This window comes from Neltuma alba, unplaced genomic scaffold (genome assembly GCF_004799145.2).
Source record: "Neltuma alba isolate B1F8T4 unplaced genomic scaffold, ASM479914v2 tig00011972_pilon, whole genome shotgun sequence".
NCBI lineage: Eukaryota > Viridiplantae > Streptophyta > Magnoliopsida > Fabales > Fabaceae > Neltuma > Neltuma alba.
Window position 1 is genome coordinate 187,680 of NW_021636547.1, and position 278,652 is coordinate 466,331.

At 35.6% G+C, this 278,652-nt stretch overlaps 37 protein-coding genes, 2 long non-coding RNA genes, 2 other non-coding genes and 6 pseudogenes across 61 annotated transcripts in view; 26 read left to right on the plus strand and 21 right to left on the minus strand.

The window, feature by feature from the left end:
• Positions 1-2,543, plus strand: part of LOC114720315 (uncharacterized) — a 3,855-nt gene extending 1,312 nt beyond the window's left edge. Inside the window, exons 2-4 of one of the 2 annotated variants that reach the window (XM_028905958.1) lie at positions 73-1,135; positions 1,211-2,179; positions 2,272-2,543. In XM_028905958.1, coding sequence (XP_028761791.1) covers positions 104-1,135; positions 1,211-2,179; positions 2,272-2,301 — 2,031 coding nt within the window. In that variant the 5' untranslated portion in view covers positions 73-103 and the 3' untranslated portion in view covers positions 2,302-2,543. The remainder of the gene's footprint in view (positions 1-72; positions 1,136-1,210; positions 2,180-2,271) is intronic. The other variant, XM_028905959.1, reaches the window with a different exon arrangement.
• Positions 2,544-5,780: 3,237 nt separating this feature from the next.
• Positions 5,781-6,289, plus strand: LOC114720317 (uncharacterized). Its single transcript, XR_003737965.1, has 2 exons — positions 5,781-5,907; positions 6,010-6,289. It is a non-coding gene; the product is annotated as an uncharacterized LOC114720317 (long non-coding RNA).
• Positions 6,290-11,837: 5,548 nt separating this feature from the next.
• On the plus strand, positions 11,838-12,167 carry LOC114720274 (glycine-rich cell wall structural protein-like). Its single transcript, XM_028905918.1, has one exon. The coding sequence runs from the start codon at positions 11,838-11,840 to the stop codon at positions 12,165-12,167; it is 330 nt and encodes a 109-aa protein (XP_028761751.1).
• A 2,955-nt stretch (positions 12,168-15,122) lies between these two features.
• On the minus strand, positions 15,123-18,776 carry LOC114720249 (uncharacterized). Of its 3 annotated transcripts, none has more exons than XM_028905884.1 (8): positions 18,675-18,776; positions 18,479-18,551; positions 17,551-17,902; positions 17,339-17,415; positions 17,056-17,092; positions 16,789-16,951; positions 16,268-16,610; positions 15,123-15,575 (listed from the first exon to the last, which is right to left on the minus strand). In XM_028905884.1, the coding sequence occupies exons 3-8, from the start codon at positions 17,858-17,860 to the stop codon at positions 15,339-15,341; spliced, it is 1,167 nt and encodes a 388-aa protein (XP_028761717.1). In that variant the 5' UTR covers positions 17,861-17,902; positions 18,479-18,551; positions 18,675-18,776; the 3' UTR covers positions 15,123-15,338. The 3 variants fall into 3 exon arrangements, with proteins under 3 accessions (XP_028761717.1, XP_028761716.1, XP_028761718.1); XM_028905883.1 differs by having other exon boundaries at positions 18,640-18,705; XM_028905885.1 differs by lacking the exon at positions 18,479-18,551.
• A 5,504-nt stretch (positions 18,777-24,280) lies between these two features.
• LOC114720307 (plant cysteine oxidase 4) lies at positions 24,281-29,870 on the minus strand. Of its 5 annotated transcripts, none has more exons than XM_028905948.1 (6): positions 29,746-29,870; positions 28,855-29,159; positions 26,488-26,633; positions 26,041-26,188; positions 24,729-24,932; positions 24,281-24,637 (listed from the first exon to the last, which is right to left on the minus strand). In XM_028905948.1, exons 2-6 carry the CDS (start codon positions 28,955-28,957, stop codon positions 24,519-24,521), a joined length of 720 nt encoding a protein of 239 aa, XP_028761781.1. In that variant the 5' UTR covers positions 28,958-29,159; positions 29,746-29,870; the 3' UTR covers positions 24,281-24,518. The 5 variants fall into 5 exon arrangements, with proteins under 5 accessions (XP_028761781.1, XP_028761782.1, XP_028761780.1 ...); XM_028905949.1 differs by having other exon boundaries at positions 28,855-29,162; XM_028905947.1 differs by having other exon boundaries at positions 29,703-29,870.
• A 3,084-nt stretch (positions 29,871-32,954) lies between these two features.
• Positions 32,955-35,475, plus strand: LOC114720309 (multiprotein-bridging factor 1b-like). 2 transcript variants are annotated; one of them, XM_028905953.1, is made up of 4 exons: positions 32,955-33,159; positions 34,375-34,458; positions 34,862-34,944; positions 35,044-35,475. In XM_028905953.1, exons 1-4 carry the CDS (start codon positions 33,018-33,020, stop codon positions 35,161-35,163), a joined length of 429 nt encoding a protein of 142 aa, XP_028761786.1. In that variant the 5' UTR covers positions 32,955-33,017; the 3' UTR covers positions 35,164-35,475. The 2 variants fall into 2 exon arrangements, with proteins under 2 accessions (XP_028761786.1, XP_028761787.1); XM_028905954.1 differs by having other exon boundaries at positions 35,059-35,475.
• A 7,055-nt stretch (positions 35,476-42,530) lies between these two features.
• Positions 42,531-45,825, plus strand: LOC114720308 (multiprotein-bridging factor 1b-like). Of its 2 annotated transcripts, XM_028905952.1 has the most exons (5): positions 42,531-42,713; positions 42,775-42,929; positions 44,657-44,740; positions 45,449-45,531; positions 45,598-45,825. In XM_028905952.1, exons 2-5 carry the CDS (start codon positions 42,779-42,781, stop codon positions 45,715-45,717), a joined length of 438 nt encoding a protein of 145 aa, XP_028761785.1. In that variant the 5' UTR covers positions 42,531-42,713; positions 42,775-42,778; the 3' UTR covers positions 45,718-45,825. The 2 variants fall into 2 exon arrangements, with proteins under 2 accessions (XP_028761785.1, XP_028761784.1); XM_028905951.1 differs by lacking the exon at positions 42,531-42,713 and having other exon boundaries at positions 42,761-42,929.
• A 643-nt stretch (positions 45,826-46,468) lies between these two features.
• LOC114720306 (phospholipase A1-IIdelta-like) lies at positions 46,469-48,045 on the minus strand. The gene has a single exon (XM_028905945.1). The coding sequence runs from the start codon at positions 47,845-47,847 to the stop codon at positions 46,606-46,608; it is 1,242 nt and encodes a 413-aa protein (XP_028761778.1). The 5' UTR covers positions 47,848-48,045; the 3' UTR covers positions 46,469-46,605.
• Positions 48,046-49,455: 1,410 nt separating this feature from the next.
• Positions 49,456-52,720, plus strand: LOC114720275 (probable serine/threonine-protein kinase PBL7). The gene is made up of 8 exons (XM_028905919.1): positions 49,456-49,609; positions 49,692-49,700; positions 49,896-50,134; positions 50,386-50,521; positions 50,700-50,958; positions 51,097-51,229; positions 51,384-51,660; positions 52,602-52,720. Exons 1-8 carry the CDS (start codon positions 49,456-49,458, stop codon positions 52,718-52,720), a joined length of 1,326 nt encoding a protein of 441 aa, XP_028761752.1.
• A 3,426-nt stretch (positions 52,721-56,146) lies between these two features.
• On the plus strand, positions 56,147-61,032 carry LOC114720312 (shaggy-related protein kinase zeta-like; annotated as a pseudogene).
• A 1,139-nt stretch (positions 61,033-62,171) lies between these two features.
• On the minus strand, positions 62,172-66,970 carry LOC114720311 (aspartate aminotransferase, mitochondrial). Its single transcript, XM_028905955.1, has 10 exons — positions 66,645-66,970; positions 65,765-65,850; positions 64,676-64,882; positions 64,415-64,520; positions 64,186-64,290; positions 63,915-64,087; positions 63,674-63,833; positions 62,848-62,943; positions 62,656-62,750; positions 62,172-62,573 (listed from the first exon to the last, which is right to left on the minus strand). The coding sequence occupies exons 1-10, from the start codon at positions 66,816-66,818 to the stop codon at positions 62,501-62,503; spliced, it is 1,275 nt and encodes a 424-aa protein (XP_028761788.1). The 5' UTR covers positions 66,819-66,970; the 3' UTR covers positions 62,172-62,500.
• Positions 66,971-70,435: 3,465 nt separating this feature from the next.
• On the minus strand, positions 70,436-71,731 carry LOC114720276 (E3 ubiquitin-protein ligase RNF133-like). The gene is made up of 4 exons (XM_028905920.1): positions 71,460-71,731; positions 71,278-71,357; positions 70,841-70,972; positions 70,436-70,760 (listed from the first exon to the last, which is right to left on the minus strand). Exons 1-4 carry the CDS (start codon positions 71,589-71,591, stop codon positions 70,436-70,438), a joined length of 669 nt encoding a protein of 222 aa, XP_028761753.1. The 5' UTR covers positions 71,592-71,731.
• A 1,298-nt stretch (positions 71,732-73,029) lies between these two features.
• LOC114720257 (TMV resistance protein N) lies at positions 73,030-75,716 on the plus strand. Of its 2 annotated transcripts, none has more exons than XM_028905897.1 (4): positions 73,030-73,616; positions 73,741-74,821; positions 74,947-75,225; positions 75,416-75,716. In XM_028905897.1, the coding sequence occupies exons 1-4, from the start codon at positions 73,123-73,125 to the stop codon at positions 75,707-75,709; spliced, it is 2,148 nt and encodes a 715-aa protein (XP_028761730.1). In that variant the 5' UTR covers positions 73,030-73,122; the 3' UTR covers positions 75,710-75,716. The 2 variants fall into 2 exon arrangements, with proteins under 2 accessions (XP_028761730.1, XP_028761732.1); XM_028905899.1 differs by having other exon boundaries at positions 75,360-75,441.
• A 1,240-nt stretch (positions 75,717-76,956) lies between these two features.
• LOC114720277 (uncharacterized) lies at positions 76,957-79,251 on the minus strand. Its single transcript, XM_028905921.1, has 2 exons — positions 78,744-79,251; positions 76,957-77,670 (listed from the first exon to the last, which is right to left on the minus strand). Exons 1-2 carry the CDS (start codon positions 78,996-78,998, stop codon positions 76,957-76,959), a joined length of 969 nt encoding a protein of 322 aa, XP_028761754.1. The 5' UTR covers positions 78,999-79,251.
• Positions 79,252-80,464: 1,213 nt separating this feature from the next.
• LOC114720326 (UDP-glycosyltransferase 79B30-like) lies at positions 80,465-82,078 on the minus strand. The gene has a single exon (XM_028905969.1). The coding sequence runs from the start codon at positions 82,004-82,006 to the stop codon at positions 80,627-80,629; it is 1,380 nt and encodes a 459-aa protein (XP_028761802.1). The 5' UTR covers positions 82,007-82,078; the 3' UTR covers positions 80,465-80,626.
• A 3,683-nt stretch (positions 82,079-85,761) lies between these two features.
• On the minus strand, positions 85,762-86,788 carry LOC114720279 (anthocyanidin 3-O-glucoside 2''-O-glucosyltransferase-like; annotated as a pseudogene).
• Positions 86,789-93,380: 6,592 nt separating this feature from the next.
• On the plus strand, positions 93,381-94,432 carry LOC114720332 (vascular-related unknown protein 1-like). Of its 2 annotated transcripts, none has more exons than XM_028905975.1 (3): positions 93,381-93,722; positions 93,848-93,910; positions 94,182-94,432. In XM_028905975.1, exons 1-3 carry the CDS (start codon positions 93,423-93,425, stop codon positions 94,317-94,319), a joined length of 501 nt encoding a protein of 166 aa, XP_028761808.1. In that variant the 5' UTR covers positions 93,381-93,422; the 3' UTR covers positions 94,320-94,432. The 2 variants fall into 2 exon arrangements, with proteins under 2 accessions (XP_028761808.1, XP_028761809.1); XM_028905976.1 differs by having other exon boundaries at positions 94,190-94,326.
• A 3,610-nt stretch (positions 94,433-98,042) lies between these two features.
• On the minus strand, positions 98,043-98,113 carry TRNAG-CCC (transfer RNA glycine (anticodon CCC)). Its single transcript has one exon. It is a non-coding gene; the product is annotated as a tRNA-Gly (tRNA).
• Positions 98,114-98,488: 375 nt separating this feature from the next.
• On the minus strand, positions 98,489-99,718 carry LOC114720280 (short-chain dehydrogenase RED1-like; annotated as a pseudogene).
• On the minus strand, positions 99,582-100,616 carry LOC114720331 (early nodulin-like protein 3). The gene is made up of 2 exons (XM_028905974.1): positions 100,327-100,616; positions 99,582-100,235 (listed from the first exon to the last, which is right to left on the minus strand). The coding sequence occupies exons 1-2, from the start codon at positions 100,520-100,522 to the stop codon at positions 99,799-99,801; spliced, it is 633 nt and encodes a 210-aa protein (XP_028761807.1). The 5' UTR covers positions 100,523-100,616; the 3' UTR covers positions 99,582-99,798.
• Positions 100,617-102,091: 1,475 nt separating this feature from the next.
• On the plus strand, positions 102,092-108,594 carry LOC114720327 (GTPase-activating protein GYP7). 2 transcript variants are annotated; one of them, XM_028905970.1, is made up of 12 exons: positions 102,092-102,300; positions 102,436-102,737; positions 103,334-103,429; positions 104,040-104,143; positions 104,439-104,701; positions 105,194-105,316; positions 106,043-106,131; positions 106,635-106,740; positions 107,293-107,390; positions 107,538-107,801; positions 107,930-108,013; positions 108,240-108,594. In XM_028905970.1, exons 2-12 carry the CDS (start codon positions 102,645-102,647, stop codon positions 108,258-108,260), a joined length of 1,341 nt encoding a protein of 446 aa, XP_028761803.1. In that variant the 5' UTR covers positions 102,092-102,300; positions 102,436-102,644; the 3' UTR covers positions 108,261-108,594. The 2 variants fall into 2 exon arrangements, with proteins under 2 accessions (XP_028761803.1, XP_028761804.1); XM_028905971.1 differs by lacking the exon at positions 102,092-102,300 and having other exon boundaries at positions 102,418-102,737.
• Positions 108,595-108,805: 211 nt separating this feature from the next.
• Positions 108,806-112,121, minus strand: LOC114720329 (DDRGK domain-containing protein 1). Its single transcript, XM_028905973.1, has 9 exons — positions 111,952-112,121; positions 111,726-111,834; positions 111,026-111,132; positions 110,436-110,537; positions 110,182-110,340; positions 109,956-110,012; positions 109,605-109,641; positions 109,188-109,411; positions 108,806-109,035 (listed from the first exon to the last, which is right to left on the minus strand). Exons 1-8 carry the CDS (start codon positions 112,069-112,071, stop codon positions 109,206-109,208), a joined length of 897 nt encoding a protein of 298 aa, XP_028761806.1. The 5' UTR covers positions 112,072-112,121; the 3' UTR covers positions 108,806-109,035; positions 109,188-109,205.
• An 859-nt stretch (positions 112,122-112,980) lies between these two features.
• Positions 112,981-115,236, minus strand: LOC114720328 (thiamine thiazole synthase, chloroplastic). The gene is made up of 3 exons (XM_028905972.1): positions 114,779-115,236; positions 113,478-113,966; positions 112,981-113,306 (listed from the first exon to the last, which is right to left on the minus strand). Exons 1-3 carry the CDS (start codon positions 115,187-115,189, stop codon positions 113,148-113,150), a joined length of 1,059 nt encoding a protein of 352 aa, XP_028761805.1. The 5' UTR covers positions 115,190-115,236; the 3' UTR covers positions 112,981-113,147.
• Positions 115,237-120,755: 5,519 nt separating this feature from the next.
• LOC114720321 (2S albumin-like) lies at positions 120,756-121,728 on the plus strand. Its single transcript, XM_028905963.1, has one exon. It carries the CDS (start codon positions 120,957-120,959, stop codon positions 121,407-121,409), a length of 453 nt encoding a protein of 150 aa, XP_028761796.1. The 5' UTR covers positions 120,756-120,956; the 3' UTR covers positions 121,410-121,728.
• Positions 121,698-123,257, minus strand: LOC114720318 (polyubiquitin). Its single transcript, XM_028905962.1, has 2 exons — positions 123,154-123,257; positions 121,698-122,950 (listed from the first exon to the last, which is right to left on the minus strand). The coding sequence occupies exon 2, from the start codon at positions 122,948-122,950 to the stop codon at positions 122,033-122,035; it is 918 nt and encodes a 305-aa protein (XP_028761795.1). The 5' UTR covers positions 123,154-123,257; the 3' UTR covers positions 121,698-122,032.
• Positions 123,258-124,114: 857 nt separating this feature from the next.
• On the plus strand, positions 124,115-127,176 carry LOC114720268 (trafficking protein particle complex subunit 3-like). The gene is made up of 5 exons (XM_028905911.1): positions 124,115-124,256; positions 124,716-124,813; positions 125,151-125,250; positions 126,130-126,312; positions 126,797-127,176. The coding sequence occupies exons 1-5, from the start codon at positions 124,200-124,202 to the stop codon at positions 126,917-126,919; spliced, it is 561 nt and encodes a 186-aa protein (XP_028761744.1). The 5' UTR covers positions 124,115-124,199; the 3' UTR covers positions 126,920-127,176.
• Positions 127,177-132,274: 5,098 nt separating this feature from the next.
• LOC114720265 (gibberellin 2-beta-dioxygenase 8-like) lies at positions 132,275-135,747 on the plus strand. The gene is made up of 3 exons (XM_028905909.1): positions 132,275-132,721; positions 133,665-133,986; positions 135,216-135,747. The coding sequence occupies exons 1-3, from the start codon at positions 132,279-132,281 to the stop codon at positions 135,450-135,452; spliced, it is 1,002 nt and encodes a 333-aa protein (XP_028761742.1). The 5' UTR covers positions 132,275-132,278; the 3' UTR covers positions 135,453-135,747.
• A 2,963-nt stretch (positions 135,748-138,710) lies between these two features.
• LOC114720266 (protein NDR1-like) lies at positions 138,711-139,917 on the plus strand. Its single transcript, XM_028905910.1, has one exon. It carries the CDS (start codon positions 139,058-139,060, stop codon positions 139,709-139,711), a length of 654 nt encoding a protein of 217 aa, XP_028761743.1. The 5' UTR covers positions 138,711-139,057; the 3' UTR covers positions 139,712-139,917.
• Positions 139,918-141,512: 1,595 nt separating this feature from the next.
• On the minus strand, positions 141,513-147,016 carry LOC114720281 (putative multidrug resistance protein; annotated as a pseudogene).
• A 1,518-nt stretch (positions 147,017-148,534) lies between these two features.
• On the plus strand, positions 148,535-158,320 carry LOC114720264 (pentatricopeptide repeat-containing protein At4g04790, mitochondrial). Of its 3 annotated transcripts, none has more exons than XM_028905907.1 (15): positions 148,535-148,568; positions 149,860-149,907; positions 150,206-150,835; positions 151,308-151,487; positions 152,007-152,071; positions 152,848-152,955; positions 153,985-154,098; positions 154,948-155,043; positions 155,288-155,386; positions 155,539-155,658; positions 156,230-156,334; positions 156,752-156,916; positions 157,007-157,134; positions 157,223-157,298; positions 157,702-158,320. In XM_028905907.1, the coding sequence occupies exons 1-15, from the start codon at positions 148,541-148,543 to the stop codon at positions 157,807-157,809; spliced, it is 2,070 nt and encodes a 689-aa protein (XP_028761740.1). In that variant the 5' UTR covers positions 148,535-148,540; the 3' UTR covers positions 157,810-158,320. The 3 variants fall into 3 exon arrangements, with proteins under 3 accessions (XP_028761740.1, XP_028761739.1, XP_028761741.1); XM_028905906.1 differs by lacking the exon at positions 148,535-148,568 and adding an exon at positions 149,321-149,650; XM_028905908.1 differs by lacking the exon at positions 148,535-148,568 and adding an exon at positions 149,634-149,650 and having other exon boundaries at positions 150,192-150,835.
• A 3,854-nt stretch (positions 158,321-162,174) lies between these two features.
• Positions 162,175-168,992, plus strand: LOC114720305 (autophagy-related protein 18f). The gene is given in 9 exon segments (XM_028905943.1): positions 162,175-163,110; positions 164,523-164,987; positions 165,065-165,434; positions 165,437-165,495; positions 166,038-166,265; positions 166,410-167,237; positions 167,333-167,499; positions 168,194-168,526; positions 168,699-168,992. Coding segments are annotated over 8 exon segments (2,628 nt in total). The 5' UTR covers positions 162,175-162,912; the 3' UTR covers positions 168,507-168,526; positions 168,699-168,992.
• Positions 168,993-171,226: 2,234 nt separating this feature from the next.
• On the plus strand, positions 171,227-174,908 carry LOC114720301 (probable galacturonosyltransferase 12). Its single transcript, XM_028905940.1, has 6 exons — positions 171,227-171,617; positions 172,509-172,564; positions 172,654-172,809; positions 173,270-173,860; positions 173,974-174,276; positions 174,425-174,908. The coding sequence occupies exons 1-6, from the start codon at positions 171,407-171,409 to the stop codon at positions 174,707-174,709; spliced, it is 1,602 nt and encodes a 533-aa protein (XP_028761773.1). The 5' UTR covers positions 171,227-171,406; the 3' UTR covers positions 174,710-174,908.
• Positions 174,909-175,312: 404 nt separating this feature from the next.
• On the minus strand, positions 175,313-178,167 carry LOC114720302 (transcription factor ILR3). Its single transcript, XM_028905941.1, has 5 exons — positions 177,875-178,167; positions 176,866-176,928; positions 176,220-176,297; positions 175,957-176,119; positions 175,313-175,850 (listed from the first exon to the last, which is right to left on the minus strand). The coding sequence occupies exons 1-5, from the start codon at positions 178,012-178,014 to the stop codon at positions 175,584-175,586; spliced, it is 711 nt and encodes a 236-aa protein (XP_028761774.1). The 5' UTR covers positions 178,015-178,167; the 3' UTR covers positions 175,313-175,583.
• Positions 178,168-180,734: 2,567 nt separating this feature from the next.
• LOC114720300 (kinesin-like protein KIN-14N) lies at positions 180,735-185,357 on the minus strand. 3 transcript variants are annotated; one of them, XM_028905938.1, is made up of 17 exons: positions 185,147-185,357; positions 184,769-185,020; positions 184,538-184,682; positions 184,319-184,428; positions 184,104-184,223; positions 183,810-183,992; positions 183,487-183,696; positions 183,313-183,387; positions 183,031-183,153; positions 182,816-182,954; positions 182,614-182,723; positions 182,286-182,447; positions 181,967-182,187; positions 181,755-181,836; positions 181,571-181,675; positions 181,375-181,479; positions 180,735-181,129 (listed from the first exon to the last, which is right to left on the minus strand). In XM_028905938.1, exons 1-17 carry the CDS (start codon positions 185,213-185,215, stop codon positions 180,950-180,952), a joined length of 2,391 nt encoding a protein of 796 aa, XP_028761771.1. In that variant the 5' UTR covers positions 185,216-185,357; the 3' UTR covers positions 180,735-180,949. The 3 variants fall into 3 exon arrangements, with proteins under 3 accessions (XP_028761771.1, XP_028761769.1, XP_028761772.1); XM_028905936.1 differs by having other exon boundaries at positions 183,031-183,177; positions 185,147-185,355; XM_028905939.1 differs by having other exon boundaries at positions 183,031-183,177; positions 184,769-185,025; positions 185,147-185,210.
• A 2,848-nt stretch (positions 185,358-188,205) lies between these two features.
• TRNAA-AGC (transfer RNA alanine (anticodon AGC)) lies at positions 188,206-188,278 on the plus strand. The gene has a single exon. It is a non-coding gene; the product is annotated as a tRNA-Ala (tRNA).
• Positions 188,279-189,990: 1,712 nt separating this feature from the next.
• Positions 189,991-191,496, minus strand: LOC114720303 (21.7 kDa class VI heat shock protein). The gene is made up of 2 exons (XM_028905942.1): positions 191,117-191,496; positions 189,991-190,721 (listed from the first exon to the last, which is right to left on the minus strand). Exons 1-2 carry the CDS (start codon positions 191,421-191,423, stop codon positions 190,441-190,443), a joined length of 588 nt encoding a protein of 195 aa, XP_028761775.1. The 5' UTR covers positions 191,424-191,496; the 3' UTR covers positions 189,991-190,440.
• Positions 191,497-191,624: 128 nt separating this feature from the next.
• Positions 191,625-193,265, plus strand: LOC114720304 (uncharacterized). The gene is made up of 2 exons (XR_003737964.1): positions 191,625-191,928; positions 192,291-193,265. It is a non-coding gene; the product is annotated as an uncharacterized LOC114720304 (long non-coding RNA).
• A 4,109-nt stretch (positions 193,266-197,374) lies between these two features.
• On the plus strand, positions 197,375-203,330 carry LOC114720299 (formin-like protein 5). Of its 2 annotated transcripts, none has more exons than XM_028905934.1 (6): positions 197,375-198,097; positions 198,924-199,647; positions 199,724-200,573; positions 200,663-200,865; positions 201,413-201,648; positions 202,291-203,330. In XM_028905934.1, exons 1-6 carry the CDS (start codon positions 197,933-197,935, stop codon positions 203,143-203,145), a joined length of 3,033 nt encoding a protein of 1,010 aa, XP_028761767.1. In that variant the 5' UTR covers positions 197,375-197,932; the 3' UTR covers positions 203,146-203,330. The 2 variants fall into 2 exon arrangements, with proteins under 2 accessions (XP_028761767.1, XP_028761768.1); XM_028905935.1 differs by lacking the exon at positions 197,375-198,097 and having other exon boundaries at positions 199,397-199,479; positions 199,571-199,647.
• Positions 203,331-203,954: 624 nt separating this feature from the next.
• On the minus strand, positions 203,955-204,980 carry LOC114720255 (histone H2A.6). The gene is made up of 2 exons (XM_028905892.1): positions 204,692-204,980; positions 203,955-204,445 (listed from the first exon to the last, which is right to left on the minus strand). Exons 1-2 carry the CDS (start codon positions 204,878-204,880, stop codon positions 204,227-204,229), a joined length of 408 nt encoding a protein of 135 aa, XP_028761725.1. The 5' UTR covers positions 204,881-204,980; the 3' UTR covers positions 203,955-204,226.
• Positions 204,981-208,395: 3,415 nt separating this feature from the next.
• LOC114720259 (uncharacterized) lies at positions 208,396-210,862 on the plus strand. Its single transcript, XM_028905900.1, has 2 exons — positions 208,396-209,567; positions 209,998-210,862. The coding sequence occupies exons 1-2, from the start codon at positions 208,871-208,873 to the stop codon at positions 210,627-210,629; spliced, it is 1,329 nt and encodes a 442-aa protein (XP_028761733.1). The 5' UTR covers positions 208,396-208,870; the 3' UTR covers positions 210,630-210,862.
• Positions 210,863-218,623: 7,761 nt separating this feature from the next.
• Positions 218,624-221,040, minus strand: LOC114720334 (50S ribosomal protein L24, chloroplastic-like). Its single transcript, XM_028905980.1, has 4 exons — positions 220,888-221,040; positions 219,896-219,934; positions 219,442-219,672; positions 218,624-219,127 (listed from the first exon to the last, which is right to left on the minus strand). The coding sequence occupies exons 1-4, from the start codon at positions 220,993-220,995 to the stop codon at positions 218,927-218,929; spliced, it is 579 nt and encodes a 192-aa protein (XP_028761813.1). The 5' UTR covers positions 220,996-221,040; the 3' UTR covers positions 218,624-218,926.
• Positions 221,041-221,987: 947 nt separating this feature from the next.
• Positions 221,988-225,401, minus strand: LOC114720333 (calcium/calmodulin-regulated receptor-like kinase 1). 4 transcript variants are annotated; one of them, XR_003737967.1, is made up of 10 exons: positions 224,869-225,139; positions 224,735-224,777; positions 223,917-224,301; positions 223,604-223,757; positions 223,355-223,481; positions 223,161-223,246; positions 223,000-223,071; positions 222,718-222,918; positions 222,252-222,620; positions 221,988-222,134 (listed from the first exon to the last, which is right to left on the minus strand). XR_003737967.1 is itself a non-coding variant. In XM_028905977.1 (9 exons), exons 3-9 carry the CDS (start codon positions 224,228-224,230, stop codon positions 222,315-222,317), a joined length of 1,260 nt encoding a protein of 419 aa, XP_028761810.1. In that variant the 5' UTR covers positions 224,231-224,301; positions 224,735-224,777; positions 224,869-225,139; the 3' UTR covers positions 222,173-222,314. The 4 variants fall into 4 exon arrangements, 3 of the variants coding, with proteins under 3 accessions (XP_028761810.1, XP_028761811.1, XP_028761812.1); XM_028905977.1 differs by lacking the exon at positions 221,988-222,134 and having other exon boundaries at positions 222,173-222,620; XM_028905978.1 differs by lacking the exons at positions 221,988-222,134; positions 224,735-224,777; positions 224,869-225,139 and adding an exon at positions 225,170-225,401 and having other exon boundaries at positions 222,173-222,620.
• Positions 225,402-241,374: 15,973 nt separating this feature from the next.
• LOC114720335 (scarecrow-like protein 21) lies at positions 241,375-243,509 on the plus strand. The gene has a single exon (XM_028905981.1). The coding sequence runs from the start codon at positions 241,490-241,492 to the stop codon at positions 243,242-243,244; it is 1,755 nt and encodes a 584-aa protein (XP_028761814.1). The 5' UTR covers positions 241,375-241,489; the 3' UTR covers positions 243,245-243,509.
• Positions 243,510-246,939: 3,430 nt separating this feature from the next.
• LOC114720282 ((-)-germacrene D synthase-like) lies at positions 246,940-250,893 on the plus strand (annotated as a pseudogene).
• A 3,385-nt stretch (positions 250,894-254,278) lies between these two features.
• Positions 254,279-256,540, plus strand: LOC114720283 ((-)-germacrene D synthase-like). Its single transcript, XM_028905923.1, has 7 exons — positions 254,279-254,341; positions 254,427-254,700; positions 254,788-255,160; positions 255,253-255,471; positions 255,595-255,733; positions 255,868-256,116; positions 256,229-256,540. Exons 1-7 carry the CDS (start codon positions 254,279-254,281, stop codon positions 256,538-256,540), a joined length of 1,629 nt encoding a protein of 542 aa, XP_028761756.1.
• Positions 256,541-268,902: 12,362 nt separating this feature from the next.
• Positions 268,903-271,873, plus strand: LOC114720284 ((-)-germacrene D synthase-like). The gene is made up of 7 exons (XM_028905924.1): positions 268,903-269,007; positions 269,326-269,593; positions 269,682-270,054; positions 270,149-270,367; positions 270,487-270,625; positions 271,019-271,267; positions 271,372-271,873. The coding sequence occupies exons 1-7, from the start codon at positions 268,903-268,905 to the stop codon at positions 271,669-271,671; spliced, it is 1,653 nt and encodes a 550-aa protein (XP_028761757.1). The 3' UTR covers positions 271,672-271,873.
• A 2,433-nt stretch (positions 271,874-274,306) lies between these two features.
• LOC114720285 (probable terpene synthase 2) overlaps positions 274,307-278,652 on the plus strand; it is a 5,466-nt pseudogene continuing 1,120 nt past the window's right edge.

The window sequence follows — 278,652 nt, forward strand, 5'->3', positions numbered from 1 at the left end:
ATTCTATAGATCTTAGTAAAAAACGCGCAATTAGTGTTGTTTCAACTTGGTTTTTATTTTGGTGTTCTACAGAAACAAATTACATGATACTGCAAAATATCTAATGGAAGAAAAGCAGTTAGATTTTAATCAGCCACTTTTATCTGTGAGGCGATTCTCGTCTACAGTTGCCTCTGAAAAGGACAATAAAAGGAAAACTGAAAATTCATCAGCCAGACTACCTCCTCTTCCTACTTACAGGTCAGAGTTGAAATCAGGTCCGATTAGGAATCCTGGAACAGTTCCTTTTGTATGGGAGCAAACTCCTGGAAGACCCAAGGATGAAAAAAAATTACAGACACAGGTTGGTGGACCATCTTCTATTCCTATCACTCCCAATCTTCCACCTGGGAGGGTTTTGAAAGTCAAACAGAAAGATTCTGATAAAGCTTCAAGACGCACATCAGTAACTCAACCTAGAAAAGGAAGCTCCGTGTCCAATTCTTCAAGTGTTAATTCTATTAACAAGGACGTATCCACTTCTCAAAGTGTTACATCTGATGTGAAAAAATGTGAGAGCCCCAAAAAGCCAATCCAAGAAAAGGCTGATTCTGTTTCCGATGATGGAGATGAGGCCTATCAAGACGCACTTGATACGCTGTCTAGAACTGAATCATTCTTCATGAATTGTAGTATTAGTGGCTTGAGTGGATTGGACGAGCAAGAGGCTCATCTATCTCGGAGTATCTCACAGGATCAATTTGCCCGTGCCTTCATGATTGATCGGTTCTTACCTGCAGCACAGGCAGTGGCTTCTGAAACTCCTCAGTACGCCTCCAAGAAGCTACCTGTTGCACGAGAACAACCAAGACAGGTAAGGAAGGTAATGGCCAGAGAAAGACGCCATCCAGTGAGTCAGCAGAGGCCAAATAATTTGCCACCTTATGCCCAAGAATTATGTAGGGAAGAAAGCGAAGATGAAGATGACCTTTACAGTGAATTTGGGGACAACACAGGCAAAATTTGTGGCCTATTTCCTCGGTTCTGCCTGTTGAATCCAATACCTGGTTTGAGAATGCAGGATAGGATGCTAAATTCACCAGTTCCAGGGATGCATGCTAGATTAAGCGCTCCTTATAGTGAAACTGGAAAAATGGTATTAATTTGTCTCTACTTACTCTTCTTTCATTTTTTCTCATTTCATATCAGGTGATCCACTTTTCTTGTCCAGCAGAATGCAAGAACTGCTTACTGTGAGAAAAAGTCATCAGATTCCAAGATTGGCTTTACAGAAGAGAAATATTCAACAGGCATTCCTCGGAAATCTAAATATGGCATTGATCAACATCGAAGGGGCTGCAGCGCATTACCACTCTCTGAGGGCACCCAATGTGATACTGGCTGCACAAGCCCAGTTGTTGAGAAAACCCTGTATGTGGACTCTGTACAAAAGGTCAAACCTTATTCAGGTTTAAATGCTTCTGAAATGAAGGTTCAGACCAATCACCAAAGGGACGATTTTGAGATTTCCAGAAAAGATAGTAAGCTATTGACTGTTGCGGATGAGAAGGCTACATCACCAGCTAAAGGTTTAGAGTCTCTTGATTCATTTCTCCTCCCATGTTCTGATAAATCTATTAATGAGATGCACGTGGAAAAGACAAAACTTTCCAATAAGTTAGGCAACCAAGGAAGAGACTTATCTCAGAATTCAAGTCCAAAGGTGGGGGAATGTGAGAAGATAGACTCGGCAAGAGATCAAGAAAGTTTCCATGGCCGAATTCAGACTTCCTTTATATCAAGTAGAAAATATAAATTGGCTGGTGATGTGGAAGCAGAGTCAGAGAGACGAGAAGCTACCAAACCTGTTGACCAAGGTCTGAGTCAAGATTTTCGTACATTGGCTAGCCCAAAAGTGGTTGGCGATTGTGAGACTGACTTAAAAAGCCAAAGACTGATGAAACTAAGCAATCAAAGAAACTCAGATATACAGAATTCTCAGCTTCCTCTTGCCCTTCCCTTACCCAAAGCTCCTTCCGAGTCTTGGCTTAACCGTACCTTACCTATCATTTCCTCGAGGAACATATCATTGCGGTCTTCTCCTGTTGCTCACATTCATGGACGAGGACAAAGTCCCAAGTGGGAAACAATTGTGAAATCATCTGATCTACATCATGATGGGCACTTGCGATTTTCTGAGGTAATTAATTCAATTACTTGGGTATCACTTTAGTTGTAACTACTAACTACTGTTGAGGGAAATTCATGCTTATCTTCATTTACTTTTTCCAGGAATTGCTGGCTCCCGTTCCTGAAGCTTGAGCTTGTATGAAGAGAAGGCCGCAGATTATTTTATTTGCTTGCTGAAATGGGCAATTTCTTTGACTGTTTAAAGGTTTTTATGTAATTCTTTTGATCTTTTTGTTCTACACCACGGGTCTTCCTTTTGCTGCTACATAGTATACAGAGGTGATGTATATAAGTGAAACTGTAAATCACAACCTTATTTCATACTGTTAATGTAATAAGATGTTTCAAGTAATATTTTCTTTCTAATTTATCAAGCTGAAGGTGTTTTACCCATTTCAAATTTAAAGAATATAATCAAGGAAAGAAATTGCAAGCTTTTCTTGAGTTTCAGTCTTTAATGCTTGTCAAGTGGCCAGAATTGATAGGTGGGAAATAATGTGGTTTATTCCGAAGTCTGCACAGGCCCACTTTAGTTGCCCTCACCTTTAGGACGAAAAAGATTCATTTGGGCCTAAGCACATAAGTTAGAATGAAAAAGCACGATAAATATAACAACAACAAATTGTTTACCAAAAAGCAGACAAGAAAAAAATAACAATTTCTTTGGGCCAAACGGGGGCCATGTGAAAATTCTTGATGAAGAAAGCTTGCGTAAGAATTTCTCACATCCCCTTCGGCCCAAGAGAAAATGCTTTGCAAATGAAGAAAGCCCCTTACTTCAATTTAGAAATATAAATACAGAATCTATTATGTATTTTAAATTGTAATTGTATTATTAATTCGTATTTTTTTATTATTAATTAAAAATGAAACTACATTCAGTTTTAGCTTTCAATTGATTTTTCTGTTTGAAATGTTTTTAATATGTCCTCTAAAAATCTGCGATTTTATTACGCTCTTAAAAAAAAAAATGTAGAAACGCAAATATCAATCCCATTATGTCTGTGCGTCAGATGCGACTGACATTTCGCACCTGCTGATGCGAATCTGCAACGACCAACCATCTAAAGACATTGACTCAGGCAAAATAATAATAATAATAATAATAATACTAATAATAATAATAATAATATAATAGTGGTGGCAAAGGCGTTGACCTGGTCTGTGACAATCAATGGATATGTTTTGGCCAAAATCTGGAAAAAAAAATTAAAAAAAGTAGCGGAGCTGCTTATGACGTTAACCCCAGTAACCAGCTCCTGCAGATCTTACAGATACATACATATTTTTTTGCCAATCCACAGATAGATAAATAGAAATCAATAGTGGTATAAATTATCAACTTAACAAAAAATATATAGATTTTGCTTCATACCTGTGTGTGTATCACTTTCAAGTGTCATCTCCCTCTCAAGACTGATTATTTGGAGGCTTTCAGAAATCAGAAATTCTTACTTACACGCAAACGATCTGATATAATATTCCCCGCCTCACAAACATTACTAATTCATCTCACCTGAAGTAAACTACTATTATATGTTTTTGAACTATTAAGTTATACCAGTATGCCACCAGTCGGTCAACTCCCCCCGCGCGAAACGCAGCCGGGTTCATAAGAAGATTCAAAAATTTCTGCTATTCGTATCACGAGCCATTAGAAATATATTAGCTCCATTTTTAATATAAGAATTAAATAATTAATTTAAAAGATTAAAAAAAATTAGTTAGCCAGTTAGTGGTGACAAATGTGTGATTTTTTCTAAATTACTTTATTTGATAATTTACATTACAACTAGTTCTGGGTAGGAACTCTTACATCCAATAGGAATATTTTTTTTAAAAAAAATTATAAATTTATGAGACAAAATAAATTAAGATATTATATTTAACATGAAACCCCACTCTCCCATAACATAATATTTAAATGATAGTGGGTTGACAGTACGGGGACAATCACTGTTTTTTTTTTTTTTTAAAATTAATATTCTTCATGCAACTTCTTCGAAATTTAAGAATTGCGTGAAGATTCATCAAACCTAAATCCACACACGACCACACTCCGCATGCCGTGGCCAGTGGGTGTCTTCGTACGTGTGTGCGCGCGCATACAGACCCACACACAGAGACCCCACACATACTGCAAGTTTTGCAGATAACCTGTGGTAGTAACGTTAAGTTACAAGTGAGGTTATGTGGAAGCAGGAAAGGGAAGGATGGCCAGAGAACTCGTTGACGGTGGAAATGAACATGGACTGAGTTTTATGACTGGCTGGAGGTGATAATAGTAACCCCCCAAGGTCTAAAAAAGAAGGGACGGTGGTGATGATGGCGGCGGCGGCAGCAATGGTGATGGAGGAGCATGTGGCGGAGGTTGTGGCGGTGGTGATTGATGTTAGAGGAAACTGTCAATTTGCTTGCGCTGATAGATTGTCCTTTTGTTAATTGTTATGTGTGTGTTGTGTGTATGATTTGCTACTGTCATTTTACCGATTTTTTTTTTTTGGACCTTGATGTCATTTTACCAATCAAGTTAAATAAGATGGAGCTTTTTATTGATTCCGTTGTACTCATATAGTACTAATATTGTTCCTCCGATCGATGACTTGGCAATCTTCATTCTTCGGGTTGCTCGACCCCTTGGTTGGGCATTCACAGCGAATCAGGTGTTCACTTGAGGAATAACCTTCCTAAGCCCAAGGTCCATGCCAAGGTCAAGGCCCAGCTATAGTAAAAGACATATTTCCACAGAGTATTTCCCAAAAGGACTACTTTTGTTTCAGTTTGATCTGTTTCAGCTATTGGTCTTTATTTCAACATTTTTTTTTTTAAGGATCTTTGATAGTTGAGTATATGTTTCAGCCATATATTTCTTATTTCAATTCGATCGTTAATTTCTATTGATTGATTTAATGCCCTTTTATGTTTCCTAGACGCTGTTACATACATACATGTGTGTGTATATATATTATAGAACTATCAATTATGCAATATCCTATTCCTAGGCCCCAAATGAGACTGAACATTAATCCCCTCAAACACATTTTGAGGGTATTTGAGTAAAAACAAAATCATGATTTTAAAAATACTTTTACGATATGCAAAATAAATATATAAAAAAATTTATCTTGATTTATGAAAAAATATTTTTCAAAAGTAATTTTTGGGTTGGCAAACACGCCGGGTCATTTTGGTCTCCAAAAAGAGGCACAGACTATAAATTTCTTTTTTTTTCTGCACATCCGTACGGGGCTCTGCTGATAATGTTAATGGTATCTGTCAAAGGTAATAGCTTGAATCAGTTATGAATATGATATAGAGGATAACATCAAAATAAACTAACATCGACGAAGAAAAAGAAAACTTCAGATAAAATCAAAACACAATCAATAAACTTATTAACTCTATTGCCTTTTTTTCAACAAGAAGTTCCAAAACGAGTAATTATGACGGAGAGACCTATCATTTTTTTTCCAAGTGCTAGAAATCTCTGAGCCACTCACTGCAAAACACGTTTAATTCGCTGATCAGTAAGTGTCCCTCTGTCCTTTTCAGCATTTATGCTCCCCGAAATTGAGAGGAGGAGTGAGTTTACGTGGTCTTTTCTTTAAAAGCTCAATCCACACACACTTATTCAGCGCACAGTCTCTGAGAAAGCAGTGGAGAGAAAGAGATGGCCAGAGATATCTTTGTCTTTGGTGGAAGAAATGAAGATCAAATCATCAGCAGCATCTGGTTCAGGTGCCTTAATGCTATTACTGATGATTGTTATATCCGTCTCACTAATATCAATGATCATATTTAATTTTCTTGTGCCGATTACCACCCCCCCCCGGGAAGAAGATGGGGTGCAGGTCATCATGGTGGCGGTGGAGGAGGATGTGGAGGAGGCGGTGGAGCATGTGGTGGTGGAGGTCGAACCTAGTTAATAATTTGCTCTTACGTTTATACTTACATAGGTTAATCTTCTGTCTTAGATTTTGTTTCCTTTGATTTGTTGTATTGCTTTGTGCTGGTGACTACTAACTAGTTAGTTAATTCTGACTCATGGATGATTATTTCTCATGTGTATATATCTTTATTATTAGCCTGATTCTTAATATAAGAGCTGATTTAAATTTTATTTTGATTCTAAATATAAAATCTCAATCCACTTTGTTTCTTATATTTATTCATTTTCTTTTCAAAATAGTTCTTATAATAATAGTAGTTCTGGTTAATACATTTGATTAATAAGGATATTTTGGGAAACACAACACTTATTTATTACAAATCACTAACTTAATTGATTTTCTTAATCTACTCAAATTAGTTAACTAGCTCTTATATTAAAGATAGTATAGTAGGTATTGTTTTCTAATATCGTAAACATTAACATTCTGAGCCCACAGTGAAAACTAAATCTTACCTATCAGGGATTAAGATGAACGAATCGCCTGGCCCATCTGATCATATGCTTACCGTCTTTTGTTTGCTCATTTAATTTTCCCACTAAACAAGCAAGGCAAAACTTCCTAATTAACTTTCCACCCTCTGTACGGGTTTGATTTGTCAATAGTCCCGACAGTAAATTTAAAAATCAGGTTTACCACGAAACATTGAGAAGTTTGCCCGGTTAAGGTCAAGAGTGAATAGACAACACAAAAAATCAATGCAAGACTTTTCTTTATTTTTTTTTTCAATTTAATCGGCAGCCAATAAAATTCGAAGACGTAAGATGTGCTTGTGGCCTTCGGGTAATTTTCGCCACCCCTAATTAAACTGTTGAAGCAGACATTTATGCTTTTAAAAGTCTTTGACTTTGATTATTTTCTTTTGTTGAGAAACAAATATATCCTTCATGCAGCTTCTTCAAAACTCTTAAAAATTGCGTGAAGAGTCATCAAACCCAAATTCCACACAGAGACACCCCGTGGCATGCATGCGTGTGGCTGTGTCAGTGTATTATATATATAAAGAAAGACACAGAGGCAGGCATTGCGAATTGCAGATGTATTATGGCAAGTTAAAAATACAAGTGGGATTCTGTGGAAGCAGTGAAGAAATGGCGAGAGAGCTCGTTGGATTTGTTGGTGGAAATGGACACGAAATTATGAGCAGCATTACGAATGGTTCTGTTTCTGGAACCTTAATGCTATTAATGATGGTTGTACTGTCCATCTCACTTGTCTCAATGGTCATATTTGCTTGTGGCGATAGCTCCCCTCGGCCTCGAAGAAGATCAGGATGGGTTGGAGGCGGTTATGGTGGCGGCGGCGGCGGCAGCGGATGTGGCGGCGGCGGAGGCGGATGTGGCGGAGGCGGCGGAGGATGTGGCGGCGGCGGAGGTGGTGGTGGATGTGGTGGCGGAGGAGGAGGATGTTGAGGGAAATTGTTAATCCGCTGTGCGTATTTTCCTTTTCCTTTATTCGGTTTTCATTACGATACCTGCTGTAATATTTCATGTTGTTACCTAGTTAAATAAATGACATGTTGTTACCTAGTTAAAAAAATAACATAGCGGAGGTGGAGACCGGAGGTTGTGGCGGTGTTGACAGAGGCAGATCAGGCGGTTGTGGAGGGAGCATCAAGGATGTGCATGGCGGCTGACGGGCAGTATGAGAGTGCTTCGATCTCTTACCTTGTTCATGTTATGAAATATATTGCTGTTTGTTACGTGGGTTGGGTATGTAATACTCCTCCGGTCCTTATTATAAGACCCAATTTGACTTTTTATTTGGTCCTAATTATAAGACTCAATCCATTTTGTCTCTTATATTTATGCATTTTTTTCCAAGATAATCCTTTTAATAATGATAGTTTTAGCCAATATACTTAATTAGCAAGAATATTTTAGGAATGACAACACTTATTTATTATAAATAACCAACTTAACTTACTTCTTTAATCTCCTCAAATAAGTCAATTGGGTCTTATAATTAGGACCGGAGGAGTATATTGCTATATATGTATGCGTTATGTGTGAGAGTGCTTTATTGCCATATTTAATTTATATTTTATTTGTAATATATTGCTCTCACGCATAAAACAATTATAAGTTAAATATTAAAGGAGGAGGAGGGTGTTAAAGGACATTGCTAATAAAGGCAAATAAAGTCGATTTTTATGTTAGCCAACTGTAATTCAAAATATAAGTCTAATTTTACTATGTAATATGTATGCATATATATATATATGTATATATGTATATGTGGGCTTTAGTATTTAGATTAGCGGATCTGCTTGAGCTTGGCCCAATTTAATATGAGAATAAGAAAACAAAAAAGCTTTTAGAGGCAATTTTATTACCACGAAAGGAGAGCTGCCCTTGGATTTTCGTTGAGAAGTCATGCAACTTAAAGATCAGAAGAGAAAATTCCAAATAAATATGCAAATCGCAAGACCCTTTAGCTACTGGCCAATCACAACTCGCAAGATCAGTTTGAATACTCTCTCGTCACAAAATAAGTATCCTTCTGCAACTTCTCTTTCTTCTATCTTCTTCTTCTTGCTTTTCTTGGACTGACCTGCAACCTGTTCTAAAAATTTAAAACGACATTGCCTGAAGAATCATCAAACCTAATCACATACCACACAGTGCACACGCGTCTCTTTCTACATACATACATACATACATACATACATACATATATATATATGCGCGTGTGTGTGCATGCACGTACACACAGTCGCGTATCGTAGATAAAGTGGGAGTACGGTTCTGTAGAAGCCGCGGAGGGAATGAAAGATTGGCAGAGGTGTGGTAGGTGGTGGAAATGAAGATGCAATGAGCGTTAATTGTGAACGGTTCAGCCGGTTCTGAAGCTTTAATGCTATTAGCGATGCTTGTTTTATATGTCCATCGTCTCACTTATCTCAATGGTCCTATTTTCTTGTGGCGATGACAACTCCGGGTCTCGAAGAACCTCGACATGGATTGGGGGTGGTTATGTTGGAGGTGGCGGAGGTGGATGTGGCGGCGGTGGCGGAGGAGGAGGATGTTAAAGGAGATTGTTAATATATTTGCTGTGCGTGCCGAGACCTTTGCTGTTGCCTAGCGTATTTTCCTTTCCTTTCTTCGGTTTTCATGCGATCTGCGCTGTAATTTTTCACGTTGTTAATTAATTACCGAGATGAATAACACGGTGGAGATGGAGCTGGAGGCCGGTGGTAGTGACGGTGTTGATGGAGGCAGATCAGGTGGTGGTGGAGGGAGCATCAAGGATGTGCATGACGGTGACGGCCGGTGGAGGTATCTTTTTCGAAGTTATATATTAATCAGCATTGAATGAGGACCCCGAGAGCATTGGGAGTGCTGTTATATATTAAAAGCAAAAAGCAGAAATGTAATCTTCTGTAAGCAAAGAGTGAATATAACAATTTAAATAATATTTTTTTAAAAATTACCTCTATTGATACTCCTTCAATCATAATCAAATAGGAGAGAAAGGAGGATATTAATGACTATAATTATGATATTTTAAAAAAAATATGTTATATTTATTATAAAACATCATATTTTTTATAATTAACTAACTTTTCTAATATAATCAAATTAAGTAAATAAGTCTTATTACGATACATAAGACTGGTTTTGAGAGTTAATGATTTTGATAATTTAGAAACATTAACTCGAACGACTAGTTCAATAGCCTGAGTATCAATATTACTTTGGAATGGCCGGATTTTTCTTTTGTTCCATAATCCAGAGAATGGATTTATTTGCACACAACTTATCACTTGGTTGTGATATAATTAATTATTCTGGATATACGGAACGATCTATAATTGATTAAATATATAATTATTTGAAATACTAACTTATTCAGTAATTGATAATTCTTAGAAGAATTAGTTTCGCTTTCTGCAATTATTGATTATAGGACTATTGATTGATCTTTAATTTTTATTGATTGATTTAGTGCCCTTTTATGTTTCCCAGACGCTGTTCGACTTCGTATATCATGATATTATCAACGAGAGTCCTATTCGATCGGCCAAAGTCAAGTTATATGTTTATACTGATCAAAATCAAGTTTTGTGTGTGTGTGTACGTATTATAGGACTATATCCTATTCCTATGCCCCAAATGAGACTAAACATTAATCCCCTAAAGCACGTTTTGGTCATTTTGGTCTCTGAAGAGGTTGCGGACTATAAATTTCATTTTTTTTTAAGTATATCCGTGCAGGACTGTGCTAATAATGTTAATGGTGGCCGTCAAAGGTATAATAGATTGAATCAGTAATGATACAGAGGATAAAATCAAAATAGAATAAAACTGACGGAAAAAAGAACAAAACTTCAGATAGAATGAAAACACAATTAATAAACCTATAACTTCATTGCATGAAGTTCCAAAATGAGTAATTCTGACTGGAAAACCTATCTTTTTTTTTTTTTTGCGAAGTGCTAGAAATCTCTTGGCCACTCTTTGCAAAACACGTTTCATTCGCTGAGAAAATATCCCCTATTGTCCTTTTCAGCATTAGTCTTATCTTTAAAACCTGAATCCGCGCGCGCACACACACTCGCATACATTTTTCAGCGCACAGCCTCTCTGTGAAAGCAGTGAAGAGAAAGAGATGGCCAGAGATATCTTTGCCTTTGGTGGTGGAAATGAAGATCAAAGGATGAGCAGCATCATGAATGGCTCTGGTTCATGTGCTGCCTAAATGCTATTACTGATGATTGTTATGTCCGTCTCTGTCATATCAATGATCATATTTTCTTGTGCCGATTACCCCCCCAAGCCTCGAAGAAGATGGGGTGTAGGTCGTCATGGTGGCGGTGGCGGATGTGGTGGCGGAGGGGGATGTGGAGGAGGCGGTGGAGAATGTGGTGGTGGAGGTTGAACCTAGTTAATAATTTGCTCTTACATAAATACTTACCTCGCTTAATCTCCTGTCTTAGATGATTATGTTTCCTTTTGATTTGTTGTATTGCTTTGTGTTAGTAACTGGTTAATTCTCATTCATGCATATTTTCTGATATCGTAAGCATTCTGAGCCCATTGTGAAAACTGATGCTTATCTATCAAGGATTAAGATGAACGAATCGCCTGGCCCATCTGATCATGTGCTTATCGATCGTCTTTTGTTTGCTCATTTAATTTTCTCACTAAACAAACAAATCTGGCGAAACTTCCTAATTTTAATTCTCACGTTCTGTACGGCTTTGATTTGTCAATAATTCCGACAGCAAATTTAGAACTCAGGTTTACCACGAAACAATAGTTGAAAAATTGCACAGTTAAAGTCAAGAGTGAAAATTCCAGAGATGATTAAAAAAATCAATGCAAGACTTTTCTTTTGTTTTTTTAATTTGTTCAATCGGTAGCCAATAAAATCAAAAGACGTATATAAGAAGTGTTTGTGGCGTTCGGATAATGTTCGCCATCCCTAAACTGTTCAAATAGACATTTATACTTTTACAAGTCTTTTGACTTAGACTATTTTCTTTTGTTTCGAAACAAATATATCCTTCATGCAACTTCTTCAGAATTTTTAAAAATTGCGTGAAGAGCCATCAAACCTGAATTCCACACACAGACACGCCGGGGCATGCGTGCGTGCGGCTGTGTTAGTGTATTATATGTAGAGAAACACACAGACCCACGCATTGCGATTTGCAGATATATTATAGAAAGTTAAAAAAAAAAAAAAGTGGGATTCTGTGGAAGCAGTAAAGAAATGGCGAGAGAGCTCGTTGGATTTGGGGGTGGAAATGGACATGAAATTATGAGCAGTATTATGAATGGTTCTGTTTCTGGAACCTTAATGCTATTAATGATGTTTGTATTGTCCATCTCGCTTGTCTCAATGGTCATATTTGGTTGCGGCGATAGCTCCCCGGGGCCTCGAAGAAGATCCGGATGGAGTGGAGGTGGTTATTACGGTGGTGGATATGGCGGCGGCGGTGGAGGCGGAGGTGGATGTGGAGGAGGCGGTGGCGGAGGAGGTGGATGTGGCGGTGGCGGAGGTGGCGGTGGATGTGGCGGTGGTGGTGGAGGAGGATCTTGAAGGAAATTGTCAATTTGCCGTGCGTGCTGAGACGTTTAATTTGCTGTTGGTACCCAGCGTCCGTCTTTTCCTTCTCCTTCGTACGATATCTGTTGTAATATTTCATGTTGTTACCAGTTAAATAACACAGCGGTGGAGGTGGATGCCGGGGGTTGTAGCGGTGTTGATAGAGGCAGATCAGGCGCTGGTGGAGGGAGCATCAAGGGTGTGCGTGGCGGTGACGGCCGGTGGAGGTACCGAATTCGAAGTTAAAGGGAATTGCTATTGATTTGCCATATTTGTTGGTATCCATCTTAATTAGTTTAATTTTCTGAATATTATGTTTTTCTGTCATATGTAATAAATTGCCATTTTCTTTCTGTGTGAGAATGCTTCGCTTACCACTTACCTTGCTAAATTGGCAACTTGCGTAATTGAGGTGTGAGCAATAATGTTGTTATATTGATTGAATTAGTGATAGTTTAATGGGCTTCTTGTTTAAAATTTTTTAAAAAAATATTTTAATTAATTTACATGACAGAGATTTTTCTTAAATTTATTAAGTAATTTTTATTAGTTTGTTAAAAAAAACTGAAAATAATTTTTCTTTCAAAATCCCTTATTATTCAGACTCGGCCGAAGCTGAATGAGCTTGGCCCAATGTTTTTCGAAATCATTCGGGCCAACTTGAAAAACCCAATTTAATTGGAAAAAAAAAAGGTCTGATGCTACTTTAAGCTTGATCCTAAAAAATTTCAGATTTATTCCAACGCGCGAGTCCTTTCGTCTCGCTGGAATTTCTGGCGCATTGATCGTTCAGTTTTTTTATTTCTTGCAAATTATTCACTCATAACATTAGCCTTATCATTGTTTTGGTTGGGAAATATTCACTTTTGGATAATTAAATTAAATTAAAGTTAAATTCAACAACAAATTGACTTCGTTAAGAGCCCTTGTATAATATACATACTCATTATAGGAACCAATTGAGAAGTTTATGTTGGTACTATGTCTAAGACTTACTTCACCGTATATGTTTATAAATTTTTCTCAAATTAGTTATATCGATATTCCCTTAACAATAATCAAGTAGGAAAAAGAGGAAAAAGATTGAGAAAGATACTTAAGATATTTAGAAAAAATATACTATTCCGGTCCTAAATATAAGACTCTTTTTGTAATATAATTTACACTACAAAAGGGGTCCTATAGACTGGAAGAGTATTATATTAACTAATTTAATTAACATAATTAATATACTCAAATTAATTAATTAAGTCTTATATTAAAAATCAGAGTAGTAGCATATGTACACACGCACGTACAGAGAGTCTCGCATGTCGTAGGTAAAGTTGGAGTAAGTTAAAAATAAAAGTACGGTTCTGTAGAAGCAGCGAAGTGTATGAAAGATGGGGAGAGGTCGGGTGGGTGGTGGAAATGAAGATGCGATGAGCGTTGTGAATGGTTCTGCAGGTTCTGAAGCTTTAATGCTATTAGCGATTATTGTTATGTCCCTCTCACTTATCTCAATGGTCATATTTTCTTGTGGCGGTGACAACTCCGGGTCTCGAAGAACCTCCACATGGGTTGGGGGTGGTTATGTTGGCGGTGGAGGAGCTGGATGTGGCGGTGGCGGAGGTGGTTGTGGCAGAGGAGGTGGATGTTAAAGGAGTTTGTTAACATATTTGCTGCGCGTGCCGAGGCCTTTGCTGTTGCCTAGCATATTTTCCTTTCCTTTATTCGGTTTTCATGCGATCTGATGCGCTGTAAATTTTCATGTTGTTAATTAATTACCTAGATAAATAACACGGTGGAGGTGGAGGTGGAGGCCGGTGGTAGCTAGTGACGGTGTTGAAAGAGGCAGATCAGGCGGTGGTGGAGGGAGCATCAAGGATGTGCGTGGCGGTGAGGGCCGGTGGAGCCATCGTTTTCCAAGTTAAAAGGAAATGCTGTTAATTTGCCATACGCCTATACCTATTGATGGTACCCCTGCTAGTTTAATTTTCTGAATTTTATGTTTCTGTGTCATACTATGTAATATATCGCTGCATGTTGTGTGAGAGTGCCTCACGTTGTTGTTACCTTGCTGAATCAGCATTGGATTGGGGGGCACATTTCATCCTTATTATTATGATCAGCATGGGGTGCTCATCTTAATTTGGATCATCTAGATTAATTTTAAATGGATTATATTAAATTTAATTTTTTATATTCTTTAATTAGTGTTTTATTTTAATAGATATAAAATTTAAAAATAAAGATAATCTCATAATTAAGACTTCTTTAAAAATAAATTCATCATTAAAAAGGTTACATATTAAAAATTTTTAATTTGAACCATTCATATCGAATTTTTAATAGTCTAAATTTTATTACAATAACGACTTATGATACTCATCGCTATGATGTCACTGAACGAGGACTCCCAAAGAATATTGGGATTGTTAGATATTAATAAATTTAAATAATGTATTTTGTAAATAATACTAAATCCTCTACACAAGACTGGTTTTGAGGATCGGAGTTAATGATTTTGATAGGCTCGGATGACCAGTTCAAAAGCCTGAGTATTAATATTATTTTGGTAAACGTACCTGTTAGAGATTGTCAGCTAAAGAGTAAACTAAAAGATTTTTTTACCCCCCACTTTCAGAGGATGGCCAGAATTCTTTTTGTTCCACAATCCACAGGATGGATTTGGTTGCACACAACTTATAAGTTGGTCGTGATGTAATTAATTATTATAAGTATACAGAACAATATATAATTATTAAATTCTAACTTGTTCGGTAATTCTTAGAAGAATTAGTTTCACTTTATGCAATGATGATTGTAATAATTACTTGTGCCACAGATAAAAAAAATTGTGTTCGTTTTCCTTAATGCATAAGAACATCAAAAGCCACAAATAATGACTATAAGATCAGATTTAATTTATTTGAAGTTGAAATAAAATGTCCTCACAACTATGGGCTCCTATTAATTAAGGCAAGTACTCAAATGATCTCACTCCTATGCTTCATTAGACATGGTCAGATCCTAAGTACACGCCTCATCAAATATATCAAACCCTCCATTCAAAATTAATTTTGCAATTAATTAAACACAAGCTCTCTAGCTCAACATTCATGGGTATATATGGGATTTCACATCACTGTCCATTACTACTATGTGTTATTTTTCATGTCGTCGTCACAACAACGAAAGAGAAAGCTTCGTATTAACTTGATCGTTTCCTGGACCGGAGACGCTCATTTCTCTAACGTTTCCAAAATCATGTTTTAAACTTAAATCTAGGAAACCTGTAGTAGTTGTAGGTGCCTCTTTCTTCTCCTTCAACTTTTCTGATATTTGGGCTTTCACCTTAGCTGCACGCGATAGCTCCTCTTCATTTATACATCGGATGATTCCATCTTTTACATCATGAACCTACATTATTCCACATGCAAATGAATATTATTGTCTCAATTATCTCAATTCAGAAACCTGTACGTATATATACACTTAGCTTCACGCAGCTAAATGCAATTCATATAGCTTTTGACCAGCTGTGTGTGTGTGTGTAGGCTCACTGAAGCTGATGAAGAAAATTTTTTTAAAAGAAATGTGCTCATCCGGTCCTAACTATAAAACTTATTTTATAATATAAATTACAATATAAAATGAGTTGTATATTAAGATCATCATAGGAGTATAATATTATAATAAGGCATGCTATTTCATCCGTACACTGCCTAGGGTTGGGCAGCATACACACAAACATACAGAGTACAGGGGTAAGGGTGAATTCAAATACAGCTTGGACTAAGAGTACACACATATCTGTTAGATCCATGTATATAAGTATATGGTCATGTAGTTAAAAAAAAAATGAAATTAATTGTAAGTAAATATTTTGTTAAAAGGAAATGTACTATTATATGTGCCATTGTTCTAATTGAGGCAGGGAAAACTATATCTCCTTTGATTTTAATTTTGTTATCTTCCCATATCACTTCACTGTCAGATTCCTCCGCCTCACTTTCAATTTTGCCAACCAGCCCTCAAAGAAATTCAATCTGCATGCGTTATATCAGGCTGGGAAAATTACATCAAGGAGATCGATCAGTATAACTACGTACCTTAGCATCAAATTGCGCATGAGTTGACAAAAAGACTGGAGCACCAGAACTACGTTGGTATTGATCATGGACAGAACTAGGTTTAGTTCTCCATAGAGGAGCATTATTAGGTTCCATTGTATTATTATACTTATCGGCCCTTGAAATCCTTGGTCTGTCACTAAATTGTGGTCCGACTCCAAGTATTTCACGATGAGGCCATCTCTTTTCTTCGATAAATTCTCTACTTCTTGTTATTGCATCTCTTACATCAAATAGGTGTGATTTCCCTGTCGTGTTAATATTGCTCCACTCTGAACTTGATCTTGTCCACTGGTTATTCACGATCCCACATGGCTGAAACCTGCCATGAGTTTTACAGTAAATGTAACTAATCTGAACCAAGCCGTGCTCTCCATCAAACGTACATCTCCAGTAATGGAGAAAAATGTATATTATAACTTTTAAGATTTTATCACACAGAATCCAATATAATTAGATAAGTTCCTCCTCCCAATGAGTTTTAATTAAATTTCTCAAACCTTGAACACTCTGGGGCTTTGAAGTCATACGGATGTTTCATCAACACGGATGTCGGTTGATAGTTTCTGTTATCTATCCCAAAGTGGCCTTGGGCTTTATTATATCTTTCGTACATCTCCATTATGTGTGCTCTTCCTTGCGTTCCCCTATTTTGGGATAAGACTGAGATAATATAAAATTCATGAAATAACCATGTTAGCCTTGAAGCTTGAAATAAATTTATTTAGATGCACTTTGTGTTTGTGTAAAATACTCGGAAATTATACCTTGGCCAGACTCATCGAGCTTTTTACTTCGATACATCTGAAATTTAGTAACAAAATCTCATCATTAATGAGAAGAAAAATCTGAAAAAAAAAATTACATAATTGAAAGAGGAACGCCTTTCGTTCTATTCAACACGTGTTCTAGAAATAAAACTAGATATATGTTTTCTCGTGTATTAATTGTATGAAATTTTAGGTTTATAACTTACGAATCGTGTAGCTCGTTAAGTTTCATTATATATATGTATTCACACACCAATGCAGCAAAATCTAGTTAATGTACCTGCAAATGACTTTTTACATGTGCAATGCTAAGTCCTTTCACATTCATCAGCTGAAGAACCAACTTGGGAGTTGCTCCTAATTAAAAACCAAGGAGAATGATTGATTAGAACACACACAAAAAAGGAAAATCAACTGGTTTGATATAAACCTTTTCTATAACTTCAAAATTGAACAACTAATTTAAAGTGTGAATATGAATAGTAGGCTTACTTTCTTGTCCACCAAGCCTCTCAACAGCGAGCACAAAAGCGAGATGGAGATCAGGAGTCCAACGAAGCCTTGGCATTTTGGACCTCACATATTGCCTCACACTCGTTGTTCGTTCTCTCACTTGATCTGTGCTTGAGTTATTACTGCTCAAATTCCCTTCTGGAGAAGATCTACCATCAATACTTGTCTCTCCATCGTCACCCGCAGCTTCTTCGTTCAAGTCCAAGAATGAACGTTTCTTAGGCCTGGCTTCCAATTCAGTACCTTCGCTCTTGTCCTCGTCAGATATGTAGTATATATTCTCCGCCATTTTCAGTGACTAGAAACTGTTCTTCTAATGACTCCTCTTTTCCTGTTACAGATGGTTCAATGAAGGTCAGAAAAGTATGAGTTTGTTACCAATAATATGGCAGCTATTTTTCTCCCTTTTGGCGAGAAGATGACAACTATATTCTGGGAATACTGCTAAGAATTTGTCTTACGTGTATGTGCAAAAATCGATGCATTAATGCTGTAATGATTTGGAAAACACAGTGAATTTTTTTTTTTGTTTTTCGTGTAAACGGTCCTTGATATTTTAATAAACTTTCTTCCAACACATTGATACCAATTAAGTACGTTTTACCAAATCCTAGGTCTCGGGAAATTCATACTCGTCTAATTTAATTGAACTAGAAGGAGGATGCATCACCTATGGGGATTCCGATCCATAGTACAAGTACATGAGAACATAGAAATTTTTAAGAGCTATGAAGTAGTGGGGCTGTTGAGAATTAGATACCAGGATGGAAGATGGATTAAGGCGAAAACATCATATCAGAATTAATTTGGAAATCTTAACCTGGGAGGACAAATAAAGAGAAAAAGGTTTATTCCAAACAGAAGTGCGTTGATGGTGAATTCAAGTGGAAGAGAGATGCGAACAGACCATTAATTAGTTGTTGACGAACGAAGCTTGACGGCTTACTAACACTGCTAAAGTGATCAGACTAAAGATGATTCTGCAGAAAGCATTAAGTTTCTTCAAACAAAGATCTACAGTCTAAACCAAGCAAAATATTCTGATTAACCAGGTTTGAGGCTGATTACTACGGGAAGAAGAAGGATGAACCAAATATATATACCAAGCTGCAGAAAGAGGCGCCTGTGGTTGAATCCTTCTGTCTTCTTCTTCGTGGATTCACATGAAGCCAGTCACCATTAATGGAAGAAGCCCTACATGCACAGAAAGAGTTATACAGAGAGGAAGGGAGAAGGAGGGAGGGAGCGGGAGAGATCAGAGAGAGGTAGATTTAGTACTGTGTTAAGGCTCCTTTCTGTATATAGAGAAGTTCTAGATGGGCGCATCATACATATTAACAAGTGGACTTTTGGTTGGAATGTTATGCAAAATTGAGCTTCAAATTAATACCCCTATTAATTGGTCATCGCTCATCAAATATTCTCGCAGTCTAATAACAAATACAAAATATTATAAAATATTGCATGTAGGAAGACGACGGTCGGACAAACAATATTCCTTCTTTTTGTTTAAGTTATCAAAATTTTCTTCGTACAAATCATTAACTTGAGATAACAAGGTAGCTATTAATTAGAGTGGTAATCTTAATTTTTGATGTAATGCATATGACCTCTATTTTGGACTCTTGAAAATCATGTGACTTAGCTTGTTTAGCATTTCTCTCTCTTTCCAATGGTTCTTTGACAGATTGTCCATGTATCTCCCTTCTTCACACTCTCTTTCTGAGTTGCTTCTTTTGCCTGGCTACCTCTCCTTGATAATAATCGATTATAGTTTACCTCTGTTTCTGATATACCCTCTCATTTGTTTTCCTTGTTAATTAAATCTTATATTAAACTAACTCTAACTATAGTTGTAGTCATAGTTGATACTGTTTTTGCAGCCATATATACGATAATCCTATGATCTACTATATTCAATTCTTGCTAGCTAGCACTACGTTAGATTAATTTAAACGAAATAAATTTCAAAAATTAAAATTTCACTTCACTTATTTGTCCTTTACCCTCCCAGTCAATTCATCAGTTTACAGATGTCACCCATGAAACATGCAATATACGGTTATCTGATGCAGATTTTTTCCCTTCACAGGAAACAAAGAAATTCTAGCTTTTACATAATATTTGTCTTCTTCTGGTAACCTTTTCATTTATTATCTCTCTCTTTTACAATGAGAAGAGAAAATGTTCTATACATGTGCGAGTCCGTAAATTCGCGTTCTCAAATATAATAAGTTTCAAATCCCCAAGAGTTTAACAACCCCATGCATGCATGTATGTATATAACCTCGAAAAAATTAATGTCTGTATGTCTTGAAAACCATTATAGGGTAACATTGGTAATGATAGGGGTTAATAAAGGATCTAGAAAACATTTGTCCTTTGTGTTCTCTTACCAACAAAACTGACAATATTTTGTGTGTCCAAGGTTCCCAATGAACCATGCGTTTTTCTTGACCTGAATTCCGCTTTCAAATTTTGTCCTTATTATGATTTATATATCATTAACAGAAGCTGATTGAAGTTAATTGGCATACTTTCCAAAGAGAAAGATAGTTAGTAAAAGAAGCAAAAAGAAAGTAAATCTCAGAATAATGACCTTACTACCCCATCTTTTCCTTGTACATATAAAATTAAACACTGCTCGTACATAAAAATGTTAATTGTCTTCTTTATAAACTGCTGCCCTAAACTTATATATATATATATATATATATATGCAGGAAGTAATAATCCTTTGTGTGTACTCTAATTATATTAAATGAATTGTTAATATAATGCACGAAGGGAGTATATCCAACTGAATCCGTCTTGATCTTCCTCATGCAAGAGATCGATAATTTCACAGAAAAAAATTGAAGAGAGAGAGAGAGAGGGGGGGGATACTTTATCTCGGGAAGGCATCAACCCTACACTTGTTGAAAAACAAGAAAGCTAAAGAAAATTTGAACGCAGAACTAGATTGTATATGCGTGCATGTGATTCAAACTCTGACATTATATTCTCAAACACTTGAGGGGAAAAAAATAATGGTATTGGGAGATGATGAGAATAAGGTTAAAAGGGGTGAAAAGACGATGGAAACCAAAAGAAGAAGTAAAAATGGTAAATGATGAGACAGAGACTGATCTCGTATATGATATTCCCTCATATTGTCTCATTTGTGGATCGTCTTCCCTATTGTCCAAGGATTTACTTTCCCTGGGCATCTTTGAGTGAATTTGAACCATTTGTCATCAAACCATGGAGATCATACATTTATTATTATATTCAAACCCTGGCTGTGTCTGTGTCTGTGTAGGTCCCAATGATCAGAGAGAGGAATCATTTCAAGGATTAGGTTTTCAGCAAAACGACGCTCAAATTTGACTATTGGTTTGTGTGAACACACCCATTTTTCTGTGTTGTTGGAAGACTCAGTGGAGAGAGAAACTCAATGAAGACAAATATTCGAAGGATTAAACAAACCCATAGGATTGGAAAGTCTATAATAATAATAATACTATATATATATTATATATGCAGGACAGAGCCACTGAGAGAAGAAATTAATCGGTTGTCGCGTGATTTTAAAATAAGAAAAATTATATCAGAGAGAATTCTCTGCTACCTCTACGTTCTGAACTTAATTTCATGTTTGTCATCTTTTGTGCATGGGAGTTGACATGTTTTATTTTTTTAGTAACACTTGCAGAGAAGCAAAGAATCTTGCTCAGAATTACACCTTTCTAATTTATTATTTATATTTACGTGTATATTTTGTATTTTTCTGGTTGGCAAGGTCCGCACTCCAAAACTTCTTATTATATTAAATTTGTCCATTATTCACGTACGTACAGTTTCGTAGGGCCAATATACATGTAGTCTTCACGGGGGCAGAAACTAGATTAATGTGTCATAATGAGATGAATTTCTAATTTAGGCTTTATTCTATTTTTCTCATTATTCATTAATACGGAAAGAGAAATTTTAAGACGAAAAAGGATTGGTCGGTTATTATGCTTATAGAAGAATTATGATATAGAAAAATCATAGCTCAAAAAAAAATATTATGCGCTTGATTGTGAGGGTTGTTTCAAATTATTGATGGAATGTTGATTACTTGAAATTAAGATAATGATGGATTGTGAATGTTGTGAATGGGGTTCTTAAACCCTTAAACCAAGTCATAATATACAGTAATGAACTAGTCTATTCAACTTTGTAGCTAACCCTACATGTAATGTGCGCCTTTTAATTAGACCAAAGAATATATGGTCAAATTATTCCTCTCATCAATATATATATATATATATATATATATATATATTTATATATGGACTCTTTCAAAGATAAGCCGAAGCTAAAACTTAAGTTAATATCTAAGATTTTTATATATTTATAGATACTAGCTAGCTGGCCAGAAGAATTCCCATATTTGATAATGTGACTAAGCTTTCAAGCTACTTTTCTTCTTTCGCATTCCATTTACATGCATCTGTTTTTTTTTGGGGGTCAACTTTCAGGCATCAAAAGCCGAGTACAAAGTATAATTGGGGGCAGATGTTTATTTTAACCGTCATATTCACTTACATCTATTACTAATACTATAATATAAAAAGTATTACTCCCGGTCCTAATTATAAGAGTTAGTTGACTAATTTAAAGAGATTAAGAAAATAAGTTAAGTTAGTTATTTGTAATAAATATATGTTGTCTTTCCTAAGATATCCTTACTAATCAAGTGTAGTAGCTAAAATTATCATTATTAGAAGGACTATATTGAGAAAAATAGATAAATATGAGCGACAAAGTGGATTGGGATTTTATATTTAGGAACAAAATAAAAGTTAAACGAGGTCTTATATTAAGGATCGAAGGTAGTATTAAATACACACATATTGAAAGATATAAAATATAATATGTATTTAAAAAGCATAAAATTATTCGATAACAAATAGATCTTATGAAAAAGAATGAACAACATAAAAAATATATTTAAGAAAAGCATTATTATTATTATTATTATTTTATCTGTAAAACAGAAGTAAGAATATCATAAATTCAGTGTCTAAACTGCAGTAAATATAATAATGGACAGAATCTTTGGGCTGTGCAAGGTGCAAATAGGGATCTTTTCTGTTTCTTGTTCCAGTTCTGAGCAAAGTCGCACGATGTAATGCCTACCTTCGCGGCGACTCTTTCGCCAAAATCACAAAACAGTAGGCTTTGTACTGCACAACACACACACACACACACACACACAGAATAATGGCATCCCGCATGGTTGAAGCTTAGCTAGAGATCGGAAATGATCACATGCCCGTGTTTAGTGGAGAGTCCTATCTTAAATTTTGCCAGCCATTTTGGCTACTTGCTCCTCTCTCTGTTGTCTTCTGCTCAGCCCGCCTTTTGTTTATTTCTGGTCAGAATCTCAAGAAATTCCCTCAATACTCAATAGTTATTGGCAATCTGATCTTAGCTTGTCATCTCTTACTTCACTCATTGTAGCCAATGGAGGGCAACCTTTGCTGTCCATTCCAACTCACTACATATACTCGGAACATTCATTAGATCAGAAGACAATAATAAACATGTTTACTTTGTTGCCTTCTGTTTTCTGGGTGTAATTCCGAGGTCATGAGAATTTTTAGAGGTCGCTGTGAGAAAAGTCTGATCTGTAGTTGAAAAGTGAGGGCTTCTTTGTGGGGGTAAGATTTTCTCATGGGTTTTGTAAGACTGTGACAAAATTCTCACGATTTTTGGGAGCTAATGAGAAATTAACATGAATTTTCAAAAGGCAACGAGAAAAGTCTCCACTTGGAAAGTTAAGAGCTCCCTTCTTGCGAGTTGCGAGTTTGAGGTTTTCTTGAGGTTTTTGTGTGGCCGTGAGAATTCCTCACAGATTTCCAACGGCCATGAGAAAAACTCCCATTCCTATGCCCTTCTTGGCCTTTTGGCTAGTACCAAGTGTAGTAATCAGGGTTCCTATGCGGGTTTGGTGATATTTTCTCACAATTTTTGCGAGTTTATGAAAAATTCTCCCTGATTTTCAAAGACCATGTGAAAACTCCCACATAGAAAGCTCTTACGTGGGCTGAGATTTTTAAAGGTTGATTTGAAATAGTTTATAAATAATTTTTTAAGTATAATTTATAAAATACAAAATAAATATGTAAAAAAAAATTGTGTCGGTTGAAATAAAACATGCTTATAAATGTTTTCAAATACTTCCTGAAGAGACCCTAATTAAACTTTGAGCCACTTTTTCATGACTCTAAAGTTTAAACTCTAGGCTAGTTTACTTTGTCTAGGCTACTTTTATTAATTAATTTACATGAATATTATTTTATATATATACACTAAATAAAAAAAAACTCTTTCCGATAAAATCCACTTTTAAAACCCTACCTATTAGTCCTTCATAAAAAATCCTTTGTAAAATTTAATAAAAAATTTATCATCTGTTTGGATAGCTTGACTCTTAACTAAAATAATACTACGTCTGGTTCTAAATATAAAAATTAGTTTGCATTATAAATTACATCATAAACTAACTTTCATATTTAAGATTAGTGTAGTAGCTTTATTACCTTTTCTCCCAATACACCAATCATAAAATAATTTTGGAAAGTTATAGTAATTTTGTTAACATTTATCAATTTTAGTAAATTTTTTAATCTCATGAAAATAGTTCGCAAGAGTTTTTTGAATAAAGGACCAAAGGGAGTAATGTTAAGCTGTAGTTAAATAAAAATATTTATCAAGTGTGAGACATAAGTGCCAAGGTAACTTGGCGACTATTCTATATGGGCATGGTTATGTACAAACCAAATGCCTGATATAAACAAAGAATAAAAGTATTTCAATGGCTTTTGATAACTCACCCTCATAATTCCTTTCAATGTCCCCCCACAATAATAAGTCAAATTCTTGAGCGTAGGATGCGCTAAAAACGAAGTAATCTTTCACGTTCTAATAACAGGACCCCTGTACAGCCCTCTCCGGATCACAAAGTCATCCGGAGGTTGAAACTCTTCCAACCAAGTCACTTCAGAAACTGTCATTCCATCCAATTCAACGCTGCCTGCAATTCAATGAACATTGTCACTGTTATGTAGGAGACTGCAAAGTCCTCAAGATTAGCAGCAACTATTACTATGAATTAAGTACATTACCTGGAAGATCTCTCCTGGGGGATCTCCGGAAATAGGTGCAATGTCTTCCATGTTCTGAAGAATATGGAGGAGTCAATATATCAAAGATTGCGCAAGGAGTTATGGCTCTGAAGCAATGAATGTTTCCTCCACTAGTAGGATAAAGAATTGTTGTTGGGGTCGGTGCTGTCATCTCCGTATCTTTGACAAGCTTTGCAGGTTTAGCTGCCAAACAAAAACTTTGGTTTTGTAGTAATTTCTCAAAAGAGGAAGGATAGGATGTGACAATTTCAAACAGGAGAAACTATGGTTTTTTAAACAATCATTAATAGAAGAAAACATTTTACAAATAGCATTGAACAGGTAAGGAATACATAGCCTTGCTAGCCAAAAAGTTAGCATCTGCGGAGGTTTTCCTACAGGACATGTTAACCTTTTCTTGTCAGACTTTATGGATCATGCCATAATGCAGCAAAAACTATGAAACCCAGAACCTTGCAAATTGCAATAAAGTAGATCTCTATATCAACAGAAGTCAAAGTGAAATTTAGACCAGGAAAAAAAAAATCCCTCTTGTGCCTACACCATTGAGCCTTCGTCGTTGTCACATGGACCAAAGAAATGACCATAACGAAGTTACTGCTTACAGATTTGGTTTGAGCGCGGGGGCTTGACGAAAGCATCTCATCCCATAACAGAAAAAAGGGCTTGTCCATCAACTTGAATTTCGCCCTACTACTAGCCTAGACAGAATATTTGGCCCATTCATAAAACTTGGCCAAGAAGGTTTAAATGATATAGAAACATCGACCCATCTTTCATGTTTACACTATCTGGCAAAATTTAGTGATCAAGGGCTTAAAGTTGACACCACAAGACTGCGTCAAATTACCTTTTCGTAATGAGTATCACCCTAGAATAGAGAGAAACTAACTATTCCGACTAACATTTTCCTGTGAGCTTTTTGGACAGAGAAAACAAAAATTGGATGAGGCGCTCAATATAATCCATTCACTACCCTTTTCCCAAAAATACCACCAGTCAATTTCAATTTGTAGTAGAATACAATTTCATCTTACTGCATATGCTTTTGAGAGGGATCACATTACAGAAGGAAGGTCACAGATCTTCAGCATACTTCTGGACCAAGTAAGCCTTATCATTTTCTTCCACGTCAGATTTTAAAAGGGCTATTCATAAAACAATATCCTTCAAAAGTACAAAGACAAGGCAACACTTAACATTTACGGTTAGATAATTCCAAGGGCAATAACAGAGGACTACAAAGTTGGACAGAGCAACACAAGAGCATGCAAAGTCATAAAACACATACCTTCAGATGGATCACCAGAGCCAGGCAAATCAATCCAGTCATACGATTTAACATATAATGATCCATACAAGAGCTTGCTCAACACTGTCATTCCAGGATGATTATGGAGAGGAATGATAGAGGAGGGGGGCATGCAAAATATTCCTATCTGCAGAAAACAAAATTAGAATGAGAAACAACTTTAATATAAGGGTAATTCTACATAGAGTTGGACCTCTCAAGAGGTTGAACATTTGTGTGCGATTTGAACAAGACAAAATAATATTAATAACAAAGCGATTTGGTAACTACTGTTTTCACGTTACACCTTTTATAGTCTACTCAACCAATGAGAACTCAGTCTCTTGGGAGACCACCTCATCGAAGAAATACCTTCATAAAAATCGCTAACTGCAAGTCCTATTTAAGTACTAAACATGATGAGGAGTTCTAAGATTCAGTGCTTACAGAGAAGCTGTCGCATTCATGCAAATGCAAGTATTTGATCGGTGGCAATGTTTGATGGCTACCATTACGCTCAAGCACTGGAGCAGACCAATTACGAACGACTTGGGCCTCCTGTTCAAGACCAACATCCGCTGGCTTGATTTTTTCTGAAGCAATATGTCAAAAGTTAATAAAAATGAATTGTAATTAAATCATTACATAGCAAGAGCAAAATGGGCTTATGCAGCACATCAGAACATTATGAGGGAACAAATATGTATAAGCAGAGTTAAGATGATATCAATGCGTTTGTGCATCTTAGATGACATTAACAGCATAAATTAGGTTATGTCAAAAGCTGTCATCACTCAGGCTAACCCAGACCCCACCGCTCTGCTACCATGATAAGAAATTAAGCAACTAATAGTGGGGGAAAAACGTGTTACACCTTAAAATCAGGTCTAAGAATTCACAATACACACGCAAAAAGAAAAAAAAGGGAAATTGCTAGTTTTGTCCTTCACTGACCAGTGAAGACTCATTTCATGAACAAGGAAAATGGTAAAAGACAATGGAAAAGAGAGAAAAGTATCAAGAATATTGTTATTCAACACAACTGCACCTAAGTACATGATATTCCCTATTTATAGCCTAGAGGGATTGCAGCTATCACAACCGAGTTAGTTATTTTCTAACAGTGTATGTATTGCAGTAGCTATGGGCCAAGGCCCAAGTCCTTGGACTTGTTTGCATATAGTTCAGTGAGTAAGTTAACTCACCGAACTTTATATATCAGCTTGCATGTCTCAGGAGATCTTGAATAACATTGCATGATTTCATATTCACTTCTCATCTGGAATAGTAACAAGGTATCAAAGCTCACCATCGCCAGCAAGACTCCAATCCTGACATCCCTGAGACTCCATGAATGGCAGAGACTCTTTTACATGCCTGAATGTTCACCAGCTGCATCTCCTTGTAATAATTGCTTCCTCAAATTCTGATTTGCACCCACCATTAATTTTCCTTTCCTTTTAAGCAAATATTTACCCCATGGATACTGAGGACGATAGAGAGGACCATTCAGCAACTGGGCTATGAGAGATAGCACTCTGTTATCTTCTTCCCATGATAGTTGAACTTCAATTAGCTAGGTTTGCAGCACTTGCCATAATGGCTGCATGTGCAAGCTCTTATTGTGGGTGCTCACTTCTAGAAGAGCATCTGCAGATCCATCTTCATTTCCTTCACTGTATACAATTTCAAAGCAAAGATCCCATGATTTAAGCAAGTTTTTAAGGGGTCAATAGTCAGTTTCGGTGATGAATTTCTGCCCTTGAAGGTATAATCTCCACTGTTGGCTGTAAAGACAATGGCGATTAGTTCCTTCTCATATGCAGATGAATTTCTCATACTCAGGTATAGAAATTAGTTTGCAAAAGTTATAGGATGCCCCTGCTGAGAGAAAACCACCCCTAAACTCCCATCAGATAGACTTCTTTCCACTGCAAATTTTCTTTGAAATTTGGGTGAGCCAAAAATAGCACAGACTCTCATTCTTCTTCACCACATACATTGGGGCCTTACTTAATCTCCCACAATCCTTCACAAATCTTCATTTTATGATAGCCCTTACGTCCCAAAAACCCTCAGAGCTTTAATAGAATATGGAGTAGGACGTGCAACTATTGTTATCTTCTTGGGGTTAGCTTCCACATCCTCAGCAGAAACAAGATCTCCCAAATACATGATATCAAATAGGGGAAAAAGGAGAAAAGTACCAAGAGTATTGCTATTCAACAATCACCTTAATAAATGATATTCCCCACTTATAGCTCATAGGGATTGCAGCTGTCAAAACAGAGTTTAGTTGTCTTTTAAGTAACTCGTACTGGACTAATACTAGGTTCATATCAAGGCTCCCTACCTACCCTTCCTTCGCAATAAATTCCCTCATAAAAGAAAAGATGTGAAAGATTAGGGACACACAATCCCAATAATAACTCATGATAACTCTAGCAGGCAAAAGCGAAACTTTGCCTTGAGGAACAAGAATAGCAAAAGAGGAAGCCCTGATGTTCTTTGTGTATGGTACATGGGAAAACTTTGATGCAGACCAATTTAGAATCTTGTATTATTATAACACCATTTACACAAGTCGTTGGCAATCACATCTCACAAAGTAAACGTTAAAAAAAATTAAGAAATGAATCAGACAGATTCTTAGTAATCGATGATTAGTTGGTGAGCTCACTAGGGATGAGTAATCACAACAAATTAGTCATAGGAATATCAAATTTGCATGAAATTCAGGGCAGGGAAAGCTATGGAGTTAACAACAAACATCTGCCTTTAATGAAAACCCAATAAAGAAAATAAGAAATATACCTAACTTCTCACGAACATTTTCAAGGGCTTCTTCAGATACCGGCCCATCTGGAGAAAAGGATGCCTTGCACAGCCTGTAAAGTCTCTGTATATAGTATGGCATGTTGTAAAGGGACCAACTCAGGTAGTTAGACAAAAGCCCCAAATTCAACAGGCTATTAACACTTTGTAAGCAGCTTTTCGATTGCAGTGGGAACTGGATATACAAACGGACGTTAACTGCATCTCAGTCTCAGAATCAAACCAACAGTAATAAGTCTGCATGGCTTTCGTTTGATCCTTCGCAGCTAATCTCATTTAGTCACCTACTGAACCAGCAACAAGTAATAATCAAGCCAGAGATAAACAAGTTTGATTTCAAATACAGATATCACATCAGTCCTAATGTCAAATCAGTATGCAGTACGAATGCAATCATTTGGAAGGATGAAATATCGTTTGAGAACACTAAGATTCAATTGCATTTTCCCTTTTTAGTTTCTTAGCAGAGGCATTCACAAAAATAGGATCCCTTTGTTCATAAAAAATAACTAAACTCACAGCCATCAACAGGAAATTAAAAAAATAAGTGACCAAATGTACTTGCTCTAATTAGTTTCCGCTGAAAATGCAGATGCTAAGCATCAAATGTAATATCCCCAGAATAAAAGACCCGTGTTTTGAGTAGGAACAGGAAGTATCCACTGTTAAACCAAGAAAGAAATAAGAGAACATTAAGCAAAATGAAACATGAAAAGATGACCCAATAATAGAGGTGATGCCAAGGACTTGAAACAAGCATGTTAATAGACCAAAAACGCGCTTTGGATTAGAAACTGAACGGACTGAAAGTTTTCAATGAAACTCACCAAAACCGAAAAAGAAATGAAGGGCAGTTGCAGAACATCGCACCTGGATGCCCATGACTGGAAGAGAAGAAAGGTTCTTTTGCTGCTTCAGATGAAGGCGACGAGGTTGGAAGAACTGAAGGAAGGATGACTTAGCATAAAAAGTAAGCGAGTGATCGCTGTTAAAGTGAGGGCGAGGAGTTGAAATTGCCTGAGAAGGACTTTGAACACGTCATCGCACTGTCCTCTCGGGCTCAGATTTGGATTTGCGGTCGATTTAAGCTTTTTTAAGGAAAAGCTGCGCTTAACAAAAAACAAATTGGATTAAAATAATTCAATTTTATTTTAAAATGTCATAAAAAAAACAACTACAAATAAAAAGCCATTGAACACTTTTTAATTGTTCATCTCAAAATTATATACCTAATGTTTTTTTATAGATTTCTTGTTTCTTAAAAATAATACTATATTCTGCATTCGTTGTTTAAACAGTTGTTAAAAAAAAACAGAGATAAATTAATTTTAAAAGTTTTTTGCCGATAATTTTGCCAATGCAATTGCTGAGTAAATTCTAATTTTAAGCATATTTTTAAATAATGAAATGCATAATTATTAGAGAAGCCTGTAATAATTGACGTTTTCTTTATGTGTATAAAAAAAATGATTCAAGAAGGCTTTATCAATTCTACTTCTGGCAGAAAAATATTATACTTTTTTAATTTTTCAGTACACACGTACACACAGGATCAAAACTTCAGCAGTAAATTTTGACTCAAAGGAAGACTTTAATGGTAAGCAAATAAAAAAAATAATATCTGATGCATCAGTGGATCACGTGCATATATTCTTCTTCTGCCTCGTTGATCGAAAAATTGGATCCTTTGTTTTATGTTGTAGGTCAGATTTTTTTTTTTGGCCAAAAGAAGTCAGGTCAGATAAATTAATGAATCACATGTTTTTGTTCGTTCTTTTATTCGAGAAATTTATTTATTTTTTTGTTTTTTGATCGTGTCACGACTTGATTGCTAAACATGGCTTCAGCAACGACAGTCAATTAAATCGAAATGTGATGAATTTATTGTAGTTTTCAGCATTATAGTACTTTATGTCATTTAGCTGGTAAAAAAAAAAGTACTTTATGTCATTTAATAATTTGGCAAGTACTAATTTGGTTATCAAAACAAACCATGCATCGGATTTAAATTCGATCAAGTATGGATGACTTGTTCAGGAAATAAATATAAGTTGAAAGGTACTTCTTCTGTTGCTTTTAATTTTTTTTTTTTAAAAAAAACCTTTTCGATGTGAAAATATGTTAATTTAATTTCTTAAAAATATGTTAATTTAATAAAACACTTTAAATGTGTAAACTGACAATTTTTTCCACAATAATACTCTTAGAAAAGTCGCATAAAAATTATGAGAAAACACTGTTCTCATCTTTAATGAGTAATTAAATGCATTCTATTGGCTATCCATGTTTTAACTCTGGGTTCGAGTTGCATTGGAGATAAAAATAAAGTTTAAGTTAAAACGATATAGGTGCAATACAAGATTAAAACTGGCATTAAACAATAAAAATAATAAATGATTCCTTATTCATCTTTTGAGATTAGTTTTGGATTGTGCTCTGTAAGTCATTCAATTTCTCTAGGGAAACAGTCACTGACATGTGAAATGGTTTTGGTTGCTTAATTACTAGAGTTCAAATTCTCGTGCATGCAAAAAAAAAAAAACGTCTTTAAGAAAGATAATTTTAATTAAATCCCAACAATACTTGAATTTAACGTAATCATATATTCATGTGAAAAAATTTTAGTTCGTGCCATCAAAGATGGTCAAAGGTCAGCCCAAACCCTTGGTGCAAGGGGTGTTTGCTTTCAGTTGAGCTTACCTTTTGGTTAACATTTTGGGCTGCATTAGATCCTTTTGTTAATTGTAATCAGTCGTTGACACCGAAGCCCAAACTATATCATTTTATACTTGTTAATATAATTGCCCCTTTCTAAAAGCCGTAACTTTTTAAATAGTGTGTCTTAAAAAAATGGTACTCCCTCCGTTGTTTTTATTAAAACCTGAAATTTGAATAGTATTGGTCCTTTTATAAAATCTTACTTATAATTGTTTGAATATTTAATGTATTTTTACTGTTTTGCTCTTAATTAATTTTATATATTGTATTAATTAAAAAGTTTATTACATTCTCTTTTATATTTTCTCTTTCTTACCTATCCGAGGCATACACGGAAAGAAAAGTTTATTTCTTAAATATTTATCACTTTTAATTAATTTTAACTATTTTCTTAAATAACGTGATCTAGTTATTAGGTTCTTATGAAAAGAATCGAAATATTACTTCCGATCCTTAATATAAGAGTTAGTTTAACTTTTAATTTAATTTTAAATATAATATCCCAATTTATTTTGTCTTTGATATTTATCTATTTTTTTCAAGGTAGTCCCTATAACAGTTGCACGTGTTAAAAATTTCATCAAATGACATTTGTGACTAATAAACATGATTAAAGATATTTTAGAAAAGAAAATATTTATTTATTATAAATAATTAATTTAACAAATTTTTTTAATTTATTTAAATTAGTTAACTACTCCTCCGGTCCTTATTATAAGACCCCATTTGACTTTTTATTTGGTCCTAATTATAAGACCCCAATCCATTTTGTCTCTTATATTTATGCATTTTTTTCAAGATAATCCTTCAAATAATGATAGTTTTAGCCAATATACTTAATTAGCAAGGATATTTTGGGAATGACAACACTTATTTATTATAAATAACCAACTTAACTTACTTCCTTAATCTCCTCAAATAAGTCAATTGGGTCTTATAATTAGGACCGGAGGAGTAATTTTTATATTAAGTATAAGAGGAAGTACTACACAAAAGTTCATGCGGAATTTACATAGGAGTATTATCAACGGTCCGCCACATGTTTGACATCCTGGGGCGCTGGAGGTTCCGAGAAAATGAATTGACAACAACATCAAATTATGAGGACTAAAACATGATTTTTTTTTTTTTGGTATACCAGCAACCATTAATGGTTGTTTTAGAGAAGGAATTAAAAATTTTGAGACTGCGGGCCCATATTAAAAATTAACATAAATTATGGGGACAAATGTTTAGACTTCCCGAAATATTTCCGCCGCCTTTTGTAAATGTTTGCAAGGGACGGGTTTCATTGGCGTGCGCACCAAGCACAATCGACCTTTATAAGAGCCCAGACCGGGAAGGCGGGAACTATACCTGCTTCAAAGAGCCAACAAGAAAGCGTGCGCTTCAAGGTCTCACAGAGAGAACATTGAAGGAAAGCTATGTCTGGAGTTGGGCCTATTCGGCAGGATTGGGAACCGGTGATGATCCGGAAGAAAGCTCCGACCGCCGCCGCCAGGAAGGACGAGAAAGCCGTCAATGCAGCTCGCCGCGCTGGCGCCGAGGTCGAGACCGTCAAGAAATGTTAGTTTCTCTCCACTTGGGACCATATTCTTGCTACGATTACGAACGTGATTGTCGCTAAATGATTCGTTGCGATTAGAATTTTCGGCTATTTATCTTTTATATTGCTTGGTTTGCATTTCTTATATTATGGAGCTTGGTATATTGGTTTGCATTTCCGGAACCATATTACCTGGTTTGCATTTCTTATATTATGCTTATTTTAATTGGAGAAACTAATTTTAGATTTCTTGGATTGCATTTCCCGCTCGTATGAAATCATTTTATTATATGATTATTTGATGCGTAGTGATTTATTTACGTTTGCGCTTTTTTCTCTCTGGCTCTTAATATTACAAGGAGTTATTAATTGATGATATTTGTGGTGGGATTTGATCTGAACTTCTTTCCCCCGTGACTGATGCGATTAGACATAATAATTTGGTGTTCTAGGCAACAGAGTTATGTTGCAACTGTATTCTCTGAACTAATCTTCCTGATCTTCAGCAAAGTAAGGAAAAAGAAGCAGGAAATGTCCGTTTATCGTTCCATAAATTCTCAAATTACACTCAGGGCAAATCTTTTGGCGTGCTTAATAAACTCATTTTTATAGGTTGCAGTTCCTTCTCCAAATCGTCCATGTTGAAAAATATCTCGTAGGAGTAATGCTTCTCTATGTTCTAAAGTAATATTACAAAGTTGCTTGCATTAGTATAATGTCTGTGTGTGTGTGCATGCATTATCTCCTATTTCTGGTGACTGCTACGTTTGATTTATGAGTCGTAACTGATAATTTAAGGTGCTATTAATTTTTGCCTAATGGGAGTGAGGAATTCTTCCAAAGAAACACAGATGTTTCCAGTCAAAAAAAAGAACTGTGATTCAGGGATTGAAACATGAAAACAAGCTTTAAAAAGCAGAGACTTCTGCCTTTTTGTTTGAGAAGGGAGACAGAGTTGTACAGCTTGTACTTTATAACTGACTATCCTCGTCTTATTTTGTAGTGGTGTGTTTGTATATGGGGTGAGACAATGGATATTACCTAATTTTAACCGCAAACTATGGTACCTTATGATTACTTTTCTTGTAATATTTCGTTTGGGTTGAACTTTCAGCAGTGAGAACCAATTAGAGGTCACACCTAATAGTCCGGTTGTGTGTTATTCACCAGTCTTACCTTGATAAGCTCCCTTAATTGCTCAGTCAGAATGTTGAAGGTTTATTTTTTCATTGCAGATAATGCTGGCTCAAACAAGCCTGCTTCTAGTACGACTTCACTGAACACTAAGAAACTGGATGAAGACACGGAGAATCTAGCTCGTGAGTGTACACACATGATTGCATTCTTTGCATACATTAACAAATTAAATTCAGTTGTGTTCCATATTCTACTACTGAGACAACTTTCTCATATCTACGCCTGAGTAAAAGTTTGTTTTTCTGGATAGAAATTAAGAAGCTTTAGATATGGGGAAGTTAACTATCTGAATAATATCTACATAATGTTTCTGCATTATCTATGCTTGTAATAACTTCTTGAATCTGAAAACAAGGGTCGGAAATATCATTAATATTTAACATGTTGATATAATAACTAGATGATTGGGGGTACAATGTCTGATATGAATTATGTTATTTATAACTTGTAAGTAGTGTAGTTTCTGTTGATTCTCTTTAAATCTTGATGTTCATATCATTCTACGTGGTTTGACAATGAGTGTAGATGAACATGTGCCAACTGAACTCAAGAAAGCTATTATGAAAGCTCGGATGGAGAAGAAACTTAGCCAGGCACAGCTTGCTCAGGTATATTTCTCTCTCTGTCCCCCCTGCTCCCTCCTATGTATTCTGATGTCTTCTAATGTTGCTATAGGTAGTTAGTATGATAGCTATAACTGCTTGCAGATGATCAATGAGAAGCCTCAAGTGATTCAGGAGTACGAGTCGGGAAAAGCCATTCCAAACCAACAGATAATTAGCAAGCTGGAGAGGGCCCTTGATGCCAAACTGCGCCGCAAGAAATAGGGAAGAGAATGTGACGGTTTCAAGTTGAAACGTGCATGTTAATTCACATTTCATACGGACTGAACTCACAGCACTTATAACCCGCTATTCCGTATCACGTGGATTTAGTTGGAGACACCCTGCAGTTGTTAGAATTGTGAAGAGTTGTGCAATCGGTACATCAGTGCGAGGCACAACACTATGTTAAGGTTCTATTGTTCACATTCACATGTATACTTGTGAAGATGTGAGTTGTATGATGACGTTTTGTTGCTATGATGATTTTAACTAGTTGGAATAAATAGATATGAAAGAAATAAATTTTGTTGATTATGACTCCTGAATAGTTAAAGGTTTTAATTTTTCTGGAAAATTTGGAAAACGTTTCCATTAAAAATTTCATTGATAAGAAGCGTCTGAAAAGGTTTTATACGCTGCTATTCTAATTTAAGTCTTTTTCACCATCAACATTTCTCCTAAGGGGCTTTTCCCCCCATTTTCTTTAATTTTTTTCTTAAATTTGAAAAACATACATATTTCAAATTGAATTACTTCCTTGTGAGTACATCTATGTAGAATAGTAAAGGAAATGGTCGTCGACGTCAAGTAAACCAAACAAGGTGTCAAGACATCTTTTCAGGGTCCGTTTGGTAGGGCTTTTAGAGGGCTTCTAAAGACCTTATTTGCAGTGTAAGCCCGATTGGTTCGGTTACCCTGTTTGGTTGGGTTTAAAAAAAAAAGCAGCTTATGAGATTTTAGCTGATAAGCGCACTTTCTGGCCTAAACTCTCTTTTCTGGCTTATGGGATCAGCTTAAGGGCTTATTTTTTACCGTTGAGATACAACTTTTCTGTTTCTTCGGCCGATGTCCCTCATTTCTTCCTGAACTCTTCTTTTTCTTTCGCGTCAGAGAGCTATCCATTCTCCTGAACTTTTCTCTTTCTTCAGCCAATGTCCCTCGTTAATTTAAATTTATTGTATTATGTTAATTTATTTTTTTTTTATCATGTTGCATTTCATTTCTTAAATATTTTTTATGATTTCTCTAAAGTTCTTAATTCTAATTCACTCATTAAATTTTACTTCTTCATTATATTATCTCAATTCAATTTTTTTCTTCTTTCACTTTATATTTAAAATAATTTTTTTGATTTCTCTAAAATTTTAAAATTTAATTTACTTCTTCATATTAAATTATTTTAATTCCATTGTATTATGTGAAATTATTTTTTTCCATTTTTCATTATTTATTAAAACTCATGCTCATTTTGGTCATTTTACAACCAAACTTACTTTTACTTAACCATAATCCAAACAACTTTTTACCAATCTCATTTTTGCAAACAGGATTTTCTGAACTCCAATTCAAACACAATTCAACTTATCTAATTTAGTTTTTACCCAATTTTACTTATCCATAAACTGCTTTTTCAATAAGCAGTTTTTTCAATCGCTGATCCAAACGAACACTCAATTATTAGTTTGGTGACCACTAGTTATAGCGAGCCTATTTTTAAACACACCCCCAACGTCCCTCGGGCCATCCTCCCAAAAAAGTTATTAAAAAAAAAACAAAGGGGGGCCGGCGGGTTTATTCTTTTTTTTTTTTTGGTCCAAAGCCGGCGGGTTTATTCACTGGACTTGAATAGCTATCATTAGGTTTCTGGTCAAAAAAAGAATAGCTATCATTAGAAGTGAAAAGTGAGGTCAAGTAAAGATTTGACCAGATAGGCTTAAGCTTGAGCTTGTAATAAAGGCCTAAAGCCTGAACCAGCATATAGGTTTTGTTTAAATTTAGACCTGAACCTTCAAAAAGCTTGATTAAGCTTGAAGTTTTTTTATAAATCTGTTTAAAATAGGATTGAGGCACATTCAGTATCCTAACTATTTTTTCAACTACATCCAGTATCTTAAAGTTATTTGTAGTGCAATTTCACCCTTAAAATGATTAAATTGGTACAATCTCATCTAAAACTAACTCTCCATTAATTTTGACTATTAACTTGCTGAACCACCAAGAATTTGACCAAATTAATCTTAAGTGGCATATAACAAGCACGTGACATGGCAATGTTTTGAAATTTAAAAAAAAAAAATCTACTGGTGAGCAGCACAAGTGCACAACTGGAAAAGAAGAGGCAAGCAAAAAGAACAAGAAGAACAACAAGGATAAGGATCAGATTTGAGTCCATTGGAGATGACGACTAGGTCCGCTTAAGGGGGGACAAGATCACAATATTGCATGAGGAGGAAGGTCGCCAGATCAACCAGATCTAAATCCTAAGACGCAAACCTAGGATCTGAAACAATCAATAGAAGGTCGGACTCAACTAGATCTAAGTAGTGCGTGCGCCTTTGGCGATGCACAGAACGCCGTTGGACTCGGAGAATCCACTGAGCAGAAAGTTCACTTTTATATGCTTTGGTTTTGGATCTAGATAAGGAGAGAAGAAAGCTTAGGGCCAAAGGTTTGGATCAGACAAAGCTTTCATTTTTCCCCCAATCCCTCTTCTTTGATTGTGCGTGTTCTTGAAACTCACTAGCCGGTTCGAATCCGTCCATGAAAAGATTGTCATTATTATCACTATTAGCATGATAATCCATGCGCCTCTCCTTATGAAGATGACTATTTTGGACCCATTTCAGAATTAGCTAGTTGCTTCATGCCTTCTTTTCCTCCACCAAGTCACTTGCTTCAGCATCCTGTAGCTTAAATCTGTTCATTTTGAAAGATTGACAAAGGACTGAAAAATTCACTGCGATGTCCATGAGTTGTATATCTCCAAATGTTTCTGCCATAGATTTGTTTTTTATATTTTTTTTTCAACTTTGAAAAATTGCCATGTCATGTGATTGTTATATGCCACCTAAGATTCATTTGATCAAATTCTTGGTGATTCAACAAGTTAACAGTCAAAAGTAACTGAGAGTTAGTTTTGGATAAGATTGCACCAATTTAATAATTTTAAGGGTGAAATTGCACTACAAATAATTTCAGACCACTGAGTACACTTGAAAAAATAGTTAAAGATATTAGGTGCACCTTAATCCTTTAAATAGACTTCAAAAAATCAGGTTTTGAAGATGTTAAATAGGCTGAGACCTACACTTTATTAAGCTTCTACTATATGATTAAATAAAAAAATTTTACCGGAAAAAAACTTAATTCATATAATTTAATAAGTCAAAATAAAAATTGATTCAAAGGGTTATTTGAAATCTAAATTATAGAAAATGATCTCACTAGTAAGTAATAATACTCTAGAAAAAGAACACAAAAATCCAATACAATCAAATTGAAAAAAAAAAGAAAAGAATATCCGTGCAAAAATATCTAGTTGCCCACAATCATTCGATTGCAACTATGCAAGTTTGCGGGATCAAGACTGAATGGAGGTAGTCTCCACATTCATCACCATTTTCAAGAGGGAAAATTTGTGTGGCTGCGCAGAATTAATTTTGCTTGCTGATTATCATTATAAAAAAAACATTAATGTGAGGAAATATCTATAAACCAGAAAACCATAGGACAGAGTGAAGAATGAAAAATGACAGTTTGAAAGAACGGAGGAACGCGTACTGGGTTGTGAGGAAGAATGGAAAGGCAAAGGGAGATAGTGGTGACAGCTAGGATTCAATAGAAGAGGTTGAATGTTTTAGCGTGAAGAGAGTGATAAAAACTCAGGGTATTACAACAGACAACTAATTGTATCTTTAAACTACAATATAAGAATAAAAAGCATAATTACCATATATATAATATAAATATAATTATATATATTTTTAATGCGTAAAAGGATAAGCTACTAGCCTTGAAGGCTTACAGGCTAGGTTATCTAAGCCTTTAAATAGGATTTAACCTAGCCTGTTTGTTTAACAAACAGGCTAAGGCTCTGTTTGGGTGTTCCAAAACCGTGGTTTCAGAAGTACTTTTCCGCAAAACGAGGTAATCTCCTTCACATATTTACTTCGTAATCCGTAAAAACACTTCTGAAACCATGGTTTGGTTTTTATCCAAACACTCCCTAAGTCCTAATAAAAATGAGAAGGTGTTTGAATTAGTATAAAAATACTTTTTAAAAATATGTTTTTGTAAATTAAAACAAATTTTTTATATATTTATTTTATATACTGTAAAAATATTTTTAAAATCATAATTTTATTTTTACCCGACTTGTATTAAATTGTAGACTTAATAAAGACTTTACTCATTTTCACCGCTTGCTGTCATCCTATGAGGTCATTTTCTTTATGTTCTATGGACTACGAAGTACTAATATTTAGGTGGCCACCACGTAGAGCTAGAGTATTGTTGTGTCACTTTTATTTGTATTTTTCTTGTAATGATTGAAATAGTCACTTTTAAAATAAAATTTTGTTGAAAAAAATGAAACAATATCTGTTTTTTCAATTATTTTTTTAAATTAAAGTCTCTGAATGTAGTCCTTCTAAATAAGGCATGTCGTTTGGAGATGCAGTATTGTTCAGCTATTCACTGTAATCAATGTTAAATATCTGTAACAGGGCACATTTAGCCGCACAGGATTGAGTTTCGGTAACCTGGGATGGGAGGTCCAAATTTGTGTTTTATTTTTATTTTTCAAAAAAATTATTTTAATAAGTATAAAATTTAAAATAAAAATAATGTCTTAAATTTCAATTTTTTAAAATATAATTTTATTATTTAAAAATTATTAGTTAAAATTTTTAAATCTAAACAATTAAAACTAGATATGATGGTGCGAATTTTATTATATGATAAGTATAATGATATTCATTTTTAAGATCAGCGCTAAACATTTACGGAAAAGGGTCATAGAATTATCTTAAGAAATAATCCATAACGAATTAATACGCCTTTTGTTCTTCATACAACTAATAATGTGATTACCTCTAGCCCCTACATGTGGCATTTAAGTATTAACTCCCAATATGCGAGCACCAACCCCTCCGCTGTTCCAAAGATTGGCAGGAAATATATACTGATTTAATTTACATTATCTATATCACATGCAAACAAAATATATCAAATAAAATCAATAAAATCTAAATCACCTAGACGTTTTGATAAAAAAAAAATCATTTAGATCTAATTTGAACCGTCGCTGTTCTTTTGCCCATTTATATAATATCAAGCCGAACAAGTGTCATGATAAAAAAGAAGATATAGCAGTAAATATTCTCTCCAGTTCTCGCTCTTTTTCCCTCCCTCTGGTAATAAACGAGCCCTAAGGCCCAGAGATAAACTAAAACATTGGTTAAAATAATAAATATGTTAGATAAGAATACTTTCTCAAAATATTCTTATTTATGGAAAGTATGAGTAGGAAAGAAAATGAAAAAAAAAGAGAATAACATAAAATTGATCAGGAATAAAAATTAAAAAAGTATGTCAGATGTTCAGAAATTTCTAAAATATAACTTATAAAAATAAACAAATTCAGCTAAAATTTGCAACTCATGAAAAAAGGAGTATTGCGTAGAACAAGACTTTGCAAACAGTCTCTTCAGGGTCGGTTTAGATTTGCAGTAGGAAAAGTAACTTATTTTTAATTTGGCTTTTAAAAAAGTTAGATTGGGTAATGTGATTTATGTTTAGATTAGATTTTATAAAAATTAGTTTAAAAAGTTAGATTGGATAAAAAGTTATTTAGATTATGATTGAATAAAAGTAAATTGAGTTTGTAAAATTATTAAAATGGGTGTGAATTTTATTAAATGATAAAAAATAAATTTATAAAATATAATAAATTTAAAATGTTTTAATATGAAGAAGTAAAATTTAATGATTGAAATATTTTAAAACATTAGAGACATTATTGAAATTTTTTTGAAAAACTCCAAGAGCTGTTTATCTTTGCTGTTCAACATCCACGTTCAAAGTAATGATGAACAAGGAGACGTTTGGCAACCTCTTACTTCGTAAACCGTAAAAACAAAATCATGACTTAATTTCTATTCAAACATCTCAGACAGAGAAAATACTTTTTGACACCATATCAGTTTTCTCCCAACAATTTTAACCACAGTAAATAAGTTACAAGTAACTTTTTTCTACTTTAAGCAACCTGTTTCTGAATCTAACTTTTGACTCATAAGTAAGATGAGCTAAAAGCTCAACCAAACAGGTACTGAAATTTCAAATGTGCTTATGGATGAAATAATTAATACCCCGGGTTCTTAATGTATAAACTAGTTTGATTTCTAATTTGATTTCAAGTATAAGACTTTAATTCACTTTGTTTTTCATATTTATCTTTTTTTTTTCAAAGTAGTTATTATAGTAATTGTATATATTAAAGGTTCCATCAAGTAATAGTTTTAGCTAATACACATAGTTAGTGAGAATATTTTAAAAAAAACAACACTTATTTATTACAAATAACTAATTTAACTAATTTTTTTAATCTTTCTAAATTAATCAATTATATCTTATATTAAGAACAAGAGTACTAGCTTTTAGGCTTCTCGAACACTCAGCCAAATACGCTCTCATTCAGTCTTAAGGTGCAGGCATGTCGTCCTCATCTGGTGAAGCCAAAACCCGCTCTCCATCTTCCCTATGCACCATGTTTTTGCTCTTGGCGACCTATCACGACCCTGGCACCTTAATCTAAACCACTATAATTTGATCTGAATAATTTAAATCTGCCAAAAAAAATATAAAAACATTAAAAGGTTATAGTATTTTGTCTTTCAAATTTTTACTTTTTTTTTATTTTGATGTTTTAAATTTTAAATCATAGATTTTAGTCCCTTAAAAAATAAAATAGTTCAAATTGTTATTAAATTATAAAGGGCCAATATTTAAAATGAAAAAAACTTGAGAAGCCAAAATTTATTATTTGAAATTTGAAGAAATAAAATTAAAATAGGGCTAACTTAATGACAAAAAAATTATACTCCTCCGGTCTTTAATATAAGACCAATTTAACTAATTTGATTAGATTAAGGAAGTTAGATAAGTTAGTTAATTATAAGAAATATAACATGTTTTTCTTAAAACACCATAATCATCTTTCTTAATACCCCTCTTCCTCTTTTACTTGATTGTGATTGAAGGAGTATCCATAGGGGTAATTTAGAGAAAATTGATAAATATAATAAATAGATCTTATATTTAGAATCAAAACCAACTCAACAATTGGATTTTATATTAAGGACTCGAGGAGTATTAATACAATAATTAAATCTAAAATTTATTCAAGCCAAACACAAAGTCTGTTGAAACGCTTTACTCATTGTTGCTTAGTAAGGAAGGAGGAAGGGGGATTAGTGGGGAAAAAGTAGAGAGTCTATTCTAGCTTGCAGCCTAAGCACATTCGGTCTTTTTAAGGGTATTCATAGTACACCGGGAACTATACCTGCTTCAAGAGCCAACAAGAGCGTGCGCCTCAAGGTCACAGAGAGAACATTGAAAGAAAGCTATGTCTCTTCTCCGAGAAAGAGAAGAAGATACTCGTCTCCGAGAAATCAGGTCTGAACTTATGCATAAGATAGAGCTAGAGAATTCGGATCTGCCGATTTCTTGGCGGATAGTGGATCGTAGTGAGGTTAAGGGGCCGGTGATCAGTAATATGCAGTTTTCGGAGCCGGTGTACATGTTTCCTCAAGTTAAGGGGCCGGTGATCAGTAATATGCAGTTTTCGGAGCCGGTGTACATGTTTCCTCAAGTTCAGGAGCCGATGTTGATCCGGAAGAAAGCTCCGACCGCCGCCGCCAAGAAGGACGAGAAAGCCGTCAATGCAGCTCGCCGCGCTGGCGCTGAGGTCGAGACCTTCAAGAAATGTCAGTTTCTCTCCTTGTGGAACCATGTCTCTACATGATTTGTTGTTATTATAATTTAATTGGAGAAGCTAATTTTAAATTTTTTGGATTGCTTTCTGCTTGTCTGAAAAATCACCTATTTTCGGTAATTGGTGTTTGTTTTTTTTGGGAGGGAAGGTAAGTGTGCTTAGTTGGTCCCCTCTCCCTTCTGAAAGCAGTTTTCTCGGGAAAAATAATTTGTTGGACTTCGGTACTTCGGTAAGTGGTTAGTATGTTTTACATATTTATTTTGTATTTTATAAAATTATTTTTAAAAAAAACTATGGTTTGGTTTCAAGAAACATACTCTAAATTGTTCATGCAATTTTAATACTTTTTTTAATATCCCAATTCTACCCACCCATAGCGACGTCACCCGCTTCTTCACGCGCTTGTGTGCCTCCGTCTCGCCTCTCCTCTGCCGCCACCGGAGCTGTGGCTTTCGCCATCCTTAGCACCTGAAGACAGTGGTCAGGCTTTCGCCATCCTCTCCAACCTGGACTAGGGCCTGAAGGAGTCACCGGTGGTGAGGCAAAGGCTAGAGCAGGCGACGGTGAAACAAGTAGCGATGAGGGGAGGCGAGTTCATTACGGCAAGAGCTGTTTCGAGGTTGTAAAATATAACTATTGAGCATCAAGTTGCCGTTCTTCGTCCATGAAAAGGTTTAAGAATTACTATTACAACTATTATTATTATAAAATATAATTTTAGACATATATAATTATAATTATTGTGTATATTAACTATTAATTATGTGTTATAATTATATTTATTCAACTTTACTAGTTATAAAATTATATTTTTATGTATTAAATGTTATTTATAATTACATTTCATTAAACATTTTATATAATATGAAAAAAATAACTTAAATAAAATAAGAGCCAAGTTATCCATATAAAAATTTGTCCTTCCCTTACCCACGGATAAATCAAACACACAAACTGTGATTTAGTTATGTTTGCCCCTTTTTTTAAAATTTTTTTTGCTCTTATTGTTACAGGGAGTTTTTGATTAATAGATGATATTTGTGGTGTGAGTTGATCTAAACTTCATCACCCGTGATCGATGCGATTTGGACATGATAATTTGGTGTTTTAGGCAACAGAGTTATGTTGCAAGCGTATTCTCTGAACTAATATTTTTTATCTTTAGCAAAAATAAGGAAAGAGGCAGGAAATATCCGTAGTAGTAATGCTTGTCTATTTTCTAAAGTAATACTCTTCCGGTCTTTAATAAAAGACCTATTTAACTAATTTGATTAGATTAAGAAATTTAAATAAGTTAGTTAATTATAAGAAATGTGACGCGTTTTTTCTAAAATACCATAATTATCTTTCTTAATACCCTTTCTTCCTCTTCTACTTGATTATGGTTGAGGGAGTATTTATAGGGGTAGTTTAGAGAAAATTGATAAATATGATAAATGAGTCTTATATTTAGGACTAAAACCAACTCAACAATTGGGTCCCATATTAAGGACCGGAAGAGTATTACAAAGTTGCTTGCATTAATTAGTATGATGTCCCTGTGTGTGTATGCATGCATATTATCTTCTACTGCTTCCGGTTTTAATTATAAGATTTTGTTTATAATCTATAAAAGAGATCTTATAATTAGGACTGGATGTAGTATCTCATGTGAATCCTACGTCTGATTCATGAGTCATAACTGATAATTGCCGAGGATTGTTCAATTTTTCATTGCAGATAGTGCTGGCACAAACAAGCCTGCTTCTAGTACAACTTCACTGAACACGAAGAGGCTGGATGAAGATAACGAGAATCTAGCTCGTGAGTGCACTTGCATGATTTTATTCTTTGCACATTCTACTCCTGAGACAACTCTGCATGATGTATTTATTATCTATGCTTATAACTTCTTGAATTTGAAAAACAAATGTTGGCAATCATCATTTATATCTTAATACAATAATAACTAGATAGCCGGAGCACAGAATTGTAAACAGTGTGGTATCTCTTGATATACTACCTCCTGCCTTTAATATAACTATATAAGATTTAGTTCACTGATTTGGAGAGATTAAAAAATTACTAAATTATTTTAAAGTATTCATGTTTATTGTTTTTCTCCAAACTAATTTGTTTTGCTTATAAATTGATATATATTCTAATGACATGCATAAGTATTTTAGAAAAATCATGCAATATATGCTGTATATGTTAAGTAATTTAGTAATTTTTTAACCTCTCCAAATTAATCAACTAAGTCTTAGATTAGGAATCCAAGGTAGTATGTGTTAATCATTGTCACATTTACTTCCATTTCTTTTAGTAGCTTTAACATAACATCAAATGCATCATGTATTTAGTTCTCTATATATATAATTCATGCTCAGGTTCGATCTATTTACCATCACTGAATTACTTCATTGATTGATCTTTTTTTCATTTTGAGTGGCAAATATACGACTGTTATCTCTAGATTCTCTTTAAATCTTTATGTTCATATCATTCTGCGTGGTTTGACAATGAGAGTAGATGGACGTGTGCCAACTGAACTCAAGAAAGCTATTACGAAAGCTCGGATGGAGAAGAAACTTAGCCAGGCACAGCTTGCTCAGGTATATTTCTCTCTCTTTGCTCCCTCCCTTCTATGTGTTCTGAGACTCTGTGATAACTGCTTGCAGATGATCAATGAGAAACCTCGAGTGATTCAGGAGTACGAATCAGGAAAAGCCATTCCAAACCAACAGATACTTAACAAGCTGGAGAGGGCTCTTGGAGCCAAACTGCGCGGCAAGAAATAGAGAATATGACGGTTTCAAGCTGAAACATGTATATATGCAAGTATGACTGTGACCACTGAGCAGTTGGAATAAATAAATGCTAGAGAAGTAAGTTTGTTGGTTGTGACTCTAATTAGTTGCATGTTTTAATTTTTTGGGAAAATTGGTAAAAAGTTTTACGTTAAAAATTTTATCGGTGAGAATAAGAATTCGAAAATGTTTTTATTTATACGCATAAAGTATTGGTGCCGTGTAAATTTTGTACATACAGAGTATTGGTGCTCTAATTTATGAATAAAATTTTAATGGGCGAATTTTTCTCAGTTTTTCTAATTTTTTTTCTTAAATTTGGAAAAAAGCATACTTCAGTTGGATTTTTTCTGTGTCACTAATTGGAGGTGACTGTATCTATCTAGAATAGCAAAAGACATGATCATTGTTGATGTCTAGAAAACCAATCAAGGTTTCAAAATTATCTTACCCCTATATACAATGTTGAGTATCAATTTTTTTAAACCCCAATAATTTTAATCTCAAAATTGAGATGGAACATGAACCCCTAGTTCCTATACGTGGCAATTAATAATTAACTCCCAATATATGAACATGAACCCCTCCACTGTTCCAAAGTTGGGAGGAAATATATACTTATTTAATTTACATTATCTATATCAGATTTAAACAAAATATGCCAAATAAACCTAGAAAAATATAAATAATGTAGATCTAAATTTTGCACCGTCGCTGTTCATTTGCCCATTTATAATAATATCACGCGAAAGGATAAATGTCACAACAAAAGGTCAAAAAGACAAAAACACACCTGGCAATCAAAAGACAGTCCATGATATAACAGCAAATAGAACTAGGCAGACCCTACAACTACAACTCTACAGCCAGTCTGTTCATTCAATTTTCAGGTACAGGCATGTCCTCCTCATCTGGTGAAGCCAAAACCCACTCTCCATCTTCCCTACGCACCATACTTTTGTTCTTCTCCACCCACCATGACCCTGGCACCATATATTCGTCTTTCAGAAACTCACATGACTTGTTCACTAAAGCCACGCTTCTCTTCACCTTCATCTCAAACTCTCCTCCTGCTCCGTTCCACCCCGCCACCACATGCAACATCGCCTGCAAGTTATGCCAGTCACCTGGATTCTTCGAGTCCTTCAAACTCGGCGACTTTCTTGTATCGATCTTCAACTCTGTTCCTGATGTGTCTACGTACCCCAATAACCCGCCTGGATAAAGTGTTATTAAGTCAATCACGTTCCTTGTGTGTAGAACCTTTAAATTAGTCATCTTCTTCAACCTCTCATCGAATGCTTTGTTCCCAACTTGAGGAGATCCGAATACTATTGCTGTCACCGGAACGTCTTTGACTCCGTTTTCCACTAAATCAAAAGCACTCAAAATCGATAAGCTTGCCCCAAGACTATGTCCTGATATAATCACGCTTGGGTTTTCGTCTTTGTAAAGCTTGAGCAATTCATTCACCTTCTTTAAAACTTGGGTTCTAGCGCTTGTTTTAGTAAATGGAGATTTTGGGTTGTCCGATGTGTAAATTGTAAGCCAGCCACTCATCACTTTCGGCATTCCTTCATTCTCATCTTCATCATCACCATCACTGCTGCTACTGATGTCCTTTAATGTCTCTGCGCTTAACAGAACTTTTGCTGATACAGGGGCAGCACCGAACACATTGATCCACTCATAATTCCTCGTGGTCCCCCGCCACACGAGGTGGATTTCACGGCGGCCCGAGGCTGTGCTGACCTCGTCGGAGGTGACGGCGATGTAGCCGATCCAGTTGGACTCGCGGTCCCAAGACTCACGTGAGAGGGAGTGAAGGATAAAGGCTTCAGGGACGCTGACACGTGCGGTGCCGTAGAGAAAAAAGACGACCTTGTAATCGGAGGCGTTCTCGAGCATGACCTTTTGGAAGAAAGATGACTTCCCGTAGCGGCTTGAACCACAGTACTTGGAGTTTTGGTCGTTGTTGAAGGCATCGTAGGTAGCTTGTATGAAGTCGCCGGAGAGAAGGATGAGTTTTCGAAGGTCGAGGTCGAGGGGGTCGAGAAGGCCTTCCCAATTTTTGCTTCCTATGAGTTCGGACCATGTGGGTCTGGTCTGAGACGCGGCCATGATAATGGCAGTGAGTATTCTGATGCGCTGTGAGAGAGAACGAAGAGAAAGCAATGTAGAATGTGGATTCTGTTGTTGAGTGGTGGATCTGTTGAGGATTCAGAAGAGAGAGAATGGTGGATATGGAGGAGGATGAGCCACCACCAGTGATATGAAGATGAGTAATAATGGAGGATGATGAAGAAGAGGCCAAGATTATGCCATCAATGGCGTGAATTGTGATTGATCGAAGAAAAGGACATGGTTGATGAATGGAATTTTAAACGTGGGGCATAAAAGTAGGCAAAAGTTCAAAAATCACGAGAGCATAGACGATAAGGTTTTGATAACAAGTGGTATAGAGAGTTCAGCTCTATTGAGAGAGACGACGTCGAATATCTTCCCAGAGCAGTACATAAAATATCTTCTTATATGCATATTTTGTGACGATTGAATACCAAAAGTTCTCAACCTCAAATATGCACTGTGTCCATATTTCTGGGAGAGGCGAATTATCCACGAATTTTTCTTTTTTTGTTTTCGTGAATACACAATTTTATTTTGGCCAAGTTATCATTGACTTATTCATTGAAAAAAAAAAAAAAACTTAGCAAAGCAGCATGTCACTTGAAGAAATGTGCCAAATATCAGTAATGAAATTTGAATCTAATGCTTGTGAAAGACCCCACCACCCTTGTCATTTTACTTAGTCTTAAATATAAAATCTAAATCATGATTTGTATTTTAGTCTAAGCAACTCAATTCCCTCTTATTTAACATTTCACGGTTTCCCTCGTTTTTTTCAGTCTCTCAGCAGAAGAGATTATTGTAAGAGAAGTGACATATTTTTGATATAATAACAACAACTAACCAATTTAATTAATCATCTTAATAATCATGAATTAGTTAACTGGGTTTTATGTTTATGACAGAAGTGACTAACATTTATATAAGATTTTAAAATTTTTTTTTTCCCCATTTCAGCATTTGCGCGCATCAACACAATGTGTACTACATGAAACGGTTTGACGATCAACCGGCGTGCGGCAATAAATGGACAAACATAAGAATAGTTTTGCCGATTGCAACGAGATGCGCCTTCTTGTTTTGCTGTCATTGCCGCCTGTAAGACCTCGTCCAACTTGGTCTACTCCTTCTCAGCTTAACACTCCAATTACATTATTCATTTTTCACGGCTTTAAATGTTACCAAAAGAAAGAAAAAAACCCAAAGACGATGCCACTTGAAGTTGTGAACAAGTCTACGAAGACAGATTTCAAAATTTTATTATTTTTTAGAGTGCCGGCCCCTGTTTCCTCTTTTTTATCTGGGTCGAGTCTGTTGTTTGTAGAAATTCTAAACGTGTTTCCTGTTTCAATCTTGTTCTACACTAAGCCTACATGCTTAACTATTTCAGTTTGTTGAATTCTGTAAATGGTTTAACAGAAATTCAATGAACTAGTGGAAGAAACACAGTTAATGTTAGAGCAAATTGTGCTGCACTGTCTTCTCCCATTCTTTGTAGCTTCTTCACTTTCACATTCACGTTGTTTAATCATCTTGGGCTTTGGCTATAGTTTCTCACTTTTTCACCGTTCCTTCTAATATTTTCCTGTTGAAACTTGACAAATGGAGACGCAGTATGGGTATAGAAGGAAGGCGCGGATTGCACTAATAGCCATCACAGTGCTTACTTCTCTGGCTTTGCTCGCATTGCTAGTTGCCCTCATTTACTATTGCTACAGAAGGAGCAAGGCTTCCAAGCGCCACGAGAACCAATCATGTGAGCTACACTTGAATTTACCAATTATATTCTTTCTTTGTTATTGAGTCTCCTTGATGGCCAAGAAAAATTCAGAAAACAGATATTGAAGGTTTAAGCTCTCCCCTTTCTCAAAAAGGAATGAAGGACTCTATATATATATGTATGTATGTAGGAATTAGGAGCTATGTAACTAAAAGTGCCAAGTTCCACTTTTTCCTCTTGCCCTGTATTTCCTTAATATCAAATAGACATAATACCTTTTTTTTTCAGTTACCGACATATTATGCTTGCTTTTATATATTAGATGCCGGTCATAATCTGAAAAGTGACCTTGCAAATCTGCAAGTTGTTGCTGATAATGGGCTTCAAGTGTTCACTTGCAAACAGTTGCATTCTGCAACCAAAGGTTTTAGCAAATCAAATGTAATTGGCCGCGGCACATTCGGACTTGTCTACCGGGGAGTGCTCAACAATGGCAGGAATGTCGCAATTAAATTCATGGATGAGGAACGAAAGCAAGGAGAAGAAGAATTTAAAATAGAGGTTTGATCCTTCTTAGTTTTAGACCTGTTAACTTTTTCATGGACTGGGGGAAAATGGATGCATTGTTGTTTCATATGTAGTTAATCCATTTTACATGTCACTAAAACAATAAAATTGACCTCCAAAAGAAATCAGAACAATGAAAATTTTGGATTTTGATTATAGTAAATGGTCTTGCCATGAATTTCATCGGATCAATGGCCTATATTAGCAAAGTGTACTAAGAATTGGTTGGCTATACCTCGTTGTAGGTGGAATTGCTTGGTCGGCTGCGCTGTCCATATTTGGTGAAACTGCTTGGGTATTGCTCTGATAGAAATCATAAATTGCTGGTTTATGAGTTCGTGGCAAATGGGAGCCTGCAAGATCATCTTTATCCAGTCAAAAGTAAGTGGTCATTCATTGAAAATAATCCCAATGTATGAAAGATATGTGAAATGTCGATGCAGGAAGAAATGTTTGAGGTTGTTCTGTTTTTGCTTTACCTTTTCCTTTTTATTTTCTGTATCGAATTTGAGTTTGAACTTGGATTTTTGTTGAGATTTACTTTTCATCCACCTTGTAGATTCTTACGTCACACCCATGAAATTGGACTGGAACACCCGGTTAAGAATAGCGCTGGAGGCTGCTAAGGGTTTGGAATATCTACATGAACATGTGAGTCCCCCAGTTATCCACAGAGATTTTAAGAGCAGTAACATCCTCTTAGACAAACAATTCAATTCAAAGGTTTCTGACTTTGGGTTGGCCAAGATTGGATCCGATAAAGCTGGCGGACATGTTTCCACTCGAGTTTTGGGCACACACGGATATGTTGCCCCTGAGTATGTACCATAGTTCAACTTTCCCACGTAGAATTTCTGCTTATATTGTTAGTTTATCTTGAACTCAATCATATTAGATGTATTATTCAAGTATTGAAAGCAATCATGACAAGAAAAACTGAATTCATCCCTATGCAGATATGCATTAACTGGACACTTAACAATCAAATCAGACGTATACAGTTTTGGAGTTGTACTTCTCGAGCTGTTAACCGGTCGAGTACCGGTTGATATGGAGAGACCTTCGGGGGAAGGTGTTCTTGTTTCTTGGGTGAGTTTGATAGTTTTCTTTACATCTGTGAAGTTTCTTGATCGTCAAAAGTACTGAGTAAAAGTTCTATAACTATTAAGCTGTAACACTTGGCATTATTGCTGATAGCGTTTACTCAAAAGTCACAAAATTTCCTTCACTCGTTGCATTTTAGGCCATGCCCCTATTGAATGATAGAAGAAATGTTACAAAGATTGTGGATCCCACACTGGAAGGTCAGTACTCAATGAAGGAAGTTATCCAGGTAACCGCCATTGCTGCACTGTGTGTGCAACCCGAGGTAGATTATAGGCCTCTAATGGCAGACGTTGTGCAGTCATTGGCTCCATTGGTGAAGGCCCGGGGGGAGACAACCTCAAAGCTTGGTAACTACCCAAGTTTCCATGTCCATGAGTTATCCCCACCTCAGGATTCAGTCAAAGCAACTATGGGTGTGTTTGGATTAGCGATGAAGAAGTAACTTTTTTTTCAATCTGACTTTTGCAGAAGTCAGATTGAGTAAAAGTCAGATAGGGTGATGTGATTTATGTTTGGATTGGGTTTTCAAAAAAGTCAGTTTGAGAGGTTAAAACTTGTTTGGATGATAAAAGTAAAAGTAAGTTTGCATGTAAAATGACTTAAAAGGACATGAATTTTATTAAATAATATATATTCATATTAATTTGACTATTTTTTAAGAATTAAGGAAGAAAAAATTATTAAAAATAAAGAAATTTAATTTATTATTAGAAAGAAATTATATATATATGTGACCATTTTAAATGAAGTATTAAAAATTAAATAATTTAAAAAAAATTTAAGTTATATTAGAAAGAAATTGAAAAATAATAAAATACTTAATTAAATATATGTAATGGACAAATATATAAATTAGAAATCATACAAACATAGTATTTTTACACACGATACATCAAATAATTAATTAGATGCCATACATCAAATAACTAAAAAGCAACACGGACTTGCAGTCGTGAGCGAGGCTTCAGATCGTGTGTTGTATGTGTTGTGTAAAGCCGAACTCTCTTTAATATTGAGCTGAGAGAAAATAAACATGCAGCAGGTTGGTAATAAAATTTAAGGTTGGTAATAAATATGTAACCGTTTTTTTCTTCAACGCTATTGTGCTCCAGAAAAAAGCCCTTGCATTGAGCTTTTGCCAGAAGTCCATCAGAGTTTAAGAAGTCAAATTGTGTAGACGTGGATCCAAACAAACCCATGTGGAGAAGCTCAGTGGAGAAGCTCGTTTGGCCACGTTTGGAAGCCCAAACGTGATGCCAAACGAGCCCTATATAACGCTTTGAATGAAATCTAAAGTAAAGGTTCATAGATAATGAAGCTAAGTTAATCTTTTTTTTTTTTTTTGTGATTGAAGACTTCAAATTGATGAAGGGACTAGATCGGTATATTTTGATTTGTTCTGAAAAGACCTGCTCAACGTCCATGTCTTTAAGGTTTGAGGGTGATGAATGCTTCAAAGGAATCCTTCCTTAGTTCCTAGAAGGTGACTCTTTGTTGCGTTTTAGTCAATCTAACGTTTTACTGTACATGGGTTTTTTTTTTTTGGAAGGCTTGAAATATATGATTACATTTTACCAAAAACATTAATGCATCTTTGACGTACGAGAATAAAAGATGGAATTAAAAAGTGGAGTCCAGTGGTAAAGAACCCTTCCATGATAATTAGTTCGTTGCCCTACAATATGAACTGTGATGGTTCACCGAACCACTTGGCATTTATAAATTGCGGCCGACTGAGAAGTAAAATCAGGTTGAATGTACGAGATATTACAATGCCTCAAGGATTATAGGTGTAATTATATGCTACTCCCATTACACTCCTCCACTCTTTAAAATTAAAATCTATTTAACTGATTTGATTAAATTAAAAAAGTTAGGTAAATTAGTTAATTATAAGAAATATGACATGTTTTTCTTAAAACACTATAATAATCTTTTTTAATATCTTCTATTTCTTTTTTACTTGATTATGATGGAGGGAGATTCATAGGGATAATTTAAAAAAAATTGATAAATATGATAAATAAGTCTTATATTTAAAACCAAAATTAATCTAATAATTAGGTTCTATATTAAGAACTGAAAAGTAAGATATATTTAGAATTAAAAAGGTATTAAAATTCAATTAATTCGTTGATGCTGAATCCATCTATTTATTTTATTTATAATTCAACTTAGTGGGTAACATAGCGTGCCAGGTGTAATAAAGAAAAAAAGGGTACTTGGTGCTTTTATCTGCCCATCAGAATCGGCTAATAGATATGACTTCATTTCCATCAACCACAGATTAATGATGTCAAAAAGTGAAGTAAACCAGCTGTTGAGACTAAGATGAACTTGATCACTAACCCAATTAGTTGGATCCAGAGGCCACATATTCTTCCTTCTTTTAAACTTTTAAAAACTGAAAACTGGTCAAATTGATCTTCCCTTGGGTTCTCTTAAAAAGGGCCGTGGTTATGATTAACAGCGCTTTACTCTCTCTCTCTCTCTATATATATATATATCTGTGTGTGTAGATATAGATATATTATATGAAGGATCTTGACGTGTAAAGTGACAGCAATCATCTCCTCTTCTTAGATTTTCATTTTAAAAATCAGAGTCAGAGATAATAATGTTTTCTTACTACCCCTTTTTGTTGTTTTAGTTTAACGCGAAAAATTATCAGATAGAAAGGTATAAAAAAATCAAATAAAAAATAACTAGATAAAAAAAATGTTTATTTCTTTCATGAGAATTAAACATAAAATTTGAAAACACACGTAATGATAACAAATATATCTTTATAAAAATAATGATACTAAATATATAGTAAATATTACCAAAAAATAAATCCTGTGCTCTTTTTCTATTGTACAATCAAACATATGCTCACTTCCTGTACTCAGGTGAAGTCTTCCTAATTAAGGCACTTTACAAGACTCATCCAGTTCTTACGTACACTGCAGTGAAAGCACGCTAGCTTCAAACAGAGAGGTCTGTCTCGGAGATGATTGATGTAAAAAGATATATTTCTTATATAAAACTAATTTATAATTCAAATCCGACTATATAATATATCAGTCGTGAGGTAATGAATATATTGAAGGGGAAAGGAAAGAAAAAGATGTAGATACTTATATAGGTTATTGTTAAATATGTGTGAGAGCGATTTTTGGTGTGATATGGTGTGGAGAATGCATTGAATGGAGATATTATGAGAATGAGATTCCAACTTCTCTAGTCACTTCCAGGACAAGTAGCTAACTTAGATGTTTGTTCTTTTCCTTACATTTTTCTTCAGCAGGCTCTCGTTTTCAAACCATGTTCCCCACTTTCGGCTTTCACCTTTCTCTTCTTCACTCATCATGTCACCCTCTTCTCTTCTTATTGCGGGCCCTCGCCTGTATTTCCATCTTTCTACATGTCTTCATATATATATTTGCCCTCTAAATTAATCGTAACAACAAATTGTGGTTCATGTCTTCTGTGACTTTCTACCTTGTGTCCCTTTCTTCATCAAATTACATTTTACTAGAAAAATACACATACACGTACTTTGAGATCTTCTTTAATTTCCGCTCAGTTTTAATATTGCTACTGCGGCAGCCACCGTATTTAGATCCCATTTTTTACGACGGCGCACGTGACCTGACGGTCCTCTCACGTGCACGGAAATCCCAGAGACCTCGCTAGGCCTTGCCGTAATCGGGTATGCCTTAGGACTAGGAAATGAACGAATCGAAAGATCCTGTTTTAGCATCACTTGTTTAGTTCTTTGGTTAAAAATAATAAACGTGTTTTTTTTTTGTTTTCATACGCTTAAATGGTAAATCATATTCTTCATAATTTATAGATATGTAACATGCTATAAAATTTATATTAACATTAGACAGCAACGATCCTTGTGTTGTTCAGAAATTTATGTGAGTTTTTGTTTATTAGTCATGAATTGAATCAAGATATTAATTTATTGATGTTGATAGATGATTGCATACATTAATAAAAACAAGTTGATGATTGAATATTATGAAATAAATTATATAATAATCAAACAAAAGCACAAAAGTAGACGACCATTTCATTTGTTGCTCGGCTCAGGTAGTTATTTTTATTCAAGCAGGTTTGAATAAATTATTACCTTCCTTTTAAATCGAGATATTTTAATTAGTTTATTGTGTGGTCAAACTTAAATTAATCAAAGCCCCGATTATTCACAAATCACAGTTACGCCGAAGACTTACTTTCATTTTCATTTTTATATGATGATATGAGCAACACTTTTTTTTTTTAAATGTTAAAACAATTTTGAGTTTTGACTGTGTTCTTTTAATTTAAGTATGTGCTTTAAACTTAAGAATAGAATTCTTATATATTCATTATCATCCTAAATATATAATAAACACTTTTTGGATCAGGATAATGAACAAAAAGTTTAATGATTTAATAATATAAAATAGAGCCAATAATAAACACTTCAAGAACTTTGCTTAGAAGTTTTAAGTGAATGTCAGGGATGTATCTACGTATTTGTATGTTTCACTGGGGTTTTCATGTGATCCTCGTCTCTCTCTAGATTTTCCATGCAGGGTTACGGAATATCTTACCCTGTACTTAACCACACCGAATCACTCACTAATCAATGCCATCGGTACATATAAAAGTGACCACTGGACGGTTTAGATTGCGACGTGTTTTCACTCTCCTAAAGTTCCCGTGATTGTGCTTTCCTTCTATCCCCTCGATCTAATTCTAAAGACTGGCCCCAACACTCTTCGCTCGAGGAAGACTCAGAGAGAGAGAAAATAGACTCAGCAAGAGAGAGACGCGAAGAGGAGAGAGGGAGACACTAGAGGGGGAGAGGGAGAGGGAGAGGGAGAGGGGAGTTTGTGTGACTGACATTGCCTCCATCCCCTTGGGCCGCACCACCATCAACCACCGCTAGCGACAATTCCACAACCACCACCGCAGGCACAAGCTGGAAATGAACCACTGAAGGTGGCTGCTCGCCGTGGCTCCGATATGGAGACCGATAAGGTACCTACGCCCAAATAGTCTCTCATTGTACGGACACACCGTTGGCTTCCTTGTTTTTGTGCCTTACTGTGCCTCGGTGGTTGTTGGTCCTTGGATCGGCTTGATCCCGCTAACAAGCTTTGGTATGAACGGAATTTGACCGATCTACCATTTTTCATGATTTTGTGCTCGTCTTCAGGCCGGGGCCGGGGGCGAGGTCCCCGATCGTAGTGATTGTATGGTTATCTTGAAAAGATGATTATAGTTCTGCTTGATGAATTGTAAGAAGAGACGTTTTGGTTAGCATTTCTTGTGATGATCTTAATCATATTGACATTTTGGTTAGCATTTCTTGTGATGATCTTAATCTTAAAATATGAAGTGGGCGGAAAAGAAGGGAATAAAAAAAAAAGTGGAAATGTGGAGTCCAGTGTATATGTTTATGCTCTATTTTATTTAACAAGAGAGGTAGAGAGGATCTGACTTCGTAATTATAATTTAGACCATACTGAGCTGAGCCGGTGGTTAGCCCAGCCTCAGGGAGCCATATACCTGAGTTTGCAATCGCCAATTTCTCTTTCAGAAAAGTTCTAACTGCCTGTGTGGATTGTTTATTTTTTTCCAGATCATTTTTAGTCAGTTTTCAATTAATTTATGCCTTTTCCATTGTAAAACTTTTTGTCAATGCAGACTCTGTTTGAGTTCGTTCTGTTTGGTCTGTTTCGTGGTATATTTTTAGCTAGATCTTTTGTTTTCCTAGTAAAATCTTTCGATCTTGTGCTTTTTCTGCTCTTCTCTCTCTGTTGAAGTTTCTGGCTGATTTTCCATATTTTCATGTTCTAGCGTAATTTTCTTAGAACCGTTTTAGTTTGCTTCTGGGAGCAATGTCCTTAGGTTTTCTCTCTAGGGTCTCTGAATTGACATTAAAGCTTTCGTTAGGCATGTGATGCGTTCCTGGGAACTGAGGTCACCTCACTGAACATAATCCCTGTATGGAGCTAGTGAGTTCTTCGCTGTTTGTACCTTCTTCAAATTGGCCTTCTGATTAGTGTCTAAATTCATATAAAACCTTCCACCTCTTGTAGCTATATCAAATTTATTTGATCAATTTTATTTTTCCAAATCTAAATTGCATTGCTGCTTCTCGTGATTGCATCATGATTCCAAACTTTAACAGCTAATTTGTCTGTGTACATGAGTGTCTATTAATGACTTTGCTACGTTGAATGTAGGACATGTAATCTGCAGCCACTGGTGTAATGTAGGACATGTTCCTAACATAAGACACATAATCAGTAGAATATATGTTGTCAACCTGTCATATTAAGTTGATGTGTTCAAACAAAATAGTTAACCAAGAGTATGTGAAAATTTGATGACTAGATAACTTAAACATGTAATATTTGATATTTTATCAAGTAGAGTGTCGGACGACTATTCAGTTTTTATTAGGAGGTTTTCTTTGATACATCAATAGCTATTTCTTACTGTAAATTGCAGGAAATGTCAGCTACTGTTGTTGAGGGGAATGATGCAGTCACTGGCCACATAATATCCACCACCATTGGAGGCAAAAATGGGGAACCTAAACAGGTTGGATGTTCTATAACCCTCTTCGTTCTCTCTTTTTATTTTTATTGTAAAATAGATCTTGAGATGTTCATATGAAAATCTAGATGCGTGATGGTCCTTGTTTTACATTGTGATAAAATAAAACTACTCATTGGGGTTGGTGATCTTAACTTAGCGGACTGCCCTTAATATTTAATGTCCTTAGTACAAATATTACAGAGTTTGTCACCTATAAATGTCATTTTTTCTCCAGATCATTCAAAATATTAATAGCATTTTGGGTTCTGAAAGCTGTAGGTCTGTTAAATGGTGATTGTGCTGCAATAATTACTAATTCACCTTTTGATTACTCAAATTTGATGATATTATTGTTGTTGTTCTTCCTCTTAAGTCTTGCATCAGTTACATAACTGAGTTGAGATGCCTTTCTTGATTCCGCTTGCAGACCATCAGTTACATGGCAGAACGAATTGTTGGAACCGGATCATTTGGAATTGTTTTCCAGGTATGAGCAAATCCACTCTGGGGAAGCATATTTTCCTTGCCATCGCATTTATGCTTGGGTTTATCATATAAGCACCATTTATCCTAAAATACAGGCAAAGTGCTTGGAGACTGGGGAATCAGTGGCTATAAAGAAGGTCTTGCAGGACAGGCGGTACAAGAATCGTGAACTGCAGTTAATGCGATTGATGGATCATCCAAATGTGATTTCTCTTAAGCACTGTTTCTTCTCTACAACTAGCAGAGACGAACTTTTTCTGAACTTGGTTATGGAATATGTACCTGAGACAATGTATCGAGTTCTAAAACACTATAGTAGTATGAACCAGAGGATGCCCCTCATCTATGTGAAACTTTACACATACCAAGTATGAACTCTTTTCTTTAATTGTTCAGCTGGCTATCTTGCTGTTTATTATTTCTTCTCTCCAAAGCTTATATATCCATGGTTCTCAGATCTTTAGGGGACTGGCATATATCCATACTGTACCGGGAGTTTGCCATAGAGATGTGAAGCCTCAAAATCTTTTGGTAAGTTTTTCTTTTGCTTTTTTTTTTTTTTTGGGGTATGAGTTGTAATTATTTTCCTTAATTCATGGTATATGCTTCTTTGCAGGTTGATCCTCTCACACACCAAGTGAAGCTTTGTGATTTTGGGAGTGCTAAAGTTTTGGTATGTTGGACTTGAACGCTTAACTGATTTATATGAACTTCTTTATTCATCTCCATATGTCACCGTGGTGTTGATTGAACCAAGATTATACACCATGATAAGGGGTATTGTTTTCTTAAAGGGGTTTGCGAATTCTCTTGAATCAACATCAATAATGTTCTAATGATTGGCCAAGATGAAATTACAAATGCTCTTAAAATGTTTTCTGAAAGGGGGTATAGTAGTCATATGTACACCATGATAACGTGGAAGTATGAGAACAAAAAATAAGCTTTGGCTGATGAATTTTTGTTGCACTATCATGAAACCTGTCAATATACGTTGCTATTTATATCAGGTAAAGGGTGAATCAAACATTTCCTACATATGTTCACGTTACTATCGAGCTCCGGAACTAATTTTGGTGCGACAGAATACACAACTTCAATTGATATCTGGTCAGCTGGTTGCGTCCTTGCCGAACTTCTCTAGGCCAGGTTCGTATCATTACTCATGCTGAAGAAGCGCCCCTCCTAATCCCTTTTCAGTTAGTCATTTGTAGTTGCTTATGGTTTCGAATGTTTCTTCAGCCATTGTTTCCAGGAGACAATCAGGTGGACCAACTTGTGGAAATCATCAAGGTGCCTGACACTTGTCTAGTTGGTGTTAATGAGGGTTAGTTTAGTGAATAGAGAGCAGAGAGGTACTTATTTTGTTGTTTTGTAGGTTCTTGGTAGCCCAACTCGAGAAGAAATTCGTTGCATGAACCCAAATTATACAGATTTTAGATTTCCACAAATTAAAGCTCACCCTTGGCACAAGGTAAAGGAGAATATTCCCCCGTACATTATCAGCTTGATTTGCTATGCTGGCTAATGGCATATAAATAGTGAATCAGTAGATAATAAACATCATCAAACTAAATGTGAAATGAATTCATGAAATAGATGTTACAAGGTGATACAGATTGTCAATAATAAAATAATGAATTTTCATAATAAATCAGGCAGCTTTAGAATCATCGAACTCTTTCTTTTGGGTCCTTTACTCTGCTTGATGTAGCCATGTGCAATGATTCAATTTGATCCATGATTCAGGTTTTTCATAAGCGAATGCCACCTGAAGCGATTGACCTTACTTCAAGGCTTCTCCAATATTCACCTAGTTTTCGATGTACTGCGGTAAGACAACCCCTATGGCCTTTCTCCACTCATCCCCCTAACATGAAAAACAGATATCATTGTACATTCAAGTGGGAGCATATCACATCCATGTTGATTTGAGGGCCCATTTAAAATTATTTTATCTTTTCTTTTTCCATTATGCTTCTATGGGATTAGATCAACGTGGTTTATTCCTTCAATATTTCAGTTAACTTCTCTGCTGTGGATTTCCCCTCATTGAGATTCCATGGTGTATATTGATTCACTATAACTGGCGTAATTCTCACTCGTGGTTCTTAATTATTTTAGCTGCAAGCATGTGCACATCCTTTCTTTGATGAGCTTCGTGAACCTAATGCCAGACTGCCTAATGGCCCGCCCGCTGCCCCCGCTTTTCAACTTTAAACAGGAAGTATGTATCAGATTGAGTTCTTCGATTGCATATTATTATATACAAAATGCATCTTCATGAGTGCCATTTCTTCTATGTGTACTATATATATATATATATATATATATATATATATCACAAGGGAATTCAATAACAATGTTCCATACCTAAACTTATGCTAAATGCAATAATATCCATGCCAATCACACCTGAGTGGAGCTTATAAATTGCTCTCGACTCGTGCGGTTAATCATGGTAGTAGATATAACTTTTCTGTTGACGTATGAAATGTCTCTTATCGCTGAAACAGTAGCAGCCTTGACTGTAACGAAACGCTTTGACTGCAGCTGTCCGGAGCATCACCTGAACTGATCAGCAAGCTCATCCCAGAGCATGTCAGGCGGCAGAGCATTCTGGGCTTCCAGATTCCACCTGGTACATAGATGTAAAGAGAAGAGAAAATGGAGTAAACCAATCTAGTGATCAACAAGAAACAAGAACAAAGGAGGGCCTATCTTGGGTCATAAGTGGGGGGTTCTGGCGCTATTTGCAGTTTTGTCCCCATGTGAGGATGTATACATGTAGTGGCTCCGTGGCATAGCCTGGAAATTGGTGATTGTCTAATATGTCATTTTAGTTAAAAGGCATACTTATTTACTGCATCTGTACATTGTTTTTGATCAGATCCCAGAAAGCTAGGAGTATAGAATGTTGTTGATCGAATTCGCTTCTGCATAGGTAGTGGCTGCCAGAGCCTGCCAGGAAATCAGGGGGCCTCGGCCGTAAGTTTGTGTTGCTTTTTTTACATGATCATATTCATGGTGTTGTTTCTATTCATGCATGTCAATCTTGGGTTCGAAGCTAGATTTTTCTGTTCATTATTCACTTCACTTGTCCTGTATCCCTCGTGTCTTCCCTTCAGAGAATGGCGAGATTCAAGGCGGAAGATAAAAGCTCTTGATTCAATTGAGGCATGTTAACCATTAGATTGTAATCTAATGGTAAGGTAAAGATTTTTATTTATTTTTTTGGAAAATAAATTTTTGACTCTCTCTTCTAAACCATTAGATTATAATGGAAACAGATTAATTTAATTAGTGTGGTTATTTGTTAAAAATGTCATTTAATATCATTGTTATTTTTTTTGAAAATATCATTTTTAATAATCTCTGTTGAAAGTGTTCTTTATAAAAAAAAAAACCTTTAATATGTGAAACTATGGATGGTTTGAAAAAAATTGTTTTTTTTAATTAATTTTGCAACGGACGGAACCCGTTAAAAATGCGAGTTTTCTTTAAACATCATTTTAATTATTTATTGTTGAAAGTGTTGTTGATGAAAATTTTATAACGTGCAATTATGGATGGGGTTAAAAAAAAAAATAGTTTGGGATGGATAAGAATTATGCACGTCAGAGTTATCCGAGCGATGTAAGCCATGTTCTAACAAAAGTTCTCCCCACGCCTAAAATGATCATCTTTCGGATTTTGAATAGGTCGAGGAAGACGGCACTCTGCATCTTAGGCTGGAAAACTATTGATTCCCGAATAAGAAAATGCAAAAACATGAAGCATACAAGACGATAGAACTCTAATGATTAAGAAAGATGACGATATTTTATTCAGCGAAAACATAAAAAGTGACTGAAACGAAAGCAATGCTGAACTCTTGGTTCTGAACATAACGAACTTGCATAATGCTACAAATCGAAACCCTCTCCTAAACCTATCTTTCCCACAAAGAACACGGAAGGGGGAAGCAGAGAGGGCTACAAAAGAATGGAGATGTGACACCGTAAAGGCGTTAAAATACGCGAGATACAACCCTAAAGATCTTCACCATCCATGGTTAATTGAGAAATGGTGAATGGGTCAAAACCTTCATAATTTTATTAGGTCTCAATTGGGCAAAACTAACCCTCATGGTTTATATAGCCCCTAAGACAATTTTTATGTAATCCGCAACAGAAAAACCTAGGCAGATTTTGTGACCTCGTGAATAGCGTCAGCCACGTATGCAACGTTGCCCGTATTGAGACCAGCCATACTACAATAATACGTCAAATTAGCAAATTCCGCGCGAAAGTAGAAGAAAAATGGGAATAAAACTGTTTTGTTAGATGTTTTACCTTATGCGACCATTACGAGTCATATAAATATGAAATTCGCTCGTCAAACGGTCAACCTGTTCTGGTGTCAACCCAGTGTAGCAAAACATGCCAATCTGCAGAAATATCATACGACTTGTGAGAAAGCTCAAACAAGACAGAGAAGGAAACGCAGCGAATGAAGCCGTTGTCCGAGCACAGAATAAGATGAACCTGATCGGTTATGTGCCGCCAAGACAAAGGAGAACCCCGTTTTTCTAAGCACTCCTGGAGCGTGGCCCGCATTCCAATTATGCGGTCTGCCATAACCTGACAAGTTATAAAGCTAATAATGGTCAATTGCATTATATTTTCCCAAAATCCGTCCAGGAAAAGATACCAAATATACTCTGACTAAGATGCTAGTGATTTACGGTCGCGAGATAGATGCTACATGTTAATTTTAAACCATTTGCACAAAGATGGTTAAAGCTTTACAGTTCTACTGTTGGTGTGTATCAGACTAGCCATTGTTACTGGATAAAAACTAAAGCATTGCAATTGTATGTGTGCGCGTCAGAAGAGAAGATTTTGGACATTGCAAACATATGATGTCAATGGAGGAAAAATTTAAACATAGCAATCGAGTCCTTTTACTTTAAAAAAGAAAAAGGGAAGCGTATTTCTCCGAATCTTAAGACTTCTGTAAGCTATATAACAATTTCGTGGAAACTCCCGTATTTAACTCATTCTCAATATTCCAGATTCAAATCAACATGGAATCAGTGATTAAATTTCGGGGCAGGAAGTGATAGAATTCCTAACTTCTCAAAATGAAGACAGCTGGTGACCTCTTTCCGCATGTATCAATGGCACCTATTGTGGCATGGTCCAGGGCATCATTGTCTCTCTCTCTCTCTCTCTCTCTCTCTCTATATATATATATATATATCCATTTCTCACTCAAATGCAAACGAACATAGAGCAAGTTGTATTTCCTAGAAAGTTGCTTTCAGTGTGTTTGTGCGTATGTTGTTCTATTGGTGCAGTGGCACTTTACCTTAACTTCTTTGAGCCATAACTGTTTCAACTCTGGATCACCAAGGACGGTTGAAACTATGCGTGCCCCATGAACAGGTGGATTACTATACATTGGTCTGGCAAGCAGCTGCAACTGACTTTTTACAGCCACAGCTTGTTTCTCATCTTCACAAACCAAGCTGTGAAAAACATACAAATATTACATGCCAAAGGGAATGATATCAAGAGATATCACAGTCAGATCGTGAGTAGAAAATTACCTCAGGCATCCTACCCGCTGGCCATACAATCCCATATTCTTGGCGTATGACTGAGCAAGTCCTATTAAATGGCCATCATCAAGAAAAATCTTGATTGCCTTTGCATCTTTCTCTGGATAGCCACTAGCAAAACCTTGATATGCCATGTCAAAGAAGGGGAAATGGCCTTTTAACTGGAGACAAGCATAATGATGAACAACCAACAAAAATGAAACAGAAAAAAGAAATCCCTAATTGCATACAGAAAATAAAAATACCATAAATTATGTACCTTGAACTGGGAAGAGATCTCTCTCCATTGTTCCTCTGAAGGATCTACTCCGGTTGGATTGTGAGCACAAGCATGAAGCAAAAAGAATGAGCCATTTGGAGCACTCTGTGCACAGAATACCAACTTTTAAGAGCCGAGAAGAGTATGATGTACCAGAAAAGCTAACTTATAATATAAAAAAAGGTTGACCTATGCAGAATCAAGTTATAAGTAGTAAGGATGAAATAACCTTTATCTCATCCATCAACGCTGCAAAATCCAAGCCTCTAGTCTCTGGGTGATAGTAACGGAATGTCTTCATAGGCACTCCAGCATCTCTCCAAATGTTATGGTGGCTGTAATATCTCAAAATTAGAAATAGATATCCAGGAAGGGCATGGCGAAACAGATTTTTTTAAGTAAAAGAAACAGCATTTTTTTAACGGAACAACAAAATTTGAAGGGCTACAGGCACACAAAAATTGAAAAATGCGTGCCACAAAATACTCACTTGGACCACGTAGGGATTGGTAAATAGATCTGAGAGTCAGGATGAAAACGCTGTTGAAATGCCGCAAAAAGTCGGCATGCGCCTGTCCCAGACAGAGACTGCACTGCAGCTATTCTTTTATCTTTGATAAACTCAGAGTTCTCTCCATAAGCCAGCTTCAATGATTCTTCCACCATCTTTATGCTCCCACCAATAGGAAGATACTCCCTGGCCAGGGAAGAAGAGAGAAGATCAGGTTAAAAGGACATGTGGAAGTAAACAATGGCATATATTTAATGAGTGTGGATCATCTGCTGTGTAAAAGAGCCATTCTGGGCTTTTCCCAGACGCAACCCCCCTCCAAAAAAAAATTTGTCCATTTAGTTTCTTACCTTCAGAAATATTTCAAACTGAGACAGTCATAAAAATAAGCCTGACGATTTTATAAGTATTATTTAGAGATAGCAAGATACTAGTAGAGGCAACATTCCAGTCGGTCACTTTTATGCTATTAAATCAACATGATGAAGGTACCATTTTAATAAGGTTTTGCAGTTAATATTATTGAATAAAATTCCAGACACAGTAAATTTTAAAATTTCCCGCCCATTCCACACTTTGCTGTAGCTGACAAGGGAAACAATATATATACTTGTAAGGAAGGCTCATAACAGTGAGTCTAATGTCCATCTTATGTCTCATCAGCCAAGCCAACATGGAATCATCACTTGGAAAAATCTAATCTAAAGAAAGACTGCTGCAGTTTTTCAAAAACATTTACCAAAAAGCAATAGTGCATGATTCTCCAATCTCTACATCATCCCAAAAATGTAAGGGAAGGAACCAGTATCCCCCAGCAAATGGTAAATTTAAAAGAATAAATGCAACCTCACTTTTCTCATCACCAGGAAAAAGAAGTTACAATTTGGCCAATATGCTAACAACTACACTGGCAAATCACGCTCAAGCTTTTTATAAATAGATTTCAATGTACTTGAGAAACTACCTATTCTATGAACCAAACGCTAACTAAAGAATTTAACAGTTTGGAAACATCTTTTTACATGACATATGAACACCAAATATCCAATAATGGAATATTGAGCTCACATGTATTCATTTCCAGCTATCCTGCGCTCAGCTTCTCTGACACAATCAAGAACCACAGGCCTTCCATTGTCATCACGATAGGCACCCTTCATAAATACAAGAAAGCGAAAATATGGATCATAGAACGATCAAATCTATAACACATGTCGCCAAAATCAAGGATACCTATTTATTAAAATGTCAATGTATAAGTAGCTCAATCTCTATTCCAATTCTCAATGTGTCAAAAATGTGAAGATATACTTAGTCCAACTAAACTCTCAGATAAAAAACAACTCCCCTGTCTGTGTTTCCCTTTTCTCACCATGAGCTATATTTCAGAAGTTAAACGATATAAAAAATTCGAAAGAGGAAGGAAAGGCTAAAACGAAGGATGCAGATCGGGTTGACTGTTTTTCATAGTAGTTTCAAAATTTCTCTGTGATTGAATAAAATAGCAATAGTAATATTTTACAAAGAAGATAAGAATATAACAGGAAAAAGAAAACACAACTTTCGTTCCTATGAATCACGAGCGTGAAGCTAATATGTATCGTTTTTGTTTCACCTATTCCATCTTTCTCGATTAAAAATCAAGCTGGTATATATCGTTTTGATTTCAACCACTCCATCCTTCTCATAAAAAATCTCACACATCGATGCAAGGACAGAATTAAATCCACCAAACCGACTGTTGCTACCAAATGCACGGTACAGATCATTAGTTAATTAGTTGACTAAGATTGATATAACAGCTAAGAAAACAAGTCAGGTGATGAAGAGAGTGAAAAAGAAGGATTATAATAATTTTGTCCCGTTGTTCGATAGTTCGCAATATTTATAACAAGATAGGCCAGTAAATCAACCAGCAACGGAAAGAGCAAAACGTCAGAGAACTCACAACTCCAACATTGACTTTGTTTGGACTCTGATCCGCGAGGAAAGCTTCGGTAACTCCGAGAATCGGATCCTTGGGAGCAGGTTCGATGGTTCGCCACCATGAAGACATAAATCTGGCTCCGATCACAGAGCTCCGGGCAAAGATTCGGCTTGAGACGACGCTGTGAATCGGCATGATTCGCTATGTACAGAGCTAGCTGCTAAAGAAACAGGCGTCGGAGACTTCGAGGAGACTAAGATGGAACAGAAGAGAAAAACAAGTGGCGAAGTGAAGATACAGCTAAGCCGGGAAGAAGCAAATCGGGATCGGTTTTCTGCGCCAAGCAGCCTCGAAATGCGTGAACGTCTCCAAAGTCTATTTGAGTCGCTCATAGTAAAATTAATACTCCTCCGGTCCTAATTATAAGACCCAATGGACTTATTTGAAGAGATTAAGGAAGTAAGTTAAGTTGGTTATTTATAATAAATAAGTGTTGTCATTCGTAAAATATCCTTGCTAATTAAGTATATTGGTTAAAACTATCATTATTAGAAGGATTATCTTGGAAAAAAATACATAAATATAAGAGACAAAATGGATTGGGGTCTTATAATTAGGACCAAATAAAAAATCAAATGGGGTCTTATAATAAGGACCGGAGGAGTAATATATATATGTGTGTGTGTCGCCTTTTTTGCCTGGAAGAAAAAAGGTGAAATTGTAAAAAAAAGACCTTGAAATTGTAAAAATACAGATAGGGACCCTTGACAACTTTACTTTGGGTTTTGAAAACCCAAAGTAAAGTTGTCAAGGGTCCCTATCTGTGTTTTTACAATTTCAAAGTCTTTTTTTACAATTTTTCCAAAAAAAAAACTATTATCGATCTCCTGAGGCTCTGTTTGGTTGATAGTTGTTGGAGGGAGGGGAGGGGATAAAATTAGTATGTTTGGTTGGGAAAAATAGAGGAGAGGATGGGAGAGAAATTTGTTTTTTAGTACTCTCCTCCTTTTTTTTTTGCTCCTCTCCAAATTTGGAGTGTTTTGGAGGGAAAAGAAATATTATGTCTAATATTGACTAAACTACTCATGCTAACTTTTCTATATTCCAAATTTGCTCTTCTTATTAGAAGCTCTTTTCTCACTTCTCTCTTTTTAGCCACTAATGATATTTGATAATGTAATATTTCTATCATGGCAGTAATTTTTTTCGTAATATAATATGATAAATATACATTAATAGAGGATAGTGTATTATAATTATATAATATATACATATCATATATATTAATACACATGCATGTGTATTATAATTATAAAATTAATAAGATAGAATGTTAAACTTTTTATCATATTTTTTATCACATGTAATTGAGGTAATTAGTTTTTTGAAATTAATAAATTAAAAAATAATAATTTTGATATGAATATTGTAATAAAAAACTAAAGTAGTCTAAATATAAAGATAAAGATATACTACCTCCGGTCCTAATTATAAGACCCAGTTGACTTATTTGGAGAGATTAAGGAAGTAAGTTAAGTTAGTTATTTGTAATAAATAAGTGTTGTCATTCCTAAAATATCCTTGCTAATTAAGTGTATTGGCTAGAACTATCATTATTAGAAGGATTATTTTGAAAAAAATGCATAAATATGAGAGACAAAATGGATTGGGGTCTTATAATTAGGACCAAACAAAAAGTCAAACGGAGTCTTATAATAAGGACCGGAGGTAGTATTTGTTAATTTATAATTATCTCCCCTTCCCTCCTCTTATGATCCAAATAAGAAATCTTTCCTCCCTTTTCCTCCTCTTATGATCCAACCAAATAAAACCCATGACCTTCCTTTCTCTCTTCCCCCTTCTTTTAACCTCCCCTCCCCTCCACTGAACCAAACAAAGCCTTAACTTTTCATGCAGCGGAAATGCTTATGCGAGTTTACTTTGGCTTTACAGCCGGATTAATTAAACAATTTACATGGTAGTATGTCAATCTGTTTGCCATATCAAGGTCAAAAAAAAACTGGTTCCCATGTTATTGCATAATGTCAGTATGTCAATTGAAAAAGGGGTTAAGTGAAATCCCAAATCCTAATATTCTTTATTATTCTCCTAGATTTTTTAACTGGCCCCTCAAAAAGACACCGCTTAATTGTTTAGTATTATTTGCTCAGTAAACTAATTAAAATTGATTCAATATATTGAGATAAGACTGTTATACTTTAACATTATTCTCCTGGATTGAGACTTGGGCAGTTAATGTACTGTAAGTAACGAACATTCACCCGTGGGTTTCCTTTCACAAAAAATTAAACGTGGATGGTATTTCTGTCCACCTATAAACTTTTCGTGTCTTTTTTACACAGCCACACACGTAAGAAGGCTTCGTGTTTGCGTTTTTCCAAATTGCAATGAGAAGACAGTGACATGTTCTTTCATAACATAAAAGGGATAAGAGGGTAGCCTAATAAAAACAGTCACGTTTGGACGCTGGTGAATTTCATGGAATAAAGGCGGCAGATAAGGCGGTCCTCCCAAACCGAAAAAGAAATGAAGGATGGTAAGGGCACGTGGAATAAAGACGGCGGAACGGAATAAAATTAGTGGCTGAAAAGTTGATGGGAAAGAAAACCAAAAGTCCAAAACAACGGGTCCGTGCTCCAGTCTAGTTTGTAGCTTCCCCACTTGGAGCTAGCGCTTTATGTTGGGCCTTAGCCCCATTTGAAAATTTTTGGAGAAGAAAATGAAATATGTTTTTTGGAGGGGCCGGGGGGGGGGGGGCGGGAGACACTCGCGAGAGGTCTTATTGGTGAAAATAACCTGGTAAATTTTTATACAAATAAAGTATTAATATTTATAAATTTTAAACAAATTATATTACATTTGTTATAATTAATCATTTTATATTACAATTGTTATAATTAATCAATTTATTTAATTTTTTAAACCTACACAAATTAATTAAGTAGCTCTTATATGAGAAAAATGAAGAGAATAATTGACATGTTCTCAAACCCACAATAAGCACAAATTTCTGAATCTGAGTGTCCATTACGATGGCGACCCCATCTGCTTATTGAGAATAAAAATAGTCTGCTGATGAAGGAGTGAAGAGGCAGAAAAGTTATATAAACCAATCGGGTTATTTGCCATTGAAGCATCCCAATCTTCACAAACCAATTATCATTATTGATAAATTTTTAGTAATGGCATCCATAGGCAGAAAACAAGTTCTATCTCTTGTTCATTCTCACTTTTTTGGACTTCTCATCGTGTAATGCCGCAAACTACAAGAAGCTGAATTATCAGAAAAAGTTAAGAGCAGTGGTTGAAGAAGCACAGCGAAAAATGTATGAGAATGCTGCAGAAAAGGAGAATCGTTTCAAGATATTTAAGGACAATGTGGAGTTCACTGAATCATTTAATGCTGCTGAGAATAAAACATACTAGCTCGGCATCAATCACTTGGCTGACCAAACAAATAAAGAAGTTAAGGCTTCTCGCAATGGAATCAACAAGAAATCCCACGAGCTGAAGACAACATCGTCAACAATATCATCATTTTAAGTACGAAAATGTCACTGATATTCCCACTTCCGTGGACTTGAGACAAAAAGGAGCTGTTACTTCAATCAAGGATCAAGGTCACTGTGGTGAGTTACTTTATCCGATATTGCTTTTAGTTTGGAAACTATCGCCCTCGCAAAGACTAGGCTACAAAAAAGGCAAAGAACTTGTACAAATCTGACAGTAATTACTTACGACTGAGTCTCAAATATTATCTAGTTTGTGTTATAACTCTCATTTTACTGAGCTCAACCGCCCATTTCGAGAGCTTGTTCCATGGCTCCAAAAATTGACAGAAGCTCGGCTGCAATTAGGTGGTCATTGGGTCCCAGCATGGCAATATCGTCGTTGAAGGATGAAGCGTGCTCATTCATCTCCTCACAAATCACAAATCTACAAACAGGGCACTGGCCTTTGCTTCTTAGCCATGGAACAATACAATCCTCATGAAACACATGTTTGCATGGTGTGAGCATCACTTCCTCACGAGGTTCAAAATCTTCCAAGCAAATAGCACACCTCTTGCGACGTTCTTGCTTTTCCCTATCTCTCTCTTTTAAAGCATTCGCAACACTGTCTTTATAACACAGACTCACTCTCTTCGGTAAAATCTTCGGGGGCTCGTATATTTCTTTCTTAAGCTTGCTCAAAACTGCTGAATTGGGATTTTCTGCGGTTCTTGGAGGCGACTGCTGGACAATCTCCCCGAACACGGGTTCAACCCCCTTCTCATGCCTCCATTGGATCCATTCATTTGTTGTCTGAGATGTGGTTGTGCTGGAAAACTGCAGAGAGTTCCAAAAAGAGTAAATCAGCCAGGGTATTTTCCCACATGAAAAACCAGAAGTCCACGCAGCTAAATAGTAAATCCTTGTCCTGGCAGGGAAAAATACCAAGAGTTTGGGTGATCTAAAGTGAAATGCAAAGGGAAATCCAAGCGAATGGTTGAATCCCTATTAGTTGGTTCATACAGAGAACGCTCTTTTACACGTAGAATGACCTATTCTGTTCTATACACGTGATCATGGGCATAAATATTCAGGCATTAGCATTGAAAATGAGCTTTGATAGTTTGTGAAGTTGTGATTACCTGGGTGTGCGATTGAGTCCTGAAAGTGTTCTGTCTCCCATCAACCTTGGGGTATCTTGCACGCCTAAAATCCTGTAATCCTGGTAATATAATCCAAATAATAGCTTATCATCCTCAAAACAATTTTATCTGCCCTTTACCTTTCGCTAAATATCTCAGTTGTTGGATGGAAATATACTTACAGGAGTAGATTGGGCAGAACGAGATCGGTAAAAGTGAGGCGCCTCATCGTAGCCACTATGGGTATCATGAGCTCTTGCGACAGATCGGCGAGCACCAGGTAAGGGTGTGAAATTGTGGGAATTTCTGTTCATGATTTCACGATTTCACTTGCCTCTTCATCATCGAGTTTACTTTGATACTTTCCTTATACCGGGAGATACTTGTAGCTTCTTTTCCTACTCGGATTTATGGCTGCATTTCTTTTAGCTGTCCCTGAGAATATATCCTTCATGATTTCGCCTTTTCCTCTGGTTGAAATCCTGTTTATTTTTATTCTTATCCAAAGCATGATTCTTCGCCGTGACTCTGCAATTAAGCGAATGCAATTAGGAAAGAATCAAATTCTTGAGTGGAGGTGGCTGTTTTAGCTTCAATACTTTCCAGACGCAGCGTAGACAAATATATGTGACTGGACCCCACTAAAACTATTCAAATCTCTGTAGCCACTTTAGCATTTGTGTGCATCATTATTTTTTTTTTGGTTACATGAGGGGCGGGATCGAACCCGCACATTACCAACACACGCACACGCTAGGTGCCACTCCGCCAAGAGGCGGTTGGCTGTGTGCATCATCATTCATACATCATATGCGATTAGAAGCGCGTGATCGAAAAGCCCTAAAGTGAAATTCCTTAACTTCTATCGCTGGAAACACTTAATCGCGGTTAGAAATTAATTTATTTTAGAATTGGAGTGAATTAAATTGTTGTAAAATATGACTACTGAAAATGCCTAAATATGAGTATGAAATTTCTAACCTCACTTAGTAATCAATTTATTTTAATTTTAAATGTTGGTAACTGAAAATATGATTAGTAAAAATGCCTAAGATGATTTATGTAATTGTGCGCTCAAACGTCAATTTTAAGTTTTTAACAATCAACAGTGGTAAATTTTTCTCTCCCCAAAAAATAAATCAATAGTGGTAGATGGCCAAAATAAATCAACAGTACTAATATGCTAAGATACTCATTTGTAAATTATAATTTATTTTCCATTTTTCTTCCTTATTAACCTTGGTCTAGATTGTCTAATAATAAATAAAGACTCTCAATATATGAAATTATGATTTGAGATTTTCAATTTAAAAATGGTAAATAAAAACCCGATTTCATATTATAAATATGAAATTTTTAAAAAATATCTGAAATGCTCCTGCGCCAAGTGACAAGTTGATTATGAAAAATAACAAGTTCACTTTAACAAATGACGACTACAGCAGACCAAATTACAACTTGGTTGAAGGTATGCCAGATGACAAGTTTATTTTAACGAATAACAACTTTAATAGATCAAATTACAACTTAGCCGAAAGACATTTCAGATATTTTATTAAGATTTTATATTTGTAATATGGGATTAGGTTTTTATTTGTTATTTTCTTAATTAAGGATTTCAAATTTTATTTTGCTGAGGGCTCGAAGCTACCCGCGGGCAAAAGCCTGCAGGCATATGAAAGAAAATACGCACTTGCGCAGTTTATTCAGTCAATGGTGACTTCGTTTTCGATCTTTCTCTATCTTCAATCAACGACGACTTTACCATCCAATAAGCAGCCATCGTCGTGAGCAAAGTTGAGCATCTCTGTTGTGTTTGGGAAGTGAGCTTCTTGCATTGTCGAAATGAATTATCCTAGCTTTCCGGGCAGTTCATCTTCTCGGAGGACCTGGAAATACGAAGTTTTTCTGAGTTTCAGAGGTGAGGATACTCGGAATAGTTTCGCTGGTCATCTTTTTTCTGCTCTTCAACGGAAAGGTATATTTACCTTCAAGGATGACAAAAGGCTCGAGAAAGGAGAACCCATTAAACCTGAGCTCCTCAAAGCAATTGAGCAATCCCGAATTTCTTTCGTCGTCTTTTCCCAAAACTATGCCGATTCATCATGGTGCTTGGACGAGCTGGCGAAGATATCTGAGGGAATTAGCGAACCAGGATACTTTATCGTACCAATTTTCTTCGATGTCGATCCATCTGATGTTCGAAGACAGAGTGGGAAATATAGAGAATTCTTTGATAAACATGAAAGAGACTTCTGTGATAATATAGATAAGGTTCAAAGATGGAGGATAGCGTTGACTCAAGTAGCCAGTCTTGCTGGTTATGATGTACGGGCTAAGTAAGTAATCTTCTCCTGTTCTTATTCTGATCTTATGTATAAAATATAAATCTGTAGTGTTCTATTCATTTTCCCTTGTCCTTGTTTCCTTAAGTGATGATTAGAGAGTTTTTCTCCTTTTCAGATCAGAGTCTGATGTCATTGATGAAATTGTTACTGATGCAATACGCAAATTGGGTCATAGATTCTCAAGTCTGGCTGATGATCTAGTTGGGATGCAATCTCGTGCAGAAGCATTTGAAAACCTTTTAGATTTAGAATCAGAAGATGTTCGAAAAGTAGGCATGTGGGGGATGCCTGGAGTAGGGAAGACTACTCTAGCTGCAGTTGTATACGATAGGATCTCTCACCGTTTTGATGCTTGCTGTCTTCTTCTTGATGTAAGTAAAGTTCACAAGGGTCCTGGACTTGTACGTCTGCAAAAACAACTCCTCCGTGAAACACTGCAGGAAGATATAGAGATATGGGAAGATCACAGGGGAACCAATTTAATAAGCACTAGGCTTCACCACCTTAAAACTCTTATTGTTGTTGACAATGTTGATCATGCTGATCAATTGGAGAAACTGGTTGGAAAGTCCTCATGGTTTGGGCCGGGAAGTAGGATCATCATAACAACTAGAGATTTGCACATCTTAACCAGGCATGGAGTGGATGAAGTTTATGAGGTTAAACTACTGAATGAAGATGAAGCTCTTCAACTTCTCTGTAGAAAAGCCTTCAAACAAGATGATCCCTTGAGTGACTTTAAAGCGATGACTCATAGTCTGCTACAATATGCTAAAGCCCTTCCACTGGTAATCAAAGTGTTAGGTTCCTTTATGTATGGGTTGGAAATATCAGAGTGGATTGCTCAGTTAGAAAGACTGAGAGAAAATCCTGACCAAGAGGTTATGGGAGTTCTTGAAACAAGTTTTGTTCGGCTTGAGAAGAAGGACAAGGATATATTTGTAGACATTGCTTGTTTCTTCAAGGGAGGAGACGAGAACTATGTGACAAAAATTCTAGAACATTGTGGATTCAATCCTAAAATTGGACTTAGGGTTCTCCGTGACAGATCACTTCTGAACATTGTTAATGGAACATTCTGGATGCACGATATGCTGCAAGAACTGGGATGGAAATTCGCAAGGGGAGAATTTCCTGATGAGCCAGCAAAGTGGAGTAGGCTGTGGTCATACAAAGATATTCAAACCGTAAAGACAGTAAGTTTTTCTTTTTTGGATGATTACTTTACTGAGGTTTTGTTTTCATATTCTTTCTTTCTTTAGCATACTAGCATTCCATATAATTCACGGAATCCAACGCATTGTGATGTGCTCGTGCTCAGGGAACGGAAAAAGTTGAAGCCATCGTCCTGAGCCCGGAAGATCTGCAAGAGACGCCATTGAAGGCTGAGGCTTTATCACAAATGAACCGCCTCAGATTAATCATATTCCCTGATAATGTGAAATTTTCAGGAAACCTCACTAGCCTGTCCAACGAGTTACGAGTTCTTTCATGGCATAAATTTCCTTTCAGCTCTTTGCCATCAGGTTTTGAACCAGATAAACTTGTCGAGCTGATCATGCCTGACAGCAACGTAAGACAACTATGGGAAGGCGAAAAGGTACAATATTGTTGTTTATGTTGTGTTAATAACAACCGAGAGATAGTGGACTAGGCTAACAAATGAATGATCGTTTTCTTTGTATGATATCTCTAATTTTAATGAACTACTTGAACTAAACTCCAATCTAACAGAGAATGGTCTGTTGTTGGGTAACGGTAGCTAGCTAATTGTTTTTGCTCCTTCGCAGAGATTGCCAAAGTTGAGAAACATGGATCTACGTGGCTCTAAAAGTCTGATCAAGACGCCAAATGTTAAAGGAGCAGAAAATGTTGAGAGGTTAGATCTTGAAGGATGTACTGGATTGTTGCAGGTCGATCCGTCTGTTGGAGATCTTAAAAAGATCACGTTCCTGAATTTGAGAAACTGTAATCATCTCATAAGCATCCCAAACACCTTATTTCTGTTAACTTCTCTTGAAATTCTGAACCTTTCGGGCTGCTCAAGACTTGCGAAATGGTTGAACTTCGAAGGACCTCGATAGAGCTGAACTCAGCAATCAAACACTCTCAATCTTTCAGTAAATTATCTTTGTCAGCTTTTTCCCACAAGAGTAGATGTCTTGTTACTTTGTTAGCTTGCGTTTGGCTCTGGGAGAGAAGGGGTTTGGAGCGGGGGGGGGGGGGGAGCTCTTCAACCGGAAAACGCTCACACGCGGCTTCCTCGATCATATTGGAGTTGGCGACTGGGGTGACAATGGCGGTGACCAAGTCGATGTGGCCACGCATGGTGCCTCAGAGAACAAGCCCTTCGGCCATTGCTGAGTTTCCTTCTCCCCTGAAAATTGCAATCTCTTGATGGTTTCATTTTCTGGGTGTTAGCATACAAAGCAGGATACAGCCATTGAGATTGTCTCTGGAGTACAAGGATTATGAACTAGTAATTCTGATCATCAGAAAATTAAGGGTAGAATCTGAGGAAGTGTCAGAGGGGGAAGATTGGAACGTGAAAATGGGAAAACAGGAGAATCTCTGGTTTATATAAGTATTGACAGAGATTGTTTCAGAGCCTAGATTTTGAAGCAGAACGTAATCACCAGAAAATGATGAAGAGAGCAAACTAAAGACTGAAGAGGGACAGCACATTTCAACTGAGAGGGGGAGCGAGAGTGAGCCATGTGGCATCAAAAGTGAGCCCCGTGCTGGAAGATGAGAGGTTTTTCTTGTACATGAATGTTCAACGCCGAACTAAAAACAGCCGCGCACAAGTTGGTCAACGTGAGATTTAACCGTCAACGGTTTTTGATGGGTGATTTTACCAATTATGCTCTACCAAAAATTTTCCGGATAAAACTCTCCTTTAACTCAAACATAATTAAATTTTTTTTTCTCAGTATGGTTATCTTCCTATTAAATACAGTTTTTAAGGTATTGTCGGATATTAAATATTTATCACTTATGTGGTTATGTCACGTATCAAGTTTCCTTATTATTAAAGAGAAAAAATTAATATCGCACACTAATATTTATTTTTTTCGAACAGAGAGATACCATACCATAGTCGAATTCGATTATTAAAACAAACTCAAAAAGTAAGCAGACCCATGTTTATTCCTTAACAACGAACAGATATGGTTGACAGTACATGACAAACTTATGAAAATATGAGACAAGAAGCTCAATAACTGAACACGTAGGCAAAGCAAACATATTAAACTCAATTATTGTTGCTATAGTTTTTGAAACAAAAAGTAAACCAACAATAGCTAACTATCACAAATTTAAAACTGACTTAAAGCTTAAGTGACAAGTCAAGGCCTGAAGTATAAAGATTATCGTCCTTCTCTTTCAAAGCTTTCTGTGGCAAAACCTTGATATGTTGATCACCAATTGTGCTATCGTAAGCAGCTGAAGAAGAAGAAATATGCTCGAATTGCCGAGTCAGAGGACTGATATTACCAATTTCTTCAATCCTCAAAGTTCCTGAACTGGCCCTAAGCCTTCCTGGGGTTTGATGATCACGCCTAAGTATAAAACTAGACTTCTGAGGCGACTTATGAATCATGGACTCCAATTTAACCCCAAGTGGTCTATTATTACAACTGAAAGACCCATAATTAATCTGAGGGTAATTAGCATAATAGGGGTAATTACTATAATGAGGAAAGTGTGGAGAATAGTGACGCCCTAGAACACTGAAATGATGGTCAGAGATAATCCCTACTTGTCGTTGTTTAGCGATTGCACGCTCTTGTTTGTGGGCATTTTGATGGCCTCCTAAGGCTTGTGAGGAAGAAAACTCTCTTTTGCAGAAGTTGCAGCAGAAAGTCTTCTGTGTTCTTTTATCATAATGATCAGGTTCATCGTGATGACAATGACGTTCATGATCTTTTCCTTTGTCGTTGTTGATGTCTATTTTAGATGAAGAACAACCTGCGATGTTCAATCCAAATTTGAACGTATCCAGTTTGATCTTCGGCTTATGAAGAGAGTCTTCATGAGTGATCTTCACGAAATATAAGTCAAGCAACATAGAAAAATCAGTTAATTATCAAGTAGTGGGCTTGTAAGTGTGATAAATGTAAGTTCGTAAAGCTTTGATTTTGCAATAACCAATGGATTTTATTCATTATTTTATATCAAACATAAAACAATTATTGCCTTTTCCTGAAGAGAAAATTAATATTTTTTTAATGTGAGAGAAAATTAATAATTAATTGTATTAACCTGGCTAAAAGAACATTGGAGAAAGTTTGGACTTTCTATATTTATACCTAAATTCTGTGCAGACATATATTAGTTTTATGTAATCAGAGAGAAATAGCACAGTTTGAAACCTCGACATAAAAAAGTGACTGAGAGACAAATAATAAAGGATAGGGTGTAAGCAGAGAAAATAATACAATACTTATCAGGTAACTCTTTTTTTCTTTTTCCCCAAGTGAAAAGGGAAAATATATAAATTAAAAAAAGAAACTGTACAAAGTCTACAAGAGCACTATCATCTAAGCTTCGGGATTCACAGTACTAAGGAGGTCCAGAGCGTAGATGGGGTGGCGCACAATGGTTTGGACAGAAAAAATTATATCTTCAGGGGAACTAGTTCCCTGTAAGAAAATATTTCTATTTCTATTGCTATTATCCCATAATTTCAAGGTTTCAAAAAGGAGACGCTTATGAGGCACCTCTTTAATTTATGTTTTTTTTTCCTGAATATATGATTAAAAATGATTTACCCTGATTTCGAAATAACGTTAGGATTTTATTCATTACATCTTTGAACTGTTAAACATTAAACTGTTAAAGCAACATTTAATCCCTTTGGTCATAGAGAATATATGGGTGTTTAGATGGAAACTAAACTATGATTTTAAAAATGATTTTACAGTATATGAAATTAATATATAGAGAAGTTTGTTTCGATTTACGAAAAAGTATTTTTAAAAAATATTTTTATGATTTTCCAAACAATCCCATAATCAAAACTCAAGTTTCTCTGCCGTAATCTTAAAAATAGTAGGACCAAAACAAACAAACAGACAGGAAAATCAAGTTTCTATATATAAATTCACTTATTACTTGAACCAACTTCATCTTCTGGTTTTCGATCACTTCTCTGATAGCTTTTCCTTTGGACCCTCCCGAGATGCTTGAACCTTCAGAGGGAGAAAGATCCCCACCATTTGCAGCCATGGAAAATCCGACAACACAACGCAAAAAAGAACACAATAATAAAATAAAAGAAATTAAAGAGCTTTCTGAATCTGAGAGATCGAGACTCAGATTAATCAAAAAAGAAGATAGAAGGGTGTTTATATATTCAATTAGAGACATCTATAGTTAATGCATCGTATCTTCATTAAATTGGAAAGAAATCTCGTTTTTGTTGTTATGATTCTCGTTATTACTGATCAATGATTGATCTGATAAGGAAGCTTCCTCTAATTTTATACACAAATTCCATAAATATCTATAACAAATTAATTTACTATTAATCACTGCCACGGTCAAATCTTCCATAAAGGAAGAACATTAAGGCGTGGTGTTAGTGCATCACACCTTTTATGTAGTTTGTATATGATTATTTCAACCTAGAAGTAAAATAGGAAATTAAACCATGAAATAATTACTTGTTTAAATTATTTGATATCTTCGAACTTATCCCCTTTAAGAGAAGAATTAACCCCGAAGAAAGAACTAGAGGGGATGAAATATATAATTTTGGCTTGATTTAAGGATTTATTTATTGAAATTAATTCAGTAGATATAGTTCGTGAGTTTAGTTTAGTTTAATCTCGTCGGAAAGACCTCCACCACCGTCCATCATTTATTAATTAACATGCCACCTCAAATATATTATTTCTTTGTCAAAGATATTTTATTTTTTGTATCATCCATATATCTAATGCTTTACACACACACACACTAGTATGTAATTGTCGCCTTGGCACCAAAAAAAAAGGGGGGGGTGATTGTTGCTTTGATATACACTTGTCACAATTATGACTAGATGAAGACTAAGCCAAGTATATTACTTTTACTTTTTATTATTTTATGATTAATAACCTCTTCATTTGAATAAATAGTGTGAGTATACGTATACAAGTATGTATATATGCGTACACATTGTATATTTAGAATATTTTCATATGTTTATGGTATAGAAGTTTTTTTTTTTAAAAAAATTATATTGTAATTCTAGATGCTAATATTATTATATATTGACTTTGTTTAATTACTAATCATTCATGCCAATTAAACATTAAAGACGAGCAATGGCCATTCAAGTATCAATCATAATTCTTTTAATTAGGAGGTATTTGGATAAAAACCAAATCATAGTTTTAACTTTTAAAAGTGTTTTTACGGTATACGAGGTAAATATGTAGAGGAGTTTATCTCGTTTTGCGGAAAAGTACTTCTGAAAAACACTTTTAGGTGCTTCCAAACACCCCATAATACTCTTTAATAATTCATACTCTTGTCCAATTTTGCCAATAGGTATCGATTACGTGTACTCAACTATTTTTCTGTCACTTTGTTTCTCTTTCTTCACTTTACGTACAGGCAAATAAGATAATTTTGAATTAGGAGAATCTCGTAAAAAGGAAGTTTGAAATTATCAAATCTCAAATAAGTTTTTTTTATGAAAGTGTATTTTTATCTGCAAGTCCAGTATTATCAGAACTTATTAAAATATTGTTACCAAATCAAATTTGAAATATTTTTTTAAGAATTATCCCTTCTGAATTTCTCATTAACCTTAACGAAGTCAGAATAAGAAATTTATAACTTGGATACCATTTTAGCTTAGAATCATCTCAAAAGCACATGAACAATAAGAAAGCCAAAGTGAAAGATATTCACCATGCACAACAATAAATCACCCGAAAGAGTAAAACTCAAAAGCATGAACCACACAAACTCAAGAGCCTCGGTTTTAGGTGGAACCCATAAATAAATCACCTGAGTAAATCACGTAGCTTCTCACAAAAACGGTCCATATGAGAAGACTCCGAATCGTTGCTTAGCAAGTAGCTTCTCAATTTTGCATGGTTTTCTCTGATCTCTTTCCCAGTCTCACTCTCATCATCCATCACAATCTTCACAGCCTTACACACACTTCCTCTCGAGAACAAACCATCTTCTTCCCCTCTTTCTACTTCAACCCCAACTTTCAATTCAGAGCTCATCATCCTCGAATTCATGATGTGATCTGGTAATGTTTGTGGAAGCAACACTAACTGACACTTGTTCACCAATCCCTCTGTTATAGACCCTGCCCCACAATGCGTTATGAAGCAACCTACACTTGAATGAGCTAAGATCACTTGTTGCTGAACCCATCCTCCGTAAATAATCCCTCTCTCTTTAACTCTTTCCTTGAATCCTTCTGGCATGGCTGCTTCAACGGACTCGAATCCACCTGGTGGCTTAAGTAGTGCTACCAAAAATGGTAACCCTGTCATCTCAAGACCAAGCAACAATTCTTGGAATTGGGCTGTCTGTAATATGCATTCGCTTCCAAATGCACAATAAACTACGGAATCCTCCTTGAATTGTTCGAGCCATCGAGCCCATTTTTCATCCGAACGAGACGTGGGTGGCTCTGGGACAACAGGGCCTGAAAGCAGAGCTGGCTTTCCATATTGGTTTGCAAGATAGTCCACAAAGGGTCCTTCAATTTCTGTGCTGCCTTTGAATGCTATAGCATCTGTTTGTGTCAGACCTTTATATAAACGGTCATGGAAGAAAATCCCATTTCCAAAATCCAAAGTTCTTCTCCAAGCAAAGATTTTTGCTTCATGGGGATGAAGCTTCATGGAAGATGAAGGGAATCCAGAAGGGGGTTTCATGAGATCCGCTTCGGTCAACTTACTTCCTTGAAGCAGCCTAGCTGGGGATGCATTATAACCTACAGTTGCGGGATTAATAATCAAGAATAGAACAGACTTGATGCCTAGTTTGCAAGCCAAGTTTGGAAGCCAATAAACGAAGTCAAAGAAGACAATTTGTGGCTTTAGCTGAAGGAGAAGTTCTTCAATTTGATTCTCAGTTCGATCCATGGCTGCCATGATAAGTCGAAAAAAGGGGGGAGGAACATCAGAAGTAGTTTCTGCATAATCAGGAAGACCATCACAGGGAGGCAGAGTGATGGGGTAGAAGGTTATGAGACGTGGGTAGAGATTAAATTGGTCTAACTTGGACCGCGTTTTTCTGGGGATGATGAAGGAAATTCTATGACCTCTCTTGGCTAATTTGTTGGAGAGCTGGATATATGGGATCAGGTGCCCCATAGCAAACCAAGGGAACACGGCTATGTGCAAGGGAGCTTCATCCATGGCTGTCTCTCACTAGTGAAAATTGCAGAACAGAACTCTATTTCTTTCCTGTGTGGTGACTGAAATGGATTCTTGCAGGGAAGTTAAGGGTGTGTTTGGATGACACCCCAAACCATGGTTTGGGGTGTCAATCACCCAAACACCCCCTCTAAAAATCAAAACCATGGTTTTGGAAAAAACAAAATTTTTTTGCTTTTGGAGGAAAAAGGGAGAGTGTGAGAGCCTATATGATATGTATTTGTTATTTTTTTTATAAACATATTTTTTGATAAACATATTTAATCTTATATTTTATATATATATACACATTAATTATTTATTAATTATATTATCTTATGTATTATTAATTATGTTGGTAAAAAATATTATTAACAATTTTATTCCTTCAAATTAAAATATATCATAAAATCTATTTTTTCTGTAATTATCATATTAAATTATGTCTTTTTTTTAGTAATTTGTATATATAAAAAGTGTTTCTGATAACAACTATCCAAACACTCCCACTTCTCAGAATCACTTTTTTACAAAATCTATTCTTCACAGAATCTATTCTTCAGAATCACTTTTCAAACCATGGTTTAGTTTCATCCAAACATACCCTTAGCTATGTTTGGATTACAGTTTAAACTACAAAACGCGTCTCGGAAAGTGTGCAACATGGGTTAGAGAGTTACTTGAATAAAAAAAAAAAAAGACTGTTTGGGACAGCGTCTTGTTCCATCTCACTGGAGTTTCAAAGTGACTTTTATTAAAATGCAACATTTTCTTGCTTTTGCCTTTAGGTGCGTCGTGGTGAGTGGGAACCACCAATTTTTTTTACCTTCGTGTCCCTATGTAGGCGGTCCTTGTGTCGGCCAACGCAATCTTTTTCCCCCCCTACCAACAACAGTAAGCAATACATTTATATTATTTATTATTCTTTTAATTTATATTGCTTAGGGTTTAGATTTTAATAAATATAATAATATTATATAATTAAATTTAGTTTTAAAAAAGTAAAATTGTAAAACCCAATGATAAATATTTTAATAATATTATTTAAATAGATTAAAAAAGCTAAATAAATTACTTAATTATATTATATGTAACATGATTTTTTTTAAAATACTTATATATATATCCTTAATATTTTTAAATTAAATAATTAAGCTTTATATAAATTTTTGTGCAGTGTGCATGTGCTAAAGATATTGCATAAAATATTTATATATTTTTTGTGGCTCACAATCTCACATCTTGTGAATGATCCTCCAACATCAGAATTTTAGACCCTCGCTGTTACGGGAAGGGAAGCGACTTGATCGCGCGGTTTCTGCCCTCTACTGTTCATCACTAGACGCATAGAATGAATAAAAGTTCTGCATAAAAATTCACACGCATATATGGCTTGATATAATTTTTAATTTTTTAAATTTGTCTTCGTTTTTGTTTTAATTCTTCAAGCTTTAAATTATAGGTTTTAGTTCTTTAAAAAAAATAATCTAAATTTTTATTGAATTATAGAGATTAATATTTTAAGGGACTAAAAATAAAAATAAACTTAAAGACCAAATATTATATTAAACCTATATATATTACCTGAGCCATCTTCATCCTCTGGTTTTCGATCACGGGGTCCTCTTGATATGCTTGAGCCTTCAAAGATCTTACCACCATTTGCAGCCGTGGAAAATGCCACTAGACGAATCTAAAAACAACACACTAGGAAATAACCACAAAAATAAAAATTTCTTTTGAACCTTTGAGAGTCAAACTTCATGTGCTTCTTCAGTACTCGTTACAGTGATGAGTAGTATATGTTTATTACTGGACTAAAATTTGAATCATGCAAAATTTAATTTGAATGGTTCAAATTCAAAATTTTTAGTCTGCAAGTTTTTCAGTGACAAATTTATTTTTTTAAAAAAACTGTTAGTTACAAAATTGTTTTATTTTAAATTATGTATTTGTTATAATAAAAATTATTTAAAACATAAAAAAATTAAATTAAATTAAAAACATTAAAAAATGATGAATATGGAATTTGTTGCGCCAGACTCATGAATCAAGAAGACGATGGCATGGTGTTCAACTTTTTGTAACTTCAAGGGGAGAGGTGCAGTTATGGGCAAGGAGTGTCTCCACTTTTTTTGGTCTTTTTTTTTTCATTCATTTCTCATCTCAACAATAAAATTAAAATTTTAACGATTCAGTTTTTATATTTATAAAATTATAAATAAAATATTAAATTTTAAAAAATAAAATAAAATAATTAAATTTTAGTAGGATCATTCAAAACAATACTAAAAATATTTTATAAAGTTATTTTCTAAAACATAAAATTTAAACCGTTAAACTTTTAGTCTTAATGTATCTTCATTGAATTGGAAAGAAATCTCCAATGCTGTTATGATGATTCTCCTTATTACTAATCAATGCATGTGATTGATTCCTCTAATTTAAGCATAAATCCTATTTATAATTATTTATAAATAAATAATTTGCCACCACTTATCCCCACGGTCAAATCTTTCATAAATAATTTACTTGTTTAAATAAATTAAATATTTGATCGTATGTTTGAACTTAGCGTCTTCAGTGGAAGAATTAACCTTTTGAGATAAGAACTATAGAGGGGATAAAATATATAATTGAAAAAATCACTATAATTTTTTATTGAAAAACAAATGTAATCACTAAAAAAAATATTCTTGTAATAATTATTCTCATAATTATGTCCCCTGATCCCAGCACTTAATAATTCCAAAACCTGAAAAGTTCACTTCCCCTCATGCTCTCTCTGATCTTTATTCTATACTTTCATCCAAATAAACAATTTTGCTATTACTTACTGATGATGTCTACTGACTTCTGTTTTGGAAAACCACCTTAAAAATATACTTAAATAGTCCAAGTTAGTTTTTATTTGAGCCATTACATTTATTAAATTCCTAATTAAGTTATATGACCCAGAAAAAAATTTTAAAATTCTATAATATGACTCTAATGTCCTTATAATAAGAAACCGGGAGAAATGAGAATTTTCCATCATTTTCAAATTATTGATTTAGAATTAAAACGTATTAACCGCGTAATCAAACTTTTTAATTTTCAAAGTTATATTGTGATTATTTTTTATTCAAAACTTATTGCAAGTATGTTTTAGAGAAAGAAAATTGTTAATCTAGAATTAACATGTTAATTATTAAATGTAACATATTCTTTTTTAAGGTTGTATTATGATAAAATTTTATTCAAAAGCTTTTATAAGTGTTATGAGAACATAAAACTGTTAATTTAGTGTTGAAATGTGTTAACTATATAATTGAATTTATTAATTTTCAAAATTACATTGTGATCAAGTTTTATCTAAATACTTATTGTAAATATGTTATGAAGACAAAAAAATTATTAATTTAGAATTAAAATGTGTTAACTGTGAAATAAAATATGTTGATTTAGAATTCTCTTTTAATTTATCATGAAATAGGTATAAGAGTTATTTCATAAAATTTTAAAACCTTTCTTCTGGATGTCTGACCTGATTAAAGATTTGATAAATTTAATAACCTAAATAAAAATTTTTGAGTTACTCGTGTCTTTTTTAAGGAAATTTTCTTTCTGTTTTTCTCATCTCACTTTGTTTCTCCGCCTTCACCTGTGGGGTTTGGGAATGAATAAAAGTTAAGAGTTACACATAGACAAGGGTGTGGTGCTGACAACATCGGATCGAAACAATGAACATTCTACATTTCTCATAAATCTTATTGAAGTCAGAATAAGAAATCAATGTGTGATTGATAACTGCCTGGATGCCAATTAAGCTGATCCGAAGAGTAAAACTCAAAAGCATGAACCACATAAATTCGAAAGCGTAGGTTTGCCTGTAATATGCATTCGCTTCCAAGTGCACAATAAACCAGAGAATCGTCCTTGAACTGTCCGGGCTACTTAGCCCATTTTTCTTCTAAAACTGACGAGGGTGGCACTGGTATAAGAGGGCCTGAAAGCAGAGCAGGTTTTCCATATTGGTTTCCAAGATTAGTCCACAAAGGGTCCTTCAATTTTTGTGCTTCCTTTGAATGCTATAGCATCTGATTGGGTTAAGCCGTTACATATACAATTAGAAGAGAACCCCACTTCCGAATTCCCGTCTTCTATTCCAAGCTAAGATTTTTGCTTCATGGGGATGAAGCTTCATGGAAGAAGAAGGGAATCCAGAAGGGGGTTTCAGATCATGAGATCCGCTTCAGTCACCTCACTTCCCTGAAGCATCCTATCTTGGGATGCATTATAAGCTACAGTTGCACGATTAACTACCCAGTATTGAACAGACTTGATGCCAAGTATGCGAGCCAAGTCTGGAAGCCAATACGCGAAGTCAAAGAAGACAATTTGTGGCTTTAGCTGAAGGAGGAGTTGTTCAATGTGATTCTCAGTACGATCCATGGCCGTCATGAGTGGTGGAATCAAAGAGGGAGGAATATCAGTTGTTGTTTCTGCGTGATCGGGAAGGCCATCATAGGGAGGCACAGTGATGGGGATGAAGGTAATGAGATTTGGGCAGAGATTTAGTTGATCTAATTTGGATTGTGTTTTCCTGGGGATGATGAAGGAAATTCTATGGCCTCTATTGGCTAATTTGTTGGAGAGCTGGATATATGGGGTTAGGTGCCCTATAGCAAACCAAGGGAACATAGCTATGCCTATGTGCAGCGGAGATTCATCCATGGTTGTCCCTCACTTGTGAAAATCGCATATCTGAACTCTGTTTCTCTCAAGCCTTCTGTGCTGGTTACCTTCAATTATTGATGATTGCTATCTTTGTTTCGTGACAACCGTTCAGTTTGGCTTCACTTTCTTTTTCGTGCTGTTTCGTCGATTTTTTTTTTTAGATTAATATAGTTTTTTTATCTATAAAATTTGTTTTCATTTTAATTCCTCAAGGTTTAAATTATAGTTGTTATCCCTCACAAGACAAAATGGATTAATTTTTTATTAAATTATAAAGACTAATAATTTAAATAAAAAAATTTGAATGACCAAAATTTATAATTTAAAACTTTAGAAATCAAAACTAAAACCAAAAAAACTTCATAGCCAAAAAATTATATTAATTTTTTTCTTTTTAAAAAGACAATTTTATTCAATATTCAAATAAAAAGATTACACGGCAATTACATTAATAGTTTCATTATGGATTCCATTCGTATTGTTTGCTGAAATAAGAAAAGAAAACGTTAAAAAAGAAAAAGGGGCCGACATTGGACGAATTTATTCTTTCCTCTAGTAATCATGAGCTCATTGGGTTGCTTTGATATTTTGGAATATATATTGTGAAAAAAAAAGATATTTTGGAATATATTTTCCCCCAAGTAAGCGAGGGGATGAAATGGACAAAGTTTTAAAATCAAATTGGTACTAAATATAAAAATAAGGATGTGATGTGTCGGTTATTCCCCCCCCCCCCAATCTTGCCCCCACTTAAAGTATGCATTTAATTCTTTATACAATACTTTATTATAGGAGAAAATTAAATAATTTCTCTGAAACTCAAAAATATGGAGAGCTTACCCTCTTTTAAAAAAAAAAATAGTGAGAACTTACCTTTTTATTATCGGGATGGTGGATTACTGGATTCTATTACACATCATAGGAAATTGGGAATGCAGCTCCTGAACAATTCTGGGCTTTAACAATTGTTCTCTTAAAATGGGCCTCTTGTATTTTTGACCCAAAAATCTCTCTTGTGTCTATTTTCTTAAAGGAAAAGCCACTAAATTAGAAAGCCCAAGATGCACTAATTTTCTGCATTCCGCGCTCAGCCAGCAATATCTTAAAGTATTTCTTTTTTTTGCTTTGCTTTTTTTTCCCCACTAAAAAAAAAAGATTTGCATTCTAAAATATTTTTTCAAATATTTTCAATATTTTAAGATATTTTCTGATTTATCTAATATATCAAAATATTTTTTATGTGTATCTAGTGTATTAAAATATTGTCTATTTCGTGATATTGCACCACAGAATATTTTATGGTACTATATAAATTAAAAAAGACTTTAGAATACTAGACTCTGGAATATTTTTTTAGGTAGGTCTGGTCACAAAATTTTAAAATAATGAACGCACATAAAAAATATTTTAAAGTAGTAGATAAACCAAAAAATACTTTATGATACTAGATTCTTAAATATTTTTCCAAATGTGTAACACTAGACATACATCAAAAAAATATTTTGAAAATATTTCAGGATATCATAAAATACTTTAAAATATTAAATACACGTAAAAAAATTTTCAGAGTACTAGATCAACTTTAAATAAAAATAATTATAATACATATAATTTTCTTTGCAGTGAAAAAGAAAACAAATAAAGGTATCTCACTATACTGTTCAACACTCAAAACGTCCACATTTTGAGCGCTGAGACGCCCCTTGCCTATCAGCATATCAAATTATCAATTGATATAAATATCAATACAATTGGAAAAGAATTATTGGGAAAAAAAACTATAACAAGATACATTATTCGCCAATAAAAAAGAAATAACGCAACCTATTTTTCAAATTCCGATTTCGCCATGAAAAAAGTGAAACTTTTCCTTAAATCCCCCGTTAATTTTTAATTAGATTGACAGTGAAAATCAACGTGAAAATAAAATCCGTCAAGAATGGCGTAATTTCGCAGCGGGGTAGTCCATTTAACTCCATATGCACCCACTGTTGAAACCGCCTTCACCATTTTTTTTTTCTTTGGGGAAAAAAGGGAGAGAAAGAAAAATAATTAATAATGTATATATGCATGTTGCATGGGTGAGCAGAGCCAACAAATTCCTTCAGTAATGAAAATGATCCATCGTGAGTCCAAAAAAAAAAAAAAGAAAATGATCCATCGCAGAGGAGTATGAAAAGCAGTATAGATTTTGCAGGATTTCAGCTGAGTCGCTAAGTTTTAGGCCTTTTTGGTACTTTAACGTCATCATTACTCTGAGCGAAAGAGATCTTCTCACTTCTCTGTCTCATTCAATTAATATATCACCCCCACACTTCTGCTTCTGGGCTTCGAATCACAGTAAAATTAATCTCAAAGGACAAGGACATTTTGCCTCTTCTAATTTATATTCGCAGCATTCCCAGATACCACACTGAACCATATCACTTCACTTTTTCGTGAGCCAAATTAGCCTCGTTTTCAGAGCAAAAGCCAAATCCACTCTCATATCTCAATCATGAATGGCCTTTAACATGCTTTTCCTCTTTAGCTTCACTGCTCATATTCCAGCCTCAACAGAGACAAATCAATTAGCTGCGAAGAACCAAAAAATTAATTATGTTTAAGCATGTGTGCGCGCGCGCGCGCGACGCATCGTTCGTGGACGACAATTCAAAGGGACAATTTGTCTACATCAGAAAGCGAAGACTTAGCTTTAATGGATGTGAGATCCATGTTGTAAAAATTTCTAGCTAGGGCTTTCTTGTAGACATATGGAATGCTTTGGATCATGGGTTTTCCATAAATCATATAATTTTGGTGAATTCATCAACAATTTGCAGGCCTAGATTTACCTTGGATGGCAAAGGTTAATACTTCATACCCAGAAAGTTACCAATCTTTTAAACCGCGCATTGAATGCTCTCTGTCTTTTTCTTGGAAGAGGGTGATTTTCCTGTCAAAACTCTTTTGCCATCGTGTCCCATGTGATGGTTTCAGTCTCAAATTAAAATCATTAATGTAGATGTACAGATCTGTACTACCTATAGTGTAGCTCTGCATTCCAATTGATAGCTCCAAATTGTTCAAACCCATATGTCTTACGAAAAAACAAAAGAAAAACTTCAAGACTATCTGAATTTTTCACTTCGATTAATGCTATGACAAAACCTAGACGACCATATAATACTTCTAATAGCAGGCTAGCTGGCTGGTTCTTTAGATTCACTGCAATATATATATATATATATATATATATGACTCCTCTTATCAGATCAGCAGCAAGAAATAATGGGGTGATCGGACAAAATGACCAAAGAAAACCTATTTTATATTCTTTGTGGATATATTATAAACTAAGCCTTATTTAGTCTTCCAAAGCATAGATAGGTGAACGAAATTTACCAAAGAAAAGGAAACAGTTCTTCTAGATGCATGAGAATTTAGCATAAATTGTGTTCTGCTATGAATAAAAAAGTTGAAAAGGGAAAGAAATAAACGAAGAGTTGGTGATGATCTTTTTTCATTTGTTCATTGTAGCCAAACAAACTTCACATGTTGATGTTGGCATGTTAAAAGCGATGGGTAGGGCACACGTGCATGAATGCTCCATGTGCCATTTCATTAATAATAATCCTCATGATAAGGCTAATTAAGTCTCCAAAGGGCCATTTTCCTAACTATATATGACCAAAATCTCCGGTTTAGGTTACCTCTTTGAAGAGGAAATTACAAAGCATTTGACTTAAATTTTGAAACATCTTCTTCAACCTTCACGTTAGTTGGGACCCCACTAATCAAGTAGTGGCCTCAACTTTAGGCCCCAATTCGTTGACATTAAGACTCCTCAGCCTCTAATAATTTATTTAACTTCCTCATCAGAGTATAAGAATAAACAAGTGAGGAAAGTTCTTGTCTTGAGTGGATAAAGGCCTATAACCAACTAACAATAGGTTTTTCCTGGCCAGGATTATATTATTTAAATGATAACAACAGAAAATATCAGAATTAAAAAGGCCTAGCCCATGCTCAGCTTTAATAAATGCTCTCTAGGATTTTAATTATCAGAACAAAATCTAAACGAATCTTTGTACCTGTGAATCATCAATTAAGCTTGTATATATGTACAAAGTCAATCTTAATTAATAGGCATCACTTTAACTAATTTGATTCTGGAATTTCAATATAAACTTTTGTTCTTGGATATACAATACCGAAGCCTTAACATAGAGAGTTTCAGATGTTCAGCTACAAGATGTGAGTTTCCGTCTTTACATACAGAGAAGTAGGAAGTAACTAGATTACAACTCATTGTAATTAACTGATAAAAATATCTAATTAACCTATATCAGTTTAAGTTAACTACTTGAGTCTAATACCTCCCTAAGGCTTGGACAATGGACATTATTTTATGAAATGGACTAGGATCAAGGGGGATTTATTAGTAATAACACCAGTTTGAACCTTAATTATAGAAGCTACACGGATCGAATGGGGACCCCTAAATATGCGTAAAATTCAGAAGCGTTATGAGTGATATCATATGATACGGTCCATTCCTTTATGACCCTGCTGTCCTTTGTATCTTGTTCTCTTTGAGAAACTGAGTTTACATCACAAACGTAACTTCTCATCTTTCTGAAACAGTTCCCTTTTTTTTTTTTCGGTGCATAGTTTTGCATGGTTTTCGTCTCACAGTACTTTCTTTCACGCAGGCAGAAAGCATATCTGCCATACTCATTAACGACGCTTCTTTCTATATCAGTGTTTCAGAATTAATGTTTTACACAATTCTTGAGGAATCAGTACACTCTAACTTCTGATGAAATATTAAATATTTCTCACCTCTATACCAATGAGGTTAATTATGAATGAATCAATTTTCACGCTAGTAAACAAAATTGCAGGGACCACCAGTTTGGGGACAAGTTCTTTAATATACATCACTTATAGGCCAATTCAATATATACGAATGCATTATATAGTTGATCCGTATGTACAGTTTTAACAAGTAACTCCCCAGTATTTTTCACCTTAAAATTTTGGAATCCGAGACAGAACGTGACTTTCATAAATATTTTCAGATGGATATTAATCAATCCTCATTTTTACTGCTGTAAACCATCCCAGAATTAACCAAAGCACTAAACAGTGAAAACTCGTTTTATATGTGTGCATATATATATATATATTAAAGAAAAGATTAGTATGGAAGAATTTAAACTTTGAAAGTAGGTTTTGTGGGGCAGGTCATCATGGGATAATAAGTCTCAAACCAGAGAGAAGAAAGAAGAGGGAACTTCTGCAATGACGTAGTTTGGATGGGTCAAGACAATTAAATAATCATGACGCAACGTCACCAAATACCAAACCAGTTCTTAAACAAATGGCCACCAACAACAAACGCCCAAGTCATCCGCCATTTTTATTTGAAAAAAAAAAGATTCCTACTTTATTATATATAAATATAAATATATATGATTGTTAATTCATGTCTCCCTTATATATATATATATATATATATTTATAGTGTGTCTGTGTGTCTGTGTGTTAAAATATGTCATCTTCAATGATGAATCATTGTTCATTATCTTCTACGGATGAACCAACATTATAGAAAACTCAAAAGTGCAGAGAAATAAAACGATACTCTCGTTATTAATTCCTCTTTCTCGCAGATTAAGAGTATTTTCTTTAAAAAAATCATAAAAAATTCAAAACTGTATTATTTTATCGTCATCAAATATCAAAATAATGCCACTCATTTTATTTAGAAAAAAATATTTGGGAGACCGGGCATATACTACAGAGGATATTATCATATTGGCGGAAAAAAATCAAACCGGAAAAAAACATCGCAAGTATTTTTCATACAAATAACATGGTAAAGGACAGCCACAGAAAAATGTAGATGTTGGATATCGAATCTAGCAAGCTCGTAAAACCTTCGTGCTCTGATGAGTTGATTTAGTTCTTCTAATCATTGATGATATCCTTCTTAGTTTATTGATGGAAAAGGCATCTTTCTCAATAATAAGAGTCCCCATGCCTTGAATGTACAGTCACCAGGTGTTAGAATAATTTGATTCACAAAAATGTGTTCGTTTCATAGCGAAATTGAGTAATTGAATTGAATTAAGTAAATGAATAAATTGGGAAAGCTAACCAGTACCGACATTAAAAAGAAATTAAACAATGTCGGTAGTGTAACTTTAACGTAGCCCGAATTAAAGGTGAGTATCATAATTAAGGATCCTTCTAAGACCATTTTAGGATGATATGACCTGCGTGCTTAGCCGAAAGAATATTTATGAAGTCTTCCATAAAGGGTGACTTAGTGCCTAATTCAAAGCAATAGTGGAAAGTTAAGTCCAGATTATAGAAATTTTTGGCAAATTTTTGTTTGCACATTTCCTATCTCTCTCACCACAAAGGTCAAATCCTCTCTCTTTATTTTCTGTCTCAGCTAATTTCAACGCCCCCTAACTTGTATGACCCACACACCAATAGCAAGATTCCAAATTCCATCGTCATACATTTCATTATTATCTTCCCTTTCTTATTCATTGTTCTTTTGTTTATATAATACTACTCTACTATATACTCTTTCTTTGGGTGACTTGCTTCTCCAGAACTGGCCACCAAACCCCACTAATATTGCACTTTCTTGTTTTTCTTCTTCAGCTTCTTCTTTGTTTCTGGTTTTGTGGTGGAAGCCTCAATGAATTCCGCAAGCAAAGCTCCCTGTTCGAGCGAGGTTGCTGAGGAGAGTGGTTGGACTACGTACTTTGAGGATTTCTTTGATGGCAAGAGGTCCTCTATATCTTCTGGTGTTGTTGCTTCTTCCTCTTCTCTTCTTTCTGATGCTGCTACGACAAACAAATTAGCTAATGTTCACGAATTTTCTGGGAGTCAAAATGGCGAGAGATTGAGTTTTAAAAAGAGAAAGAAGAAGGACATAGCAACTATGGTTGACGATGCTTTGGAAGATACCGCAAGTTCTCCCCTCAACAGTCCCAAGGTTAGGTTTTTTCCATCTGGTTTTTCTTTGATTTTGTGATCTTCTTTCTTCTACACCTCCAAAATATGTAGAGAATTTATTCCGTTTTCCTAAAATTTGAATTTTTATGGGTATTTTCGTTTTAGGTTTTACAGGAGAATCGGTCAGACAAACCAAAACAAATGGAGGACATACGCCTTTCTGCAGAGGTTAGAATCTGAATTGATTATATCCTTATTAGTTCCTTCTTTCTTTTTTCCTATTAATTTTTCGAAGCTGAGGAAAACATGCGCATCTTCTGAAAATTTGAGAAGAAACAAGACCAAGTTGATTTCCATTATTCTCTTATTCCTTCCCAATTATTTTCAGTGGTTTCGTTTATCCATGCATGTGCGTGTGTGTTTGTAGGCTGTGATATGTAGCAGATGAGTTTGATATATACATTTCTCGGAAGAACAAATTAATGTTTTGTTTTTGTAGGAGAAAAGGAATATCTCAGGAGAAAGAGAGGAGAGGAAAGAAATGGGATTTATGGAAAGGGAAAGTGACTGCACAGAACTGAAGAAGAGAGGCCTTTGTTTGGTTCCTTTGTCTATGGTTGTCAATTATTTTGGTTAATAATTGATTCTTAGTTTCTCATAATTTCTTCACTCATGCACCCTTTCATGAACATAACCACTCCAATCAAAGCATTTTGTACATAATCATGAATTGATAATGCAGTCACTCGTACTCATCTGCTTTAATTTCCCTCTTCTAGCATTCTAATCTAAAATATATTTAAATAATCCTTTTAACAATTTATATGTAAATTTATAATTTATTTTGTCTAGCTAGTACGTTTGATCAAAAATGGAAAGCACAATACATTGAAAACTGGGAATATGAATTCTGCAGTGCTTTGTTTTTTTTTTTTTTTTTTGGTTTAAGGAGACTCAACACCGAACGACCCGTCACAAGAAAAGTTCAATGATATGTCACCAAAAAAAAGAAAGTTCAATGATAAATATGTGGAAATGAGAATAGCAAGTTCATTTTTTCTTTTTTTATTTTGTATTGTGTAATACTACCTTCGGTCCTAATTATAAGAGCCAGTCGATTAATTTGAGGAGATTAAAGAAGTAAGTTAAGTTAGTTATTTGTCCTAAATAGGTGTTGTTTTTCCTAAAATATCATTGCTAATCAAGTGTATTGACTATAACTATCATTGTTAGAAGGGTTACTTTGGAAAAAATGTATAAATATGAGAGGCAAAGTGGATTGGGGTCTTATATTTAGGACCAAAATAAAAATCAAATAGAGTCTTATATTAAGGATCGGAAGTAATATTTAATGATTTTTCATTTCATACTTAATCATATATTTGTCATGCCTATTTAAAACGCTTGTACCCATCAAAAACCTATAATTAACCATTGATCCAAACAATCAAAAGGAATTCGTATTATATGTTGCTTTCACCAGAGAATTTAATGACTTGCCATCTTACTTGTTCTGACAAGCCAAGTGTCCCATTAATTAAGTTTTTTTTGGCCGATATCATTTAATTAATTGGTTGACACGATCAAGCAAGGTAAGCCAAGAAACGTAGTATATACAAAGGAATATTAACTTGTGCTATAAAAGAAACCACCAAAGGTTAAGGTATGCACTTAAAATCAATTATTACCTTACTACTTCTTTGTCAACGATGGCCCTAATCTTCTATATGGCTCTTCATCACGAGATCATTAAACAACTGAGTTAATGTCAAGTAATCATGTCTTTCCTTAAGACAGCTGGGAGAGTCATCTTTCCTAACATATTTTCTTCACTCGACATGATTGGATTAACAATCATCTTTTACCAAAGGGACGTTACCGCGTTTTATATATAAAACTCAAGAAATATAGTTAATAAATTTAATTTACCATTCCAAATCCAGTTTATATATTCCTTCAATCCCACCTTTCTTACATATTATAAGGATTGGAGGAGTATGTGAAATGGATTTGGAATATTGGTAAATTGAAGTTTCAACTTGGATAAATTATACTCCTCCGGTCCTTAATGTAAGGCCCATTTAACTAATTTGATTAGATTAAGGAAGTTAGGTAAATTAGTTAATTATAAGAAAAGTGACACATTTTTCCTAAAACACCACAATCATCTTTCTTAATACCCCCTCTCCCTCTTCTACTTGATTATGGTTGAGGGAGTATTTATAGGGGTAATCTAGAGAAAATTGATAAATATGAGAAATGGGTCTTATATTTAGGACCAAAACCAACTCAAGAATTGGGTCCTATATTAAGGACCGGAGGAGTATCAAAGAACTAATAAGAAATTAATGAGAAATTAAACAAGAGAAGCGCCCATCTGAGCAACTCAGGTTGAACAATTATCATCTTTTAATTAGCTAGTTATAACGAAAACAATAATTTGCTTATTATTTTATTTTATAGTTTTGTTCGTTGCGAGACAAAAGCTATAACATATCTAGTTTGCAACCCATGTGCTTATGTGAAATCTGGGGTTTTTTTTAAATCACGAGAAAATTGGAAAAGTAGGTCAACAATCATTTATTCAATGCATTACACTTCTTGAGTCTTTAATATAAGACCTATTTAACTAATTTGATTAGATTAAGAAAGTTAGGTAAGTTAGTTAATTATAAGAAATATGATATATTTTTCCTAAGATACCATAATCATCTTCCTTAATATCCTCATTCCCTTTTCTACTTGATTATGGTTGAAGGAGTATCAATAGGGATAATTTAGAAAAAATTGATAAATATAAGAAATAGACTTTATATTTAGAACCAAAATCAACTGAATAATTATGTCCTATATTAAGAACCGGAGGAGTACCAATGTACTGAGTAAAAGAGGCTAAGTAAAATTTTGAATTCAGATATTATAAATATAAAAGGTCATAATAATTAAGAGAGTTTCTTTTTATTGGAATTTAACAATATTTAAATTTGGAAAAGATCACCGTTATATTAGATATCACATAATTACTAAAAAAATATAAACAGAATTGCTTTAACTATATCATCTCATCTTGTTATTTTTCAGTGACGACGCTCCTGTATAAAGGATCTGATTTTTTACCCATTCAATATCATATCAAATGAACCTGTCTTTTTTATTACGATTTTTGTCGATTCTGAACAAGTCGTTTCTCATCACATCAATCCTATTAGAATTAGGTCAGGGATGTTAGTCTTCTGCAATCATTAGTTCACCTCAATAACACTTACAGCTCCATAATCTTGGCTTAATTAGCAAAGCTTAATATAAATCTAGCTACTCTTAAAACATTAATTAATGATTGCTACACATAAATATATATAGTACATACAGATATATATACGACAACCAGTATATATAGTTTATTGGAGTGCCTTGGCTGATCTCCAGCATGATTGAGGTTTAACAAATCGTGAACGTACAGAACATTATATTGCCATGCAAAGGAATCTAATTATGTACCATTTCTTCTTCCCCACAAATATGTCCATTCTTATAGCTGGCCCTCGTTATTATTTGTGTTCCTGATATGCATATACAACTAAATAGGCTTTCTGCAGATGACTAAGTAGGCTCTAAATATGCATATAGTTAGGTCTCAACTAACGCCCAACAACTCTCTTGAATACTAAGAAATGAAAGAGGAGAGGCTTAGTGGTTAGCAGAACATATAAAGAAATAACTGGCCGCCGAGGCATGCCAACATGGAGAAACACACGAGAGCTAGCCAGCTGGTTAGGTGACACTTTCAAAATTGAAGGTTCCAGCCAAGCAGGAGAAAGAACAGAAGAAGACAACAATAAAGGCAGTTTGGCCTTTAATGTATGTGTTGTGTGTGCATTCGTAGTTTTCAATAATGCAGATAAGAATACAGCTTCTGACTTGAGATAAAAGCATGCATGTATGGAGACAGGTTTTCAATTTCGTGGTCCTCTTCATTCATGCCATATTGGAGCTAATGAAGAGACGTCCCTATTAAAAATGTGCCACCTAACGTGATAATTCTCGAAGGAGATGACTTTATGAGCCCTAAAATGGGGTCCACACACAGACATGCATGCATAGCTGGTAGCTTCTTTCCGATATGTGTATGTGTGTGTGTGTGTAATATCACACACACACGCACACACGCGGATAACACATATAAGTGCAGCTGCAGAATGGACAAAGCTGTATCTGTCACTTGAGTGAATTTGATTGCTGTTTTTGAAGTTGCAGGTGCCCCACAATTGACGCTTGTCCGAGTCGCGCAACCTTGTAATGGAAACTTTTTACTGTTTTGAACAGAGCTGTGAGTAGCAAAAATTAAAACGATTAGAGATACTGCGCATCCGGGGAATCGAACCCCGGTCAGTACCGTGGGAGGGTACTATGATACCACTACACCAGATGCGCTTGTTGGTTTTTTCCCGTCCTCTACTTTTAATATCTTTGTCTATTCAATTTTCATTTCACGCTTTCTTTTTGGCATCGAAGACTACGCTGCTCGCCTGCTTCCCTTTTCTCACTATTTGGACCCCCCCTCTTCCTTACCTCTCAATCCAATGGCATCTAACCATGATTCTTAATTATAGTCATTTCAGATTATTCAAATTTGACATCGTTATCATTCATTACCACCTCTTAACAACAAATTCAAATTTGGTATCGTCATCATTCATTACCATCTCTTAACAACAAGCCGCTTTATTTCTAACATCATAAACATTACGAAGAACTCGGCTGCGTGTTTAGAATTTAAATTCTTCGTCGTTATATTTATTTGAGAAATCATGGAACGTTTTTGTTCAGGCCAAAACGCTTGGAGAAAAAGAGGTCTCTGGTACACAAGGGAGACCAAACAAGCGAGTCATGTGACCAAACACAATTTGCCTGGGTGGCTTGGGACTCAAGACTTTCTTGGCAACATGTCTTGCAAATACTGCCCCATCCATGGCTTTCTCACCCGGGTAAGCCCTTGCTCGTTCCGCTATCACACCTTTATACTCCTTATAAAGCTTCCATTGATAACTCCCCAGCTTCTCCAAATTGGACCTGACGGCTCCTCGCAGAACCTGAACCACATTGATCCCAAATGGCCTTAGCTCAAGACGTAAGCTATTAGACATGGCAATCGTGGCAGCCTTGCTAGCAGCCTAGCACAGCAAGAGCCTACCCACGGAGTAGACACTGTGCCTTCCATGCTCCCACTTTGACGCAAAGCCATGTGAGGGACCACATGTTTCACCAACCTTATTTGCCCCAAAATGTTGATTTCCCAGGGCTTCCTAATTGCATCTAGGGGCAGCTCTGCTAGACGGCCAGTGCTACCTATCCCGGCGTTATTAATCAGAATGTCTATCCGTCCACATTTGGACAGTACAGTGTCCACAGCCGATCTCACGCTCTCACCACAACTCACATCGAGCTCGACTATGTCTATGTTGTCCGACTTCATCAAATCCAACATGTCTTCTATCCTATGTGAGATGTCTGAGGTGAAAACTTGACAAGTCTGCTGCGCAAATTCCCTGCAGTACTAGAACGATTTTGTGGTCACTCCCCTTATGGAATATCTAATCAATAATCGCTAATGACGAGTCTCATCTTCTAATTAGTCTTGTATGGAATTGTATAACAAGGATGTAGACTAGTTTGTAATGAAAGAGCCGTCTAATTCTTTTTGATTGCTCAATTATATGGTTCGTCTTTGGGTTTAGTGGGAACGATAACGATGTCATGCTTGGCCACCGTTTGGAATTTTGTGTATTAGACTAGTTGCTTGACAACATTAAAGGAACTCCTTCTAAGCGGATGGATTGGATGGCAATGAAGAAAGAAATATTCTTTAATGGGCGAATAGGTGGAGAGAAACATGCTAGCATATCTATCCAAGCAAACAATGGTTTTATTCCATTGACAACATTTAGAATACACTTGTCCGTTTATTATTAATTGTCACTAATAAAATAAAATAAACACCGTCACAATAATTTTGGACTTGAGACGCCACAAAACCATGTTAATGAATGCCCACAAAAAGTCAAAAAATAAAAAAATAAATAAAACTCAATCACTCACATCACATACACTAACTATAATTAGAGACTGAAGAGGGTGGCGGAAGCCACGAAGGCAGCAACAGTTCCGGCGAAGGAGAGGGAGATAGGAGAAGCAGCATTATGCGAAGGAGTGTGATCACTTGCCGGAGAAGGAGTTGGGGATGAAGGGGCCGGCGGTGGAGACTGAGTCTGCTGACCAGTGGGTGCCGGTGCAGCAGCCGAAGGTGAAGGTGCAGGAGAAGTGGTTGTGGCGTTGGATCTGCTGGACCGGTCAGCCAAGACGATAACGGTGACCTTCTCGTTCTTGAGACAGTTCTCTCTTTTCCCACTAATGAAGTAGTGAGCCCCTGACTGATTAAACTTGATCACTGTGTGGCCCTCTGAGTATTTTCGAATAGGCGAGTTCGTGTTGCAATTGGCGTAGTCTTCTCTCTTCACTTGAAGCACCGAGTCTTGTCCTGATTTATAGTTGAACACTGCAAAAATTCCCCCATAAATCTTAATCAATTTATAAATACCCCTTTTTCCCGATCACAAACACAATTTCATTAATGAAAAGGTACGTACCTATGGAGTCTCCGACTTGGAATCGGCTACTTTCAGCCCATTGATTGTAGGGATTATAATTGGGATCACTTGGGACGCTCCATCCCTTTTGGCCACCCACTACGAACTCATAGGCACCAACCTTATGCACCAACATCAACACACACAAGAACCCTAAACCAGGGACTACTTTAGACTTTAAAGCCATGTTGGCCATTGAATAAGAGAATTAATCAGAGAAGCAAAAGAGCAGATCGCTGCAAAAATGCTAGTTGTATAAAGCTGAGACTGGAAGGGGTCGATGATGGTGAGACAAGCTGGAGATGAAGGGGTTTAAGTAGGTGTCTGTTGTATGAAGCTTTATCAACTGTGGCATTGAAGCTTCTGCAACTTTTTCTTATTCTGCCCTTCGCTTAGGGTTTACTTTGATTCTGGTGCCAAGCATATCTAACTTTTATCTCAGATTCCACTTGTGTTAGGGTTGTGAGTAGTGTGTGATGACTTGTTCCCGGATCGGTTGTAACTTGGAGTGTGGGTTTATGCTTTGCTTCACTGTTATAAGAATATTCATAGCTTCATCTTTGGGGCTGCATCTTACAACTCCACCTGTGTCATCTTCATCATTATCATATTATACTTTTCCCTCGTCGGCAATGAGGCGTGTTGATCCTATCTGGCAGAATATTTCAATATCAAGGGCAGAAGCCTTCCCCCCCCCCCCCCAATTATCTTCTTCCTTCCGGTGCTGTCGATCAGTCCTCTACTTTATGAGCTAAACCTTTCCAGATTTCTTTGAAAAGAAAGGAGAAAAACTGACTTTACACATGGCGATTACAGGCTTTCATTACAGGCTTCAAAACTTTTCCGTAAGTTTGCTAGTTAAATTACACAGTTGAAACAAAGCAAGGAAGCAGTGTAAATAACAGTTTTTCATCTTCTACAGCAGGCAAAAAATATAAATTAGAATACTTTTGAGTAATAAAAATATAATGACATGTATATATTTTGTGAAAACTAAAAGACATTATTTTCAAGTACTGTTCATTTATTCTCTTAAAAAAATCATGAATAATTTATTAAAAAGAATTTTTACGTTAATCTTTAAAAATTATATAAAACAAAACACAAAGATAAAATCAAATTACGGGATTTTTTTTTTGGTTGAAAAAAAGGGTCTTCCATCATGCCCATGGGACTTGATCACAAATCAGTAATCACAATCTTATGATGACGTCGGCGGTCAGAATTCAGAAGAGGACCCTAGTCATCGGCCCATCTTATTTACGCCTTCAAATATCTCATGTTAATACCGCTAGGCCCACTAACACTAAACCAATCTTGATCTGGCCCACCTAGAGCCAGCAGAAAGCGAGGCGTGGAATTATGGAATTAAATTTCTTTTTCTTCCAGATAAATTATTATTCAAAGCGCGGGATGTGCCATGTGGATCAATCCATGATTTTTCTACAAACTTATTTGAATTATTTATTCAGAGTACTGATGAAATAAATTGACTGACATATTTTTAAAAATTTAGTTAACATAAACATATCACATTGTAATATGTAAGAACCCACAGTAAATAGCACATTGACTTTATCAAGTGTAAGGTTTGACTATTTCTCAATCCGATTGGGCCGAGTCTTCAGAAAAGCTGGTCATGAACAAGCAAACCAAGTCTGACGGGTCCACACGAGGTCCCTTCCCTCTTCGGTTGGTGCCTCTCGATATTTGACCTTCCATACATGCGCTTTGTAAACGTACTTGTATATATCAAATGCCGGGAAAACTAGACGTAAAGAAGGCGTGAAAACTGAGAGATTAATGAATAAGGTTTGGATTGGAAGCTAGGAAAATTCACAACGAATGGAAATTCATGAATTGTGGAAGAAACAAAGAACGAAGGAGAGATGAAGCTTGTGTAAATTAACGCATTAAACTACTGCTGGTGAAGGGGTCGTAAGGTCGGCGATGTTCTCTCTCTCCATTGACAAGGTATTACTTATTTACTTGCCCTCCCCTCCCTTTAGCATCATGACCCCGCCACAACCAACCCCAAACACCATGAATTCTCAATAAAAAATATTACAAAAGAGGGAAAAAAATTAGCAGTTTCTTTTTTCTTTCTAGTTTTGGAGCTTGTTCTGCCATTGGATTCCTATGAATTGCTCTCCAAAGAGAATTCAGAGTTGTACAAGAGAAAGAAAAAGCAACTCTCAGGAGTTCGTCTGAGCTTTTCCAAGGGATCCAGCTCCTGCGTGCTGCTAAGGATACCTAGATTCGAAAAGCATCGATTTAGTGTCGTGGTGTTTTGTTGAGAGCTATTTCGGTGATCTGGGATGTGGAGAGATAGTGGCACTCCTGCTGATTCTTTCTACCAAGTCCGCCCCGAGTGTGCTGACGATGTCCCCAAAACTCGATTTAAGATCAAGGTTCGTTTCTTTCTCTTCCCTTTTTGATATTGCGTATCCTAGCTTGGATGAATCTTTTGTGTTCGTGTGTTTATAGTTTTTGTAAGGTACAACCGCAACGAATGTTGATCTCCTATGAAAAATGCTTTTAAATACTTGTGAATTTGAATGCACTGGACATGTCATTTAAGAATGTCGTTTTTTCCTATAATTTTGTTGATTGTTAATTGTTAATGTATCATCTTTATAAGTCATGTTGAGTGTGCGAAGCTGGTATTTTATTTCTGATTTAAGTAATTCAGCCCATCGCATATGACATCCAAATGAATGGATTATCAGTTGGTTGCTGCTTTATCGGATGAGCTTGACACCTAATGAAATAAGTAAATCCGTGGAAGGATTAATTTCACAAGGTGATTTATTGTGGATCATGATGAATATCCAATGGTTGAATTTTCTTGGTTTTTCGTCATATGAAATAACTAAATGACATGCTTTTGTTTACATGAACCTGCCCCTTAATATGAAAATAATATGTCTGCTGCCAGAAACTTTCTGGTTTATAATCTTATGTGTATAATGTTCTTCGTCTTTTTCTTCTTTTTGTAATGGTTCAGGCTGGTAGAACTCTAAGTTCAAGGAAATGGCATTCTGCATTTGATACTGAAGGGCATCTGGATATAAGCAAGACTCTGAGCCGAATCTATCGAGGGGTAATTGCATTTTACAGTTTAAATGCTGCTTCAATGAACAGTCAGTCTGTCTCATGCTTTCAGTTGAGTTAGTTATCAGAAGTGTTAGATATTTCTAGCTTGTTGGACTCAGAAAAACCCAAGGTCATATGTCTATCTTGAAATTAAAAGATGTTTGAACTTGTTAAAACTCTATGGCTGGCACCTGGCAATGATGTTAAAAATTTTGCAATTTGCTATTTGCCTAAGTGCATAGGCACTGGTATTTGTGTGTTTGTAAGTATGTGACAGTGGAGAGGTGGGTTCTGTGCATACGTGCTTGTGAATTAGTGAATCTGTCATGGTGGAAATCAAAATATCCTTTTGGACAACTCATATTTTAAAGATAAGCCTTCATATAAGACTCTGGAATTTGGTTCAAGTGTAGAAGTAAAACACATTGCTTGCTTCGGTTAAGATATAATGCAAAAGGTTTTTAACAAAACCGAAATTGGGAACTTACCATGCAGCAGAATATGCAGTGATATATGCTAGCTTTTTTCAGATTTATTATTATTTTCATTTGTTACATTTTACTATTCTTGTAAACAGAAATTTGGTGTCTGTTATTTATTTAATTTCTATAAAGCAGGGAATCCATCCATCAATCAGGGGAGAAGTTTGGGAGTTTTTACTCGGCTGCTATGATCCAAAGAGTACATTTGATGAAAGAGAGCAGATAAGACAGCGCCGAAGGTTATATGTTTTCCCATTTTGTACTCCATATGTGGCATTCAATGTTAACACTGATATCCGAAGTTACCTTTAATTGCTCAAATAATTTTGATGTCCTTATCCTTTATGATCGTAAATCCTTCTTTTGCTTTGCTCATTGCCACTGCATTCTATTTGCATCCTATAACGTTTTAAAGTTAGAAGGGATTTCACTTTCCTATAACTAAGTTCTTCCTTTAAACTAAGAGTGGAATAGAATATCTATAATATGTCACCATATGCTCGTAATGCCTTAAAACAAATAGCTGTGTTTCAGGATACAATATGCTAAATGGAAGGAAGACTGCCGCAAGTTGTTTCCACTTGTTGGAAGTGGTAAATTTATTACTGCACCTATAATCACAGAAGATGGCCAGCCAATTCAAGATCCATTGGTGTTGTTAGAAACAAATCCAGACAAGGGAGTGATTGTCCCTGCTCAAAATGGCATAAATGATTCAAGTACAGGCAATGCACATAATTTAGAAAAGGTGATGGACAAGAGAATAATCCAGTGGATGTTAACTCTTCATCAAATAGGTTTGTGCATATTTTGTTCTCATTTCTTGTCTATCATGTCACTCCTTTTTGTAAATTGTTTGATAATTTATTTTTAGCCATATATGTCTAACAGTCAAGAAGAATCAGGATCTCATTTCTTCATGCATCTCCTGAAACTACATTTATTTTCCATCTAAATGCTCTCTGATGCAGGGAATTAAACTTCTTAGAATGCTGAATCTCCTGACCTCCCCAGTTTAAATTCTATAGTGTAACCTGCTCTATATTGCATGCTCTTATAAGTATGGCCGTGTGTCATTTGATTGACAGAACTATGTCTGAAATGCATTGACAAAAACTGAACTGGAACTGTATGGCGTGACTGAGTTGGCCTTGATTTTTTTTGATCCAAGCATCGTCTTCAGACACTGTTTTCTTTTGAATTCTTTTGTCATTTAGTAAATTATATTTGTCACCAAAGTATGATTGACCTGATGCATAACCTTACTGCTGTTACAAACAATATTTCAGGTCTTGACGTGGTTCGCACTGATAGGACACTGGTTTTTTATGAGAAGCAAGAGAACTTGTCAAAATTATGGGATATTCTTGCTGTTTATGCGTGGATAGATTTGGATGTTGGTTATTGTCAAGGTAGGTGCTCACTTATGTGATCCATCTGACATAATTTACCTCTTCTGTGCATAATAGAGATTATTATAAAACTATTTATAGGCTTTCACTTTATAGTTGAAGCTTTTGAGATGAATTGGACTTTGATAGGTATCAGAAGATCAGACTGTTAGGTAGCGGTTCTGGGCTTTGTCCAGTGGGTTTTTAGAGATTATTATAAAACTATTTATAGGCTTTCACTCTATAGTTGAAGCTTTTGAGATGAATTGGACTTTGATAGGTATCAGAATCTCTATGATCAGACTGTTAGGACTTTAGTGGTCCTGGGCTTTGTCCAGTGGGGTTTTAGAGATTATTATAAAATTATTCAGCATAATTCACTTCATATCTCAAGCTTTCAAGTTGAAATGGTCCTTGGCAAGGCATGCATTCATGCTAATATTCAATACTCCAATTTTTCTTGGCTGTTATTTCACTTCGATAAAATGGGGGCAATGCCATATGATTTGTAAATCTATGTTTGTTCAGTAAACAAACAATAAAATAGAAGCTCCGGACCAAAAGGGGGAGAGAAAGTTAATAGACTTCGTATATTGATTTCCTTATGGGAAAAATAGAAAACTGTTTCCTAACGTATCTGTTAACTTCAACCTTCAAGCATTTTTTATTTTTATTTTTAAAGTAATGAAAGCAAGGACCATTTACAACTAATGTGACCTCCCACTTTGAACGTGGCATTTTGAGCAGGAATGAGTGATCTTTGCTCCCCTATGGTGATTCTTCTCAATGATGAAGCTGATGCATTTTGGTGCTTCGAGCGTCTGATGCGCAGATTGGTAAACTTCTTATGTAAATAGTTTTGCTATTTTATTATTGATTTCTTTTTGAAATTTTTCATATGAAAAAATTCCCTATAAATCTTATTCAATTAATCAATATTCAATATAAAAGCTGTAATGAGCTGCCCTGCTCACTAGTGATAAACTCTCAGGTTCATTTTTCAAACACCGTAATGCACGGGAGGCTTATCTAGTGCTGCTGTGAAATATTATTTACAATTGATCTTTTTGCAGTTAATTGTTGTATTTTCACTCTTGTATATACCGGTTTCCTGGGCATCTTTTTCACTCTTGGTTATATCACCTGGTTTGTCTGCTGTTTAAAAATCTACCTCTTTGTGAAGTTGCATGATGGGCAGGCGCACATGCCCTTTTGAAAGTACAGGTTTAGATTCTTTGATCAGTTAATACTTTTCTTCGATGCTAGAATGCTTGTATACAGTATTGTGGGTTTTTCAACTTTATCTCAACTTCTCACGATGCACTCCTTATTTTCAAAGCGAGGAAATTTCAGATGCACCAATAATTCAGTTGGGGTGGAGGCTCAACTAAGTAACTTGGCTTCAGTTACTCAAGTCATCGATCCAAAACTTCATCAACATATAGGTAATTTCTTGCTGTTGTTCTTTCATTTTTTTTTTTTTAATTGTTGAACAATGTGGATAATCTGCCAAGTAAATCTGTGGTTTTTGTCAAATTTTTCTCTTAAAGAATTAGGATGACTATTGCAAAGAACTATAAATCTTGGATAGAAGGAATTAAAAATAAACAACTGTTGTTAAAGAAAGGGTACATTAGGAAAAACAAATGAATGTAAGATATGCTCTTAAAAGAAGCCACAAGAAAACGTGCTTGAGCACAGAACCAAATATTATTGAGGGCAAATATTTCAAGTCCTGGATCACAACATGGCTGAGGGCCAGATATTCAATTTTTCAACTAATTACAAGGGACTTGACAGTTTATCTAATTCAACGGTCATAACTATAATAGTCACAGCTTTACTACAAATACAGTAATATTGTCATGTCAAAGTTGCTGGATAAATTACTCTTCTGAATTGTGTTTTATTGTATATGCTTGCCAAATTATAAATTAACGTTATGTTTTTGGGAAATCCAAGTTATCAATCTTTTGCCCTTTAATCTTGGATTGCAGAGGCTCTTGGTGGAGGCGACTATCTGTTTGCTTTTCGGATGCTTATGGTTTTGTTTCGTCGAGAATTCTCCTTTTGTGACTCCTTGTACCTTTGGGAGGTATGTTTAGCCTTTTATTTATACTGTTTCTGCATATCAAAATTATGCCTTAAAAACTACTGGGATCTCCAAGATTTATAAGGTTATCAATTTAGTTCCTCTCATACTAAATGATAATTGATAATTAAATGCTTAATATTTGAACAGATGATGTGGGCTCTGGAATACGATCCTGACTTGTTCTTGATATATGAAGAGCCTGAATCAGTTTCCAAAAAAGCTGAGAGATCAATTAAAGGAAGAACAAAGTCATTACGTCAATGTGGGAGGTTCGAGAGAGAAAACATGAAAAATGCCGCAAAGACTGCTGATGCTCCTCTTCCCATATCTGTTTTCCTTGTTGCCAGTGTGTTGAAAGATAAGAGCTCAAAACTAATGCAAGAAGCACGTGGCCTGGATGATGTAGTCAAGGTTAGTCTCATGATTGAGTTGTATTGTCGATTCCATTATACAAGTTGAGTGTCAACTATTGTATATTTCTTTCCTCTAGCGAAATTTGCTTCCCTTTTCTGCACTTTTGACTTCTTTGGCATTCTCAGATATTGAACGACATGACTGGAAAATTAGATGCCAAAAAAGCTTGCACTGGGGCAATGAAACTTCACAGAAAATATTTGAGAAAGGTACTGTTGAGTTCTCTCATTAAAGTATATGATTTTTACGGACAAATATATAGTTCCCAATCAAATCATACATTTCTTCTTCTGATTGAAGAATCTAATGGTAAAGATAAAGGGAACTGCACGTAAACACTCCCTCCATTTTGTTTCCTCTTTCTCCTTTCAATTTCCTTTTTTCTATGTGATTTCCTTTATTTATGCCCTCAACAAAATGTTGTAATTCCTGCAGTCTAATGCCAACAAGTCATGACACCGTATGCAACCCAGCAATTTTTTGTTGGTGTTGAGGTTTCCTGTCTAGCGCCTTTTCCATGAGGGACAATAATATTGCTGCTTACCTAATTTGGCTTCGAAGTTTTCTGAAGAGAAGAATGGCTCTACCTATCTTTTCTTCACCGGGACAGCTGTTGTATGTGAAATTCATTTTGTTGTTTTGTTTTGTATATTCAAAAGAACAGCATAAGAAGGCTGTATACGAGAATTTTTCTGCAGACATTTTTTCCACTGTATTTACTCTGTAAAATATTTGATATGTCAAAAGAAGAAAATGATACAAGAAATAACCATTCATGTCATTGAAGTAATTGTTCATTTGCCTCCCGTTGTTGTTGCTGATCTTATAACAGTGATTGGCGATCTCAATCTGTATTTTGCATGAAACTAATACTCACAAATTAGTTATTTGAAAATCGAAGGGAGTATAATATTTGTTTTTTAGTGGTCTTTATTAAGATAGCTTAAAAGAAACGGATTAAAATTAAGAAATTCATGATACCAGTTTCTCCGGAGAAAATATCAGGAAAAAAAGTATGAATATAAATGGACAGTTGCTCCGCATATTAGATCTGTTTATTTCAAACTTAAGAATAAAATTAGTAACTACAAGTAAATTGTTAGATACGTGTTATAAGTTATTACATATGGGCTATAATACACCCCTTGGAAGAAAGACTCGTAGAGGGGGAAAATATTACAGACGATTTCCATTTACATTATGCTTCCTATATCAAGTCATACAGCAGAACCTGTGGAAAGAGAGAAACGTGGTCAGAGTTACATGCCACCATACGAAAAAATCATGAATTAAATTGTAAGCAAAATTAGCAACTGAAGTATTGTTTAGACTTAAGACTTCAATTTTGAACACCACTTAGTTCTTGGCTGAAATCACATGTACCTTTTCCGCTCCCCAGAGTTAGTTGACAGAAATCTCCTCCACATTACTAATGTCCTCAGTGAACTGGGCTTTTGGTTCTAAATCAATGAACTGGTTGGACTTGCTAGCCAGGAGGGAAATGCTAACCCTTCCTTCCCGCTTGATATAATCAGCAACAGCTTTCATCTCTTCTTCTGATATGTAAATATATTTTCCTCTATCATCCATGACACCAGAAATCCGACCTGGTTTACAAAATCAACCCATGGTTATATATCCCGGCAGCAAGAGCAAAAGAACAATGCGTGAACAAGAATCTTAATTTTGTAGAGATGTGAATATGTGGCCAATTAGTCATGTCAACCATTCTAACATCGTTGATTTGTTGAACACAACGTCAGATGAGGCGTTGATGTAAAACTAACACAAGGCACTTACCCATAGTTTCCAGTGAGGTAATGCGGTTGATACATTCCTGCATCAGTTCAGGATTGTATCAAAAAATGAAGTCCATGTAAAAAATCAGAACAGAATAGTCGTACTAAATACCAGAAAAACTAATTCATATATTTAAGCATGAAAATGGAGTTGAACAACGAATAGATAAAATTACTTGAATGAAACACATCATGACATTACAAAAGGAGAAAAGGCACATCCACTTAATAATTATAAGTAAAATCATCTGATCCATAAAACCTGTTGCAACATCTAATGTAGGACAAAAGGAGGAAAAAGGAGGGAATAGAAAGGCTCGTTTATATAGAGGATGGTGAAGAGAGAGAGTACCTGAGTCCGTAACTTGAATTCTGCAGCAAGTTCTTCCAAGGGAACACATTTTTGCTTCTGAATGATTTACACATGACCTCAATCCATGTTAGAATGGCTAGTCATACTCTATTAAGTGGCAACAGATATCCATGCTTATTAACTATTAGAATAAGAGTTTGAACATTTACTAAGAGGAGAATTAAAAATGGAAAACAGAATCTAAAAGGAAGGGGCGAAGAAATACCTTTATATATTCTACGAAGTCTGCAAGCAAGTCTTTATTACTGTCTAAAACTTCTTCAAGGGTACCTTCATCATCAACAGAAAAATCGCCTTTCCACTTCTCAAATTCTAACGCAGCAGCTTCCTCTTCTCTAGCCTTCTGAGCTTTGGCCTCTTCTTCCTGCATGAACCATGGCCGAACTTATGCCATTAAAAAAACCGATAAGAAAATAAATTCAAAAAAAGATCATATCAAGAACAAGATCATTAACTAACCAGCAAACGCTCTTGTGCCTCACGCTCTTCATCTTTCCTCCTCCGCATCTCTGCATAACGGTCTTGTTTTGTCTGCCTTGATTCTCTTGCAGCTTCCTCAGCCTTCCAACAAAATAGATTACAATACAGATGTATAGTTAAACTTCAATAATACTGAAAACCAAGATAGGCAATAAAAACTGAGAGCAGACGATCAGTGCCAGTGGCTTAAGGAATTCAAGGGCGCCCACAAATAGATTAACTACCTCAAGAACCTCCTGTCCCCAACCCTGGTAAGAAGATGAATGTTACCTATGAGTTCATGACCGATTAAAAAAGTCTTTCTTATGTTCTTTGAAACCTACGTTAAACACTTGATTTGAGAAGTGAGTAGACACTAAACATGTGAAGCGAAAGTAGTGATAAAGTCTCAATCACATATAACACTTTTTCAATCCCAAAAAGTGTTAATTATCACCTCTGTCTTTACCATTTCAAAATATAAGCAGGTGCTAAGAATCGTCCTAATCTTAATATCTTAAAACCCAAAATAATTTATTTTCTTAAAAAAGAAGAGAAAAAAATACAAGTACCATCAAAAGGAGAAATACCTGTCGCCGTGCTTCCCTCTCTTCTCGTTTCTTCTCCTTCTTTTTTGACGCTTTAGCTTCATAATACCCACCAGCAGCAGCTTCATCATCACTTTCACCAACAGATTCTATTCACCCGTATGGTTCATATGGTAACAAATGCAACTCTCAGCTCTATCGATACATATGTTTTTGGTCATTCTTACATTGTAGAAGCCAGAAGCTTTTCATGAAATCAAACATCATAGAAGAAAGATGATAGAGGCCAGCAGAGCACATTCGCACGTTATTACAATATTATTTTCAATAATATGAACTCAATTTTGTCGTTTTTTGGGCCAACATATTTCGTTAATTTTACCTACGAGGACTTCGTAGTTAGTACCCAATCACACTTGTGAGTTGTGATCATTGCATTTCAACAAAATAACCGCAACATAGGACCAAGTGGTCCTTGCGGTACTCATCACAAGCGGTTCCTTTCCTTATTTACATGATCCCAATATTGATCTTAACGAACTAAAAAGCAAGGAAAATTCCCCCACCCCAAAAAAAAAAAAAAAAAAACCCTATCGCCATTGACCAAACGCACGCATCAAAATGCGGTCTTAACTAACTGTAAATCATCAGCTTCACAGTACTACACAATTTCACCGTTTAACACATCAATGGTTAACAAAAACGAAAGATGAGAATAAGAAAGATTAATGATATAACAGACCTTCTACCATTGCTGCAGAAGCAGATGAAGTGCCAGCTCCAGAAGCAGCTGTTCTTCGGCGCATTCGACGAGTACCAGTGGCGCGAACCACAGTGTCCCTTCGTGGAGCCTGACAAGTCAACATATTACATAAATCCAAGAATTCTTCCAGATTATTCAGCTTCATTAGAAATTTAGTCCCTAAAAAAAAGAATCGAGAACTCGATGGGAAACTTTGGTTGGTAACCTGTTGCGGTTCATCCTGCTCAGGGGAGGAACGAGAATCCTGGAGGCGTTTCCATAGGTACAGTGGAATCAATCCGACTACTAGCAGCATGGAGAGTACTACTAACAATAACCCCTCCATCGTCAGAATTGAGATCACCGGGACGAAGTAAGGAATTGAGACTTGTTTTTAATAGACAACCTAATTGAATCCAGACAAAAAAGGAAAAGCCTAAGCTAAAACGCTTCGTTACTCGTTAATTTGCCGCCTATACTCTTCCCGGGAATGGAATGTCTCCTGTTTCCCTCCACTTAGATGAAACGACACCGTTCTATGCTTATTCAGCCACTCAAGTAATGCAGCGACGCCGTTCTGCTATTATAATTTTATTTTATTTTTATAAGTGTCTTATTGTAAAATTTGTCAATTTTATTTTGTCGAAAATTTGAGCATCTAACAAATCAAAATTTCAACACTTTCAACGTATTAATATATAATATGAACTTAGGTGTGGAAATATTCATTAATCAATTATTTAAAAGTCTTATGTAATAAAAGGGAAATATGCCTGATTAAAATCGCAGCAGTATAGACTAATTAATCAACTTGATAATTTGAAATATTTTCTCAATAAACAAAATGGTTTACGATTGACCCTTGGACCTTTGTCGAGCATTAATAACCACTGGTTATTTTGGATCAGTAAATAATTTGTTGGTTCCAGATTGATGGCAATAAACCCGGTCTGATTTCTACTTTGTCTTAAAGATTAATTTATGATCCACATGGAAATTTGGAAGGAAAAAAAAAAACACAGACAGATTTACAACCCCAAAAATTGATTAAAAATATTGTTGCTTCTGTAATGTTCTTTATGATCAACGCATTCTTTTTTAACCACTGTACGGAATGGGGATAGATTAATAATCCCAGTTGAGCTAAAATAAAATCACGAGCCCTATTCACAAGTTGATTGATACTTAAAACCACACATTAATTCCTGAAATTACTCAGCTTTTAATTCAGGAAGGAAGAAAAGTAGAAGGGGGATTCAGCAAACAAACATATTGATTTTATTAGCAGAACTGTGAGCATGCATAATCACACCACCCATCCATCTGAGATCACCGCCACCATTAAAAAGCTCATATAGATCCTTAACCACTAATATGTAATTAAACTACCATTATTTCTGGGTGAATTCAACATAATTAAACTCAAGCATCTGCGATCTCAGCAGAATCTGCAGCAGCCAGCATAAGCTCTGGGTGGATAGTTCCCACATAGTAGTCCACAGCATTGGGAAGCCCCAGCGACTTCAACGCAAGGTGAGCTGCCTTCTGCCCTGATATCATCATCGCTCCAAATGTCGGACCCTGTAATATTCATCATATAATCACAATCAATCCAATCACGCACTTCAATTTCTAATTCACAATCTCCTTCAGATTAATCCTCATATATACATACTCGTCCAATCTAAATATAAGAATTTATACACACTAGTATAAAATTTATATTAGACCGAAGAGTATATACACACATACCATTCTTGGGGCACCGTCAATCTCAGCGACTTCCATGCCAGTAACGATCATGCCAGGAACAACCTCTCTCGTGAGCTTAACAATGGCGTCTTCAGCCGCATTCATGTCCAGAGCCTTCATTCCAGGGACGGTATCGATCAAGCCAATGCTCTTGAGCCTCTTGACGCCGGTGGCTCCAAAAGGGCCGTCGTGACCGCAAGAGCTGACCACCACCTTAGCCTCCATGACATTAGGGTCCATGCAGGACTGGGTGTCGTGGTTCATGGAGACGAGAGCCCAGTTAGTGACGACACCGCCCACTCTGCCGTTCTTGACGATCAAGTCCTCCGCCGCCACGGCGTTGAACAGCTTCACGTTGGGACGAGCCAGCAGCTTGCTCATGATGGTGGATGTGAACAGAGCAGCGTGCTTGATTACCACGTAGTTGTCCTGCTCATCGTACTCAACCCCAAGCTCGTCCAGGAACACATGGGCTGGCTTTCGCACCACCTGCACTCGTCCATAACTAATACATGCTTTATCTACAGAATCAAAATCTGGTTTTGTCCTCCAGTTTAACATGATATAATTGTCACACATGTATATTCCAGTTTTGGATTCTCAAGATACAATGAACAACATTTTCAGGCCAAAACAACAGGTTACATTCAATATTTTCACAAGAAACAGTATATACAATGATTGATTAGATAATTAACTTGTAGATATTAAAAACATTAATGAAAATGAGATAGTGTTTGTATATGGGGGGGGGGGGGAGGGGGAGTCGCTCAACCAGATACCATGCCCGCTCCTCGGAGGGGGCCACATCATCCAGTTAGGCACCACGTCGCTCTGTTTTGAATACAAGCAGCCACGTTGTTGCCAAAATTATCTCTTCTCTGAAATTTAATATGTTCATTGTGCTTTTTTTCCGAATTACATTCATTGTACTGGGCTTGGTTTTATTACTTAAAAAAGACTACTTCCAATTTTGGGGTGGCCCGCGCAGGGGAAGCTTCTGTCGTTCGAATAACTTGGGGAAAAAAGAGAGAAAGATTGACTTTGTACGGAATTTTTTTTTCCCAGAATAAGATAAAAGACCTAAAAAATAGGTCTAGAAAATGTGCAGGTTCTCACATATGCACATTCCTTCTCCGCTCCTTGTGTTATAGTAGTATTTCAATTTCTCTGTCTTAATAAAAGCGAAAGTTAGTGGTAATAAAATAGATTAACAGAGACCAACAAGGGAAATAACGAAACAGAGATACTTGTCGACAAAATGAAAAAAGGGGCAAATAAACATATAGCTGAAGTGTTACCATGGCAGAGAAGAGCTGGCCGCCCAGCCACGCGCCACCACCAGGGCTGACGGATTGTTCGATGATGGCGATCCGAACGGAGGGATTTTTGCTGAGCTCGTAGGCACAGGAGAGCCCGGCAGAACCGGCGCCCACTATGACGACATCGGTGTCTGCATAGCTGACCATGTCCATCATGTACCTGCGGGTCATCTCTCGAGACACGATCGACTCTTTGATCGGAGCAAAACTGAAAGAGTTCAGATCGTACGGCGGAGGTGAAGCGCCTGACATGGAGACAGAGAGGTTCTGCCAAGCACGCGGCTTGAAAGGTTGAAGGCGAACGCTACTCTGAGGAGCTAAAGGGGTGCCATGATATGAGGATTCGAAGAGAGAAGGCTTGGGAGCTACGGTGGAAGCCATGGTTGCCATGGAGAAAGCTTACTAAGAGTCTCAGAGAGTAAAAGCCACTGGGTTTTCGATGATAACAAGGGAGAAGAAGTCAGATATTTATATACAGAAGGAGGGAAAACCAGTAATGTAATGATAATAATTATAAACGTCCATATAAAGAAGGAAATGAAAGAGGGGTCACGTGAAATGGGATAGGATGCGAAGGGTCTGGAAACATGGAATCGTTTTTGAGTCAAACGTTACGTTGAACATTAACGGAGTGAAGAAATCCGTGAAGCAAAAGGATGAGAGAACGTCACAGTGGAGTTAGGCTGAGTTCATGGTGGCCGGGTCTGTGTCTTTATCCTGCTCCTACACTTCCTGTGATATTTTGCCATCTTTTTGTCGGGGCACGGATGATGTGAAATATCACGAAGCGTCGTGCTGTGATATGGATGGTATGAAATATCAATTCCAATTGTTGTTTTTTGATTATGAAGCTACGTGGCCCTCAGAAAGGTTGGTTTGTTTGGATTATATTGCAAGTAGGTGGTGTTTTTTTTTTTCTTATTTTAATTGTTTGGCTAAGTGGGGTCATTTATAAGGTTTTTTTTTTTCATTATATTAATATATTATGCTGCCATGTAGAATCCTGGTGTTTCTGATGTCTATCGCCAGAGGATTGCTGGATGCTGACAGAATAATAGTTTTCCAGTGTGCTTGCATGTGCATTTCCCAAAATTGTTAGAAGATGTACTGTTGATGATGACCTGGCATGTTCCTTGGCCCAAAAAAGGGTGATCTGGCATGTGATTCATCAAACAGTTTGATTTGATCGCACATTAGATGCTCCATCATTCTTTTTTTTTTTTGGCCTGAAGATACTCCATCCATTCAAAATATAAACAAGTAAACTACGGAACTTAAAAAATTTTAAAATATGTAACTTATTTTTTTTTCCCTAAACCATCCTTATTTATAGAGAGGGTAAGTCAGAAGTGGGGGAGAGAATGGGTAAAAAAAGGAAAGAGAATGAATGGAAAAAAAAAGATGAAATGGACATATAATTAATTAGGGATAAAATTTTAAAAAAATTAATTAAATGATCAGATAAATACAAATTAAAGCTTATTACTTTAGTCCTGAATGTAAGTCACTTGTAAGAAAAAATTTTGATCTGAAATGTAAGTCAGTTGTAATATATTTAATACTTATCTTTTTAATTTTACCCTAATTTAATTTTCATTAGAAAGAGAGGAAAAAGGGAAATATGAAAAATTGAAAATGATTTATAAATCTAGAGAGAGAAAACTTTAATAAAAGGTCAAATTAAAATTTTTTTATCAACTTAAGGCATTTTTGGATATCATGAGAATGTATTACAAGTAACTTTCTCCCCCCCGGTCCACAATAATATGACTCACTTAGTTCAAAATATAAGTTACTTGAAAAGTAATTAATATTTATTTGTCAATTTTATCCCATAATTAGTGTTTGAATATAACTCCTTCTAATTTTTCCTCTCATTCACAACCTTGTTTAATATGGACAAAGTTGGAAAAAATTTCCAATTTAAAACACATTTGATGAATTAACTAGCATTATTTTTTATATTAATGAATTGGTTAAAATGACATTGGGAGTATATTATAATATTGGAGAACAAAGAGATACCATAAATAAAACCAAACCTCTTCAAAGGATTAAATGTCTGTTTGGCATCAATTATTTTAAGTTTATAAGTAGCTTATAAGCACTATAAGCCCGATTAGCACAATGATACTGTTTGGATGGGCTTTTCTACAATCGGGTTTTTGTATGAAAAGCTACAATAAGCTATAAGCTAAAATTAACAGTTTATAACTTATAACTTATGACTTATAGCTTTTAAAACATGGAGAGAGAAAATGTTAAGAAATTTATTATCTCCTTTGGTTCTTATTATAAGCCTCAAATAACTAATTTGTAGATAATAAAAATCAGTTGAAATTAGTTGAAAGTAATAAATAAGTTAGAAATATACTTTTGTTTTTAAAATGCTTCTAGAAGTATACTTTTATTTTTTCATGTTTCATTTTATATTTAAAATATCTTTTATGATTTCTCTAAAGTTTTAAATTTTAATTCACTCATTAAATTTGACTTCTTCATATTAAATTATTTTAATTTCATTGTATCATGTGAAATCATTTTTTAAATCATGTTTTATTATTTATTAAAACTCATACCCATTTTGGTCATTTTACAACCAAACTTACTTTTACTCAACTATAATCCAAACAATCTTTTACCAATTTCACTTTTACAAACTAACTTTTCTGAACTCTAATCCAAATATAATTCAACTTATCTAATTTAACTTTTATTCAATTTTACTTTTCCAAAAGCTACTTTTTTAATAAGCTGCTTTTCTAATTGCTGATCCAAACGGATCTTAATACTTGTATTCTCAACGAGTATTACTCAAAGTTTCAGAGTGCGGCATAGGAACTTGAAATAGTGGTATTCCAGTCATAGGAACTTGAGATAGAGTGCAAGGAAGAAATTGATTTGCCTTGGAACTAGAATATGAGCTGAAGTGTAAGAATTGACTGTAATAACTCCCAAAGGGAGTTTCACGTTTAACGATGGGTAGATATTCCGGTTTTCGGGGCAAAATCACAGCGGGTTCCGAGATGAGAAACTGTCGTCCTCTACCACACCAATTTTCATGTGACAAAAGCTTCGCACGATTTGGGCTTGTCTCTAGATGATGAGATTCGGATGTGGCCCCAAGTTCAGGAAAAGGTTTGCTGGTTGCAATTCGCGGATCGCACAGGCATGGTTTATGAGAGGGGTGGATAGTTTTTCTGTCTTTTTGCTGTTGTTTATTGTTTGCTTTGGGCTTTAAGCCCCTATTCTTACCAAAACAAAAAAACTTCGCACCATTTTAAAAAAGAGAAAATTGCTAAAATGCCCTTAAAAAATAAAAAATTGTATACAAGAACCCATTCACAAAATTGTTGTCATTTACTTATTAATTGCTATCAAAACCAACATTGATATTGTAACAGATCCCCATTTGCAATTTTTCTATTTTTAAGATTTTTTTGTTGCAATTTTTCCTCTTACAAAAGTTAGATTTGTGTCGTAAAACAAATAGAAATAACTAGTTAAGATGGTAAGTGGTATCATTCTTATAATGAAGAAAAAACAAATTCAAATATCAAAAAGTGTACTTGTTGAGAAGACTTTAACCTTAATACCTACAACCCAATAGAAATTAGTCTCAAGTCCAAAATAAGTTGAGAATACTCTGAGTTATTTTTTTAAAAAAAAAACAGGTAAAAGTTGACACTCAGGTCCCAGCAGCTTAAAAACCACGAATCTTGATATGCTTCAAGCAATCAATTCCAAGAAACCAATAGTTAGAACGAGAAAATTACATTAACCTCCAGGTTGACTATCAGTTCAGTAAACGTTTTAGATCCAATCACCTCTTAAAAAAAATGTCACACTACCTTTTGAGCATGATGAGCAGATCTCAATCACATAGCTAGGAGTACATCTATAATATTTGACAAGGGCAAGCCATCCACAATCAAAAAATTCCATATTACCAAAATCTCCAAAGACAAGAAAGAAAAATGCAAAAACTAATAGTGTTCCCAAACAGCTGAGACAATATAATCCCAGAAACACAATAAAGTGATCAATATTTACCATCCCAAACAAAGTCACTGTGTCTTCAATATCAGCCAACGGAAAGAGTGGAGCAAGAAATGCATAACAACCAAGATCATGGTTCCCTGAATAAGGAATATGGATACATTCTTTTTCTGATCACCTTGAAGTTGAGCAACTTGCAAATATTTTTTTTTAAAAACAAAATCATTTGAAGAAACATTATTTGCCACAGATCCTTGTGCAATAGGGTCTTGGACAACAGGAATTCTTTCTTCAGGTCCCGTAATCCTTTGTCCCCTGATACCTCAGCATTTGCATAGCAAACGGATCTGTAAATTGTCGACAGAAATCCAGTTCAGTGTGCACATATAGGATTATTAAAATTTGATTCGATAGGCCTGATTTCCATAGAGAAGCAAATGTCGAGGCATGGCATAAAATAGAATTGATGTACTCCTCCAGTCCTAGATATAAGACCCTCATATTAGTATGTATAAGGGTTTTATATTTAGGATTAAAAGAGCATTAGAAATTTACATCACCCAGAACTTAAAAAGCAAAAAGCAGAGCCAAACACTAACTTTAGTGAGATTCAGAGGCAACTACATGGAAACAACCCCTTTAACTCCAAAAACACACAATTATAATGCGAATTATTCATTTATAATAGTTTTGTTTATTTTAACTTTTAAGGCTAAATGATTCATAGCTCCAAAATTTAGATTGCTACTTGTTGGATCTATGGCTTCTTTCGTTGGTGTTGTGGTGCTTCTAACGTTGGCTTTTGCTGAAGGATAGAAATTCAATTGGCAGATTGGAGTAATTCGAATGAGTTCAACTAACATTTATCACTTGGTCCTTTTTCTTCAATGATATTTGACCATTTTATTTAAAAAATAAATAAAAAAGAACTTTTCTTTTTGGACGAAATAAAAAAACATTTACTCCGAGGTTGGTGATTAATTCCTATTTCCTGACTTTTCTCGAGCTCTTGCCGACTGAATTTCACTCAACCATCTGAACCACCACTCGTTTTTTTTAGCATTACTTGTCTTCGGCAAAAAGATAACATGAAATTGTCACTTACACTTTAATTACAAAATCTGATAGCATTAAGATTTTTATTATTTATTTGTTAAATCACATGGTTTTGAACATAACAAATGCCTTTTGAGGGCCGAAAGAACATCTCCATCTTTGTGTGCATAGCATCTTTCCACAGGAGAAAGTTAGTTCCGCCCTTGTACACAGAAAAGAGAATAAAAGAAGACGGTCTTTTCATTCTCATCACTATGTGGGATTGATACTGACAAGGAAAATTACAATTCTGCCTAGCCCCAGTAACTCTCACGTCCATGGACACGTGGTAGAGAAAAAATTAACAGCATCTTGCATAGAAGAAGAAATTAACAATGGTTACGATTGAAAAGGAAGGAAAAGCTAAGATAAACATTGAGCAGAACCATATCACTTCGTTTATGAAGATCAAGCTGTGACACTGACAAGTGACAACACTACTCGCGGGAATATCTCCACGTAACTAATACGTGTAAGCACGAACCCAACTTGTGCAAAGCATCATTCAAATGCACCCAAACCATTATTGTTCATCACATTTGCTTTATAATGATCACATTGAGCAGAGTACTCTGCTACAATAACAAGATCATCACATGATTGAATCTACAATGTTAGACATTTATTATTAAAGTTTCTAAATAAAGCTATGCAACATTTTTCAACCCAAAGGAGCTTTGCGCTGCAAAGATACATCATATAAATTACAGCCATCCTTTGAAAAATATTTTGTGGAACGATGCAATATAAGACAACCTCTTTATTCAATACTGGTTTTCATACGGACAACAATCTCATAAAGACAAGAATATACGCGTGGATTGGGCAGTATCTGCATGCAATGAAGCGAAGTTGCTATACGTGGAAGCAGAGGCACACTCGAAAGCAAACCGATTGACACACCATCCCCACAGCTCAACCAAAACTGATACTCTCTGCTTCCACGTACCTGACATGCAATGCCCCAGACCTTGCTATAAAACGCTCCTTCCTTCCCACCACACAACCCACACCCAGCAGCACAACAACCTGCCTTGCACTACAAGAACCATCACAGTCAAAAATGGCTAAGCTCGCGATTCTCGTGGCCGCTCTCCTCTTCCTTGCCGTCACCGTCTCCGCCTACAAAACTACCGTCACGACCGTTGAGATCGACGAGGACGAGAACCCCAGCTGGAGCCATGGGCAGGGGAGGTGCGCCCAGAAGCTGCAGAGGGTTAACCTGAGGCCATGTGAACGCTATGTAAAGGAGAAATGTCGTAGGGAGGAACCGGACGTGATAGCTTTGCGTGGGATCCAGGCCCGGGGGAATGAAAGGCTTCAGGAGTGCTGCGATCAGATCAGAGAAATTAACGACAGGAGCTGCCAGTGCCAAGCGTTGAAGAGAGTCATGCGTAGGGAGGGCTCAGAACTGGAGGGAAGGGAGGCGCGTCAGTTACGACAGGAGCTTCAGAGGCTGCCGGAAAGGTGCAACATTGAGCTTCCAAGGTGTGAATTGAGCGGCAACGAAATCTAAGCTAGCTCTACCAATATTGCAGCTCGCGGACGCGTACTAGAACGTGAGCTACCGTATGTATCTAGGCTTATGTAAAAAACTGAGATCACTACTGATCTTTTAGGCAATGCTGTAGACACTACGTATGTGACTATGACATTGCCAATGTTTTGTTAATGTGCGTGTTCTACTGAGAATAAAATGCTGCTTAAGCTCTCAAGATAGCATTCCAATTCTACCATTCACACTCTAAATTTCGCTTAAAAAATGTAGAAATTTCAATCCGTTTGATGGTTACAACTCGTATAGTATCCATAAACATTGCCCCAATAACAGTAAACAAATCTGTAAAAGCCACACATACAAGCATAACCATACAAATGAAAGCACAACAGTCTTGAAACACTGGCATTAGATCAACAGTATTTAATATTCTAATGACCAACCTAACTCAGAACTGTAATATTCTACTGACCAACCTAACTCACAACTGTACTGTAAAGTACTTATTAAAGCATAACGGGAATTGAAACCAGACTACCACAACTATTATCGATTAAAGCCTGACAGGGTTCAGGGATTGGCGAGGTTCAAATATTCAGAAACCAGACCGAACCCCACAAGACTCAGGTACAAGACAAGGCTTAGAAGCCACCGCGAAGACGAAGGACAAGATGGAGAGTAGATTCCTTCTGAATATTGTAATCAGCCAAAGTTCTACCATCTTCCAATTGCTTCCCGGCAAAAATAAGCCGCTGCTGATCTGGGGGAATTCCTTCCTTGTCCTGGATCTTCGCTTTAACATTATCAATTGTATCTGAGCTTTCAACCTCCAAGGTAATAGTCTTTCCGGTCAGGGTCTTCACAAAAATTTGCATCCCACCGCGAAGTCGCAAAACCAAGTGCAGTGTGGATTCCTTTTGAATGTTATAATCGGCTAGGGTACGTCCATCTTCCAGCTGCTTCCCAGCGAAGATAAGCCTCTGCTGATCAGGAGGGATACCCTCCTTGTCCTGTATCTTCGCCTTTACATTATCTATAGTATCAGAACTTTCAACTTCCAAAGTTATGGTCTTCCCCGTCAGAGTCTTCACAAAAATTTGCATACCACCACGGAGTCGCAGAACCAAGTGCAGGGTAGATTCTTTCTGAATGTTGTAATCAGCAAGGGTGCGACCATCCTCGAGTTGTTTACCAGCGAAGATGAGTCTTTGTTGGTCAGGAGGAATCCCTTCCTTATCCTGAATCTTAGCCTTGACATTATCAATCGTATCAGAGCTCTCGACCTCGAGGGTAATGGTCTTGCCCGTTAGAGTCTTGACAAAGATCTGCATCCCTCCCCTGAGACGAAGGACAAGGTGGAGGGTCGACTCCTTCTGGATATTGTAGTCAGCTAGGGTTCGTCCATCCTCCAGCTGCTTGCCGGCAAAGATAAGCCTCTGCTGGTCGGGAGGGATACCTTCCTTGTCTTGAATCTTAGCTTTCACGTTGTCAATAGTATCCGAACTTTCCACCTCAAGGGTGATGGTCTTGCCGGTCAAGGTTTTCACAAAGATTTGCATCTGTTCAATCAGATTACACAATAGGAAGAAGAAACGAAAATTAAAGATCGACTAAAGCCCAATTGCTGAATCAATAGAAGTTATACCAGAACCAAAATTAAATTTTGGGGGAAATCTCAGCAGATCAAGAAATGAGGAATAAACAAACAAATTGAATCCAATAACTCAACAATAAGAAAGGGATAAAATTATAGTACAAGTACCTTGCCAAGAAATTTGGGAGGACTTTCGAAGAGCGGCTAGGAATTTTGCGGAGATGTATCTGTACCAATCCTACAGGCGCCAGAGGATTATATAGCTCGGTTGCACCGACTTGACGACGAAAATTATCGAAGAAGCGCTGGCGTATGACGTCCCCTCATGTGGGGTTAGCGTGGCATGCACGCCAAGATTAGCATCAACAACATCAAAGAAACCCACCCGCGGGGGGTGGGTTTCTTTGCTAATAGTAGTAGATAAATAGTAAATAATTAATTTAAAAATTTTGACCCAGAAATACTATGTTTTTAAAAAAAAAATCACCCATTGATACATACACATGAACGATCCTTCTAATTTTTGATAGAATGATAAAGTAGTATTGCACAAATCTCAATTATGTGACAGTTTGGCCGTGGCATGTGACCTATATTGAGATTTAATGCGATATTTTCATATCTTTGTCAATATCATCAATCAATACTGATGAAAAAGCCAAATATATAACAAATAAACTTATTTACAAATTTGAGGTAAAAAAAAAAACTTATTTACAACTTTATATAATATAGATTATTTATCAAATTTCATGCAATATATCATACGAGATATTACGGAGCATTTTATTTATTTGTTTGTGTACATGATTTGTAAAATTTGTCTTTCTAAAATAACAACAGCAACAACTAGTTGTTTTTTTAATGATTATTCAATGTATGTTTTTTGCAAATTTAATAATCTATATCATTTCTTTATAAACCAAATATTTAATAAATTTATTTATTTTTATATTTTGAACCAAACCTGCCCTTCGTCTAGGCATCATGATATGAGCATGGTTTCAGTTTTCCCTATTCTCTTTAATGTAATGTGAAGTTTAGCCCAAGACCAAAGCAAAAGCCCATAATGACTGTGCGTAGAGATGGACATTGATCCGAGGCCTAGAGTGGCCTTATCGCATTTCACTCTTGTCCTTGCATCAGCCTGAATGCCTGATCGTTAACTGTCAGACTCCCTGCTTTCCCTCCACCAACCTTGTCGAGTTCCGTTAATGGCGCCAGCTGCTCCTCGATCCGGTGATGCCATTTTCGCTAGCGTTGAACGCGTGGTAAACTTACAGCTTTCAGCTTTCATTCCCTCTTCTTCGCACTCCGTTTAGTCATCGAATCATCGAAAATAATACTAGTATATTCTGCAATTTGTTGAATTTTGAAGGGAAAATTGCTCAACCGAGTCAATCCGCTGCATAAATATTTCGTCTTTTTTTTTTTTCATTGCTTACACCCCCCTATATTCATGATTAATTTCTTGTTATCTTTTTTTGCACAGTTTCTTGTGTTTTTTTCCTTCTCTTTTCTTTAATGAAATTATGCAGCTTTGAGGTCCATGGTGTCACTTTCAGCTGGGTTCCCCCGAATTATAGCACTTGTCTTCATGTTGTATTTGTTTCCATCAGCAAATATTTTGTAATGTGCGGTTGCTGACACGCTGTTACGAATTTCTTTTGATAATGCGCTATATACGATGATATAATACATTTGCTTTGACGTTTGTATGGGTTGCGCAGAATGCCGAGCTATTTACTTTGACGTATGGGGCAATTGTGCGTCAGTTGCTTACTGATCTGGAAGAGGTTGACGAGGTTAACAAACAGCTGGATCAAATGTACGATCGAGAATCTCTGTTGGATTTCCTTTATAATGTATAATGATTCCTTCTTTGCCTTTTTTTTTTATATAGCAGGAAAAAAAATCCTCCTACGGATTCATAAAATTTGGTTTTTTTGGGTCCAATTTCGTTGGAGAATTTACCTCCTTGGTTCATTGTTTTGCTGTTTATTGACATTTCCTATGTCCTTTGTTATATTTTGGTAATATTCTTGTTTTCCTAAGCACATCGCATATCACTTTATATAGTTCATATAATTTGTTCTTGTATTGATTTTTTTGTCTGCGCAATTCATATTTGTTGATGTGAACCTTGTTGTTTGGTTGGTCTTCAGGGGTTATAATATTGGAGTTCGTTTGATAGATGAGTTTCTAGCTAAATCTATTGTCTCAAGATGCGTCGACTTCAAAGAGACTGCTGAAGTAATAGCAAAGGTACTTGCTGAAGCAAATGCCGCAAATACATCCCTTTTTGATATGTGTATAACATGCATGCTCAGTATGTATTTAAAAAAAAAAAGCATGCATGCTCAGTATTAATTTCTTTTCTTGTGTACTTTTGATGCTGGTGTTCCGCTTCTCTAAAATATTTATCACCTGTTGAACCAATGCTAGCTGTGGCGTCTTATGATAAAGGACAGTGATGTTGCGCAATATATGTAGCCAATCTCAGTTAGTGAAACAAGGTTTGTTGTTGCTGTCTTAGGATAAAAGAGTGCATAATAAATTGATTTTGTATATTAATTCTATCTTTACAAAACATTATAAATCAGAGTTGTGGACATAGAAATAATTTGTTTTTATTGTACTGATGTCTAACACGAAAACGCTTAAATTAGTGGAGTAAACAGCATTTACTTTACCTTTGTGAAATTCCTCAGTGACCTTGGCAAAACATTCTTTCACTGGTCTGAAGTCTGATTGAGGATGTTTCAAAATCTAATCACTTCCAACCTAATTGCTTACCAACTATTTCATCCACATCAACTCGCTTCAAGTGCTCAGTCATCTTGTAGAATCTTTTGCGCTCTGTTCAGTTTCCCCTGTTTCTTGGCATAATAGAGCCGGTTTGCACCATTAATGTTTGGTTTAAAAATGATACAGTCGGTTCATGGTGAACACATTCTGATGTCTGATCAGCATGATAACTTATGTGTGGGCTACCTATGCATTGCATCTTGGTTTGTTGATCAATATGTATTTATATTTATTAATTATTAAATTATTCATTATAATAAGAATGTATATATGTCAACAGTAAAGGTAAGAATGGCTGAATGTTTTCAAGTCAACCTTAATGATGCTTTTATTCAGGTTGGATTTAAAATGTTCCTTGGTGTTACTGCATCTGTAACCAATTGGGATGCTGATGGGACATGTTGCAATATTGTTTTAGAGGACAATCCCCTGGTAGATTTTGTTGAGCTTCCTGATACATGTCAAGGTCTGTGCTATTGCAACATCTTAAGTGGAGTCGTTAGAGGAGCCTTAGAGATGGTAAGTTTTTGTTCCCACCGCTTTCCTCTTCTTGGCATCTCTCTCTCATTTTAAAGAACCTCCGTTTCTTCTCACTTCCAGACCTGGCAAACTAGGAAAATATAGTCCTTTTTTATCGCTGCACCTTTCTGAGATTGGCATCTGAAGCATTTCATTAAATAACTCAAAGTTGAAATAAGCTTTGTAGTTATTGGCATGATATCTGGATGGGTCCAAACTTTGTAGTCTGAATCAGTTGGTATAGTCTGAACGCAATTATTTAGCTTACTGACTTTGTAGAGACACAGAAAAGGGGTCAATATATGCGCATGAATGATGTCTACTTTTTGGGCAAATTCATCCGATTGATGAAATTTATCACTGACCTATCTCTATATTAGTTGGAAAACTACCCTGGTATCTATCCTCAGGACAATGAAACAAATTAACTTTGGATGTTGATTCTCTTCTCTGTGACAATAAATCATAATTTCCCAATATTCAGGTGTCAATGAAGACTGAGGTCACATGGGCTCGTGATATGCTTCGAGGTGATGATGTGTTTGAATTACAGGTAAAACTTCTCAAGCAAGTTCCAGAAGAATATCCCTACAAGGATGATGAGTGAATATTCACATTCTCTCTTCTAATGTAACTAGCACTATGTTTAAAAAAAAAAGAAAAAGTACACAACAGTGAAGTTTTGTTGAAGAAGAGAAGTATGCACCAGTAACGTAACAGTGTGATGGGATTTTAACTTTTATATTGGGCAATATAATCATTCTGATGATTATGATTCTGGTTAGGTTCATGTTTTCTCAACTTGAGAGTATCAGCTGACTATCCAGTACAATCTATATAAAAATATTCAGTCCATGGGCAAAACTTTTCTTTTCTTCTCTTTTTTTCTGTTTTTCTGTTTTTATTTTTTTTGGGTGTCCAGTTTTACATAGAAAGCACACCAAGTATTCTCCACCAAAGAAGCTTTCAAATTGGAAGTCGTTTTCGAAAGACTTGTTAATCGATTTTGAAGTTTTCAATACTCCTAGCAGCGAAGTCTCCGCATCTACCCATTGATTTAGATTTTTAGACTCACGAAACTCAAAAATAAAAATCCATCACATAAATAAATAGTTTAATAACAATTTTCCTTCACTTAATTTTTGTATGATATATTGGCTAGCATAAAAAAAGTAAAGATAAAATGTTAAAGTTAATCAAGCCTAAGATATGGCAAGTGTAATGCCCTCTAAACTACACTGTCAATATCTTATACCGTCAAAACGCAAGTATTATGATACAAACTCAATTTGTGATTCATCTAATAGTTACCCAATCACATTGGGCGGACGTGTAAGATGTCTCTTTCAATTCTGTGTAAGATTTTCAATGCCGCCATAAAATCTGAATTGTCATGATAAAAGAAAGACAAGTCCCTTGCATCCAAAAGTAAACTAAAGAACGTAGGGGAAAATGACATGGAGGCATTAGTTTCATAACCAGATAAAAAGTTCTAAATTCAAAGATCTTCTTTCCTCAAAGTGAAACGTTTTTACTTCAAATTTTTCCCTACATCATTTTCAGACTATATACGGACAACTTCTGAATGCTTATGAAACTGCAAGAACATGATTGTTAACGAACAAACCACATGGACTAGATATATGACCTCCAAAAGTTTAAGTAACATCAGTTTCATTTTCCCAAACACCACCTCCGCTCTTTTATATAAGAGTTAGTTACTTAATTTGAGTATATTAAAAAAGTTTATTAAGTTAGTTATTTGTAATAAATAGGTGTTATTTTTCTTAAAATACTTTTACTAATCATGTGTACTAGTTAGAACTACCATTTGATGAAACTTTTAATATCTGTAGCCATTATAAGAACTATATTAAAAAAAATAGATAAAAATAAAATAAAAAATAAATTAAAATCTTATGTTTAAAACTAAATTAAAAATCAAACTAACTCTTTACATAATAAAATAGGAATAGTTTGTGTAGAAGATGGTATCATATTGAGCTTTGCCGACATGACTGCAAGGGAAGCACAGCAGCATGAGGGAGAAAGGGGGCGGTTGCATGTGATACAGGCGGAGCATGGGAAGAAGAGTGAGTGAGTCGAGGTACGTAGGCTTTGTATAGAACGAAGGGATAGGATAAGAGAGGAAGAGGGCCAATAAATGAATGAGTCTGATGGATCACCCTCACCTGACCTGGCCTGACTTGATTTGATACCATCATTCTGAATTTTGATGCGCTTTTTAAACCCCACAATCTCAAACTTCATCACTGTCCACCACCGTCTTATTCCTAATCTCTCTCTGTAGGCCATCTCCCTTTAATGCTTTGTTCCCTTTCCCTCCTTCACAGCTCCTCGCTGCCGACCCATTATTATTCCTGTCTCTTTTACTTTCTCTTTATTCCTATTAGTATTTGTGAAATTGATGAACCATGTAACCCAAGCCGAGTGGTTTATCAAGTGAAAAAAGATTACGTAAGTTGCTCATGAATATTGGACTTTAAAAGAAAAATAAGAGTATAAAATAAAAGTGACTTCGACGATCGTGTTGATGAAATAGATGTGTAATTAAAAAAAAAAAAATCGGAATGCACATGTACAATGAAGAGTCTGAGTGTTATCTATTAACCAGAGAATGGTAACTGATTTGGATATGTAATGTGTTAGTGAAAAGAATAGATCAAACAGTGCATGAAACTGCAGAATTCTCTTCGTTGTTTTTGCTTCTTCTTTTTTTTTTTTTTACACCTAGATAATTTAGATCCATCGGAAGGGACCCACACACCTACTCATTTTTGTTCTTGTGGAGTGCCGTTGAATCAAGAGGTTGTTAAGAATGCTTTTGTTAATTCTATTATTTACATGCCAGCAATATCCATTCCATGCTACGGTCATGTTTGCATCTTTTCTTGATTAGTTGTATTATACTACATAAGAGTTAATTTAACTTTTAATTTAGTTTTAAATATAATATTTCAATCCATTTTACTTCTTATATTTATTTTTTTTTTTTTCAAACTAGTCCTTATTGTAATTGTACATGTTGAATATTTCATCAAATCATACTTGATTAATAAGAGTATTTTAAGAAGAATAACAAATATTTATTAAAAATAATTAACTTAACTAATTTTTTTAATCTATTTAAATTAGTCAACAAGAACCGGAGGGAGGCAATATAATCTAAAAATACGCGTATTTAATTAGCGCCAAGAAAAAAACATTAATTTTTATGTAGTTATGTGTGTTTGTATGTATGCATTCCATGTATGATGCTGCAAAGAATTAAAATATATGGAGATACTATCGCTAACATTGTTAATATAAGAGTTAAATAACTAATTATAAATGTTAAGAAAATAAGTCAAGTTAGTTATTTATAATAAATAGATGTTATTTTTTTAAAAATATCTCTATTAATTATATGTATTAAAATTATCTATTAATGGAGTCTCTTTAAATTTAAGGGTAAAATGGATAATATTAAAGACATAATGAATTGGAATCTTATATTAAAGATCAAATTAAATTTTTAACTAGCTCTTGTATTATATTATAAAGAGAAAAAGTAGTATTATATATATATTTGAAAATAATTCAAAAAAAACTTTACCACTACTTTTTTTCTATATTGATAATTGCTGACACACGGCTTGCTTTATCTCGGTGGCAAAGAAGAGGATCCAATCAAGAGCCTCCAAAAAAGGAATCAAAACATGCCATTCTAGGGACGAAATAGCAGCCACGTCTCATACGCAGCTTGATTCTTAAACTAAGGGTAGCTTTGATATGAGGAGAGAGAGAAAAAAATTTTAATGAGGCCAGTTTAAAAAATTGAAGAAGTGTGATTACAGGCTTTTAATTGATTTTTATTATTCTTTTATCTTATATATTCTCTTTATTAAAATTTTAAAACCCAACTTCTCCAATTTTTTAAATTAAGCTCCTTAAAATTTTTTCTCCCATTCGCTCTTTTTTATTTCCCCCCTACCAAACATAAGATAAATGTACAAAATAAACTTCATTAATCCGTCACTTCAACCTGGAAAATCTCGCCCTTAATTATGGTTTGAAATTTGATTAAAAATCTGACTTGAACTTATAACTGATAAATGCAACAGCAACGACAGAGGACAACTCACTTCATTAATTAAAATTTAATTGCTTAATTAATCTGTTTCAATTAATTGATTAAATCCATTTATGTGGCGGGTTCAGCTGTGTGCTGAGAACCTGCAACTCATGTCTGTTGTTAGCTAGCCTGCTCTAATATTCCAGTTATAACTGCTTGGCTGCCGACTTCGCCCTCCTAATTAATAAAGCCTTGAAGTATTGGTTAATATTTCCTTTCATATTCAACTACTACTTTAGCTATATTGAATGTTTTCTGTTTCTTTTACTTTACTATATATAAGTGGACTACTCCAATATATATATAGCCAAATATTGTTGGCGGAGTACCCACACAGACATATAGCTTATTATTCTCGAGTAACTGATGAATTGTGCTTCTGGAAATTAAGCTGTGGCTATAAGTTTTGACATTTGGCTCTGCCTGACCGTTCCTTTGATCTGTTGTTCGTGGATTAGGAAGATATATTCTTAATTAGTAAGTGGGTTAATTAAAGTACTTGTTTTATTTCTTTTTTTCTTTTTCCAGCTTTCACACTGTTGCCAGAGGGTTTGTGTATCTGTTGCTATATAGGAGTATATCAATTCAATCTCAAGTACAGAAGAGTAAGAAAATTCCTGCTATATATATAGTATAAGTTTGTCCTTTGTTAATCAAAGATTTAAAAAATTTCAATTTTAACGTCGCTAGGCCTTTTCTTCTTTAACATTAATTTCAAGAAACATGGAGGCTGGCTAGCTAGTTGTTTAATTTCTAATTTTTAACACTGAGGCACCCTCTCCCACTTATAACTTATATATAAATATATATATATATAATAGGTTTAAGATGCATTCAGCATTCCAAATTATTTTCTCGGGATGCATTCAGCACCCTAAAATATTTTGTGATGCATTCAGCACTTTGAAATATTTTTTTAGGTGCGTTCATTACCTTGAAATATTTTTTGGTGTATTCAACATATCAAATATTTGTTTTAGATGTGTCTAATACCTAAAAATATTTTTTGGTGCATCCAGCCTTAAGACAAAAAAAAAATACTTTTGGATATTAGACACACCTAAAATATTTTGAGATACTGGATATATCACAAAATATTTTGAGGTATTGGATACATATAAAAAATATATATTCCGGAGTGTTGAATGCACGTTAATTCTAAATAATATTAACATAAGCATTTATTCTCGGTTGACTGGAATACTAGGAAGTTTATCTCTGAATCTTGAAATATGGGGATTTACACAGCTTTATATAATATAAAGACGCATGGCGAACTGATTGAAGAACTTTATCCTTCATTATTCATAACTATTTAAAGTACTAAATAGAAATGACTAGTCTATGTCGGCAATAGCAATGATTACAACTATTTTATTATTGAGTTCTTGAAAAGGTTTTCCCCAGTATTTGTGATACATATCGAACTCATTAATAATATCTTTGTGATGTGTGTGTAATATTTTAATTTTATTAATGATTTAATAACATACACATGTAAATAATTAAAAAAGCAAGGCGAACGCTAATTAACTGAAAGCACACAAAAACAAATAACTTGACCGCGAAGGCCATTTCACGCGCCATTGCCAGCCAATAGAATCACACTGATCCAGGTGGGCATAGTAAACAAAGATAAGCTTTTCTTATCTCCTTTCCTTGTAAGTTCCTCTTTCACCGTGTTATTACCTTCGTGATCCTAGTATAAATATATATTCATACAAGGTTGTGCAATGCTCCGAAAAGCATTGCCTATTATATTCATTGTTCATCAGAAAGGGCCTTTTAATCTCTTCTGCACTTTTTCTGCAGTATATTCGCTTAATAATTAATGGATCACGAGCCTCCATTCCTGAAAACCTACAGCGACCTGTTCCGAGAGAGCCAGCAGCTTATTTCTCCTCTAGTTGGTGACACAAGAAACTACGACAACAAGTTTTGTTGTGAACTACCTTTGATAGATCTCAGAAAGTTGAATGCTGAGAGGGAAATCAAAGAAGCTGCGAGAAAATGGGGATTTTTCCAGGTGGTGAATCATGGGATTCCACAAGAACTGCTCGAGAGCTTGATGCGTGAGGAAATGATCCAAATGTTTCATCGTCCTTTTGCCACAAAATGTCAGCAACACTTTTTGAATAATCTTTCTGCTTCTGCAAGTGGTGGGTACAGGTGGGGAAACCCTTCTGCTACTTCTCTCAGGCAACTTTCATGGTCTGAAGCTTACCATGTGTTTCTTCCTGATATAGCAAGCATGGACCACCACACCCATCCCAGGTATATGTATACTTTTACATATATATCTCAATGGAAGCCATGTGCAAATATGAGTTTGAATTTAAGAGAATATATATATATATATATATAGAGAGAGAGAGAGAGGAGGAAGCTAAGAGAGGAAAAGAACTGTAATTCATGTTTGATTCTAGTTATTACCTTTTGATTTCTTTTAATTTGTATACACCTCTGTGTTTTTCTGCGATCTGAATATGCTCTTTGAAAGTCTCCATATAACCTAAAAGAGATCGAATTGCAAACAGTAAATTATTCTCATTTAGGGCAAGAACAGGCGTATTATTTATTGAAACTCGCGAGGCATGCATTCATCTTGTGTAGATTGGCTCAATTTGTTTTTTGTTCACAAAATAATTCAAATTATGTTATCATATATATAAAGCTTCAAATTTTTTGTTTAAATTCACTTAAACTTTAGATCATATGAGCATCCATTAGGGCAATGAACTTCACCCTAGGCTCTACAATTTTCAGATGATATTTTTTTGCCACTAATTAGTTCATTATTTCACAAATAAACTGTGACACATTATGTAGGGAATTTATTCGGGCAAGACTTTTAATTTGGCGAATTATCTATTACGTTAAATATAAAAGAGTTACTTGTATGAAAAGTAAATTTTCAAGAAGTATATATTGTCGTTGACTGTTTCCATTAGTGAAATCATGGACCAATTAACAGTTACTAGAGGGTCGTGTGCACTAATTTTAAGGTTAGAAATTCAATATTGTGGTTAAGTTCTGAGGATTGCTTGCATTGAAGTTTAGTAAAACTTTTGTACGTACATCTAATTAATCTAATCTCTCTGAATCCGTAAATCAAGGAAGTGTGGCATGGGTTTAGCACCCTTTTAGATTTTTAGGAAATAAATTTGCATTGCATGTATATATAAATATAACAAGCCTTTAATTATGTGCAATTTAGGTCAAACCTCAAGTGTTTTGCGACAAAAGCTACCCTACTGGCCGAAAGATTGGCTGAGATTCTTGGTCAAGAAGTGAAGATCAAATCCAGCTATTTCCAGGAAAACTGTTTGCCAAACACTTGTTTTTTAAGACTGAATAGATATCCAGTGTGCCCAGTTCCTTCAAAAGTGTTTGGCCTCTTGCCTCACAGTGACTCTAGTTTCCTTACCCTTGTGTATCAAGACCAGGTGGGAGGATTGCAGTTGATGAAAGATGGAAAGTGGTGTGGAATCAAACCAAATCCACAAGCCCTCCTTGTTAATATTGGTGATTTATTCCAGGTATACTTTATGTCCTATCTCTTCACTCGTCATCATAATAATTTGATTGATATGTATTTTTACCCCAAAAAAAAAATTTTATTCTAGCATAAAGAATGAATTTCATTGGAATATTATATTGGATGGTCTTTTCAAGATAAGACAAAGTGAAAATGACATTTAAATCTAAAAAATAAGTTGGAAATAAATATCGACTTGGACAGTTAAACAGAAATGTCAATTGGAAACTGAGTTAACCATTGAAACTTCAACACAAGACTATTAATTGAATTTGCAGTTGTTTGAATTAATAAATTTGCAATTCACCTAACCCATTAAATCAATTTTTTGAGACCTATGTGTCATTTTCTCATATGTGAAAAGTTCCCTCTGGAGTAATGGATAGTCTTTTCAAGAGAGTACATGAGTTTGTTCGAAAAGTGGAATTATCACCCAATAATGCTCTATTCTCAATAGGCTTCCAATTACAAAACTCGTGGTCAAGGCACGGAGCCCACGAGACGTTCACATGCCTGTAGTAGACTTTTCCAGTGTAGATGACAAATGCGACCAGAAAACGACGATAAATAGAACGTACTGTGTATGGACTTTGGATTAGATGTCATACGAAAAACCTCAGAAAAAACAAATAACGATGTGGGTGTGTCGGACATTTTCTATATATGCTAATTGATTTAGGGTTTGGTTGAATATTCATAACTAAATTAGATTATGATTGAGTTCTAAATGTGAAATTATATACGAAACTGATATATATATATATTTTTAACTTAGTAGGAACAAAAGCATCAAGAAACATAATTAACGATAATCACCAAAAAAAGCAGAAGAATCGGATAAGTTTAATTCATTAAAATATTTTGATCTACAAGGGGCCTGCAAATAAAATAAGCAGAGATAAGACGTTGCTCTTAAAATATTGCCCCTTAATCAGAATGTGTCCCTTTTATACATCAATTCTTCGCCCTTTGTTCTTCACTTGTTTCTCCTTTTCTTGCAGCAGTCATATTCCAAATTTGATACGAAATCATATGTACATGCTGGGGTGTACGAGCTGAACACATTTTTTAGGTGTAGAAAACTTAATCCAACCCATGCTTCAAAAGTTCAAATATAGCTTACAATCTTTTATTTGTTGTCGAATCTGATATATGGTAGAAACACACAAACACACGCATATTTTAAATAGATGATATAATTAATATATGTGATATATATTGGGCATGCAGGCAGCGAGCAATGGAGTATACAAGAGCATAAAACACAAGGTTTTAGCAGCAGAGAAGGAAGAGAGGTATTCTGTGGCATATTTCTTTAGCCCCTCGTACGATACAGTGATAGAGAGCCATGGTGGGGGGAGTCCTTCAATATACAGGAAGTTCAGTTTCAGAGAGTACAAACAGCAAGCAGATAAAGATGTTAGGGAACTTGGTGATAAAGTGGGCCTCTCTAGGTTCCTTCTCTAGAAAGCATATAGAAACTTCCAACGTCTCCTTATCATCTCATCACAACTGGCAACAAGTTCGTGATCGCTACCACTCTTCATCTGTCACTTCTAAACCATATAAATCCATCGTCTTTATTCCCTCATCCACTCTTAAACCTATTTTCTGATGGGATATTCTTTCATTTTTACGTGTTCAGGGGGATCTGGGCTTCATTACAAGAGTGAGTGAGTGTGTGTGTGTGTGTGATTGAAGCCACGTCAAGAATCTATCAGGAACGTATGTAATATATCCTATTATTATTTGCTTGCTTGCCCTTTGATCGATGCATTTCGTATACTATCTTAGCTTATACGTACTATATGGAGTCTCGAACGTATATGAGCTCTCCCGTAAGAGACTTGGGATGACTTGGGATGATGTCTGTCTCTCATTAAGGAATCCTACTCACTAATTGATCAGCATATATAATGTGATCATTAAACTAATCTCTCTCTTCTCTATATATATATTGGTTACAACCTCTGTATATATTTACACCTTACTGTAGTGTTGGTTTCGAATTAACCAGTAGCACATCCATCCATTCTCATATTTACTTAGAATTATTATATTAACTTGATCAGTTTTTTCATCTGTGTGGTGTTTTTTTTTTTAATCAAATTCAGCTTATAAAGCTGCACATTAAAATAAACAAACTTGCTTCCTATCTTAAATTCATGGGATAAAATGTCAGTTCATAATTAACTTTTTAAAGTTGTTTCCCATGGATAAATATTTTTGAATTTAGAGAGTTGGTATCAGAAACTGAAATTGTCAACCACAAGATGAGGAACAAGACAGGTGCAAGGCAACTATCAGTAGTCATAGTCGTCAAGCACTCCCAAGTCAGACATGAATCCAAAACCATTTGGTAAGGAAAGGATTTATAAACCAATCATAGTCTAAATCTCAAAACTTATGTATGAACTCCAACCACGTGTTTTACTTGATTTATTGTACTACTTGTCTATCGCTATCGTTGTCATTATCTTGTATCCTCATAGTGGGATGTCTGATTTGACCACTTTGGTCACTCCTGCTTCAATTATCTTCTTATCTATATGAATTAATTTCCTTATGTATATTTCTGTCATTAATTTGACTCTTCCACTGTATAAATTCAAGCGGCTTGCTTTTGCTATTTTAGGAGTGAACTTTTTTTTATTCGAGATGTATTAATGATCTTATCTTATTTATCAACAAATGAAATGTATTCATGATATTTAAATTGATCAAGTTATTAACCTTAAATCATAAAATCTCAAACAGTCACAAAAATAATCCTCTTGAGGATTTTTTTTTAATGCATACAGTGAATAATCTGTATATGCACATCCAAATTTATTTCTTCCATGCACTGACAGAACAATAGTGTGTTTGTCTATAACTAATGGGCCCTTTTTTGACCGTCAAATGGCCATATAGTGCACTCGTGTAAGAATTTCTCTACAGAGAACAGATCCATCAGAAGACAGTACTTCGTGCAAGTCTTCGGAATGACCAAAACAATAACGCAACATCTTCTCATCATTTTTGCTAAGCAGGTGTATTATTTTGGTAGAGTAAATTCTGTTCAAGACATTGTTGATATGAGTATCTCATATTTTTGTTCAATTAGTTTTTAATACTACCTCCGGTTTTAATATAAGATTCCGTTTGACTTTTGTTTAGTCCTAATTATAAGACCCCAATTTATTTTGTCTCTCATATTTATACATTTTTTTCCAATATAGTCCTTCTAATAATGATAGTTCTAACCAATACACTTAATTAGCAAGGATATTTTAGGAATGACAACACTTATTTATTACAAATAACTAATTTAACTTACTTCCTTAATCTCCTCAAATTAGTCAACTGGGTCTTATAATTAGGACCGGAGGTAGTACTATTTCTAGTCCTAAATATAAAAGCTAGTTGACTAATTTGAGTAAATTAAAAAAATAAGTTAAGTTAATTATTTGTAATAAATAGGTATTGTCGTTCTTAAAATATCCTTACTAATCAAATTTATTAGCTAGAACTATTATTATTAGAAAGACTATCTTGGAAAAAAATGAATAAAAATGAGAGACAAAGTAGATTAGGGTCTTATATTTAAGATCAAAATAAAAGTCAAACAAGGTACTCCTCCAGTCCTTAATATAAGACCCAATTATTGAGTTGGTTTTGGTCCTAAATATAAGATCCATTTCTCATATTTATCAATTTTTTTCTAAATTACCCCTATGGATACTCCCTCAACCATAATCAAGTAGAAGAGAAAGAGGGGTATTAAGAAAGATGATTATGGTATTTTAGGAAAAATGTATCACATTTCTTATAAGTAACTAACTTACCTAACTTCCTTAATATAATCAAATTAGTTAAATAGGTCTTATATTAAGGACCGGAGGAGTATTATATTAAGGACCGGTAGTGCCTTCATCAATTTGTAAAAAAAAAAAAATCAATGGATTATGAGTCCAATTGAGGATTGGATATTCGAAAGAAAAGAAAAGAGGATTGGGTATCCATTATTGACTAGCAATGGTTGGGTTAGCCCAACACGTTGGGCCCAACATACACCATGGTAATCTGTTTCAGATTGGCATAAAAACTCTCAAATTGAACATCGGCCCACGTGACCCTTTTAAAAATAATCGTCGAACTTGCTGCCGTCTAGTTCCTTTGTTGTTTTATTTTTCTTTTCTCCAGTTTAAGGTTGCTACGCAAACTAGAAAAAATCGGGATGCACCTTTACAAGATTTATTCCCCAAAAAAAAAAAAGGCGAGCTTCTAAGAAAACCCCATCAAATGCGTGGCGCGTTCCAGCAGGACATGCCCCTTCGTCACAACGCGGATAGCTGACCACAAAACGACGTGCGAAGACCTCAACGATATCTCTCTCTCTCTCTCTCTAGTCGGGTCAACGACGACTTCACTGATCTGAAGATGCATTCCGGGAAACTTCCTTAAACCCGTTTATCGATTTACTTAATGGACCGTCGTTGACCATCGCCACTAGCATTTACTATCACTTTATTTTTTCCTTTAGATTTTCAATGATTTTCAGATTAAAAACTAGTATAAAAGAAAAATAAAAATAGTGGTACAAAAGGCCCTTTTGGAAAAGGGCACCAATAATTTTTATTTCGTGCAAAGCGGCTTCAATTATGAATGAATTTTAACCTCATCAAATTTGAATAGCTAGCCGCTAATCGATCATTCGGTGGTGACTGGGGAGGCATCAAGACGAAGAAACTTGATACTAATTCACCTTGAATTTCCTCATTCCATTGTAAAAAAAAGAAAAAGTGATAAAGGAACGACGAGTAAAGAAACTGTACGAAATTATGATTCGTTAATTCGTTGAGAGGTTATTTTTATCTGAAAAAAGAAAGAAATTCTTTGAGATCTTAGTTGTATAAAATCTAAAAACACCCCTCAAAGCTCACCAGCGGCTCCCTTTCATTACTCTCCTTCTCTGTTGCCTTACCCTTCAGTCAATCATTTGCCTCTCCTCCGCCACTTAGCTGCTTACTGAGTTACACGTCGAGTCGCAGTCGGAAAGTGCGGGTGGCGCGCCGGTCACCGGGAACACAATGGGATCCAGAGGAGGAGGACCCTGTAAGTGTTGTTTCAGCTTCATAGTCACCCTGGGTCTGACAGCCTTGTTCCTCTGGCTAAGCCTGCGAACCCACGAACCCAAATGCTACGTTGGGTTCTTCTACGTTCCTTCTCTCAACCAAACCTTGAAGAACCCTTCCAACTCCACCATCGTTTTCACGGTGGAGTTCGACAACGGAAACAAGGATAAGGGAATCAAGTACGACAACGTTAACGTCACCTTCGGGATTTTCCTGGATCGGAATAGGACGAGGACGATTGGGAATTCCACTATTGAGGGGTTCTACCAGGGGCACCAGAAGAATGCTAAGAAGCCGGGTTTCATCGAGATTCATGGCGGAGGACTTAACCGGACGGCGAAAGTGGACGGGAAATCGTATTTCCGGGTGGATTTTACGACCTCGGTGAAGTACAAGATCTTGCTATGGTACACAAAACGACACAGTTTATGGGGAAGGGCTACTGTTCCCGTCGATGATTCCGGGAAGAAAGTTGGGAAGAAAGGTATCAGACTCGGACACACGGCCACCATCATCGTCTCCGGCGCACCCCCCCTCGCCGGTTGCTATTGCACGCTGTTGACTCTGGGTCTTTTCGTCAATTTCTTATTTCTGGATTTGTTTTTCTAGCTTTACTTTTTTTAATAATTTATATTGCGAATTTGCGATTTTGTTTTTTTTATTTCTAACGCGTCACTGAGGGTAAAGATGTCGGGTGGATCTTGTGGCTGGATTTGTATGTGTCAGTGGCTTTAGATTTTTTAGAAGTGAGATTATTGTTTGGGCCACGTCATTTGTTTATGCACTTTGATTTAATTTCTCAAGATTTAATTTAACTTGCCCAGAGTGAATTTTCAATTTGGGAATGTTGAAATGCTAAGGATTATTTTAAAAGATTAGATAAAATTAATGCACATTAAAGTTAAGAAATTTACTTAAACCAAAAAAGACGAGGAGATTATATGAGCGGCACTTCTTATAAAAATAATGAATAATACACAGGGCACTTGTTATAGGAAAAATGATTAAAAAAATTAAAAATTACTAAATTTCAAATCACGTTTAGCAATAATATTTTATTTGGTATCAACAGCACTGAATTTATAAATAACAATAATTTTTTGTTAACTTTCTTATTTGGTATTTTGTGATTTTTAATTTCTTTTGTCATATTGTGTAAATAATGCAATTTATATTGATATGATGGCTAATACTAATGTTGATATTGATAAATGAATTTCATTTTTAATTAAAGAGTAAATGACAATTTTAGATCTAATTGACTGATTAAACCTTACTCTTTTCTTAATTTATTTGGTTTTGTAGAAACATCATTAATGTGAAATTTTATATATTATTTGTCCGCTATGTTCAGAACAAATGAGAAAATTCTTAAAAAAATATATTTCTTGAATTTTAAAATTTCAAATTAGTTTTGTTTATTATATTTTAACAATAAATAATAACATATTTTTATTATAATTCTTATTTAAATTAGGCCGCTTCCACAGAGACTTTGGCATTTCTTTATGCCTATGGAAGTGTTCATCCTGTAGTACAATGTTGCCGTCTCTCGTGGATAAGGAATCCTCGACTTAATCTCTGCTATAATTCTAAATGAAATTGCCACCTATCCTGTAGTACAAACGGATGGCTTATTTATTCTAGTCCTCGAGCACAATGAATTCTAACCAATAAAAAACTGATGACCCACACATTTTTCATGTCTTGAATTAGTCAATCAAACCAACCCATGTTATCTGCAGGACTGCAATGGTAACCTTGCATTTGGAGGTTCCGTCAACATCAAAATTCACCCTTTTTGATCTGAAATTTATAAATATCATCTCCATTATTTATATCTAGTTTTTTTAAAAATACATTTGGAAACTGATTATGAATTATGTGAGATTTTAAAAGGATTTGGTCTGGTGTTTGTATTTTTTTTCTTTTTAATTTATATTCTCCTGTTATGAGGACGCCTTTTGGCTGGAAGCATCTTGCTTCCTTGCAATGAAATGTATTTCCCAACATACATGGCCTTCTAGCCAAAAGCTTCAAACAGGCTATCAAATTTACTGAGTCGTTCTGGAAATAAGACCTCATGATTTGTGATGTAAGATTAGATTACAGAGAGCCATTAGAAATTGCTTTTCCATTTTCATCATGTAATCAATACTAGACCTATCTATACATCAAATGTACTACTACTTCACGCACCACAATCATCAAAGAAGCAACCTTTTTCACAATACAAAACTACTACTTTGACGCTTCTCTGAATTCTTATTTGGGTACAAAGCAAGCACCTAAATTTGGGAAATATATGTTGTTATTCCTAATGATGGTTACCATATTACAATCTTTTCTCAACTTTCAAAAGGAAAAATGAAAGAGGTCTATCTTATCTTACGGCTTCTTTGATTTACCTTCAAAAAGATCTGCCATTTTGAAGTTTAACCAGAGAATAGTAGGCTCCCTCTCGTCCTAGAGAAATTAGTTCATTATGTGAACCTTGTTCCACAACTTTCCCATCCTTAATCACAGCAATAGAGTTTGATTTTTGTATGGTAGATAGCCTGTGAGCCACAACCATGCATGTTCTGCCAACCGTCATCTTCTCTAATGCTTCTTGAACCAAGTTCTCTGACACACTATCAAGCGCACTTGTAGCCTCGTCCAGCAGCAAAATTGCAGGATTCTTCAATATCGCACGTGCTAAGGCTATTCTTTGTTTTTGACCTCCTGATAATTGAACCCCTCTTTCTCCACAGTATGTATCATATCCATCGTTCATTCCACTAGCAAGAAAAAAACCACCAGGTAAACAAAAATATGTTAAGGCTATGAGAAAGAACGACTAACATCTAATTGGAAAAGATGATACGTGGTGCTCTCTCTTGATGTTTCATTCAAATTTGAAAATGATTTGCACAAACAAGTCCTTCTTTCAAGAAATATCAAATAAGAGAAGAGAGAAAATTTTCGCATTATATTTCTTATACCTTATAAATTCGTCGGCGTTAGCCAGAGTTGCAGCCTTTTTTATCTCAGCTTCTGTGGCTTTCTCTTTCCCATAGGCAATGTTTTCTCGAATGGTTCCAGCAAAAAGGGTTGGCTCCTGACTTACAAGGGCAATATGTGATCTTAGCACTCTCAAGTTGTAGGACTTGATGTCTTGTTCATCTATGCATACTGTCCCCTTCAATGGTTCATAAAATCTTTCAATAAGTCCAATAATAGTTGATTTACCAGAACCACTTTGTCCCACTAGTGCTACTGTTCTGCCTGCCTCAACTTTAAGACATAGGCCCTTGAAAATCATCTGTTCTGGTCTAGTTGGATATGCAAAGAAGACACTTCTAAGTTCTACTCGACCTCTTAATTTCTTCTTTATGTCTACTGCCCAGGTGCTCTCAGGATCAATCTCACTTTTTCTGTCCAAGATTGCAAACACTGATCGAACTGCATTACTTCCTTTAGATAAGTCAGAAGTCATGCTTCCAGCTTCTGCAATGATATATGCGGTGAAGAGCAAGATAAAAAATGCTTGAAAAAGATGCTTTGGTTCTATGAGTCCCTCAACCAAGAGCCTCCCGCCATACCAGTAAGCCAAAGCTGTTGCTGCAGTGTTAAAGAATTGGGAGCTAAAAAGACCACAGCCTTGGATCCATGATTGCCTAACGCTCTCCTTTTGAGGACCTACCAATGTAGATTTGAAAAGGGCTAGCATTCTTTTCTGAGAACTGAAGGCTGTTATGGTTCTATGGTTTACCACAGATTCACTTGCCAGTTGGCTTCCTTCCTTTTGAGCTTTTCTGGCTTTTCCTGCCATGGACTTCATCAAGACACTTCTTGAATAAAAGCTCCCAACGACTAATGGTTGTACAGCAATCATCACAAGGGATAGCCTCCATGTAAGCACTAATGCAAGAGCATAAGCAAAGATAGATCCAAAAATTGCTTGGGACAATAATGACAGACGATCTCCAACGAGGGAGCGAACCATGTTAGCTTCAGAGGCTAATCTTGCACAAATGGCTGCACTTGTGTTCTCTTCATCGTCAAACCAGCCTATCTCAAAAGTCAATAATTTCCCTAGTATTTTTTCTCGTATTCTTTTAGTCAATCTTTCTCCCATAACAGCAAAACTATAATGTTGAAGAATATTCGTAAGGAAGTTAAAAATACCAATTCCCAGGAAAGTAAGAGCCAAGACTCTGGTCTTGGATTTGATCTTTGAGGTTTCACTGTCAAAATAGACAGAGATAAGTGTTCCCACAAAAAAAGCATTTACTGGCTGTACAGCACCTGAGCCTATTGCACCCAAGCATCCGAGTACTGCTCTTCCCCACTCAGGTGCATTCATTTTTAACAAACGCCACTGTGAAGGAGCTGGATACGTTGATCTTTTGAAGTTATCTTCATAACTATCATCATCAGGATCATATTGAACTGAGTAGGAATAAGGTGTCCCCATGGAAAATGGCTGACTAAATGGAAATAAAACTGGAGTTCCTGGTGTGCTTGACCTGATACTTGCTGGGCTTGGTGAAATGCTCATCTTGTGGCGGAGATTTCTTCCCTCTGTTTCAAGACTGGAATTCCTAGAATCTTCATCTTGGGTTGTTACTTGCTGCAACTTCACCATCCTTGTATATTCCCCACCTTCTCCATCATTCATTTGCATGAGCTCATTATGAGCACCTGATTCAATCACTCTCCCTGCCTGAAGAACTGCTATAATGTGAGCAGATTGTATTGTAGACAAACGGTGAGCAATAATGATTGTAGTCCTTCCTTTTGATGCTTGATCAATTGCTGCCTGTACCACCCTTTCAGATTGTGCGTCTAGTGCACTGGTAGCTTCATCAAGCAGCAGAACCTTTGGATCCCTAAGTAAAGCTCTTGCGATGGCAATTCGTTGCTTTTGCCCACCAGACAGTTGAAATCCAAACTGCCCAACCTACGAAAAACACGGATTCACAATTAATGTATTAAGTTAAAGCAAGTAAAAACTGGATGCCTACTTTCAAAGGACAGCTGAGAAAGATGAATGTTAAGAAAAACTGTGTTTCTTGCCTCTTTAATGCTATAGGATGTACTATAGTGTCTTCTGAGAATCATACTATGTTAACCGATATGTTACACATCACAATAGCAGTTCCTAACTTTTTGAATGAAAAGAGCATTAGACGCCTTTATGTTGAAAATGTTGAAAAGAAGTATATTTGAGAAACTCAGGCATACCAACTCAATTTAATTGTTAATTTTATTTCCCCTGTACTTATTTAGTTTCTAGTATGCCTCCTTGTAACTTACCTGAGTTTCGTATCCATCTGGCAACTTGACAATGAAATCATGTGCGTTTGCTGCTTTAGCTGCAGTTATCACGCTTTCCATGGAGGCTCCTTCTTTTCCAAACAATATATTATCTTTTATGGTTGTGGCAAAGAGAACAGGTTCTTGATTTACTAGGCCAAGTTGAGATCTCAACCATTTCAATTGAAGTCTATTGATCTTGTGACCATCTAAGAGTATTTCACCCTCAACAGGGTCATAAAACCTCTCAAGCAATGCAAAGATGGTGGACTTGCCTGAACCGCTGCCCCCTATAAGACCTATTCTCTTGCCTGCTGGAATCTTAAGATTGAGTCCTTGTAAGACTGGTGTGTCTGGCCTTGATGGGTAACAAAAGTGGATGTCTTGGAATTCAATTTCTCCTCTCACGTGTGACAAAGCTTTTCCCTTTTTGTCTTCAGAATCTATAGTTGGCACCCTATCAATCATTTCAAACAGACGGGTGACAGCAGCAGTTGCCTCTGTGATTGCAGTCAAATGGGGAAGTGCACTTAAGACACTCCTGAAATTCATCGGTGCATAAAATATTAAAACAAGAACCTATTCACTTAAATTTGATATGCCAAATAAATTAATTACAAGACTATCAATAATAATAACAACAATGAGAACTTGATGGCAACTCATTAAAAACTAAAACCAAATTTGATACTCCACTCTATCATAAATGTCAAAGCTAGTTAATTAATTTACATAGATTAAGAACATTAGGTAAGTTAATTATTTGTTAAATTTGTGTGTTGGTTTTCCCAAAGTACCATCCTTTTAATCATTTACATTTGAGTGTTACCAACATATCTTATACATCATATTATAATCCAACTATAGTAGTTCAGAAAAATAATAAAGATGGAGGGCAAAGGAGATGGAGGTCTTTACAGCAATAATGAGAAATTTACTTACAGGCCTCCCATAAGAACATTGAAGCCGGCTACAAATACGTGGCCGCCCTGTTCTCCTTTCTCAGTAATCAAAAAGGTTCCAACCCAAGCCTGAAAACCCCAGCTGATATATATAACTCCTAGGCTTCCTAACATCAGCCCTTTTGCAAAACCTTGCTTTATTCCCAATTCCATAGTTTTCTCAAGTGCACTGCTAAATCTATTAAGTGTTTGATTCTCCCCCACATATGAATAAACAGTTCTTATTGAAGATATTGCTTGTTCTGCAATCCCACCGGCAACTCCGTAAGATTCAATCATTTTCATTGCTAGATCCAACATGACCTTCCCAAATATAAGTGCTGGAACGATGAACATGACTGATAGTGGCATGGCAGCCAACGTAAGCCTCCATGATAGTACAAGTGCAAAGATGTGGCAGCATAGAAAGGTTGACATGCTGGCCAGGAAGTTTGGTATCTGAGCACAAAAATAGATATGGTTGGATAAAGCATAAACATTAAACATTAACTCTCACTTAACCTAATTAAAATTTTGCAAAATCACCTTTTGATTACAAATTCATGAGATCTCCAAATTTCACTATGTTTTCACTAGAAGTTATTTTTGACTGGGTCATCGCCAGAAACAAAGTGGTATCTTCTGTAACAAGCAAGTAGATTTTGAGGATATCATCCAAAGAGTTTCAGTTATTAGTATGTTCTCTGCACTTATTGAAGAACTCGGGATGCATAAGGCATATAGGAAAAGACTCATGTGGAGTTACTCAAGATTTTGCTATCAGCCGGTTTCTTATTAATTACATATATGACATGTAGAAGAAAATTTTTCCCTTTAATACCCCTGTATGTAACATTTATAATTGAATTGCATAAAGAACTCCGCTTATCATGTTTTTATTAGAAATTTGATGGAAAACACCCAAAAACAAGTTTTATCTTTATGATTTTTATCAAATTAATTGGTGTCATTTTGGACAGAAAAAACAATGAAATGTAACCTTTTCGCTTAAAGCATCTTGAATTGAGTTGGCATCAGCTGTGATGAGGGAGACAACTTGGTAAGTTGTTGAAGAACCTGCTGCCTGAGTATCAAAGAAACCGACTTCTTGTCGAAGTACTGATTTCAGGTATTCCATTCTCATTCTGGAAGTCTGTCTCTCTGCAGTTCTTGCCCAACACATTCCTTCTGCAACAGCCAACGAATTTCAAATGGAACGAAGCAGTGAAAGTTGTTAGCTTGGTTTTGCTGATTAACTTAAATTAAGCTATATAATCTGATAAGCTTATGAATCAAAAGAAAATTAGATTACCAACAAAAGCTGAGAGTCCAACTCCAATTGCCGCGTAGAAAAGCCTCAGAGCATACTGTAAAAACAAAGTGACAGCAACCTCAAAAGCCGCTCTTGCCTTATTTTTCTGTAATGTATGTGTATGGCTGTGCCGTGTACAGAATGAGTACTGAAACTGATATTTCAATTCAGAAAGCTAACCTTATTTACATCATGCTTTGTCAAGACGGCATTTGGGTCTCCATATGCATTTATCACGTCGCTAAGAATGAACATCATTAGAGGAGTTTGAATCCCATCTCCAAAACTTCCCAACGTCCCAAACAGCATCAACAACTTGTCCACCTTATCTGCATATCGAAACATGCTTTGCTTTCCCATTATTCTCTCTCCCTCTTCGCACAGGAACCTTCATCACCCAAAGTCTTATATATCTACACACACACACACAGCATCAGCAGGTAACACATGGCTTTTACCCGCGTCTTTTTTACCACGTCTGAAAGCTGTGACTTGGCTTCGGCACATATGGATTTAGCTGCTGTCTTTCACATGCATTGGTAGGCTGCCGTACGTAAGTGTTTGTTCCTCAAAATGGTACCTCCATATGTTCCTCGTTCATTGGCCAGCTGCCCAGCCATATATATATGGGAAATCATTTGGCTTGTTGCAGTTTTAGATGCCTGCAAAGAATTATTCTGGTGTTGTTGTCATTGAGAATAATAGGTGGCCAATCTGGCATGGTCAACTATTGCAAATGTCATTAGAAAATGGCCAAGATTTGATGACTCCAAGGCTTGTTCATTGGAAGTTTCTTTGCACCCTTGCATTGTTGTGTAGGGCCAGATGTTCCTACAAGGTTACTTTGGTTCTCAATCAGCGCGCGCGCGCACGCCTACACACATGGATTTATCTGATGATGTCAGTTCATATAAGAATTGGTGAAAATGAAAATGTCACTCTCTGTGAAATCGGCTTCCAAAGCCTCTTGCATTGCCGTCTTTACATATGGACAGATATATTCCATCTGATATAAATTAATGCTATTATAGATGCTGCCGTCTCTCGTCATCAACGAGCAATATTAACTATTAAAGTTTCGATATTTGGATTCCTATTGAAATGGTCGCCTGTCAAGTTTTAGAACATAAATGATGATTGCCAGTTATAATTAGAGGAAAACGTAATGATTTCCAGTTTATGAACAGAAATGATGAATTTGCCGGTGGAGATTCCCATCAACTCTTAAATGTTAAGGTTTTATCACTGATGTCTGTCTGATGTAGCGTCAAAGATTCAAGATTGCTGAGAGATGAGGTCCTTTATTTGAGTATTCAGAATGAAGTTATTGTCGCTTGAATTAAGATTTGGAAAAAAAAAAATGCTTAAATTAATAAAATTTTAAAATCAAATATATTTTTTAAAAATGTTTCTGCATGTATCTACCAATAAATAAATAAATAAATGATTCAAATCATCAAAAGGAAAAAAGAAAAAAGAAAAAAAGAAAGCAGATTCGAAGAACGTCTCTGGTTTCTTCTATCTTCAGTTATCATTTTAATTACTTGTCATGTGGTGATTGCGTATCATATAAATATGACACATAATTTCTCTCTTTGATGTGGAATAATCTGTTCTATCCTGCCTCATGAATTTCATATTGTATACCTTCAAGAAAATCTATCAGAAAACTTAAGGATGCTGATCTAATGCAATGACAGTTATCTGGTTTCGTTTTTGTACAGGCTGCTCCCAGAGACTGTATTGTTGTTTGTTTGTGGAACTGTCTCTGTCTGCTGTCTGCAGTATAAGTTGTTTTGAAACAAATGGTACTAGTTAAGCTGCCGTCTCTACTTAAAGTCATAATCTAGTTAGTCCAGTCTTGGATTCTACCATTCGTGGTTTATGCATCAAATATTATTCTCCAAACTCGGTACCAAATCGTTCTTTGATTCCTACCCTTGTGCCAAACGATCAACGAGCCCTGTTCTTTGCTAATGTAACTTTTGTGATATGCCGTTTTGTTTTGTCACTGATTTTGCACTTGGTTTAGCAATTTCTCGAATAATGATAGGTTAGATTACTATAATAAATTTATCGGCGCTTCTCTGTTTATAACGGATGAATGTTCAGAAATGAAATTTGTTCACCATGGAACAATCTAAACAAAATTACCAATGAGATGCTTTTTAGAATCATCTCCTTCGGTGGATCAGCACTGTTTTTAGCATCTTCCTCTCTCACTAGACATGCAAAGATCCTGAGATATAATCAGGATTGCAAATATACTGCAATTTAGAATCTTCTATCTCTTTATGAACATGAATCTCCTAGATTCACAGAAAGAATTAGAGAGGGGGGAATTACAAAAAAAAAAAAAAAAAAGTCACCCGGTTGTTTTTCTTTAGACTTCACTTCTTGCATATCTTATATGATCCTAATCGATCATTCAGAACCCTAGTCCTTTCTTCCGGCTAATTCCGTTGGCCAAAAAAATCCAGCTAATTCAATAAAAGAGATGGGGCAAAAATTTGTAGCATGTTCTGCATTCACTTCAACGAGCCGACAAGGTGCTGAGAAAAGTAAACAGGTTGCTTGCTTTTCTCTAAATAAACAAGTTTACATAATTAAAAATAAAAAAAGGTAATTTGACTATTATTATTTCCTCTTTCAAGAAAAAGGGGGAAAGAGCGAGAAGGTTGTGCGTGCTGTACTGCTGCATTCGTCCTTGTAGTGGGAGGAATTCATTCGGCTTTCGTCTTCAGGAAATCAAGGTGCAAGAGGGAAGAGCAGAACTAAATCAACATAGAAAGCAAACTCTTTTTGTTCAAGCAAAGATGAGCGCCTCCAAAGCTAAAAGCCTTACCACTCTGGGCGCTCTCATGCGTTCAGCCGGAAACACTAGCATATTCAAATATTGTTTTATAAGCAAACCCTTTCCTGGAAACTACCATTCTAGACTCTACAGTGATTATGCGCTCTCAGGCCTCAAGTTTAAGCAAGCCTCTGACTCGGGTACATTAGCTCCTCGATTGTAAATGTGCACGATGAGTCAGTCCTGGTTAAACAGGAACCGGTCTGCATCATAATACAACTACTGTTTTTATGTGATCAGTGTGCAAAATTTATATGTTTGTGCCTTTTGTTTTCACAGTTACCATAATAATGTTTGTCTCTGTATCGTTGTGCAATTCATCTAAATTCTGAGTTTTCTGGTTGTGCAGAGGATCTGGCCAGTATGGTGTCTAAGCGAATCCGTTCAATATTGGACTGTAAGTGTTTGTAAAATTCAATTTATTGATACAAGTTTTCTATTTTCCCAAGGCTAACATGAAATGAAAATTGAAGAAGCTGAAAGCGGAGAATTTCTGTATGTTGGCTCACTGACTCATAATTTCTCCTCGTGCTTTGTTGCAAGTGTTGGTTTTTCATATTCGGGAGCGGAACTTTAGCCTTTATCAAGAAAACTGTGTATTGGCTTATGCATTTGTTGATATCTGCCCACCTTTAATTTGTAAACTATTTTTCCTAAGAGATTAATTATATCAGTGTATAGTTTCTTTTTGGCAGCCGAACAATTGGACAATAGACCTGAACCCAGGGATGTTGACAATGCAAGAGATTTGGAAAAAATATCAGATATATCACGCTTGATGATGAACATGTCTCATAACACAGTATCTTTGAAACGGAAAGAGTTTTCTCGTGAAAAGAAACGAAATTGCATGTTTGAATCCAGGCAATCAGACCGTTTTGGCAAGTTACTTGTATCTTGTGCTGATAAACTAGGAGCAGAGGCTGTGGTTAAATTGTTCTGTGAGTTGGGACGAGAACTAGGAGTGAAAGATTACAATGTACTGATGAAAATATGCATAGATAAGGCTAGAGAAACTGAAGATGAAGAAATTGCGATAGAAGAGGTGGCCAAGGTGTTTCACATCTTAAAGTCAATGAGGGAACAAGGTTTTCAGCTTGAAGAGAAAACTTATCGTCCACTTCTTTTGCATGTAACAGAGAAGGGGATGGTAGAAGAGTTTCAGTTTTTTATTGACGTTATCAAAGACAACAATCCCAGCTCAATTTCAAGACTGGGTTACTATGAAATGATGCTCTGGTTAAGAGTTAACAATGAAGAAAAAATTCGAGATGTTTGTGCCTATATTGCAAACAATGATGGTCCAGACACTTCAGAATTACGAGGTAGGTGTATCCATTTTTGTGTACATTGATACGTTATAGCTTGTTTAACAGAAGTTGGTTCTAATATCTAGCTCAGATTTCGAATTAGGCATATAAGTAACGATGTTTTTATGGTGTTTTCATTCTGTTATGCATGCAGTGGGGGTCTTGAGTAGCATGACCTTTGTGAAGAACTGCATCAGCATGATTGTTTTATGTTATTGTATTGTAATCAATATATCTATCATTTATCTGAATGATCTGAACTCTATTAGAAACATTGTGAGAAAGCATTAATTATGCCAAGCTGTATTCAAAGTACATTGCCAGCATCTAGATGCATGTATGTGCTGGCATGTGTCTCAAGATCAGTGAATCTGGTGATGTTTAATGAATATAATGCTACGTTTTGTTCATCTTGAGATCCAGTCATAGTGGAAATTTTGTTTCATGTAGGACTATGGGCGCTAACTAGATTCAACTTATGTTGCAGAAAATTATTTATTGGCTCTCTGTGAGGGTGATCGGAAGAAAGATATTTTGCAGGTGTTGGAAATTGTAGACATGAAAAAGCTTTTGTCTACAGAATCTAAGGCAAAGATATTTCAGTCCTTAGGAAGGCTACTATTGGAACCTACTGCAGAGAAGTTCCTTTTGGATTTCAAACTATGTGGTATGATAATGATATTATATATCCATGAAAACACCGGTCTGGATGCGGTAAGAGGTTGCATGATAATATATCTATATATGGCATAAAATTTATAGAAAATCACACTATTCAGAAGCCATGAACAATATGGCTCACCTCAGACTCTGTGAAGCACAAGCCCGCAGTCTGATTTTGTTTTAAAAAGAAGAAAAACATTTTTATGTGTCCTATACGTTATATATCTGTCAAATCATGTTAATGTTATGTTTTATTTGTAAAGCATACCTTTAAGGGTTTATCAATTTCCAAGCAGGGAAGCCAAAAAAAAAAAAAAGGCATTTGTTGTCAGATATTTTATTCATATCCAGAAGTTTTATTGTGGTTGGAATTGCGATGAATCGTGTTTTTCTAATTCTAATCCAATATGTAATTAGATTGCTATTGCATAGTTTGTGATTCTCCAAAGGATTCAGCAATCCAATTTTGAATAAATATTTGTGGCTTGAATGTGGTTTAACAATAGTTTCTTAAATAATGCAGATCACGAAGCAGATAATATCACGAACTTCATAGCTAGCTATGCTGTTAGCATGCCAAATTTAGCGGTGAGTGAAGTTTCGTTTAGTTCTGCTTGGACAGCCTTTAGGACCAAAAAACCATGAGGCACTTCTGCACTCATGTCATCGCACAACAACCATGCTTTTAGTTTTTTTTTTTTTTTTTTTTAAATTGTCACTTCAGACTTTGGCATACTGGGTGCTACATTAAATCCATTTTGCTAGTTGCCAAGTTTTGTTAGAATCTACTTTTGGAACAGTTCCTTGATCTTGGAACACGAGTGACTCTTTTTAGATAGAAAGGATGAGCATATATGTGTTATCATCTGTGAATGTAATGTGGTGAATTATCATGTACTGATGGGCTCAGTGTGATCCAGCTGTATCTAGCCCAAATTGGCCAATATCCGTACGCAGGTTGTGGTTGAAAGCCTTGTTAAGTATTTATTGGACCTTAAAGGAGAACTTGCACTATCACAGATATAGAACCCAACATGATAGGGGCAGTGTGATAGGAAAGACAGTGCTTAAATGCAACTTGAAATGTTGTGTCATATTTGATGCAAGTATCAAATACATTCAAACCAACAAAACGTTGTTTATTAAATATTGGTCTTTTGAAGAATGCAGATGATGCCCTTTTGATCAGCTTGAGTATTATTTTTTAAATCTTTTCCTTTTCATTCCCAAGAATTTTATTCCCCCTTCATTGTATATGAATGTGAAGAAATGCATAGTTTCTCATGAAAGTTTGTTCGTACATGTTATTGGGGAAAAGTTCTATTATTATGTAACCCTTGTGTCTATTGTTGGCATGGTGAAAGATGGAGGATGTCGTGTCAAAATTCAAGGAATTGCACCAGACACTGAAAGTTCCACCTTCATCCTCATCATATGAGAAGCTCATTTTGCACAGCTGCGACTCATTGAAGGTACAACTTTCTTACAGTTCGATAGTTACTGAATAGCTGCAAGTCTCACCTATGAGTAAAAGAAAATTGGAAAGGAAAGCAGCATCCTGTTAACTTTTAAGAACGCACGCAAAGAACAGACTTGTATTTTTGTGTACTGTGCCCATCAGTGTTCTTGCCATGCTATGAAGACTGGACTCAAAAGTATCGATAGATGTGGTCTCTTCTCTTCAATATTTTCTGAAAATTAATTAGAGAGAAAGGGTGGAATATTCAATAAGGGGAAATTGAAATGTTGTCCTAAACTTGAAAACAAAAAAATTAGAATAAGAAGAAGAAATAAAAATCTGACCCTTGAAATCTCAAGAATGTAGCAAAGCTTTCTAACCTCTCTGTACATCTAATGCATATATTTCCTTATTAAAAAAACCCGTGCGGAGGAGACCAAGGAGAGGCCATAAATAAAATTCTATCCCATAACGTATGAAGACCAAGTTATGCCCTTGAAAATGTGAGTATTTTGCTCTAAATATATCATGAACGTGAACAATTTCTTCAGTCTTTCCCCTGAATTTGCTATCATATTGACATTGCTGGTTGTTTCTATGTTATAATTCCTTTTTCAGTTGATCATAAAAATTTTATGACGTTATCCAATGCTCTGTTCACCATTATTTGAATAATTGATTAATCTCAAGGAAAAAAATAAGCAAGACATTTTCCATCACCCCGTCCACTAATGCCTGCCCCTTGCCATTAATATGTGTTCCTATTGCAACATGCTTCTCCATGTTTTATATGATACTTGACCTTTCACATTTGACCTCTGTTAAGGGAGAATTTGAGCTCCGAAAGGGTTTATGAACTTGAATGAAAAGTGTTGTAATTTTATCTTTTGTAAATGCAGTTACTGTTATATGTCTTTTATCACTATTTGTTTGCTTTGTTATGCAAGTTACTATTTAAAGTATGTTTTGTTTTGCATATGCCCTGGCTTACCTTGGAGACTGCATCAATTCTTTTTTTTTTTTTTTTTAATTTTCAATCCAGGCGCCTATAGCTCTTGATACTGTTGATGAAATGTGTGAAGGAGGCTTTAACTTATCCACTGAGGTGTTGCACTCCATATTACAAACTTGTGTGGAAACCCATGAATATGTTTTGGTATGACACATTTTTCGTACAGCCTTGTTTCTTCATTATATTATAGCTTTTATGGTAATGTCTTCTCTTCTTCCCAATATCTTAAAAGTTTTTCCTTGACCCTAATGGTCTTAAAGAAACTAGTTTTTGGGATGTATCCGGGAACTATCTGACCTTGAAGCTTAATTTGTTAGGCAAATACCTGAGAATTATTTATCTATTTATTTATTTTTTGGTTACTCTTTTATGCATACAAAAAGAATGAATTTATCTCTTGCGTACTCCACACTTGGAAACCCTTTGGAATCAAACGAAGGATTAAGCTAACGTTCCATCATGAAGTGAAACATGGCAACGATGATTGACATAGTAACCACTCAGTTGCAAAGGGTCTCATACCATATAGAAGTAGTAACCAAGAATGGTTCTGCTTTGAGCAATTTGAAATCTTCATAGTGATAATGATTGGAAAATATGATTCCATCTAACAATTTATTGTTAAATTTGTGAGGGAAAAATTGACCTTTCTTGGCTGTAATTTATCAAACATAGTGAGAATACTTAAAGTTGACCATCTCAACCTTTGGAACGCTTTTGCCTGAGACTCCTAGCCACTTAACCAAACTTTCTTTTCATACAGGGGGGAAGGTAATATGTTTTTCTTGTAGCATAAAAAACTTTGTTCCCATCAAAATCTCAGCGACAAGTACAATTTTGAGTTTGGGACTTGAATTACTATTAGAGTTTCATTATTTTATACTGAAATAAATTTTCTGCTAATCTTTTTATTAGTGTCATCTTATTTAGCATATTCTACTGTTCTGATATCTGATCTCCCTTCTTACACTTTTATTTTGTCCCAAAATCAAGGCCCATCGGATCTACTCCACCATCCATCGTTACAATTTAAAGTTAAATGACGAAATTATCAGGTGTCTAATAGTTTTGTTCACGAAGCTGAAAGATGTAAGTTGTACTTATTTCCTTTATATGCTCAGTTGCACTGGTCTTCTATCATTTGCAATCATGAATGTTTCTGTAAACGTTTAAGGAGGTTACATTGCTTACAAGTTGTGATTAGTACAGATTTGCACTGAGCCCATTCTAGTTGTATATTGCTAAAAATCTATTATGCTTGTATGTAGGTGAATTATTTGCGTTGGTGTCCACCCTTCAGCAAACTCTTACGTTTTATGGTTTCATAATACAGTTTGAAAGCGCATATAAGCTGCTTGACGAGTTGGATGAAAGGGGTCTGAAGCCTACTACGGGCATGTATAATGCTATAATGGGAGAACATTTTCGAGAGGTACAGTAAGGTGATAATATTGTTAACAGTGATAATTATTTTTAACAAGTTTTGAACTAAGCTGAGACGGCCTCATAAATTAATTTAAATCAGAATTGGCCTGTGGTTTGGAGAATGCATTATTTAGCTCAGTGTTCGCTGAATTTTTACAGAAAAACATTCGTGACGGGCTGAGATCCCTTGAGCACATGCAGCGCGCCAACGTAAGACCTGATTTACTGACTTTGAGCTATCTGATTAGCAACTCTGAAACTACAGAGGATATAAACAAGGTAGGTCCGCAAGAGTTACCTACTCTTTTTCAAATGTTTTCATTCTTTAATTATATCGTTCCCTCTAATCTAGCAGTCTTCCAAATTACTTTCTGTTGACAAATTGAAAGCATTATAGACTTCATTGCTTTGGTCAAGTGCTTCTTGCTAGAGTTTTCGTCTGGTCTTTGATGGCCCGGAAGAGGTTTCATTGACCTTTCTGCTGTAAACCCTGCTGAAGTATGTGTGCCTACCTATCAGTCAAGTTGAAATGCTTTTGAGTAATTACTTGTGTTCCAATTCTTTTGAGCAGTAAAAGCTTTGGGATTTTCTTTTAAAAGGTTTAAAATTTTCTGGGATCTTGGTTGGAATAAGGATTCCGTTTTTCTTTCTTCTATTGAGATGCCATAAAAAATAAGAAGAAAAAGAAAAGGCTTTTTTGTCCATTTGGTTAAATATGTTCTAGTATCTACGTAAACCTGGCTTTGATAAATCGAAGTATGTGGCTAGGATTTGCTTTACAAAGAAGTTAACTCTAGCTTTTTTATTTCAATATCTGTGAGATGCTGCTGATTATGCTATATACTTTTAGTATTATGCAGAACTGAAGCGGTCTGGACTCCAACCCACAAAGCAAATTTTCACCACCCTTATAAGAGCATATGCAGCATGTGGAGAGTTAGAGAAGGCAAAACAGGTATTTTTGTAAGCAGAGTGCTGCTGCTGGGGACTAGATTTTCTGAGTCCAGAAGGGATATATTTGGAAGCCAAAAATATCTGGCCGATTGGACTTAAATGGTTCAGAAAAAGTGCACGTAGATCTATTTATGTTTATATAGTCTTCATAATCGAGGTTTATATGCTTTGTTCTGTGACATTCTTCTTAATTAAGGTCATGTGATATGAGAGGATGCGAATCCAATTTTCATGGTAGAATTATTTATTGTTTATGACTTCCATTCCTAACTATCCTTTATATCAACATCATTATCATAAACATTGTGTTACTTTATGCCCATTTTACATGCGTCTGAACATATAACTAGAGTGTTTTAATAATTGCTTAAATTACTAGCAGTGTTTATGGTGTTCTCAGTAGTCCTTCGTGTCACAGGTGATCTTAGATCCATTCGTACCAGTGAATATCTTGAACGAAATCAAGGGTGTGCTTGTGTCCACCCTTGCATCCCATGGGCAATTGTCTGAGGCTCTTCTTATTTATGAGGAAATAAGGCAAGCTGGAAAGAGTCTGGAGCCAAAAACTATTATCAATCTCATTGTAAGGTTTTGATATTCCTGTTTGTGTTGTATCTGATTCGTATGAATGTTTACTTACAAGCTTTCATGATTGACTTCCTGGACATTGTAGGAGTGCACCCGATCAGATGGGGAGTTAGATAGGTTACTTCGGCTACTTGAGGAATTGCATGATCAAGACTACTGGATTGATGGTTGCTGTAGAATTGTCTTGTACTGTATTCGGAACAACCATACAAGGTCCCCTCCCTTCCCCAACCCACTATTTTGAATTAGTTTGTACTTGACACATTTTGCAATTTCTCAAGTTCACTTTATTTTTGGTTAGTTCTGCTGTTGACTTGTGTAAGCAGCTCAAGGATAAATTCCCCCGTGACGCAGTTATGGAAGTTCTCTTCGAGAAGGTTGGTTGTGGCTCACTCTCCCTTTTAATATGTATAAATTTGCATTGAATATTAGAACCAGCATGATACCGTTGGATTTGTGCAAGGCTAGAAATATCTGCAAGTAACTAACAGCGATGAGATCTAGTAAAAGAACTCAGCGCCCCTTAAAGTCTTGTGAATAAAATAATCGTGCTAGGAGAGCTTCCCTCCATTTTGAGCCCGGCACGGTTTGAGGTCGGATTAGCCGAGGATACTGGATGCCAAATGATTCTTTGTCTTTTTTAAAAGGAAAAAAGAGCATTCTGTTAGTTGGATTAGATTACTTGGCAAATTTCTTTAGCATTCACATTCATTATGGCGTTTGTATTCACTGCCCATGTTACTTGTTAGCTTTGACTTTTGTTTATACATGTGTGTGTAGGTATTTGCTTTTATCGAACAGACAGGGTCAACTCATTTGCAGAGTGGCGTGCAGTTCCTTTGGGAATTGAAGGATAAGCTTGGCCTTTTTCCTCCAAAAGTGTCATGATCGTCTGCTAAGTGCTACTGCCAACGCCTAACGCCACAAATTTGCATGATATTGAATGAGGCTTCTGAAATTCCTTAAAGACGAAGGTAATCGAAGAGTTCTTCACCAACTTAGCTTACTGGTTAACTTGTGTATTCGACCCGGTCAATCTATGGCTACAATGCTACATTTCTGCGAGAATGGAAGGTCGTGTTCGTGCAAAGCTCCTCACGGCTATCTGAACACCAATACATGCTAATTGTTTTAGCTGTTAAACAAGGGATGAGTTATCCTTATGTACATATTAAAAAAAAAAAAAAAATCTCTATTTATGGTGCTGGGTATTGAATGCATCAACTTGAAATCATTCCTAAATTTCTTAAGATGCTTATTTCATTTGATTAGTGGCCTATCACGGCCGATAACATTTTCATCCTTCCTTAAGGAGGCAGACTAAGAATTAAAGCAAAGCAAACGTTGGCCTTTATGAACATGCTACGTTTTTCTCCTCCAATATTATTAATCCTTTTTTTCAGAAAATTATGTGCAAGTAGATTTGATGTTTAAATGATTTTTTTTCTTGAGTTATGTAGGAGTATAAAGATGTTTTATGTTTAAATGCATAATTTGATTTCAATTTGACTAAAAATTAAATATAAAAATATTGACCTAACTCTCCACGGGCCATCCTGGCGGTGTTGTGGTCCATTTAATTGAAAGGCGGAGAGCCCATTGCCCAATCACAGTTTTTGTGGTTCAAGTTTGGAACAGTGGGCCGTGAATGTGATTCCCGTTCTCCATATTATATTTCTAGTAGCTTCTGTGGGGCCTACAAAAGGCAGAAGGGAACCGAAGTTCATTACCTTTGATCATAAATAAATAAATAAATGGGGCTTGATTTAAAGCATCCATCCATTTTGTATTATAATCTTTTTACTTTCTATCATTTTTAAGGATAATCTTTGATTAATTGTATAGCATTAAAAAATTGGTTTTAGTGGGTGAAAATAAATTAATTGTTTTTGGGGTTGGTCCCTCTGACTTGAACAAGAAGAATGAGAGATTGGTGTGGGTTTCTTGTTGGCTTGGGTCAGGATAAGAAGCTGTGCTCGTGGAACACACCATTTTAAATGCTTTGCGTACAAGAAGTGGATACTATTAATTATAAAAGTCATATTTAGTTTGCTATTTCAAATACCCTTATTTTATATTGTATTCCCAAAATTAGACAGCAAAAGCCAATATTTGACCCAGTGAACAAACCCCATCATGCTAAAAGTCTTAAAATGCGGTTAATATTATTATACAGAATCTTATTTAACAACTTAAAATTTTTAATTACAGCACTTTTTTTTTAAACTTTTACATGGCAACTTAAATTGTCTGTCTATTTTGTTTATATTTTTAAATATGTTCTGAAAAAACCTTATTTATTGTTTGACCGAAATATTTTATCTCTCATAGAATCCTTCTCTTTATACAAAAAATATAGCTACAAATTTTGTATTGCTCAGCTTCTTTGTATAGATTTATTGGGAAACTTCAGGATTGGGAAAAAAAAAAAATTTTGCGTCTGATTAAGCCTATGTTTTGAAACTCCTGAAAAGGGAATGATTACAAATTTAGGAAGTACCACCTACCATCTTTAATATATTAAGATATCGTTTGACTTTTATTTTGATTCTAAATATAAGATCCCAATCCACTTTATCTCTAATATTTGTACATTTTTTTTCAAGATAGTCCTTCTAATAATGATAATTCTAGCCAACACACTTGATTAACAATGATATTTTCAGAAGGATAACACCTTTATTACAAATAACTAATTTAACTTTTTTAATCTCTTAAATTAGTCAACTAATTCTTATAATTAAGAGTGAGGCAGTAATAATTTTGTATGCGGGTAAGAGAGAAAACGAGGGACATTGGCTGGGTGTGAGAAAGAAATAAGCCAGAGAATGCGGCGTGCAATTTTGTGCATGTTTCTCCATATTTGGAAAGAAAAAAGATTAAAATTAGCCACAGGCGATACAAACAAGTGACACGAAACCACTGGCGAGAAAAAGGTTTGATCTTTGACCAGTCTTCTTTTGATTTTTGCTCACAAACTTGACTTGGCAATGGGAATTCATATCTATCTATCTTGTATTACATTCCAATATCCAGTCTCTACTAATAAGGTTGAATTTAGGGGGGGAAAAAATTAGTTCTTTACCGTATAATAAATGAATGTTCAAATTTTTATTGAAAAAGTACTCATATTTAGTATCTTAAATAAAATTATTTTTAATAAAATGATACTTTTTTTTTTAAACCCCTGACCCATGAGGCGCCTGCCCAAACCGGGGATATTAGTTAAACACAGCAAGTTTGATCAGGAAATAATGTCTGATAATTAATTAATAAGGAAATGATTAAAGCAGGAACAAATGTGAGTAATGAGTTCTTATCTTAATGCTTTGTGGATAGAGGCTGAGGGCAACCATAATAAATGAGTTTGATCATCAATGAATGCCATGTTTATCCAATGCTTGCTTCATGCGATCAAAATTACAAAGTGGACGTCACTCGTGTGGACAAGTGTCTTCCACAGTTTAGGCATTCTTCCTTTACCTACTTAATCCCCACATTTTCTGTTTAACTAATAAACTAATAGTACTACTCTTTGATACAAGCAACAGAATTATGTAAATCAAAAGGTTAATTAAAATTATGCACAACATATATTTTATTTTTAAAAAATATATTTTGACTTATAGAGAAAGAATAATGTATATATAGAGTTAAAAAAAGTATCATCATATAAAACACATTAGACTAAGAAAATATATATATTGTGAAGGAATTTTTTTAGTTTGACTTTCATAATGAAGTACTATTTCAAATCTTAGGTTCCTCTGTTTTGATGTTCTTTATCTGATAGGGATATTATTATAAACAAATAAGAATTATATTTTAAAATTTAAAAATATGACATATATTTAGATATAAGATAAAAATTCAAATCAAGACAAAAAAAAGGGAAGTTTTTGCACTTGGGGTATGGTGTTTATTTAATATTTATTGTTCTCTTTAACATCATAGTTGAATTATACTTCACCTACTTCTTATTATACGACTTCTCCCTAGCATCCTTAATATATTCGAGACCCTTTGTCTAAGTATTCTTTCAAATATCATTTGCTTTGGTATTGCCACTTAACTAATAAACCACCTATTAACCAACTCATAGCCACCACCGATTAATAAATTTTATAGAGAAGTAATTTTAAAATTTTAATAAATTTAGTTATTTTAACTATTTTTATTTATATAAAGCAGCAATGTGCTCTTATAAAAAAGATGAGAATAAAATCTGAGAAGAATATTAAAAGGAACAAGAATTTGGCAGTTGTTTTTTTGCCGTTGATTTGGGCAAACTCATCATTTTCAAATCGTTCATCTCTGTAGCTCCTTGATGCATTTTCGGACGTTGAAAGAAGTTAAAAGGGTTGTGAAAGGTAGATGGAAAGATCCAATTTGATGGGATACTTAACATTTATTAATTTAAGGATTATTGATTCGTGAACCTAGGGATAATAATACACCACGAATCACATTCAGTAACAATTTCTACAACAAATATAAATTTTATGTGATCTATATTCATGTATAAAAATTAAAATTGCGTGCATGAGAATTTATTGGTATTTTAAATATTTATATATTATTAAAATTACAAAATCACAGCAAATTTCTTATCCTGTTTAAACAAATATTGTTGTTTAAGAACTACTATAAAATATGTTATATGGATTTGACTGTTTGAGAAGAGTACACTAGACGTTCGTCTGGTTATGCAATACTTATCAAAACTTTTTGGCTCCATTTATAAAAGTTGTGAAAAAGGTAATAACTGTAAACTTCTTTTTATCTAAATAAAGCACAGTCTTTCCCTTTTGTTTCCACTAGACTGACATCGTATATTTTTTTTTCCCGAAAAAAAAATGTTCTCTTATTTTCTTGTTATGACAACATGATTGTGAATTTTTATGTTATTCCATTTATTTATTAAAACAAGAATGACTTTGAGAAGGAAAAGTGATAGAGGATATCAATAAAAATCATGTTTATAGTAGTATTTATTATCTTATTAAATGAATCGGAATGATGGGTAAAGCATGCGATGCAAGGATAAGATGGGTTAATTTATTCCTGTAATTTAATTAATATATCATGCTTGATGATTGAAGTCGGGGCATGATTCTTAACTTTTATGGAGATGAGATGACTAGATGAGGACATGAGAGAGACAGAATGTGGAGGAGAGAGAAGTGGGCGAAAACAGTTTGACAGCGTCTGAGAAAAACAAGACGTGTTACAGAGAGGTTAAGGAGGTTGGTTTTTGATTTAGTTGAACAACGCGAATTGGAAAGCCAGCTCTAATTCTAATCCCACAGAAAATAGCTTTGAATAATTTCTCAGAGACGTAACCGGGGAGATTTCTCCTACTTCCTTCCCTCTTTCTTATCCAGTATTTCTCTTCACTTCCCCCTCTCTCTAGCCTTTTCTCTCTCCTATCATCTCCTACAGGTTTTCCGCCGGTTTTCATCTTAATTCGCTTCTGTAAATTATATTTATACGTTATAATTCAAATCATTGGTTTTATCTGGTTTTTTGGTGATAGTTTTTGGATTATTTTATTTGTAATTATTAGGAATATTCTTGTTTAGATAACTGAGTATTGCTGGAATTTGAATTCGTGGGTATCAAGATAAGTAAAAAAAACTGAGACTTTTTCCCTTCAATTTATCTTCCCAACCAGTTTTTAGCTTTGTTGTTTTGATAGCCAAAGTGAAAAAGATAACTTGGGAGGTGCAACACGACGGGTATTCAAAAGGATTTTTTGTTTTTCTGGGCGTTTGTGGTTTTCGGGAGTAATTGAAATTTGGAAGCTTTCGCCGAGGTGAAGGAGATGGCGACACTTATGTCATGAGAGATAGTTTCCTTCTCCGTGGAGGGTGAGGTGGGGCTTTAAAGAAAAATAAAAACCATCTGGACTCATGATTGAGGGTGATTTTGAGGAATCGGTTATCTTTGTATTCTAGGAAGTTGCTATTTTTCATCTCTTTGGTTTTGGGGATGATGAATGATGATCAGAAACCGCAGCAAGCAGGCGGTGTCCGGTCCGGTCGAACCAATGGGTTTTTTCCCAGCTCGCTCCGGGCTATCTCCAGCTACCTCAGGGTCGTTTCCTCCGGAGCTTCCAACGTTGCGCGGTCGGCAGCTTCAGTTGCGTCCTCGATCGTGGACAGGGATGATGACGCCAATTCTGATCAGGTATCATCGGTTGTGTTTGGCTTTCACTTTTCAGCTTCTTCTGAATGGTGTAACTCTTGAATATAATTTGAGTTTGGACTGGAACTTTATGAACGTAAACTTATCATGTAAAAGGTAAATTATCTTTGAGCGCTTTAAATTTGTAGGCAGTTGATTTTTTTTTTTGGCTTGTTGTTCGTAAATGTGAACTAGCTGCTTGTATGGCCGATTAGTATTGATCACTTTTACCACCCATCAATTTAGTTTTCTCCAAACTTGGGACAATAGCTTTTAGAAGTAAAATTCAGTTTGTTAGTTGGTAGTTCATGTGTTGTCTTTTAATCTCTAATAATGCTGTTGGTTTCAGTTTCGTTATCACTGATCACCAAGCATGGATTTTTTGCTTGAAATCCGTTACCCTAATGGAAGTATGTTTCACATTGTCATTGGAGCAAATCATTAGAGCTAACTGGCTGGTAAAGTTGCGGGCTCGCAGCTGCCAGTTTATGACTTTATGATGTTCTTGGATTCATGTCGTGTTCATTGCGCAACAAATCTTTGTTAAGAAGAATGTTCTGACAAAGCTAATCTTTAGATGCTGCTATATCTAACAAATTTATGTAATATGCCTTCCCAATTTTGAAATTGGAAATACACTTTTATTGACAATTTATGCATCGACAATTCGGCGGTTGCTGAACACTTTTGTCTTTAATTCATAACTTGCCAGTATCTCCAATTGTTTGATTGGAAGGGCATTTGGCATCGTCTGATTTACTGGATTCAATATTGGTCAAGTAGTTTAGTTTTTGTTGAGCTGTTAGCAAGGTTTCATTTTGCTGGCAAGACATCTAACCAGGTTGTCTTGCATGAACACTATAAAATAGGATTTTAAGCACTTTCAAATATCAAGCGCATCTATCTGTTGTTAACGGATATCCTCTTTGCTTGTTTCTTTCTTTTTTTTTTTGGTTTTAAGGGTGCTATATGGAATATATAACCTATGTAGTAATAACTAAAAAAACATACAAAATTTATTTATATGTCAATTATATATGTGGGTTGGTTTAGTTTGAACCCTCAAACCATGAAATATACGGTCCTTTTATTTCTCTTAAAAAACTGAACAGAACCAAATTATACAATGAAAAACCTCTAGTGCTGCTAGTATTGCTTGCTCTAATTATTTTCTAATTTCTTTTCTTATCTGTAATGGATATTATGGATGCCACTTAAGGGCTATTGTTATATGAATTTTGCTCTGCCTTTTCATGCTTCTAGATCCAGTTTCTTATCTGGTGTCCCAAATTTCTTGCTGCATTTGTTCTTTGTAATGAATCATTGATAATAATTTCTATTGAATGAATCATTGATAATAATTCTATTGAATGGTTAAATGGATTATTGATCTCAATCACTTTTAATTTGTAAAGGTCATCTGGGCTGGTTTTGATAAGTTAGAGGGTGAGAGGGAAGTCACCCGTCAAGTTCTACTTCTAGGTTTTCAGTCTGGGTTCCAGGTTTGGGATGTTGAAGATTCACATAATGTGCATGACCTGGTTTCCAGACATGATGGTCCTGTTTCTTTTATGCAAATGTTGCCAAATCCTATTGCATCGAAGAGATCAGCAGACAAGTTTGCAAACAGCCGCCCCCTGTTAGCTGTATGTGCTGATGGTTTCTTTGCTGGAGGAAGTAACATTCAAGATGGACTGACCACCCCTTACAATGGGATGACTTCCAATTTCCATGAGCAATTAAATGGAAATTATCTGCCAATGACTGTTCAGTTTTATTCCATGAGGTCCCAATCATATGTCCATGCACTAAAATTCAGATCAGTTGTTTATTCCGTAAGGTGCAGTTCCCGAATAGTTGCTGTTTCACAATCAACTCAGGTACATTTTGTAACATCTATCTCAAGCAATTTTGAATGCTTTTCTCTTGGAATTCTCAATGAGTCTTTGTTTTGCAGGTACACTGTTTTGATGCTGCAACATTAGAAAGGGAGTATACTATACTTACCAATCCTGTAGTTACAAGTTCTCCTGGTTCTGGAGGTGCAGGCTACGGACCACTTGCTGTGGGTTCAAGATGGCTGGCTTATAGTGGAAGTCCAGTCACAATATCCAATTCTGGGCATGTCAACCCACAGGACCTGACAACTTCACCAAGCTTTCCTGGTTTTTCTTCAAATGGGAGCTTGGTTGCACACTATGCCAAAGAATCAAGTAAGCAACTTGCTACTGGGATTGTGTCCCTTGGAGATATGGGGTATAAGAAACTTTCCAGATACTACTCTGAGCTTCGGTCTGATGGCAATAGTTCATCACGATCTGTAAACTCAGTTGGAAGGGCAACGGAACCATTAATGGACATTCAGCAGATGCTGACAGCATTGGAATGGTGAATACTGTTGTTTACTCTGCATTCCCTTGAAATTGGAACTGCATCGGTTGTTTGTTATTCTATTTTAAGCTAGAGTACATGCGACAATTTCTTCCCTGACTGAAATTGTCTTCTGTGTCCTCTTCCTTCTTCGGCTGATCTGTGCTGATACTTGTCTTTCCAGACAGATTACTCAGCAGCAAATTAGAATTGCTGTTGAGGATTGCGTGTATTGCATTCTTGGAAGAATAAGGGCATAAAGGGAAAAAAAAAACCCTAGTCAGAAGCCTGCAAGCATAATTACACTAACCCTCTAACTTGAGTCATTGGTTCCCTGCACCCTGTTTAGCAATTATAGCATTTCACAAGGCATCTGTAGAGTGGAACTGAGAGTCAGAATTATGTTCTTTTTTGTACTATGTTGCTTCATCTCATTCTCTTGGTACAAACATCATGCTTGTATGATGGGTCTCTGTTACCCTTGGTCTGCAATATGCCAATCCATACTGTTGCTTTTTATAATTTATAGTAACTTGTTGATTATTATTTCTTTCTGTCAGGTCATTGTAAGAGACATTGTCAGTAAAAATGTAGTTACTCAACTGCGAGCCCACAAAAGTCCCATTTCAGCCTTATGCTTTGATCCCAGTGGAACCATTTTGGTGACTGCTTCGGTTCAGGGGCATAATATAAATGTATATAAGATAATGCCTTGTCACTCAGGGGCCCCTGATGCTGGCTCTTCTAGTGTTCATCTCTACAGGTTGCAGCGTGGCTATACCAATGCAGTGAGTGCATCATCCTGCTTTTTTCTTTCTTTCTTTCTTTTTAAACTCCGGTCAATGCATAATCTTTTCCTTTTCAATGTGTCTGTTCAATAACCTGGACTTTTCTAATATTTATTGTTGTTATTGTTGTATTTGACTTTTCAGATAATACAAGATATTAGTTTCAGTGATGACAGCAATTGGATTATGATAAGTTCCTCTAGGGGCACTAGCCATCTATTTGCTATAAATCCTCAGGGAGGATCTGTGAATATTCAAGCCCTTGATTGTAGTCTTCCAACACAAAATAACGGATCAGGTGGTATTACAAGTCAAGGAGTCCTCTATCCTCATAGTTCAGCTGTGCAAATGCATGAAAAGCAGGGCCTGTGTGCAACTGGCCCACCAATCACTCTTTCTGTTGTTAGCAGAATTAGGAATGGAACTAATGGCTGGAGAGGCACTGTGAGCGGTGCTGCTGCAGCTGCCACAGGAAAGATGAGTTCCCTTTCTGGGGCTATAGCTTCATCTTTCTGTAACTGCAAGGGCAGTGGCATATATATTGATGGGAAGCATTCCAAGGCAAAGTATCACTTGTTGGTTTTTTCAACCTCTGGTTCTATGATGCAATATGCTCTACAGATGTTAAATGGTCGAGATTCAGCAATTGTTTCTGGGTTAAACCCTGCTTATGAATTAGCTCCGCAAGCTGATGCAAGATTAGTAGTGGAAGCTATTCAGAAATGGAATATATGTCAGAGACTAAGTTTACGGGAGCGGGAAGATAACATTGACATATATGGTGATAATGGAATTCCTGATGGCAATAAAATTTATCCTGAAGAATCGAAAGAGGACACTATCAGTGGCCCAAAATTCAAGAATGAAGTTGTGAAAGCAAATTCCTCTTTAGAGGAAGATCGTCATCTGTATATTTCCCAAGCTGAACTACGGATGCACCAAACTCAGACTCCATTGTGGGCCAAGTCTGAGGTATTTAATTTACAATCAGATGCTGATTTTAATGCTTAACATGCTTTTTTTTTTTCCGGTTTGACACTCAGAAGCCTTATTCTGTTGCCAACTAGATATATTTTCATTCCATGGTGAAAGAAGCTACCATAATAGATGAAGCAGCTGCTGCAGGAGGGGAATTTGAGATTGAAAGGATTCCAACTCGCATGATTCAAGCTAGGTCAAAGCACTTAATTCCTGTTTTTGACTTTGTTCAGACCCCAAAAGTCCAACAAACGAGGTTTGATAACTTCTTTTCCTGCTATTTGTTTTTTCAAACTACTAGTATTCTTCCATGTGCAATGCAGCGGTAAATAAAATTTTGATATAGTTGAGGACAAGCGAAAGTGGGAGGAAATTGGATTGTATATTACTTGGCTTGATGACCCTATAATAATTAAAATAGAGATGGCTTGGCTTTCATGTGATTACAACGTTTTATGTCATCACAGCACAAAGGTTGCCAAGTAGAAGGGTGTTTCTTTTTTTCTTTTCTAGTTTTAGCCAAGCTAAACTGAAGTTCATTTCAGTTCAACAAGCTTGGTTTCTGAAGGTGAAAGTAAACAGGTATTTGTGACATGAGAAAAATTTCGCCAATAGCAAATCAGATTTAACATGAGGCCCAAATTTTCAGGATTACTATCAAAACAGCTAGTATTGACTACCAAGTTAAATCCAGATATAGGCTTTTCGAGATCGGAGAGCCTCGGGGACATGTCACAGTATCATATATTGAAATCTCATTGTCATTTACATGACCTTGATCAAATGGAATTAGGAAACTGCATATCAACCCCTTTTTTTTTTAGGCCAACACTGCATATCAGTCTAAGTTTCAGATATTTAGGTTTGTGCTTCCTATTATTATTCCTAATGATATCATCTCAGTTAAGAGGAGCAGAGCAGTACCAACATTAATTTACTCTTTCTCTCAGGGCTTATGGTCTGGATGGCAGGGTAAATGAACAATTGTTACGTCAGAGTTCGGGTATGTCTGAAAATGGCAAGATTTCAGACTGTACAACAAACTCTGCTGATTTGGACAATGGCATTCAAGTACCTGGGTTGGATGATCATCTTCTGCCAACAAAACCAAGAGGCTATGTGAATAAAAATAACTCCCCCAAGCCAAATACTCAGTTTGAGATTGTAAATAATAGAATAGAGCACTCAAGCGTGGAAGGCCAACTCAAGTTTGTAAATAGTGACAAAGAAGGCCTGCTAGTGGGGAATCACTTTGAACATTAAATATTAAAAGCACTCAAATGGTGAGTTTCTTGATATAATTTTATTGCTTCTCTGAATTTTTTATATATGGAACTGCCTCTGCACTAGGTACTAAACATACTATGGTTGGTGCACTGCTATTCTATGGCTGAACTAGAGGTCTTTGCTCTTGAATTAATATGGTATCTGTTTTTCGTGTTTTTCTCATTTCAGGTTTGAAATTATTCTTTCATTTGGCCCGGGAAGCTCAATTAACAATGTTAATATATAGTGGTTGGAGAGGTGAAGATCCTGAACGAGTAGGTGCTTGACCATTATGCAAAATTGTCGATGCTACTCAGCTGGATTTTATCTGTTGGCCTTGTAAATAACAGTTGCTCATATCAATAATTAGTTAAGAGTAAATTGTAGGATCATAACTTCTCGTTTGCTTCTTTTTTCTCACCCAAAAAAAGAGAAAATTCTCGTTTGCCGTTTATTTTAACTAACTAGATTAAATTAAATTGATTTCCCCCGTCTTCTTTGGTTTTGCTTTTAGTGGACACCAAAGTACGCCTTAGTTATGGCAGTAACATTTCTCTCGACGCTGATATATTTTCGTTAGTAATTTCAATCTAATTCAAATCAAGGGTGCTAGTCTTTCTGCTCCCAAGGGTGAAAAAGGAATTCACAAACGAATCAATCAGCATACCAATCTTTCTATCTAGGAAAACTAGAAGCAGTTGATAAAAGCAATTGGCGATACGGTGTTCTGAGATTTCTAAACTTTAAAAGATTGTTTGAATCGGTAAAAATGTGTTTTATGTCCTACGTAGGTGTGAATTTAAATATCTCAAGCATCTTTTGAGTTCTGAGGTTCGTCCTGGTCTTATGCCTTGATGAATATTGAAATGTTCTCTTTTGCCATAATGGGCTTTTAAAGATCCAACTCATGTCTTTTTTTTTTTTTAAAGAAAAAAAGAATCTTCATACTTTAGAGTCTCGACTGGCGAGTTAGTGCCCCCAACGGAAATAATTTGACAATGAATCCAATTACTTGACCCCCCTCCCCTCGTTAATTGTTTAGTTACCACATTCATTATGACCAAATGTGTTTTCAACCTTATGATAACCCAATTGAGACTGGGTGAAATTCTTCTACCATTATGAGTTTGGTCGCATTTCCTTTTTTCCTGTTTGATATTAATTATTAATGTTGAAGACCTATCAAAACGCAGTCTTAGTCTTCCGGTGAAGCAAGTAACTTTATGAAATCTTCAAACTTTTTGTGAGCATTAATTTTACTATACATAAATTACCCAACCATGAAATGGCCAGCAGGTTTTCCGTTAAAAGCATGCCAAATGAACCCAATGCTTTCTCAAACCAGTCTGAAAATAGACTCAAACACAAAAGTCTGCAGATCCCAATATAAAATTTTATTTAAAATCATCATTTGATTTGCCATGCCCACTTAGAAAAGGTGCCACCTACCTTAGAAAAGGTGCCACCATTTGAATCATGTTCTTAATGTGTGAAACAAACGCCAATCATTTCTTTTTTCTTTTGGTAAGAAAGTCAGTATTGATCCCTCTGTAGAAGTAGTAGATATAAAAGAATATATGAAGTACATCTAAACGTGTAAATATTTATCGTTTACCCTCCTCTATACTTTTAACAATAGTCATAAACAACTCATTGTTGTCCCTTTAGGTCCCGTTAATGGATGATTTTGGTTGGATCTTTTTGGTTTTCTTTATTCAATCATGTACTCATTAAACAAGCCTCGTAATATTTTAATGATGATTCGCATGAAAGGACCTTAGACCAATAACATTTAGGGAAAACTACGTTCAGGAATAAGTTTTGTTACGTTATTAAGTGATTGTCAAAAGCATTGGTAATAATACGTTAGTTAAACATCATTAAAAGCCATTTCAATGGTTATGACCAATATGATAAATAGTTACCACTATTATAGTGATCAACTTAATTTCTTAATGTTGGCGAATGTATCATCAGAATTCTCCGAATTCAGTGTTAGATTTCCTTTTGGTGGGAGAAGATCTCGTAGCTCACTTGGTCGTACGGAGGAAAAAAAATGTTGTACCACATTGTGTAATGTGTCTAGGATGCAACTTACCAACTTGAGAAGATTGAATTTCTTCTACCTAATCTCACCCCTTTTATTTCAGCCAAACGATATCAATGAATGAATCTAGTCAAAGTTATATATATTGGGTAATTAATATTTAATAATCCCTCAAGAGGGTAGGTCATTCATTAGAGACAAAATAGAAAGTTTTCTGGTTTTTCACTCAAACAACCACATCCTCCACCCCACCAGTACATATCAGGAAAGCTTGTCATTTTCCATACAGAATTCCTGTTCTATCAACGTTCAAACTTTCAAACTCAGTGCTATAAAATCAAACTTCGTGTGGAGGCAAAGCCAAGCTTGCAACAACCAAATACAAACCAACTTCGTATGTTTGTTTTTTTTTTTTTTTCCTTTTGCCTCTCTTCTCACCTTCAAACCAAAGTCAATACTCTAAACTTAAATCAAACTACACAGCCTCCTTCCATATTAGTCTAATGTCTCTTTCTCCTTAACAACCCCAGTTCCTCTCAGTAAATATTAAAGCACTTAAAAATCCCCTGACATCCCTGAACCAAATGCTAAGCAAGTGTAGGTGAATGACAATGACCACCTTAAGCTTTCATCAAAACCTTCCCTTTACACAATAACTTTCACGGGCTCTTGCACTTGTTCTCTGTTCTTCATCAGGTGGTAGTAATCAAAAGTGCCAAATGAAATAAGGGCTACTACCCCTTTTGGAGGAGGAGGAGAAGAGGAAGGACTCCTAGTTTAGTTGTGCTTGTGTTTGTTGAAAGGTCTCAGGGTGTGTCTGTTTGTGTTTGTGTGTTGCATTTGGGACAAAATGCAGCTCCAAATATCACCAAGTTTAAGGCATGTCACTGTGCTTCCAGGGAAAGGGTTGAAAGAATTTATCAAAGTGAATGTTGCATCCAGGCGAGTCTCTTATCGGATGCTCTTCTACTTGCTCTTGTTCTTCACATTACTGGTTCGGTCTGTGTTTGTGTTGACCGCAGTGGACTCCATTGATGGTGAAAACAGGTGCTCAACCATAGGTACATTATCATCTTCTTCTTTCTCACACACACAAGCACACGAAGTCACGGACGCACAACACTTTCAGTCACATACACAGAAAAACAGGGAGTACCCCCACACTCAGTTTTCATTAATATTATAAACATGTAATATTCAAAGCTTTGCAGTTGTAATGAGTTGTCAATAACTCTGTATTTGAATGCATTCTCCCGCACCTACATATCATTAGCCGACCTTTGATTTGAAAATCTTATGGTTTTGGGAATTTGACAAATTAAAGAAAGCCAACACATGTTCTGCATGTGGTCAGTTATATACCTATTCATGTCCCACTCCAGCCACTACTAAGAGATTCACGTGAGAACTGAGTAGTCACTGTAGAATACATATGGATGCAACAGACAAAAGTTCAAGTTCTACTGAGAGTTATCTACATCTATACATTATCCCACCTGTCAAAACCCGACTTTATGCGTCCTGTACTGCATAAGAGGAATATGATTCTCCATTAGTTAATTTTAATCTTTAAAGAGTAAACTTATAGTAGCAAAAAAAATTATAAAAAAATTATCAATGTGTTTAATTTGAATTGTTCCGATTTATTAAGAGTTTAGGCATATCTAATAATTTTTCTTCAAATGTAACATTAATCCATAAGAAATCTCCACCTTCTTTAAAATGAATAAATAAATAAATAGTAATACATTACAAATTCACTTCCCACTTGATGGGGGAATCCACTGCTTATACCTCATATCCTTAGGATAGAATTAGTCCGATAGTAGCGAATACCCTCTACTAATTCAAAAACTGCGGATTTTGAACTTGGATTATGAGAAACTGAATTTAAAGGATGCGGGGATCTGTATAGATTTGACTTGCTGATTTATTTTGAATTGCATTTGTAGGCTGCCTGGGAAAGAAACTAGGACCAAGGATTATGGGAAGAAAACTAGAACCAACGGTAATATCCTAAACTATTCTTATTTTACCAGGAACTGGCAAATACCTGAAATTTTACTAATGAATGAAATTGACACTGATTTCTAATAGGTCCCAGAAGTGATATTCCAAGTATTAGATGAGCCCCTCGGCAAAGATGAGCTAAAAGGAAGATCTGACATTCCACAGACCTTAGAAGAGTTCATGACTGAAGTGAAGGAAAGTGAATATGATGCCAAGACATTTGCTGTTAAACTGCGAGAGATGGTACATGATGCTCCTCCCTCTTTTTAACTTAAAGGACAACAAGAGAAGACTACTTAGAATTATTTTGAACCTTCACTTAATATTTTAAACTTTTTAGTTCCTTTATAGTCTCAATGATCATTAAAATAAAGTTTTTAGCACAAAATCTGATTTCTGTTTTTCTTTTTTAATTTTATTCACACTTTAAATCCCATAAATTTCAGTGTGATGGATTGTGTCAAAAATTATGATAAGAATAAAACTTGGATACAACTTATAAGCATTTCATTATTAATTTACTCCATAAAATCGTGATGAATAGCTATTTTACAACAACTTAACGTTACTCAAAACTTTCAGAAAAATGTTTTCATGTCATATCAGAGAAACTTACTCAAGGCTAATCCAAAAGATAAATTTTCACTTAACCACTTGAACTTTGAGTTGAATCAATGGCTAATGGAAACCATGAACCTCCCAGGTTACCCTCATGGAAGATAGGACCAGGACAGCTAAAATTCAAGAATACTTATATCGACATGTAGCATCAAGCAGCATTCCAAAACAGCTTCACTGCCTTGCCTTGAGGCTAGCGAATGAACACACCAGCAACGCACAAGCTCGCCTTCAGCTTCCTTCTGCAGAGCTCGTGCCTGCCCTGGTTGACAACAGCTACTTCCATTTTGTCCTTGCTTCAGACAATGTTCTGGCTGCTTCTGTGGTTGCAACTTCCCTTGTCCGCAACTCCTTGCGGCCACATCTGGTTGTTCTTCACATCATTACAGATAAAAAGACTTATTATCCCATGCAGGCTTGGTTTTCATTGCACCCTTTATCACCTGCTATTATTGAGGTTAAGGCATTGCACCATTTTGACTGGTTTACAAAGGGAAAAGTGCCCGTTATGGAAGCAATGGAGAAAGATCAGAAAGTGAGGTCACGGTTTAGAGGGGGATCATCGGCTATTGTTGCAAATGCTACTGAGAAGCCTTATGTTATTGCATCAAAGCTGCAAGCACTTAGCCCCAAGTATAATTCCGTGATGAACCACATACGTATACATCTGCCTGAGGTAATTAGTTTAAAGCAGGTTGTTTAGAGTCAAACCCCTTATTTGAAAGCCTACTTAGTTTTTCCTTCTTGGCGCCTCTGATGCTCATTGCCATAATATATATTTCATAACAGCTATTCCCAAGTCTAAACAAGCTGGTCTTCCTCGATGATGACATTGTGGTACAAACTGATCTCTCCCCTCTTTGGGACATTGACATGCATGGAAAAGTCAATGGTGCAGTAGAAACATGTAGTGGAGAAGATACGTTTGTAATGTCAAAGAAGCTGAAAAACTATTTGAACTTCTCCCACCCTCTAATATCAAAAAACTTCGATCCCAATGAATGTGCCTGGGCTTATGGAATGAACATTTTTGATCTGGAGGCTTGGAGGAAGACCAACATAAGCCTTACGTACCATTATTGGGTTGAGCAGGTATGTTTATCTTTAACATCAACCTATGCCGTGAAGAAAAAGCAAATAAGTTAGTAATAACTCGCTCTCAAGTCATAAAATGAGCTGCTATCAGAGCTAGATGATACAGTGATACACTGTGAGTAACATCTTTGATTCCTTCATGCAGAACATAAAATCAGACCTAAGTTTGTGGCAGCTAGGGACATTACCTCCCGGGTTAATAGCATTCCATGGTCACGTCCACGTTATTGATCCTTTCTGGCACATGCTGGGACTGGGATATCAAGAGAATACAAGGCTCGCTGATGCAAAGAGTGCTGGTGTCATCCATTTTAACGGGCGGGCCAAGCCTTGGCTGGAGATAGCTTTTCCTCAGCTAAGGCCACTGTGGGCCAAGTATATCGACTTTTCAGATAAGTTCATCAAGAACTGTCGATTTAGGGCATCATAGCTTGGTTCTGAAAGCATGTGGCCTAGTTCATAAGTTGAAGAAATGCCTTTTGTATAAAGGAAAAAAAGAAAACGAGAGTAATTCCAAGCAATTGGCCTTCATCGGAAAAGTTCGAACGACAACATAGCCTGGTGCTCCCCTTTTGTTTTTGATACTCTGTTCTTTGATATCCATAAAAAATCTCGCGTTTTTTCTTCAATATTTATCGCTTTAGTATTGTAGATTATGCACGTAAATCTTCCCGAGCATTTCATAATCAGGAGGTATCCTGTAGCCGATATGAATTTTTGTCGATGAACGTTCAACTTTAGTACAATGACTACAAGCCAAACCAAAAATAAAATAAAATAAAATAGAACTTCAGTACTAATAAACCAATTTTGCCTCAGGAGTCATGGTCAAAGTTGAAAGATTCCACTCAGCACCAAATTAATTTTTTTTTTTTTTAAAATGTCATGTTCTCAGTCATTTGAGACTCAGGCCAAAAAAAGTTATCTAGAAGATCAAAATATTGTACCTATATTTACTCGGGCGCGTTCAAAAAAAAAAGTCTTGGAACAGATCGCCTCAAAACCCAATAACAACTAAGAACACCCATGAAACTAAACGGAAGACAGCCAGAGAAGTTTATTAGCATTTACATGCAGATACCAGCGTTATTTCAAGATAGTATCAGATATCAAATACAGTCACGCTCACCACGAGGTCCAGTCCTAACACTTGATTAAAAACTAATAAAGCCAGGATGTTGCTAAGCTAAACAAAAGGAGAAACAGAACAAAGTGACAAAATAGAAACTAGGTTAAGGAGTAAGGGTGAATGAATACAAGCTTTCGAGCCAAAATAGATGCCCAAATAATTTTATAGTGCCAACTTAGGCAACTGGTGGACGGAGCACATGGTCCTGTGAAGTATCCACAGCAGCTGGCGGCATAAATTGCCACATGGCAACCCCCGGATAACCCATAAAAGGGACCAACTTGCTGCCTGGGGCTTGGCCTTGAGCAGCAAATGCAGCAGGAATTGCAGGAGGGGGAGGCATGAAACCAGGTTGAGCATTGATAGCTTTCAACTGCTGCTCCAACTTTTCTTTCTCAGCCTTGAGCCTCTGTTTCTCATCTCGTAGTTCGTTCTTCTCGGCCTACAAAATAGAAAGGAATTTCATGCTGCTAGGTCTCGATGTGAATTCTCTTATCCACTTTCTTCCATTATCAAAAACTTCCACTAAATAGAAAGCAAGGCCTAACCTTTAACTCTTTAATCTTCTCTTGAAGATTCATATTTGAGTCTTTCAACTTCTCGGCTTCACCCCGTAACTGTGTCACCATTCGAACAGCATCAACCAGGATAGCAGCCTTGTCTGTTTTGGAAGGCCTTCCAGGCTCCAAAATAGAGCCTAATTCAAGAAACCTAACGATGTCGAGCACATCAGGCACAAGCCCCAAAGGCCCATTCACATACAAACTCAAGTGAAGCATGGTGATAGACAGATGGGCAATAAAAAGTTTACTTGTCATTCAGCCTGTCCCTCCTCAGCTTTTCCCGACATGCCTTTGAACTGGAAGCAGCACATGATTCAGGTCTACCCCTGCACCAGGAAGGGACAAAGAGGGGCAAGGTGACTTCCTCAAGGATAAGCTATTTAGATTTGCTGACCCAGGGTGAAAAAAAAAAAAAAAAAGAGAAAGAAAGAAAATAAAAGCTATTAAAATTTGACCATCTTATTTTTTAAGTTAAGTTGTTGGTATTAGAAAAGGACCGATTTGTACTTCTAAAGAAGGAAATATGATGTCAGGAGAGGGGCCAAATGAAAGTGAAAGGATAAAAGAATGTGATGTCTTAGATATGAGCACCTAACCATAGGCTTTTTCAGTTTCAACATGCCATTTGACACATTTCTATTCATTGAGACTTTGCAACTCATTGATGAAGACTTACAGATAGAAAGTCTATATAAATTTATAAAAACTTACAGCAGCTTATTATGTCATTACTCAGTTGTTACAATAGTAAGAGACTAAGCCCCGCCTCCAACCCCACCCCTCTAGGATAAAAAAGTGCAGTAGATAATTTACATATTAGTTCTTTGTTGTTTCCTTACATCAATATAAAAAATACTTTCTTTCATAGATAGAAATGAAAAACGAAATCTGTACCTCTTCTTTGAACCAGACTCTTTTACGCCATCAGTATCCCCCAACGTGCCATCAATTTCAGCACTAAAATCAGATAGGATCATCACATATCAAAGAAGATAAAGCCAGCAAGAATTTGGGGTTTGGAAGAGGGAGGTAGTATCCTTGAGTTATTCAACTGATTCAATCATGTTTGTACTTATTTTTCTTTCATTGTTCAGATAAACAATTTCAACCTCAAACATGCAGACCAAATTGCAGCATAGTGACATCGACATATAGAGAGATAAACAAGACCCCTGAACATCAACATGCAGATATAATCCAATGATACATTCTGATCAGCATAAGCCTTTCATGTTGAGATGAAATCAACCTAGCTCAGGAACATTATCTACAGGACCAAATTATACACCAAGTTTAGAAAATTACAAACACATCAGTCAGACTCGTGGTCGAATTCCTGAGCATTGATTCAATTTCAACCTGCCAGCTGTAAAGAGACAATCTGCAACTCTTATTATGCCTACGTGACTAAACCAGCCACCCGATCAGAATAAGAGAGAGTTCAAATAGAAAGGATGAAACTGGGGAGGAAAATGGTTACCACGATTAAGTTTAAAAAGAGCCAAGTTCCACATGATAAAGTATATAAGGACTCATGCTAAAATCTTTCACTTTGAAAATGATGATAATAATATTAATACTTGCTTTCAAAGACCAAGTTCTCCAGGAATTTGCAGAAAGTTGCAGCAATTAGTAATTATGCCAAACAAAACCAAACCCCATAGCACATTTCTTCCATGAACTAAGAAAACTCGCAACCCAGATCACTTGTGAAGTATGAATCGAAAAGAAAACTAAAAGCCCAGGAAATTATCAAAGTCAAGCAATCTGGCATAAAACAAACCCCAGAGTATTCATAATAGGAATAAATAATATATTCATAACCCTAATTATCAATCAATAGTAAATTGGAAAACTACAGAGTGTATCCACAAAAGACGGAAAATTCGGATGATTTCAGAACCTCATATTCGAAGAGCCATTCAAGGCCTGCGCCGGCCAGCTGAACCCGGAAGCAGGTATAGTAAAGCTGTCGTCCGGGACAGGTATATCGTCCATTAAACCATAGTCGAAAAGCCAATTGGCGTTTTCCGGGCCAACCATTCTGCAGCGGAGGTTCCCGGAAAATTCAGAATTTCAGGTGAGGCCCCTTTTCCTAGAAAACAAACAGAAAGCGAGGGCTGCACGTTTGAAGGAATAGGGAAGAAGAAGGGTGTTTTATGCGAAAAGGGAATCCGCGAAACTGAGTGACGAGGAAAATAGAAGCTTGATTACAATACAAGTGGTGATGACATTCGTCGAATCGTCGTCAATGTTCAACGACAAGACCGGATCCTTTCATGGGCTTCAAAATCGGATGCTGGCCCAACTTTATTTGAGACCACAAAAATCCCACCAAGAATCAACAGAGAGAACCAAAATAGTGAAAGTAATAATTTTTAATCCGACAACGCAAGGGAAATCCGCAATAAACTGTTAATCACATTCTCCGTGAGGGAATGTTGCCTTTACTGTTGTATACGTTCGCAATACCTGTTAATATACCCTATTCACGACATTTTAGCAATATGATGACTTGTTGTAATTTCCAGTAAATATGTAAATTTAGGATAATTTTTATATTCTTGTTGTTCTATTTTTTTAAAAAATTATAATATATATCTGTGTGAATTTGGTTTATTTTATTAGTTGTAAAACTCGGGAGCTTATTTACATAATCAATCACATGCTGTTTTTCCCGACTGTTTGGTCATATGAGTTGTCCTATTTGAAAACGACAAGACATCCTTGTAAATTGAAAATGGCATTGCTCATCATATGCAGCGCATGAGGAAAAACAGTCTTTATTTTCCGGCTTATCAAAAAATTAAAAAAAAAAAGGATGGAACATAACAAAAGGGATTAATCTTGGTTAAAAAGGGGGATTAATGTTTCCAGAACACGTGTGCATAATGTCTCATTTTATTACTAATATTGCGTTGCTTTAGTGCCTTTGTCTAATAATTATAGGCGTTGCTTTAACAGGTCCCTCCATCATCAAAAGTCCTAGACGTAACTGAATTGCCTCTGATGTAATTTTAGCTGTCAACGTTAAACTGACGTTGACTGGTTTGGATTTTCTTTATAATCCATTATCATTAATTTTTTGTAAATTTAAAAGGGCAAAAAAAGGTAATTAAACTTCACGGACATGTATGCTATTTTTGCCCTTCTCCCTGTAACCTACACAAAGCTTTAGAATCGATAACCTACAATATAACATTAAAGGTGTCTTACTCCACTGATCGAATATTTTTATCAATATAATCAATACTACCTCCGGTCCTAATTATAAAAGCTAGTTGACTAATTTGAAGAGATTAAGAAAATAAGTTAAGTTACTTATTTGTAATAAATAGGTGTTGTCTTTCTTAAAATATCTTTGGTAATCAAGTTTATTGGCTAGAATTATCATTATTAGAGAAACTAACTCGAGAAAAAATACATAAATATGATAGATCAAATAGATTAGGATCTTTCAATTAGGATCAAAATAAAAGTCAAACGAGGTTTTATATTAAGGACCGGAGGTAGTATAAGATTTATCATCGACCCTTTATTATCAAGTAATAAAGAATACACCTTATATTTAAAAACAGCACTTCTTAAAGAATGAGAAATTGAGAATGATTTGTTGAAACATAGAGTGAATAAAAGCATCGACCCTTTTCCTAGTTAGTCTCTCAACAGCTTCTCCACTCGCCAACACAACAAAAGCAGGCATCGCTTTAATTCCCAGCTTGGAGGCTACTTCTTATATATAAATATGTGTGTGGGAGAGAGAATCAAATCACAGCATAGTAATTGGGTTCAGAGACTCATAAATTCAACCAAAGAAAAAAAAGTCAGAAAGAAGATAAATCAATATATTCTAAATGGATTTGGTTTTTTCTTTTCAGGCCACTCATGAAGTATCATAAAAGGATAATCTTTTAGAGGGCGTTAGAAAATGGAGGTTCGGAGAACCGGATACTTCAACTTCACAGCTGCTCATAGTGCCATTAAAATAAAAAAGGAGCATATTTTATCAAGCATGTCTTGTTAATAATTGAAGAGATAAGCTCTGGTTATTGTTAGTTTGCTGATATATACGAACACGATCCATGTGACCTGAAAGTGGGATTTGGAACTGACAAAAACAATTTGGAAAAAGATTCATGTTAAGCAAAAAGAGACATAAGCATTAAAAAAAATGCAGGGATGAAGAAATGTATTACGAGAACTAAATAATTATTATATACACACGCACGCACGCACGCACAAACACCAATGTGTGTGTTTGATTGAGAATAAAATAATTCACCTTAACCTCATCTACATCGACTATCATAAACAAAATTTCTTGAGAGTAGATGGAGGCCATTGGCCATTTCTTCAAACAAAGAACTAACAGCGTTTAGCAAAAGAGGGGATGCACTAACAAGCAGAGAAATGGACCACAATCTGCCAATTAAATAGCAAAGTGTGAGTGTGAGAGGGAGAGAATTTATTGCATTTTTGTCTGATAAGATTATCTTAAAGTGTTTATAAATTCATTCTAATGCCTTTTCTATTTCAGAAGTGCTGCACTCAGATGATCATATGCACGGCACGCATACTCATCTCTCATGCAGATATACTAAATAGCTTTTACGCGTAGGTTTGTTCAAATTGGCCCAAAACAAGTAGTGGGCAAACCAGGCAAACCCATTCGCCTTGGCCAACCCACAAGTGTTTTGAAGCCTTGGCCCTAATGAAAAGGACTTGGGAATTGGGATGGTATCAACTCAATAAATAGCAGATCATGCCTGATAAGGGAAATGCCATTAAAATGTGACATTCAGTAGACATACAAATTCAAGCTATCAGAATGGAAGATTCACAAACTAAAAGCACATCAGTAACTTCCTCACTGTACAATCTTCTATGCTAATCTAACACTCCTTATTCAAGTCACCGCACCTACATGGCGCTTTGTTATCACAAATATGGTCAAAGAATATCTCCACCTATCTAAAGATTAGAAATAACTCAAGCGTGAGTCTATGGGGCGTCCATTGGTCTGTCTTCGAGGCGTCCCAATCTCACAAGCATTCACTCTGGAAGCGAACCGGAGAGAGCATAGTGATTCTCCAACTGAGGAAGGTTCAGGAGATATGTTCACAAACATCAATGTCTTTGAGTCTCCCCCAAGACAAGGCTGTTCAATAATTACGTTGCAAATGTTAGATCACCTCAGACATGATCCAACAAGGTTCTCATACAATTGGAAAGGTTAAGTTGGAAGGAACTATATTGATGCAAAAGAACTTGACAGTAAGAATATTCAAGAATCAAAACAGAGTTGAACTTTTCTGGTAAATATCAGTATGGTGCTTTGCTTATGTGATCAACTCGTTATTTGATAGTTTAAGTTGTGAAACAATAAGCTAACTGCTGATATACCTGGAGCAGATATGTAAGCTTTGAGTTCCTGAATGGTACATGATCCTCCTTCTTTGCCAAGGCAAATATAACATCACTTAATGATGACAAACTTTTATTGATTGCCTGGTCAAGAATAACAAGAAAATCAACTTATTTGGAACTAAACAAGCAGAAGGAAACAAAACAGAGAACACAAGTGCTGTGCTTCACATACTTGAGTTTCTCTCAGTCGGTCCCCGCTTGATCCACTCTTTGAAAGACGCTCACTCCCAGCCAGATCAATAAGATTAAGAACACCTTGTACTTGTTGATCGGTGCTCTAGCAAAGAGAAATATGTTAGAATGATTTGTGTATGAAAAGATTGAAATGTAAAAACCCATAAAACAAGTTTCAGTACCTCATTAACACCATATATTCTAAGAGTGAACACAAAATGACTTCTTGATGACTGTTCATTCATTTGGGTTTTTCCTACAGATCTGACAAAAAATTAAAAAAAGTACATAATTTCAAAATCAGTCCACTTTCATCATGCCATCAGAATTGACAAAAAGACAGCACTTCTTAAAAGAATGAAAGGTAAAAGTGAAAGGTCTAATATAGTATAACCTGCTATTGGCTGCTTGATTTAGGAGAAAGGCGACCTCTTTAGCACTGTGAACATCCACTACTGTAAGATCAGAAACGTATGTATTTCCATTGGCATCGTGTTTTATTGCATATTGCTGCTTTCCAGGAGTACCATTTTCTACACGCGTTACATCCAAGGATGATCTATTAGTAGATAAAAGATCCCGAATGGTTTCATTATATATTTCCAACATTGACACCTGCGAAATGTTATGAAGGGAAAATTTTCTCAACATATTTGGGGGAAAAAAAAATTCACTGAAAACGATGGGAAAACTGAAGAAGAAATTGCTGTCACCTGCAATTCATATTTCCAGCCTTGGGATTGCAGAGATTGCATTGTTTGAAATATCTGTTCCAACGAACGAGGTATCAAGCCCTTTTCCCCTGTATTTCCTGGCTTCCCCATCATTGTATAGGTTTTCCCTGATCCTGTCTGACCATAGGCAAATATACAAACCTGGAAAGAAAATGCCACCAAATGAATAAAAGGAAAATATGTCAATTCCAAGGATTATAGAAATGTCTTCCATAGTTGACTAGTAACTCTGCCGTTGTTTTCAGAAGTGTGTATAATACATTTAGAAATGATGATCAAACAGTAGGACAAAGTGCCATGGAATTACCTTGTAACCATCAAGAGCACTTTGTACAAGCTGTGAAATTTCCACAAAAACTTCTTCTTGTGATGCGTCTGGTGCAAAAACTTTATCAAATGTGAAAGAATATCTCTGACCTAAGAATAAAACAAGAGCAACATAAGTCGATGACAATAATCAAAGCATAAGTGAAGGAATAATTTCAGTGGCAGCACCACAAGAGATATACCACTTTGGTTTAAATCAATGCCTCGTCCTGCAGCCTCCATTGATGCGGGGAAAGATATAATCTTGCACTCTCCATTACAACTGTCATCAGGCAGCAATGGCCGCACTCTACAGAATACACGGATGTTCCCTTTCAATTCCTGTATTGATATGGAGACTATTAAGGAGAGGATACTTATTTAATTATCAGCAAAGTTTTAACCTCGGGGGAATTACCAAAATTGTGTTATGTAATTTTTTCCGCAGTTTCTCCCCTTCTATGAGTTTATAGTCTGCATCTGCCAAACGTCTTTGTAACTCCTCAATGAGTTTTTGTTGACTTTCAAATTCCGTTCTTGTCTGAAATGCAGATACATCAGACACCTGATAAAGATCAAAATTAGCAAATGAATACTGATTACTTCAAATCCGTTTCATGGCATGGGACCAAGTATAAGAAAGACAAATAATGATTCTAATCTATGAATTTTCCTTTCTTCTACGTTTAAAAGTCCATACCTGTACTTTATTCTCTGCAGTTGTTAGTTTCTCTTGCAATTCTTTTATCTGGTTATCTTGCAAAGAACATTTTGCCTATGCAAGAAAGTGAGAAACTCGGAATGTCATACAAGGTCATACAAGCATATATTGACGAGAGAATGTGACATTTCAAGAAAAGGGCTGCAAACCAACCTCCAGTTCATTTGTTTTTATAGTCAAGCTGTTCAGTTCAATGGAAGACTTATCAGTAGATTCTCTAAATTTTGCTAATTCAGAACTTAAGGTTTGCACTTGAGATGAATTGAGGTCGCGATCATCTCTTGCTTGTTGCAACTCTCCTCTTAGAGATGAAACTTCACTAGTCAAAGCGTCCTTCTGTTTCACGGCTTCTTCTTGAGAAGACTATTAAAAGAAGCAATGGAACTGTGTTAGATACAATTTACAAGTTAATTACCCCAAATGAAAATAAAAAAGACAACTTTACAAGAACAGTCAGCACACGGAAGCAAACTCACAATGGACAAAGTAAGTTGAGCTCTTAACATGGTGAGGTTCTCCACAGCAGTGGCCTTCTCTTTCTCTACACGCTTAAGTTCATCTTCTGCTGAAGAAAGCTCTGTATGAAGCTTCCCATTGTATTGTTGTAAGCTTGTTATGTAATCTTGCAACCGTTTATACATATCATTGAGTGATGTTATCTGCAGAAAACCATAGATTTAAAATTATCAGTACAATGCCTATCATGATTAGAATGAACACAAAGGAAACAAAAATAAATTTGTAGAAATGGGATTGCGCTACTATTTTACCTTCTGATTTGCGCTTTGAAGCTCTCTTTGAGCTCTTCCAAGGTCATCTGACAGGGCAGTTCGTGACCTCTCAAACTCAATCCTAGCCTCTCTCTCTTTTGCAAGAGATTCCACCGCCACCTTATATTTACAAATCATAATGAATTGGTTATCAACATTTCATTTGAAATAGAATTTTAGGGTTGAAATTTCACTGGCTTGAAAAACTCCCTTACCGACTTTTCTGTTTCTTCCTTGATTAATTTTTCTTGCAAAGAAGTGCAATTCCGTCTCATTTCAGCAATAATTGAATTCAGTTCTTCTTCCTTGATTTTAAGTAGTAGCTCTATAATTATTGAACTGAACACGTTACTAAACAAACTTGATATGAAGAATATTCAAAAACAAAATGCAAAAAAACAAAAACAAAACAAAACAAAAACTGTACATCTTACCAATTTCCATGCATTTTTGCTGGGTTAACTCCAAGGAATTTTTCAACCTCTCTTGCTCTAGGGAGTAGTTCAACTCAAGCTCTTGGAACCATCTGATGCAAACTTTAAGCCTTTTTATATATTCCACCATATTTTCACATCTTTCCTAAAGAATACACATTTTTATCAGTGAAACAAGCAGTTTAATTTAAAAGGACCCAAAGCCATGAAGATCTCAAAGCCTTGACTGACCTTATAATTAAATCTGTCCTTCCTTTTGGCTTTTTCATTCAGCAATGCTTCCACATCCTCCCTCGTGAACTCTATAATACCACAGTCTGACCCGGCATTGCTTGGCGGGGCACTGTTTGGGCTAAGATCGTGCCCGCCATTAACAATTGTGAAAGCTTGCCTAGTTCTTCCATTAATGGGAGTTCCCACCATTTTTTCAGCTGCAACTTGCTGTAGGTCTCTATCTACGAGGACCTCATCACCCATCAACTTCTGAACTTGAACAAGAACAAAAGACACAGTAAGAGGCCAAAAAAAAAAACCATTTTTAAGTAAAGCCGTGAAAGAAATTGTAGTGGAGAATGGAGTAACGTAATGGAAGATGAGAAAAACTGGTACCTGAGAAGAAGGGGTTGAAGGCGAGGGAGAGAGAGGTAATGGAGGGCGGTTCTGGTTCTTAGAGACCATTTTTGAATAGCTCGCACACAGTTGCAGATGTAAACCCGGGGGGGTGGGGGAGAGAGAGACTGTGTCTAGACTCTAGAGTGGGGCCTTGGATTGTATTGAAAGCTAACAAATATATCGAAGCCGTTCGTTGCTTTGGCGAGCAGGAAGACGACTACTGATGAATGATGATCCACAAACACAGAGAAATGAATTCCCTTTTTTTTCTTTTTTGATAACAGAGAGAAATGAATTCTTGAAAAGAAAAGTTAAAATTCAAAAGATAATATGAAAAAGGTTATTTTTTTCCCGCTGTATCGAGGTTCGCGGTCCTCGAAGGATTACAGATTTGTTGCGTTTGGTAGTGTACTTTTTATCAGTTGAGACTTCACTTGAGCTCGGTTTAGATTTTACTGCCGTTGATATTTGAACTTTTGAACTTTTAAGTTAGCTCCGTTGTGGCGGTCACGTGTCGTTGAACTATGACTTGAAGCTAGACTCCTTGTCATCTTGTTCTTCCAATATTGCCACTCATCATTCTCCACAATTATAAATTTAGAGAATATTTAGATAAAAACCAAACCATAATTATAAAAGTAATTTTATGATATACAAAGTAAATATATAAAAGAGTTTGTCTCATTTTAAGAAAAAGTGCTTTTGAGAAATACTTTTCGGTGCTTTCAAATACCCCCTTAATTTTCAGCACAAAAAATAGAAATATAAGTTGGTGGCTGTTTTTAATTTTCATTTCAATATAAAAATGGCTGTTCATCAATTATAAAAGTTGTGTAAACTACATGATTAGTAGTAGAAAGGCCCTACACCGATAAATAAATTATAACAGATTGTTCTTATTTTCATGAGAAATAATAAAAATGGATCTATTTGTTTCAGGAAAAAAAATAATATCAGAGTAATCATATATCTTGTGAAAAATAACTTAATAGTGCTCATGAAAATGATTTGAAGTCTTGTTTCTTTTTTTTTTTTTTGCTTACATGAAAATACAAAACTGTCCCTAACAAATTATGAAAACGAAAAATAAAGGAATGCCTGGATTTAGAAAACTATTCAATCAACCGCTGCCACTAACTTGAGAAGGCATCCAAATGTATAACGACCATAACTAACCTTCATGATTATTGGTTTTTTTTAATGTTATTTTGCGAGTCCCTGAAAAATAGCTAATGATATAACTAGTGATTAAAACTTTCATTGCTTCGGTGGCTTCCAAGTTACCTTATTTACTAAAATTATAAAAAAAAAAATCCATGATTATATACTACTATTATAAAACAACTAAGTAATTAACCTCGGTTTGCTTGCTCAATGTAACCATCTGCGACCAACAAAACTTAAGTCTGAGTAATTAACTCTAGTTCGGTGATCATTTTGATTTCAAAAATAAAAACAATACTGCATTTTGCTCATTTGGACAGCAGACCAAAATGGGAGAATTGCCATCGAATCTTAAAAAATTCTTACTCAAAAGTCCACTAATAACTAAGAAGCAACAATGTAATAAGGAGTTTCAATTAAAAACAACAACAATAAATTTATACCATCCACTTATTATTAAACGTTTTGATATTCAAATCCTTTTTTCAGATTCCAAAATAATTCAAAATGGGGAGAGAAAAAAAGAGGAGGGTTTAGTTGAATGAAAACTTTTGTTGTTGTTTTGGCTTCAATCAAACTCTACTGTATTCCAGTACACTTTTTTTCTTTTAGTGGAACAAAGTTGGGCTATGGCATCAAGCTATATAGAGATTGAAGCTCATCCCACCAATATAATTTTAGTCATACAACTAGGCAGTAGGCACGCATGTCTGGATCCATTACATAAAAGTAGTGAGATCCTCTAAATTAATTAATTTACAATCTGCAACAACCACCGAATAAGATACTGGTGAGGGAGGCTTTAATTACAATTACGAAATGAATCTCATTTAAAAATCACTCGCCAATAAAATAAGAATGGACAAATGAGCATTAAAGATATCGGTCCTTTTACTGAAACCAGATCCAACAGAAATTCCTCATGGGATTCGCTTGGCACGGAGGAAGAGTTATTTAGAAGATTTTCTGATTTCTGATGCCAACCAGCAGAAAAGTAGACATTGAAAGCACAGGTATATATAACATCACTTCTACCTCACATTCACATGCTCCAAAGTTGTTGCCCTTTCCAATTCGCTTCTTGGTGCTCACCTGCATTTTCCTTTCCCTTTCCCTTCCCCTTGTCCTTTTCCCACCCTGACTTTTGTATTTATTATTACCGTTGCTATTGTTATTTTCGTGTGCAGAAGAAATACATTCGTACTATGCCATAAGTTTAAATCTTAACCCATGCTGAAAGGTAAAGGTCAAGTGCTGGTGGGGTTAAAGGATGGGGAACGAGTTTGTTATGATTTTTAAGCGAGTTCAAAGGAACAGAACCAACTTCTGATCTATCCACAAAACAGGACAGGGGGGGAAAGATATTGAACTATGCAGAAGGAAAACAGAAGGAGAATTTGCTGTGATTGAATCAATACTTGTTGACCCTACAAAAGTTTACATGATGCTTGTTGAAGAATAGACAAGTGTCTTCCACCAAGCGCAAATAGAGTTTTGTCCTGAGCTGATGAGAATGGATACACTAATGCATATCACTTTCTAAGTTAAGTAGAACAAAGGCCACCATTCTTTGCTGTCGCAATCTCGCTCTTGATGCTCGGATCTTGTTTGCTTATTGCACCCTTTTGATCACAAATTAATTTATTAGTGTCGGCACAAAAAGTTCCAAGGGGTCCAATCTCACTACAATATTAATAATAATCCCTTTTACAGTCCTTTCGCGCAAGCTATTTCTCCTTTAACCTCTGAAATTAGTTACGAGGAAAACATTAGCTACAACTGCTGTCTCTTAGTCACTTTATTCAACTTTACTTGTTCTGAACCATACAAAGGAAGAGTAAGCCTTGTCAGCAGACTAGTCATGAAACAAGATAGCTCAAGGGCATCACGATGGGGATGTAGCTCAGATGGTAGAGCGCTCGCTTAGCATGCGAGAGGTACGGGGATCGATACCCCGCATCTCCACCCTTTTTTTTTTAATTTTTTTTCATATTTTGTTTTTCTACTTTTGCTTCCTCCGTTCAACTGAGGCAGAACGCAGGATTTTCCTTCTTCTAAAGCTTTTCATTGTCATCTTCTATGAATTTCTGGTCTCTGTGGCTGACAAGTTGTGAACTTATCCCGACTGGTTAAGTTTGCAAGCCTGGTCCTTGGTGGGTAGTTCTTGACGTGATTCATCTGTCTGAGAACATGCTTCCGGGAGTTTTATGTAAAAACAAAAATTTCTAATCTGGTTCTTATACCGGCTGGCATTCCTCTTAAAAAGCTTAAGCTGGTCTCTGGCATTGCTTGATCGCATGAAAAACCTTAATGAGCGCTCTAGGTTTTTTTTCGCCCTAAAAGAAATTTTGGAACAGGATACCTCTCTTGCCCGTAGAATTTAGTAGCTTTGCAGCTTTCTGGATGTAATCCGAATTTTATCAACCCACAGTATTTCAGGTCCATGTAGGTGTCCACCCTATTTTCTTAAACACCCGATATTTAATACGTCCTGATCTATTCCTATTTGCTCTAGCTCGTTCATACTTCACATAAGTACTTTATTAGACTCAGTTAATAATCTTTGCTTATGTAGCTTTCGGAAGTTGAACAGGTGGAGCTTTTACAGTAAAGACTGAAATAATCATTCTCGATTTTGTCACTATCAAATATCTGCCAGTTGGTCTATGTGCAAAAGCTTACCAAGCTTGTGGTGCATTTTTCAAAGCGTTGTCTGTTTCTGCTCAATATTAGCTTGAAGTTTCAAATTATTCTCAATTTCTTAGTTTGACCATCATCTCTAATCATTCACCTACATTGGGCGGGGAATTATTGAGAATTTGCGTGATAGACATCAACTTTTGGCTATCTTTGTTGACTGCGTCATATTAATATTGATTATATGATTAGTTGTTATTGGAATAAGCAAACGAGACGATGCTTTCCTTTTTTTTGGTGGAATTGAGTAGCATGTCAATATCCAACCCGGAGACAGTTGAAAGGTCGAATGTAGTTGTCAAAAAGGTATTTTGCTGGTTTAGATGACAGAGTGCCCTTCCCTTTGAAGCTGAAGATGATGGGAGAAGAAAGTAGACATGTACTGCGGGGCGTAATGTCCTTTACTTTCAAAAAAAAAAAATTGAGAATTTCAATACGTTTTTTGCCACAAGGCTCAGACTCATAGTCAACAAGCCATATGCCTCACAAGTACCTGAGAAATGGATACCGTTTGAATCATCTATATTTGACTTTTAATGACCAGTGTGTTCCTGCTTTATCCATTGCATTTTTTTTTTTTTTTGCCAACTTTATCCATTGCATTTTATCTTCAACAAGAAAATATTGTGCAGTTTGATTTCCAATGTAGCATGTAAGTTACTTTTCATTCATTAACGGGCCTACCCGAACTCAGACTGCTACAAGAATAACTTTGTGTAATTTAGTTGATTTTGAAACTGAAACTCTTTTTTTTTTTTTCCCCAACTACTACATTCTTTCCTGTGTTGTTTTCCAAATCATTTGTACCGATGTCAGAGTTAATCATGTCATAGAAAGAAAGCAACTCATTTTCACCGCCAATTTGCAAATCTAGCACTGAAAAGGCGGGTTTTGATTTCTTCTAGCAGACCATTAAAGAAGATTCAAACAAGATATATTTTTTTGGGAATCTTTCAACTCAATAGAAATCTACTCTTGGGTTGAAGAGAGCATAGATCATGATTATCTCCAAAAAAGGAAATCGGTGAACAGAAGTGGTATGTAGATGTTTTGTTAGGAACAATCAATATTCCAGACAAGAAACTTCATCTAACTGGCAGCTGTAATTACCCATCATGTAACTAATTTTTTGTCCTAGCCGCTAATTGAATGTTTGAAAGCAAACATTCCAATTCTACTGTATCTAAATAGTTCTTTTCTTCTCTCTTGTGTTGATCACTGGCGCCTGGTTGATCAGAAGCACTTAGTAAACAGCTGTGATATTTTAAAAACCATAGCAAGGGTTTCATACACCTTTGTGGTCTGTTTATTCCCATCGTTCACTGATGTTAGGCTGACAGTAACAAGTTTTTTAAATATCAAGCTGCATAGGAGTTGCCATTAGACTAAATAATTAACAAGTCAAGTAGCTATGTGTTGCTCTCTTAAATTTACGCGGACTCTGCATTTTTTGAAGCTCCTTCCTTCCCTTGAGGATCGCAGCCCTGTGGCCTCTTTGGTATTCGTATCTCTAAGAATACATCGTTAAATAAGAGAGCCTCTATATTCCTCCATTCTGCATCCTCTGGCATCTCAAGCCTTCGTACATATCCATATTCCCACCAGTGGCCACACCTCCAATCACTTGCTTTTGTCTGCTGCTTCCACTGCCCACTAATTTCAACAATCTTCCCATTATCAACATGGACTTGAATGCTATTTCTCCCAGCTCCTGTTTTGACAACAACTCACTGGTGTCACGCATGTTTGGACTATTTAAGCATGTCTTTTTTATTTGAATTGAACGAAACTTGGCCTCATCCACAACTCGTGGTGACTGATTCACTTGATTGATTACTAGTTATATGTCTCTGCCTTTACTAACCCGTTTCAATACTTTCCGAGGACATAGTAAAGAAAAGTTCGGTGCAAGGGTGAAGGCTTCCTTTGCTCTACAAAATACTACCTTCTAGCTAAGGCATAGGGCCTCTTATTCCCAGATTCTTTGCAAGTCTTGAAAAATGGTGAGGCAGTCTCCTTGTTTCATAATTACTCTTTTTTGAAGATAGACTAGGTTTAGAAATAAGAACTTGGTCATGGTGATATGTGAAGGGCAATTTATCATACCTGGTAATTCTGCCTTTAATATGTAACCTTGGTCAGTCTGACCCCAGTCCACTGTGCTTTGTCCTGAGCTACGTAGGTTAGATAACAAGATATCTGACTCAAACTCCCAGAGAGGGAAGGCATCAGAAGGATCAAAGAACTTGCCGAACAACATTGGACTGAAAAGTGACCCATCACCAAAAATTTTATGTCCTGTTGGATTAGCCTGGCTGAAGAACCTCTTGAATACCTCTTCTCCCAACGAAATGCTCCATTTATGCGGAGTTTGATTGTCTGTTTGAACCTCGAGCCTCCTAGAACTAGCCATGGCTGTGAAGTAATTGAAAAAACTTAGGGACTATGGTGGAGAGAGTTTTGTGGTTTCTCTTCTTATAGTGGGAAAGAGGCCATCTGATAAAAGAAGAGCATAAATTCCTTCAGCATATTTGGGGTGCTGTAAAGCTAAGGGGAATATTTTTGTTTTCTAGACTTTACTCATCAGTAAAGGAAAATCATGTCAGGAATATTACGTACGACTAAATTCTATGTGTGGTAGCCCCCTGCAATTTAGTTGTGGGGCACAAGATGCGGTAGAAATGGGATGGGACGGGGTAGAATTACCAAGCAAGCCAACATCTACTTTGGGGGGTGCTGTGGCATAATAAATATGCATTATAACACATGGTCCTGGAGACCCACAAAAGCACCAGTTTTCTAGTTCTTGTCCCAGCCATGAAATTTTCAGCTTATTTATTGACCTACTGTGATTAGCCTTGCATGAAGAATCAATGGATGCTCGGCTGCTGCAGTCTGGTTGTTTCTGACAAATTAAGGTAAAGAACCTGCCTTGGCTATTTATTTTAAGAAGATTGTCATGTTACTTAAGGAACTGCGGTTTTTTAACACTCAGCTTTTTCTTTCCGTGGAGAATAAACTATGGTCATCATAAATTTGTCTGCTGTCATCGATGTTGAACATGGTGGATCTTGGTTCCTCGTGATTAAGTCGTAGGATCATTGATCCTTAAGCTGACAGCTCTCATGATATGAACTTCAGTTTTCAGCACTAGAATGAACTTTTTGCCTGTCCCTTGCCATTTTCCAAGCCATGGAACTTTTTAGTTTCGTTTCATTAGTTTACTCATTAAATTTATGCAAAAATGCATAAAGTTCCTCAAAATTCTAATCATATGCAGATAGCTTTAACATGCGGGACTCCTTTGAACTTGAAATTATGTGCGAACAAATCCTTTTCATCAGAGATATTGTTAAAGCAAGACATATTGTCAGGGTTACCAGAACAAAAATAAAATTCAGAGGTCCGTTGAATCAGACATCCAACTCCTGCTAGAAAATTTAAAAAAAAAAAAAATTACTAATGGTGGTCTCAGTACAAATTTACAAGTTATGAGGGATTTCTTGTAAAATTTTAAAAGTTTCTTTAGTAAAAATATGTATGTAATGCTAAAGTTTAGAGATATTCTGGGCATCTTCACCATGATTGATCTGGCTGCCTGTAATCTTATAAATGGCCATTCGGGGGGATGGAAGTCCATTAACTAATTTACAGAATCTGGGTGATGTGTCCTTGCACAAAACAAAGGAGTGTGAAAGGAATCTTAAATGGCTTTGGCAGGGAATGGATGTGTGTGTGTTATCCGCTGTGATGCTGCACATTCTCAATCCATACAGCACACACGCGCATCTTTTAGGCCAAGAGGGATTAAGCCTTTTTTTTTTAAATTTATTTTTGACAAATGGGGGCTAACCATGAAGCAATGAGGCACATAGGGTGATCATTAAGAATGGCATCTCGGAAGGTAGCTTTTAGGGAAAAGGAAGAAGGCACCTCCTTATCTCCTTGTCCTTTTGATGGACGTTTTGGAATTTTGAAGCCACTTTCAACGGTGGGTGGGGCCTTTTACCTACAAGGCGGTGCTAAGAAGGGCTACTTTTTTTTTTTTTTGTAATCTTCAACTCTCATGATCCCATAATTGTCACTCCAATTATGTTCTTGTTTGATTCCTTATTGTCAATTATGGATCCGTATCTTAATCATGCTAAACCAGTACAAATATGGGCAACTGGTTAGAAGCTGCCCTCTCTGTCTTGTATATGTAAACAGATTCTGTTTTTAATATGTCAAAGAAGCAACCGCGCGCGGTTTTCAATCTTGTTATCTGGAGTCGCTTGCTGTGTGTGTTTAGTAATGAATGTTTGTCCCATTCAAATGCCCCTAGGAGATGATTATTCTGATAAAAACTTTGGCATAACTCTGTAAAAGGAAGCCATAAATCAGTACTCTTCTGATTTTTAATATAAGACCTAATTTGAAAGTTGATGTCTTAAACATAATAATTATTTCACATTTTTATCAATTTTTCCGAAATTAACCTGATTGATATTTCTTTGACAATATTCAAATAAGAGATGGGAGAGAAAATTAAAAAAGATGATTAGGGTATTTTAGAAGAAAAAAAACATATCATATTAACTGATTTAACTATCATCCTTACTCAAATTAATTAATTAAATCTTATATTAAGGACCGAAAAAAATATTATGCAGAGGTTATGAAAGGCAGTCCCTACTCATGCTTTGCGTCTCTATTAAATAAAATATTTTTACAGGGATCCTTTTTGAGATTATAATTAACTATGTTATCCTGAAATCTAATCTCTATATATAAACTTTAGGCCGAGGTGATTTTCCCCATCAAAATAGAGGGTCTAATGTGGAGTGTTTTTAAGAGCTGATTTTTTTTTTTCTTGTGGCCTTTTATCGAGTTGGAGTTTGAGGCTTTTTTGACCCACGGGCCTGGACAAAGGGGAAAATATGGGGATCAAGAAGCAAAAACTGCTTTTTGCTAAAACATAGATATCCTCTTTTTGAAAACAATTTTATTCAAGACACTTTCAAACAATAAATATGAATATTTCTTTCAGCAAATATTCAAATCTTAGTTCGTTAAATTGTACTCTTTCCGTTAAACCTAATTCTTGTTAGTTAAGAAGCAAAAACTGTCAAATAGACTTATTCAAAACGTTTTTGGAGTTTTAGGCCCAAAAGAAGGAAAATAAGAAACGTAATGCCTCACGGGCTTGCAAAGAGGAGAAGCTGCTGGCCTTTAAAACCATTATCCTTTTGGGCCAAAATTGAAAATCCATTAATTAATTGTCATAATTTATTTTCTATGACCTGTATTACAATACTCATTCATTATTGTGCTAATGTTATTTTTAAATAATATAATATATATAAAATATGAATAAAATTAGAAAATTACTGACTTTTAATGAAAAATTAATTAATCTTAAGGTTTTTCTTAGTGCTTATTTACAACGGTGACAAAGAATCATATTATTACTATTTTTTTCTACTTTTTCTTTTAAGTGCAAGATAATCTCGAGGAGCTGCGAGTTTTTTCCTACCAACTGGGGTCCTCCCTTCATGGCCTCCATGGAGATGGTCTACAGAATTCATAACTACTCTTTTTACTATGAGACACTTACCTAGCCAATATTTAAATCCTGCTCTATCCAAACTTTTCTAGTTTACCCTTATATTCTCTACTTGTTGACCGTTGCTAAGCAAGCAGTTTTTGAATATAAAATGGACTTCTCCAAAAGATAATTTTAATATGGTCAATTTTTCCCTTCTTGCAATCAGTTTTGCTACAGCCCCCTGTTGTTCTAACTAATTGTCTACCTTTTTTGAGTGTGATTTTTACGTTACATATGGCCATAGCCATGTCTAAAAACATATCCATCGAAGTAGATTTTTTTTAAAATCAATCAAAACCCTTTCCCAGCATCTTTAAAGCCTGACTTATAATTTGGAAAAAAGGGAACCCCCCCCCCCCAATGCTTCGCGGTCATTTTGGTGAGATGCTCATTAAATAATATCGTCAGATCTGTTATGGGAAAATTACATATAGGTCCCACACAAGACAATTAATTGATAAAAAGTCTCTAAAAATGCCAAAATGATTCTTAAGTTCTCAGGGACCTGTGTGTAATAAATTAAAATTATAAAATTACCTATTTATGCTCATTAATTTTATTACAGTAATTTATTTACAACCTCAATAGTGACTGTTGATAACCTGAGGAGAAGTGGTTAACAATCTCGGCAGTATCCCTAACAACTCACTTTGTGGGATACCAGGGGTATTGCTATGGTTGTTAACCATTTCTCCTTAGATTGTCAATAGCCACTGTTGAGGTTGTAAATGAATGGGGTAAATAGGTAATTTCAAAATTATAATTTATTACATACAGGTCCCTGGGGACTTGAGAGTTATTTTGAGATTTTGAGGGACTTTTTGTAAATTAATTTTTTTGTGTGGGACTTGAGTGTAATTTTCCCATCTATTATTTTTCTGATAACACGTGTAATAACATGGAAAATATTAATTCTGGCCAAAAAACAAGGAGAATGTTAATTTCATGCCGGATTTAATTTAGCCTCGGAAAATACAAGGGAAAAACACGGGCGAGAGAAAATATTCATCAAATAACATTGTGTCTGTGTCGGCGTCGGTGCCATTTAAAAGTTAGCTTTAGTTTTTATTAAAATTATTAATTGTGCTTTAAAATGAAATAAGTTTTAGAGTATATTTTTTTCATATCAAACACGTCATTTAAAAATTTTCCTGTTTTCATATAACACTATTAAATAAGATAAAAATAGAAGATTACAACAAATAATTGGTATAATGTTTTATTAAAAAAAAAAAGTAACATAAAACTCTTCCTCCAAATTTTGTTGGGCTAAATGGCATTCGGAGTCCTCTTGCCTGCCTCAAAATAAATACTAGTTTTGGTCATTAATATAAGATATTTTTTATTTTTTATTTTAGTCCTAAATATAAGACCCCAATCCACTTTGTCTCTCATATTTATGTATTTTTCTCAAGATAATCCTTCTATCAATAGTAGTTCTAGCCAATACATTTGATTAATAAGGATATTTTAGGAAAGACACCACCTACTTATTACAAATAACTAATTTAACTTCTTTTTTAATCTCTTCAAATTAGCTAACTAACTCTTATAATTAGGATCGGAGGTAATATATCAGTTATTTTTAACTCGACATATTGAACCATTTCGCACATCCTAATCAACATGAAAATGCTTGATTTAATTCCTCAAAACAACTGTTTACTAGCAGACATTGAAATTAAATACCTCTCTTTGAACTGAACAACGTAACGAACGAACTGGAGGAAACTGAACAAGGATTGAAAAAGGGAATAGAAAAAAAAAACAAGCCAAAAAATAGCAAACTTTGATTTATTTATCTGATTTCACAATTATAAGCTGCAGACCTCAATTTCATGATGAGTCACATTATTCCCATCATATGTATGGAATAATTTATTGTGGATTTTATATTATATACTACCTCCCGTTTTTAATATAAAAACTCATTTGATTTTTATTTTGATTTTAAATATAAGACCCTAATCTATTTTGTCTCTAATATTTATCTATTTTTTAAGATAGTCATTGTAATAATGATAGTTCTAGCCAATATACTTTATTAACAATAACATTTTACGAAAGACAATATCTATTTATTACAAATAACTAACTTAATTAATTTTTTTAATATATTTAAATTAATTAACTAAATTTTATGTTAAGTATTGGAGCTACTACAGTACTACCTCTGGTCCTAATTATAAGACCCAGTTGACTTATTTGAGGAGATTAAAGAAGTATGTTAAGTTAGTTATTTGTAATAAATAAGTGTTGTCATTCCTAAAATATCCTTGCTAATTAAGTGTATTGGCTAGAACTATCATTATTAGAAGGACTATCTTGGAAAAAAATACATAAATATGAGAGAAAAAATGGATTGGGGTCTTATAATTAGGACCAAACAAAAAGTCAAACATGGTCTTATATTAAGGACCGGAGGTAGTATAAGATAATGTAATGTCATATTGATGAGAATAATTGCAATGTAGTACTGTGGAGATTCTTGTTTTTCGTTTACAACTTGAGGAGAATCTATTAAAGGAATCCATTTAAAAACCAAAAATAAATATGCACATTTCGAAAGGGATCCATAAAAGTCAATATGATTGCTTGGGCCTCGGGGCCCACTTACCAAGAAAAACAAATGATTAAAATTTGAAGAAAACACCAAATTGCCTTCAACGTTATAACTTGTAATACTTTTTTTTAATTTATTTTTTGACCCAAAAATAAAAAACCAGGAGTCGTCCGATTGCCCGCGGGAATGCGAGCTGTTTGCTAGGACTTGTAGACGGCTCTTTGCGCGTGAGAGAAATTTCCGATTACGCACGCAGTCTTCCGCCGAGTTAAAAATTACGACTACTTAATTATATTTCCCAACTCATTCTTCGAAAGCTTTCTTACGATTACTTCCTGGAGAAGAACATTTAACGCTTCTTTGATCTTTGAACTGTTTTTTCGTGGATCTGGTCAGAAACATAGTTCCATTATTTCAGTTTTCTTATCGGCAGCTTCCATTTCCATTTGCCTCTGCTGTATAGCTGGGCCTGTTGTAAGATCATCTTAGGAAGTCGGCGATTCTGCTGGTTGAAGTCCTATTGAGCTACTTTTTTCGTTGCTTTTTGCTGGGCTTTTGATTGAAAGTGATCTGATTTACATTTTTCGAGGGAAAAGTTGAGGAGCTGCTTTGGTCCTAGGATTCTAATTACGGAGGTCTCTTCAACAACAAGAACAAAGGAGGATTGGCGGTATATAACGAAATGATAAAATTTTTGCATTCTTTTGGCGGATGTAGGGGTTTATCGGGGGTTAAGGCATTGATAAAATGAGAAGTGTATCAAGCCCTTGGAATGGCAATTCAACGAATTTTAAGTGGTGTCACGGTCAGCTTTTGCATTCTTTTGTTTCTTCTTCTCACTTCAGCGAGTAACTTGAAAGAAAGGGAAGAAACACGAACAGACTTCCTTAGCCAGCTACTCGATCCGTCATCTGGATTGTTATTAGACGACAACACGGTAAGATTTGATTTACTAGTGTTATGAGTTCGGGCTACCAGTAAGTATACATTAAACTCTCTCTTTTCCCTGTAAAAAGGTGTTTACGCAATATACGAACTTAAAAACTTTGATGTTTTGAGAGACTTCCATAGAAAATCAACTGTTGCTGGGAACGGAATGGATTGTTGCATCGTCTTTCCTAAACCCCTCCCGAATACGCAGAACATGGGCTTCTTTTGCTTTTCACGAGGACATGATCACCTATGACTCCCTTGCGCCTTCCATCTCCCTCCCCTGTCTCTTCTTGGAGAGCATTTTGTCGGGAATTTTCTAATTTTTGAACTCCGGTGCAAATTTTGTGCTTCTTATGTTGATCGCATTATATGCCATGGCCTTCACCTGACAATCCCGTTCTGTCAAGCCCAAAACCATGCTTCATCCTCAATAAAGGGCGGTGGCAGTATTTAGCTGATTTGACAATGGGCAGCCGCCACGACTGCCTGAAACCAAGTGTCTTCAGGAACATCAGAAGCCTCGCAATTGCAAATTTTTTGTGATATGATTGAACGAGTACTTGTAGTGATAAGAAATATGATATGATACCATATTGCATTTATCTTCTAATTGACCAGATTCTGTTCTGAAAGGCTGCCTTGCAGAAGATTTGCATGAGCCTATATTCATAGTGATGTTTTTTCCCCCCTTTATTTTCATGGACTAGCTGCTTAGTTCATGTGCCATTAATTTTGTCCGACTAGTGGACATGCTGAGTGGCATTATGTGCACCATTATTAATAAAAGGGATGGGTAGGCTCTAAATCTGGCTATAATTTATTGGCTGCAGGCTGACCAGTTATGGTCCTCATGCTTGGTGGGTTTGATTCAGTTAAAGGAAGAGGTAGAAGATCTTGTCATGTGGTTCCCGCAAGAATCATCCCGTAGCACTGATGAAAATTCGAAAATACAATATAGATTGAGAGAAAACATCCAAACATTTATTAATGCTCACCATCTGCAGTTAAAGCAAGCTTTTCTTCATTGTCTGGCACAGAATGATCTGCCATTCCGTGTCTCTGGAGAAGAGGCTAATTCTAAGACATGGCATGCCTCGTTTATAGAATCTATGTTTTCCAGATCCAGCATTCTTAGAAGAAATTTGGCTGAGAATCCTCAACATATATCAGTAGCACCTAGTCCAGGTCCTGCTGTTATGTCCCCAGCTCGGAGTCCAGTTCCATCACCTGAGCTGGCCCCTTCACCTTTCATCTCTCAAGCTCCTAAATCTCGGCACCCTTCTTCATCGCCTAGAACTCCATTCTTCCAACAGCTGGAGCCTCCACCAACTGGGGATGCCACTGCACAGCCATCTTCAGATGCTAATATACAGGCAGATAAGAAAAGTAATCACAAAAGAACAGTTGTTCTTGCCGTAGTAATAACTGCTTTTGTGACATTTGTAATTGCAGCACTGGTATTTTTATGCTGCGGTAGGTTTTATAAGACTGGTCGAGGTAAACGAAATGATGAGAGGCCCCTTCTCAGCTTGAGCATGGGCGACTACTCTATTGGTACGCATACCACTATTCTCTAATATTTGGTGAATTTAGCGTTCAAATCTTGAAAATTTTGTCTTTGATCTTTCAGGATCTTCCCATTATATTTTTGGAAATTCAGTCAAAGAGGAGAAACTTGGGTTTCAGTCATCAAGTAACAACACTGGTGACCACAAAATGATATCATCGGTGAATGCCAATTCCCATGTCAGCTCCAATATTTTCCATACCACAGTGCAGGAAGCTCAATCAATAGGAGCTGTCAGTTTTGCTGCTGGATCATCAATTGAACAAAAACCTCCTCCTGGGAAGGAGGGAACCACCACTTCCGGATTGCCTCCTCTAAAACCTCCTCCCGGCAGGGTGGGAACCACCAATTCTGGATTGCCTCCTCTAAAGCCACCTCCTGGGAGGGCAGGAACCACCACTTCTGGATTGCCTCCTCTAAAACCTCCTCCCGGCAGACTGAACCCCCTCCCCCCTGAACCGCCTTTCAGAGCTGATACTGCTGCTCCACCCCCTCCACCTCCTGCACCTTCACACCCTGTAAAATCTCACTCTGAATCTGGAGGAGTTCCAACTCCTGGACCTTCTCCCCCTTCTGCACCCCCACAGCCTGTGACACTTCATTCTAATGCTGGTGGAGCTCCGCCTCCTGGACCTCCACCACCACCACCATCACCACCAATGCCACCTGGTACCCGACCAGGTGTTCATCCATCTCCACCTCCTCCTCCAAAAGGTGGTATAGCTCCCCCACGACCTCCTCCACCTATTGGTCCAAAGATAGGGCAGCTAAAATCTCCACAGAATGCAGGAGCTGGTTCAGAAGGGGAAGCCCATGCTCCTAAAGCCAAGCTAAAACCTTTTTTCTGGGATAAGGTGCAAGCCAACTCAGATCATTCGATGGTCTGGAACCAGATTAAATCAGGATCATTCCAGTAAGGAATAATTGTCCATCTGGTCTTCTTGCCAATAAATTAAAACATATCATAAGCTGATGATTTTCATCATGACAAATATTTGACAGGTTTAATGAAGAGATGATAGAGACTCTTTTTGGCTACAGTAATGTGGATAAATGCAAAGGCGAACCGAAGAAACAGTCATCATCCCAAGACCCTGCAACTCAGTTTATCCAGATAATTGACAGGAAGAAAGCACAAAATTTGTTGATTTTGTTGCGAGCCTTGAACATCTCAACGGAAGAAATTTGTGATGCACTTCATGAGGGTGATTGTCTTTTAACTTTTTTTTGTTTTTTTTTTGGTCAAGTATTCCTGATAGTATTAAATATTTTGAACTCAATATCCCTGCATTCAACCAAGAACATGCATTTATGATGCGTTTGGTTGAATCAGCTTTGCCATGAGATGGGGATTAGATACCATTCAACGGAAATGAAACAATAGCTGAAGTGAATAACACATGATAAGCTCGAAAACACGAGGGACTAAAGCTGTCTGGACTCTGGAGCGCGTAGGGATACAGCATGCATAGAGAAGCTAGACTCTGTATCGGTTAAATAATATTCACACACACACACACACACCCCCACCTCTTAGGTACTGCCCATGACCCCAAACGCGCCATTAGCATTTGCAGTCATTTTTTAGCAGTATAATTTCTGGGTGCTGGTTTTCTGTATCTCACTTGAGATCAATATTCTGGGACCGTTGCACCTTTTTTTTTTTTTTTTTAAATACACAGAAACCAAAATGATTAAATTGCCTCTTGTTCTACTTGTATGAAAGCTTTTAAACTGTCTTTGGTTGATCAGGAAATGAGCTTCCCTCAGAATTTCTGCAAACCTTGCTGAAGATGGCACCAACATCCGAGGAAGAACTTAAACTTAGACTTTTCAGTGGTGAAATGTCCCAACTTGGCCCTGCAGACCGATTCATAAAAGCTTTGGTTGACATTCCATTTGCTTTTAAACGAATGGAAGCATTGCTTTTCATGAGTACTTTTCAAGAGGATCTCACTGCTACTAAGGAGTCCTTTGCAACTTTAGAGGTAGGATATCACTCTTACCTTGTATGGACCTGTACTTACGCACTTTATGACAGAACTAATGTTAAGTAAGCTCATATCAAAATGAGATCAGTATGCTCAACATGATACCCTGAGAATCTTAGAATATTCCAATTTAAACATGCTTATGCATAAATTCAAAGCCTTGTGATAATTTATTAGCATGCAGAAGACTAAACGAAACGTGGATAGATGGGACACCATTCAAACTCCAACATACAGAATCTTTAAGCTGCTATTTCCTTATTTAGCTCTCAGACCTACTCATCGATTTTTTATTAAGATGACATTTTATCGTAATCCAGTCATGGATATTATTATATATGTCAGTTATGTATAAACTATATGATGCAGGTATTTAGTTTATCACTATATGTAGGACATGTTTAGTCTGAGCGGTATATTGTGAGAGGGGAGGAGTGATCAATTTTGACTGGATCAAAATTGACGGTCATTGGTCATGACACAAGATTAATGCAAAGCCAATAAATCACTCGTCTCAGCAAATGTGTGCATCTTTGGAGTTGACAACTATTATGCTCTGTAAACCATATTCTTTTAGTTCTATCATTTTGGAACTTCACTCAACATCTTTGCACTTACATCTTACATCTGATATTTTAGGTTGCATGTAAGGAGCTAAGAAGCAGTCGGCTGTTCCTCAAGCTTCTAGAAGCTGTTCTTAAAACCGGAAACCGAATGAATGATGGTACATATCGTGGCGGTGCACAAGCATTTAAACTTGATACGCTACTGAAATTGTCTGATGTGAAAGGAACGGATGGCAAGACCACACTCTTACACTTCGTAGTCCAAGAGATAGTCCGCTCTGAGGGCAAAAGAGCTGTTCGACTGGAAAAAGAAAACCAGGGTTCCTTTGACATCAAAAAAGATGGCTGTCTTGAGGATGTATCTGATGAAACTGAGGAACGCTATCACGATCTTGGTCTTCAGGTGGTTTCACATTTGAGCAGCGAACTAGAAAATGTTAAGAAAGCAGCGGCTATTGATGCTGACAGCTTAACGGGAACTGCTGCCAAACTTGGCCATGGCCTCCTTAAAATCAGAAATTTTGTGAACACTGACTTGAAGAGCATAGAGGAAGATAGAAAATTTTGTCAGGCGGTGAAGGCTTTTGTGCAGGATGCTGAGAATGATGTCACTAGTCTGCTGGAAAAAGAGAAGAACATCATGGCTCTGGTGAAGAGCACTGGTGATTATTTCCACGGGAAAGCTGGGAAAGATGAAGGATTGCGGTTGTTCATGATTGTACGGGACTTCTTGATGATGTTAGATAAGGTGTGCAAGGAGGTGAAAGACGCCCAGAAGAAGCAAACAAAAGCTCAAAAGCAAGAGGCGCCTAAAGCATCATCTTCCTCTGATGTTCGTTCATCACCTGATTTTCGTCAGCTGCTATTCCCAGCAATTGCAGATAGGCGGGTGAAAGACGATAGTTCAGACGAGGAGAATGAACCTTGAAGTTGTATTGGGATTATTCTTTCGCCATATTTTTTTGACATGTATTTTTGACATTTGTTTCTTCCATTATTTGTTACAGATAGATCCCCTTCATTTGTAGAATAGTACTTGCATTTGATAGCATATTGCCATCTATAGATGAGGATGTTACATGCTGCAAGATATTCAAATCTATAATTACAACACTGCAACTGACTACTGTATACATATATTTCAGATGGAAAAGTTGGGATAATTATATGGAAGAATAACTGATATTAATGACGCAATATAATCATTGAAAAAATGCTTATAAGGACAAATCACAAAACCACAGGAAACGAAATTATTCTTAAACCGACTGGACGGTAAATAACTTAGTGACTCGGGAAAAGAAAGAATATTGCCCTCAGCCGCATTACTGCCACTCTGCGGGACCGCGTGCCCAGAAAAGTTATGCGGAGGCCGCCGCTCAATACTAAATCCATCCGCTTTATAGAGCCTATTGCGACTTAATATCACTTACAAAAATTGAATTAAATATTTATAATTGATACCCAGAAATACCCTTTCTCATAATGACTCTCAAATCCTCTCCGCTAACGAGTTACGCAAATTAAAAGATAATTAATTTTAAAAAATAGCCAACAGGCAACAGGCTTAGGAGAAAGGATTCAAGGAAATTCCGTCCTCATTGGATATCCATTGTCTAAATGACGCTACTTAATAACTCGCCACAGCCATTCCATGTTTCTGAAAATGAATAGTGACAGCTCTCTTGGCTCCCAGAATTTAACATACCAAGAACACCATGTTAAATGAAAACGATATTTCAACAATTTCCGGTTCGGATATTTCAAATGGCAGTACGAATTAGACATTCAAGTCAGAGGTCGTCAGAGGAAAAACATTCACTAATTATCAGATAAGCTAAGGAACACTATATTCACATCACTAACTGAAATTTAGCTGCAACTACATATAATCCGGAGAAGAAAAACAAAGATCAAGCTCTGTTTCAAACTACAAGTTTTGAAAGGGGGAAAAGACTAATTGGACAGTCGATGTGAAAAAACAAAAATGCATATGGCCTCGCTCCAATTTAAGAATCGTCGTCGCCACCAGCGCCCTTTGAGGACGTACCGGTCTTTTTAGGAAGTAGTAAGTTGTGGATGTTGGGCATAACACCTCCATTGGCGATCGTCACATCCCCCAAGAGCTTGCTAAGCTCTTCATCGTTCCTAACCGCCAATTGAATGTGTCGTGGCACGATACGAGTTTTCTTGTTATCTCTTGCAGCGTTTCCAGCCAACTCAAGAACCTGAGAATTCATGTTTTGGAACATTATGAGCATGATACCGTAAAATTAATTAAATACCAAAAAGAAAAAACAAAATTTCAAATTTCATCCAAGTTCAAATAGATGAAATGGCTGGAAACCTTATATGATATTATAATTGGGAAACTCAATCAGATTCGAACAATTCCGAAAACCCTAGATTCAGTGACCCGGAAGCTAGCAAAATAAAATAATGTTTGGAAATCAACCGTTCGCAATGTAAATTACCTCAGCGGCGAGATATTCGAGAACAGCAGCCAGGTAAACGGGGGCTCCGGCACCGACACGCTCCGCATACTTCCCGGCCTTCAAGAACCGAGCAATACGACCAACAGGGAATTGCAGACCCGCTTTACTGCTTCGGGATGTAGCCTTCTTGGCAGCGCCAGATCCTAAGGTTTTTCCTCGACCCGCCATTGAGTAAGTAACAGTTTTGAGAAATCGATGGGCAAACAAAGAAGCCAAGGAATGAAAGACAGCCCGGTGCAGAATGCAGAGAGGGAAACAGTAGAGGAGAATCCGCGAATGATTTCAAACCGATCGCAAGGTTTATATATATAGAGTTAAATTTTAAAATAGACCAATGAGATTAGAGTACGCGGATCGAGCTTACTAACTGTCAGATTGAAAAGGAGATGAACGGTAGAGATGCGCTTGAGGTCATTCGGCTGGCGTGAGGAAAAGGTACATCGAAGACCATATTCTTTCGCGACCAATAAGAAATTGACGAAAAATTTCGCCCAAAAAAAACAAAAAAGGAAATTGACGAAAAAGCCATTACCGTCTCCGTTACTTCTGTTTTTCGGCCAAGCCCTTTTTTTTTGTTGGGTCCCCCATTTTTCTCAGAGATGAAAACTGGACCATAAAAATTTCAATTTTAATTTCAGATAAATTTTTTAAAAAAACAAAAGAAAAGAAACCAAAGAAAGAGTTTAGTGGCCCACAGTATGATGAATCAATATTTAAATTTTCATTAAAAGAGATGCTCATATTTAATGTTTGATAGTACTTTGAATAAAATTACCTTTAATAGAAAATATCTATACATACCCAAATTAAAAAAAAAAAAGAACAAAAAGAATGACACAGAATGCCCGGCAAGCACCTAGTAACAAATATTCGAATTATTTTAAATTGTAAAATGTCAGTAAAGCAACTAAAGCTGGATACTTAGGGTTTTAATTTAATATTTTAAAAGGTTTAGGTACAAAGTGCAAAAACAAATTTTGGTGCAAAGTGCAGAACAAATATTTTGGGACAAAGTGCAAAAATTTTCATGCGCAAATAATTAGATCACATTCGAGTAATTCAGGCCTAAAAGGGTCCGATCGAGTAGATCCATGACTTAGGAAGTGCATTACAAATTTTTGGGCCACACACTTATACACCCTCAGTGAATAAGATGAAGAGTTCTTGGTCAATGAAGCCCACTCATGTTTGGGCTCAATGTGTCTGGTCCCTCTAAAAGTTTTGGGCCTGTTAGCATTTTATTCACCTCCCTCAATTCAACAAGTAATGGCCATATTGTAGCAAAAAAACAAAAAAACAAATAATGGCGATAGCTGGGCCTTCTCGACAATGACAGAGCAATTCATTGCTCCTTTGGGATGCAGCACAACCAATTACCCACAAATCATTGCATACTTAACAAAAGTATTCATAAGCACGCTTTAAGTAACCAAAACTATCTTCACATACTCACCTCGTACTTCATAAAAAATATTAAAAAGTTGCTTTTAAAAAATTCTACTGTCATTCCAAACAAATACTTATTTGATGTGAAATTGTCCAGAAAGTGCAAGTAAAGTTGGGCAAAAGAATTAGGCCCTGAAAAGTTTCAGTGCATAATTACAAGGCAGAGTCCATATCATATCACGCACACTCAACACAATATTGAGGATGTGAGTAGAGAGGAATTAATACAGGCGACAGAGGATAGATGTTACCCCTCAGAGAATATGCGGATAAGATATTTTCAAGAAAATGCCATCACACGTTTCCATCTCTCACGTTCTCAACCCCAGAGGTTAATACACTCCAAAATCATGGAAACCCAACACTTGATTTCAAAAGGGGAACTAACTCCACCAGATCGCTCCTTTTATTTTTTGGACTCGTTATTAGGCTTAGCTTTGGAACAATGAGAGAATTTTCGGGGCATATATGATGTGCATAATATTACTTGACAATATATATTATTGTTCATAATAAGAACTTTCATTTAAAGTTGCTTAGGGGTTTGCTTTTTGATGCATGCGGCTTATCAGTAACCTCAGGGGGCAATGTTTGGTGCAATCCATGTTACAGCAACACGACATATAAGCCCCACCTCCTCAAAAAGCTAACATGATTCAAAACACAACAGACAACAATGCCGAAACAAACAATATATAGCCCAAACACACCCCTACAGATTTCATTAACTAATAAATTAAATTAAAGATAAGATACAAGATATTTGAATAAGTAGTGCTCATAGTTTTTTGACTCAAAAGTTTGAGTTGTACTATATAGTTACATAGTTTGCCAGAAGGTAAAGAAATAGCAGTGCTTTGGAAAGAGGGGGACAGCATAGACGATGATCGCCAAAAATAAATGCAATGGTCAAAGCTAATAATGAGAATGAGAGCTCGATGTTCATGTTTTTATTGGGATCTCTGTATTTTTCAAGTGTGGGTTCATAATGATTCCCGAATTAAAGGCAGGCGGGGATAGTGGTAGGGCACCTTTCCAGGATATCTCCCTCGGACCAGAAGAAAATCAGTTACAAATAATTATACTAACCATAACAAAGGAATTAAACAAGCTAATCATAAAATGGCATGCTCTAAGTCCTCACCCTCCATGTGCCCACTTTCCTCTTTCTTTTTATTAATTTTTTTTTTCATAAACACAATCTGGTTCTGGATACTATCAAATACTTAATATGAATATCCCTTATAATATAATAGAAATTCAAATATTAATTTACTAACCCATTCTATAAGAGTCAATTTTTGTTGGTTTCCTTGTTTCCAGCTTATTATTCACCGCAACTTCATACCATCGCTCATCATTTCACCGCAATCAAAATTCAAAACCACTAAATGTACAAAAGAATTATTGGTTATGAAAGAAGGGAAGTAAGAGGCCTGTTGAGAATCATATTGAACAATGAACTGACACATTTTGATGGTCATATATAACATCCAGTGTCCGGCTGTCTCGCATTATGCTGCAAAATCCAAACATTGTTCAAATTTCGGGCCAAGAGGAAAAAAAAAATGCTACCTTTTTATAAAGTTGTTGTACGGGTGGAGCTGTACATGCCCCAGTTTGCATATTGTACTGTGTTATTCAGCACCCAAAACAAAACACAACTCAAACGTTGAGGACAAAATGTATATTCTGCCATTCTGATTATATAATTTTTCCCCACGGTCTATATATTTTATTTTTGAGCAAAGCTGTATTGTAATCTATTTTATTCCTCGATCTACAGGCGTGCGTGGTCCTCCCAAGTTTGAACTCAACTACATGTGCTTTTGTGCCAAAATATACCTATCAAAGATTTGTCATATTCATAAGGTAAACTGTATAACAACGGGAGATCCGAATTTCTTAATCATTAGTCAAGTTATGGAGGAATCTTTTTGTTTTCAAAATTTAGAAGACAAATATTATCGCTTACTCAGACTTGGTTGAAGTTTGAACTTCTTATTCTTATGTTTTTTATGTACAAATGTGATCATTTGAAGAGACTAATGATTCTGTTATTATTAACTACAAATAAGAAAGGCTGGAACTTGGAAAAATAAGGAGATAAGGATTTGTACTTTGTTGAGTTGGGAAAAATGGATTTTGTATAAATTTGGCTCTTTGATCAGGGTGTGGGTACGAGTCATTTAATAGGCAGGACAATACAACAGCGCCACTGAACACGGATTTGTCAAGGTTCGTTGTCATCTTCTCCAAGTCCAAGCTCCAAAGATTCTTCATTTTTTCGAGCAAAACAGTCATCCACTTCCTGTGGATTTCATTTCAGCCTCCTTCTCTCCCAGCAGTTTTTGCTGTCGCAGCACCGGCATTCACAATCCTATTTATGGTGACATTTGTAACTCGAAAGCTCTCGAGGTGTCTGATGTAAATTTTCGTTACATTGACAACTGTTTGATTTGGTTTCGTGAAGGAATTTTCCGGGAAAGGGGAGTGTTTTGCCTAAAGCAGAAAGTGAAATTTCATAGTAGATAGTGCTGGTATCTTTCCTTCCATCTTTCTATCTGCTTTCATCGAATGAAAAGGGAAAGATGGCGAAAGGAAACAAGGTGCCTTCTTTTGCGTATGGAGTGAAATGGAGCTGCTCTTAAGCTTGGGACTCCAATTGAAGGATCACTGCCAAGAAAAAAAGAGAAGCTTTAGGGATATAATATGCCAACAGTTTGGTTCTCTCTCAAGAGGTCTCTACACTGCAAATCAGAGCCATCAGAAGTTCATGACCCGAAATCTAGAAAGCATTTGAGCACAATCTTAACGAAAAGGGCTGGTAGGTCTGGGTGCTCGAGGAGCATAGCAAATCTCAAAGATGTAATCCATGGAAGCAAGAGGCATCTCGAGAAGCCACCAAGTTGCAGTCCAAGATCCATTGGGAGCAGTGAGTTTCTCAACCCAATAACCCACGAAGTGATTTTAAGTAACTCAAGGTGTGAGCTCAAAATCACTGGTTTTGGTGGATTCCAAGATGGGGTTAGCGGCGGCGGCGGCGGCGCTGCTAACGGCGGTGGAGGCGGAGGCGGAGGCGGTGGTAATAATGGTGGTGGTGGTGGTGGTTCTACCTTTGTGGGTACTTTACGGCCTGGGACTCCGGGACCCGGAGGACACCCTACAATGCACTACTTTAATCCTTCTTTTAGGACATCAACCACTCCTCCAAGGAAATCTCCGAGTCCTTTTGTTACATCAGAAAAAGAAGGGTCTGCATTGCATGGTGGTGGGGGGCTTCATTCTAGCAATAGGATGTCTCTTGAGACTGATTCTAATGGCTGTTCCACTGTCACTTGTCACAAATGCGGAGAGCAATTTACGAAATGGGAAGCTGCTGAAACTCATCATCTCTCCAAGCATGCTGGTAACACTAAACTTGCTTCTCAGTTTTCTGGTTTTATGCTTGCTACGTTTTTCATGGTTTTCTTTCAATGTTTCAAATCTGAGCCACCTTTTATATTTGTAGCTTTATCAGATTAGTCTTCTGTGTTCTGACCACAAACTTTCCAGCCCCCTTCTATTATCTGACTCAGGGATTTTTAAGTGAAGAATCTTTCAGCGTCGCTTTAACTTTTTCAGCTTTGGGACGAGCCAGCTGATTTTCCTTTTTCCTTACTTTTTGATTTTTGATTTGTAGCCACTTTATCTTTCATAAGTCGAGGAGAAATAACCTATCTTTCCCTCTTTCTTCAGCACTGCTTCTTTTCAATTGCGCAACCAACATGCGGTATGGTTTTCAGTTTCACATTCTCATGTTTGATTTCATCTAACTTGTACTGGTTTTTATTTTTCAGTTACTGAGCTTGTGGAAGGCGATTCATCGAGAAAGATAGTGGAGATAATATGCAGGACGAGCTGGTTAAAGTCCGAGAATCACTGTGGCCGAATAGAGAGAGTGTTGAAGGTCCACAACATGCAAAAGACTCTGGCTCGATTCGAAGAGTACAGAGAGATGGTAAAAATCAAAGCTAGCAAACTCCCAAAGAAACATCCTCGGTGTCTTGCTGATGGGAACGAGCTTTTGAGGTTCTATGGCACGACGGTGTCCTGCAATCTTGGTCTCAACGGCTCATCCAGCCTATGCCTCTCAGAAAAATGCTGTGTTTGTCGAATTATCAGAAATGGGTTTTCTGCAAAGAAGGAGCTCAAGGGTGGAATAGGAGTTTTTACAACTTCCACAAGCGGAAGAGCATTTGAATGTATTGAGATCCTTGATGATGACATTTCAATCAGAAAAGCACTCATTGTTTGCAGAGTAATAGCTGGCAGAGTTCATAGGCCACTCGAGAACATACAAGAAATGGCAGGGCAAACAGGTTTTGATTCTTTGGCCGGCAAAGTTGGTCTCTATTCAAACATAGAGGAGCTTTATTTGCTCAATCCTAAAGCCCTTCTTCCTTGCTTTGTCGTAATCTGCAAGCCCTGAAGTGAAAATGCAGTGCACATTAATTACCCAGTTTTAATGAAAATCCCCTGTTTTGGCCTTTCCATGGAGGTTCTCCGCGCTCCATCTTTTGGAAAGATTAGATTTTTACTGTTCATGTAACTTGTCGTCTTCTTGTTTATTTTATGAACAATTTAAACGGTGCTGATTTTTTCACCTACACAAGGTAGTTAGTAAAATTGTATAATGGTACCAATGCAAGTTATCTTCTTGAATTTCAGGGTTAATGACCCTAGTTGGTGCCCACAGGTTATAACTTTTATGTGAGACGACTTGGTCATTGGAATGAGTAAATTTAGTAGGGTCATATTTCGAATATTGAATTGGAATAATTAAATAGAGCTAGTTGTTGGAGCATTGAATTGGGGGTGCAGTCTAGGAAGAAGCTATAAGACTGTTGGTTTAATTTAATGCGATCGAAGATTAGATTCCGTTTTCATATCTCATCAGCTCAGTGGAGGATTAAATGAACCATAACCCCATTGGCCATTAATACTGGTCGATCGCTTAAGATTATAAGGGGGTGTTTGAAAAACCTATAATTAAAAATATTTACGTTGTATGGGATAAAACTCCTCTATATACTTTGTACAGCATGAGATACTGAGTTCACATGGCGAGCCTCACCTTATAATGGTCTTTAAGTGCCAATATTATACAGTATAAGAACTAGGGTAGGTCAAGCTTAAAAATGTGAAGCAGATAAAGAACAGGTGAAAAATAATGGTCATAATTTTACTAAAATAATACAAGTTAAACAGACCCAAATGTTTCATCATTTGGACCCCGCCTTAAACAGTAAGAACCCCCAGCCCCACAAGGCCACAACCCAGTGAGAATGGGACCAAAAGTATGACTCTCCAGGGCGCGTGGTCCATTCTAGAAGATTATGGTTCGTGTTCAAAGAGGTTGATGCATTCACACGTTGACAGTCCAGGCATAAGTTGTTTGTCTCTTCTTTCCCCTTTGTCTTGTGCTGTAAATGCTTTAAATGCTTTGTTACTCTTCAGTTCTCATTTCCCCTTCTTTAAAGCTAATAGACCAACCTGATGTAAGAGCAGTAACCTTTAAAGTCAGATAATCATGTATTTGGGTACAATCATACAGAAACAAGCTTATGGATAATTTTACAAGTCCGGTTTTGAGGGGTTTTTAACTCTGGAGGTGGAGGGCATGTTGCTGACATGAGTTGGTGTGAATTCAACTGTAACGTCTGTACAGTTTTCAATGCTTCATGGCAATGGCACATGCCCCTCATAAATGAGTACTAACGCCCCTCATAATGTTTCCCCTGCATTGAGAATGGAGGCAATTGATCACTCTTCTTTGGATATTTCAAAATTTGAAGAAAGTTTGGTGGGTGGGTTCTTTCTTCAATTAACCTGCAACAAGTTTAATAGACTACAATTAGGACCAGAGGGAGTAACTGCTACTTAGCCATGAGAAGGCTTGCGTTAATGTTGGAAATTCTGAGAGTTTATGAACCATTTGGGACTCTCTCTTAAATGCTTGATGCGGACATGACCAGACCAGTTTGCTGAAAGCTGTGTCAGAGAGAAAGATGGGAAAAGGAAAATTAATTAATGAAGGAAGGATTGAGACGTCACTGATAGCAATGGTTAAAAAAAGCTGTCGAAGAATGGTATGCTTTTTCTATAACAAAACTTAGCCAGCTTAACCTTTCTCCTTTCTGTCCCTGTATCTACCCTCGCCATCATAACTTGTATCCCATGGATGGTGATGTTTGTGATAACTGAAGATTTCTGATTTGGAAAAAAAAAAAAAATCAAAAAGTATCTTAAACCAGAATACTGATCATGCTTGAAATTGTAAACTCGGGATGATGCAGTAGGTTACCTAAAGACTAAAGTCCTAATTTCCCCAATTACTTCCATCGGTAATTTTCATACAACATTTATCCCTTCTAAAAAACAAATCCTTGTTCTCAATCTCAAGGAATCGGAACAAAGTTACTCATTATATGGGAATTAATAATGATAATGACAATAAAGCAGAAACCCAAGTTTTTGATGTTTTTGAATGGGCCCCTCTGTTTTAATGGTGGCCCTCCACCAAGGTATAGTGTTTAAGGTCCAATTGGGTGGTGCTGAGCCATAGTTTTCGCGGTCCAGAGGCCCGTTTTATTGGTCCACAGCCGCCAGCCGAAATGTCATATGCCCCCCGCTACTGTTCTTAGTGCTCTCATGGGGACGCATCTTCTGCATCCACCCCACTTTTGGATACTTCAGATCTCACTCTCTTTTTTTCCTTTTTATATATTTTGAAGTGAAAAATATTATTTTTTACACAAGTTAATAGCTATAAGATTAATAATATGTTTGCTCGTTTAAGAAAAAAATAACGTTAATTATTTATGAAAAAAAAAATTCGATTGGTGCATCCTTTTTTTCGCGCTTTCTATATAAGACGTGCATTAGATCAAGAATTTGTTAGTGGAATATAATAATGATAGAAAGGCAAATGAATTCCGTTCTTTATTGATGAATATGCAGCAAATATATAGCAGTACACTTACTTGAAGAGCACAAATAAATCTCTGAAAATAAACTGAATATAAATAATAAATAAAAGAGAGTGGGAGAGTAGGGATATCGGATTACATGGGATTGGTTTTGACTCATTCAAACTGATAATAAAATAATTAAATAATTGACTCTGAAAATAATTGAAGCATCAATCAACACTCCCCCTTGCTTCAAAGCTGCAAACACCCATCTGCGATATGAAATCTTCAACTTTGCCAATAGAGAGTGACTTGGTCATTATATATGCAACTTGCTCAGTTGTTCTACAATATTTCAATGTAATAGTGCCATCCGCTACAAGATCACGAATGAAGTGGTGCCGGATATCAATATGCTTCATTCTACCATGAAAAGCTGCATTCTTTGTCATCACAATGGCTAATTTGTTGTCACAATAAATCTCTGTTGCATCTTGTTGTGGTTGAAGAAAATCTGCCAATAATCTTCTAAGTCACACAGCTTGACAGGCTGCTGAAGTTATTGCTGCATACTCTGCTTCAGATGAAGATAGAGCTACAGTATCTTGCTTCTTTGAGCTCCATGATATAGCACCTGAGCCAAGGGTAAAGACATACCCAGAAGTGCTCCTTCTATCATCAATTGAACCTGCCCAATCACTATCAGAAAAGCTAAATAGTTTGAAACTTGATACCTTAGAGTACCAAATTCCAAAATCAATAGTGCCTGCAACATAAAGCATGATCCTCTTTACAGTTCCAAGATGGTGTTTTGTGGGATGATGCATGAACCTGGAAACAAGACTCACAGAATGTGCAATGTCAGGTCTTGTATTACATAAATAATTCAAGCCACCTACCATACTCCTATACCACCTTTCATTCGCAGGTCTAGTACCATCTTCAGCTCTTAATTTTTCATTCACATTCATAGGAGAATGTGCCGTTTTACAGCCCAACATATGACATCGTTTGAGTAGATCTAGAGCATATTTTCTTTGAGAAATAAAAATACCATCAACACTTTGCTTCACTTCTAAACCAAGAAAATAATGCAATAATCCCAAATCTGACATCTCAAACTTCTGCATCATACTTGACTTAAAATCAACAATCACTTTCTCAGAAGATCCCATATAAATCATATCATCAACATAGAGGCATACCACTATAAAATCAGACTCACCATGCTGTTTCAAGTAAAGAGTGGGCTCATTATCACTCCTTTTAAATCCGTTTTCACGAAAATAGGAGTCAATTTTATGATACCATGCACGTGGGGCTTGTTTAAGGCCATACAAAGCCTTTTTCAGCTTATAAACCTTACTTTCTTGACCACTAACAACAAAACCTTCAGGTTGGGAAACATACACTTCCTCTTTCAATTCACCATTCAGGAAAGCAGATTTAACATCAAATTGAAACACAGGCCATTTAAGTTGAGCAGCAAAAGATAGAAAAAGTCTCACCGTTTCAAAACGAGCTACAGGAGAGAAGGTTTCATTGAAATCAATACCTTGCTGTTGAGCATAACCTTTTACTACTAACCGTGCTTTGTGTTTTTGCACACTATTATCAGCATTATACTTTGTTCGAAAAACCCATTTAAGCCCAATTGGCTTCTTGCCTTCAGGAAGATCAACTGGCTCCCACGTATCATTTTTCTTGATACAATTCATCTCTTCAATCATTGCATTTCTCCAAACTTGCTCTTTTTCAGCATCCACATAAGACTCAGGATCTGAGACAAAAAGAGCATAATTACATGATTCATAAATGTCAATCAAAGATCGAACCTTTCTAGGAGGAGCTTCACTTGAGGAGCTAGTGAATGAACTTGCTGGTGAAGATGTAATTCTGTCAGCACTAGAAGGTGATGACTGTGGTGTTTGTGAGCTACTACCACCTGATGTAGATAACTCTAAACCTGTTTGATTTGGTTCAGAGTTTCCTGCTTCAAAACTTATTGGAACAGAAACAGATTTTTCATTTAACTTGCTACTCCAATTCCAACTAACTTCTTCATGAAAAACAACATCCCTTCTGATAATTATCTTGCCACTAACTAGATTATACAGCCTATAAGCTTTGGATTGCAGGCTATAACCAACAAAAATGCATTTTTCAGATTTTTTATCAAGTTTTTGACGAGATGATTTTACCAAAGTATAGGCTATACAACCAAAAACTTTTAAGTGGCTTACTCGGGGCTTTACAACTCTCCATGCTTCATAAGGTGTCATGTTAGGGACTGCTTTTGTAGGAGAAAGATTAAGCAGATACACTGCTGTAGCTACTGCTTCTGCCTAGAACTGATTTGGAAGCTCTCTGGCTTTCATCATGCTTCTAGCCATTTCAACCACAGTTCGATTCTTCCGTTCTGCAATGCCATTTTGCTCTGGCGTATGTGGTGAAGTGAGCTCCCTGTGAATGCCATTTTCTTCACAAAAGCTAGCAAATTCATTAGAACAAAATTCTCCTCCTCTATCAGTACGCAAAATCTTTATGCAACAGTCACTTTGCTTCTCTACAAGAACTTTAAATTTCTTGAAATTTTCAAATGCTTCAGATTTTAATTTCAAGAAATAGACCTAGCACATTCTGCTATAATCATCAGTAAACAACAGAAAATACCAACTGCCATTCAAAGACTCAGTATTCATTGGTCCACATAAATCTGCATGTATCAATTCAAGACATTGAGAAGCCCTCCAAGACTTCCCTACAGGAAAGGACTTTTTACTCTGTTTTCCCAAAACACAGCCTTCACAAAAATCAATAGCATCAATAATTGGCAGCCCAAAAACCATATCCTTTTTACTCAACAATTGCAACCCATTAAGATGCAAATGACCATATCGTAAATGCCACAAATCAGAACTACTAACTTCTTTAACAGCCAAAACTCTTTTTTCAACAGAAGAAATGTCAAGCGGAAACATTCTATTTTTAGTCATGGGAACTTTTGCAATTGTTTGACCAGACTTCTTATCAAAAACATCACAACAGAAATCATCAAATGTGACTCTAAAGCCATTTTCCATCATTTGTCCCACACTCAATAAATTATTAGCCAAACTAGGCACAAGCAAAACATCATTCAACAACTTCTTTTTACCATGGTCATTATGAATAGCAATCATACCTCTACCTCCGACTTGAACTTGCTTATCATCACCAAGTCGAACATCAGATTTGTGTGATTCATCTAGCTCTTCAAACAGTGAACGTGAGCTAGTCATATAATTGGAGCACCCGCTATCAATAAACCATATATCTTTTGAAGATTGAGTGTTTGGGAAATGTGCCATAAACAAGGTCTCTCCCTCTGTCTCTTCAAAGTCAGCATGTTTTTTTTCACCTCTCTGCTTTGCCCAACAGTCTACCTCCTTATGCCCAAGTTTCTTGCACCAATGACATTGAATAGAGCTTTTATGAGAAGCTCCAGATTGCTGCTTTGGCTCATTCAATTGACCGCGGCCTCTGCCATTACCACGGCCTCTGCCTCTACCTCTTCCACGAAAACCACCTCTACCGTTTCCTCTCCCTGCAGACTCCCCCTTCACCTGAAAAGCCTGCTCTTCATTTTTCTCTTGAAATTGATTCATCCTGTCCTCATGAGCTTGCAAGGAACTCATTAATTCATCAAAAGAATACGTAGACATATCATGTGCCTCCTCAATTGCAGCAACAATAAAATTAAAACGAGGAGTAAGAGTGTGCAGAATTTTTGCAACAATTATTTCATCAGCAATTTTTTCACCATAAGACCTCATCTTATTAACCACAGAACTAGCTCTAGATAAGTAATCTTGTACAGACTCACTCTTTTGCATTCAAAGATTCTCAAATTCCCGACGAAGTGATTGGAGTTTTACAGAGATTACCTTATCAGAGCCCTGAAACTCAGTCTTTAAAATCTGCCATGCCTTTTTAGCCGTTCCGCAGATGCGATTCTGGAAAAGAGATTATCGTGCACGGCTTGTTGGAGGAAAAATAAAGCTTTTGCATCTCGCTTTCTATTTTCCTTCAGTCGTTGTTGGTCCGTATCATGGTCGGCAAAACCATCCTCAACCAAATCCCATAAGTCTTGAGAACGGAAAAGGGTCTTCATTCGAATAGACCAGAACTCATATTTGTCACCGTTGAATATAGGAATCAACGGTTGAGAAGATGTATGACCCATTGGATGCACCGTTTGCTGCCATGGTCACTTTTACAATGAACAGAGTTGCTTAAGCGGAAGACGACGCCTCTTGTGGTAAGAAGGAGAAGCTGCAATGCTTCGGTCACGTTCAGAACAAAACAGAAAGGATGCTGGTTACTGGTTTTCACTCACTCACGGGAAATGATATTTCACTCTCTCACGGGAAGGGAATATCACTCATGCACTGTGTCGCTCTCACACAAAAGAAAAAAATGAAGCTGCGATGCTCTCTCTCTCAAGTGGAAGGGAACGCACCAGGCTCGGATACCACTTTTGTTAGTGAATATAATAATGATAGAAAGGCAGATGAATTCCGTTCTTTATTGATGAATATGCAGCAAATATATAGCGTACACTTACTTGAAGAGCACGAATAAATCTTTGAAAATAAACTGAATATAAATAATAAATAAAAGAGAGTGGGAGAGTGGGGATATCGGAATTACATGGATTGGTTTTGACTCATTCAAACTGATAATAAAATAATTAAATAATTGACTCTGAAAATAATTGAAGCATCAATCAACAGAATTCACCCTAATGCGATTCAGATGAGAGTTATGATTGATGATGGCATAATCGAATTCATGCAACTACGCAGGATCTCTTCCTCTCACACACACACGAACCAAACGCAAAAGGAGGAATTATATTGTTAATACGAAGGAAGGGACTTTCACTTTTGGACGTGGAAAATCACACAAAAGTTAGATTCTTTTAGAATTTTACGCTAGCATTCGTCGATATGCCTTGGAGGATCAGGATGTAAATAGCTTAAAGTTAAACACATACACAGCCATATTAATTGTAAAAGCTTTGTTTGAGATGGCATTAAAATCACTTATAAGTATGTTTTATATAAGTCAAGACAAAACACCTCACATATTAACCTCGTATTTTATAAGTTATGATTGAAAAATTACTTATAAACTATTTCAAACATGTTCGAATCAATAAATGATCTTCAAAGCCACGCCTGTAACTAAAACAACCTTTCGGCTTTTTTCCGTGGACTGTTAGAAGCGGCTTTGCTGAGATTTTTTATAGTGTAATCATGGACTTCTATGTAAAAAATTTTCGGTGAAAACAATATTACAATATACAAAGTAAGCATGTAAAATAAGTTTTACATAAAAGCACTTTAAACATTCATCCAAACAGCCCCTGAATAGAACATATTTCAAGTTTGTTAGAGAAATACATACGCTTTTAACAAGGCTAATCATTACGTCTGCATATTTGAGCAAAATTACTGTTTAGTATGGATTGCAGAAACTTGGTGGAGAGTGCATAATAGAAGCAGAGGAAACCAATCATAAGATCTTTTACAATTGACCGTAGTAATGAATAATGAATCATAAGATCTTTTTCAGAGGTACAGGCATCAACAATTTCTCATAAGGAGGTCAATTAAAAAAAAAAAGTCAACTGATATAAACAAATTAATCTCCACTCAGGTTGCTTGTATATGGAAATGAACATTTAGAACAAAAATATACACTAAATACCAAACAGTGTAAGTACATCCAGAGTTACATTACTGGCGAAGGCATGAACTCAACCACTCAATTAAGAAGCAGCAGCTTCTTCATTTTTCTGTTTCGCCTCCTTCAATTTCTTCCAATTCTCTGCACTATCAATTATCTCTCCAGTTTTTATTAGGTAACGGACTCTCTGTCCATTTTCAAGAATCTTGTGGCCCACGCGACTCGGCACGTTCTGTTCTTTAGAGTATAGCATCACATTTGAGCTGTGGATGGGACCTTCGATCTGGGAAAAAGTATAAAATACTTGCCAGAATTAGCATAAAGATAATATATATTCAATTCAAATTCATGCAGGTTCTTTGTTTATTAAGCCAAGCTTTGGGACAGCCCAGTTAAACGACAGATCAGAGGATTTAAACGTCCGCAAAGTCTCAGGTGATAATTATTACGTACACTTGGGAACAAATTAAGCAAATGAAGATCGTCCATGCATTGAATTTGCCCTATAAATGCGCATCCAATCTTTCCAGAATATACAAAGGTAAAGAGGGAACGAACACTAATTTCATCATTTCAGGCAAGGATGATGGAAACTACCTTGATGATTTGCCCTGGTTCACCCTCTTCTCTGCTCTTCATATGCTTTGTCTTCAAATTTGTGTCTTTCACTATGACGGTGCTGTTATGCTTGAAGATCTTAGTAATCTCTCCAATTTTACCCTTTTCACGTCCAGATATTACTTTCACTGTATCCCCAACTTTAACATGCATTTTATGCAATATAGGAAGGCTATTTGGTTTACATTCCTTTCGCTCCCATCGCTTAAGCTGTCAGCAGAGAAACAGGGAATATTACACACCATATGAGGATATTAGAAAATATTTTGTTATCGTATTGGAATAATTTTAGTGCCTCCAAGAAATAACAAACAGCTAATAACTGCAGCAGCCCATTGTCAGATCTCATCTCATAAATAATGTTCATTCTATTTCACTTTCCTTAATATTTCTTTCCACTTTGTTTTCCAACAGAAGAGAATCTGAAACTAACCCGCATCACAATGAGGCATGGCTTCTCCGTTGACTTGCCCTGCATGAAAATACAAATGATGTCAAATTAGTCTTCCGAACATGGATATGCATTACGCGTGAATGCAACGTTAGTTACGATCTTTAATGACATAGATTTTTCAGGGATGATTTTGAATGCCACAATGAAATTTAAAACTACTGAGTAATCAGATTGGTATTTGACAATTTCCAGTACTTGCAAACATACAACTTTCGCATGCTGTCATCTCTTCTCTTAAAGAGATAAGAAATCAAAAGTAGCAGAAGAAAACCATGAATTAGTAGTCAATAGTTCCTGCAAGTCCAAATTTTCCGGGGCCTATACAAGCAAGCATTTCCTGGCAGTTCCTACATTTCAAATGCACGGATATCCGAAACCAAATTGGAAAAGTACAAGGCTTTACTTTTCCCTCGAGAAATGAAAAATCCTCTATCCTTTCTGAACAAAACCATTTATCTCATCTTAACCTCTATATCAGGATTGTTAATTGCAGTCCAGGACCCAGAAACAAATGGGAATATAGAGCCCTAATATAACAAATTCACGTCAAACACATCAATTTTTCCTTTAAATGGAGATACTAATTTGACCAAAATAACAATGTATTCCAACACATAAATATTGAAACTTGAATACTAGTTGTACTACAAACAAAGATAGCTTCACCAATCTTCAGATAACCGAGTACGAGAGCATACAATGTAAACATCGCACCCCCTAATCATACAAGAAACACAAGGTATATTATAATTCGTGAAAGACACAGTTCACGCCATCGACAATTTCCCAAGGGGAGTCCCGAAAGAAATCGGCAGCAACAACCAATTACCACAAGCATAGCTGCTCCCTAATGTGAAAGACCATCAAAAGATAACTAGAAAACAGCGCTATAGTTGACGAGAGTGAAAGTTAAAGGAAAAAAGTGATTGAGTTCCACTAAAGGGAGATGGCTGGGAATAGAGTATTGTAACGTACCGGAACGGGCAGAGAGTGATGGGGGAGAGGCGTTGCCCCATGAAACTGTTGGAGGAAAGGGAGAGAGAGGTGAAGGAGCTCTGAAGAGCAGCCATGGCAGCCATTTTTGCCTGCTTCCCCAGCTACTGCGACTGTGGCTTGAAGCTGTTCTTTACTTCTTTCTTTCTGCTTCCGATGATAATGGATAATCTCGTAATCCGCAAGGGAGATCTGCAAGAGAAAACTCGATACGACGGCGTTGCCGAGGAGGGCCTGCTCTTGCAACAATTGCAGGCCGCATGTGGGCCAAATTGGCCCAATCCAATCCCCATCCCCGACCTTTTTTTCGCTTTGGTTATTTGTTTTTATTTTTCCATCAAAAGATAAGTTAATACTCATCTATTTCTTAATATAAAGCCTATTTAATTAATTTTATTAAATTAAAAATTTTAGATAAATTAGTTAATTATAAAAAATATGACATGTTTTTTTTAAAATACTATTATCATCTTTCTTAATATCCTTTCCTCCCTCTTCTATTTGAAGATGGTTGAAAGAGTATCCATGAGGTAATTAAGAAAAAATTGATAATATAAAAAATTTTTTATATTTAGACAAAAATTAACTCAATAATTATGTTCTATATTAAGAACCGGAGGAGTATAACTTGATGCTTTTAAAGTTAATTACTACTATATTATAAAACATTTTTATTGATCATATTTATGATCTTTTAACAAAATGCGCTCCTTCTCAACTCTCAAGGTCAAGCCATAAAAGTTCCGTCCTTGATTAAAAGGATTTTTAGCCCCCCAATCCTGTTGTGATTATGTTTTCGTGATGTCTGCTTGCTTATTAATTTAAATTTGTGTAAGGAAAGTGATACGCTTTGTCATTTTAAAATTTAACAAAAACAAATAAACAATTTTCTTAATCGATATTTATATATAATGCAAAAAGGTTTCTTTTAGAAGGAAATTTTAAAGGTTTTGTTTTAATAGAGAAGAAACATTACGGAAGGCAGTAGATATTTCTAAATTAAAAAAAAACATTTTAGGTGTTAAGTAATTTTACAAAGCCTAAAAGGAATTTGCACAATCAACTCCACCACTCTGGATTGATGCAGAAGCAACCATGGAAAGGGAAATCAGAATATGAGGTATGGCCATCTGGTGGGCCCGGAACCTTTCTTCCATCCACCCCCCTCCCTACCTTTTCACTTGCACTCATGAAGTAATATACAAATTCCAGGATGTAGGAACAACTGAAAAGGAGATAAAAGAAACAAAATTCACAAAAAAAACATGTTACAAACAGGAAATTGCAGATGATAATGCCAGGCATTATCAAGACTCTCATGGAAAACCAAAATCAGACTCACCTAGGACATTATATATATAACAGAAAAACCCAAAACTGAGAAGAAGTTAAGAGCAATGTTATTCTACACTTCATAGGTGTCAGCTGCACTGTCCATAGATTCTTCTCTGCGATGAATCCTTGCTTCAGCCTGATCCACATCAATGCACACTTCATCTGCCCTGCGACGGTTTTTAGATTTTCTGGTTTTAAGGATCCTCGTGAGTACTTGAACCACGTCTCTCATGGAAGGTCGCTTCCTTGGTGCCCGGTTTATGCATTTGTATGCGAGCCCCGCTACTTCATTCAGCTCCTCTGCATCATATTCCCCTTCTAATGCAGAGTCCACTATCTCCTCCCACCCCATTTTCCCCTCACTGTTCATTGAAGCCTGTCCTCATCCATTAACACCCTCCATTACCCTCAGAAATAAAGATTTATATATATATATATAGAGAGAGAGAGAGAGAGAGGGTGAGTGATCTTACTAGCTCAACTAATTCCATAAGACCTTGTTGAGGATTTCTGGCTGCTATGAGTTCAAAAAGCAAAACTCCATAACTGTACACGTCACTTTTCTTGGTGAATGTTCCTGAGGATATGTACTCTGGGTCTAGATACCCAAAAGTGCCCCGGATGGCTGCGTGCTTGTCCACCTTCTCTTCTCTTGAGAGTCCAAAATCAGCAACCTGCTCCATTCATTCGTCAGAATTAGAAGCACAGAATTTCACATAAGAGAAACGCACGTAGTAGTTTACAAGCAGACTTACCCTGGCTCTCATGGACTGGTCTAGCAAAATGTTTGAGGACTTGATATCTCGGTGGATTACCGGAGGAACTGCCTGAAGTCACATCACATGGAATTATGAAGAGTTATATAACAAAATGCACGGATTAATGCAGCTCAATCAGTGGGGAATAATGGACCTACCCCATCATGAAGATACTCCAAGCCTCTCGCTATATCTAGAGCAATGTGAACTCTCAAATCCCAGCTCATTGCTCCGTTCTCCTTACCTGGATATAGATTCAAGAATAGTGCATTGAAGCTTCCTTCTTTTCCTTTTTTCACTTTCTTGAACTGATAAAATATGAAGCACAAAATGGGTTAGGAGGATAACGTACTGTACAGGTGGGAAGCCAAGCTGCCTTTGCTCATATAGACATATACAAGCATATGTTGTCCCTTCTCTGCGCAATATCCAACCAAATTAACAAGGTTCCTATGATGCAGCCTTCCCAACAACATAACCTGACGATCATTCATTCAACAACATACAGAAAAGTAGGCCATGTGAGAACCTCACAAAAGGCTGCTTTTTTGGTGGAGGGCGACCTGCGAAGTAAATAGAAGTTAATGGTAATTAACCCCACCTCTGTATGGAATTCTCTTTCTCCTTGCTTAGAATTAGTTGCAAGAACTTTAACTGCAACGGTCTCGCCAGTGGACATGTGAGCTTTATAAACGGGACCAAATGCACCTTGTCCTATAAGTGTTGTAAAATTACAGGTCGCCTTCTGCAAATCCCTGAAGTGAAAATGAGGAAACAATTAACGAGAAACATCAAAATCCCAGAAGTGCCGGATCAACTATTTCATGCTCTAGACAAGACAGGTGCGGGATTAATTCTTCTTGGTATGAGAAATACGAGGAACATGATGCAAAAACCTTGTAAGAAACACATACTTGTAAGGATACTCTGGTATTCCAGAAGCTGAAACGACGTTGTTTCTCTTGAAGCCATCAAACCAGAAGGACATGCCATTTCGTCCCGACTTAACAGGAGATTCTGGGCCTAAGGTTGAGTCCGATAGAACGGTACAAGAATCAGCTCCATTTGTACGGATGGGTATCGTAGCCGCCCTCCGTGAACTGCTACTCCCAATCTGCGATCGCTTCCTATGGTATCTGACACAGAAAAGTGCAGAAATAGCCAAAACGACACCAATAACTACGCCAATAGAAATCCCAATGATCAGTCCGGTTGATTCCTCCCTCATCTCCTCTTTCTCGCGTTTTGCTTTTGATTTGACTGCTTATTCCTTATTGATAATCCCATCCATTCACACACCTGCCAAAAGGCATATCATTTATCAGACATAGCACAAGGTGCGAAATATTTAGCTTTCCGTGGTGCTTGGTTTATTGAATTGAATATTAAGCGGTCAACTGTAGACGATTGCTTTGGTTTGGGGTCCGCTTTTCATGAGCCATTCAAAGAGCTTATATGCCTCAACATGAGAAAATGTGCTCAGAAGAACTATACGGCATTCATACTATAAAAGTCTCGGGTTGAAAATTTTGACTGCAAATATGTGTTCCTATGTTGAACACTAAACAAATCAGATACGAATGATTCAGCGTGACTATTCCATGCCTATTCAAAAGTCAATCCCATTGAAATCACATATATACAAGAGAACAAAGGATTTCTCTGCAAAGATCTCGAGACAGGAATTTATCAGAATGGGCAGAACGAAAAGGAAAGCAGTTTGATATGCTACCTAGCTGAAGTTAATGAGGATTTCTCGACGCCTGATCTGTTATCTACTCGACAAAGATTTTCCAGTTAGAAAACAGAAAAAGAGAAACATAGGAGCAGAGAACGAAGATCAGATTGATGGAAATTGGTTCCAACCGTGGATGAATTCCTACTGAGAACAAAACAGCCATTTGGGCAAATGCAGCAAACATTTCTCTTTCCTCTGCTTTCATAGTACCCAGCTCTTTTTCTCGGCAACCAAACAGGGAAATACGAAAAGAGAACCAGCCCACGCAAGCATCCGCATACCAATTCAAATACCCAATACAAAGTACACTCATCAAGGAACAGAACAGACTTACAGATCGAAACAATTTTAAAAAGAAGTTGACCTGCAAAAAGAGCTTTTTTTTTTTTTTGCCAAAACACGATTAAGAGACTCCGGGCCAGGAAGTACCAGTTAATCCAAGAGATAAAAAAAAGTTGAAGCAGTTAAAGTGTTCTGCGAGGTTGGCCACATGGGATTGAAGCTCAGAACCTGAAGCGTAGGAGTGCCAGTGAGAAGGAATCCAACACTTTTGAATGAGATTCCAAGAACCAACTAGAGAGAAAAGAATCAAATGGAAAGAAGGAAGAAAGCAACACAGTAGGCTTGAGCCTTGAGCTTTGAAATGCAGCATCAATTAACATTGAACCGTACGAAAGAAAGAGAAATAAATAAATCTGGTAATACAGTTAATACTCTCCACAGAATACAAAATGACAAGTCGCTGCTCCACAATAAAAAATAAAATAAAAATAAAAGAAGGTAAGAATTTGCATGATGGCAGCGCCATAAGAGGAGATTTTTGTGTTCCCAAAGTGACCTTCCTGTGCTGCGACACTTGGCAATTATTCTGACCAAAGTATTTGGGAATTTCGGAATTCTATCCCGGCTGGGATAATAGGCGCAGGGCCCACACAAAAGCTGGACACGTTGGTTCTATAGTGAAGGAGCTTAGAAATATGATGGACCACTTGATGGCTTTTCTCTTCCCTGTGGGGTGTCCAATAAATAAATTAATTCACTATGGTGCAAATGGTCCGCTTTTTAATTTTTTCTGTGTAAAATATGGATGGAAGGTGGGATTTAATCCCTGAATTAAGCTTCAATTAAAAGATATTAACTATCAAATTGTGATTTAATGATGTTGAGGTAAATATTTTTGTGAACCGGGGAATGCAAATGTAGTGGAAGGTGACCTGTGTTTATATTCATCGAGAGAACTAAGGCCTTTTTGGTTGTAATGGCAACATAATGTCAAAAAGTGTTGATTTTGATCTTTCTCCCTCCTCATTTATTTCGACATCCACTCCTCTCTCTGTCCCATGTGCCAATAACTCCTATTTTAATTCATTCTATATCATGTTGATACTTATTTCATCCCCTAGTTGTGTACTCCTTGTTTGGTTTATATTGATGACTTAGTCTTAATTGGCATATAATATTATTGAAGCAAGACCAAGTCTTTTGTGTAGGGCATGATCATGACTGTGAGATTAGGATCAGTTACATATTTTTATAATTTTAAAATACTCACATCACAAAATTAATTAATTTTATTTTTTTTAAAGGTTCATTCACTGCTTTAAAATATTTTTTTCATATACGTTCAGCATCTTAAAATATTTTGCGATTTATCCAACATCTTAAAATATTTTTCAAAGATGCTTAACGTTTTAAAACTTTAAAAGTAAAATCATAGTATAAAATATTTTAGGGTATTAGGCAGACACAGATGAAAAAATATTTTGGAGTACTGAATAAAAATTAATATTTTTCTAGTGAAAAAAAATAGAGTGTGATACATATTAGGAGTTTTGTTTTTTTATTTCGGAGGGGGTGGGGAGTGGGAGTTATGGGAAAGGAGGTTATGAGCTGTCGACCTAACACACCTAAATGTGAAATGGAATAAAGGGGAAGTGAGGAGAGGGGATGAAGCAAAATGAAGCCCACGGCTTATCTTCGTGAAAGTGACTTTGATTTAATTAGTGATTATGAGTGTGATTAGGATTAATTACGCTCATGACATTATGAGTATGACAATCAAAAGAGGCTCCTAGCCAAACCTAATGATCTTATCCCCACTGCCTTGAATAACCACTCTCCCTCCCTTCTGTCTCGTACTCTGACTGCTTTGACCTTCAATTTTGGTCCTTCCTTTTATTTATTCTTTTATTTATTATTCCTATCTCATTATAAACACAACTGTTGTGTACCTTTCAGGCAAGGGTGGATTGCATTTCTTATTCCTTAAAACTACTAGAATGGCTAAAAAGTCTTCAAAACAAAAATGAGAAGCCAGGACAGTCATGTGGGTCGCCATTTTAAAACCCAAAAAGAAAAAACGGAGGAAGAGAGAGAGAGAGATTTGCATGCAAAAAGAGGAGTTATTGTATTAGGACGACGATATCAATGCGTTCTTTTAAGAAAAAAATTGGGAAAAAAAAAAAAGGTCATGATCTAGTGGGTCCGTTTTTAAAATAATAATAACAAAAAAGAGGAGGACAAAGCGACAAAGGGACATTAGATTAAGGTGAGTGGACTAGAAGAAGGAAAAATGCAATGTTTGGTGGTGATTAGCTTTGGAATGAGGAAACATTGGATCAATTTAAGTCTTGCCTTTTAGCTTTCCCCACATACTCCCCCGCAGATATTGAACAATGCTGTTAATTATGGGTGAACCGGCCAATAACAAACTTGATAGAAACTTTTTTTTCAAAAAATAAAAAAAAAGATTGGTGCCGTTTGTATATTATTACCCACTACCACTAGTATAACATATAGGCTCTATAATTTGCATAGAGCCTTGAATAAATTGTGTCATTTATCATCATTAAAAATGTAGGACGAGATGGTGAAGTTAAATGTGATTTTAATTAAAAAAAAGTTGGATATCCTGGTTTAATTATGAGAATACTATATAAACTTAACGTGAGATATGAGGAAATATCTCAAAAATAATATTGGTGCTTAGTGTTCAAAGAGGCATCTTCTTGTATTTTGTAATCCGTATGAGTATTTTGATATAAAAATTTCTCACTTAAGCTTTGCTTCATATACTTTTTTTTTTTTATACTGAGGTATAGATATCTTTTTATTGGAATCAATCCTGTTTGAGATACTATTGCACACTAAACATAAGCGCTTCTCTCACCGGAGATTTAAGTTTTGGTTCAGCACATTGTAAGAGACCGGCCTTTTTTGCTAAATTCAACCCTATTAATTCATATACTATTTATATTTTATTCTTTTTTTTTTTTGCTAAAGTATCGGTATTCTCCTATTAGAGACAATCCTATTCGAGACAATATCGAGTACTAAGTGTAGGCATCTCTTCTAGCAGGAATTAGAGTCTTGGTTCGTTATGTTATAAGAGACCAGTTCTTGACTTCTTTCTATTAAACCCAAACTTTGTTGGTTATTCAAAATTCTTTTCCCCAAGGCAAGTGACGGACGGTTAATTCGCTCAGCCATGAATATTTTGTTGGGCCAGTCTGAAAAAGCATGGGCTTTCGGCTATTTAAAAACTGTGTATTGGGCTCTTTTAGCACAAATGGGCCTAACTGGGCCGAAATACAAAAAGTTTGCGACCATCGTGTTATTCTAGTCATTTTTTTTTTCAGATCATCAAGTTGTTTTCTGATCTTAAACATATTTAATGAATAAAAATTTCATAGCTAACGGGTCAGATGATCTCTTCCTCTAGCTGGAGAATTATTATCAATATAAAATTGTTATTTTAGTTATTAAATTCTTACTCTGTTTTCATCAGCCATTATATTTTCAGAAGAAAAATACTTGCATTAAACTATTTATATTTATTATGACAAGTTCATTGAATCCCTGCCTTGTCAAAAAGCTTGACGTTATCTCGTTGATTTAGCTTAATGTTTGATGAAAGCATGCATCATATTGCAAACGTAGTCGCTTATTCTTTTTTTGACCTTGAATGAAGTGGCTTATTCAGACATTACTCCCTCCTACCCTTTTTAATAAAATTTTATTAATTATTTTACGAGGTTAAGAAATTAATTAAATTTAGTTAAAAGTCATAATTTTACACAGCTTTTGAAAGTTATTCTTGATTGCAGTTGTTCATTTATACGAAAATGGAATGAAAAGAGTCGTTATTTAAGCCAACAAAATAAAAGAGAGATAACATTATTTGTTTGGGGTCAAATTTCAAATTTTAATTTGATTTTGGTGGAAGCTCAAAAAGATCGATACAAAAGTGGGAGTGACAGGAACATGCACTAAAGAAAAATTGCGTTCCTGTGTCATTTTACAGTGTAGCCTAAGCAATCTAATATCCTGGACCTTAAGCAATCGATGATAATTTCTTCACTGTTTTAACTATACACGAAGGCACAAAACTCAATTATGTCATAATTGGAAGTTAATTTTGGACCCAACTTGTTGCTCTTTTATTTATTTATTTATTTATATGTTTTTTGTGGGAATGCGAAAATATGGGAAGAGGGAAGAGAAGGTGGACTGAGTCAAAGTGAAAATGAAAGGAAGTGAGTCTCCGTTGTGGATTAAAACCGGGTCCCGTTCGTGTGGCGGCAGAGTCAAGAGTCAAGGAGTCGTGGGTCCCAGATGCGATTACGTGGCGGGATCCTTTGCACGCGAACGAATACAAAAGTGAGAGGCCAGAAATGGGAACACAGCCTCGTCTCTGTAGCCGCTGCCCCCCCCCCAAATTCTCAACGTGATTCCTATGCATTGCTATGTCGACGAGATCACTGATCGATCGTTTCCTTCTCCTTCTCAACCATCTCACCAACATCACGTATATTTCATATATTTACCATGTCACTTCTTTTTTTTTTTTGGAATGCATTTCACGTGATACCCAGACCCACACACACACAATGTGTTGTTCACTTCACATCGCTTAAGGTTTTGACTTTGTTATGTCACCTTGACGTGAATTTCAATCCTTAATACTAATTTCTGTTTTTAATATAAACATTATATGACTAATTTGTAAATATTAATAAAATTAGTTAAATTCATTATCTGTAATAAATATGTGTTATATTTCTTCAAATATTTTTGTTAATCTTGTGCACTAGAATTATTTTTTAAATAAAATTTTTTAACATACACAATCACTATATAGATTACTTAGGGTGAAATAGATGGATATAAAAGAAAAATGGATTGGGATATTTAAATTGGATTTACAACTAGCTTTTGTATTATAATGAGTACGTAAGAATAAAAATCTCATGGTACTATCTTCAGTTTTTAATATAAGAGCTAGATAATTATTTTGGACAGAATAAGAAAATAAATTAATTATTTATAACAAATACGTGTTGATTTCTTTATATTACCCCCATTCAATCGTGTATATTGAAACTACACTTGGGTAGAAAAACTTTATAATCAATAAAAACATTTTTTAAAACACATTATAAATTTGAGAGGCATAATAGATTAGGATTTTATATTTAAGATCCCTAACTACTAACTCTTATATTTATAGCCGGAGGCAGTACTTGAGAATGCAACGCTACCAGGATATTAATCTTTTTCTTTCATATGCATCCTGAGCAAAGGATATAGCTCAGGTAAATAAGACAATATTTTGTATACATTTTTGCATAGAAAATGATGTTGGGCTTCGTTTTTAAATGATGACGTGATGAAATAATTTGAAGCGTACCCAACTAATGTAATGCTTTTGGATTGTGTGTGTGATTTTCTTTTGAAAACAAGAAAGCTTAATTTATGCATGTCGATCAGTATTGTAATATTACCAGCTATCATGTATGATACTCTTCTGGTTTTTAATATAAAATCTATTTAACTAATTTGATTATATTAAAAGAGTTAAGTATTTTAGTTAATTATAAGAAATATGACATGTTTTTCCTAAAAAACCACAATCATCTTTTTTAATAATATTTTTTCCTCTTCTATTTAATTATAGTTGAGAGAGTATTCATAAGGGTAATTTAGAAAAAATTAATAAATATGATAAATCGGTTTTATATTTATGATTAAAATCAACTTAATAATTAGGTTTTATATTAGGGACTAGAGGAGTATATACTACCCCGTTCATTAACATAAGAACTAGTTGACTAATCTGAATAAATTAAAAAGGGAAAAAGACAGAAAAATGCACCTTTAATTTCATAAACCCAGAAACGTCCGCTGAATTCAGGAAATCCCATTTTGGTACTATGAGACCAAATTGGGATTAATATGTGAAAGGAAAAGACCACATTGCCCTTCATTTTAAATATTATTTTTAAAATATCACAGCCCTACTGGCCGGCCGGTCACCGGACCTCCGGCGGCGGCGGTCACCGGAGCTCCGGCGACCAGCCGACAATTGGTCACCGGAGCTCCGTCGGTCGGAATTTTTTTTTTTGAAAATTTTTACAACTTCAATATAACGGTTAACAACTTTTGTAATGCGATTAACAACTTCAGTATAACAATTAACAACAGCTTTTCTGGGAAATTCAACAAACTCCGGCGACCGGAAACAATTATTTTGAAAATTTTTACAACTTCAATATAACCGTTAACAACTTTTGTAATGCCATTCACAACTTCAATATAGCAATTAACAACAGGTTTTCTGGAAAATTCAATAAACTCCGGTGACCGGAAACAATTTTTTGAAAATTTTTACAACTTCAATATAACGGTTAACAACTTTTGTACTGCTATCAACAACTTCAGTATAGCAATTAACAACAGCTTTTCTGGGAAATTCAACAAACTCCGGCGACCGAAAACAATTTTTTTGAAAATTTTTACAACTTCAGTATAACGGTTAACAACTTTTGTAACCCTATTAACAACTTCAATATAGCGGTTAACAACAGGTTTTTGAGTTATATAATTTTTCAAAAAAATCTGTTGTTAACCACTATACTGAAGTTGTTAATAGTGTTACAAAAGTTGTTAACTGCTATATTGAAGTTGTAAAAATTTTCAAAAAAATTATTTCCGGTCGCCGGAGTTTGTTAAATTTCCCAGAAAACTTGTTGTTAATTGCTATACTGAAGTTGTTAATAGCATTATAAAAGTTGTTAACTGTTATATTGAAGTTGTAAAAATTTTCAACTTCAGTATAACGTTAACAATTACGTTTTTTTGAAAATTTTTACAACTTCAATATAACGGTTAACAACTTTGATATAGCAGTTAACAACTAGTTTTTAAATTCAAAAAGTGACATTTTTATAACTTCAGTAATGCCTTTAACAAACTCAAAAACCTGTTGTTAACCGCTATACTGAAGTTGTTAATAGGCTTACAAAAGTTGTTAACCGCTATATTGAAGTTGTAAAAATTTTCAAAAAAATTATTTCCGGTCGCCGGAGTTTGTTGAATTTCCCAGAAAACTTGTTGTTAATTGCTACATTGAAGTTGTTAATAGCATTATAAAAGTTGTTAACTGTTATATTGAAGTTGTAAAAATTTTCAACTTCAGTATAACGTTAACAATTACGTTTTTTTGAAAATTTTTACAACTCCAATATAACGGTTAACAACTTTGATATAGCAGTTAACAACAAGTTTTTAAATTCAAAAAGTGACATTTTTATAACTTCAGTAATGCCTTTAACAAACTCAAAAACCTGTTGTTAACCGCTATACTGAAGTTGTTAATAGGCTTACAAAAGTTGTTAACCGCTATATTGAAGTTGTAAAAATTTTCAAAAAAATTATTTCCGGTCGCCGGAGTTTGTTGAATTTCCCAGAAAACTTGTTGTTAATTGCTATATTGAAGTTGTTAATATCATTATAAAAGTTGTTAATCGTTATATTGAAGTTGTAAAAATTTTCAACTTCAGTATAACATTAACAATTACATTTTTTTGAAAATTTTTACAACTCCAATATAACGGTTAACAACTTTGATATAGCAGTTAACAACAAGTTTTTAAATTCAAAAAGTGACATTTTTATAACTTCAGTAATGCTTTTAACAAACTCAAAAACCTGTTGTTAACCACTATACTGAAGTTGTTAATAGGCTTATAAAAGTTGTTAATTGTTATATTGAAGTTGCAAAATTTTCAGAAAAATTATTTTCGGTCGCCTGAGTTTGTTGTTGTTAATTGCTATATTGAAGTTGTTAATAGCAGTACAAAAGTTGTTAACCGTTATATTGAAGTTGTAAAAATTTTCAAAAAAATTGTTTCCGGTCACCGGAGTTTATTGAATTTCCCAGAAAATCTGTTGTTAATTGCTATATTGAAGTTGTGAATGGCATTACAAAAGTTGTTAACGGTTATATTGAAGTTGTAAAAATTTTCAAAATAATTGTTTCCGGTCGCCGGAGTTTGTTAAATTTCCCAGAAAAGCTGTTGTTAATTGTTATACTGAAGTTGTTAATCGCATTATAAAAGTTGTTAACCGTTATATTGAAGTTGTAAAAATTTTCAAAAAAAAAAATTCCGACCGACGGAGCTCCGGTGACCAATTGTCGGCTGGTCGCCGGAGCTCCGGTGACCGCCGCCGCCGGAGGTCCGGTGACCGGCCGGCCAGTAGGGCTGTGATATTTTTAAAATAATATTTAAAATGAAGGGCAATGTGGTCTTTTCCTTTCACATATTAATCCCAATTTGGTCTCATGGTACCAAAATGGGATTTCCTGAATTCAGTGGACGTTTCTGGGTTTATGAAATTAAAGGTGCATTTTTCTGTCTTTTTCCCAATTAAAAAAATTATTTAAGTTTATTATTTATAATAAATAGGTAATATTTTTTAATAAAATATTTTTACTAATTTTTGTCTTTACTACTATTAGTATTTGATGAAATATTTAATATACGTAACTATTACAAAAACTATATTAAAAATATGAATAAATATGAAAAATAAATATATTAGAATCTTACGCTTAAAATTAAATTGAAAGTCATCTAGTATTTGATATGTGCTCAATAAATTAATATGCCGACTCAACAGGAAACAGAGACACGTGGAGAAGGGGAAATATGTTTAATCTGAGCCGCAATTTGCTGTCTTTCTATGGAACCACGTGAATAATATGATGTTATATTAAATAATACTACTATTTTAAAAAATAATTTATATATGTATGTCGAGAGGTGAGAGTGAGTTTAATTAAATTTTTGAGCAAATTATAATTGATATGATAAAATGCTTCGTTACAATTAGTTTGCAGCTGATCCGATCCGAATGAATTAAAGGAGTGGCGTAAAACGAATAAAAATGATATTTCAGAGCAAATAATGGAGCACTATCTGATAAATGTTACGAGGAACGCCGAAAGAAATGAAAGATTCGTTTTCGTTAAGGAGTTATAGAGATATTTGACCGGGGAAGGACAATTTGGACTTTGAGATGTTGACTAAGAATAAGGATGCACGTGTATATATTGTGATCTTATATTTGCTGTTTGTCGGCTGGCTTCATATGAATTTGCCGAATCACACATGGTTAATTCAATTGTCTCTTTCACCACACGAGACTACGCAAAATGAAAATTATTATTCAGAAAAAAAAAAACTTTTGTGCATTGCATAATGTTTAAAGTGAGAAATATTATTTGAAAGTTATAACTAGTATAATTATATATTTATCAAAAATGGTAAAAGGTTCTTATTTTAAAAATCTTATTGATTAGAATGCTCTAAATTCAAATATCGATGCTTCCTAATAACATATTTTTAACCAGTAAAATCTTTAAATAGGGACTCTTTATCCATTATCCTTTATATTTATCCTAACTACTTTATGGTTGTTAATTGTTAATTGATACTTTATTTAAGAATTGGGTTTTCTTTTTCAGTTTGAGGGGGGATTTCATCAAGATAAGTACGTATGGGTGTTTGAGTGTGTTTCGAACGATATTGTTGGCCATATATGGATGCTAACGAGGTGTTTGGATAGAAACTAAATTATGGTTTTAAAAGTGTTTTTACGGTTTACAAAGTAAATATATGAAAGAATTTGTCTCGTTTCATGAAAAAATATTTCTGAAACCATAGTTTGAAGGTTGTCAAACACTCCCTAAATGAGATGGCTAATTCACTTGTTTCCGTCACACCAATTGTCTCGATTATAGTGTTTTTTTCTGATCTTACTAGAAAAGAACTGGTCAAATATTAAATGATTAACGGAGCTATTCACCAATCACGACCTCTATCTGCCGCCGAAAAAAGAATGATAGGAACCTCCACAGTACTAGTTCTGATGGTTTCACCTCTTAGAGAGAACTGGACAAAACTTCAAAATTAAAATCATTTGAGCATGCATGCGCTTGATCTTGTTCTGGGATTCACCGCTCACGCCTATCCATTGTATTCTGATTATGACCAAGATCTCATCTCTTTTACTTTTGAAGATTGAGAGGTCCAAATTAACCAGCGACTGATCAAATGTATTTTCCTGCTTTAAGGAGAACTTCTTGGATATGCATGATCATATCAGTTCAACAACAAGAATAAAGACAAAGGGAAGACGTGACACCATAATTTGATTTTGATCACGTTGGATATTTACCTGTGGCCTGTTTTTGTTTTCTTCTGTGTTACGTAAAATACAAAAAGATTATTCATCGGATAAGCTCGAACGGTTCGTAATTCACGCAATCGTAAAGTCAAGGAGCCCAGCTAGCGGATGCCATAATCCACGTGTCACGCCTACAACAATATTCCAAAAAGAAGTGGAAATTAAATTAGTACACTGCACTGAAATTCCCTTGTGGTTTGAAATAGGAAGGGCCAGTTCATGGTAAAAAAAAAAAGAAATAGGAAAGGCCGGGGAACTTTCGGGATGACCGCTTTTGTGGGTTCCCCACCAGTTAAATGGGAGTGGTAATGATGTACTGTGCACCTTATCTTAGGGGATTGTAGCCACCCAAATAAAGCTCTTGATATGGACGCATTCACTTCACCTAAATCTATCTAATCTTCTCACATTCATGACTGTGTATCTGTATCTGAATGTGAACATGTTTGCCTCCGTCTTTTGCATTTAATTCTAACCTTTTTCCTTTCTATTTGGAGATGCACATATATATTTACTTTATTCTCATGTGGTGGGGCTGAGAATCGATGCTCTCAAAAATCTTTACTTTTCTGCTTTCGTAGTTTCTCATAATGAAACCAAAAGGAACGAATCATGACAGAGATCATCGATCACCATTCTTCCAATGCATATACTACCGCTTATTGTAATTATAAAATTTTATTTGTAATCCATAACTAAATTCTTATAATTAGTATCAGAAGCAGTATATTAGATAAGATTATTAATAGGGTTAAGATGCACCCTGTACTCTAGACTATTTTTTCAAATGCAGAATACAACAGTGATAGCTCCACTACTAGTGCTTTCATGGCTTTCAAAGCTAAAGCTGGCATTAGCAGTGACAGTTTCGTAAATAAGTGGGTCGAATGAGGCAAAAGTCGCCATTTCAATGGTACTCAATGGAGCAGATACGCATCAGCTACCTATGTGTCTGCCACGGAGGATACTTGGGGTCAACTTTGAACTAGATCATGAATTTAATGGTCAAACATAATATTTCTGTTAGTCTGAGATATGGGTGCACCATTTTAATTGATTTAAGACGCTAGATGTACCAAAAATTACATTAGGACACTAGATACACTTGAAAAAATAGTTTAGGGTACTGAGCGCACCTTAACCCTCATTAATATAAAGATTAGTTGACTGATTTAAGTAGATTAAGAAAATTAATAGAGTTATTTATTTATAATAACTAAGTATTTTCTTTTCTAAAATACCCTTATTAATCATGTATAGAACTATTTCTAAAATATCCTTAATCATCATGTATAGAACTATCTTTTGATGAAACCCTTAATAAGTATAATTACAACAAAAACTATTTTAAAAAAATAAATAAAGAGGAGAGACAAAATAGTTTGGAATCTTATATTTAACAACCTCAACCTTGTTTTTATATTATATTAAGGGGATGTTTGGGTAGAAACTAAATTATAATTTTAAAAATATTTTTATAATATACAAAAAAATAGTGAAACAATTTACCTATTTTACGAAAAGTATTTTTGGTTGTCACCAAACACCCCCAATGCTTCTGAAAATCTTCACCTCTTCTACATTTTCTGCGTGACATATAGCCGGATGAGGTGTCAAGCAACGGATGGTCTTGCGCTCCCTAAGTGACACATAGCCGATTACATGCAAATTTTTATTTTAAAAAATTATTTTTTATTTTTTTATTATACTGTACTTTAGTTTGAAATAAATCATACTACTATGTCATTAGTGAATATTATGAACTGATCAATAACTAAAACATACAGAAGGAGCAAGTTAATTAAACACGCCATTTGTTCGCAAGTGACGTACTATGTCTGACTATAAATTAGAGATCCTGAAATCTTGATTACGGTTATATATATATTTTAAACTTAATTACTGCAATTAAATCTAAGATATACTTAAAATACATGCTTCGCTCCATGAAAAAAAACAAGAATAAAAAAAATCATCGACATATAAAGGAAGAAGATAGAGATAGTGATATGAAGTTTTGTTTTATGAAAATTTTTGACATTGTTGTGTTTCCACGGTGAACGTATTGTTTGAAAAAAATCAATTTTATCCCCTCCGGAGACTAAAACCCGTTGACCAGAATAGTTCCAAACTAAACGAATTGCACGCTATTTTCTTTTTAATCTGATATCAGTATCAGAACCCTTTATAAGGGGAAAAAAAAAAAATGAACATGACAGACAAGGACCCCAATATCCCAAACCCATACTTATTTAATTCAAATTGAAGATTCTTGTCGGCATTAATTAAATAATTAATTTGGTGTGTTGTCAATAAAAAACTCAGTTTTTGATCTCGCAGACGCCGGGGAGCCCAGTTTTACCAATTAGTTATGGTTACGAAAAAGAAGAGACAAAAATCAGTTGGTTTCAGCACGACAAGTCCCAAATAATTATTATGTGATTAAGCATGTGATTAGCGTGTGATTAGCATTCGCAGTTCATGATTTTTAATATCAGTAGCTTTTCCGATAATATCAAAACATGAACCAGAGAGAAAACTGAACTTTGCTCCCCATTTCTTAATTGTCTTTGCACACCTGCACCATATAGCTTACTTTAAATTTATATTTCTTACAATACGTATTTAATTTAAGATCAATGAAAGGAAACATCCACCTGAAATCCCCGCACTTGCTATGAAAAAATTGTTTTTTTGGGCAGCCATTTGTTAAGAAAATATTCACACCTAATTTGCATTAGTACATACTATAATTTCTTAATTAACAATAACATGTCTTAGCGCCAACCTTATTGAGCGAGCAGCCCCCATTACCTGATTCTGTTTATCTTAAATGATTTACATTGTAGGAGAGAAACATGGGAAAAAAGTGTTATCTGGTGAAGTTACAAAATAATTTTTGAAAGTGATCCCAAAGATCCATGAATTTTTTTTTTTAAAAAATTAAAGTATACATTTGGTCTTTTAACTTTATGTAAGATTTCAGTTTGGTTCCTTAACTTTAAAAAGTATACTTTTAGTCATTTAACCCCAAAATTGTTAGTCTTAAATGAGGATTTTTTTTAACAATCATGGTTCTTTTGAATATTAAACTTAATATGCTAGTATTTAGTAATGTTTTATCAGCATTCAAGAGCTCAATATCATCATTTTTTGTTAACAGTTTTAGGGTTAGAGGATTAAAAGTTTACTTTTTAAAATTAAAGGATCAAAATGAAACATTGTGTAAAGTTAAAGGACTAAAAATATACTTTAGTTTAAGAAAAACTATTTTGCATGCATCAATATTTTTCCTCAATATATTGTATTTATATTTTTAAACATTTTTTTATCAAATTTCCTAACTTTGCTCAGTGATTTACGGTGCTAATAGAACAAAATTACAAGAGTAGTAAGTGTTCACATGGCGAAGTTGCAAGACTAATGTGTATATAGTGCCAACATAACACAATTAAAGAATTAAATAAAAAATATTTGTACCAAGTTACAAATTAAAGGAAAGTACTACATAATTACATGTAAAATGTTTTTGTGTCAATTTTTTTTTTTGAAATTGTTTTATGAGGAATCAGAACGAAAGAGCGGGGAAGACTTCATGGAGAGATGAAATTAACGGAGGAACGGAAATGCTATATTTTAGCTGTTTAGGCAAGTGAAGGCAACTATGGATCGGTAGAATCATGAAAATAACTTGAAGGTGAACGTGATTAGTTGAGATGGTAAGAAAGAGAAAACAAATTAAATTTTGACAAATGTATTTGTTAGTAGAACTTCAACATCAATACTTCTGCCTTAACGCTTCTGGTTTGATAAAAACTAACTTAAAAGTATTCATAGATATTAAAAAAAAAAAAACTCTCGAGAGTGGGTCATGATTTATTAAAGTGAAAGCGAAAGCCACTGGCAACTTGATCCAGTGACATGTATGCGTGTGTAGGGTGTGTGTCGCGGGTTCGAACCCGCCCTCTAGCTACTTACAAAAAAAGTGAAAGCGAAAACAGTGAGCGCTGGCATACCGGAGGCCATAGGCGGTCCGAGGCCTGAGATTGACCCGGTAAAACCGCTGGACGCAGCGTGTAGAGGGTCGCCAAAGCAGGTCAAAGTGATCGACACGTGGCCAGTGGTCCGCTGGGGTTAGTGGCACGGCCATCGTGGCAATCGGCAAAACCCCTCTCCCTTCACGCGCTTTCCACTCCACTCCCACCCGTCTCATTTATTCGTCGCGTATGCCTCACGTGACCCTCCCGCCTCCAACCACGCACGGGACCAGCGGACCTGCTGCTAAAATTTCACGACATCATGAGGATTAATGAGTGCTTCATGTTATGTGGGAAAAAAAAACAAGAAAAAAGAAGAAGAAGAACAGGTCAATGAGCGAGAAATTTCACTCACCCCACCTCACAGCAAAGAAATTTCAGTAATGGAATCTGGCTGCCTTGTCAAGTGCTCCTTGCACATCACGTTTAGTTTCCATTGTTGCTTACCACGCGTATCAATCGCTAATTACAATCATTCATTCTCAGACTTCTCATCACCATCAGCCCCTTTTTCCCATTTCCCTTTTTTTTTAGGGGAATTTACATAGCGGGTGAAAAATTGAAAATACGATTAGGATACGAGGCAGGTCACGGCGTCCACGCTCTAGAAAAAGTGCGGGAGTATGGTTGGAGGCAGAGGTGTGGAAAAAAGGACAGTGAGTCACGAATGAGACCCCGCTTCGAACGTGTGGTCGGCGTTGTCAATCTTTATTCCACTCCGTTAGAAATGCCCCTCCGCTCCATAACGATTCTTCACTGCTGCCGTTACCGTTATCGTCCTTACATACGCTTCCATCCGTCCCCCACCTCTTCCCCTCTATATAAACCATTTCATTCCCGCTCCCCTCAACTTACGGCTCGGAATTTCGGCTCTCCCCTCCAAGTCATAGTCATATTCTAAGCAAAAGCACTCCCGCTTTCTTCTTCTTCTTCCTGTTGAATTCCACTCACCTTTCAGGTAATTTCTTCTACTTTCTTATTCATTTTCTTCACCATTCTGTGGCTGCTCCTGAAATACGAATTATCAAGTTCATTTGATCCAAAAATAAGCACATATCGTTTCGCTTTAAATGCTGCGTCAGCCTGTGTTTTTTAGGTACTCGCCACCAGTACTGTGGGTTGGGTTGGTGTTCTCGTGACATACATGTTCTTTTTTTTATTGTTATTATTAATTTGCGTTGATTCAATATTTCACACTTCGAACGTGGGCCTGTGGGCTTCTTCCAATGATGCTATGGGGTTTTTGTTCCTTGCTTCTTGCATCTATCTTCTGTGATTACTCTTCTTACACTTGTGAGCTGGAATTGTTTGATCGAATTGCAACAACCTTCGTTTATTCCTCTAGTGTTTTCAGAAGCTACCTGGGTCTAGTATTTTTCCTTCCGGTATTTTGATTTCGTCTGCATATAATTGATAAGCGGACTCAAAGTTAGGAAGAAAGGTTCAGGGTTGTGATCCAATTTTCCGCTTGGATAGGAAGAAAATTGTTTACATAAACTTTCCATTTGAAAATCACCTTCCTGGTAAAGGCCCAGTCACCAACGATTAAACAACAGCAAATAACTGGTTCACTTCGATGACTTGATTCAGTCACAGCCCATGAGAACACGATTTCCACCGGTTGTTTTGGAACTGAAATGAGTAGCTCTCACTTGATTTGGTGTTGATTCTCCACCATATTGCTGTGACATCTCTTGTACACTCACCGCCTGTGTTTTTTTGGTTCTGGCGCGCAATCCTAAAGTAGTCTAGTCATTATTTCATTAAAAAACGCGAATATTTTCTCTTTATTTATTTATTAAATTACATGATTGATAGGTGTGTTAAAAACTTAAATTGGTTATTTTCTAAGTCAAATCCTGATTTAGTCCAGTTTCCATCAATCATTTCTCCCTGAATCCGTTAGCCAGACTCGGGGCTATGCGTATGCTTTACGTTTGTCTTAATCTACACTCTTCCTTTACGCTTGCCCATTTTATAGCGTTATATCAATGCTTTTAGTGAGTGGTATGAATGAAGATAGTCACAAATTTTCCCACTGTTGGTATTGCAGGTTTATCTTCTATTTCATTCAAAGAGGTTTTTGGGTTGAAGTGCGAGGCCGATACTTCTCTGATTTTGCTGCTGATCTGCCCTGCTAAGTTCTCTTTTCGCACAAGAAGGCTGATGCCTTAATCCTAGTATGGACTTGCAGCAGCTGTTCAGTTTTGGCGTGAGTGGGCCAGGCCTTCCATACACGCCATCATATTCCACTATCCCTTCACTGCCTACAAAGTTTCTTGGATCCTTGAAATTTGACACAGGAAACTCACCTAATTCACCCTTTTCTACTCAATTTGATTCTGATTCTCTCTCTACATTGAGCGACGGCCAGGAGCAGCACGGCTCTGGGGAGATTCTTTCTGGTTTCAACCCTTCATATAACTCTTCTTTGGAAACTCATTATTGCTTAAACAGGTCAATCTCGCCTGTGGACTGTCTTCAGGACAGTCTGCATCCATATTTTGCCAGGAGTTCTGCGCAGGATGCAAGTTCTAGCCAAAAGATCAGGCACGCTTTGCTGGAGTTAGAGTCTGCTTTGATGGCCCCTGATGAAGGTGATGTAGTTGCCACATCAAATACTTCTTTGAGCGGGAATAGCAGGCCTACAATTTCTGGCCAAAGATATGGGTGTTGGAGCCAGGAGCACCAAGGATCGCATTACGCTCAAAGCCAGCCATCTTTTTACTCCGCCATTGGGCAGTCAAATGAAGTTGAACACGTAGAGAAGCGTCACAAACTTACGGAGGAAGCATGTCTCCAGGGTTTCCCACCCAGCAATTTAAAAGAATTGTTAATTGCTTGCGCAAAAGCCCTCTCTGAAAGCAACATGGAAGTTTTTGATGACTTGATTGAGAAGGCCAGAAGTGTTGTGTCCATCTGTGGCGAGCCAATCCAGCGGCTTGGTGCCTATATGGTAGAAGGGCTTGTTGCTCGGAAGGAGGCATCAGGAAATAGCATATATCATGCCCTGAGGTGCCGCGAACCTGAAGGCAAAGACCTGCTCTCGTACATGCACATGCTGTATGAGATTTGCCCGTACTTCAAATTTGGTTACATGGCTGCCAACGGAGCCATCGCTGAAGCTTGCAGAAATGAGGACCGCATTCACATCATAGATTTCCAGATTGCCCAGGGAGTTCAGTGGGGGACACTCCTTCAAGCTCTTGCTGCAAGGCCTGGTGGGGCACCCCACGTCCGGATCACCGGAATCGATGATCCCGTTTCTCGATATGCACGTGGTGACGGCCTAGATGCAGTTGGGAAAAAATTGACCGCAATATCGGATAGATTTGGTATCCCAGTTGAGTTTCACGGGGTGCCTGTGTTTACTCCAGAAGTTACAAGGGACATGCTTGATGTAAGGCCAGGAGAGGCTTTGGCTGTGAACTTCCCCCTGCATCTGCATCACACAACTGATGAGAGTGTTGATGTGAACAACCCGAGGGACGAACTGCTGAGAATGGTGAAGTCACTTGGTCCCAAGGTGGTCACATTGGTGGAACAGGAATCCAACACAAACACAACGCCATTCTACAACAGGTTCTTAGAAACACTGGACTACTATTTGGCCATGTTCGAGTCAATTGATGTCACGCTGCCGAGAAATAGCAAGGAGCGGATTAACGTGGAGCAGCATTGCTTGGCGAGGGACATTGTGAACGTCATTGCGTGTGAAGGGAAGGACAGGATAGAGCGACACGAGCTGTTGGGAAAGTGGAAGTCAAGGCTGACAATGGCGGGATTCCGACAGTATCCATTGAGCTCTTACGTGAATTCTGTGATCAGAAGCCTACTTAGGTACTATTCAGAGCATTATACGCTAGTGGAGAAGGATGGGGCTATGCTGTTGGGTTGGAAACACAGAAATTTGATATCAGCCTCAGCCTGGCATTGATGGACTGAAGAAGTCGATGGCAGTAGCATTGGTTAAATATTTCGCTGACTGAAGTTTGTGCTGAATACGATGTATGTTTGATCACTGTATTTAGGTTTCTGTTCCTTAGATTTGTTCATTGAGAGTATATTTGCTAGTAGCTCTGTGTACTGATTCTTTTATGAAATTTTTAGCAACGTAGGCTGGTTTGGTCTCCAAGATGATGATAATAAAAACGTATTTTTCTCTATAAACACTAGTAGAAAGTTAACGATGTTGTTTAAAAGCATGGGCGTGCCTTGTTGCGACAAGTTATGAAATGAAATCACACGACCACCTGACCTGGTATTTCAATGAAATCACACGACCACCTGACCTGGTATTTCATTTTTAACAGTTCATGTTATCCAGCATGTACTTTGTGAATTGGGAACTTCACAAACAGAATCGGCAGGTTCACTGGATTCTGCATGCAAGCAAACCTTTTGAATCGGGAGCAATCGAGGTGAAGGGAAAAGAACTTTGTTTTCCTGAGACATCTAAAAATAAGCAAACTTTTGTGAATCGGGAGCGTCGAGATGAAGGGATCGGAGCAGAACTTTATTTTCCTGAAACGCCTAAAAATAAAGCTGAATCCGCGTAAGTGACCGATTTGGTTTTGGGATTTTCCAGTGGAATCAAAGCCGAGGCAACAGTAATAGTGAAAGGCATCAGAGGCCATGTCCCCCACTGTTTGCAGCAAGCATTCCAACTTAATTTTCCAGTGTTTCTTATCCTTCTTGTTCAAAAGATAATACAATTTTTACTTAAAAAAGGGTAAAACTGTAATTTTAAATTTGATTTTATTTCTTAGGTGTACTCAACATTCTGATTTTTTAGTGGTCCAAAGTACAATTTTACCCCACATCCAAAGATCAGGGGAAAATGTAAAATTGCACAAAAAAACCATAGGTAAAATTGCAAAAACAAAAAAGATTACGGTTAAAATTATACCGCTAAAAAGATCGGGTGCTAAATGTTCCAAAGAAATAAGATAGGGGTAAATAATTACACCTTTACCCAAAGGGGGGGGGAGGCATTCCAACAATCCAATTAAGATGATCCCTCATCATCTACTAGTTAATTTAGCTCCTTAATTTACTAGTCTACATTAATTCTGCGGGAACTAGGCAGTTTGGAAGAACTCAAGACCTGTTTGAAATGATTTATAAATAGTTTTTTAATTGTGATTTACAAGATACGAGATGAATATATGAGAGAAACTTTGTCTCAACTTACATGAAATGTGCTTATGAGTCATTTTAAACGCCATACTAAACAAGCTATCAAATGTGGAGTCTAACAGCAATTTCTATTTATTACAGAATTTTAGGCAGGGCTTCTTACTCAACTCAAGCCAAAGGCATGGCGCTTGAATCGCTCTTCCTAAGTAATATCAATGTTAGGCAAGGCGAATTTATATTATATCCTCAAGTGTTTACCTGGGCACCCCCGTTTTAGGATGCCTCCCCAAGTTCTGTGATGGGAAATTGAACACCCTCTTTTTTGGGTGAGAGAATGTAGTTCCTTTTTTTTTTTTTGGCTAAAGCATAGGTATCCTTTTATTGGAGACAATCCTATTCGAGGCACTGTCGGGTACTAAATGTGGGCACTTCTCCCAGCAGGAATTCAAATCTTAGTTTGTTACGTTGTGAAGAACTAGTCCCTTCTGTTAGACCCAATTCTGATTGGTTGTAGTTCCTAATGTCAACTTACGGAGGATGGGTAGTCTAACAGCAATTTTGCTCGGTTATCATAATATCGTTACATATTTGGGTTTAAAGAGCCTGACATGGTTGAACCCACTCGTCATCAACGTTTGGATCCAACTATCGTTGGGCATGGGCCAGCGGCTGTGTTTTATAAGTGATGGCCGGATCTACATGCCGGATTAAAACAGTTTTTGTTAGTATTGTCATGACCCAATGCCATAAAAGCTTTCCTGTAAATGAAATGTTATGGCTGGATTTCACTTGTAAGTTTAAGATGTTAATGCATATCCTTTTCAATAAGAAATTACTAATACAACTTTTTTCATGAGGATTAAAATGTTGACTTGATTTTTTTTAAAGAAAAATATTTTTTCTGGTGATAATTACAAATGGACCAATGATGAATCAACCACATTTTTCATGTTAAAATATTTTACCTGACCCCTTAGAAGTACGCTATCATTCCGTAATATGATAAAGACCGTAATGCATAAATGATTTAATCCAAAATTTTTAATCTTAATTTAAAAAAAAAAAGGAAAATTAACATTACTGATAAAAAAGTTTGCATGAATTTGTGGATTAAATATACATAAAATGAACAAAATCAGATAAAATAGAAGCAATAGACGATGGATGCCTGTTGGTGGCATTATGCCATAATACTAGTACAAACCTTTTAAGCATCTCCTAAGCACAAAATTACAGGTTCAACCCTCCATGTATTAATTATTAAATAAGTGAAAATGTCACTTAAATTATCAAAAACCCGACCCTTTTATGCTCTTCTTCAAGTTTGGTCGCTATTCCTTTTTCTTTGTTGTTGAGGCCTTTTTTTAAAAAAAACACAAAAACAAAAAGCTCATTTGGTAATTTAATTTTGTGTGTTTTTAAAAAATAAAATATTTTTTTAAAAACTAAAAAATTAAAACAGGTGTTTTTTTAAATTTAAAAAAAGCAGGGAAATTTTTCTTCCCCACACACATACCAATCCCCGTGCTTTCGAGTTGGCTCCCATCACCTCACGGCTCACCACCGGTGAAGGTCATTGTTCGCCACGTGTTCCTAATGGACGCTGCCACCTTATTGTCGGCAGGAACTTGAGACGAAATTAGTGACTTAATGGAATTTGATACTAATTTCGCCAATAATGAACTCTTGAAAATTTTCCTTTTAAATTTGTGTCTGGTTCTTGGTCAATAGCTTAATGAATACTTCTGCATGGTTCTGTCATGTGTTTTTCTATCTAGCATGTCCCACATCATTTGAGATATAAATGTAATTAAATTATGACTTGTATTGTTTCATGTAACAAATACTTACACTATTTTGTAATTTATTTTTGGATTTGGATAATTATTTTTATTTTTCTGTTTTAAATGTGATTTTTCAAAATAATTATCCAAACAATTTTTTTGGTTTTTTTAATTATCCAGACTCGTTTTAAAAATAATTTTATACATTATTTTCCCATTCTTTCTAGATATTGTCTACTTTGTGCAAATGACGTAATAACTAGTTGGCTTAACAATACTATAAAATTCTTACAAATCTCATTGTTCGTGCAAGATCTATCCCCCGAAATATAATTAATGAAGGACTTTTCATACCGCCACGCCATAAGGGCATTGGCAGTGACTCTGCTTTTCCACAAATCACAAATGTGTCTGCTCATTCCCAAATATGGATCTTTTTTCAATTCATTATCACTTGCCTTCACTCAAACAACTCATAGCGAACTCAACGATTTAACTCATATTTATTGTTTTTAACAAATTTTAATTAATTTTTTGAGTTAAATGATTTGTTTATTGGATTCTTATATTTTGAAGTGAAAGGAGTAAAATAATATTGGAATTCAGTGTAATTAATAAAAATTATTTAAATTTTATGGTGAATTTAATAGTTTGCTCTAGAAGCCTAGCCAGAAGACTTCCCACTCCACGCCAAAACTCAATTAGAGATATGGAAAAACACGGGGGTGTAAGGCTCCCTACTTTTGGTCTGTTTGAGCGTCACGTTGGTTTTGACTTTTGAGGATAATCATCCTACCACGTGTCACGTGTTGAAATCGACCTTCGGACTAGAAGGGTCCAGGAAACCACCCCCCCCCCCCAAAAAAAAGCTCGCATTGATTGGGTATATCACCTATAGTTATTTTTAATGTATTTTATCGGAATAAAAAAATTTTAAATCTCATTTTGTTTTAAAATTTAACAGCACAGCTTTTCAACATTAACCTATTTAATATAAAGAATATAACAATTTACATAATAATAAATTGAGAATAAAATATTATCCTCATGTTAAAAATTTAATAATATGACATACTTATGAATATAACAAAACATCGTTTTTTTTTTGGTTGTCTTATAATCAGAACTAAAGGATTAAATTATTGTTTTTCTAGATAGCGAAGCCCATTGATTTGTGCATATTAGAGAAGGTACTCCCCCAGGGGTAGGAAGTAGTCAACTGGTTTGGTTTAGTTGAGATTGTGAATCTGTTGAAGTCATGATTAATGAGTTGTTTGCCGTCATGATGATGATATTTATGTAAAAGCCTATGTGAAGACTTGATCTCCTATTTGCAAATAAAAAAAATTCATCGAGTTTTTCAGCTTCTGTTTGAGGGTTCATTTTATTTCGTCCTCGCATATCAATTATACAACATAGATTGTCAAACACACTAGTTTTTTTAAGCTTCAAAATTTGAATATAAAATAAGGGACAAGGCAGCTAGAGATTTGGAGAACGGAGAAGGGAAAAGAGAGAAGGGAGAGATAGGCAAAAAGGAGGGAAGAACCCAAATAAATAGAGGGCGAGAAGAAAAATAATTGGTTGAGAAAGAAAAGAAAATACTTTAAAAAGGCTTAGAAAATGAGATGTATGATTTTAAGGGTTATTTATAGCCTCAACCCTAACTCAAGGAATTAGATGTGGAATGTTCTAAAAATCTTAAAATTGAACGCAAATTGAAATGATAAAAATATTTTAAAAAAATAACATCAAATTCAAAATTAAAACAAAATACTTTAAAATATTCTCATCAGACATCAATTTTTTAAGTCTACTTGGTAATCTTTAAATCGTCTAGAATGTAATCTTCAATAATTCTTGTTCTTTTTTTTCCCCTTCCCAGTTAACCATTACTCCATATTCCATCAAAATTCCCATTCTTGTTCTCTGAGGAAATTATAACGGGGCAATATTATCACCTTCTGATCGAGGTTCTCATTTCAAATATTTTATTATTTAATCATTGAATCAAACTTCAAATCGCTTCATAATGATCTCTCCAGTCTCTTGCCTAAGTAGTTTTCTATTAATTCTTGATTGAGGCGATAGGTGAGGTAAGTAGTATAAATAGCAATGCACATAATTAAGATCTTCAAACTAAGCCAAGCAAACAAGCATTCTCACGTTTTTACCCAAAATTGTCCTCAGCAAGTCACACTTCTCAAATTATGTGTCCCATGGCCGATTTTAGTCCCAATATATAGCCATACCATTTCTTCAACTTTGCTTCTCCTCCTCTCCCTGGTAATTCCCCTTTTTCTTTCATGCTTTAAAGCACCTTACTTAATACGCTGCATGAGATCATTGTACGTACTTTGACCCAAGAACGTTGGGTGACGGTATATATGAGTGAAAGTTGAAATAACATTGGTATAAAATAGAATAGAATTTGAGGAAAGATATGTGTGTATATATATACACATGTACATACAATACCTCTTAATTTTAAAAGAAGGAAGTATTTTTCTTTTCCTTTGAGGTGCTACATTTGTTTAGATGTTGTCATTTCTTTTTGCGTGCATAGAAAACTCTCATTAATTTTTGAAGGTGCAGAATGGAGAGCAGCTGGAAGTCCGACAGCGATCACAACATCTGAAGGAGAAAGTTCGAAAATTGATAGTAGCACCAATTGAGGATCCTACAGAAAAGATGAACTTGATCGACAACATCAAACGGTTAGGTGTGTCTTATCACTTCGAAAGTGAGATTGAAGAGATATTGCAGAATCTGCACAAGAACCCTCCTCCTTTTGAAGGCAAAGATCTTTACACCATTTCCCTCTGGTTTCGGTTGCTCAGGCAACAAGGTTATCGTGCGCCATCTGGTATGTTCAGTAGTAACTAATTCTATTCAGATTTTGTGTAAGTTCTCATTTACGTTACCAGACTTCACCATTTCCAAATGTGAGATATGCATGCCGCAGATATATTTGACCAATTCAGGGATGAAAATGGTGATTTCAAGAAGTCACTGGTGGACGATGTGGTGGGAATGCTGAGCTTATACGAGGCTGCACATGTTGGCATCCATGGAGAAGATGTTCTTGACCAAGCTATACACTTCACTTCCTATCACCTCAAGTCAAGGTTGGGTGCCATGAGCCCAAACCTGGAATGAAAAGTAAGTCATGCCTTGAACTACCCCATTCGTAAAGGAATACCAAGACTGGAATCCCGATACTACATTCCCATGTACTCAGCAGAGGCTTCTGCAAATGACCCACTGCTAGAATTGGCCATCCTAGACTTTGATATTGTACAAGCTCAGCACAAAGAGGAACTACAACATGTCACAGAGTAAGACCAAATTTTCTGAATCATATCTATATAAGGTGACATATCATATTAAAAGGAACGGGAAAGCTTACCATGTATTATGCTGCAGATGGTGGAAAAGGTTAGACTTTGTGACGAAGGTGCCATATTCTAGGGACAGAGTAGTTGAATCATACTTTTGGCCCTTGGGTGTATATTATGAACCTCAGTATATAATTGGAAGGACAATAGTTGGCAAATTAGTTGCGGTTACTTGTGCTGTTGATGATACATATGATGCATATGGCACCGTCGAAGAACAGGAACTCTTCACTGAAGCAATACAGAGGTTAAATTAATTTCATAATAATATTAAATGTTATTTTCTTAAGTATTTGATTATTCAAATACTAATTTTGTCCTTTATAGTTAATCAACAAAGCTAATATTGTTACTTCAACTTGTTTCTCAGATGGGATGCAGATCTTTTGGATCCTATTCCAGAATGCATGAAAGTGGTGTTTCGTGCTCTACTAGAGCTGTTCAATGAAATGGAGTCGGTGACTGCAAAGGAAGGAAAATCATGGTTTGTTCCATATGTTAAACAAAGTGTAGGATATTTATTTGTTGCCAACATCAAATTTTACATATTATGTTTTAACTTTGATTGGCAAGTTAAACTAAGTTAATGTGTGTGTTTGAACTTTGTAGTCTCAGAAACTTGCAGAAGCCTATCTGGTTGAAGCCAAGTGTTGCAACCAAGGTTACATCCCAACATACGAAGAGTACATAGAAAATGGAGTAGTCACATCTGTACACCCTTTGCTCCAGATAGCTTCCTTCCTTGGTCTTGGGAACCTTACAAGCAAACATGTGTTTGATTGGGTTTCCAATATTCCCAGAATTGTGAGAGCTTCATCTGTTATCTGCAGATTAAGGGGTGACATGAGTTCTCACAAGGTACAACATGAAGAGTTCAAATTATAGACAAGATAACTTTGTGATTATGATGAGGCTCTTATAAGTATCGATATTTTCTTCTGGTTTTCGTGAATTGGTAGTCTGAGCGGGAGAGAGTACATGTTGCTTCTGCAGTGGAATGTTTGATGAATCAACATGGGATTTCAGAAGAAGAAGCCTATAAAATTCTGCAAAAGGCTTTAGATAATGCATGGAAAGATATAAACGAAGAATACTTGAAGCCAGATGTTGTTCCGAAGGTTGTGCTCGATTGTGTTGTGAATTTCACCAGTATAATAGAGCTTGTGTATGGAAACTTTGCAGACAGATACACATATGCTGAACTGCTGAAAGATCATGTTGCAGCATTGGTCGTGAATCCTGTAAGCAGTTGGCAAAACAAATAGTTACTTCAGGGACACGAGTACTAAGTTTCTGCGGTGTGGGTCAATAAGTGAGGATCTTGATGATATGATGTTGTTTGGGGTTGCTTGCTTTCTGCTCCTTTCTTGGATTGTATGGTAATTAAGATTTGGACATGATCTGTGAGTAATAAAGTTTCTGTGGTGCGTGTCTTTAGTGGGAATAATATATAATGCTTTCTTCTAGACTTTCTCGGATTGCATGATAATTAAGCTTATACGTGCGGAATTGTAAGCAACAGATGGTCAAGTTAGACAAAATGTATTATCTTCTGCCCTTAATATAAGAGCTAGTTGACTAACTTGAATAGATTAAAAAAATTAGTTAAGTTAGTTATTTATAATAAATAGGTGTTGTTTTTTCTAATATGTTTTTGCTAACCAAGTGTCATTTGATGAAACATTTAACATATACAATTATTGCAAGGGTTACTTTGAGAAAAATGAATAAATATAAGAAACAAAGTGGATTGGGATCTTACATTTAAAATCAAATTAAAAATCAAACTAACTCTTGTATTAAAGACTGGAGGTAGTATAATGTTTTATTCTTGAAAGTTGATAAACTGCGGAGCTTGTCGACAATAAAACTAGCTTTAAACTTCCTTAAACTTTTATAATTAGAGAATCTGGATTTATCATTGCATATTTTTGGGACAAATATCCACCATCATTTATTCATATTATAATAAGACGATCCGTTTGCCCGAATAATTAATCAGATTGACAGATTATTCAACAGCTTTATCATTTGTCAAAAATTCTTGAATCTAGTGGGTGCCAATCCCTTTTATGGGAGGTCATAGATTTAAATCTGTACTTGTGTGTGTGGATCGGGTGTTGAATATTTTTGTGCGTTAAATTTTGATCCATTTATATATATATATATATATATATATTTATATGGATCAAAAGAAAACAACTTCGTCCTTCAATCCCCCCGGATTGTTGCAAAAACAAAAGGAAACAAAGAACCGTGCAAGGTTGTACCCCAAAAAAAAAAGAAGAAAAAAACATGACTGTCTAAGGATTCCTTTAAGGCCTCTAGCAATATCATAAAGCTTCTTTTTTTTTGCCCCTAAAAGGCTGATCGAAAGATGCACTCACTATTTACAAAAATTTACTTGTATATGCATGTATGTGTGTATATAATTATATCACTGACTTTTCTTTTCGGGCCAATTCATATGTCACTGGTTTGACTTTGTTAATTGTGATTTTTGTTTGGATGAATGAGTTTGTTATTTTTCAATGAAACTCTAAAGGAAAGTTTATGTAATGTCGTGCCGTAATATTTAATTTTTTTTTATGTAAACAGTATAATTATATTTAATAAGTTAAATTTTTTTTTTATTTGAACTACCATTATTAAGGTGAATTCTGCAACGTAACCAAAGTCAATGACTATCATTGTTGAAGCTGTGATCAATGTGCGAGCGGCAGCCTAGTGAATTATTATCAATATTTTTTCTTCGAAAATATAAAATTCTGAAATTCACAAGTTATCTTATGTGTTTTCTACGCACACACATATCAAATATTACAGATTTATTTAAAATTCTTCCTTTTATTCTTTTCAAGTTATTTATTGAAATATTAAAATTGTTCTAATTCACAAATGTGTCTATTCTACTCATTATAAATTATCCTTATCCAGACAACTCATAAGTGAGGTAAAACTTAAGTAGTATTAGCTCTGGTACTTAATATGAAAATTAGTTAGAAAGTTTTGTTCGGGTCTAAATATAATATTTCAGTCCATTTTGTTTTTTAAATTTATAATTTTTTCTCTAAACTATCTCTATTGACTATTGTAAAGGGTTTCTAGTAAGGGATAGTTCAAATGCATGCATAACGCATATTTTTTCCAGTTAACAAACTTAACTAATTTTTTAATATCATCAAATTAATTATTTATCTTTTATATTAAGGACTAAAAGGAGTACTACCTCCTGTCTTTAATATAAGATTAATTTTATGCTTCAATTTGTTTATTAAAGTGAATTTTATATCAAGGACCAATAGTGCCATCCTTCGATGTTAAGTGTAATTACTTGACTTAATTTGGGGGAGCAAATAACTGTATATATATAATTAAGTAAAAAAACGCGCAAGTCATTAAAATGTGCCGTAATTATTTTAAGAAATTATTTTTTTTATTGGTCAGCATCAACGGAGCCTTAAGAATATCAAGTATCAAACACACGTGTTTCTTGGTTGTTATCTTTTATATGCATGAAGCTCTGACAAACACCCCATTGCAAATTTGAATTCACTCATCACTAAAGTAGAAATACATAAACACAGCATTATAAATCATTATTTCTCTAGACAGCGAAATCTAATTACTCTTCCGGTACTTAATATAGAACCCAATTCTTGAGTTGGTTTTAATCCTAAATATAAGACCCATTTCTCATATTTATCAATTTTCTCTAAATTACCCCTATAGATACTCTCTTAACCATAATTAAGTAGAAGAGGAGAGGGGTATTAAGAAAGATGATTATGGTGTTTTAGGAAAAATGTGTCACTTTTCTTATAATTAACCAACTTACCTAACTTCCTTAATCTAATCAAATTTGTTAAATGGGTCTTATATTAAGGACCGGAGGAGTATTTACATAAGATATATGATCTATTTGACTAATTTAAGGACATTGAAGACTAAATAAATTAGTTATATTAAAGATTGAAAGTAGTACTAGAAAATCACCAATGACTTTTTAAGTCTTTTTTTTTTTTGGTACAACTTTTTAGGTATGTTGATTCAATTTATTGGTGCAGGTTGCAGGAAAACGGACCCAGATAACCCAAAAAAAAGAAAAGAAAACAATACCCCAATATATAAAAATTTCATATTACGGATCTCAGACAAATTAAACTAGTTTTGGTGGCAAAAAACAAAAAACAAATTAAACTAGTTTAATTAATTCAAGCCTTCAAAACTTTGAATATAAAATAAATGATATATCACGTTTTAATCGGGGTTCATATGAAACAAAGAGCTAAGACATTTAAATATTTTATCAATCCTCAAATCAAAGTTCAAATTGTTCTGTACTGATCTCTCCGCGTTTTTCTGGCCCCATGAGTTTTTTAATCGGTTTTATATTAAGAGTCAGAAATAGTAATTTATTAATTAATCGTCCAATCAAAGTTCAAATTGCTTCGCCGTGATGTCTCTTAATTTCCCCTTCCCTAGATAGATTTTTATTAACTTTTGATTAAGGCGATAGGCAAGATGAAGACTAGTATAAATAGCAATAATGCACATAACTAGTTCAAACTAAGCCAGGCAGAAAAGCATTCGCAGCTTTATACTCAAAAAATGTCTTCAGCAAGTCACACTTCTCAAATTATGCGTCCCATGGCCCTTTTTAGGCCCAACATTTGGGGATACCATTTCTTCAACTCTGCTTCTCGTCTCCAGGTAATTCTTTTGCTTTCATGTTGAAGCACATGAGATCTTTTTCTTCTTCTGATCATATATAGAAAACCCTCATCAATTTTTGAAGGTGCAGAATGGAGAACTGGGAGTCCTACAGCGATCACAACATCTGAAGGAGAAAGTTCGAAAATTGATAGTAGCACCAGTTGAGGATTCTACACAAAAGCTGAACTTGATCGACAACATCAAACGTTTGGGTGTGTCTTATCATTTCGAAAGTGAGATTGAAGAGATATTGCAGAATATGCACAACAACCCTCCACCTTTCAAAGGCAAAGATCTTCATACCATTTCCCTCTGGTTTCGGCTGCTTGGGCAACAAGGTTTTCACGCACCATCTGGTACGTTAACTAACCAAATCTATTTATACATTTTTTTAAGTTCTCAACCACGCCATCAGACCTTCTCATTTCTAAAAGTGTATGCAGGTATATTTGACCAATTCAGGGATGAAAATGGTGATTTTAAGAAGTCGCTGGTAGACGATGAGGTGGGAATGCTAAGCTTATATGAGGCTGCATATTTTGGCATCCATGGAGAAGATGTTCTTGACCAAGCTATACATTTCACTTCCTATCACCTCAAGTCAAGGTTGGGTGCCATGAGCCCAAACCTTGAACGAAAAGTTGGCCATGCATTGAACTTCCCTATTCGGAAAGGAATACCAAGATTGGAATCCAGATATTACATTCCCATGTACTCAGCAGAGGCTTCTCCAAATGACGCACTGCTAGAATTGGCCATCCTGGACTTTGATATTGTACAGGCTCAGCACAAGAAGGAACTACAACATGTCACAGGGTAGGACCAACTTTCTGAATCATACCTAGGCAAAGTCAAAGATATCGTATTAAAAAGAATGGGAAAGCTGATTATCATATGTTATATTGCAGGTGGTGGAAAAAGTTAGACTTTGTGACGAAGGTGCCATATGCAAGGGACAGAGTAGTTGAATCATATTTTTGGCCCTTGGGTGTATGTTATGAGCCTCAGTATATCATTGGAAGGACAATAGTGGGCAAATTAATTGCGGTTACTTGTGCTGTCGATGATACATATGATGCATATGGCACCCTTGAAGAACTCGAACTCTTCACTGATGCAATCCGAAGGTTAAATTAGTTGCTTAATAATTTCAAATGTTACTTTCTTATAAAGTAGATTCATCCTATACTATTTTTCTCATTTGTGGCTAAGCAACAAAACTAATATTGTTACTTTAAACTGTTTCTCAGATGGGATGCCAGTCCTTTAGATCCTGTTCCCGAATGCATGAAAGTGGTCTTCCATACTCTGTTAGAGTTATTCAACGAAATGGAGTTGCTCACTGCAAATGAAGAAAAATCATGCTTTGTTCCTTATGTTAAGCAAAGTGTAGGATATTTATTGCCAATATCAAATTCAACATATTACGTCTAAATTTAATTGGCAAGCTTAACTAATGAAGTTAATATATATGTTTTTTCAGCTAATAAAGTTGATATATATATATATATTTTTTTTTGTAGTTTCAGAAACTTGCAGAAGCCTATCTTGTTGAAGCCAAGTGGTGCAACCAAGGTTACATCCCAACATACGAAGAGTACATAGAAAATGGAGTAGTCACATCTGTACACCCTTTGCTCCAGATAGCTTCTTTCCTTGGTCTTGGGAACTTTGCAAGCAAACGTGTGTTTGATTGGGTTTCCAATGTTCCCAGAATTGTGAGAGCTTCATCTGTTATCTGCAGATTAAGGGGTGACATGAGTTCTCACAAGGTACAACATGAATAGTTCAAATTATAGATAAGATAACTTTGTGATTAATTGATTCTTATGATGAGGCTCTTATAAGTACCGATATTTTCTTCTGGTTTTCGTGAATTGGTAGTTTGAGCGGAAGAGAGTACATGTTGCTTCTGCAGTGGAATGTTTGATGAATCAACATGGGATTTCAGAAGAAGCCTATACAATTCTGCAAAAGGTTTTAGATAATGCGTGGAAAGATATAAACGCTGAATGCTTGAAGCCCGATGGTGTTCCAAAGGTTGTACTCGATTTTGTTGTGAATTTCACAAGTATAATAGAGCTTGTGTATGGAAACTTTACAGACAGATACACACATGCTGAACTGTTGCAAGATCATATTGCAGCATTGGTCGTAGATCCCGTTGATAATTTACAATACCAATGGATGCTGTAGAGACAAGACCTGCAAGTATCAATTGAAGTTTATGGTGTGCATCGATAAGTGGGAACCATAATGCTGTCTTAGATTGCTTGCTTTCTTCTACATTCTTGGATTATATAATAGCAGTTAATAAGCTTTCGCAGAACCGTATGTTGTAAGTTCAATACTCAAGTTTACTAAGAGTGGTAATACAGAGTTTGTTTAATGTTTACTGTAGAGTGGCATTGAACCCAACAGCAGTACTCCTCCGGTCCTAATTATAAGACCCAATTGACTTATTTGAGGAGATTAAGGAAGTAAGTTAAGTTGGTTATTTATAATAAATAAGTGTTGTCATTCCTAAAATATCCTTACTAATTAAGTATATTGGCTAAAACTATCATTATTAGAAGAATTATCTTGGAAAAAAATACATAAATATAAGAGACAAAATGGATTGGGGTCTTATAATTAGGACTAAATAAAAAGTCAAATGGGGTCTTATAATAAGGACCGGAGGAGTAATATATATGAGAGAGTTGAGCTTAAGCCTATGTGATGCGGGCCGAAAAGACCCGTTTGCAAGGGGATTTGCTCTTAGCCGACTTAACCTGCCATGATGTGGGGTGGCAGGCTAGAGTTAAGAGGATTTGCATTAGATGCTCATTTGATGAGCACCCAATGCTCATCAGATCTGGACGGTCCAGATTTATTTTTATTTTTATTTTTATTTTTTTAAAATAATTATTTTAATAGATATAGGATAAAAAATAAAGATAATCTCTTAACCATCATTCTTTAAAAATATAATTTTTTCTATTTTTAAATAATTATTTAAAAATATTAAATCTGGACCGTCCAGATCACCTGGACGGCCCAGGGCTCATCACCTGATGAGCACTGAATGCGGATGCAGAGTTAAGATTAAGTGTTGTTTGAGATAAAACAATGTTAAAATTTAATTTTAAAAAATCGCAAGTTTTGAATTAAATTTGAATTGTCAAAATAAATAGAAATGGTTTTACAGTCTTAGGCAAGAAATCTAAATATATAAAAACTTCAAGAAATGCATAAAGAGTTATCCAGTCCCCATCCGCTTGTTTTCCTTAAAAAGTTATATACTGAGTCCCGTATAAACTTCAATATAATTTGAAAAATATTACACACTAATACTAAGAATTAAAAAAAAAACAAATTAGACATCCATAAATAAAAACTGAGTTATATATCAAAAACAACTTGGGTTTAAGTAAATAGTAGTAAAATTTTTATTAATTATTATCAGACATCTGATTCTAAATATAAAATCTAATTTGTAATGTAAATTATAGTACTAGATCTTACATTCATAACTGAAAATAAGATAATGTCAATAATTCAAACTTTAGACAACATGCATTAAGTGGTGATAAGGGAATCTTGCAATGTCTTTTCCAAGAACTGAGTTTTTGGTTTTCGAGTTTGAAGAGAGAAGAGCACATGTTTCCGCCGCAGCAAAATATGCTTCATGAATCAACATGGGATTATTTCAGAAAAATGACCTGTTTTAAAATGTTGCCGTAATTATTTTAAATTTTTTGTACTGATCACTATCAACGGACCACATAAAGAATATCAACCACACGTTTCATGGTTTTAAATTTTAATCTTTTACGTGCACGAAGCACTTACAAGCACACCGTCCCAATATAAGGGGATGTTTGGATATAACCAAACCATGGTTTGGAGAATAGCTTTTGGAGAATAGATTCTGGGAAGAGTAGATTTTTTAAAGAATAGATTTTGTGAAAAAGTGATTTTGTGAAGTGAGAGTGTTTGGATAGTTGTTATCAGAAGCACTTTTACATGTACGAATTACTAAAAAAGACATAAGTTAATATAATAATTACAGAAAAAAATATACTTTGATATATTTAATTTGAAGGAATAAAATTGTTAATAATATATTTTTTATTAACATAATTAATAATACATAGATAATATAATTAATTAATAATAATATGTATATATTATATTTATAAGATATAAGATTAAAGATATTTATAAAAAATATGTTTATAAAAAAAACAACAAGATACATATCCTATAAGCTCTCACACTCTCCCTTTTTTTTTCTAAAAGTAAAAAATTTGTTTTCCCAAAACCATGATTTTGACTCAAAACCATAGTTTTGGTTTTTTTAAGGGTGTTTGGGTGATTTTTTTCCAAACCATGGTTTGGGGAAAAATCACCCAAACACCCCCTAAATTATTGTTTTTCTAGACCGCGAAATCTATTGCCATGTTTGTGAGTCACACACACATATATAATAGATGAGTTAATTAGTTAATGAGTTGATGATTTTGGTCTTACGCATAAACACCTTTATTTATTTTATTTCTCATATTTAATTATTTATTATTTTTCTTGAAATAATTTATCTAATTTAAAAATTAATATAGTATAATCTAACATCACATAGGAATCTTAGGGATATCATGATGTCAAGTTTGTTAAAATTAAATAATTTGTTTTTCTTTTTTAATCTACTTAAATGAGTTAAATAGCCATTATATTAAGAATTGAGGGAATATATTTTTGGAACAAAAATCCACCATCATTCATTCATATTAGAATAAGACGATCCATTTGACCGAATAATTAATCAGATTGACAGATTATTCAAAAGCTTCGTCATTTGTCAAAAATTCTTGAATCTAGTGGGTGCCAATCCTTTTTGTGGGAGGGAGGTCATAGATTTAAATCTGTACTTGTGTGTGTGGAACGATATTGTTTAAAAGCATAGGCTTAACTGATGATGTCTTATTGCGACAAGTTATGAAATGAAATCACACGACCACCTGATCTGGTATTTCTTTTTTAACCGTTCGTGTTATCCTTCATTTACTTTGTGAATTGGGACAGTTACATACAGAATCGGCAGGTTCACTGCATACAAGCAAACTTTGTGAATCGGAGGCATCGAGATGAATGGAACAGAACTTGTTTTCCTGAAACATCTGAAAATAAGCAAACTTTGCGAATCGGGAGCGTCGAGATGAAGGGAGCAGAACTTTCTTCTCCTGAAACGCCTGAGAATTAAGTTTCCATTAAAGATTTGAATCCAGAGTGACGGATTTGGGGGTGTTTGGAATCAGCAAAAATCACTCCTACAAAGTACTCTCGCACAAATAGAAACAAAACGTCCTTGCATATTTACGTAAACTATTTTCAAAATTATGGTTTGGACTTTATCCAAACACTTTTTTAGTTTGATATTTTCCAATAAAATCAATGTCGAAGCTAATAGCTCAGAATCAATGGAGGCAAAATAAAAATAAAAAACCAAAATCAAAATAAATTAGAATCTTATACTTTGAACTAAATTGAATTCTAATTTATTTTCATATTAAGGACAGGTGGTAGTACTATTATTACTTTTACTGAAAAAAAAAATTATGCAACCCCACAATCCAATTAACATGACCCCTCATCAACAATATGTTAATTTCATTCTAGACAAAACACATTATAAAATCACTTCTGAAAAGCTAATTCACATAGGGCCTGTTTGGGTGCTCCCAAAACCATGGTTTAGATGGGATGTCACCCAAACAGTATCAATTTTGGAGAAATAATTCGAAACCATGGTTTTGGAGCCAAAAACCATGGTTTCAGGAAAAGTAAATCCATTCTACTTCTGACTCAAATTGAAGAGTATGATTGTGTCTGTCAGAGTATATCTCAACAATAACATGACTTTAACATCCCTTAATTATTTTTTTATAAACATATTTACTCTTATATCTTATAGATATATACACACATATTAATTATTTATCAATTATATTATCTTATGTATTATTAATTATGTTGGTAAAAAATATATTATTAACAAATTTATTCCTTCAAATTAAAATATATCATAAAATCTATCTTTTATGTAATTATCTTATTAACTTATGCTTTTTTTAGTAATTTGTATATATAAAAAGTGCTTCTGATAACAATTATCCAAATACTCTCACTTCTCATGATCACTTTTTCACAAAATCTATTCTCTTCAAAATCCATTCTCCAGAACTATTCTCCAAACCATAGTTTGGTTTCATCCAAACACTCCTATAGTTTAACTAACAATTTCACTCACATTAATGGGCTTAACACGGTTGGACCCATTCGTCGTCAATGTTTGGATTATGTTGAGACAATATTAGCGTTTTATTATGGGCCAACGGCTGTATTGGATAAGTGATGATTGGGTTTACAGGACAAATCATTAAAACAGTTTTTGCGAATGCGGTCATCGCCAATGGCAAAAAAACTTTCTCATTTTTTCCTGGATTTAATGTTACTCATAACTTCAAGATGTTAGTGCCTGTACTTTTAAATAGAACAGAAAATATTAATAAAATTTTTTGGCCAAATTATATGAGGATTAAAATGTTGACATGAGTTTTTTAAATAGACATATTTTTTTGTGATAATTATAAATGGACGAATGATGAATCAGCCCATGTTTCATGTTCGAATCTTTGGCATGAACCCTTAGAAGTACGCTATCATTCCGTAATATGATAAAGACCGTAACACATAAATGATTTAATTCATATTTTTTTAATATTATTTCTTTTTAGACAAAAAAGGAAGATTAACATTACCGGTGAAAACGTTTGTATGAATTTGTGGATTAGATATAGATGAAAGGGACAAAATTAAATACAATAGCAATAGGAGAAGGGTAAAAGATAATCTTGGCCAAAACTCAAAAGAAGACGCACTGTATAGGGGCTGTCAACCTTGTAATTAGAAGATGTGATAGCGAAGTACGTATGAATTGGCAAATTATGTTTATTAATGTCTATAGAAAAACGCTAAATCTTGCCAATCATTTAGTGTAATTACTGAAAATTTTTGTGTTCTTTATTACCTTTTACTACCGGAATAAAAGAAGGCCGAAGACAACACTTAATGAAATTATTGAGCGAGATCTTTCAATTAATAGTATATCCAAAGATTTGGCTTTGAATAGAGCTTAATAGCATTGTGTGATTCATGTAGCCGACCCGATCTAGTAGGATAAGACTTTGTTGTTATTGTTATTATATTTTATTCCCTCCCCTCCTTAATATAAAAGTTAGTTGAAGCTTGAATTTGATCTTACATATAAAATATCAATTCACTTTATTTATAAAATTTATAATTTTTTTAAAAAAATATGCTATTGATTGTAGGCAATTTTTATTGAGGGATGATTGTAATGCATATGATCACAACGGGTAATTTAGAAGAGTCAATATATATTTATTACATTTCATCAACTTAAATAATTTTTTTAATCTTATCAAATTAGTTATCTAACTTTTATATTGAGAATATTAAACATTATCTCTTATTTTTTAATCAAGAGAAGGACAGTAGTAGAAGAGTTTAGGTTCTTCTTTTGATTGTGGAGTAGGTTTTGTTTTTATATGTTAATGGGAGTCGGTGTCACGTTGGTTTTGACTTTTGGAAATAATCATCCCGCCATGTGTCAGGTGTTGGAATCGACATTGAGAAAGGACAAGGGAAGAAGAAGACTCCCCCCTTTAATCCCACATTGATTGCATATATTATTTATAGCATGTTTCTTGATTCGGATATTTCATATGTGTAATGCCAATTCAAATGGAAAACGAGCAAAATGATATAAGTTAATGTTTTTCCAGATCGCGAAATCTATTGATTTTTCTGTACAATAGAGAAAACACCTTCCACTTTAGGCCATTAGGCAATAGGCATGTTGTTTCTGTTCATTATTGGTGCAAGCTTGTGCTTCCAGAACCAGATAATCCCCAAAAAAAGAAAGGCAGGGCACCAATAATTAATTATTATTGGGATTTGTCCTTTTATTTATCTGTTACTGTCCGTTTAGTGATGTGTTTAAACGAATCGTTGATCAGCCCCTAAGAAGTGGACACCCGGTTTCGGTTTACATGATGACTGTTAAGTTATAATTAACTGATGGATTTGTTGCTATTTTTTATGGGTTAAAGTACTAATTTATTTTAAAATTTTTAAATCATGACGTGTCTTATCATTAAAAGTATTAACGGTTAATATTACTATTTTAAAAATTAATATACATTTTTTAACATTAAAAGATAAAATTGCGATGATTTTAACTTTTGGAGTAAATTTGTATTTAAAAATTTTTTTGACTATGGCACTTCCGAATAAAATTTTTCATTACAAATTTGTAAGTTAACCCTTTTTTATGGTGAATTTTGCAATGTAACCAAAGTCACCGACTATCACCGACTGTCGCTGACCTTGTGAATTACTATTAATATTGCTTTGAAAATTTACCTTTAAATTTTTGAAATTTATGAGTTATCTTATGTGTTTTCTGCCCATGTTTTCAAATATCACAGATTTATTTAAAATTCTCCTTTTATTTTCAATTTATTCATTAAAAATTTAAAACTAATCTTAATTACAAATGTGTCAGCTCATTTTCAAATGCGGACATTTTTTGATAACTTATCGTAACTCAAAAGTACGAGGTAATTAGTACTCTTTTAATCCTAAATATAAGATTTATTTTGTAGTATAAATTATATTAGAAAATAAATTTTATATTTAGAACTAGAAGAGTATTATATATTTAGATGTTAACCTATTAAGTACAAGGAGTGAATATAAAAAAACTCATAAAATCATTAAAATGTGTGGTCATTGTTTCAAGTATTTATTTTAGATTATTCCTACTTCCTGAAATTTGATTTGCTTTTGATCCCTAAATTTGAAACCAACGGTTTTAGTTCTTAAAATCTTATTTCAAAAAAATCTTTAAATGGATCAAGATAGAATCAAAGTAAAGTCAAATTTTAATTATCAAAATTATTTGTTTCAAACTGAAAAGATAAAAAATTAAAATAAGATTAAATTTCAGAGACTAAATATAATATGAACATAATTATTTTGTATTGATAAGTATCAAGGGACCAATAATAAAGAGCATCAACCACGTGTTTCCCGGATTTAATCTTTTACATGCATGAAGCTTTGACAAAAATATTACGTGGACTCATAGCAGGAAGGGGTGGCCATAAAAAGGTTGCCGCCCTTGCAGGAAAAGGGGCCCAGATAATCCCCAAAAAACGGTATACCAGTATATAATTTCACATCATAGATCATCAAACAAACTAAACTAGTTTAATTCAAGCCTTCAAAATTTTGAATATAAAATAAATGATATATCACGTTTTAATGGGGCTTCATAATACAATAAATATTTTAGTAATCCTCCTGTTAAAGTTATAATTGGTTCATGATGACCTCTCCATTCTCGTACCTAATGCTACCTTCAGTCTTTAATATAAGAACTAGTTGACTAATTTGAGTAGATTAAGAAAACTAGTTAAGTTAGTTATTTATAATAAATAAGTGTTATCTTTTTAAAAATATTCTTATTAATTAAATGTATTGACTAAAATTATTATTATCACAAGAACTATCTTAAAAAAATGGATAAATATGATAAATAAAGTAGATTAGAGTCTTATTGAGAAAAGTGAAGAATGTGTGTGAAATAAAGTTTCACATGGGATGGGGGAGAGAAAATTTGAGTGTATATATGAACTCAAGCTTCCATGGGAAAGTAAATGGGCTAAGAGGAAGGTGAGCCTTGCGTGTACAGCAACAACCCTCCGGGAGGAAAATACAGTTGAAAACTGACGATTCCCTCCCTTCATGTGAATTAAACGCAGTAACAGGCCTTTTTCAAAAGTCAAGTTAAGTCTTATATTTTTTATACATATATAGATGGAGCTGCTGACTGCAAAGGAAAGAAAATCATGCTTTGCTCCTTATGTTAAGCAACGTATAGGATATTTATTGCCAATATCAAATTCAACATATTATGTTTAAGTTTAATTGGCAAGTTTAAGTAATTAAGTTAATGTATGTGTTTGTAGTTTCAGAAACTTGCAGAAGCCTATCTGATTAAAGCCAAGTGGTGCAACCAAGGTTACATCCCAACATACGAAGAGTACATAGAAAATGAAGTAGTCAAATCTGCACACCTTTTGCTCCAGAGAGCTTCTTTCTTTGGTCTTGGGAACTTTACAAGCAAACGTGTTTGATTGGGTTTCCAATATTCCCAGAATTGTTAGAGCTCCGTCTATTATCTGCAGATTAAGAGGTGGCATGAGTTCTTACAAGGTGCAAATGAATAGTTCAAATTATAGGTAAGATAACTTTGTGATTAATTAATTCTTATGATGAAGATCTTATAAGTACTAATATGGTTTTCGTGAATTGGTAGTTTGAAAGGAAGAGAGCACATGTTGCTTCTGCAGTGGAATGTTTGATGAATCAATATGGGATTTCATAAGAAGAGGCCTATAAAATTCTGCAGATGGTTTTAGATAATGCGTGGAAAGATATAAACGACGAATGCTTGAAGCCAGATGTTGTTCCAAAGGCTGTACTCGATTGTGCTGTGAATTTCACAAGTGTAATAGAGCTCCTGTATGGAAACTTTACAGAGAGATGCACCCATGCTGAACTGTTGCAAGATCATATTGCAGCATTGGAAACGGATCCCGTTGATAATTTACAATACCAATAGATGCTGTAGAGACAAGATCTGCAAGTATCAATTGAAGTTTATGGTGTGTATCTATAAGTGGGAACCATAATGCTGTATTAGATTGCTGGCTTTCTTGTGCATTATGTTCTTGGATAGTTGGATTGTATAATAGCAGTTATAATAAGCTTTTGCAGCCTTGTAGGCTGTAACTTCAATATTCAAGTTTACTAAGAGTGGTAATATAGAGTCTGTTTCATGGTAAGTTTATTATAGAGTGTTAGGGAACCTAAGAGTGGTAATATATATAAGCCAACCTAAGTTGGTGTTGTGCCTACGTAGAGCAGGTCAAAAAGGTCTGGTTGTAGGTGGATTTGCTTTTAGCCTATTTAACCTGTCGTAGTGAGTTGGCAGGTTAGGGTTAAGATTAGGTGTTGTTTTAAGATAAAACAATATTAAAATTTACTTTCAAAAATAAAAAAATGATTTTAAAGTCCTACGCAAGGAATCTAAATATAAAAAAAAATCCAGAAAATGCATAAATAGTTATCAAGTTCCCATCAACTTGTTTCCAAAAAAGTTATATATGGAGTCCCTTATAAACTTTAATATATATAATTATGAAAGATTTTATAGATAAGTAATAACTAATGCTGAGAATAAAAACAACAAACTAAATATCCATAAATAATAACTGAGTTATATATAAAAACAATTTGGGTTTAAATAAATAGTGGTAAAAATTTTATTGATTACTGCTGGACCTTTAATTATAAATATAAGATCTAATTTATAGTTTAAATTACACTACTAAATCTTACATTCATAATTGAGAGTATAATGTTAATAATTTGTGTTAGCGGTAGCACCTGCAGAAAACTGTTAGTTCGAGTCACATCCTACGAACACTGTCCTTAAGAGCTATTCCGCGACCACCGGCAAGTGAGGAAGTGGCACTCCCCAGGATTAAACGGACTCCTCCTGCAAGAACAGGGTGAACAGAACAGCAAAAGAGAAGATGAAACCTCAGCGAGACAGAGAAAATTCCAGAGGAGGGAAAGAGATGCACGAAAGCTCAAGTGCGGGATACTTGAGCCTCTACCTCGAAGCGCCTTATATAGGCCTCAACCCACTGCACCGTTGAACACAGATTAATCACGTTTAAATGTGATTAATATTGCCGTTTCAGACATTGCAGCAATGAAGGTGCATAATACGGCGGTTTCTGAACGTTGGGTGATTAAGGCACGTTAAAATCAGTTTAAACAAAACCGTTTCTGCAATTAAAGGATAATTCGTTTAGGTAATATTAAGGCCTTTGCGTTTCTGAAGGTTTCAAAATTCAAAAAGGCAATAAATCATGTTTTCAGGTAAGCTTCGAAATTATTAAAATTATTTTCAGATTTTGTAAAAATGTCTAAATAAAAAAGTATCTAATCTGCCTTTAACTTGCACGTAAGGGGGGAATCGCCAGATTTCCATTGCGTTTGTCTCCAGCGGCCCATGCTTGTGCATGCAACACCCTCCTTCTCCTCTAGGCCTATTCACTAACCCAAGAATACCAGCTTGTATTTATGGACTTGTGCCTTCATTCTCTTGAACAATGTGGGACTTGTCTTTTTGACACACCCACACAATTTCCAACAATTCGAACTTTAGACAGCATGCATTAAGTTGTGATAAGGGAATCTCGCAATGTCTTTACCAAGAACTGAGTTTTTTGGTTTTCGAGTTTGAGGATTGAAGAGCACATGGTTCCGCTGCAGCAAAACATGTTTCATGAATCAACATGGCATTATTTCAGAAAAATGAACTGTTTTATTTAAAAAAATTATAGCTGGTTAGAGTGCTTATGTTTTTTTTCCTCATTTGGTAATGAATGTTTATCACTGCAAAAAATTAAAATTATTTTCAGTGATAACTTTTACTAATAACAAAAGAAAAATCATTTTTTAATAATTTTTTTGTAGTAATGTACCGTAGAACCCCAGTCATAAATTCTCATATATTTCCTAATATTAACATTAACTTGCCATAATCCATAACCTCATTAGGAAGTTGTTGTAAGTTGTAACACGTTATGTCGTTTGGAAAAAAAAAAAAACACATTATGTTACACATGCTAGCCCTTAACTAGTTTTTATATTAAAAACTAGAGGTAATATTATTTTACTACACTTATGTCTCACACATTAGGCTTCTAAAGCGTGTTTATAATTAAGGTTCAACACCAACTCAACTAATGCTAATGATGTTATGTAGCAAAAAGATCATTGCAAGATCTTCTTTTGACAAAAGGGATCGCTAAAGTGTTAAAGTTGGATCTGCACATATATCACTGGATTGAGTTTGCTGTGCTGTTCCTTTTTTTTTTTTTTTTTTGAATTTTTGGATAAATGAGTTTGTCGTTCTTGAATGAAACTGGAGAAGTTTTTATGTAGTGTCGTGCCGTATTATTTAACCTTTTTTTTTAAAAAAAAATGTAAACAGTTTAAATTAAATAAGTCAATAAATTTTTAATTATTCCCTCTGAAACATCTTTAATAATTTTTCTCTTTTTTTGTTAAAGTACATGTATCTTTTTTCTTTGTTATCTTCTTTGTCTATCTTTATTAAAGAGAATTTAAATAATAAGATAATAATTTCAGGGGAACAAAAACAAAACCGACCTGTAATGGCAAAAGGCATCAGAGGACACATATAGTGTGGTTCAGTTCTTACGGCATATCTCACCGCGTTTTGCCGATATTCGAAGTCTCTTAGTTACTTGTTTAAGTGATTAGAATCTCTAATATTCTGGTTAACTTCAATTGGTTTCGGCTCATTTAATTTTAAACAATGGAAGGAAATACTCATCTTAGTTGCCGTAATTATTTTTATTTTTATTTATTTTTGCTGATCAGTGTCAACGGACCACACAGAGAATATGAACCACATGTTTCATGGTTTTAATATTTTACAGGCGTGAAGCACTTGCAAGCGCACCATCCCAAAATTATTTTTTTCTAGATCGCGAAATCTAATGCCGAGTGTGTGAGTTGCGCGCGCGCGCGCGCACACGTATATTAGACGCATGTAGGCGCGAAATTTGCGAAGTACATAGCGGTCTTTTTTGTGTATAAAAATTTATCAGGTCTTTTTTATTAATAAAATTTTTATCAGGGAACTTTTTTCTAATTTTTCCTTCATTATTGGTGTAATTACGTTGCAGGAAAAAGGACCTGGATAACCCAAAAAACAGTGCACCAATAAACAGACTAGTTTTAAGTACAAGCTTCAAAATTTGGATATAAAACAAAAAAATGATAAGGTAGAAATTCATTTTCATTTTCTATAAGAAAATTACTCTTTCGGTCCTTAATATATGAGTTATTTAGTTAAGGAGTTGATTTTGGTCTTACACGTAAAACCTTTATTTATTTTATTTCTCGTATTTAATTATTTATCATTTTGATCTCAAAAAAATTGATATGCAATCTAATATTATGTTGGGATATCTTATGACTATCATGTCATATTTGTTAAAAGTAAGTAATTTATTTAACTTCTTTTATCTATTAAAATTAGTTAAATAGCCGTTGTACTAAGTATTGAAGGCAGTAATATCACCTCTGAATCCAATCGAGTAGTGGAGATATTTAAATATGTTATTAATTAATCGTCCAATCAAAGTTCAAATTGCTTCATCGTGATCTCTACTGTCGCTTGCCTAAATAATAGGTTTTTATTAATTTTTGATTGAGGCGGCGGGTGAGATGAAGAGTAGTATAAATAGCAATGCACATAACTGGAATCTTCAAACTAAGCCAACCCAGAGAAAGCATTCGCAGTTTTATACCCAAAAATGTCTTCCGCAAGTGAAACTTCTCATATTATGCGTCCCATGGCCGATTTTAGTCCCAATATTTGGGGATACCATTTCTTCAACTCTGCTTCTCCTCCTCTCCTGGTTATTCTTTTGCTTTCACTGCTTCATTTCATTTGCTTAACATATACTGTCCATGAAATCATTTTACGTGCTTTAACCCAAGGGGGTGGGCATCGGTATATATGAATGAAAGTTTAAATAACCTTCGCATATATGAAATAGAGTTAAATCAAAGGGAGGATATATATCTAAACAAAAATTACCGCTTTAACTTCAAAAAATCATAATTTTTTTTCTTTTTCCGTTGAACACCCGTTTAGGTGCTACATTTGTTTAGATGTCATCATCATCATCTTCTTCCGTGCATAGGAAACACTCATTAATTTTTCGAAGGTGCAGAATGGAGGACCGGAAGTCCTACAGCGATCACAACGTCTGAGGGAGAAAGTTCGAAAGTTGATAGTAGCACCAGTTGAGGATCCTACACAAAAGCTGAACTTGATCGACAACGTCAAACGTTTAGGTGTGTCTTATCATTTCGAAAGTGAGATTGAAGAGATATTGCAGAATATGCACAAGAACCCTCCGCCATTCAAAGGCAGAGATCTTCATGCCATTTCCCTCTACTTTCGGTTGCTTAGGCAACAAGGTTATCACGCACCATCTGGTACGTTAATTGTAACTACTGCTGTTCATATTTTGTTCAAGTTCTCATCCATGCTATCAGACCTTCTCATTTCTAAAAGCGTATGCAGATATATTTGACCAATTCATGGATGAAAATGGTGATTTCAAGAAGTCACTGCTGGACGATGTGGGGCGAATGCTGAGCTTATACGAGGCTGCACATTTTGGCATCCATGGAGAACATGTTCTTGACCAAGCTATACATTTCACTTCCTATCACCTCAAGTCAAGGTTGGGTGCCATGAGCCCAAACCTCGAACGAAAAGTCAGTCGTGCACTGAACTTCCCCATTCGGAAAGGAATCCCAAGATTGGAATCCAGATATTACATTCCCATATACTCAGCAGAGGCTTCTCCAAACGACCCACTGCTAGAATTGGCCGTCCTGGACTTTCATCTTGTGCAGCTTCTGCACAAAGAGGAACTTCAACATGTCACAGAGTAAGACCTATTTCTGAATCATATCTAGGCAAAGTCAGATATCATGTTATTGGAGAGAACAAGAAAGCTTAACATATATTATATTGCATTGCAGGTGGTGGAAAAAGTTAGACTTTGCGACGAAGGTGCCCTATGCTAGGGACAGAGTAGTTGAAGCATATTTTTGGCCCTTGGGTGTATATTATGAGCCTCAGTATATAATTGGAAGGACAATAGTGGGCAAATTAATTGCGGTTACTTCCGCCGTTGATGATACATATGATGCATATGGCACCCTTGAAGAACTTGAACTCTTCACTGAAGCAGTCCGCAGGTTAAATTAATTGATTAATAATTTTAATTTTTTAAAAAAAATTAAATTCTTCAAATGCTATTTTCCTCATTTGTTGTTAATTAACAAAGCTAATATTGTCACTTGAAACTGTTTCTCAGATGGGATGCTAGTCCTTTGGATCCTGTTCCAGAATGCATGAAAGTGGTGTTTCATGCTCTGTTAGATCTATTCAATGAAATGGAGTTGCTGACTGAAAAGGAAGGAAAATCATGCTTTGTTCCATATGTTAAAGAAACTGTAGGATATTTATTGCCTGTATCAAATTCTAAATACTATCTTTGGTTCTTAATATAAGAACTAAATGATTAATTTAAATAGATTAAGAAAGTTTGTTTAGTTAGTTACTTGTAACAAATAGGTTTTATCTTCCCTAAAATACTTTTACTAATCATGCTATTAGCTAGGATTACTATTTGATAGAACCTTTAACACGTATAATTACTACAAAGACTACTTAGAAAAAAGAAGAAGAAGAAGAAGATAAATGTGAGAAACAAAGTAAGGTTAGAGTTTTATATTTAGAAGCAAATTGAATGTCAAACTAGCTCTTATGTTAAAAACCAAATGTAGTATTATGTTTGAGCTTGATTGACAAGTGTGACTGATGAAGTTAATGTTTGTACTTTGTAGTTTCAAAAACTTGCAGAAGCCTATTTGGTTGAAGCCAAGTGGTGCAACCAAGGTCACATCCCAACATACGAGGAGTATGTTAAAAATGGAGTTGTGACATCTTGTTATCCTTTGCTCGAGATAGCTTCTTTCCTTGGGCTCGGGAACTTGGCAACCAAACATGTGTTTGATTGGATTTCCAATGTTCCCAGAATTGTGAGAGCTTCAGCTATTATCTGCAGATTAACAGATGACACGAGTTCTCACAAGGTACAACAGTAACAATTTAGATTATGGATAACATAGTTGTGATTAATTCTTATGATGCTCTTATAAGTAGTACTGAGTTTCTTCTGGTTTTCTTGAATTGGTAGTTTGAGCGGAAGAGAGCACATGTTGCTTCTGCAGTGGAATGTTTGATGAAGCAACATGGGATTTCAGAAGGAGAGGCCTATAAAATTCTGCAAAAGGATTTAGATAATGTGTGGAAAGATATAAACGAAGAATGCTTGAAGCGAGATGTTGTTCCAAAGGTTGTGCTCGATTGTGTTGTGAATTTCTCAAGTGTAATAGAGCTTGTTTATGGAAACTTTGCAGATAAATACACACATGCTGAACTGCTGAAAGATCATGTTGCAGCATTGGTCGTGGACCCCGTTGATAATTTACAGTAATACAAATAGATATGCTTTAGAGACACATGGCTTGCAAGTAGTTATTAAAGTTTATGTGGTGTGTGTATGAATAAGTGGGAAACATAATGCCATGTGGTGGCTGGAGGAGCTCCAGCGGAGGAAGGATTAAGATTTTCTTTTAATAGTTGAGTATTGAACTATATTTACATACAAAGTATTTGAGATTTGAGATTTATTTGAGCATTTCGTAGCACTTAATAGTAATTTTCTCAAATTATATGTGTGTCGGTGTGTAACCAAATCATGATTAAAAATTAAAGCATAGTGTGGTGCGCCTTTTGAAACTTTAAAGCTATCCAAATCATTTAAAGGATACGTCCCACACATTGGCTTTAGGTTGATCGGTCAGCAATTTTCAAGCATGTGGTGCCTTCCGTTGGGTCTCTGGCTCCCATCGTGCTGCATGGCCCCATAAAGCCCTACTTAGATTTTGCTGTTCATTTAGAGATCCATCCTTTGTCATTATCTCCACCAGCACATCAAGCCCATAATTCCCTGATCAAGAGAATCTCAGTGTATTAATTCTTCACATACAATCATATTATGCAGGATAACAAAATGACAAGATGAAAGAATGCAAGTGAAAATGATTGAGAGTAATTTGATTTAGTTGCCTCAGTTGGAAATTAATTTCGTCAAGGGATTGAACAAAAGGAGCGGCAGCCACACAGTGTGTTTTTACTTTAGGATAAAGGCATTGAATCAGAATCAGAAGAGTACATATATGTGCACACAAAAGTTGCTGAATATAGTAAGTTGCCTTTGGGATAAAGCAGTGTGTTTCCCCTTTTGGATTTCCTTTTTAGTAAGAAAATTGCAACTTGCTATATATGTCAATTATTCCTTTGTCCTCAATAATGTTTGTCTTAAAAGAAGTAGAAATAGCAAATCGGGATGAAGGCACATGTCCGACGATTTTCCTTGGAAAATTTGGGACAAAATTTTCCAAGTCTACCCATATGCATCTCTGCTTGCAAAGCTTTGGAATTCTCTCATCACTAATCATGACCTCATAGATGCCAACCTTAATTAGTTATAGTGCGACAACATCATTTTTATTTACTATTTCCGATACTTAATATAAAAGTTAGATAATTGCAATTCTCTCATCACTAATCATAACCTCATAGATGCCCACCTTAATTAGTTATAGTGCAACAACATCATTTTTATTTAATATCTCCGGTTCTTAATATAAAAATTAAATAATTATTTTAAAGAGATTAATAAAATTAATTAAATTGATTAATTATAACAAATGTGTGTTGATTTTCCTAAACTACTCTCTTAAATCAAGTGTATTGGACCTATTTCTTAGCAAGAAACTTTTACTATTGATACTAGTGTTTTAGAAAAAAATATTATATATTTAAAAGATAAAGTAGATTGATGTTTTATATTTAAATCTAAATATTAAACATGTCACATGCTTCGCAACAGAATATGAACTTCATGAGATCTGGTCATTCCTTGTGGTCCTAAAATTAAAGTGCATGATATCGATCATACCATCTTCACTGATTTATTTAAATATTATAAATGGACTTCAGAAAAACTTGTGGCTATCATAGGAAAACACAGACTTATCACTGCCACTGATTGTATCCTATTATAGACTTCAGAACAACTTGTGGCTATCATGGGAGAACGCAAAAACATGTCACTGCCACTGATCGTATCCTCTTGCAGACTTCAGAAAAACTTGTGGTTATGTTTTCTTTTCTGTTTTGTTTTTGTTTTTGCTTTTTTTTTTTAAAAAAAATATTTTTGGGACATCCAACCTGACATGATGAAACATATCATTTATATTTCCCTCACCGAAAATCCCAGACAACATGGATCTAACATGTAAATTTTTATAACTTTTTCCTAATTTTTCCTTCATGATTGGTGCAATTACGTTGCAGGAAAAAAGATCCAGATAACCCAGAAACAGTGCACCAATAAACAAACTAGTTCAATACAGGTTTCAAAATTTGGACATAAAATAAATAAATGATAAGGTAGAAATTCATTTTCATTTTCTTTAAGAAAATTACTCTTTCAATCCTAAATATATGAACTATGTAGTTAAGGAGTCGATTTTGATCTTACATATAAGATTTTCATTCATTTTATTTCTCATATTTAATTATTTATCATTTTGATCGCAAAATAATTTATTTAATTTATAAATCGATATATGATTTAACATCATATAGGAATATCTTAAGGATATCATGTCATATTTGTTAAAATTAAATAATTTATTTAACTTTTTTAATCTATTAGAATTAGTTAAATACCCGTTATCTTAAGTATTGAAGGAATGTAACTTGGCGGTAGTATCACCTTTGAATGGGATCGATAAGAAACAAGGGGTGGAGATATTTTATTAATTAATCGTAAATTGCTTCATCCAACCAAAGTTCAAATTGCTTCATCGTGATTTCTCCTGTCTCTTTCCTAAATAGATTTTTATTAATTTCTGACTGAAGCGATAGGTGAGATGAAGGCTAGTATAAATAGCGATGCACATAAGTAACATCTTCAAACGAGGCCAAAGAAAAAAGCATTCGCAGTTTTATACCCAAAAATGTCTTCCGCAAGTCAAACATCTCAAATTATGCGTCCCATGGCCCATTTTAGTCCCAATATTTGGGGATATCATTTCTTCAATTCTGCCTCTCTTCCTCTCCTGGTAATTCTTTTACTTTCACTATTTTCTTTCCTTTGCTTAATATTTACGATCCATGAAATCATTTCACGTACTTTGACCCAAGTGTTGGGTATGAGTGAAATTTGAAATAACTTTCGTATATATATGAAATAGAATTGAGTGACAGGAAGGATATATATATATATATATATATAAACAAAAAAACCTCTTCAAAAAAAAAAGAACAGAAATATTTTCTTCTTTTCGGTGCATAGAAGACCCTCATTAATTTTTGAAGGTGCAGAATAGAGAACCAGAAGTCCTAGAGCGATCACAACGTCTGAAGGAGAAAGTTCGAAAATTGATAGTAGCACCAGTTGATCAGGATCTTACGCAAAAGCTGAACTTGATCGACAACATCAGACGTTTAGGTGTGTCTTATCATTTCGAAAGTGAGACTGAAGAGATATTACAGAATATGCACAACAACCCTCCACCTTTCAGAGGCAAAGATCTTCATACCATTTCCCTCTGGTTTCGGTTGCTTAGGCAACAAGGTTTTCACGCACCATGTGGTACGTTAACTGACTAATGCTGTTCATTTTTTGTTTGAGTTCTTATCCACTCTATCAGACCTTCTCATTTCTAAAAGTGTATGCAGCTATATTTGACCGATTCAGGGATGAAAATGGGGATTTCAAGAAGTCGCTGGTGGACGATGAGGTGGGGATGCTAGGCTTATACGAGGCTGCACATTTTGGCACCCATGGAGAAGATGTTCTTGACCAAGCTATACATTTCACTTCCTATCACCTCCAGTCAAGGTTGGATGCCATGAGCCCAAACCTCGAACGAAAAGTCAGTCGTGCACTGAACTTCCCCATTCGGAAAGTAATCCCACGATTGGAATCCAGATATTTCATTCCCATATACTCAGCAGAGGCTTCTCCAAACGACCCACTGCTAGAATTGGCCGTCCTGGACTTTCATATTGTGCAGCTTCTGCACAAAGAGGAGTACATGTCATAGAGTAAGACCTATTTCTGAATCATATCTAAGCAAAGTCAGATATCATGTTATTAGAAAGAACAGGAAAGCTTAACATATATTATATTGCATTGCAGGTGGTGGAAAAAGTTAGACTTTGTGACCAAGGTGCCATGCATATGCTAGGGACAGAGTAGTTGAAGCATACTTTTGGCCCTTGGGTGTATATTATGAGCCTCAGTATATAATTGGAAGGACAATAGTGGGCAAATTAATTGCAGTTATTTCTGCCGTTGATGATACATATGATGCATATGGCACCCTTGAAGAACTTGATCTCTTCACTGAAGCAGTCCTGAGGTTAAATTAATTGATTAATAATTTTAATTTTTTTAAAAAAAATTAAATTCTTCAAATGCTATTTTTCTCATTTGTTGTTAACTAACAAAGCTAATATTGTTACTTCAAACTGTTTCTCAGATGGGATGCTAGTCCTTTGGATCCTGTTCCAGAATGCATGAAAGTGGTGTTTCATGCTCTATTAGATCTATTCAATGAAATGGAGTTGCTGACTGTAAAGGAAGGAAAATCATGCTTTGTTCCATTTGTTAAAAAGACTGTAGGATATTTACTACCAATATCAAATTCTACATATTATGTTTAAGCTCAATTGGAAAGTCTAACTAATGAAGTTAATGTATATGTTAGTAGTTTCAAAAACTTGCAGAAGCCTATCTGGTTGAAGCCAAGTGGTGCAACCAAGGTTACGTCCCAACATACGAAGAGTACGTGGAAAATGGAGTAGTGACATCTTGTTACCCTTTGCTCGAGATGGCTTCTTTCCTTGGTATCGGGAACTTTGCAACCGAACATGTGTTTGATTGGGTTACCTATGTTCCCAAAATTGTGAAACTTCAGCTATTATCGGCAGATTAACAGGTGACATGAGTTCTCACAAGGTACAGCATTAACAACTCAAATTATAGATAACATCGTGATTACTTCTTATGATGCTCTTATAAGTACTGAGTTTATTGTTTTCGTGAATTGGTAGTTTGAGCGGAAGAGAGTACATGTTGCTTCTGCAGTGGAATGTTTGATGAATCGACACGGGATTTCAGAAGAAGAGGCCTATCAAATTCTGCAAAAGGATTTAGATAATGCATGGAAAGATATAAACGAAGAATACTTGAAGCCAGATGTTGTTCCAAAGGTTGTGCTCGATTGTGTTGTGAATTTCACAAGTATAATAGAACTTGTGTATGGAAACTTTGCAGACAGATACACACATGCATGCTGAACTGCTGAAAGATCATGTTGCAGCATTAGTGGTGGGCCCCATTGATAATTTACAGTAATACAAATGGATATGCTTTAGAGACACATGGCATGCAAGTAGTTATTAAGGTTTATGTGGTGCGTGTATCAATAAGTGGGAACCATGATGCTGTGTGGTGGCCGGAGTATTAAGATTTTCTTTTAGTCGTTGACTAGGGAACTATATTTGCATACAAGGTATTCGAGATTGAGAGTTATCTGAGCATTTCGCAGCACTTAAAAGTAATTTTCTCAAATTATATGTGTGTCAGTGTGTAACCAAATCATGATTAAGGGCCTGTTTGGAATATTTTAATTATATGTAGCTTTTCAATCATAATTTATAAAATACTAGATGAGTATGTAAAAGAAATTTTGTCTCGACTTACATAAAATAGGAACCAGATGAGTACCCTAAGCTTATTAGATCTAAGTTATCCATATCTCATGTGGATGGTTCAGATTTGATTTTTTTATTTTTATTTATCCAAAATAATTATTTTAATATGTATAGAATTTAAAATAGGAAAAATCTCTTAGCTATCATTCTTTCAAAAAATAATTTTTCCTATTTAAAAATAATTAATTCAAAATTTTAAATCTGAGACATAAACAGTTCAAAATTGATAAGTTTAGAATGCTCAACAAAATAGAGTACCAAAACTCGTTCACATAAAATGCGAATACAAAGTGCTTTTCAACGTGACTCTAAACAATAAACATGCCCTAAAAAGGATAACGCGGTGCGCCTTTGGAGGCCTTAAAGCTATCCAACTACGTAGTGCCTTCCGTTGGGTCTGTCTCCCATCGTGCTGCAAGGCCCCACAAAGCCCTACTTAGATTTTGCTTTTCATTTCTCCAAATTTAGAGATCCTTCCTCCGTCATTATCTCCACCAGCACATCAAACTCATAATTCCTTGATCAAGAGTCTCTTAGTGTATTAATTCTTCACACACACACACACACACACACACACTATGCAGGATAACACTGGTGGAAAAAAACGACAAGATGAAAAAATGCAAGTGAAAATTATTAAGAGTAATTTGGTTTAGTTGCATCAGTTGGAAATTAATTTCATAAAGGGAGGATCAAAAAAAGGGTGTGTTTTTCCTTACCCTATATTTGGTATGAGGGAAATAGAGGGAAGGGGAGGGAAGAAAAAATTTTAACAAGCCCAATTTAAAAAATTAAAAAAGTAAGGTTATAAAATGTTAATAAAGAAAAAATGTAAGACAAAAGAATAATAAAAATTAATTAAAAAATTTTAACCCCACTTCATCAATTTTTTTAAATCAAACTCATCAAAAATTTTCTTTCCCTCCCTTTCTTTCTATTTCCCTCGTACCAAATGAACCTTAGGGATAAAGCACTGAATAAGAAGAGTAAATATAAGCACATAAAAATTGATGAATATAATAAAAAAATCAGAAAAAAATTGAAAATAAAAAAATTACAAATAGAGAACCATTACAATATTAATATGGGTTTTGACAATAATTGATAAGCAAAGGACCATAATTTTTATGAATGAGTCCTTGTACGTAATTTTTTAATTTTCAAGATTTTTTTGATGATTTTCCCAATATAATAAGTTGCCTTGGGAATGAAGCACAGTGTGTTTTTCCTTTAGGATTTCCTTTAGTAAGAAAAGTGCAACTTTTTATATATGTCAATTATTCCTTAGTCCTCAATAATGTCTAAGAAATTTGCATTGGATTTTAATATAAATTGCCTGGGAAGTTAAAACTAACAACATCACTTACGTAAGGTGACAATAAATTGTTTGTTCCAAATTAACAATTCCATTACTTATGTATATATTTTTGCCACCAATTCCTCTAGGGTATTTTATTTACATTTGTTCTAAGTAAATCTTCTTTTGTCCTCTTATTTTCTTTTCTTTTTAAATTTTAATTTTATCTACTTCCATTGATATATGTCTCTTTTTTTTCAATATTTTTATTGTTTTCAGCAGCCATATATAATTATGTGATTATGAGCACGATTCTAAAGG

Excerpts from the sequence above, each read along its gene's own strand:
- LOC114720332 (XM_028905975.1), top strand. The coding sequence starts at position 93,423 with ATGAATTCCGCAAGCAAAGCTCCCTGTTCGAGCGAGGTTGCTGAGGAG. Across the intron at positions 93,723-93,847 it reads CTCCCCTCAACAGTCCCAAG|GTTTTACAGGAGAATCGGTC; the intron begins GTTAGGTTTTTT and ends TTTTCGTTTTAG. Across the intron at positions 93,911-94,181 it reads ACATACGCCTTTCTGCAGAG|GAGAAAAGGAATATCTCAGG; the intron begins GTTAGAATCTGA and ends TTGTTTTTGTAG.
- LOC114720299 (XM_028905934.1), top strand. The coding sequence starts at position 197,933 with ATGGCAATTCAACGAATTTTAAGTGGTGTCACGGTCAGCTTTTGCATT. Across the intron at positions 198,098-198,923 it reads TGTTATTAGACGACAACACG|GCTGACCAGTTATGGTCCTC; the intron begins GTAAGATTTGAT and ends TATTGGCTGCAG. Across the intron at positions 200,866-201,412 it reads TTGTGATGCACTTCATGAGG|GAAATGAGCTTCCCTCAGAA; the intron begins GTGATTGTCTTT and ends TTGGTTGATCAG.
- LOC114720328 (XM_028905972.1), bottom strand. The coding sequence starts at position 115,189 with ATGGCAACCATGGCTTCCACCGTAGCTCCCAAGCCTTCTCTCTTCGAA. Across the intron at positions 113,967-114,778 it reads GCCAGCTCTTCTCTGCCATG|GTGGTGCGAAAGCCAGCCCA; the intron begins GTAACACTTCAG and ends GGACGAGTGCAG. Across the intron at positions 113,307-113,477 it reads TTGACGGTGCCCCAAGAATG|GGTCCGACATTTGGAGCGAT; the intron begins GTATGTGTGTAT and ends TGAATATTACAG.
- LOC114720327 (XM_028905970.1), top strand. The coding sequence starts at position 102,645 with ATGTGGAGAGATAGTGGCACTCCTGCTGATTCTTTCTACCAAGTCCGC. Across the intron at positions 105,317-106,042 it reads GGATGTTGGTTATTGTCAAG|GAATGAGTGATCTTTGCTCC; the intron begins GTAGGTGCTCAC and ends CATTTTGAGCAG. Across the intron at positions 106,741-107,292 it reads AAAACTTCATCAACATATAG|AGGCTCTTGGTGGAGGCGAC; the intron begins GTAATTTCTTGC and ends CTTGGATTGCAG.
- LOC114720259 (XM_028905900.1), top strand. The coding sequence starts at position 208,871 with ATGCCAACAGTTTGGTTCTCTCTCAAGAGGTCTCTACACTGCAAATCA. Across the intron at positions 209,568-209,997 it reads TCATCTCTCCAAGCATGCTG|TTACTGAGCTTGTGGAAGGC; the intron begins GTAACACTAAAC and ends TTTATTTTTCAG.
- LOC114720300 (XM_028905936.1), bottom strand. The coding sequence starts at position 185,215 with ATGGTCTCTAAGAACCAGAACCGCCCTCCATTACCTCTCTCTCCCTCG. Across the intron at positions 184,429-184,537 it reads GCAAAAATGCATGGAAATTG|AGCTACTACTTAAAATCAAG; the intron begins GTAAGATGTACA and ends CAATAATTATAG. Across the intron at positions 182,955-183,030 it reads AATTACATAACACAATTTTG|GAATTGAAAGGGAACATCCG; the intron begins GTAATTCCCCCG and ends ATATCAATACAG.
- LOC114720329 (XM_028905973.1), bottom strand. The coding sequence starts at position 112,071 with ATGGAGGGGTTATTGTTAGTAGTACTCTCCATGCTGCTAGTAGTCGGA. Across the intron at positions 111,133-111,725 it reads TTCTGCAGCAATGGTAGAAG|AATCTGTTGGTGAAAGTGAT; the intron begins GTCTGTTATATC and ends ACGGGTGAATAG. Across the intron at positions 110,341-110,435 it reads AGGCACAAGAGCGTTTGCTG|GAAGAAGAGGCCAAAGCTCA; the intron begins GTTAGTTAATGA and ends TGGTTCATGCAG.
- LOC114720275 (XM_028905919.1), top strand. The coding sequence starts at position 49,456 with ATGGAGACGCAGTATGGGTATAGAAGGAAGGCGCGGATTGCACTAATA. Across the intron at positions 51,230-51,383 it reads AAGGTGTTCTTGTTTCTTGG|GCCATGCCCCTATTGAATGA; the intron begins GTGAGTTTGATA and ends GTTGCATTTTAG. Across the intron at positions 51,661-52,601 it reads TTCAGTCAAAGCAACTATGG|ACTTCAAATTGATGAAGGGA; the intron begins GTGTGTTTGGAT and ends TTGTGATTGAAG.
- LOC114720266 (XM_028905910.1), top strand. The coding sequence starts at position 139,058 with ATGGGATCCAGAGGAGGAGGACCCTGTAAGTGTTGTTTCAGCTTCATA.
- LOC114720311 (XM_028905955.1), bottom strand. The coding sequence starts at position 66,818 with ATGCCGATTCACAGCGTCGTCTCAAGCCGAATCTTTGCCCGGAGCTCT. Across the intron at positions 63,834-63,914 it reads CAGCGGGTAGGATGCCTGAG|CTTGGTTTGTGAAGATGAGA; the intron begins GTAATTTTCTAC and ends TGTTTTTCACAG. Across the intron at positions 62,574-62,655 it reads ACTCGTAATGGTCGCATAAG|TATGGCTGGTCTCAATACGG; the intron begins GTAAAACATCTA and ends GTATTATTGTAG.
- LOC114720276 (XM_028905920.1), bottom strand. The coding sequence starts at position 71,591 with ATGAACAGAAATTCCCACAATTTCACACCCTTACCTGGTGCTCGCCGA. Across the intron at positions 71,358-71,459 it reads GTTCTGCCCAATCTACTCCT|GATTACAGGATTTTAGGCGT; the intron begins GTAAGTATATTT and ends TTATATTACCAG. Across the intron at positions 70,973-71,277 it reads GGACTCAATCGCACACCCAG|TTTTCCAGCACAACCACATC; the intron begins GTAATCACAACT and ends AACTCTCTGCAG.
- LOC114720302 (XM_028905941.1), bottom strand. The coding sequence starts at position 178,014 with ATGGTTGGCCCGGAAAACGCCAATTGGCTTTTCGACTATGGTTTAATG. Across the intron at positions 176,298-176,865 it reads GAGTCTGGTTCAAAGAAGAG|GGGTAGACCTGAATCATGTG; the intron begins GTACAGATTTCG and ends TTCCTGGTGCAG. Across the intron at positions 175,851-175,956 it reads AGAAGATTAAAGAGTTAAAG|GCCGAGAAGAACGAACTACG; the intron begins GTTAGGCCTTGC and ends TCTATTTTGTAG.
- LOC114720306 (XM_028905945.1), bottom strand. The coding sequence starts at position 47,847 with ATGGCCGCGTCTCAGACCAGACCCACATGGTCCGAACTCATAGGAAGC.
- LOC114720334 (XM_028905980.1), bottom strand. The coding sequence starts at position 220,995 with ATGGCTGCCATGGCTGCTCTTCAGAGCTCCTTCACCTCTCTCTCCCTT. Across the intron at positions 219,673-219,895 it reads CATGCCTCATTGTGATGCGG|CTTAAGCGATGGGAGCGAAA; the intron begins GTTAGTTTCAGA and ends CTCTGCTGACAG. Across the intron at positions 219,128-219,441 it reads AACCAGGGCAAATCATCAAG|ATCGAAGGTCCCATCCACAG; the intron begins GTAGTTTCCATC and ends ACTTTTTCCCAG.
- LOC114720307 (XM_028905948.1), bottom strand. The coding sequence starts at position 28,957 with ATGCCATACTATATACAGAGACTTTACAGGCTGTGCAAGGCATCCTTT. Across the intron at positions 26,189-26,487 it reads ATGAATGCGACAGCTTCTCT|ATAGGAATATTTTGCATGCC; the intron begins GTAAGCACTGAA and ends TGTTTTCTGCAG. Across the intron at positions 24,933-26,040 it reads CTCTGGTGATCCATCTGAAG|CTAAACCTGCAAAGCTTGTC; the intron begins GTATGTGTTTTA and ends TTTGTTTGGCAG.
- LOC114720265 (XM_028905909.1), top strand. The coding sequence starts at position 132,279 with ATGGATCACGAGCCTCCATTCCTGAAAACCTACAGCGACCTGTTCCGA. Across the intron at positions 132,722-133,664 it reads GACCACCACACCCATCCCAG|GTCAAACCTCAAGTGTTTTG; the intron begins GTATATGTATAC and ends TGTGCAATTTAG. Across the intron at positions 133,987-135,215 it reads ATATTGGTGATTTATTCCAG|GCAGCGAGCAATGGAGTATA; the intron begins GTATACTTTATG and ends TTGGGCATGCAG.
- LOC114720335 (XM_028905981.1), top strand. The coding sequence starts at position 241,490 with ATGGACTTGCAGCAGCTGTTCAGTTTTGGCGTGAGTGGGCCAGGCCTT.
- LOC114720284 (XM_028905924.1), top strand. The coding sequence starts at position 268,903 with ATGTCTTCCGCAAGTGAAACTTCTCATATTATGCGTCCCATGGCCGAT. Across the intron at positions 269,008-269,325 it reads CTGCTTCTCCTCCTCTCCTG|AATGGAGGACCGGAAGTCCT; the intron begins GTTATTCTTTTG and ends TCGAAGGTGCAG. Across the intron at positions 270,368-270,486 it reads TTCACTGAAGCAGTCCGCAG|ATGGGATGCTAGTCCTTTGG; the intron begins GTTAAATTAATT and ends ACTGTTTCTCAG.
- LOC114720303 (XM_028905942.1), bottom strand. The coding sequence starts at position 191,423 with ATGGCTAGTTCTAGGAGGCTCGAGGTTCAAACAGACAATCAAACTCCG. Across the intron at positions 190,722-191,116 it reads ATTAAAGGCAGAATTACCAG|GAGCTGGGAGAAATAGCATT; the intron begins GTATGATAAATT and ends TTGTCAAAACAG.
- LOC114720268 (XM_028905911.1), top strand. The coding sequence starts at position 124,200 with ATGGCGCCAGCTGCTCCTCGATCCGGTGATGCCATTTTCGCTAGCGTT. Across the intron at positions 124,257-124,715 it reads TCGCTAGCGTTGAACGCGTG|AATGCCGAGCTATTTACTTT; the intron begins GTAAACTTACAG and ends TGGGTTGCGCAG. Across the intron at positions 124,814-125,150 it reads AACAAACAGCTGGATCAAAT|GGGTTATAATATTGGAGTTC; the intron begins GTACGATCGAGA and ends GTTGGTCTTCAG.
- LOC114720264 (XM_028905906.1), top strand. The coding sequence starts at position 149,473 with ATGAGCGCCTCCAAAGCTAAAAGCCTTACCACTCTGGGCGCTCTCATG. Across the intron at positions 151,488-152,006 it reads TTTGGATTTCAAACTATGTG|ATCACGAAGCAGATAATATC; the intron begins GTATGATAATGA and ends TAAATAATGCAG. Across the intron at positions 155,659-156,229 it reads CTACAGAGGATATAAACAAG|TATTATGCAGAACTGAAGCG; the intron begins GTAGGTCCGCAA and ends ATATACTTTTAG.
- LOC114720257 (XM_028905897.1), top strand. The coding sequence starts at position 73,123 with ATGAATTATCCTAGCTTTCCGGGCAGTTCATCTTCTCGGAGGACCTGG. Across the intron at positions 73,617-73,740 it reads GGTTATGATGTACGGGCTAA|ATCAGAGTCTGATGTCATTG; the intron begins GTAAGTAATCTT and ends TCTCCTTTTCAG. Across the intron at positions 75,226-75,415 it reads AACTATGGGAAGGCGAAAAG|AGATTGCCAAAGTTGAGAAA; the intron begins GTACAATATTGT and ends GCTCCTTCGCAG.
- LOC114720309 (XM_028905953.1), top strand. The coding sequence starts at position 33,018 with ATGTCTGGAGTTGGGCCTATTCGGCAGGATTGGGAACCGGTGATGATC. Across the intron at positions 33,160-34,374 it reads GGTCGAGACCGTCAAGAAAT|ATAATGCTGGCTCAAACAAG; the intron begins GTTAGTTTCTCT and ends TTTTCATTGCAG. Across the intron at positions 34,459-34,861 it reads AGACACGGAGAATCTAGCTC|ATGAACATGTGCCAACTGAA; the intron begins GTGAGTGTACAC and ends CAATGAGTGTAG.
- LOC114720301 (XM_028905940.1), top strand. The coding sequence starts at position 171,407 with ATGCAGCTCCAAATATCACCAAGTTTAAGGCATGTCACTGTGCTTCCA. Across the intron at positions 171,618-172,508 it reads AAACAGGTGCTCAACCATAG|GCTGCCTGGGAAAGAAACTA; the intron begins GTACATTATCAT and ends TTGCATTTGTAG. Across the intron at positions 174,277-174,424 it reads ACCATTATTGGGTTGAGCAG|AACATAAAATCAGACCTAAG; the intron begins GTATGTTTATCT and ends TCCTTCATGCAG.
- LOC114720283 (XM_028905923.1), top strand. The coding sequence starts at position 254,279 with ATGGCCCTTTTTAGGCCCAACATTTGGGGATACCATTTCTTCAACTCT. Across the intron at positions 255,472-255,594 it reads TTCACTGATGCAATCCGAAG|ATGGGATGCCAGTCCTTTAG; the intron begins GTTAAATTAGTT and ends ACTGTTTCTCAG. Across the intron at positions 256,117-256,228 it reads GTGACATGAGTTCTCACAAG|TTTGAGCGGAAGAGAGTACA; the intron begins GTACAACATGAA and ends GTGAATTGGTAG.
- LOC114720308 (XM_028905952.1), top strand. The coding sequence starts at position 42,779 with ATGCAGTTTTCGGAGCCGGTGTACATGTTTCCTCAAGTTCAGGAGCCG. Across the intron at positions 44,741-45,448 it reads AGATAACGAGAATCTAGCTC|ATGGACGTGTGCCAACTGAA; the intron begins GTGAGTGCACTT and ends CAATGAGAGTAG. Across the intron at positions 45,532-45,597 it reads GCCAGGCACAGCTTGCTCAG|ATGATCAATGAGAAACCTCG; the intron begins GTATATTTCTCT and ends AACTGCTTGCAG.
- LOC114720321 (XM_028905963.1), top strand. The coding sequence starts at position 120,957 with ATGGCTAAGCTCGCGATTCTCGTGGCCGCTCTCCTCTTCCTTGCCGTC.
- LOC114720326 (XM_028905969.1), bottom strand. The coding sequence starts at position 82,006 with ATGGATGAAGCTCCCTTGCACATAGCCGTGTTCCCTTGGTTTGCTATG.
- LOC114720331 (XM_028905974.1), bottom strand. The coding sequence starts at position 100,522 with ATGGCCAACATGGCTTTAAAGTCTAAAGTAGTCCCTGGTTTAGGGTTC. Across the intron at positions 100,236-100,326 it reads CCAAGTCGGAGACTCCATAG|TGTTCAACTATAAATCAGGA; the intron begins GTACGTACCTTT and ends GAATTTTTGCAG.
- LOC114720277 (XM_028905921.1), bottom strand. The coding sequence starts at position 78,998 with ATGTCTCTAATTGAATATATAAACACCCTTCTATCTTCTTTTTTGATT. Across the intron at positions 77,671-78,743 it reads AGAAGATGAAGTTGGTTCAA|ATCACTCATGAAGACTCTCT; the intron begins GTAATAAGTGAA and ends TATTTCGTGAAG.
- LOC114720318 (XM_028905962.1), bottom strand. The coding sequence starts at position 122,950 with ATGCAAATCTTTGTGAAAACCTTGACCGGCAAGACCATCACCCTTGAG.
- LOC114720333 (XM_028905978.1), bottom strand. The coding sequence starts at position 224,230 with ATGAGGGAGGAATCAACCGGACTGATCATTGGGATTTCTATTGGCGTA. Across the intron at positions 222,919-222,999 it reads ACCAGTCCATGAGAGCCAGG|GTTGCTGATTTTGGACTCTC; the intron begins GTAAGTCTGCTT and ends TGAATGGAGCAG. Across the intron at positions 222,621-222,717 it reads TTATGGAATTAGTTGAGCTA|GCTTCAATGAACAGTGAGGG; the intron begins GTAAGATCACTC and ends GGATGAGGACAG.
- LOC114720249 (XM_028905885.1), bottom strand. The coding sequence starts at position 17,860 with ATGGCGGAGAATATATACTACATATCTGACGAGGACAAGAGCGAAGGT. Across the intron at positions 16,952-17,055 it reads GCTCGATGAGTCTGGCCAAG|TCTTATCCCAAAATAGGGGA; the intron begins GTATAATTTCCG and ends ATATTATCTCAG. Across the intron at positions 15,576-16,267 it reads ATGCGCAATTTGATGCTAAG|GTTCATGATGTAAAAGATGG; the intron begins GTACGTAGTTAT and ends GGAATAATGTAG.
- LOC114720274 (XM_028905918.1), top strand. The coding sequence starts at position 11,838 with ATGGCGAGAGAGCTCGTTGGATTTGGGGGTGGAAATGGACATGAAATT.
- LOC114720255 (XM_028905892.1), bottom strand. The coding sequence starts at position 204,880 with ATGGCGGGTCGAGGAAAAACCTTAGGATCTGGCGCTGCCAAGAAGGCT. Across the intron at positions 204,446-204,691 it reads TCGAATATCTCGCCGCTGAG|GTTCTTGAGTTGGCTGGAAA; the intron begins GTAATTTACATT and ends ATGAATTCTCAG.